Source organism: Chiloscyllium plagiosum, unplaced genomic scaffold, assembly GCF_037043375.1.
Source record: "Chiloscyllium plagiosum isolate Xiang-an unplaced genomic scaffold, Cpla_swu_hap1 HiC_scaffold_5, whole genome shotgun sequence".
NCBI classification, from domain to species: domain Eukaryota; kingdom Metazoa; phylum Chordata; class Chondrichthyes; order Orectolobiformes; family Hemiscylliidae; genus Chiloscyllium; species Chiloscyllium plagiosum.
In genome coordinates, this window is record NW_028270143.1 from 77,973,047 (window position 1) to 78,261,404 (window position 288,358).

Genomic DNA, 288,358 nt, shown 5'->3' on the forward strand with positions numbered 1-288,358 from the left:
CCATTACAAAAGAGAAAGTGCTAGAAAAGCTAAAAGGTCTTAAAATTGATAAATCTCCTGGCCCTGATGGGTTACATCCTAGAGTTCTGAGGGAGGTGGCTGAGGAAATAGCGGAGGCGTTGGTTGAGATCTTTCAAAAGTCACTGGAGTCAGGGAAAGTCCCAGATGATTGGAAGATTGCTGTTGTAACCCCCTTGTTCAAAAAAGGATCAAGGCAAAAGATGGAAAATTATAGGCCAATTAGCCTAACCTCGGTTGTTGGTAAAATTCTAGAATCCATCATTAAGGATGAGGTTTCTAAATTCTTGGAAGAGCAGGGTCGGATTAGAACAAGTCAACGTGGATTTAGTAAGGGGAGGTCCTGCCTGACAAACCTGTTGGAGTTCACTGAAGAGGTGACAAGTAGGTTAGACCGGGGAAACCCAGTGGATGTGGTCTACCTATACTTTCAAAAGGCCTTTGATAAGGTGCCACATGGAAGGCTGCTGAGCAAGGTGAGGGCCCATGGTGTTCGAGGTGAGCTACTGGTATGGATAGAGGATTGGCTGTCTGACAGGAGGCAGAGAGTTGGGATAAAAGGTTCTTTTTCGGAATGGTGACAAGCGGTGTCCCATAGGGTTCAGTGTTGGGGCCGCAGCTGTTCACATTATATATTAATGATCTGGATGAAGGGACTGGGGGCATTCTAGTGAAGTTTGCCGATGATACAAAGTTAGGTGGACAGGCAGGTAGTACTGAGGAAGTGGGGAGGCTGCAGAAGGATCTAGACAGTTTGGAGGAGTGGTCCAGGAAATGGTTGATGGAATTCAATGTGAGCAAATGCGAGGTCTTGCACTTTGGGAAAAAGAATAGAAGCATGGATTACTTTCTAAACGGTGAGAAAATTTGTAAAGCCAAAGTACAGAGGGATCTGGGAGTGCTAGTTGAGGATTCTCTAAAGGTAAACATGCAGGTTGAGTCCGTGATTAAGAAAGCGAATGCAATGTTGTCAATTATCTCAAGGGGGTTGAAATATAAAAGCACTGTTGTGCTACTGAGACTTTATAAAGCTCTGGTTAGGCCCCATTTGGAGTACTGTGTCCAGTTTTGGTCCCCACACCTCAGGAAGGATATACTGGCACTGGAGCGTGTCCAGCGGAGATTCACACGGATGATCCCTGTAATGGTAGGTCTAACATACGAGGAACGGCTGAGAATCCTGGGATTGTATTCAGTGGAGTTTAGAAGATTAAGGGGAGATCTAATAGAAACTTACAAGATAATACATGGTCTGGAAAGGGTGGACGCTAGGAAATTGTTTTCGTTAGGTGAGGAGACTAGGACCCATGGACACAGCCTTAGAATTAGAGGGGGTAAATTCAGAACAGAAATGCGGAGACATTTCTTCAGCCAGAGAGTGGTGGGCCTGTGGAATTCATTGCCACAGAGTGCAGTGGAGGCTGGGGCGCTAAATGTCTTCAAGGCAGAAATTGATAAATTCTTGATGTCACAAGGAATTAAGGGCTACGGGGAGAATGCTGGTAAGTGGAGTTGAAATGCCCATCAGCCATGATTGAATGGGAGAGTGGACTCAATGGGCCGAATGGCCTTACTTCCGCTCCTATGTCTTATGGTCTTATGAAAGTCCCGGAGCTAAAAACAGAAATTGCTGGTGAAACTCAGCAGGTCCGGCAAAATCTGTGGGAAGAAAGCAGAGTTAAGGTTTCAAGGCCAGTGACTCTTCATTAGAATGAAGGGTCACCAGAGTTGAAACGTTAACTCTGCTTTCATCCAACAATGCTGCCAGACCTGCTGAGTTTCTCCAGTAATTTCTGTCTTTGTTTCAGATCTCCAGCATTCACAGTTCTTTTGGCTTTATTTTAATACAATCCTGTAGCTTCATCAAAGCTATGACAGACTTGGAGTTGAGTTCACTTACATCTATTTTCCGAATCCAGATGCCTGCCTGATGAGCCTTTACAGTCTACCACACTTATCCAATGACCATTAATTCACATTCCACAATGGTCCCAAATTCTCACCCCTACACCAGACCTTGACCTCTTTGCATCACAAGATCTCTGACTTGTCCAATGATCATGCTTGTTTTCTTGCAGCTTTGTAGCAAGTTCAAGTCACACGTTATTCATCTTTTAAATAAAATTAATGTTTTCCTTACCTCAGCATATTCTGTATATATTCTTTCGCAACACATCGAAACCAGGGATGTTCACAATACAAATTACTATTCTCATTGACTACAGTGTTCCACATCAAAAATTAATTATTCATGGTGCATGGATAGAAGTTCTAATTACTAAAAAGGATTTTGCCACAAAGTTGTGGCTAGGACTGAATGCATGCAGCTGTTGTATAAAGAATTCTAATTCTTTATTTTATACAAATCTCATTGTTTGTAGTATGTTGTTGCCATTAAACTGGAATCTACAATAAACTGAAGTCTAACAGTAGTTGCTAGATTTAGGCAGTGTTATTTCAAGGGTTTTAGTGAAAGAGGAGCTTAATTGAAAACCAGCTGAACCTTGATCCTCACTAAGTGAGTCAGATAGGTCTTTTGCATTATGAGTATGCCCCTCAGCCAAGCTCACAGTATTGTTTGGCCTTTTATTAGCACAGATATAAAACCAAGCAGCTTGTCACAGTTGGCAGCTGTCATCAGTAAAGGGGATGGACATGTGGCTGAATGGTTTGGTACACCGACAATCTCATACCTGCAACATATGCCAGCAGCTTAGGAGGCAAACATGTTGCACGTGCCTCAAGCAAAGAGCCACGTCTCAAAGTCTAAGTCTCTGTCAACTAAGCCAAGCGACACGATACCGGCAAGGTTCAGAAAGTCAAGGACAGACTCCGATATCAATCCAGAAAGTTAGCTCTGCTTGGGCCATTCACAGTCAGGACTCTTTCCTCACTGGGGGTGAAGAACTGAATGTCTCCACTATACAACCCTGTCTTGCTCTTTCTAACTTGCTCTTCGATTGACAGAAAGGGAGGGATTGAATGAGACAAAAGTGGGTTGCATGGCTGTTCGTGCTGGGTAAAAGTGGTGAAGAGTCCCAAGTAGACAACACAGAGGGCACAGAGTTAAGTGGGAGATTGGGGAAATGAGATCAAGTGAGGGAAGATACTGCATGCAATATTGAGAGATGTAGAGAAGGGGTTTTGGTTGGAGGTGGGTATAGTACAGAGATAGAGTAAATGACCGGTGGTGAAGAGAAAATGATGGTACATACCCTGGTGGAGCACAGGAGGTCACTGACCTTCTTCCTACATGGCTCACTTTCTCTGTACTGGCCAGGAGGCAAGCCCGAACTGGAGTGGTAGGGTTTGGTGTTGTGGCCTCCAGTGTCAGTTCTGGGTGAAGAGCATTGCCCTCCTTTGTACCACCCCATCCACCAAGACTCCAGGTCCCTGTCTGCAATTTCCCCTTACCTGCCACATCCACACAAGTGTCGCAATCCAGCAGGTTAGCTTAAGACTGAGAGTGCTTGACTTTTGAATGGCCTTTGAAAGTCAACGTCAGTGCCAGGGATTTCAGGATATCCTGACAACATCAAGGGCAGCTGCCAATGGCGAGATGGGAGAATCAGGTCAGCATGGAAACTATAGGAGTGTGGTGGTAATCTGTACTATACCCATCTCCAACCAAAACCCCTTCTCTATGTCTCTCATTATTGCATGCAATATCTTCCTTCACTTGGTCTCACAAGAAAACCCATTAGGTCTTGCAGAGTGAAAGCTTCCATGAAACTTGGCGAAAGTGACATCTGATGACACCTGAAGGGACTCCTAATGAAGGGCCTTTGCCCGAACATCGATTTTCCTGCTCCTCGGATGCTGCCTGACCTGCTGTGCTTTTCCAGTACTACTGTAATCTTGACTGAAAGTGACACTTCAGGTAGGAGTCAGTGAATTAATATCAATTATTTCCAGGAAACTAGTGGCATAAACATTGTCAGCTACAATAGAAATTATTCCTTTCCTTATAGATTTCAATGAAGTGTTATCTTTTGACCCTAAAAGTTCTAAAAGCACTTACTTCTAAATACTGCATGGCAATTTTGAAATGATCACTTTTTTTTCTTCTTGATTGCAGTGTCCTTATTAAGTGCTTAGTCCTACAAGGGCTTTGATCTCCTCCGTGCTGGGCTTCTCTACTGCAATGGGTTCCCTCTCCCAGTGCTGCCTCAGTCTCTATATTTAACAAAAGAAATAGGAGCAGATGTAGGATATTTGGCTCCTCAAGCCTGCCCTGTCATTCTGTAAGAACATGGCTGAGCTGCTCCAGGTTTCAACTCCTCTTGCAGGCTAATTCTTCATAGCCCCCAACTCCTCCATATTTCAAAAACGTACTTCCCGCTCTTCAAATACTTTCAGTGATCTAGCCTCCACAAACTCTGTTGACTCTATTTTCTAGACATTCAGTACCCTATGCGAGAAAACCTTTCTTTGCATCGTTGTTTTAAATGAATTTCCACTTATTCTGTTACTATGTTCTCAGTTCAAAATTTCCCCACTCCTGGGAATATCTTTCCAACATCTATCCTGTCATTCCCCTCAGAATCTCCTATGTTTCTAATCTCTAATAAATAAAGGCCTAATCTGTTTAACTGTTCTTGATAAGTCAACCTCTTCATCCCAGGACTCAGCCTAATGAACCTCTTTTTAACAGCTTCCTAAACCAGTTCATCCTTTCTTAAATATAGAGACTGAGCCAGCACTGGGAGAGGGAGCCCATTGCAGTAGAGAAGCCCAGCACGGAGGAGATCAAGCCCTTGTGGGACTAAGCACTTAACAAGGACTATATTGCTGAATTTGTAACTTTATTTCTTATTTTCCTACTTCATAACTAAGATTTTGTACCCAGATACCTCTGTAACTAAGATGGCCCCAAGAATGGTGATTGTGTACACTTTTCACTGTCCTCCTGTATCCCTGTACTTGAGTAACACGTGACAATATAACCTAATTCTAATTCTAATTCTAGAACTGTGCTCAGTACTCCAGATGTGACCTCACCAACACTCTGTCCAGTTGTTACAAGACTTTCGTATTTTAAAAATCCAACCGTCCAGCAATAAGGCCCAACATTCTATTTGTCTTCTTAATTACTTGTTGCACCTGCATGTCAACTTTTTGTTTCTTGCTCAAAAACACCCAGATCCCTCTGTGCTGCACTGTTTTGGAGTCTCACCATTTAAATAATAGTCTTCCTTTTGGACTCTTCCTATTAAAGTGCATGACCTCACATTTTCCTACATTGATCTCCATTTGCAAGATTTTGCTCATTCACTCAACCTTTCTGTATCCTTATGTCCTCACCACAGCAAGTCCTATCTCCTATTTCTGTAGCATTCGCAATTTGGAAACAATACACTCTGCATCCTCCTCCAAGTCATTAACAGAAATAGTAAATAATTGCGGCCCTAGGACTGATCCTTGTGATGCTGCACTAGTTATGTCTTTCCAAACATAAAAGTATCTGTTTTCTATGTTAGCCAGTTTTTAATCCGTGCTAATACATTACCCACAATACCACAAGCTTCTACCTTGTGCAATAAACTTTTGTCTTGAACTCGCGGGCATCCAGCTAGAGCCTGATTTAAGAGGGCAGCTCTTGATTCCTGAAGAAGGGCTAATGCCCGAAACATCGATTCTCCTGTTCCCTAGATGCTGCCTGACCTGCTGCGCTTCTCCAGCAACACATTTCCATCTCTGATCTCCAGCATCTGCAGACCTCATTTTCTCTTAAGAGGGCAGCTGCCCCATGTGACCACTAGAATTCAAGTGGGTGAAAGGTTTCTGACGAGTGATTGGGCCATAATCCAATTGATTGTAATTGAAGAGTATAAACAGCCAGAGTTCATACAGGGTCAGGAACCTACTGTAAAGGAAATCAAGCACAGGTGAATACAGGGTGGGGGAATCTGGAGAAAGCAGAGACAAAGAAGCTAAATAATGGGTCAGAGGACCCATGAGGTAGTGAAAAGCCAGACACTGGGTTTGGGGACCAACAAGGATATAGAAGAAGCCAGAGCAGGGTCTGGAACCCATGAGGTAAGAGAGATTTATAGAGTTAGTCCAACTAATCCATGCCAAGAACTATGTACCTGCACCCCTAGGTCCCTCTGTTCTACAACACTCCCCATGGCCCCGCCATTAATTGTATAATCCAAAACATTGGCCAAAACATTGTTTGTTTTGTCAAAATGTAACACCGCACATTTATCCAGATTGAACTCCATCTGCCATTTTTCAGCCCACAGACCCATTCAATTGAGATCTCTCAATTGGATTGTGGACCCAGGGTCACAAAGAAGCAAAAAAGCAGCTAATATAGGGTCAGTGATCTAAAAGACAAAAACAGCGAGAGCAGTAAATTGAAAGCAAGCAATTGGAAAAATGGGACAGTGCCCAGAGTGGGACAAAGTTCTAAGAAAGTACATCAATAATAAGTGGGTGGGTTGACCATTGCAGTGAGTAAATATCAGATCCGTCACCGTGGGACAAAACTGCAGGGAGGCAGCACGGAAAAATGAAGGGTATCATGCCTTAAAACTCTGCAAGGCTACAGCTGCATAGAACAACTGAGAGGTAGAGAATGGGAGAAGGTGAAGCCAAAGCAGCAGCTGGAGAAAATGAAGCAAGGACTGAAGAAAGTAAGAGTCAAAGCAGCAGATCAGGATCAGAGGAACCAGGTGAACATGGTACACTGGGGGCAGTTTCAGACTCAGTGTGCTAGAGTGTACGAAGAGGCACAGTGCACAGTGAGTGATCAGAACGCTGCTCAAAAAGCTGTGGGGGAGCTAGTTTTGAGAAGATTTGTAGCTCAGGTTGAGGTTCTGGATGTAGGTTTGCTCACTGAGCTGGAAAGTTCATTTCTAGACGTTTCATCATCATACTAGGTAACATCTTCAGGGTGAAGCACTGCTGATAATTCCTGCTTTCTATTTATATGTTTGGATTTGTTTAGGTTGGTGATGTCATTTCCGGTGATGTCATTTCCTGTTCTTTTCCTCAGGGAGTGGTAGATGGTGCAAGGCTACAGCTTCTATATATTAAAAAAAGAATGGGTACCCAATGAACACAGTTCGCTGATTTCTTAGCAACAAACCCAAACAAGCAGACAAAACAAGTCCAGAAACCCTAGCCACTCTCCCCTACATCAAAGACATCTTGGAAATGACTGCCAGTCTACTCAGACCCTTTGGCATTATGGTAGCCCACAAACCCACCAACACACTAAAACAGCAGCCAATGAACTTGAAAGGCCCTATACATACAAGCAAAACTAATGTCATTTACAAAATACCATGCAAGAACTGTAACAAACCATTACATTGGACAAACAGGCAGAAAACTAGCCACCAGGATACATCAACTAGCCAAAAAGTGACATGACCCTCTCTCACTAGTAAACTTACATACAGATGAGGAAGGACACCACTTCAACTGGAACAACACAACCATCCGAGGACAAGCCAAACAGAGACACGCACGAGAATTCCTAGAAGCATGGCATTCCAACCGGAACTCCATCAACAAACATATCAAGTTAGACCCCATCTACCACCCCCTGAGAAAAAGAACAGGAAATGACATCACCACAGGAAATGATGTCATCACAGGAAATGACATCACCAACTCAAACAAACCCAAACAGGAATTATCAGTAGTGCTTCGCCCGGAGGTCCACTAAAAATGTTACCTAGTATGGTGAAGAAACGTCTGGAAATGAACCTTCCAGCTCAGCGAGTAAACCTACATCCAGAGCTGTGGGGGAGCTGACTGAGAAATGTAAAAACCCGCAGGTTATGCTCAGAATGCAGCATCAAGCAAGCAAAGAAAACAGATCCCATACTGTGGACCACTCAAAATGCCAGAGTAAGATTGAAAAATTAAAAGTCTCGACTTTCCATACAAAAAGGATATGTGCATTTGGAACAAGAAAATCAAATGGGCAAAAGCAATTATGGGATTCACTGGGAGAAAATGGATGACTCCATATGGCAACCCAAGATGACTCAGGAGAAGATCCACCCTGAGACCAATCTTCATGGAAGAGAGCCACCTTTACATTGGAGAGGGAAGAGATTGCAACCGCTCAGCTCAATGCATGGAAGTTGCAAGTAATATTCTTTCTCAGACAAATAGATCTGGATAAAGAGTAAATATTGTGAGAATTTGAGAAATGCTCACATGGTGCATTTAAGGAGGAATATTTTGTTAATAAAATTGAGTTGAACTGCAAGCTGAGTTCTGTGGCCCCTTGTCCACCTCACCAACAACAGTGGTTGGATAAAGAGTTTTTCAGACATAAACTGGGCGATGTGTTCAAACCACAGACAACAAGTGTTGAAAAGAGCAGGTCAGAGGCCAGACATACTATGGTGAGTAACTCACCTCCTCCTGACTCCCCAAAACCTGTCTATCATCTACCTGGGCACAAGTCAGGAGTGTGATGGAATGCGCCCCAATTATCTGGTTGGGTACAGCCCCAACAACACTCAAGAAGGTTGACACCATCCAGGATGAAGCAGCCCACTTGACTGGCATCACATCCACAAGCATGCACTTCCTCCACCAGAACTCCTCCGGGTGCTCCGGTTTCCTCCCACAGTCCAAAGATGTGCAGGTCAGGTGAATTGGCCATGCTAAATTGCCAGTAGTGCTAGGTAAGGGGTAGATGTAGGGGTATGGGTGGGTTGCGCTTCGGCGGGTCGGTGTGGACTTGTTGGGCCGAAGGGCCTGTTTCCACACTGTAAGTAATCTAATCTAATCTAAACTGTCTACAAGATAGCATGGCTAAAAATACCAAAGATCCTTATACAACACCTTCCAAGTCCAAGACCATTTTCATCTAGAAGGACAAGGGCAGTAAATATATGGGTTATAGTCCAACAAGTTTGATTGGAAGCACTAGCTTTCGGAGCGCTGCTCCTTCATCAGGTGGCTGTCGAGTACACAATTGTAAGACACAGAATTTATTGCAAATGTTTACAGTGTGATGTAACTGAAACTATACATTGAAAAATACCTTGATTGTTCGTTAAGTCTCTCATCTGTTAGAATGACCATGTTAGTTTCACTTCTTCCATATCTAAATCATAAAACTTTTTTAAAAGTTACATTCTCAGGTTAACTATAACAATTGGTGTCAGCCCAGATAATGTATTGAAGGTGTTAGCCCCCTGTGTACTGTTGTCTGTGCCATAATGTTTCGACTGATTCTAATCCAAAAAATGAATTAACAGAGTCTTACATGGATTCTTGCAATCTTACAGCAAAGTACAATGTAACTCTGCAAGTACAAATTCACCCCAAAAATGTATAAGTTTGTGTGCGTGTGTGCACCTGGGGTGGGGGGCTGTGAGTGTCTGTGAGAGAGAGAGTGTATATATGTTTATGTGAGTGTAAAGGGATCTAAGTCTGTGAGAGGGTGCATGTGTGTGGGAGTGTGTGTCTCTGTAGGAGTGTGTGTGAGTGTCTGTGTGTGTGTCTGTGTTTGGGAGTGCCTGTGTGTGTCTGTGTTTAGGAGCACCTGTGTATATGTGTAGGAGTGCCTGCGTGTGTGTGTGCACATGTGCGTGTGTGTGTGTAGGAGAGTCTGTCTGTGTGTATAGTGCAATGGTGGTCACCTGTAATGTGACATGAACCCAAGGTCCTGGTTGAGACCCTCCCTATGGGTACGGAACTTAGCTATCAGCCTCTGCTCGGCCATTTTTCGCTGCTGCTTGTCCCGAAGTCCGCCTTGGAGGATGGTCACCCGATCATTGTTTGGAGCAAACTGCCCGGCCTTCAGGACAACTCTATACAACCCTGTCATGGTAGGCACTGCAAGATATGTCAGAATGTGTACATGGATACCACCTTTACGCATGGGAACATCTCCCACCATGTACGTGGCAGGTACTCATGCAACTCAGCCAGAGTTGTCTATCTCATATGCTGCAGGCAAGGATGCCCTGAGGCGTGGTACATTGGTGAATACGAGCAGAGGCTATGGCAACAAATGAATGGGCACCATACAGCAATCATCAGACAGGAATGTTCCCTCTCAGTTGGAAAGCACTTCAGTGGTCAGGGACATTCGACCTCCGGGTACTTGCAGAGTTACATTGTACTTTGCTCAAAAACTGCATGAATCCATGTAAGACTCTGTTAACCCATTTTTTAGATTAGAATAAGTCTAAACATTATGGCACAGATAGTAGCACACAGGGGGCTAACACCTTCAACACATTATCTGGGCTCTCACCAATTGTTAATGTTCATCTGAGAATGTAACTTTGTAAAAAGGTTTTGTAATTTACATATGAAAGAAGTGAAAATAACATGGTCATTCTAACAGATGAGAGACTTAAGAAACAATCAAGGTATTTTTCAATGTATAATTTCAGTTACATCAAACTGTAAACCTTTGCAGTAAATTCTGTGTCTTACAATTGTGTACTCCACAACCACCTGATGAAGGAGCAGCGCTCTGAAAGCTAGTGCTTCCAAATAAACCTGTTGGACCAAAACCTGGAGTTGTGTGATTTTTAATAATAATTACAGTCTTCTTCAACTCCTTCAATATTTCCATAAACTTTCTCTGTTCCTGCACTGGCTTGTCTGGTGTTGGTTCAATGGAACTGTTTTGTCTTTGAATCAGATGGCTGAGATTTGAAAGACACATTCCAGAAACTCAGGCACATAAGCCAATCTGACATTTCCATTTAAGACTGGAGGATTGCTTGTTTGAGATGCATTTTTCATTTGAGGCATTAACCAAAACTCTACTAGTCCTATCAGATTCATGCAAATTATAAAAGCAATGTTTTTTATTGCAATATTTGAAATTTTTCCATGTGTATTTTAGCTATCATGTTTGCCTTTATAATTGCTTCACATTTCAATAGTACATCATTGGCAATGAGAAAATGGTTGGCATTGTTAGAAAAGTAAGTATTTCTTTCTTAGGATGACTTTAATTTGTTTTATATAAGGAAGGATGCAGCCATTGCAGAATTATTATCTTCCATTACCTATTTGGTTAACTCTGGAAACTCTTAATTGTTGATCTTTAGAGCAATTTGTCTTAGAGAAAATAACTTGTAATTAATATAAGTACCGTCATACACAATTCAACACACAACCACACTGACGAAAGATAATTACTGTAGACGTTTGTCAAAAGTTGGGATTAGTCTAGATATATTGACACAAGCTTAATGGGCCAGCTTGGCACTGAATGACTGTACATCAATCAGGCTTTGAAAGAGTTGAAATTAAGCAAACTAATTTTGATAATATGCTAGTGAATATTTGTTGGCCAATCTGCCAGTGATATTATACTAGTCTAACTAGTATCTCTATTATTTTTATATTCTTCTGTGAGAAGAGGATTCTTCCGTCCCTCTCTTCCAATGCTCAAGAATATTGTCTCTATTCTCATGTCTGATCTTCCTTTAAAAACCAATAGACTTATTAAATAATGCTGATTTAACACTAAATTGCTATTCAAACCTGTTAATTACTAAATGTACTATCTAAAAATATAACACAACATGAGCTACAATCTAAACAACAAAAATGGAAAATGCTAGAGAAACTCAGCAGGTGTGGCAGCATCTGTGGAGAGAAACTGAGTTAATGTTTCACATTCAAAGACTTTTCTCAGAACATTATTATGTCACATGTCACTGTATTGATATTTTTCTGTGCTTTATTTTATTTGATATTCTGCATGATAAAGTTTGCCAAATGGAAACGGGCGATTCCACCAATTCAATCTGAAATTGATGTTACAAAAGCAAGAACATAAATGATCATTGGATCACATTGCTTTTTAATCGGATTTTAGATACTTTATGAATTATGAACTGATTTACTAGGTCTTGATGCCTGCCTGTGTAAGGTGATATGGCAAAGGTTTGTAATGCAATTCACTAAACTCTCAATGGATCAAATAGATGGACCATGATCTTATCGGTAACTGTGGCTCTATGCCTGACAATTGGAGATCAACAAGCATGGTGGGAAATTATGCTAATTTTACATACACACAGATCAGCTGGCTGTGAAAATTAAAACCAGACTGCCAAGTAGGCAAAGGGCTAATGGGAGGTGATGGTCTGGTGAAACTATCACTCGGATATTCATCTATAGACCCCTGTGTTGTCCTGGGGACCTGGGTTCACTCCCACAATGGCAGATAGTGGAATTTGAATTCAATAAAAATCTGGAATCAAACGTTTGGCAATGACCATTAATTGATTGTTGGAAAGTCCATCTGGTTCACTAATGTCTTTCAAGAAAGGAAGCTGGCATTCTTACCCTACATGTGACTCCAGACTCCCAACAATGTGGTTGACTCTTAAACTACCCTCTGGGCAATTAGGGATGGGCAATAAAAACTGGCCTAGCCAGCAATGTCCTCATCCTGTGAAAGAATTTTTTAAAAACTAAACATTACTGCAAAAAGAGAGGAAATTAGACTGATAAGAGGAACCATGTCGACTGATGTCACCTATTTACATGAACCCTTAGAGTGATAGAGATGTACAGCATGGAAACAGACCCTTCGGTCCAACCCGTCCATGCCGACCAGATATCCCAACCTAATCTAGTCCCTCCTGCCAGCACCAGGCCCATATCCGTGCAAACCCTTCCTATTCATATACCCATCAAATGCCTCTTAAATGTTGCAATTGTTCCAGCCTCCTTCACTTCCTCTGGCAGCTCCGTCCATACATGTACCACCCTCTGTATGAAAACATTGCCCCTTAGGTCTCTTTTACATCTTTCCTCTCCCACTCTAAATCTAAGCCCTTTAGTTCTGGACTCCCCCACCCCAGGGAAAAGACTTTGCCTATTTACCCTATCCATGCCCCTCATAGTTTTGTAAACCTCTATAAGGTCACCCCTCAGCCTCCGATGCTCCAGGGAAAACAGCCCCAGCCTGTTCAGCCTCTCCCTATAGCTCACATCCTCCAACTCTGGCAACATCCTTGTAAATCTTTTCTGAACCCTTTCAAGTTTCACAACATCTTTCCAATAGGAAGGAGACCAGAATTGCATGCAATAGTCCAACAGTGGCCTAACTACTGACAAATGACATTAGATAAGTGAGCTCAGAACTATGAGGGTATTGTGCAAGCGTGCAGGAGATTAAACAGTCTGGGCAAAAATGTATCAAGGTTTGCATAAAGATTTGTAGCTTGGGTGGCAGTTGTCGTAGTTGTGGTTATGTTTGCCAAGCTGGGAAGGTGATTTACAGACGTTTCATCCCCTGTCTGTGTGTTTGCTAATGGAGTGCCATGCTTCTAGAAATTCTCTGGCTCTCCTATGTTTAGCTTGTCCTATGATTGTTGTGTAGTCCCAGTCGAATTTCTGGTCCTTTTCATCTGTGTGTATGGCTACTAGGGACAGCTGGTTGTGGCGTTTAGTGGCTAGTTGGTGTTCATGGATGCGATTGGCAGTTGGCCGAAGGTACACAAACCAGACATACCACTTAGACCCATTGTGGCATTCTCAGGAACTCCATCGCATAAACTAGCAAAAGAATGCCAACAAAAACTGAAATTTCTTATCAGTGGATCCAAACACTCCATGAAATTATCACAGGTATTCCTAGACTTTCTAAGAACGAATGAGTTAATAAAGAGGAAGTTGTATTATATTCTAATTTGGCTGCGTGTCCTTTGTCTGTCATGAAATTTGAGACCCTAGTGGTAAAACTGCCAACAATATGATGTACTAAGATTATTGACCTGACATATGAGCTGTACAATTATTCTAATGTTGAAATAAATGATAGTAAACCATAAATTTCTGCAGTTCTAAGGAAAGAAAAACTGCTCACTTTTTGACCTTATTAAGTCTAAGGAGAAAGCTAGGTGAAATTAGATTGGATGATAACTCATTAAATCTGTCTTGGCAGCAGTTGTAAACCTGTGCTTGAGTACTCTACGCATTAGATGATCACAATCTGGTTGTGAAAATTGGAGAAGAATGTGAATAGACAGGTTAAATCTGGAGGGTGAACCAGAACAAAAAAAAATACGAGCTGGAGAAGGCCATTCGGCCTTTCAAGCCTGCTGCGCCATTTAGATCTGGGTTCTGAGCTCCATTTTCTTGTCAAGTCCCCATACCCCTTCACTCCTCTGCAATCAAAAAGCCCAATTCAGCACCGAATATATTCAATGACCCAGACTCAACTACTTTCTAGGAAAAGCATTTCCCAGACTCCCTGGGAAAAACAAACTCACCTCAGTGTGCAATGGGAGCTCCCCATATTGGTCTCCCCAGAATAATGGGGTTTAGTGGATCATATATGTTTTCTAATTTCTATTTGCAATACCGTTTTCAATTTAAGTTAACCAGGCAGCTTGAAAATCAGAAACAAACTCCTTGGAGTTTGGGAAGTATAGCAGGATTGATTTCCTCTTCACAATTAAAATACACAGATGTTGCACCAGGGTAGCACTCGCGGCTCCTTCCACTCCTCCCTTGGCAATACATAAACTCATAAACTGGGCAGACTATAAGTGATTTGCTGGGCACAGGGCGGGAGGCGCAGCGAGTGCGAAGATCACACTTCTGAGAGTCGAGACGGATTGAGGATTAATTTGGAAGCTCTTTCCCACCATAAAAGGACAGCTTGTGAATGACGCGGGCGGTGTGGGGAAGACGCCTCCCTCTCAAGTGCTGTCCACATGAGCAGCAGGCGAGAGAGCAAACACAGGAAGGTCTCAGTGAACACAGAACAACACGGCTGAGAGCCCCCCCCCCCCCCTCCTCCTTCTCTCTCACACACACAAATACACACACTTCATTCACTCACTCACTCTCAGTCAAGCTACTGATCAGACCTCCTTTCATTGCTGGATAACCAGGCTGCATCTCTGCAGAGGGAGGGGAAGCCAGTGTGGACCTCAGAAACCACTGATCCTTCACAGGCTGACAGCACAGAGGTGCATCTTACTCCTCCTGGATCAGCTGGCTCCCAGCTCCGCGATGCCTCTTTATCGTTACCGCCAGAGGTTCGGTCCCCGGAGTCGCCTCTTCCACTTACTGTCGCTGTTGGTCCCTGGCTGTGTCGCCTTCAACCTGGAGGTGTCCCGGCCGGCGGTTTACAGCGGACCCCCGGGCAGCTACTTCGGATACTCGGTGGATTTCTACTCGCCTGATCAAAACACGTGAGGAACATCCTATTCTCTCCTGTTTCCTAAACAAATACCGAGAGTTACAGAACTCCTCACCTCGTTGTCGCGAAGTTTGTTTGAACAATTTGTCAGATTGTGCCCATTCTATCATATTGTGGCTCCAATAGTTTGGAGCATGTGCTGGAGGCGGTTCGCAATGTGCGTTTGGAGTTGATGGTAACGATTTCCGATTTTGTCGTAGTCCTGTGTTGTGACTTGTGTTTCTTTTCTCTCTCTCTTTTTGTGGGTGGTGGGGGGTGGTATCTCCAGGGTCAGTGTCCTTGTTGGAGCTCCGAAAGCCAACACCAGCCAACCCGGGATAGTGGAGGGAGGAGCGGTGTATTTCTGCAGCTGGGCAGCAGGAGGTGCCACTTGCAGCCAGATTCCCTTCGACAGAAGCAGTAAGTGTGGAGAAGCATCTTACTTCTTTCCCCAGTGCTTTAACTTATTCCCTCCTCTCCTGCTGAGCGACGGATAACCCTTCAATCTCGGAAGGAACAAATCCCCAGAGAACTGCAATCGCGTGCATGTATTTTATTTCTGCTAACTAACTTTACCTCAGACTACCGCGAAACTATCACTTAAGAGCTACATATAGGACTAAATTACAGTTTTAAAGAATATGTGTTGTTCAGCACGGAAAAATGTGCGTTTAATTCCTACTACGAATACTAAATGTTCGACAGAAAGTTAAAAAAAAACATTTGGTTAAGAGTAACACCATCGCTTTAAAGCTTTGACAATAAGATTATGACAATTTCAAAATGAAACGTGTTTGTTCTCAGTTTCCTTGACTGAGATCCTAACGAAAAAGAAAATTTATGCCAGGAAATTTAACCAGTAGAATTAATTCAAGGTTATTCATCCTAAATGAAAATACTGTAGATAAATTATTCTTGCCATTGCCTAAGAATTAACAAAATGCGCTGAATTAAGTTATATTTTGTGCTAAAATAAATAAAATACATTTTTGGTTTTAAATGTGGATCTCCCTTTTAATAACAAAAACAGAAGTTGCTGGAAAAGCTCAGAAGATCTGGCAGCATCTGTGCAGAGAAATCAGAGTTAGCTTTACCGTCCCGGTGACCCCTCGGACCTGAAATGTTAACTCTGATTTCTCTCTTCACGGATGCTGCCACACCTGCTGAGCTTTTCCAGCTACTTCTGTTTTTGTTTCCGATTTACACCATCTGCAGTTCTTTCGGTTCCCTTTTTAATAGTTGAATAAAAATTAAAATTTAAGTAGAAATAGCTGAAATGAGTGCTTACATAAATCCACATGGTCGAGCCTTGAGAAGAAATAGTTTAGAAATATATTAAACGATCAAAAGCCACTGCTCACTCAGTCTTATTTTATAAATATCTAGGTATCTTGTTAAAAGATCTGTAAATATTTTGGCAAAGATATAACTGTACAGAGCAGCTTGTGCAGGATCCAGGTCTTAGGAACTGGAGAGGGATGAGGTGCAGGGATGGGAGATTGCTAACTATGATTCCTCATAGTTGTGAAACAGCAGAAGCAAGCAAACTCCTTAAATTGAATTTAACATCTGTTGACAACTTTTTTTTATGACATGTTTGAAGTGAAGCTATAGAAGGGCAGTCAAGCACTCCCCTCCTTAACAATTCATAAAGAAGTTCACGGACAGGCAGTGAAATTGGGGAGGGATGAACATGTGGGAAATCAGTTTGCTTCAAAAAGAGAGGGGGTGAAGAATTGTCTGCTTTTTATTAAAGACTGAGAAGCATCATAATTGAGCTGATTTTAAAAACAGATGGTTCCTTTTATGTTGACATCTGCAAAGTATATGTTAAACAAAGTTGGAGAGATGTCTCCGGTTGGGTGTATGTATAATTAAATCACGAACCAGTTTTTGCTCCATTTTTAAAAATAAAACAATTAAATAAATCATATTCTTTTAGCAGGAATTTAATGGCATTGTGTTGTATAACTTATCATCAAACATTTTAAAAATCTAAAATGTGAAACTTTGTAAGTATCATCACAACTGTAAGTAGAGGAAATTATCATCAAATAGTTCTTTATAAATTGAGTACAATAAGGAGCATGGATTATAAAAAATATTACTGAGAAAAACAGATTTGTACCTTTTCCTTTGTGACTCTATTTGGAGTTAGCTAATTCATTGTGAAAACAACTCTAACAAATTACTAAATCATTATGCTTTGCTATTGATAATCTTCAATGGTATACAATTACACTGTGGTAATGCAGATTAAATATAATCACAAAGTATTAATGAGCAACTTGCAATTGATCTCAATGTGACAAAATGTGAAACACTGTAATTTTATTCCCTTTTTTGCTGCCTGTAAATGAAAAGAGGACATTAAAACATGCATAATAAACTTTTTTTTAATATTAGGTAACAGAAGCATTAGAATTAATGGCACCAGGGAACCTATTGAATTTAAATCCAATCAGTGGTTTGGGGCAACGGTCAAATCGCATAAAGAAAAGGTTGTGGTAAGTCCTTAGAAACTATAAGGCTCAAAATCTTGAGTCAGTTCAATATGGATATTTTTTAATCAACCTGTTCAGATCTCTGAAGCAGGTGGGACTTAAACCCAGACATCTGGACACCACCAGAGATGGTACACTGTGCCACAGTTACTCTTGAGTTAGAAAAATACATGGTATTTTGTTTTAAAAAGTGCCTATTTTACTGGTGCCTGACATTGAAATTTGTAAATGATACTTAACAATATAAGTAACAGCTTTTTTAGGTTTACATTGTAAAAATGTAAGATGCAATATGGGCAATAACATGCACCTCACTTGACTTTTGTACACTTTCCAGCTTTTTTTAAAATAAGCTTAATTTATTTATATAATGTAGTAATTGTGCCTGGCTTATATCCATTAGGTAAATGAATTACTAATTTGTGGGAACATTTACGCCCTGAAACAATAAACCATAAGACATAGGAGCAGATGTCGGCCATTTAGCCCATCAAGTCTGCTGTACCATTCAATGAGATTGTGACTGACTTGATAATCCTCAAACCCACTTTTCTGCCTTATGTCCATTTCCTTTATTATTAGAGATCTGACTACCTCAGCTATAAATATACTAAATATACTCAATTTTGACAGCCCACTACAGTAAAGAATTCATAGATGGAGTACCCAATAAGAGAAGAAACATCCTCCTCACTTCCATTTTAAATGGGTGACTTCCTACTCTGTGATTATGCCCTATGATCTGAGACTATCACGAGGGGAAGCAACTTCCCCACATCAATACTGCAAACCCTCCTAAGAATCTGATGTATTGCATTAAGGTAGCATCTTATTCTTCTAAACTACAAAGACTACAAGCCTAATATACTCAATCTTTCCTCTTAAGAAAATTCCTTCTTTCACGGGTAGTTAGTGAACTTTCTCTCAACTGCTTCCAATATCGGAATATCTTTCCTTATAAGAGGGGCCCAAAACTCTTCCAGGTGTGGTCTGACTAGTACAACATCGCTATTTTTATACTTCATTCCTTTTGAAATAAAGGCTAACATCCCATTTGCCTTTCCTATTACTCACTGAATGTGGATGCTAGCTTTTTGTGACACATGCACAAATCAACTTTCTGCAGTCTTTCCACAGTTAAATAATTTTCACCTCTTCTATTCTTCCTGCCAAAATATATAATATCGTGCCTTCCTACATTAGATTTCATCTGCCAAATTTAGCCCATTCATTTAGCCTGTCTATGTGCTTTGTAAACTCTTTTGTCATCCTCACTACTTGCCTTCCAACCTATTTTTGTATCATCCACAAACTTGGCAATAATACATTCACTTCGAGCATCTAGGTATTAGTATATATTGAAAGTAAATGATCTCTGTGAAACACCAAAAGTTACAGGTTGTCATCCTGAAAATTTCTCCTTTATCTCAATTCTCTGATTTCTATGAGTTAGCCAATCCTCAATCCATGCTAATATACCACTTCCAACACCATAGGCTCTTAAACAAAAACATATTTTGCTGGAGAAATTCAGCACATCTGGCAGTATCTAGGTAGACAAAGCAAAATTATTTTTTGAGCTTTGAAGAAGAACATTTCTTCAAATCTTCAGCATCTGCAGTTCTTTGTGTTATTACTGTGGGCTCTTATCTTATTAAGTAGCCGAATGAACAGTAGATTATCATATGTCTTTTGGAAATTCAAATGCATTACATCCTCTCTCCTGCTTGTTACCTCCTCAAAGAGCCATAATAAATTTGTCAGGAATGATTTCTCCTTATGAAGTCATGCTGACTCTGTTAGATTGCATTATAATTTTCTAAATGCTGTGTTATTAAGTCTTTTACAATAGATGCAAACATTTTCCCAATGCCAGATGTTAAGCTAACTGACCCATAATTAGCTGTTCTTTTGTCTCCCTCTCTTTGTTAAAATAAGAGTGTCACATTGGTACTTCTATAATCTTCTGGGACTTTTCCAGAATGAATGAATTCTTGGAAGACGACTATCAGTGCATGCATTACCTCTACGGTTACCTCCTTTAAATTCCAAGTATGCAACCCATCAGATCCAAGTGAGCTACTGGTCTTTAATCCCATTATTTTCCCTAGCCCTTTTTCTCTAGTTCAAGTTATTTCTATGCCCCTTTTAGGTCTTGATTATTTAGTGTTGAAATGTTGTTAGAAGACTGATAGAAGGCAGTTGTTCAACTCTTGCTATTTCCTAGCTCCCATAATTATTTCTCCACCCACATTCTCTAGGGTCCTTACACACACTGTTGCCTCTCTGTTCCTTTTGATATATTTAAAGAAATAATCTGTTGTGTGTTGACTAACTCTAGAATATATTACATCTAAAGTGGGATTATATGTTATCAGTTGTTTTTATATTCAAAAAAAGGTTGCAAACATTAGCTTTTTTATAGAGGTCAAAATTCAAGTTATTTGTACTATTTGTAAATAAATGGTTGAATGAGTGAAAAAAAAAGCTGAATTTCGATGTAATTGAAACTCAATGATTGTGCAATCTTGACAAAAGATGTTTCAAGTGTATTTTAAGTAAAGGAAATTATTGTTTTGTTGATTGATTCATTTTAAATCACTAGGCTTGTGCCCCTCTATATCATTGGCGAGCTCTGAAGTTGACTCAAGAAAAAGACCCAGTTGGCACTTGTTATGTGGCAGTTCAGAATTTCAGTGTTTATGCAGAATATTCTCCATGTCGTTCTGGTAAGTTGATAATTGACGAGAATTTCTGTGTAATTTAGTAATCTACAATATTCGCCTGTTCCTTATCCTTGTTCTTATAATGTACCTCCTTTGTAAGTTAAACTTACAAATTAAAGTTTTCAGGTAGCTCATATCCAAAGTTGGAAACTAGCAACATGTAAAGTAACACCACTTCGTAAAAATATGCAATCATAAATTCTGAGATACATTCCAGTGCTTGACTTGGAAAATATTTTAGAAGAATGTAGTGTAACATGCTATTTTAAAAATATTCATAGTATTTTATGGAATAGAGTTGTACTGTTTTGAAGCAGATCCTTTGGCCCAACTCTCCATGCTAACCAGATATCCCATTTGACAGCAGTTGCCCATATCCCTCTAAATTCTTCCTATTCATATACCTATCCAGATGCGTTTTACATGTTATAATTGTACCAGCCACCATCACTTCCACTGGCAGCTCATTCCATACATGCACCGCCCTCTGTGTGAAAAAGTTGCCCATTAGGTCCCATATAAATGTTTCTCCTCTCACTTTAAGCCTAGGCCCTCTAGTTTTGGACTCCCCTTGAAAGACCTTAGCTATTCACCATGTCCCCATGATTTTATAAACTGCTATAAGGTCACCCCTCAGTCTCTGATGCTCCAGGCTAGTTAGCCTAATCTATAGCTCAAACCATCCAACTCTGGCAACATCCTTCAAGTTTCACAACATCCTTCCTTTAGCAGAGCGACCAGAAATGAATGCAGTATTCCAAAAGTAGCCTTACCAATGTCCTGTACAACGGCAACATGACCTCCCAACACTTGTACTCAAAGCATTAAACAATAAAGGAAAGCACACCAAATGCCTTCTTCAGTATCCTGTTTACCTGCACTTTCAAGGAGCAACAAACCTACACTTCAAGGTCTCTTTGTTCAGCAACACTCCCCAGGACTTACCATTCAGTGTATAAGTCCTGCTGTAATTTGCCTTTCCAAAATGCAGCAGCTCACATTTATCTAAGTTAAACTCCAACTGCCATTCATCAGTCCATTGGTCCATTTGATCAAGATCCCGTTGTACTCTGAAGTAACCTTCTTTGCTGTCTACTACAGCTCCAATTTTGGTGTCATCTGCAAACTTACTAACTATACCTCCTATGTTCACATCATATGGTTACAATTAAAAAGTAGTGAACTATGTTGTTTGAAAAATTTTGGGTAGGACATATAAAGAATAAATATGCCAGGAGAATAAAACAAGAAATAATGTTTCAATGTTGTTAAAACAGCTTTGCTATCAATCTGTCTTATGCTCATAAATGTTTCTAATATTTTAATATAATTGCTAATGAGAATGCAGTTCCATTCATTACGATAGACACTGCAAACATTTTAGAAATATTATTCTAAATGTGAGATTCAATACACTAATTTCATAGGAACTTATGCTGCATAAGATAGTAAATCAAATATGCTGAAACATGTACACCAGCAGTCTATATGGTGGTGGTCAAATCCTCTGCAGTCAGCATCACTTAGGAATGCAGAATATTGAACTCCATGGCAATTTTCCATGTTTTCCACAGATCCATATGTTATATTTTTTCTTCTAATTTAACATTCCTCAACTTCCTATATCTTCAGGTGCTAAGACTCAGGCTAGTTAATTCCATGACTTGTTTGATGGAGTCAAACATGTTAATAAAAGCTATGGTTTAAATTGCTGGTACTCTGCTTTGTCCTCTAAGTCAGAAGTCACACAACACCAGGTTATAACTCAACAAGTTTATTGAAAATCACAAGCTTTTGGAGCGCTGCTCCTTCGACAGATGAAGTGATGTCACATGATAATGAAGCAGTGCTCCAGAGGCTTGTGATTTGATATAAACCTGTTGGGTTATAACCTGGCGTCATGTGGCTTCTGATTTTATCCACCCCAGTCCAGCACTGGCATCTCCATATCATGAGCAATATGCTAACCACGGTGATGAATCATGTTATTCAAAGAACTGAAGCTGATGCAAATAAATCCCTAATCTGATATATGCTTAGAGATGCATTAGTAGTTTTTAGTTTAAGTGAAGAAGTCACTGCGATGAGAATTTACACTAAAATGAATATCAGGTATAATTTCCTACACTGCAGCATTTATTAGGAGTAAAATTTTAATGAATTTAGAATGATAATGTACTAAATGTGATGGAGTGCTCAAAATTTAAGCAGCTTTGAACAACAATTTGATTTTTAACTTTGCCTAATCTCATCAGAAAAGCTGTGATATTTTTCAGTCAGGGTTCTGGTGGATAGATATCTTTGCGGTAGAGGAGTGGATTCTAAAGCCAGTGCACATGAAGGTAGTTTAGCTTGTCAGACCTAAGTCAATTCAGGTCCAGGACTTCTCTATTGCAGTTCCTCAGGCAATGTCCTAGGTCCAACCATCTTCAGTTGCTTCATTAATGACTTTCCCTACATCTTAAAGTCAAAATTGGGGATGTTCGTTGACACAATGTTTACAACCATTCGTGACTCCTCAGATACTGATTCTGGATCAGTGGTGCTGGAAGAGCACAGCAATTCAGGCAGCATCCAACGAGCAGCGAAATCGACGTTTCGGGCAAAAGCCCTTCATCAGGTTTCCAGCATCTGCAGTTATTGTTTTTTCCTCAGATACTGAAGCAGTCCTTGTCCAAATGCAGCAAGATCTGGACAACATCTAATCTTAGGCTGACAAACAGCAAAGAACATTTGCATCACCCAACAGGAGAGAATCTAACCATTTCCTCAATCATTCATATTCAATGCCATCAATATCTTAGGTTTTACCATTAACCAGAAACTGAACTGGATGCTACATAAATACTGTGGCTCAAAGAGTAGGTGAGGGATTAGGAGTCCTGCAGTGTGTAACTTCCCTTCTGACTCCCCATAGCCTGTCCACCACGTACAAAGCACAAGTCAAGAGAGTGATGGAATACTTCCCACTCGCCTGGGCGAGAGCAGCTCCAATAGTACTCTAGAAGCCTTGACACCATCCAGGAAAAAACAACCCACTTGATTGGCACCATATCCACAAACATACATTCCCCCACCACTAAGATGCAATGCAGCAATTAAACAAGGATCTTTAGACAGTGCCTTCCAAATCCACAACCTGTACCATCTTTAAGGACTGGACAGCTGGTAAGTGGGAACACCACCACTGCAGGTTTTTCTCCAAGCACCTCGCCACCCTGACTTAGGAATATATCACCGTTCCTTCACTATTGCTGGCTTAAAATCTTGGACCTCCCCCAATGGCATTGTGAGTTTACTTACATCAAATTGACTGCAGCAGTTCAATTAGGCAACTTACCAGCAGCTTTCTAAAGGACAACTAGGGATAAGCAATAATTGTTGGCCCTGTCAGTGAAGCCCACATAACATGAATGAATAAATAAAATCATAGGGAATGCATTGGATGACCCTGTCTTAGTCTAGATTGTTTTTTATATAGCAGACAGCATAACATTTGTACCAAACACCAGTAAAATAGGATTGCTCGCTGGTGCACCTGTATGTTTTTAAACATTTCTAGAAGCTATTAATGTCATATTATGCAGGCAAAAGATAATAAAATCATTTGTGATTTATGCAAGTAATGTACATTTTATACCAATTTCAGATCAACCAGATCCTGAAGGTCAGGGTTTTTGTCAAGCAGGATTTAGCCTTGATTTTACCCAGGTAAACATGTCATTGCATTTTACTTTGTTTAATGTAGAAAACCTAACAGAAATCTTGAATTATATACCATCTGCGTATGTAGACGAAAAACAATGGCATGCAAAGTCAAGAATAGTTCCTTGCTCTGCAAGGTATATTCAGCTGCCTGCGCTGAGAAGGGGTTGTTGCCATTTAAATACTTGCTGACTTTGTGTTTTCAAACTGGATAAAACTCCAAAGGTCAGATGATAGTGACACGGACAATCTTTGTTGACTTTTGTGGTGATATCATTTTCTGGGTAATGCAGGTCTTTCCAATAGTAATGTAATAACTGTGCTTGGATGTGAAACAAGACATAACACTGAGTGTTAAGAACAAGTGTGAGGTCAAGGAAACAACATCTTGTACATATTTTGAAAAAAAATGTGATTACCAAAACTTCATACAATTTTCCTAATACCACAATACCGCAGCATTTATTGTAATTTTAAAAATAGATATTATTTTGAGTAGCATCTGGTTAGTCACATTACCTCTACATTACCAGTGTATATTGATGAGTGTTTAATAACAGAATGAATTAACAATCTGATCAAGCCCAAATTACTTGAATAAAGTAGCTTTACAACAAAGTTTGCTACAATAACTACTCAAATCCATTGATTGAAAACAATATTAGCCATTGTTTCTGCAGTTTGAAAACAAAACAGAACAATATGAAGTGATGAAGTACTTCAGGACAGTTACCAAAGTGTGCAAGGGCAAGTGATTTTAAATTAATTCAAGTACAGATGTTTAAAGCAATTGTGTATATATAGGTCAAGAAGGTTAACTTGGTTGAAAAGGAATATCTTAAACTGAGGGTAATGTGGGAGGTTTATGAGAGGGTGTGAAATTTGTGCTAGGCACCTGCCTGCAGTAAGTAAAATGAGTAAATTGAAAATGAAATCGCATACTACAGACTTTCAATATCCATGAAACACCCAAACATGAAACTTTGGAAATTACAGCATATCCAGGCAGCTGTTAGAAAAAAGCATTCAGTAGTTCTGAAACCCTGTGTTTTAGATTCAATTGATTCACAACTTTTAGCATTATATAAGTCCGATGTTGCTCATATTTTTCGAGCAATTTCTGCCAGTTTAAACAGAGAAGAGCATGATACTATTATGATGCAGGGTTATAGAGTTGGCCTCATACAGACATCTGGAGCTTTTTTTGTGAAATATTGTGTTACTGTGCATGTCCCTTAGAACATATTTAACTTTCTGTGTTATGATAGCATGTCATATAAACCTTATAGACAGGGTTATGATCAGATTTGAACTTTTTTCATTGCATTTAATGATATTCTCAATATCTAATGATATTCTTTAATTTATGTATGATTGCTCCACAACATATCTGTTTTGTAAATATTGCCAGCTAATGTGTAGAGAGAAAGCTAACTTTGCTTGCACAATTTGATGATTTTTCTAGAATGGGTACCTGGTGCTTGGAGGACCTGGCAGTTTTTACTGGCAAGGTAGGTCAACAATATCTTTCACAGATTTAGTTCAAAATGGGGAAATACAAGCACAGCTGTGAATTAGGCAGTGTAATTGCAGAACAACAAAGTCACTATTAATTTAGCATGGTTGCCAATCATCCAAATTTCAATATACTTTGAGGGTATAATGTGATTTGACATTGTTATATATTGATATGGCTGCTCAGTATTAGCCTCTTTAATTATTTTTATGCATAAATGTCCATTATGAGGAAACTTGATGACATTCTTCTTGCAAAGGCACAGGATAATGAGTAATGTTGAAATGTAAATCAAAGTGTGCTCGAAAATATTCTGCACAGAATAATTGTTTAATTATACCATTCATATAATAGGAATATCTTAATGAATAATGCAGTTCCCATTGTGTAGACTCAAATCAACGGCCAATGTTGATGGTAATTACCAAATGTTAGGTTGGACATGCAGAGAAGTCGAAGTAAGTCACTGATCGTTCATGGGGCACTGCAAAATGCCAAAGCATTGAAGATGATCCGAAGGTGTGCTGTGCACACGCTTTCCTCAAAATCCGAACTCAACTGAGCCAAATCGTGTCATGGTGCCAGCATGTCTAATTCTGATTTTCAGTTGAATGTGATTGGATCAAAAATGTCCCCATCAAGATTATTGTGATATCTGCTTCATAAGACCATAAGATTCACTTTCAGAATTAAGCCATTCAGCCCATCAAATCTGCTCCACCATTCAATCATGGCTGATATGTTTCTCCCCATAACCCATGATCCCATTACCAAACAAGATTTAGCTCTCTCTGTCTTAAGTACACACAATGACATGGACTCCACTGCCTTCTGCAGCCAACAGTTCCATAGATTAACCACCCTCTTGCTGAAGTTCCTCCTCACCTCAGTTCTAAAGGGAATCTCTCTTCTAGTGGAAACATTCACTCTGCCCAAGCCTCTCAGTATTCTTGAAGTTAAAATGAGACAACCCCCTTATCCTTCCAAACTCCATCAAGTAGAATCCCAAAGTCCTCAACTGCTCCTCATATGACAAGCTCTTCATTCTGGGATCATTCTTGTAAACTTCCTCCAGAGTCTCTGCAATGCCAGCACATCCTTCCTTAGATCAGGGTTCCACAATATTTCAAATGTGGTCAGCCTCAGCAGTATATCCCTGCTCTTTTATTCTCGCCCTTTCGAAATTAACGCAAACATTGCATTTGTCTTCCAAACTGCCAGTTGAACCTATATGTTAATCTTAAAATAATTCTGGACTAGGACCCCAAAGTTTTTTTGTGTTTCAGATTTCTGGAGCCTTTCCCTACTTAGAAAATCATCCATGTCTCATTCTTCCTACCAAAGTGCATAACCTCACGTTTTCCCAGCTGCCACTTCATTGTCCATTCTCCTAGCCTGTCCAAGTGCTTCTCCAGTCTCCGTGCTTCCTCAACAAAATCTGTCCCCCCACCTATCTTTGTGTCATCTGCAAATATAGCAACAATGCCCTTAGTTGCATCATGCAGATCGCTAATGTAGAATGTGAATAGTTGTGGTCCCAACTCAGACCTTTGCAAGACTCCACTAGTCAGCAGATGCCATCCTGAAAAAGACCCTTTTATACATACTGTCTGTCTTCTGCCAGTCAGTCAATCCTTGCCAATACCTTGCTCCAACACCATGGTGTTTTATCTTATTTGGCAGCCTCTTATGTGTCGTCTTGTCAAAGGCCTTCTAAAAATTCAAATAGATCGTGCCCATTGGCTCTCCTTTGTCTAATCTTGCTCATTACTTTCTCAAAGAATCCTAATAGATTTCTTAGACAAGACCTCCCCTTGATGAAGCCGTACTGACTCAGTTCTATTTTACTGTGCACTTCCAAGTACAGCATCCACTCGTCCTTCATAACCACTTTAAAATCTTAGCAAGGACCTAAGTCAGGCTAAACAGCCTTAGTTTCCAGGCTTCTACCTCCCTCCCTTCTTATTAGGAGGTGTTATGTTATCCATTTCTGGGAACATCCTTGACTTCAGTGATCCTGAAGATTGTTCCACAATCTTCTAAGCATGCTCCTTCAGATCTTTCCGTCTGGTCCAGGTGATTTATCCATCTTCAGATCTTTCAGCTTCTTCACTATCTTCTCCTTAGTGATGGCTACCACACTGACTTCTGCCTCTGACTATCTTGAAGTTCTGGTATGCTGCTGGTGTTTTCCACCGTGAAAACCGATGCAAAGTACTTACTTAGTTTCTCTGCCATTTCTTCATGGCCCATCACTACTTCTTTAGCTTCATTTTCCAGTGGTGCAATATCCACTCTTGCTTCTCTCTTACATTTTAGATACCTAAAAAAACTCTTACAATCTTATTTTATATTGCTAGCTTTCACTCATATTTCATCTCATCCCCCCTTCCCCTTAATGCTTTTTAAAATTATCCTATGCTTTTTTTTTTAAAAGGTTTTCCAATCCTTTGGCTTTCCACAAATCTTCACCACATTGTATGCTGTTTCTTTTGCTTTTATGCTCTGTCTGACTTCCCTTGTCAGCCATCATTGCCTCATCCTCCATTCAAATTTGGATGAATTTCTGCTGTGCCTTCCAAATTACTCCTAGAAACCCCTGCCATTCTTGCTCTACCATCTTCCCTGTTCTGCTCTTCTTCCAATTAACTCTGGCCAGCTCCTCCCTCATGACTTGGTAGTTACCTTTACTCAATCGTAATATTGTAACATCTGATTTCAGCTTCTCTGTCTCAAACTACACAGCGAATTCTATCATATTATGGTCACTGCCCCCAGAGCTTCTTGCACCTTAAGCTCCCTAATCAAGCCTGCCTTATTATACATCACTAAATCCAGAATTACCTGTTCCCTAGGGGACTCTACCACAGGCTGTTCCAAAAACCCATCTTGTAGACATTCCACAAATTCCTTTTCTCGAGATCTGGTAACAATCCAATTTCCCCAGTCCACCTGCATATTGAAGTCCCCCATGGTTATTGTAATCTTGCCTTTCTTACATGTCTTTTCTATTTCCTGATTTTCTTCCCCACATCCTGACTACTTCTAGGGGGCCTGCACAGAACTCCCATCAGGTTCTTTTTCCCTTTCCAGTCCTTCAACTCTACTCTTGCAGATTCTTTGCCTTCTGACTCTGTATCACTTATTGCTATGGATTTAATTTAATTTCTCACTAACAAGGCAATCCACCCCTCAATTTTCCTTTCAATGGGACACATGTCCTTGACCTGATATTTAGTCCCCAGCCCTGACCCCCTTGCAGCCACGTCTCTGTGATACCCACAACATCATACCTGCCAACTTCAATCTGTGCTACAAGATCACTTACCTTGTTTCGTATTCTGTGTGCATTTAAGTACAACACATTCAGTTCTGCATTGACTGCTTTCCTTCACATAGGTGTCTCCTTAACTGCTATGCTTGAAGTTAGATTCCTGACCTTTTCCATACTGTCTGTCCTGTTAGTTGTTCTAGAAGCTTTAATAACCTCTGCTGGACCTGCCTCCATGTTTAACTTTTTCCAAGCAATTGAACCTATTCTTCCACTATTCAGTTTAAAACCCTATCCATATGGCCAGTGATTCGCCAGGATTCTGATCCCAGTATGATTCAGGTGGAGTCCATTCCATCAGAACAGTTCCCTCCTTCCCCAGTACTACTGCTAATGGCCCATGATTTTGAACTCATTTCTCCCACACCAATCTTAGCACCACACATTTATTTCTTTAAGCGTGCTGATCCTGTGCCAAATTATTTCATGGATCAGGTAGTAATCCAGAGATTATTACCTTCCTGTTCTGCCTTTTAGTCTAGCCCCTAGCTGTTTATATTCCCTCAGCAGGAGCACTTTCTTCCTTCTGTCTGTATTGTTGGTGTCTACATGGACTACGACAACTGAATCTTTCCCCTCCCACTCCCAAGTTCCTCTGCAGTCCTATTGAGAAATCCTGTACCCGGGCAACAGGCAGGCAACACAGCCTTGGAGACTCTCGATTCTGGCTTCTGAGAAAAAAGGCAACTCCCCAACTTAACAACTACATTTCTCTTTTCTTCCCCATTTCACGTATTTGTATTTTGCAAGGAATGTTGACTCAGATTTCAAAGAAATTAACAGCAAAGCTGGAGGATGAGACATACTAATCCAATTCCTCTTGTATACTTCAAATGGAGGACCAGTATATTCATTTATTACTTTTTTTAAACCATTCTTTCCCTCTGGAAAGACAATACCATATCTTATGTCATTGCTAAACTGTTCAAATAACATGATAGCATCTCCCTCCTTTTGTATGCTACTGCATTCGAATCCACTATATCTGTTTATTACCCGAGATAAAGTTTAATCATTATAGAATCTCACTGAAACTTCAGGAATAATATTATATTTGTTTGGTTTTCCAACCAGCATTTTAACAAATTAAGGGCACAGAGTGCACTATCGCTTGTCTTGCAGTATCAGCATAAAAAGAACCTCCAATAAAATAAATCATCCAACAAAATAAATGGGTGTATATTTAATTACAGATACCAAGCTGTCACCCCAAGGGATTCTTTCAGGATTTCAACACTGATTATAAAGACACCATTTTTCTCTCTTTGATATGGCAAATGAGCCTGATGGTTAGATTACTCTTGTATTACCATTTACTATCTATTATAATTTTTGATCATCCACGTAGAAGTAGATCAGTATTTTAATCATTTTGAATTGCTAACTTCAGATCTAAGCTTTAATTTTAGTTCCAGTTTTGTCAATCTGGATGACCATCTACCTAAACACAATCAGAGAAGATAGCAGGCCTGGTGGGGTTTCTGACTAGCCCTGTAATTTTGTGTCATACAGTTATACAGCACAGAAACAGATGCTTTGGTCCAACTGGTCCATGACAACCAGATATCCAAAATAGATTTGGTCCCATTTGTCAGCATTTGGCACAAATGCCTCTAATCCCTTCATATTCATATACCCAGCCAGATGCCTTTTAAATGTTGTAGTTGTACCAGCCTCCACCACTCTGGCAGCTCGTTCCACATACACGCCACCCTCTGCGTGAAAACGTTGCACCTCAGGTCTCTTTTAAATCTTTCCCCTCTCACCTTAAACCAATGCCCTCTAGTTTTGAACTCTCCTAGCCTGGGAAAAAAAACCTTGGCTGTTCGCTGGATCCATGCCCCTCATGATTTTATAAACCTCTGTAAAGTCACCCCTCAGCCTCCGACTCTCCAGGGAAACTAGCCCCAGCCTATACAGACTCTCCCTTTAGCTCAAACCCTCCCAACAACATCCTTGCAATCTTGTCTGAACCCTTTCAAGTTTAACAACATATGTTCTGTAGCAGGGAAACCAGGATTGAATGGAGTATTCTAAAAGTGGCCTCACTAATGACCTAATAGGAGTTGGGATGCAACATGACATCCCAACTCCTATGCTCAGTACACTGACCAATGAAGGCAAGTGTGTCAAATGCCTTCTTCACCACCCTGTCTATCTGCGACTCCACTTTCAATGAACTGTGCACCTGCAACGCTCAGGCTCTTTGTTTAGCAACACTGCCCAGGGCCCTACTGTTAAGCATATAGGTCTTGCCCTGATTTGCCCTACCAAAATGCCACACCTCATATTTATCTAAATTAAATCTGGCACTCCTCGGCCCATCTTGTTCCCACAGACTCCTACCATTACTATCACTGCACTTCCTCGAACTGTACCTGTAGGTACTTTATCCCATCTCTCAGATTCTCTATCTCTACACCTGTTCAGATGGTACAACCTTCCAAAATAGCATTTCTCTGTTGTCCTTCATCCCTCAAATGCAAATCCACACCACCACCCCTTCTACCACCACCACCAGCACACCACCGTGGTTGACATGACCCTGCATTGTCTCTGGTCCATTTCAGGCACTTTGTTTATCATTCTTTTCTCACAAAACCACAATAGGGATCCTGTTATATGTGCCTTCCACACCACTCGGCTGCACCAATCTCACCATTTCTGACACCCCCGGCGTAATGCCACCAACAAGCGCCCCTTCCCTTCTGCTGGTCTTTTCAACATTCCAAAAGACCATTCCACCTGTGACGCCATGGTCTGCTTCTCAATCACCCCCTCCCCTTCACAAACCGTCTTCTATGCACTTGAGATGCAACAACTCCATTTTTACATGCTGCATTGCCACTGTACAGTGCCTATAAACGCACCTTACAGTAGCTTCCTTCAATTTTATAAATTGGATTTGCTGCTAATAATGCAATATCCTGTAGACTGTAGAGAGACCGAACACAATTTTAGTTACAGATTTGTGGGGCACCTCTGTTTAGTTTACAACTGTGCCTCAAGCATCCATTTACCTATCATTTTAATCCTTGTCTGCACTGTCCTACTGGCCTGTCTATTGGAGCAAAGAACAAAGAGAAGTACAGCACAGGAACAGACCATTTGGCCCTGTAAGCCTATGCTAATAATCATGCTCTAAATAAATTAAAAACCAAACTTAGTCACTCTATATCCCTCTATTCCCTCCCTATTCATGTAACCATCCAGATGCCTCTTAAATGTTGCCGATGTGTTTGCTTTCACCATCTCCTGTGTTCCAGGCTCCTACCACTCTCTGCACAAAAAACTTCCCGCACACATCTCCCTTAAACTTTCCCCCTCCCTTGAACCTGTGTCCCCTTGCAATGAAATTTTAACCCTGGGCAAAAGCCTCTGATTATCCACCCTATCTGCATCTCTCATGATTTTGTAGACCTCGATCAAGTATCCTCTCAGACGCTGTCTTTCCAGTGAAAACAATCCCAGCCTTTTTAACCTTGCCTCATAGCCAGGCAACCCTTGAGACCAGGCAACATCTTGGTGAACCTTTCCTGCACTCTCTGCAAAGCTTCCGTGTCATTCTGGTAGTGTGGCGACCAAAACTGCACACAATACTCCAAATGTGGCCTAACAAGGGCATATATAGCTGCAACATGTTTTACACTCTTCAAATGAAACTCAACGTAAGTTTGAGGAGTAGTGCTTCAGCTTTTGATTAATCACTTTAGGGGCATTCACGTTCAACACTGATTTCAATTATTTTGGATCATCCTCTCAGCTCCCTTTTTTTAACTGTACCTATTGATGCTGATCCTGCTATCTTAGTTTATTAACTCCTTCAGATGTATCATTTGTTTCTTTAACTGTCCTATTCCTGTCTCCACTTTTATTCCTTTACTTTTAATCTCTCCTGTCTTCCAGCCTATTGGTAGGTTTCTCATTTATTCTTCCCTCTTCACCATTTTCCTGTCTCTGTTCTTGCTTAAATCTATTACATTACTACTGTTTTTCAGTTTGGACAAAAAGGTTATCAACCTGAAAAACTGGGCAAAATCCTGCTTCAAGATGGACGTAAGGGCTAATTGCGTTGCTAACTGTAATAGCAAAACAGTATAGGCATGAGTCTGAAGTCTTTGCATTTCATTCCAAAAACATTGCCAACTGCATCAAGTCAACCCCAAAGTAATGACCTCAAAGATTGCTTCACTGGCCACTGTTGGAATTTTATTACCGAGTGCTCTCACTGTTGCTCAAGTGAATGTGGAGGCCAACCCCTCATCTGTTCATAGCCTGAGACACTGCTGTGGTTATGACAGACCTTCAGGGAACCTCTGAAAGCGATTATAGGCTCTATTATTACCCTCTGCTGCTCCACCAACATTGGATCTGTTAAAAAGAAAACACATCAATTACGCAACCTCCACTTCTCAGTAACTGCTTCTTCAGATATCTGGCTGATCACCAGTTATAAACTACTGAAATCAACAACATAAATGCAGAAGTGTTTCAAAACACTTGCAGGCCAGGACAAGTAGATCTCACCCTCTTTCTGCCAAATATCCATCCCGAGTTCAGCAGTTAATGTCAAAAGCCTCCCCTCCATCATTGTCTATACTGTTAGAGTCCCAGGGTTGTACAGAATTTGATCATGAGGCACATCAGGAGGCACATTCCTGAGTACTGATTTTGGCAATTCCCTTCCTGTGAATTTAATCACTCATTCTCCAAAAGTTTCATTCTTGTAGCCTCTTCCCTCAGGCAAGGAGTTGACATGGGCACATGTTGTAGATGTTCCAGGGCAGTGCCTGCCTGAAAGGCCTTCTGCTCAGAATTGGATTGGTACGTGGCTGCCAGCTAGATGGGGCATCTTAACCAAATTGTCAGATCTCAGAGGATCATTAACCACTTCCTCAATGGGATCCCTGTCCTGCTCACCACACAAAGCTGCTGATCCTATCAGGTATCTGCCAGTCATGCCGTATGCCTGGCTTCTTCCTGCTACTTTCAGGAAATAACTCATTTCTGCAGGCTCTTACTGCCTCTGCCAGGACCTCATGGGATAATGATCATGGGGCAGCTTGACATATTTGTCATGTTGATGCTCTCTACTTTTATACACTCTGTAGAATTAGAATTAGGTTTATTGTCACACATAGTTAAGTACAGAAGTGCAAGAGTACAGTCAAAGTACCTAAGTACAAATCTTAGATACAAAATAGAAAAATTTTGAAAAGAAAAAAAAGTAGCATTACCTTACAGTTATTCATAGAATAAGTATGTTATTGTAATATATGTAGTGATACAGTTTACCTCGAGACATCTTGATGACTGACACAAGCTCTCAATGAGGTGGGCTCCATTTATTGTTCTTGCTTCCTGACCATGCCTGCTGACCTTTAACCCACAGAAGTGAGCCACTGATGAGTCACACACTGCATGTTCTGCTGGATGTTGCACAGTGACCATGAGCGAGATGTGTTTAAGAATGATGTCCCTTTAAGAAATCCAACATGGAGATGAATCTGGACCTGACTATATTCATGTGACCAGAGGCCACAAAGACTCTACATTGCAGCAGCCTGGACATTGGCCGTGACTTGAGATCACTCTGTGATTACTGTTCTAGTTTAGTTCTGCATTGATGTAACAGAAGGCTTCAAGTAAATGGAGTCAATGTACTTCATTTGTGTAAGATGATTACTACAGGGTCAGGACTCAAAAATGGTCTCAAAATCAGGTTCACAGTTCAGCTGGTAAAATCCAGCCTATGAAGTCTATTTCTCTCTCTATATAGATCCTGGTAATCTACTGGGTTTCACAATTTTCTGTCTGTATTTTGGATACTTTACTTTTATTCCAGAGAAATTGGATGTAGGCGCCATCCTTGTATGTCTAATATATGTCTCAGCAAATCTGGCTTTAGAAGCTTGATCAGGATTTTCATTTGAAAATCTCAAATCTGGTCATATTCTAAAGTGAAAATAATGTCTGCAGCCTATTTGGACAACTTAATTTTGATTACTTTTCTAAAATACACTGTAGTCTAAATAGTAAATAATTTCCACCGCAGTTTATTTTATTTAAGCTGGATAAAATAAGTAATTTCCATTTTAAAAAGCAGGACGGTAAAGGTCAGCGCATTTGATTCAATCTATTTGTTGGAAAAATAGTTTCGTTTTTCTTCCGTTTCATCTGAGAACAGTCCAAAGAACACGCTGAGTAAACTGAAAATAAATTTGATTATCTAACGTCCGTTCATAAATTTCTGCCAAACGAATTGGATGGAGAGGAAGATGGAAATTGCATTGAATTTGCTGTTTTATGGTTCAACAAAATCCAGTAACAACTCAGGGATGCTCAGCTGAGATTTAATTTTTATTGCCTTGTCAGCGTTTTGTTTTTTTCTCCCCTCTCCCAATTTTATTCTCTTTTTACCTAAGTGTTGTTGTACAGTCTCACAGGCAGCTGTCAAGATCACACCAAATGGTCACCCTCCATGTCTCAGTTTAGGCTATGAGGCAATTTGTCCATTTTTTTAGCTGATCTTATCTGCTTTCAGTTTTCCATTTGTGCCTTTTTTCTCCCCCCAAAAAACTGACTGTCAAATGAAGATAAAAGATTGAAGCTGTTTTGAAAATAAGTATTAAACATGCTGACCTTTATCATCCTTTTTTTTAAAAATGGAAACTACTTATATTAACCAGCTTAAGTAAAACAAACTGTGCTGGCGTGGCGTGGAATGTGTATTTTAGAAAAGTAATCCAAGTTAGGCAGACCCAAATATGAAAGAGACCTCAGTTCCATTTTAGAATGCTACAAACTGCTTTTCCCTCAGAAGTATGCCTCCCAACACCATAATTGTGACCAACTAGAACTTATATGTTTTTCTCAATCACTGTTGTCCCCACCCCACTCACAGTCCTGTTCCTCTCACAGCTTCCATCACCTTACCCACAAACATTTATCCCCTTCCCCCTGCCACCCTCCTTTATCACAGTTGCTTACGCTATTAGAAACATAGGAGATAGGAGCAGGAGTAGACCATTCTGTCCCCCCAAGCCTGTTCGGCCATTCAGTATGATCATGGTTGACCACCTGACTCAGTATCCTGTTTCAGCCTTCGTTCCATAACCTTTGATCTCTTTAGCCCTTAGAATTATATCTAATTCCTTCTTGAAAACATTCAGTTTTTTTGCCTCAGCCACTTACTCTGGTAGAGAACTCCTCTTCTGATTTATTAGCAGTCACCACAAGCCAATTTCTGTTCTATTTTTGAGTTTTCTAAACATATACTATGACATGCATTTCACTAGCTGTGATTTTTCTATTCATTGCTTTTTATTTAAAATGTTAACATTTTCATGAAAGACTGGAAGGAAAACTGTATTAAACCTGCTTCTCATTATTGGTAAAGGAAAGCCTTCAGTTGACAATGGGGATGAGTCTCCTCAGGAATTCCCAAATTTTTCCTCTGTAACATTGATGGAAAAATCATAGAAATCATGGGAAAATTCTGTTCCTGCTGGTTTATCTGAATCTTCCATTGTTCATCCAACAGTGTTGCAAGCAAGCTAAAGAATCCTATAGAAATCACTTCCTGTATATTTATACGATAAATGGAAAAACATTCTTTAGAATTCTTTCAACATAGGGATATAGAATTTAGGTGTAAGAATGGACCTTTGAGCCTATCTACTGTGCGGTAAGATCATGGCTGAGCTGGTTATGATCTCAATTCTATTTTCCCAGTCTGCTTACTCTAACCTTTGACTCCCTGATCAATTAAAATAAAAATGGACTTTGAGGAACTTCTGCATTGGTGTCTTAGGGTTGAGAATTTGAAAGGAGGGAGAGTAACATTGCAAAGCAAAGCATTTCTCTTTAAGATTGTTGATTCATTAGACTCTTTAGGATTGAAACGCAGAATAATTTAAAATAAGTGAAAGCACTAGAGATGTGTTCTACTTATTGATTATACTTTATTAAAGTTTATTTGTCTAGACTGTATTGTAATTGAAAACATTTTATTTGTGGTGTAACTTGGTATTATGTTAAAATTGAAATTTCTGTCGTGAATCTGTGGAATTCTTTTTGAAGAGAGCTGTTGAGGTGATGTTCTTACATGTATTCAAGGCTGAGACAAACAGATATTTTTTAGTCAGTAAATGAATCAATGGTTATGGGGAAAAGGCAGTAAAGTGGAGTTGTGGATTATCATATCAGCCATAATCTATTGAATGACAGAGGAGACTTGGTGGACTGAGTGGCCTACTTCTGCTCCCTTCTCTTATGATCGTTTTGTCTCATGTAATAGAAAGCAGTTTCAGAAAGAATGTAATTTCATCAATATGGATAACAGTTGTGATGACACTTTGGCTTTAAGAGGTATATTTTGTCCTTTTTTTGTGAGAGAAGGTTGAGTGGGAGGTGATGAACCGTCTGCTCAAAGCTAATAAAGTAATTGGCTTGTAAGGCCGAGGTTTTTTTTTAATGTGAAACAATAGAAGCAGCCTGAATGGGCGGGGCGAAGCTCCCACAGAACCAGGACTTATTGTTTCATCTTTCTGTAGTTGCTGGGATATTGAAGCTGGATGTGAAGGCTCTTATTCCTCTCTCAGTTACAGCTAAAAGCTGAGGTTCTCTTCCTGCTGCTAGAATTGCATATCAGACAATCTATTTTACTGAATTTGCCTTTGCCAAGAGTGTGTTTATGGCATGTTACTATATTGGAACAGTTTATTAATAGTAATTAGCATATATATTATTTTGTTAAGCATTTTAATAATGTTAAAGTTAAGCTAATTCTTTTATTTCTATTTTGTCTGAATTTTAACTGTAGTGTAAAGTAAAGTGTGTTTGTTTAAAGTTGAGTAGTTTGACCAATCGAATTACATCTGGAATGCAACCCCCTACACTTGCCTTTAAAATAAAAAAAGTTAGGGTCTAGGCTATCTTCTTAATATATTTTGAGGGGATTTAGTCTGGTCCATAGATTAATATATATAAATATTTGAGGTGCACAATGAAATACAGCCATGTTAATGTTTAGAGTAACAATTCTTAGCTTTTAATTAATATTTAAGCAGAGCAAGCATTACACTGACCCCAGTTTTTCCTTACCCAAAGCTCATAAATGTATTAAAGAGCTTTACAGAGATATTAGAAATTGTCTGTCAAACATATAGATCTTATTGATCTTCTTCTATGATGTGCATTATAGCATTTTTGCCATTATTGTAAATTATTTGAATGTGAACGTAGGAGATATAGTTCATAAGTTTGCAAATGACACCAAAATTGGAAGCATAGTGGACAGCGAAGAAGGTTACCTCCAGGTGCAGTGGGATCTTGATCAGATGGACCAATGGGTCGAGGTATGGCAGATGGAGTTTAATTTAGATAAATGTGAGGTGCTGCATTTTGGAAAGGCAAATCAGGGAAGTAACACTTAGAACATAGAACATAGAACATAGAAGAATACAGCGCAGTACAGGCCCTTGGGCCCTCGATGTTGCGCCGATCCAAGCCCACCTAAACTACACTAACCCACTATCCTCCATATACCTATCCAATGCCCTCTTAAATGCCCATAAAGAGGGAGAGTCCACCACTGTTACTGGCAGGGCATTCCATGAACTAACGACTCGCTGAGTGAAGAACCTACCCCTAACATCAGTCCTATATCTACCCCCCCTTAATTTAAAGCTATGCCCCCTTGTAATACCCGACTCAATACGCGGGAAAAGGTTCATACTGTCGACCCTATCTAACCCCCTAATCATCTTGTACACCTCAATCAAGTCACCCCTAAACCTTCTTTTCTCTAGTGAAAACAGCCCCAAGTGCCTCAGTCTTTCCTCATACGATTTTCCTTCCATACCAGGCAACATCCTGGTAAACCTCCTCTGCACCCGTTCCAATGCCTCCACATCCTTCCTATAGTATGGCGACCAAAACTGCACACAATATTCCAGATGCGGCCGTACCAGAGTCTTATACAACTGCATCATGACCTCAGGACTCCGGAACTCAATTCCTCTACCAATAAAAGCCAGTACACCATATGCCTTCCTCACCGCACTATTTACCTGGGTGGCAACTTTCAGAGATCTGTGTACATGGACACCAAGATCCCTCTGCTCATCCACACTACCAAGTATCCGACCATTAGCCCAGTACCCCATCTTTTTGTTATTCTTCCCAAAGTGAATCACCTCGCACTTAGCTACTTAATGGTAAGGTCTGGGGAATGTTGCTGAACAAAGACCTTGGAGTGCAGGTTCATTGTTCCTTGAACGTATAGTTGCAGGTAGATAGGATAGTGAAGAAGGTGTTTGGTATGCTTTCCTTTATTGGTCAGAGTATTGAGTACAGGAGTTGGGAGGTCATGGTGAGGCTGTACAGGATGTTGGTTAGGCCACTTTTGGAATATTGTGTGCAAATCTGGTCTCCGTCCTATAGGAAGGATGTTGTGAAACTTGAAAGGGTTAATAGATTTACAAGTATGTTGCCAGGGTTGGAGGGCTTGAGCTATAGGGTGAGACTGATTGGCTGGGGCTATTTTCCCTGGAGCACCGGAGGCTGTGGGGTGGCCTTACAGCGGTTAATAAAATCATGAGGGGCATGGATAGAGTAAATAGACAAGGTCTTTTCACTAGGGTGGAGGAGTCCAGAACTAGAGGGCTTAGGCTTAGGGTGAGAGAGGAAAGATTTAAAATGGAACTTAGTGGCAATATTTTCACACAGAGGGTGGTACGTGTATGGAACAAGCTGTCAGAGGAAGTGGTGGAGGCTGGTACAATTACAGCATTTAAAAGTCATCTGGATAGGTACATGAATAGGAAGGGTTTAGAGGGATATGGGCAAAGTGCTGGTGAATGAGACTAAATTGGGTTGGGATATCTGGTCGGCATGACAAGGGTCTGTTTCCCAGCTGTACATCTCTATGACTCTATTTGTTTATGACAACATAATAACTTAACAAATTTTAATTTCATGATTGGTTTCTAGCTTCTACAGAAAAATACCAGATTTAGCTCAATCTTGGTATAGATCGTTGAAACAATTTGAGTAACAATTTGACATATTAAAATGCTGAATAAATAGGCTTAGTTAGCAGCTAATAAAACCTATCAACAAAACCTATTTAATGCAAATACTTAATTGATTCAATGATTCAAAGGATGAGGCAATAAACAGTAATATTGAGAATATTCTATCTAAGCATCAATATTCTTTTCAAATCGTAGTTGCACTGCATGATATTTTCAGTTGCACTTTTCTAGAGTTTGTGATCTGTGGGTTTATAGATGGTCTTTGCCTCGGCTTTTGAGAACCCAATCTTATGAGCCGGATGTTCGGAGAAGTGCAATTTTCTTCATGTAGATCATAGAGATATACAGCAGGGAATCCCTTCAGCCCAACCCATTCCTGCTGACCAGGTTTCCGAAACTGAACTAGTCCCGATTACCTGCATTTGTGGGACACATGCCTCTAAACCTTTCCTATCCAAGTATCTATCCAAATGTCTTTTAAATGTTGTAATCGTATCTGCATCTACCTTTTCCTCTGGAAGCTCATTTCATGTGTGCATCACCCTATGTGTGAAAAAGCTTCCTATCAGGTCCCTTTTAAATCTTTGCTCTCTCACCTTATTACTATGCCCTTTTTCTTTTTCTCTGAGGAACTGCTTGGCATTCCTGGCAATATAAGTGAACTTGACTTACTTATTTAGGATTAGAGGTAGTGTGTTATAGCATGTCATGGATCCTTTGGCACTGATATCATCTCATTTCTTGTCAGATTGCCTTGCTGCATGGTCGAGTTTAGTTTGTTGGCAGCACATTAACTCGAACCCATCTTGTGGTCAGTTGCCTCAGTTTCCCTGAAGTACAACAAACTGAAATTGTACTTTTGTTTAAAAGAGTTCCAATTAAAATTTATTTGCAAAATCCAAATCCGAAGCCAGCCAAGATGTAATGAAATCATCCAGTGGTTTTGAACTTTTAAAGTATTTTTGCTTGAGAAATATCTGTTGGTATATTTCATAAAGATAACTTGGTTCTGCTTGGTTAATATAGCTGAAAATAAGCTTATTACAAAAAGTTGTGTTTTAGTCAAAAGATGAAGTCCACCACCTGTGAGTAACTCAATTTTAAGTAACTTTAAATGACTTTTAAACACTGCCTAGAATCATTTTATGGTTATATTGCTGTACAACAGTTGGGTTCTCAGTGAATTAAGAAAGAAAATCAAAAGCTTTTCAAATTTTTCACCTGAAGTCCTGAAAAAAACACTTAGTTTCCACAGCCTCCTGAAGGTCCACAAATGACTGTAATTAGCAGAAACTCACAATAGCAACTCATTTATCCTCAAGAGTGTGGCCAGTCAGTAGATCGTATGCGAAATGTACCAAACATAAAGTACAGTTGAGTGGAAAGCTCAGGCTGGTAAGTTTACCAAATGAGCAGTCAAAGAGACTTATCTCAGTATTTTAGTGTCTATAATATCTTTCCACACCATACACCTGATAGGACAAGGGTGCAGCATATCCGAGGGTCTGGCAATGAGGATTTTAACACAATTGCTAAGTTCCATGAGAAGAGTTCAGGCTCATCACTGTTGATGACCTTTCCCACATTATGATGACCAGGATGGTATTCAGCTTGTTCAGTACCTGATTTGATATTTCATTACTTAGGCAAAGTGGCATCTTGCAAAGTGCTTGCCCAGAGGAGTTTAGATATGCACAAAGCTTAAAGTAACACACTTGATAGATCGATTGTATTAATGCCTTTTATGACCTCCAGCTGTTGCAATCAATTTATAACCGATTAGATACTTTTGTAGTATAGTCATAGTCTTAATGCATGAAATGCAGAAGCCAAATTATACACAAGCGGATCACACATAAAAACAACACTCAAATAATGTATTTTGGTAATGCTGATTAAGATATAAACATTGGCGAGGACAAAAGACAAACTTCCCTTCTCTTTTTTGAAACAGATTTTTTTTGTACGTTACAGTGAGACAGAGCAGATGGAGCTTCAGTCCAGTAAAACTTCAAAGCGTTGTACTTTGCTGCATCCGTTAGTCAAATTGTCTTGCTCCAGAGAGTTAAAATACTAAAAGATAAATAAAAATTCTAAAGTCTTACTAAAGAAAGATGCCAAATGGAGAGGGGTATATCCATGAGTCTGAGTCTTGCTGGTAAAGCATTATTCAACTGCATTTATGTTATTACATTTGCCCATTCTTCTGTAAGAAATTGCAATGAATAGCAAGCAAGCTCCACAACTCATTAATAAAACGAAGATCATCAGCATTTATAGGGACTGAGGAGTTGGTAGAATGTAAACCTAGAATAAATGATCAAATGTGAAATTGTTGAAGAGCTGTTTGGAGCCTCACATTGGCACTGTAATGCTCCGCCTCTAAATTTGACACAGATTGGTGGTGTTGGAGGCTGGAATCATTGTTTTGTTGCCACTCCACTTCTACGTTACTGAACTACAAGTGAGCTCTGCATTTCTGGCCTGGGCTTCTTCAGAAATGTGGAGTCCCTGAAATCCAGTTGTTCTTTTGTAGTGTAAGATAGTCAGAGAAGGTTTGAAGCCTGTGTCCAGGGGTTACATTGCAGGGTTTTCTGTTGGAACTCTTGCTGCTTGTTGTGCACATTAATAATCTAGATGCAAATGTAGGAGGTTTGATTAGAAAGTTCACATAACACAAAAATTAATGGTGTGGTAACAAGCAAGGAGAAAGCCTTAGACTACAGGATGATATAAACTGGCTGGTCAGATGGACAGAACAATGACACTTGGAATTTAATGCTGAAAAGTGTGAGGTGATGCATTTTGGAAGGGCTAACAAGACAAAGGCATATGCAAAGAATGGTAGAGCCCTAGGAGAAATATAGGATCAAAGGGACCTTGGTGTGCATCTCCATAGGTCCTTCAATGCAATTGGACATGTGGATAGGTGGTCAAAAAGATAGTCAAGCATTGACTACAAGAGCAAAAAGGTTATGATAGAATTGTGTAAGGCATTAGTTAGATTACAGTTAGAGTGTTATGTTCTGCACCACACTGTAGGAAAGATGCAATTACATTAGAGAGTGCAAAAGAAGTTCACCAGGACATTGCCTGGGGTTGTTTTCCTTTAAGCAGAGATGGCTAAAGGGATACCTGATTGACATATACAAAATTATGCGGGGCATAGATAGGGCTGATAGGGGGAAATGTTACCCTTCATGGAGTAGTCAATAAACAGAGATTTAAGTTAGGACATTTAGGGGAAGACTTTTTCACTCAGATGGTGATAGCTATCTGGAACACACTGTCTGAAAAGGTATAGAGGTGGGGATTGCATGACATTTAAGAACAAGGCTACAGACCAAGTACTCAAGATTTAGATTGGATTAGAGTCGACAAGTGCTTGATAATCAGTGCAGACATGTTGGGCTGAAGGGCCTCTTTCTGTAATATAGTAGTCTATGACTCTAAGATATGACATACTTATTTTTAAGGCAGTAGTTTCCACATTCTCTTACGAATTTGTGTCCCAAACTGTGTGTTAATTGTGCTATTTCCAGTTCTATTTTAAAGTAGAAAGTATTTCCAAAAATAGTCTTCACAAGTATGAATTATCTCATGCTGAGACTTCATTTACTGTTAACACCCCTTCAAATCCCATTCCTCTAAAAACAGTTACTCCACTTCTTCAACCCGGACAATGTGACATTATTCATCCTCCTCCCTCAGCCCCTCATTCAACCTTCCTCACCCCAACCCCCCCCCCCCCCCCCCCCCCACCACCACCACCACACCCCCACCCCCCCAGCAGTGTTCAAAACATTCTCTCAACCACTTAATGATCCAGAGAAAGTGAGGACTGCAGATGCTGGCGATCAGAGTCAAAAGGTGTGGCACTGGAAAAGCACAGCCGTTCAGGCAGCATCTGAGGAGCAGGGGAGTCAACATTTCAAGCATAAGCTCTTCATCAGGAATGTGAGGGTGGGGAGGGAAAAGGGGGCTGAGAGATAAATGGGATGGGGGAAGGTGATTGGTGCATGAAGATAGAGTGTGATGCTGATAGGTCAGAATGGTGGGTGGAGCGGATAGGTGGAAAGGAAGGTGGACAGGTAGGACAGTTCAAGAGGGTGTTGCTGAATGGGAGGGCTGGATCTGGGATAAGATGGGAGAAGGGACGATGAGGAAACTGGTGAAATTGACATTGAAATCATGAACTCGCTGAAACTCCTGTTTATCACTGTCAACCAAGGCTCCCTGATTGACCGTGGACAACAACCCCATTCAAGATTCTCGTAATGAATGAAATCAATCTGGCCCTCATACTTATCACTGCAACTGCTTCCCCACTCCCCAGGTCCAGTTCCTCTGACTCTGATTTGGGCACAGGCAGCGTGTACGGACTGTAGCCCATCTCTTGCGCCAGGAGCATCTCAGGAGATTTTCCTCCTCTTCTTCCAGCAGTAAGAGTAGTGAGGCTGCATTCATTTCAGACTCTGAGACTTCCTTGACTTGAGACAGAGGGGAGAACCCACAATTTCTGACAGACTGTTCTGAGGGACAGGTATGGTTTGCTCCTGCCCTGTTTGCAAGGTAGTAGCTTTCATTTGATCCACATGCTTGTTCATGTCCACCACATCGACCCAAACTTCGTACGTCACAGTACCTGACCTCGGGTCAACCTTGCCTTGTAGCCATACAGGCCATTTCCGTGGTTTCAAAACTAAACTTTGTTCCCTAAAAGAAACAGTCTCTCAGCATCTCATTCAGGCTTTACCCAAAATCCCATGCCTCTGCCAGCTGTCTTAACTCGGTCAGAAATCATGGTATGGATTCCCTTCGTTCTTGAACAGCCCAATAAAACTGGAAGCATCTCAGGATTAGAGGAGGCTCGGGGGTCATAATATTCTTTAACTAATTCCATCAACTCTTGAAAGGTTTTAGTATCTGGTGCCTCAGGGAATGTTAGACTCCTATTAACCAAAAATGCTATGGGTTCATAAGCAGTCAGAAGGATTGTTTGTTGCTTTTCATCTGTTTCAATGTTCTTTGCCCGGAAGAAAATAGCATATTCTTTCCACATTCTGACCCCAATCCTCAACAACAGTGTTGAATGAGTCAAGCTTCCCAAATAAAGGTATGATGCCAGAAATACTTACTCCAACTCAAGAAATGACTTGCAACCGAGCTTTATTCAGGTGCCTGTTGTTTTCTCTCATTGCCACTGAAATAATTGCACAAAGGCCAATAATCCATCACCAAGTCACCATTTATTTATGTGCATACAGTACATGGATCTCTGAACAATCAGCTCAGAGCCAGTCCCTAGCATGAGAAGATTCTCTGAATCTCCTGATTATATCTGTCAGCCAGAGCTCCCAGATTAACAATCCCAATCACGGATCACATAATCAATGAGATCCATCTGGCCCATGTTCGAATTACTACAGGCAGGGTGAGTTGATCAGCACCATTGGAGGGTGGGTGGGGAATAAGCATTGTTGAGGGCTGGGTGGGGTAATTTTTTAGGAGAGAAGTGAATATTGCTGTGGGAGATGGAAGGCTTTACACATCAACTGTTTAACTTCAAGTTATATCTCTCAGCTGGTTTTGTAACTACTATGCTGAAGTGAATCCATATAAAAACCAGGGTAAGTATAGGGCGAACAGTCTGTATGGTTCTGGACTTCAGATTCCACTGTCACGTAATCATGGATTTTGCAGTTTAATCTTTCTATACACACTGTGTGGATGTGTTTATTCAGAGGCCTCCTTTGGATTCTGACATTAATCAGCAACGCGTGTTGGGTATGAGGCCTTTCCTCATACTGGATGATGTGGGCCATTATTTTGCTTATATTATACAAGAAGTCCCCCTGAAATTTGCCATTTATGTCATACATTAATAAATGAGGAGAAATCGATGATTTCTATAGTTACAGCTTTTGGTGAAAGATCTCATCTTTATTGCTTTAGCACCAGTTTAAAGAAAACATGCTTAAGCAGATGGTTCAAAGAGGATTTTTTTGGTCCAAAGGAATAGATTAATTCTCCAGAATGCCAGGTGTCATGTATAAACAAAGATGTCATAATCCTTTTTACAATGTTGAACCGATAAATTCAATTTAGGTAAACCTGTTAAAGGGTTCTGGTCTAATGTCATGCTACTGAGCAACTGTGACTTTAGCTCACCCTTTTTGTGTCATAGACTGTGTTCCAGTTACCAGTGCTAGCTCTGAATAAACATGTATTGACCAATTATTTGTTAAGTGTTTAGGAAAGATTCATATTCATTAATAATCCAGGTTAATGTATTAAATTGCAAATATGACTGATCACTTCTGGCATCTTTGATTTGCTCAGATTTTGCCAACTGATCAACACAAAATCAATATGACAATCAGGGCAGAAGGTTGAAAATTATGTTGCAGAAGAATTTTAATAGCTTCCCTTGTGGTGAACAGAGTGTTTGTTTTGTGCAGTAATTTCCATTCTATAAATAATATAGAAAGTCCAAGGGATTAATTGACGCCAGAATAATTGGCCTGTTTTTCCCAAAGCAAAGTGCCCCATTAGCAACCTGACTGCTTCCTGCTTGCCTAAGGCCTCTTAACTGTGATTCTGTGGTTTGCTACCAATGGGTCACATTTAGCTTGGATCTGTACTGAATTGCTATTCTCACCTAATGATCCAAGGCATGCTGAGCTCAGTCCTATATCATTGATGTACAACTGGCTTTAAAAAAGGGAGTCTAAAGTTTTGAGTCAATGCAAGTTTTACTCCCAAGAAAGCAAAGGTTTAGACCAGGCAGCAATTGTGAGCCACAGCATATGTGTCACGAGGCTAACTTAATTTTAGGATATAACTGCATCCCTGATAAATTAATCAGCTTAAACCCCCAGGATTGGTCCTTCCTACCTCAATGGTTAGCTAGCCCATTTGCAGAATGTCTGTGGCCCTATTTTGGGCAGGAATTTTGTGTCCAGGTCAGGTTGTCAACATCAGGAGATCCATTTCCATAGTGTCAAAGTGTGAAATTGGTCAATACAATGAAGGAGGGTGGGTGGCCTTCTGAAACTGGAGGGCCAATATCAGCTCAATATTGTAAAAAGAACTGGTGATGTCTTTGTTTATATAGGAGTTTGTTTTGTGGCCACTACAACAGAGTCTGACTGCCAGTTGGAAAATCCCCGTTAGTGTCAGTGCCCAGTGTCCTAATGGATCATTTAATAACCTTCTCTACCTGCGACTGGTATTCTGCCAATGGTGGATTCCATAAGTGGCAAGCCCTCAAATTCCATATTGTCCCTGTGATTGGGTGATAGCTCTCTAGAGGTTGAGTTTTGTTAAAAAGGCCTAGAGAACTCAGATCGCAGACAATTAGGTGCCTGATAGGATGGAATTTCATCGAGGCTCCCAGAAACCTCTGCAGTGGCGCTGTGAACATCAATTTTAGACTGTTGTTTGGAAATGCTCGTAAATCCATTTCGGACCATTCCCAATACCGAGTACGTTGTACTGCACACTCTGAATAGCTACAGATACATAGCTGTTTACTGACTTCTTGCTTTTATTTGAGAAAATGTTCATGACAAAATTATACCATTTATGAGATTAATTAAATTGTGTTATCATATAATTTGAAATACGGCCTGTCAAGCATTTTGCCAGTGTGAGTATTGTCGGTGGCTAGGACAGAGTTCTAGTTTTCATGTTGCACAAATTGACCAAAGCACATATAATCCCTGGATTGGAAGGATTCCTTCGTAAAGCAGAATGAAAAAAGGCAATGGTTGTTATTGTGTGTGAATTGGCTTTGTTTGTTTTACAACAACTGAGTCTTTTAAAAAGATTTAACATTGTTTACATTTGTATCAATGGTGAATCATGAGTTTGAATCCTGTGTGCAGATACAATAAATAAATTGCAGATCAACAGAGTAATTTTCCTTGGGAGTTGTGGCAGCCATTTGGTTTCATCTCACTTGAAGTAATGAATTAAAAACAGTGTTTTCATTGGTTTTTACCTTTAGTCTACAACAGTGACTTTGTTTCATGTGAAGTGACCTGTGCTAAGATGTGAAATCTGGGTATTCATAGTACGTTTATGTTGTAAATGGTAAATTATTATGATAAACATTTGTGGTCTTATGTATATTACTTTCGTGGTTTACTTTACATCTTTTCCATGTGTTTCCGGACACAGGTCAGGTGATCACTGCTGGTATCTTTGAAATTTTAAATGGATATGACTTCAGAGATATGCAACGGACAGTAAATGGAGAACGACAGACTGGAGTGGCTCCTGCTGATTATGATGATAATTACTTAGGTGAGATGTTTTAAGTACCTTCTAAAATCTAACAATAAGCAGAACAAAGCGTAATATAGTACCCCCGGAGGGCTATCATCAAAGATTCTGTGACTCAAACTATAGTAAAAGTTGATTTCAAAAGGGTTCATTAGCATTTGAAACTTTGTCTAGTTAGCCACAGTTGTCACTGTCTCCTATATGTAACTCAAATAATCCACCCTATCTCAGCATCTAACCTGTGTTCATTCATTTCCTCAGTGATCTATGTTCAGTTTATTTGGTGTTGTTCCATATAATCTAATAAGGCAAGAAAATGGAGTTGGTGCAAAGACTGTAACCCTGTTGAATACAAAGCCAGCTTCATGGGCTATATAGTTGACTGCTGTTCATGTTTGTTGTATTGTACTTGCTTGGAATAATCTTTATAACAATATAGAGAGATCTTGCAACCTGCCATAATTCTGGGATTTGATGGAATGTACAATTTTTTTTAATCTACTAATGGAAAGTGGCATCTCCGGCTAGACCAACAATTATTTTTCAACCCTTGTTGCTCCTGAGAAAGTGGAGGTGAGCTGTCTTCTTGAACTACTGCAGTTGATTGTATAGGTACGCATACAGTGGAGTTAGGTAGAGAGTTCAATTTTTCCCTAGTGACATTGAAGGAACAGTGTTGTATTTCCAAATAAAAAAGGTGAGTGGCTTTGATGGAACCTTTATAGATGATGGTGTTCCCATGTACCTGCTGCCTTTGACCTTCTAGATGATAGTGGTTGTGGTTGGCAGGTACGATCTCACCAAGGAGTCTTGGTGAATTTCTGCGGTACATCTAGTAGACAGTACACATTACTGAACTTCAGTCATGGAGGGATTGGTTGTTTCTGGCTGTGATGCCAACCAAGTAGCCTGCTTTGTCCAGGATGTGTCAGCTCCTTGAGTGATGTTGGAATTCCACACATCCAGGCAACTGGACAGTATTCCATCAATCTCCGATGATATGTAGATGGTGGTCAGGATTTGGGGAGTCAGGAGTGAGTTACTCACTGCAGGATTCTGCGTCTCTGAATAGCTGTTATAGTCCCAGCATTTACATGGCTATTCCAGTTCAGTTTTTGGTCAATAGTAACTCTCAAGTCATTGATGTTTGGAGATAGAGTAGTCCTAATGAATGTCAAAGGATAACAGTGAGACTCTTCCTTGTTGGAAATGATCATTACCCGGCATTCAAGTGACACAAATGTTATTTGCTGCTTATCAGTCCAAATCTTGTGCATTTGGGCATGGACTGCTTTAGTATCTCAGGAGTTGTGCAACTATCATCGAACAGCCCCACTTCTGACTTTATGATGAAGGGAAGGTCAGGAACACAGGAACAAAGTGTAGGATATGATTAACCTCACTCAATAAGATCATGGTTGATCTGCAACCTAACTCCATTTATCAACCTTTAATATATTTTTAATATCCTTGGTCAACAATCACTTATCAAACTCAATGTAAAAAAGTAACAAATTCTACCACATTATTATATGTAGAATGTCCTAGAAGCCTTCGAACTACTTTGACAAGGTTTGTTTTTCAGGCTTTCCACATGGTAAATCTCCTACCTTCCGCTGGGCGAATATCAGCAGCAGCAGATGAGTCCTTTAAAGGAACATTCATTACCTATTTAAGATTCCCAATTCACAGATTTAATCAGGGCAGAAGCCAAAAGGGAATAGGTTTCAAACTCACCACTCTCCCACCAGATGAAATGTCCTCTTGACACCAGATTGACTGTGGAAGCAGTCTTTAAATTCAGCCCCAGGTGTGCTCTAAACAAGGCTTTTATAGCTCTAGCACAGATTTTCCACTTCTATTCGAGTCATCACAATATAAAGGTTAGAATTGCATAAGCCTTTCTGTTTATTTTTTTATAAATGTTTATGACATTTTAATGATTAATTTACATGAACTCTCTGGTCCCTTTGGCCCTCCACTGTTTCTTGATTTTCACCATCTGGAACATACTCTGGTCTAACTTTTTAATTCAAAAGTGCATGAGCTCACATTTTCCCACGTTGAAACCTATTTGTTCATTCAATAAATCCCGCACAATTTTATGTTCCCATTAAGATTATTTACAATGCTATCTTTGAGTCAATAGCAAACCTAGATATATGGCTTTTTATCCTATGATGTCCATTTTTTATATTATCTATTCACAGATATGGGTGTCTCAGGCTAGGTCAGAATATATTGTCTATCTCTAATTGTCCAGGGGTCAGTTACAAGTCAGCCATATTATTGTAGGTCTGGAGTCATATATAAGCCAGGCCATGTAAGGATGGCAGATTTTCTTCTCTGAGGACAATAGTGAACCAGATAGTTGTTTTTAATGACAAGCAACAGTGTTACCATTGAACTGGCTCTTTATTGAATGCAAATTTCAATATTTGCAATGCTGGGATTTGAGTCCATGCTCTCAGAATATTGTGGAGCTACTGGTGTTGGACTGGGGTGGCAATATCAGAAGTTAGATGACACCAGGTTATAATCCAACAGGACTGTGCACCTGTTGGACTATAACCTGGTGATGTCTGACTTCTGACCTCAGAATGTTAGTGTGACCTTCTGGATTACTAGTTCAGTGACATTATCATTACGTTACCACCTCCCCTCTAGTTATGCATAAATATGGTGAATAGTCTACTACTCAAGACATTCTACTATTTAGAGTATCTGCTTAATTATTCCTACTTACCTTTTGCTGTCACTCAGCTGAGTTTGTTTTTATTTATTCAAGCTACGCAGGGCTCTTGTGATACAGTGGGTGATGTCCCTATGTCTGAGGCTCTGGTTCAAGTTCCCTCTCCTCTCAACATGTTCAATGACACCTCTGAACAAGTTGATTAGAAAATATCCATACAAACTTCAATTTTAGCTAACGATCTCTGATAATGGGCTAAATCTTTCTGGACATCCATATATACTGCATCCATTGTCAATCCTCTTCCCACAATTTTAGTACTGCCTCAACAAATTTAGTTAATTTACCAAGGTGACCAAGCTTTTACAAACCAATTTTGACTGTCTCTGATCATCTGAGATTTCCAGGGTCTTTGGCTGCCCCTGTTATAGACGCACATAATTTCCTGAGAGCAGATGATTGGCCAGCTGGCATATAGTTCCACTCTCTTACTTTTCTTAAAGAGCAAAATAATTTTTTGCAATTTTTCAATCTGAAGAATTGATTCCTAAATAAAGAGAACTCATAAGATTACAATTAGGATCCGACAATTGTTGTTGTTTCTGTTATTGTACATTTATTAATTTTGGTAAGTACCTGATTTAATATTAGTTTCCTTGGGAGATCCGGCATGTTCTTCTTCTACTGTAAATATTGATGCAGAGTAATTATTCATCATGCCTTCCATTTCCTTAATTTCATTGACAATGTCACCACTAGCAATTTTTAAGAGGATTACATTGCCCCTGTACAAACTCTGCTGAAAAATAACTGTAAAATTAACTGTATTCATTTTGATATCTTTTGCAATGTTGTCTTAAGTCTATTTTTGCAAATTCATTAGCTTTTTAATTGGCCTTCACTATTCTGTGTATTGCTCCCATTTGGCAGGATCAGTGCTATTTTTGTGTGCTATATACTTAACTTTGTTTTTGCACTTTTTTTGTGTTTGGCCAATGTATTTTTTACCCCAAGGGTAACTGGTCTGAATCGCATTAAATTCTTCCTTGCATATCTCACATTGATCTTCTGTCAATGTAACCATCAACCAATTTACCCAATTAATTCGGACAGCTTCTATCTCACTACATTGAAGTTAGCCTTACCCAAATCTAGAATCCGAGTAGCTGTTTTCATGTCTCATCCTCTCAAATGCTGTTTTCAACTTGATCACTTTATGATCTCTATTAGATAAAAGTATTTTAGCTGGCCACTCATTGAAATCTAATTTGGCATGTGTTTTAATGGTTCTGGGAAATATTGTACAGGATTTTAATGGAGTCAGCAGGTTTCCACTCAGCTGTCAGCCCTATTAGGAGAGGGCTGGCTATTCCACCACCTCCACCCCAGAGCTGCCAGGCAATCAGAAAGCATACATTGCAAACAGACTCACTGATACCGCAAAGTGTTTGAAAAGATACCGCATGTCAGATACATAAGAGAAGAAACCATGGTGTTGAGTGTAGATAGATTATTAGCATTGAGTATAGGAGTTGGGAGGTCATGTTGTGGCTGTACAGGGCATTGGTTAGGCCACTTTTGGAAAATTGTGTGCAATTCTGGTCTCCCTTCTATTGGAAGGATGTTGTGAAACTTGAAAGGGTTCAGAAAAGATTTACAAGGATGTTGCCAGGGTTTTAGCTACAGGGAGAGGCTGAATAGACTGGGACTGTTTTCCCTGGAGCATCGAAGGCTGAGAGGTGGCCTAATAGGGACTTATAAAATTATGAGGGGCATAGATAGGTAACTAGACAAAGTCATTTCCCTGAGGTGGGGGAGTCCAGAACTAGAGGGCATAAGTTTAGGATGAAAGGGGAAAAATTTAAAAGGGACCTCAGGGGCAACATTTTCACGCTGATGGTGGTGCATGTATGGAATGAGCTGCCAGAGGAAGTGGTGGAGCCTGGTACAACTACAACATTTAAAAGGCAATTGGATGGGTATATGGGCCAAGTGATGGCAAATGGGACAAGGTTAGGTTAGGATATCTGGTCGGCATGCTTAAGTTGGACTGAGAGGTCTGTTTCTGTGATGTGTATCTCTATGACTGTATGATAGATGATTAATTAACATATAGAAGACAGAGAGTTGGGATAAATGGATATTTTCAGGATAGCAGCCTGTGGCTAGTGGACTGCCCCAGAGATCAATGCAAGGATCACACTCATTTAAAGTATATTTTAATGACTCAATAAGGAAAATGAATGTCCTATTGCCAAGTTTGTGGATTACCTCAAAATAGGTGAAAAGGGCAGTGGTGAGAATGACAGAGTCTGCAGAGGGATTTAGACAAGTTAAGCGCAAGTGCAAAGATTTGGCAGAGGGAATATAACGTGGGCAAATGTGACGTTTTGCACTTTGGTAGGAAGCAGTCTTAATCAGTTAGAATGGAGGTGCAGGTTTTGATTGATTAATATGTAATTCCCAGAATTATTTTGAAGTCACTGCCACAAGAAAACTTCAGGTTTTATCAGAATAAAGGTAACACTCTGGTCATAAAGTGTATTTTAGGTGTAAGGCTATGTTGCAAGTCTGTTTGTATCTGTCAGACTTTTTTTTCCAAAGTAAGAATTTCTAAAATGCCATATTGATTAACTGTTTATAGATAGCATGTTTTTTGGACAAAGTAGAATGCATCTGCAAATACAAATTCGCCCTGTAGATATAGCTATTTGTGTGTGTGTATGTGTGTGTGAGAGAGAGAGAGGTAGAGAGAGTGTGTGAGAGAGAGGTAGAGAGAGTGTGTGAGAGTGTGTGTAACGTAGTGGGGTCGCCTGTAGTGTGACATGAACCCAGAATCCCAGTTGAAGCCATCTTTATGAGTACCGAACTTGGCTATCAGCCTCTGTTTGGCAACTCTGCATTGCTGTGTATCCTGAAGTCCACCTTGGAGGACATTTACCCAAAGACCTGAGGCGGAAAATGGAGTTGGGGATTATTGAATCAGCTATGAACTAACTGAATGCTGGAGATGATTCGGTGGGCTGAATCGCACCCTTCTGCTTCTACATCTTATGGTCATACTGATATACCCAGGAATGGTGATGGTTTTGTCTGGAACTTTGTGTATAAGGTATGAGTCAGTAAGCTAGCATTCCCAATTCTATCACTAACTGCAAGATCTTAGAATGGAGACCTTTTCAGTGTCGACATCCTGTTTTTTGCCGTTGTTATTTTGAATGCCTAGGCTGGGTTATCCTATGTCTTCTCCTCCTACTCTACAGTGTTTTCTTCACTTTTCTGGTAGACATTATATATGAAGTAAAAACAGAAACTGCTGGAAACACCGAGCAGATCTGACAGTACTTGATGAGAGCAAAACCGTTTTGAAGAGGGAGGTCATGTTGCAGCTGTATAGGACATTGGTTAGGCCACTGTTGGAATATTGCGTGCAATTCTGGTCTCGTTCCTATGGGAAAGATGTTGTGAAACTTGAAAGGGTTCAGAAAAGATTTATAAGGATGTTGCCAGGGTTGGAGGATCTGAGCTGTAGGGAGAGGCTGAACAGGCTGGGACTGTTTTCTCTGGAGCAACGGAGGCTGAGGGGTGACCTTATAGAGGTTTACAAAATTATGAGGGGCATGCATAGGGTAAATAGGCAAAGTCTTTTCCCTGGGGTTGGGGAGTCCAGAACTAGAGGGCATAGGTTTAGGGTGAGAGGGGAAAGATATAAAAGAGACCTAAGGGGCAACCTTTTCACACAGAGGGTGGTACGTGTATGGAATGAGCTGCCAGACGAAGTGGTGGAGGCTAGTACAATTGCAATTTTTAAGAGGCATTTGGATGGGTATATGAATAGGAAGGGTTTGAAGGAATATGGACCGGGTGCTGGCAGGTGGGACTAGATTGGGTTGGGATATCTGGTCGGCATGGACGGGTTGGACCAAAGGGTCTGTTGCCATGCTGTACATCTCTATGACTCTAAGTCACTGAATTATATGCCGAGTTTCTACAGCATTTTCTGTTTTGTTTCAGAATTCCATCATCTGCAGCATTTGCTTTTATTTGTGATCTTATAACCTGGTATATCCCGTTCCCAATCTTGATTCTTAAGCAACCCTGCCTCAGTAATAGCTACCATGTCACCCCTCATGTTGAACTGCATCTGCAACTCATTCAATTTGTTCCTGATATTATCTGAGTTTGTATAAAGAATGTTTATTTGGGCTACATGCCCGAACCTGTCCTTTCTTTGTAAGTGTTTCACCGCAAATTTCATATTTCTGTCTCTTGGTTTAATTACTTCAGATCTTTTCCTTCTATCTATCATACCTAAAGCACAATGCATGATTTTTACTTTGCACTCATCCATGTTTTTTGTTTTCAAACTGTTACATAGACTACCTCTTTCACCCAATTTCTCCTTTCTACCCATTTACTGGTATAAACTTCACTTTAGTCTATTTATCCTTTCTAATGTCACCCCAGTCTTTAACCATTTAGCGTGGAATTCCACCAAGCATGCCTTGTGGATAATTTTAATCAGCCTATCCAGATAGATTATGATGTACTTCTGGAGCAGATAGGATGTTTAGCCAGGCCTCTGGGTCAGACGTACGGATGCTATCACTACGAGAGAACCTTATATCGTGTCTCAATGTGAAAAGGAATCAAACTCCTCATCTCCTCCTTTACCCAGATGTTTAACTCTCTAATCTGCCAAGTTATAAATTGCTCATGTAATAATTCAAAGATTAGAACCTTTTGAGATCTTATTATTTAATTTAGCTTCTAGGTCCTGGTATTCGCTGAGACAGGTCATTTGCCTATTCTTCCACTATATTGTTCGTTCTACCATGGATCCCAAGACTAAATTCTCCACCTCCTTCCTAACATCTTTTTAATTCTGTTTGAAATATCCTTCAATCTGGCACCAACTAGGCAGAATACTATGTGGTAATTTTAATCCTTCTTACTAAAGGTGCTTTTACTAAAATCAATATTTTCCTTTGAATATATGCTTTGAGGATCTTGCACTATGCATCCTGTTTCTGTGACCATTTCTGTTTTGAGCTTTTAATTAGATTAGATTCCTTACAGTAAGGAAACAGGCCCTTCAGCCCAATAAGTCCACACTGACCCTCCGAAGAGTAACCCACCGAGACCCATTTTCCCTGTGACTAATGCACCTAACACTATGGGCAATTTAGCATGGCCAATTCACCTGACCCACACATCTTTGAACTGTGGGAGGAAACCAGAGCACCCGGAGGAAACCCACACAGACACGGGGAGAATGTGCAAACTCCACACAGACCGAGGGTGGAATTGAACCCAGGTCCGAGGCGCTGTGAGGCAACAGTGCTAACCACTGAGCCACCGTGCTGCCCTAGAGAAAGTCTTCATAACTGAGGCTAAAGAATCTTTCGCTCTTCAATAATATGCAGCCTGTACTCTAAGTACTCCTTTTTCATTATTTTAGTTTACTCTTTCTTGGGTATATGGGTGTTGCTATTCAGGCCAACATTTGTTTTTTTCTTATTGCCCTTGAGATTTCACGTCCATACACATCTTTTAGCACTGTCATTCAAGGACCAGGTGTCTTTCTTTTGTCCGTTATCCTCTACTTTTATCAAGGTAATTCATAAATATTATGAGTACCTAGAGATCCTAATAGTCATAAATAATCAAGCTAAATAAAATTTATTCATTACTAGTAACTATTTTGTATTGTGAAACGATGGCTCTATACAGTTTATTTTCCTCCTATAATTCCATAATCGTTTAATGTTCCTGTGTCTGATGCTGGATGTTAGATATTTTCTAAAGGGCAAAATGTGAAGTATAAAATATATTTCCTTTAATCATTATCTTTTAAGAAAAGAAACAAATGGAACTGCTAATCTCCAGTTGTAAAGTTTCAGTTTGGAGGAAATTGATTTTAACAGAAAGTTTAAATAGATCCTACATTCTGATTGTACCATAAATAATATGAACAAAATCATTTTATTATTCGCTTTGTGAAACTTCCTGAAATATTCCTAACCAATCTGTTCAAGATGTAAATCAAAACTTCACATTAAAATGATCTGTACTAAATTAACAATACATTAAAGCCACAAGATTTTTCATTTACACAGCAAAGTTGAAATTAAGCTGGCACAGCTGTTGCTTGTTTAATTACATAGAACAGTTCAGCACAGGAACAGGTCTTTCAGCCCACCATGTCTCTTCGGACCATGATACCATTCCAGACTAATTCCACATGCCTACACGTGGGATATTTGGTCAGCATGGACGAGTTGGACCGAAGGGTCTGTTTTTGTGTGTACATCTCTGTGATTCTATTCCCAGCCTCTTCAATGCTCCATCTAAATGCCTTTTTAAAATATTGATCTAGACCATTCCATTCATTGCGAGTTGACATGGATTAATGGTGTTGAGTTAAACGAGTTAGTTATGTTGATGCTTATTACTATCAATCTCAAAATACTTCAAATTTAGACATGGAGAAAAATAAATATGAACTTTATTTGCTGACACCAAAGTGCACCTAAGTTGAGTCAATGCTCCATGCTCAGTGTTTTCATGACAGAATTAACTGGAAATGTGAATGAAGTGCTCTGTTGAGGCCATTGTTACTAGTTTACTAGTCCAGGAACTAACTTATACAGTTTGATTGTTCAGTGGTGGAAACTGTTAGGTTATTGTGGAAGACTGGAACCAGATCTGCTAAACTATAAAATAGCAAGAATTTGGGGCCTTGTGACACAGTGGCAGTTTCGCTAACTTTGAGCTGGGAGACTTGAGGATCAAGTCCCACCTGCTACAGGGATGTATAGTAATATATCTGAACATGTTGATTAGAAAGTGTTAAATAGAATTAAGAATTTTGATATATTACCAAGCCTGCACATGTCAGCCAATAGCATTTATATGTTATTAAATTCTATTTATTCTTCCTTGTTTTCTTTGAGTGGAAGTTTATATTGTAGATGTGCAAGCTCAGATAGCTGCAGTTTTGGCTGTAGATTGCATTAGGCAAAGTGTGTCACAGAGTGTCTGCAGTCACCAATCTGACCTTTTATTAGATTACTAGGAGATGTCCTGAGAGAATGGCATTGTCTCCATGGAGCACAAAGCTTCATTTGCCTGTCAAGAAGATACCATTCATCCTTCCACGGAAAACAAACCATTAATGCCCTGTTGCAACTGCTTCTGTCAGGCAGCGAACCAAGACTGCTCTTTTTCATTCTGAAGTAGAGCAACCTGCATCCAGATCTTCTATAACTTGATCTTCTATGGCCATCAGAAGTCCTCTGATGCTGAGTCTGTGTTTGGCTGCAACTTAACAGGTGACAGTAACTGGAGCATTGAGCTCATAAAACGCCAATTCAATGTTGCAGACTGAATAATGCCGTGCTTGCCTACTCTGTATACTTTAGTGCATGCACACTCATGTAGTCAACAAGATGATAACCAGAAAGATTGTCCATTGTATGGCTCAGATCAGCGAACTCAGCAGAGCCCAAATGCCCTGAGCTCAGGAACTGGGTCTTATTACTTGTATTCTCAATAGCTCCCCATTATTCCCAGCTGAACCATTCGAGGAGCTCAGTGGTACTTGGGTAGACTCATCATGTAAAATCCATAATTCACTTTATCTTGTTCTAAAGTAAAGTAAAGTAAACTAAACCAAAAAGTAATTAATTATCTAAATGTGTTCTAATTCTTATGTGGATCATGAATTCTATGGAAAACTGTGCTGCAATCATTTCCTGTTGGAACTTGCAAAACATCCCCTACTTATTGGCCCTAGTTTACTGCCGCAATACTAGCTGAAGTTTTAAAAGAATTTTTAAGGTAAATCTGAATGGTGTCCTGTCATAGGTTCCTACAAGATGCATTCTGCAAAAAAATGCGAAGTAATTCGAATTTTCAGTTTCCTAACTAAGATATTCGATGACATTTACTAAGTTAAAGAACCATTTGTTTCAAATGAGTGCATTTGTCCATTGAATTATGCATTAAAGCCCTGCTCCTGAAAAACCAACTCCAATGGTAGGGCCATTGTACCCAGATGCCTGATAACTGCCTCCATCAGCAAGTTCTCTTCTTCCAGCTTCCTCTTGGGCAACGTTCAAATGTTGGTCAAAGTTAAAAGATATAAGAATATGTTCAGAGTAGATCTGAAGCATGGAGGCATCGACACCACCGAATAGGAGGAGGAAGCTGCCAACTGTGAGGCATGGCACTTCCTGACTTGGACTTAATATTTACACCTAATACTTTGATGCTTTTAGCTGCTTTTAGAGTAGGCAGTTTGAACATGTGCAATGTATTTAGTTTCTGCAGGAATATATCGATACCAATAAGTCACTTGGACATTTTCTCTTGCCTGTAAATTTAGTAAAGTTGTCCTCTGATCACAATGTTAAGGAGTAAGTTTGGATTACATCTTGATATTTTAAAGTTTACTAATGTGCTAATATATTTTTACAGCTTTGATAATAAGGATAAGCTTTTGAGGTAACATGGGTGATATCTAATCTTGATGAGATTCTTCCATCTACAGTTTCCATTCTGAGAGCCTCATCAGCTGGTAAAGCAAGGTTATGAGTCCTTACACAGTCCCAATTGCAGTACTTGAGACTTGTACTGCAGAAATAATTATGCCCCCGAACCCAAGCTGTTCCTACATCAGGACTAGAAGACCTTGGTTCAAGTCCTGCCTGTTACTGAAGTGTGTCAGAACATGTCTGAACAGGTTGATTGAAAATATCAACACAGTAATAATCTCTCACTAAGCAGTTTAGTTTCTGTCTGGGTTACTCAGCCCTGGACCTCATTACAGCCTTGAACAGAACTGTGCCCTTCCACTTACATGAGGGCCTGTTCTGTGTCATGGATGTTATCAAGGTCATGTTTTCCATTCAGAATTGCTACCTTTAATGCCAGTTCCATCATAATCAATGGAGTACGGGATGAAAACAGGATTGAATGTAACATTTGCTTGATTCGTGATGACATCTTTTCCCCAAACACTAATAGTTCCACCAACTCAATTCACAGAAATAGGTGGAAAACACTATTTACATTTTTGTTGTAGAACTATTGCTGTCAAATTGCCAAATAATTCATTGAGAGGTAATCTGTAAACTCCAGATTGGATAATTAACAACTCTACTTTCACCATTGATTTTGCCTGATCTAATGTATGTCTTGGTAATCCTCTTGGACCTAAGAATTGTCAGTCATTTTGTGTGACATAGATGCATTTGTAGAAAGTTTCCAAGAGTAAATAAGAATTATTACTATACAGCTGTAAGGCAGCTTCCAAAAGGTCAGGAGGAAATCAATTATGTAATATTGTAATTAGAATCTCAAATGCTGGAGAGTGTATCTATTTCAACAGGAAGGATTAATACACTGTTAGCGTCCAAATAGTGTATAATGCCAAAATCATTTACTTTTATGTCCTGAAACATTGTGTCTGCTTCTATGGTGTCAGAAGGTCATTTACATCAGTGTTACCAAGTATAGACAGTGATTACACATATGGACCTCTCTATAATTTCCAGATGCTTAGAAATGCTTAACACAAACAACCAGAAGTCTATGCTATTACTTTGCATTCTACTTTCAGTTTGATTGTGAGGAATAATCTATCATCAAAAATACAAGCTATGATGCAATTGGAAACTTGTTAAATAAAAAAGATGAACTGGAAATACTCAGCTGTGGAAGGAGGTGGTGTTGGATGAACAAGACTTTGTGTGAGCTAAGACTTGGGCAAAGAGATTTCACTGATCTTGAGTTTATAGAAGGTCTGATGCCAATCATGAATGTGTTGGATAAATCAATTGTAAAGATAATAATGTGGGATGATGATCCAGCAGCAGATAATTTGAGGCAAGGATGGACACTGGCAATATGATGATGGTGGAAAAAGCTATTTGGTGGTGGTAGGGATATGTGGTTAGAAGCTCTTTTCAGTGTTAAATATGACCCCAAACTTGCAGACAGCCTCGTTCAGCCTCAGTCTGAGCCACAAACATGGAACATCAGGAACATCAGGGCATGCGCTTCAGATGGGAAGACACACTTAGTGACTTTGGAAGGAAAGGAGATGTAGCAGTAGTTTGCAAGGATTGAGGATAAATCAAGACTTTATTCCTTCAGGAGAGGAGTAATCCCAACAGTACTGAAGAGAGAGAACTGTAAGTAAAATCAGCTGGCTTGGGGTCCAGGAAGATAAATTGGATGGCCAACAAAATAAAAGGAAGTAAGTCAAGGGAACAGGAGGTACATGTGGTGGACAAAATGAGCTGCAAGTGGACACAAGTGGACACAGGTGTGCAAGCGACAGGGAGGGGAGGCTTAAGAAGACAATTTGCAGTTGAGAAAGGAAAGTGGGAGTTACTTTGCAATAGAGGATAATCCTGAAAGAGTGAGCAGTTTCGGCAGATGAGAGCAAACCCAACAGTAGTTTAGGTAAAGTGAGTCATAATCACAAATAACATCCAATTTGACTGTGACAAAGGTAAGCTATCCCTCCTCATCTGTCTCAACCTGTGTGCAGATGTAAGAGCTGAGATTGCAGAAGCTCTAGCTGGGTTCTTTCAACTCTCCTCAAATACAGGAATGGTGGCAGAGGGTTGAAAGGTTGAAAAATGCCAGTCCTGTTTGGAAAGGGGGAGAAGACTAAACCCAGCAACTACAGGTCAGTCAGCAATGAAGAAACTTGTAAAATAACAATCCAGGTCAAAATGAATTGGAATTTGGAAATTCATGAACTAATAAATGAAAGTCAGCGCAGATTCCATTGACTTACTTGATTCTTTGAATTAGTGGAAAGGATTTGACAAGGTATTGCATTTGGCTTTGTGTATATGGGCTTTCAATTGTTATTGTCAAAGTGCCACAAAATGTAAGGAAACTTAAAACTCATGCAAGTAAGGTGGCATTGGAAGCATGGATTCAAGATTGTCAGAAGGACAGAAAGCAGAGAGCTGTGGAGATTGTTTTTCAGATTGGTAGGAAATAAACATCAATGTTCCCTTGAATTAGTATTAGCATCACTTGTTTTTATATAAATTAAGGACCAGGACCTGGGTGTGCAGAATATTGGTTTGAAATTTACAGATGATCCAAAACCTGGAAATGTGAACAGCTAGGAAAATAGTAACAGGCTACAGAGACATTGGCAAATGCTTGGAATGGGCAGACACGTGAAAGATGAGATTTAATACAGGAAAATGTGAAGTGATATATATTGGTAAGAAAAGTGAGGAAAGATAAGTTGAACTAAATGGTATAATTTTAAAGGAGGAGTCATGAAGCAGTTATACACATTGATATGGAGGTATATATGTACAAATATTTAAAGGTGACAAGATAATTTGAAACACAGAAAATAGGAACTGAGGTAGACAATTTGGCCCAAGGCATTTATTCTACTGTTAACATGGCTCATCCTCCTTCTCAATACCATACTCCAACCCATAGCCCTTGACATGGCACAGTGGCTCAGTGGTTAGCACTGCTACCTCACAGCACCAGGGGCCTAGATTTAAATCTAGCTTGGGCCACTATCTGTGTGGAGTTTGCACATTCTCTGTGTGTCTGCATTAGTTTCTTCCAGGTGCTCTGATTTCATCCCACAGTCCAAAGATGTGCAGGTTAGGTGGATTGGCCATGCTAAATTGCCCATTGTGTCCAGGAAGGTGCAGGCTAAGTTGGTTAGCCATGGGAAATTCAGAGTGATAGGGTAGGGAGATTAGGTCTCAGTGGGATGCTCTTTGGAGGGTCAGTTGGGCTGAATGGCCTGATTCCACAGTGGAGAGATTCTGTGACACCTTTAATTTATAAAAATCTATTCCTTACTTCAATATATTCAGTGACTTCACCTCCACAACCTTTATAAATAAATACATTTCACCAGTTCACAATCGCTGAGTGAAGAAATTTCTCCTCACCTCAGTCCAAAATGGCCCGAAATAATGACACAATTTTCTATACCCTCTCTGGTTATGGTTAACATCTTGTGTGCAGTCTGTCTAGTCATGTCAAAATGTTACATGTTTCAGTGAGCTTCCTCTCATTCTTCTACATTCCTGTGAATAGAGACCCATACAACCCAACCTCATTTCATATGACAAACGTGCCATCCCAGGAATCAGTTGGTGAACTTTTGCTGCATTCCCTCAATGGCATGTATATCATTTCCGAGATAAACGGGCCAGAACAGTGGACATTACTCCAAGTATGGTCACACCAAGGCACTGAAAAGAGAAGGCTTTTTTTTAAAAAAGCATCTACGTCCATGGCTCAATTAATAGCGTGTAGAAGCCAGCAAGTTATCTGAACACTTATGAAATACCACCTAAGCCTTTTCTCTGGTATTGTGCTCCGTTCAGGACTGTACATTGAGAGAAAGGTGTAGAGGCCTTGGTCAGAGTGCGGAACAGATTGATTAGAATGCCCCCATTGGTTAGGGTGATTTAATTTGCATTCAGAGCTGGGGTTGTTTTCCTTAGAACAAAGAAGCTTAAGATGCAATTTGCTTAAAATGTTTGAAATCCAAAGTCGTATTGATTTGAGTAAGTGAAGGGAAACAGATTCCAGTGCCAGAAGAGATAGAAACCGAAAGGACAGAGATTGAAGGTGAGTGGTAAAAGAATCAGAGTCAACACAAAGAAACTTTTTTTTACAACATAAATTGTTTCGATCTGGATTCAGAGCCTTGCCTCAATTCCTTGTGTATCTGGCCTCCTCTCATACTGAAAAGGGCAGTCACTTAATCCTTTGTGGATTCTGCAAAGTTATAATCTGTATAAACTCCCTCTCTATAGATGCTGCTTGGTCTGTTCTGTATTTCCTGTATTTACATTTTTATTTCAGATTTTATGCATTCATAGAGTTCCTACGGTGGAATTTATTTATCGGTTAGCATAACAAAATGTTCATTGTTTCTGGTGTTTGTAGGGCATTTTTTAAAAATAGATTTAAAAGCTATACAAGGTACAAGTGCATTTGGCTGGGTTTCTTTAATTTTTATTAAAATTGCACAGACAAAATTGATTTCACAGATCATCTGGATTGCCAGTCATTAAAATCTACAATACAAGGATTATCAGTTTTTACTTAACAGAAGAAGCCATAGCTCAAAGTTTCTAATTAAATCTACTGAAGCAGGGTTTTAATCTGAAGGTTTATCAACTTGTCTAGACATTTATCTTCTCATGCTTATTAAATAGAAAAGGACAATTTTATATAGGGGAAAGTTAACAGATTGGAGCACAAACATTACATTATGTTATTTACTCAAACTACTAAATTTACACATTGCACAAAATAGATCTGTCATGCTGTGTAGATTAAGATTTCTGGAAATAAATATAGTTTACAATACATGGCCTTCCAAAACACACACATTTGGTGTATCATTTTATTAGAGATTTTAAGAATACAGTAGATGCTGAATGATACATTTTTCATAAAAATCTGTTTCTCTCTAGTAAAAGAATGTAAGTGAAAAACATTTAATTACTTCTTGGGTTTGAAGGGAGAAAGGTAAATAAAGAAAAAAGGCAGGCAGGGAAAAGAGTTGCCAATGTTATAAGTTCAAAAAGTAACTCGTGGCTCTGGAGCTGAAGTGAAACAAAAAGTAAATAAAAGGACTTTGTTTTAAAAAATGCTCAATGAAAATAGTAAATGTAAAATCAATTGCTTTTCAGAATATTAAAGCATGCATGCTGAAACAAACATGTCTGCCTTTCGGTGGACTTATGTCATAGCTCTGGCCAAAATTCTTTGGCATTTGGGGAAATTGGCTGGAACCCAGATACTTTAGTGCCTGGAACTCCACTGGTAATTTCTCGGGGGTCTTGTTTGTTTGGAACTGTTGTCCAACCAAAACATGCATGCAGGAACCACTCCCTTGCAGGCAGCAGTCTGTAGGAGCTGATGAATGTCTGGAATGTGCTTAAAATGTTGAGGGTTACCATTGGTAATTGCACATAGGTGTGATCTCCCAAATGCTTTTCATTCACCTATGGGGTGTGGGCATCATTGACTGGCTGGCATTTATTGCCCATCCCTAGTTGCCCTTGAGAAGGTGCATTGATCTGTCTTGTTGAACTACTGCGGTCCACGTGTTATAGGTAGACCCCCAATGTCATTAGAGTGGGACTTCCAGGATATTGACCCAGCAACACTGAAGGAATAAAGATATATTTCCATGTAAGAGTAGTGAGTGGCTTGGATGGGAACTTTTAGTTTGTGGTGTTCCCATGTAGCCGCTGCTGTTATCCTCCTAGATGGTAGTGATTGTCATTTTGGAAAGTGTTATCTAAGGAGCTTTGGTGAATTTCTACAGTGCATCTTATAGATGGTGCACACTGCTGCTACTAAGCGTCAGGGGTGCAGGGAGTGAATGTGTCTGGGTACCACTCGAGCATGTCACTTTGTCCTGAATAGTGTCAGCTTCTTGACTGTTGTTGGAGCTGCCCTTTTCAAAGCAAGTGAGGTGTAATGCAGCATGTTCCTGACTTGTGCGCTGACTTTGAAAAGTCAGAAGGTGAGATTCCTAGCCTCTGACGTGTTTTTGTAGCCACTGTATTTATATGGGTAGTCTAATTCAGTTTCTGGTGAATACTAACCCCCAGGTTGTTAATAGAGGGCATTCCTGCAGATTATCCTGCTAGTTGTGAAACAAACTGGTTAGTGGAACTGCTAGAATTGCATCTCTCAGTAATTTGGGGCATTTATGTTTCCATGTGAAAAATGTGTTTTTGATGCAGTATTTACTACAAGTTGACCATATGTTGGTACTTAATTTTCTCAATAGGATACTCAGTTGCTGTGGGGGAATTCACAGGAGACTCTCAACAAGGTAAGCAGCTTAATTGATCAGCAAAAACATGTGCTCATTTATTATGTATTTATTAGACATTTCCTCCTCTTTAAAACAGAGTATTTTAATCTCTACCTAACCTAGTAAAATTACTTAGTTTTCCTGTCTTTTATCTTGGATTAGAATTTGTTGCTGGAATTCCAAGAGGTGCTGAAGCATTTGGATATGTATGTAATAACCTTATTTTCTTTAGTCTTATTTTCAAATGGATTTTGCTGTTTGTTTTGTCTTCATGTCTTTCTCTCATCCTATCCTAAACAAGCATGTGTTTTTGAAATATTATATTTCATTTCATTTCTTCCATTTCTGAAAGTCACACAATTGCACTACACCACTATTTTTTCCTCAGCAACAGTATCAATGTGGATACAAAATTGGCTGCAGGTTAGGAAACAGAGGGTAATGGTCAATGGATCTCTTTTGGGCTGAAGCAAGATTTGTCGTTGAGTTCCCAAGGGGTCTGCATTGGGACCCTTGCTTTTCCTGATATTCATAGATGATCAGGGATTGGTGTGCTGGGGATAATTTCAAAGTTTGTATTGAATGCTTATTTGAATAGATATGGTGTGCAAGGATGTAGGGATAAAGCAGAAGAGTGATATTAGGTAATGATGCTCATTTGAAGAGCTGATGAAGACATGACTGGTTGGACAGCTTTATTCAGTGCCATGAGAGTTCTGTGATTCTGTGAAAAATAGGATAAAATGGAGATAATTTTCAGTGACGCACTGAAAAATGGATTCCTTCCAAATAAATGTTGAAACAGCACACCTCCATTTTATGGGTAACAACTTTTCAAATATGCAAATTAAATCCGACACATCTTGAGTGTTGTAAGCAATGCACTTCAAATTGTCCTACATCATTTTGCTCTTTTGTGGGATCAGAGGAAGAAATGTTGTTCCTGATTCCAGGCTGGTGGCTCACGTTCAAACTCCCCCAGAATTGTTTCCCTCCCTTCAAGGACAGTTGGTTCCACATGGGAATCATCGGACTTCTCACCCTTCCTCAGGAGGTGAGCTCCAATGGAACATCTATGTGATACCTGAGGCTCAGCTGTCATATTCCAAGGGTGGCATGTGAAAGTGGTAGGAGCCTCCTGAGATTGCTTCAGACAGTTAGCATGCAATCTACCAAATCTGCTCCTGTTTTGGGCAGACATTGAAAATTGAGGCTCATGATGTCATTTGGTCTCAAGCCCCTTTTCTCTTGGTCAAATCCACTGCAGTATTGGATACTAAGAGTAGTATGACTCCAAAGTAGCCACTGGCACAAATAGCAATGAGGTGATCTGCCATATTAGACTGAATACTTTTAAAACTGATGGTTCATATCTTTTTCATCAGCATTTCATTCATCATCTGATTGTGTTGTCAGGAATCAAAGCAGATGTAAACATACTTTTGTTTTCATAGGTTGCCATCATAAATGCAACAGATATGACATTCATCTTGAATTTTACTGGTGAACAGGTAGGATTTTGTTATATTTGATCATTTTAAGAAGCCTAAAAAGCTAAATAAACCATTTTTTTTACAAAATAAGGATATCAAATATTCTGCAAGTTCAGGTAAAGTTAATAGCAGTAAAAACAACAAAATCACTGCTGAAATCTTGACCCAGTAACAGAAGTTAGAATAATACACATTAGGAACTAAAGCTGTTCAAAACATTAGTGAAAAAAGTAGGCTTTCTCACTCACATTGAACTTGACCAGAGGTTAGTCTCCTATGTCCAGGTTTCCTTGCATTGTTGTGGTTTCATCCTTTATTTTGTCTTTGACTTTGGAAACAATATTATTATTTCAAAAACATATGTGTAATATGCTATCATTGTGTCACATCGTACGGAGTTTCCATACTTTGAGGTAGGTTTGCATTTGACTTTGATAGTGCTTGTTTTGCCCACAAGAGACACAAATTCTTCTAAAGCCTCTCCAGAGAATTTATTGCTATCCAACATCAATATCTACATTTCATGATTTTTAAAAAATAAATTCATTTCGAAACATAGCTTCAATATTAAGTGTGCTAGCTCTAGTGATGTTTTCTTGCTATTTGAAACCTTATATCAGTTCCAGTGCTACTTGTGGCATTTTTCAAATCCCTTCATAATCCCTATCATATTCTTGTGCTGAGTAGATATACTACTAAATGATGTGACGTTGCTTTGTATGTGAGTCTAAACACTCTCACAATGATTTTGACTTCTCTATGGTAGTTTGTGCTTTCTTATTGTTACAAATATTTGTTCACTCACAGTCGTAGAAACAGGCCAATTTGCCCATGTCATCTAGTTTTGTACTTTATGCTCCCAGATAACTGAATTCATGTATTGTAGCTAGTTCTATACTACCAGTGAGAATGACTGGTGGAATATATCATTTACTCAATGCCAAGTATGACTTTGTTTTCTCTTGGAGGCTAGAAGTTCCTCACAGTTTTCGAGAATCAATGGTGGATCATCTGAAAAAAAAAACAATCTTTAGGTGAAATCACCTTTAGTGGACATTACTTTGCATTTTATCTTGGTGGATCTGTTCAACCTGTGGGACAAAATTCAGAGGAAATACTGAAGATATAGATTTCAATAGGCTTTAACCTTCACCTTCCTAAACAGTCTACAGCAGACACATGAAATACTACGTTACTTAAAATAGTTAATCATGATTCAACGTGATTCATTTGGGATGGTGACAGCTGAGTGGTATTATTGCTGGACTGTTAATTCCAAAGACCTAGGTTCAAATCCCATCATGGCAGATGGTGGAATTTGAGGTCAATAGAAGTCTTGAATTCAGAGGCTAATAATGACCTCTTAGTGAATCAGATAGGTTTTTTTTTCTAATACCCTTCAGGGAAGGAAATCTGCCATCCATACCTGGTCTCTGGATAGGCAATAAACACTGGCCTAGCCAGCAATGCCCACATCCCTTTACAAATTTTAAAAAAAGACTCCAGTAATTTGTTTCCCATTTTTAAATTTACAGATGGCTTCCTATTTTGGATACACCGTGGCTGTCTCTGATATAAACAATGATGGGTAAGCCTTGCAACTTTATCAATAGCAGCAAATATCAGAGAAGAGCATTGAACCAGGAAGTGGCATTTAATGCACCTTCTAACAATCCTCGATGTGAAAAATATCTGATGATCTTCTGATGAAGATGTTAACTTCTAGTTAAAATTTGTAGATCCACGCTCACAACTTAGTGAATGTAATTTGTTTACTTTTTTATCAAAGTTCCTTATAATTTTGAATTTCTTTATTAGGAAGTCTCTTAAACAAGTGAAAAAACTCCCAAATTATCTAATCAGGCCTCACAACTAAGATTCCATCCTTGGCTTCATCTATTAGTTGTATACAATAAAATCTGTGTGTTAAAAATAAGGTTGATCCGAATTTTGATTTCATTAACCTGCCTTTGCTCTGTATTCTTAGAATTATAGAGTCATAGAGCACGTGCAGCACAGAAACAGACCCTTCGGTCCAACTTGTCCACGCCAACCAGGTATCCCAACCCAATCTAGTCCCACCTGTCTATATACCTCTAAATCCTTCCGATTCATATACCCATCCAGATGCCTTTTAAATCTTGCAATTGTACCAGCCTCCACCACTTCCTCTGGCAGCTCATTCCATAAACGTACCACCCTCTGAGTGAAAAAGTTGCCCCTTAGGTCTCTTTTATATCTTTTCCCTCTCACCCTAAATCTATGACCTCTACTTCTGGACTCCCCCAAGCCAGGGAAAAGACTTTGTCTATTCATCCTATTCATGCCCCTCATGATTTTGTCAACCTCTCTAAAGTCACCCCTCAACCTCCGATGCTCCAAGGAAAACAGCCAGAAGCCAATTGATCTTTTCTTGAACAATATAATTGATCCAGTGACCTCCAACATTTTAAACAAACAGGGTTCCATGTTTACACTGCTTAATGTAAGATGAAATGCTTCTTAGCTTCTCTGCTTAATGCTTTAGTTCTCAATTTAAAATAGTGGACTGAAGTTATCCGTCCCTGATGTGACAAGAATAATAGTGAGCATGGTGACAAAATAGGGTGATGTCAGATTCTTGATGTTGAGAAGAATTTCAGCCTTCAGCAACTTCAGAACCTCATCTTAAAGTGGAGAACAGTGACTATGTTATTTTCATGCATTTGCATTACACTAAGCCCTCAATTTGCCCGACATGCATTCCATGTCCAATTCTTGCTTTCACCACTAAGAAACTCGCTGGAGCAAATTTTGGAGCGATAAGAGAGAGGTCACTGAGTACGTGTCCCAGGCATCACGCAATCGCTTCTTCTGACAACATCTCTGTGTGCTTCACAACCACCATCCTCCTCAGCCTTCATTCACTCAACTCTGCTTCAGCAAACCATCAATCCCACCACATCATGCCTTCTCACCAACTCGGACACTATATCAGCTCTTTAACACTTTACTTTGAGTGGACAGACAGCTACAACTTGCAAACTTCTGACATGTTTCTTTGCAGGCTGGCACAGTTACAAATCTTGTACACCTGAACAGCCTGACATTTTGTACTGACATAGATATTTACATCTTATGACTTTTGTTTCGCTTTCTTATCAGTTGCTCACCTTGGCATGTAACTTTAAGGCTGACAGCCACTGTCTGCTTTGTAGCCTTTTCTGAGCACACACTGACCATGAAACTGAGTTCACCTATGACCTGTGCCTGCCGTTTAGCTTGTTTTTAACACAGAGGGTGAGGCAAGCAGTTTGTGAGAGCACTGAACAGTCAAGCTGTCAGTCAAAAGGGAGTGGATAACTGGCTGTATACATCATGGTGTGTCAGTGTCAAACTGCAGCATGTGCCAGCAGCTTACATGGTAAACCCACTGCAAACAAATAACAAAGGTCAAAGGGGAAGAGTTCTTAGTGGAGTGAAGAGGGACCACTGACAGTCAAGGGCTCATTCTGTTAGACTACAGCAGATGGGCCAGTGGTGATGCATGAGCAGGACAGGTGGTGAGTGCCCTCAGTGGATAAGTGGGAAGTGCAGAGGGCAGGCAGTATGTTATTAGCTTGTGAAGGTAAGGTGGTCTGAGCACTTAAGTGGACATGATACACCCATACTGTGTGTTGTTGTCCATGAGCCTTGATGAGATATGTGTGCAGTGCAAAGTCCGAGAGAATGCTGGCACTGTAAATATGAGGTAGCATCTTTAAAATGATTTAACCAAATCTTCAGTCACCTCCATTACCCCTTTCTCTATCTCTCCATTCCTGTATCAACGTCTGGTTTCTCATACACCTACTGTGAAGTGACATGAAACCTTTTTTTACATTAAGGACACTATATAAATGCAAATTATTGTTTGTCCCTTACCTCAGCCTGGCATGTTTTTGTTAAATATGCATCTCTTAGTTTAATAATATGTAGCAGACTTTTGTACTCCAAACAATTCTACTAATTTCTGCCTTCAATAATGCTTCGGAAGACTGAAGTTATGCAGAGCCATGACAGAAGTAATACCCAGTTCAATCTGTTGTATGCTTATAACAGAGAGGAAGATAGAAAAGTTCAAATGTAAGATTTCCACATGCAAGGTTTGAAATGCCAGTTGAACCATTAAAAAGGAAATGTTGAGCAGTATTTGACATTTGATGCCCCACCTTTCTCAGGAAGGAAGGAGTGTTTGAATGCCACACCCTGACCAATTTTCCTATTTAGTAGCTCTTGTTATTTGAAGAGGCCGATAGCAGGATGGCCTTCCACTCCCTGATCTTAAAATTGGCACAAGGCTATTGAACTCAGAGTACAAACTACATATAGAAACAACTAAAAGAAAATCAAACCAAGACATTTCTACTACCACAGTGTGCTGTTGGGACTTCCAGTCACATATAAACTTCCTTTTATGTATTTTTCAACATTCTTTTGCTTGTTAACTTATTCCAAGGCCTTTAAAGGAACTGTTTGCCTCATTACTTTAATCCTTTGATGCAGTGTTTTAACTTACTTGAAAAGGGGATGACCTGGATATTCTGGTGACCAGCTAGTTATTGAACCAGTGCAGACTGGAATTATACATCAGGACAAGATGGAACCCCATGTGTAGAATAGAATAGAATTTGCTTTAATGTCACATTTACTCAAGTACAGGAGTACAGTGAAAAGTTTACAATGGCACCCCACATGGCACCATCATATGTACAAAATTACCTAGGTACAGATCGAAGATGCAAAATAGAGAAATAAGGCAAAAATGTTATATTACCTTATTTATTCATAGTATGAGTTAGAAAAATAGGAAATAAAGTTAAAAAGATAAACATTACAATTTTTCTATAAAGGGCCTGCAGTAAATTAGCGCAGGGAGCTTCCGCACATCCTGCTTAGCCTCCAGCCCGCTGGCCTCCCCTGCAGCAAGGCTCCCTGTTAATTGCCAGGGAAATTGGAGATTCTGATGGGTAATTCCCCAGCAGATGGAACCCTGTGGAAGAATCCATTTGAGGCAGAGAATTTGGAGAGTTCCATGTGTGACTTGGAGAGCTAATTGTTATCCAGGAAACATTAGACAATTAAAAACCCACTCTAACTCCTGAATAACTGTTACCATAAGACATAGGAGCAGAAATTAGGCTGTTCGGCCCATTGAGTCTCCTCCGCCATTCAATCATGGCTGATAAGTTTCTCAACTGCTGAAAATGTGTTGCTGGAAAAGCGCAGCAGGTCAGGCAGCATCCAAGGAGCAGGAGAATCGACATTTCGGGCATGAGCCCTTCATCTGCAATGAGGAAAGTGTGCCAAGCAGGCTAAGATAAAAGGTAGGGAGGAGGGACTGGGGGGAGGGGCATTGGAAATGCGATAGGTGGAAGGAGGTTAAGATGACGGTGATAAGGTGAGGGTGATAGGCTGGAGTGAGGGTGAGGGCGGAGAGGTCAGGAAGAAGATTGCAGGTTAGGAAGGTGGTGCTGAGTTCGAGGGTTGGGACTGAGACAAGGTGGGGGGAGGGGAAATGAGGAAACTGGACAAATCTGAGTTCATCCCTAAGTTTCTGAACCCCACTTTCCTTCTTTCTCCCCATAATCTTTGATCCCCTTAGCAATCAAGAACATATCTATCTCTGTTTTAAATATACTCAATTACCTGGCCTACAAAGTCTTCTGTGGCAATGAATTCCACAGATTCACCACTCTCTGGCTAAAGAAGTCTCTCCATATCTCTGTTTGAAAAGGTCTTCCATTTACCTTAGGACTGTGCTTTTGGGTCCTCTTCTCTCCTGCCAATGGGAAAATCTTCCCAATATCCACTCTGTCTAGGCCATTCAGTATTCTGTAAGTTTCAATCAGGTACCACATCCTTCTAAACTCCATCGAGTCTAGTCCTAGAGTCCTCAACGTTCCTCATATGTTAAGTCTTTCATCGCTGGGACCTTTCTCGTGAACCTCCTCTGGACCGGGTCCACAGCCAATACATCCTCCCTGAGGTATGGGACCCAAAATTACTCACAATGCTCTAAATGTCTTCTGACCAGAGCCTAATAAAGCCTTAGAAGTACATCTCAACTTGTATGTTCTAGTCCTGTAAGGATGAATGACAACATTGTATTGCCTTCTTAACTACAGGCTCAACCTGCAAAGTTACCTGAAGAGAAACCTGGACCAAGACTCTCAAGTCCCTTTGCAATTCAGATTTCTGAAATTTCTCCCCATTTAGAAATTAGTCTATGCCTCTATTTTTCCTACTAAAGTGTATGGCCTTTCACTTTCCCATGTTGTATTTCATCTGCCACTTTTTTGCCCACTCAGCTAACCTGTCTAAACCTTCCCACCTCCTCAATACTACCTTCCCCTCCAACTATCTTTGTATCACCTGCAAACTTAGCCAGAATGTCTTCAGTTCCTTAATCGATATCATTCATGTATAAAGTTAAAAAGTTGTGGTTCCCAACACCGACCCTTGTGGAACATCACTACTCACCAGCTGCCATCCTGAAAAGGACCCTTTTATCCCCACTCTCTGTCTTCTGCCAAACAGCTAAGCTTCTGTCCAAGTTGGTACATTGCCTCTAACACACAACACACACACATACGCACATGCATACACACAGACACAATCTGTCTGATTACCCCTTCTCAGATTATCCACTCCATATAACTATTGTAAACAATGTGATTTTCTAATTCTGTACATAAAATTAGAATAATTTCTATGACCATAGGTTTTTCTTAATTTAAAGTGTTCTCTATAGAAACAGTAAAAACTGTCATTATGATTTTGGCAATAAAAATATTCCTTTATAATGCATTCCTTACACTTAATTAAAGTACAAGAAGGATAAATAGCTATTTCCATCCCACTGAAATCTATTTAATGTTTTGAATGCATTCTTTTTGTAGCCATAATGTAATTGCCATTCATTCTGATACCAAATGTTGAGAAACTAAAAGAAGGCAAAGATAATGATTTCTAACCCTTGCATTTCCATGTTGTTAAATGATGTGTTTCACAGATTGGATGACGTGTTAGTCGGTGCTCCGCTTTTCATGGACCGTGAGTCTGATGGAAAGTTGAAGGAAGTTGGGCTGGTTTATCTTTACTTGCAGGAGGAAGAGTTCCTTTTCAAGGACCCTCAGAAACTATTGGGAACGGAAGTGTTTGGAAGATTTGGAAGTGCAGTCGCACCTTTGGCAGATGTGAATCAAGATGGATATTATGGTGTGTTGCATCTGTTGTAGATAATCATTGGCATATAATACTGAGAAGTACCTAGCTCTTTCTGAATGACCAATTAATTATATATTGCTTGAACAAAAATAGTTATGTGATATCTCCATTAAAGAGAAGTTAGAGGAAGCAAGTACTTTATGTTAATTGAATCTATAATATATAGTAAATATCAGTTTTCAAGATTATTTTAAGCATTATGGAGATATTCCCCAGTGTCATCTACAACGCACTCTAAAGAAGTATGTTTAAATGTTTCTTAGAGCAGCTCTGTTAAAGACGGTTAATTTTTCTGACTGAGCTGTAGGTGCTCTTGATGCTGGTTATGTTTGCTTTCTAAAATTTAATTTTTAAAATTATATACAATGTGTGCTTCACGAAGGTCAAATGCTTTTAAACCTGAGATGTGAAAGAGTCTTTGAAAATAGACTAATGGTCATGAGAGTGAACAAATATAAAATTTGTGAGAAATACAAAGATGGAACTAGGAAAGAGAACTGTTTGATGAAATACTTGTATTGCACAGCTTACATTAATGCAAATTGTTTTTGGCATTGTTTCAGGAAAAGGTTTACACTGTAGTCCAGATATGCAGTCAACTAAATTAAATTTAGACAGGCAGTGTTAGATGACCTTGAGGAAGTAATCTTACAATCATTTGGCTTCACGCCAACAGCAGTTTAATATGAAGAAAACATTTCTAAAGAACTGACTGTTCTGTTGATTTTTGTTTTGTTATGATTTAACCAGAATCTGGATGCTCTCTGCATGCGTGCAAGCAGATATGTACAGGACATTATTATTCCTAGCTAAAAGGTAACTGGAAGACAGTTATGAATTGTGATTCTCAATCTACAGTGCAGCAAATTCAACTTTAGGAAATTTGTACACGATTTTAAGTTTATCATTGCAATCATAAGGCTTTTTTTTCATGTCAGTTATCGAGACAGTAAAGTCAGAACCAGTTCTGTGCATAGCATATTTAGATAGTACATTACACCTCCCGTCTGTTCCAGGCCTCTGGCGATCCTTGTTGCATGTGCTCAGAACTGGAACTTCATTTCCTGTTATGGCTTTTCACACCGTTTTCTTTATTAGTTGCCTTTCTTTGTTTAATTGTCACACATGGGCCATTAAACAGATGTTGACCTAAACTAGAGCAAAATGTGATCTTGTGTGCTGGACCAGTTTAGTACTTCTACAAAAAAACAAGAATACCAAAGTAAAAATCAGAGCAAAAAGAGTTTATGTTGTCGGTGGCAATCAATTTATTATGTTATATATCCTCCAATGCCATTGACTGGATGGAATCAGCAGGCGGGCAATTATAAAACTGAAATGAGATCAAGATCCTTAAATTGCTAAAGAGCCTTTAAAATCAAATAAATTCCTGATAATTTCCGGTCACTAATTATAATCAAAAGAGGAAAATAAAAAAATCTGCACTTCTGTCCAAAATCAATCTCTATGTATGCAATATCTTTAACATGTAAGGATATTGATTTTTGATTTGATTTGTTGTACCTTAATACAGTGAAAAGTTTTGTTTTGCGAGCAATACAGGTAAATCATAACATGTAAGGACATACAGGTCATAGGGTGTTTAGACAGTGCGAGGCATGCAAGGTTATGGCTGCACAGGAGGTGCACAAAAGCAAGATTAACATTAGATTTGAAATTAGCAAGGTTCATTCAGCACTCTAATAACAGTAGGGAAGAAGCTGTTCTTGAACCTATTGTATCTGTGTTTAAGCTCTGTATCTTCTGCCTGATGGAAGAGGTTGGAAGAGAGTATTACCGGTGTGGGAGGGGTCTTTGATGGTGTTGGCAACCTTTCCACAGCAACGAGAAATGTAGTTGGAGTCCAAGGCTGGGAGGATGTGGACACAACTTTCTATAGTTTCTTATGGTCCTTGGCAGAGCAATTGCCATACCAAGCCATTATGCATCAAGATAGAATGCTTTCTCTGGTGTATCTGTAAATATTGCTGAGGCATCTTACAGAAATATAACCAGAGAATTGTGTGGGGGAGGTATTCGGAGATATGGTTAAAAACACATGGTTTCAAGGAAGATCTTAAGGGGAAGAAGTCAGTTAAGATATTTAGGTTGGGAAGTCCAGAACGTAAGATTGCTGAAGACAGTGTTTTTGTGATAAAGGTTTGTAAGGCTGGAGGAGGTTACAAAGATAAGATCAAGATCACCCAGGAGTTTAAACCAAAGGATGCTTATTTTGATTGATGGATGCATGTTTGGGCCAGAAAGCTTCAGAATGACGAATGAATGGTATATAGCATAAAACAATGCATGCAGAGTTCTTATGATGAATTAAGTTTATAGAAAGTAGGATGAAGGCTGGACAGAAATGTGGAAATTCTTTAATTTTTCGAGTTTAATAATTTTAATAACAAATATTAAGTTCAATTTGGAATTATTGAGTCTGCAGATGATAAGGGCACAATATGAGGTTTTCAGTCATTGGTATGCAGAAGTGGAAGCTTGTTTGGTGAGATTAACACCAAGCATTATGGGAGAGATGGGCACGGATCTAGGAAGTGAGAACATATTCAAGGAAGGTGATAATATGAAATTACAGTGACCTTCATGAACTTATCAATGAATTATAGACTGATACAGCATGGAAGGGCAGCCTATATCCCAAACATTATTTTATGTCTACAAATAGTAATAAGTATAAATTCAGTTCTGGTAATAAAAGATATTTGTGACCTATGATGGGACCTGGTAGAAATATAACATACGTAATATTTTTCACAATATTAGAATGGGGCTAATTTGTACCAAACTGGTGATACACTGAGTTAAGTGAAATCACACATCATTATATTTAAAGAGAGATTCAGGGAAATAAAACCTCCACTGGCCATTTTAAATGTTTAATACTGTTTTATTTATTTCTCCTCATGTAGATATCGCAGTGGGTGTACCTTTTGGGGGTGAAGATAGGAGAGGCAAAGTTCTGATTTACAATGGTCAGAGCAGTGGGTTAAATTCCAAGCCATCGCAGGTCCTGGAAGGTTTGTGGCCCTCAGAGTCCATGCCTCCTGGATTTGGCTTTACCTTAAGAGGAGGCTCAGACATAGACAGGAATGAATATCCAGGTAAGAATTCAATTTGAGGAGTAATTTAGTTTTGCAATGGTGCATTTTTCGGGAACAGGGTTTGGATGAACAATAACATTCTATTAACATGCTATAATATTTTTCCCCTCATTGCTTGCATGTGAGCTGTGTAACAATTGACTTTATAGAAACATTTATTGCTATTAGAGAATCAACTTCCGCTGCACATGCATGCAGATATAACTATCTAATTATTTAGATGACACATTCAGTTAGTTTATTTATGATTCTTATATTGGCTTCTCAAAAATAAGCACGGCAGCATTCTGAATTGCCCTTCAGTTCATAATGATAAAGTCTTGAATATCTTAGAACCTCTTTCCATCATTGCTATAAATCTCACTGACAATCAAAAACAATTAGTGTCCTGTGTGAATATGAGTACTTGGACAAGAGACTCTGCCTTCACCCAATTGAAAATGATACATGAAATCATTATAATTGCATCCAGATTGTTAGCATCATATTGTCATTAATTCACTAATGTTGTGCATCTAACCTAATGGGCATATAACATTAAGAACAAAAGCTTGTAGAAATAGTACCATTTCTGACAGGAATAATTATGCTATTATTGAAATGTGTTAGCAAATGGCTGAATTCAACAGTAATGCTTCATTTCAGTTCAGTTCTGAATAAATGTCACAAACTTTATACAATAATTTAAACATGATTTATTTTATTATCCTTCTTAAATTGTTTATTTCATCAGAGCTATTCTGTAATGCATGAGGTTCCACATATAGCTGTGAACTATTATTATGAACTGCCAATGTCCAAAATTCTCATTGTTCTGTGCCTGTTCCAAAAAAAAGGAAATTCACTTTTCACTCAGTTAACATTGACAAAAAATCTTCAATGGTTTTGGTAGAAGTCTATTTGAAAAAGTTAAACTGGTGCAATGGGTTCTTTAATGACGTAAACACTCTTGATCTGCTTCATTTCCTTTGATTTTCAGAGCATAGACATTGTCTCTGCTGTCATTGAAATTAGCTTTTGTGATGGTTTAAAGCCTGAACTGTTTATTGATCCTATAAGTTTTAATTTTCAAAGCTGTATTATTCACAATCATATTTTACAAGTTGTTTGATTGTCTTTGAAAATAAGTATCAGGAAAAACACTTCAAATTATACAACAACTATAAAACCTATCATTGGTTTGAGCACAGCACTTCTGGACTGTTGTAGCTACTGAACAACTAATTCAAGATCAGAAATGCAATTGGATGTGAAAATTTGAGTCCACGATTTGCTTTACAATGGCAACTATTGTTTTAAGAAACCTATTTAAGATGGGCTTAATTCCTTGGAGCATGCAATGTTCACAAAGGTCCTCGATGCCTTTAGAGAGAAGTGGGCACTGTGGGGGATACACTGCTTTATTTCCCTCTCCAATTGAATTTTGATGTAGCCCTTTTCCCCTCTTCCCTACCTCTCCATCCTACTTTGGATAGTTTGCATTGCCATGAACAGGTTTTTCATGTAAATATCTAATTGGCTGCATTGGTGATTTACTGGTGACGGTTAGTATGAAAAACAAAACAAGGTCATGGTGATGGGTAGTAGGAATGATCTGTTTTGTGTAGGAAGACTTCGGGGTCTGATAAAATAAAAAAACAAAAAGGGAGGAGTGCATTCATGAATAATAAAAGCAGAGTGCTTTGGAGACACATATGATTTGATGGTGGAGAAAAATGTTCAGCATCTGTGGATAGAAAATTTAGAAACGGATTTCTTTTGTACCATTCTGTTGGATACCAGTTGAAATTGAACCTGTGAAGAAATGATACGTAGTTACAGAGCTGAGACCATCTTTCTGCATTGTCACAGATTTATAATAGCTATTGATTATGTAAAGAAAAATACCAGTTCTTGAAAGAGATACAAAAGTAAAGATCCTTCAATCACTGGACCTCAATGTCTTGCATATTTTGTAAAGCCTTCATCAGGCTTAAGCCCAAAACATGTTATTGGTTTTGCTCCTTGGATGCTGCCTGACCTGCTGTGCTTTTCCAGCATCACACTCTTGACTCTGAGCTCCAGCATCTGCAGTCCTCACTTTCTCCTACATTCTGTAAAGTGTAATGGTGACAGTACACTGTCTGCAAACTGCAAACTACATTCTGAATCTATTACAATAGATTCAATCATTTATATAAATTGTACATTGATATTAGCACTAATTGTTAGGTAGGACCAGGGAGAGAGGTGTATACAATGCTATTCATTGGGGCCTGTGTTTTCAGGGACCCAAGCTGTGTTGGTGGCATCTGACTGACAGTGAGAGGGGATATTTGTGGGAAGCAGGAGAAGAGGAAAAAGGAGAAGGTGGGAGCAGAAGGGTTGGAGGGTGTAGAAGGAGCCGCAAGGGGATTAGAGGAAGAATGAAGCTGCATGAGGAGTCAGAGGAGGCAGATCCTAGAGAGATATTGTAGCAGAAGGAGGCTGTAAGTGAGGCTGGGGAAGAACTGGAAGCTGCAAGGGGTAAGAGAGAGAAGACTGCAAAGGCGAAGAAGAGAGAGAGAGAGAGAGAGAAAAAAGAGTAATAGTTCGAAAAAGTACGATAAGAAGAGTGAACAGTTTTAAGTCTATCAAAAGGAATTTTCAGCTGTCTGGGAGGCAGGAAATCTGGAATCACTGAAGTATTTAGTTACTTGCAAATTAAAGTGATATATCTCATTTAACGCTACACACATTTAGGAGCTACAATGTAAGGAAAATGCAAGGGATGGTAATTAAACTTCTATCTGAGATTGAGATCTGAGATGCAGTAAAAATAATCATAACTACCTGGTTGAAATGTGAATATGTATTGGAAACACAATGGCTTTGACATCTTTTTGGGGCCCTAAGCAGGGGAAACACTGAAGGCCCATAACCTCTCTCTCTCGGCCCAGTTGGTAAGATGTGGATCATTTCCATGTTTACCAAATCACTGTTGATTTTTTTCAAAAGCTCTCTTTTGAGTTGAGCAAGGGAGAGGTTGAGGATAACGTTTCCCACTTGATTTACCATGTCAATGAAGTTCTGTACTTCACCATCACACTTTGGTGTCAGTAGTTTATTGATGGCTCTTGTCTGTCTTGGAATGACCATGATTTTTGGACAAGAAGACCTACAAATGTAATTGTTATTCTCAAGAATTGGCATTTCTCGATTGCTTTTAAGACTTTCTATAGTGTTTCTTTAACATGCTCCGAAACCTCAGATCATGTTTTTTCTTCATTTTACCATGCACCAGGATATCATCCATATAGAAAGTTGTTCCAGGAATCTAGACATGGTCCTATGGAAAATCTCTGCTCTACAGGAGATCTCAAAGGTAGACAGTAAGACAATGCCACCTTAACAGTGTAATAAATGCAGTAAGCGATCTTGACTCTTGGCCTAAGGTACCTGCCAGAACTCACAGCTAGCATTCAGCTTAATTAAAAACATTTTGTTGTCAATTTGACCAAGCCATCAATGAGAGTCAAAATATAATGGATTTCCCTCCTTAGTCCTTTGTTCAACTAGTGAGATTCAACAATAATCTTAGTTCTACATTTGTCTTGAGAGCAGTTACTAGTCTTGAGCACCATTCTATGGTATCCTGTCACTGGTGCTATGAACCACAATCAGGCCTGCTGTTGAACTGAGATTTTACTTAATCTCAGTTGTAGATCAAGAATTTCCTCACGAGTGGAGAAGCAGATGAATTTAACATTTTCTTGCAGAGTAATGTGATATTTCTGCTTCAGTTTTCTTAAACGTTTGTAAAGTTGTGCAAATTCTTGCCAAAATTCCTCCTGTCTTTGAAGTACTGTATTCACTTTCCATCAGAGCCCTAGATGAATACATGCATTCTGTTCAACAATGAGATATTTCAATAGTGCAGGACAGTTTCAGTCCCATCTTAATTGAAATGATAGACATAAATTCATGAAGCTAATATCCTCTTAGTATACCAACATCCTATTTTGGAATGCTCTAAATCTGTTTCAAGCATATTCATATTAGTATTTGACCTGTAACAAGCAATAATTTGCTCTATTGTGTATTGTAAATGCTCCTCCAACTAACAGCATAAATTTGAAATGACAAGATTTATTGAAGAAAAAGAAACGTTGGCACCACTTACCCGTGTCAGGCAGTATCTGTAGAAAGGACAAGCTCGGTTAATAGTTTGGGAGAAGACTCCTAAAAGTCTTTATCTGACTCTTTGGTCAGTGGTCAGGGACAGGAGGGTGTGAGTCCAAGCGAGGCAGGCAGACAGGTCCAGCAGGTAGTGCTGAAGGACCCTCGCCTATGCATTTGTCTAACAGGTTTGAGATTCTTGCTACTTGTATGGATGAGATTGGGACTATAGGATGGATGAAGAAAGTGACCATAGCACTGTGGTATAGGCAGCCATTCAAAAGTGGGGGAGGACAGAGAAATGTATTTGTAATCAGGGATAGTATAGTGTGGGGAACAGAGTGTTCTTTGTGGCCAAGATCCCAAAGGCTGTGTTGCCTGCCTGGTGCCCAGGTTCAGGATATCTTGCCTAAGCTGCAGAGAAACTTGGAGTGAGAGGGGAAAGATCCAGTTGTTGTGGTTCATGCAGGTACTAAGGATATAGGTGAATGAGGAAAGAGATTCTGCTGAGGGAGTATGAGCAGTTAGGGTCTAAATTACAAAGCAGAAACCAAAAGGTAATGATATCGGAATTACTACCTGAGGCACAAGCAATTTGACACAGGGTCAACAAGATTAAATAGGTAAGCGCAAGGCTCAAAGATTGATGTGGAAGAAACGGGTTCTAATTCACGGGAGATTGGTACCAGTACTGGGGAAGGAGAGACAGGCTCCCTGATTCATGCTGGGATATAGTCCTGGTGAGTTGCATATCTAGGATAGGGTTTTAACTAAATAGTGGGAAATTGGATTCAGTTGCATGGAAAATGATAAAATCCAAAGTAAAAGAAAACATTTGATTGCAAGTTATTGATAGGGTTGATTGTTACCAGAAATTAAGAGGAAGGGACAGAGTTACTAGGAACCATAAATGTTCAGGGAAATTTGATAGTATGCTGGATATCATAATGCATGAAGCATTCGGAACAAAGTAGACAACCTGCCCCATAAATTGAGGTAGATAAATATGAGAAAAATCTCATAGCCATTACAAAACATGGTTATAAGGAGATCCAAACTGGGAACTTAACACTGAGGATGTTTGACCTTTAGGAGAGACAGGAGGGATGGGAAAAGGTGGTGGGTCGCATTGTGAACAAGAAATGAAATGAAGACAGTTATCAGAGATGATGATGTAGAGTCCATTTGGATGGAGGTTCAAAAACAGCAAGGAAAAGAAAACATTGGTGGGAGCAATGCAAATTCATAGAGTGCATTAGGAGTAGTTTCCTAGAGCAATATATTACGGAGCCAAATAAGGAGCAGGTTATCGTGGATCTGATAATGGGCATTTGAGGCATTTAACAAGGTAGCTCTCAAAAGGTTAAGTCATAAAGGCCTACGGTGTTGGAGGTAGTATGTTGGCCTCGATAGCGAATTGGCTCATGAGCATGAAACAGTGAGTGGGGATAAGGGGTTGTTTTTCAGGTTGGCAACCTGTCACCAGTGGGGTTCGCAGGGATCACTGCTAGGACTGCAACTATTTATAAGATATATTAATAACTTGGAGGAAGGAAATAGATGAATTATAGCCAGACTTGCAGACAACACAAAAATAGTTGGAAAGGCAAGTTGTGAGAATTATTTAGCATGCTACTTTTAGATCTCCCACAAATGAAGGTTGTATTTGTGTCCACTTCCACAGCAATTAAAAGGTCTGCAGTGATAAATTGGACAGCACCACTCCTTCCCTCAAACTGTAGTGACAGATAACATTATAAATTGCATAGTAAGGTTAGAATTGTAGGTGGTAAACAATTTGAAGCAATAGGGAAAGGAGATAAATCAGAATATTGTAATTGCAGTGAACTGAGGCATTTGAGTACAATAGCAGTTTACAAGGCAGAAAGCAGCCATGTGGCCTGTGGTGGCTATGTGATACTTTGCAAAAGCAACATAAAGCCATTTCTAGCATTTCAGTTTTTAAAAGTATTTATGCAAGTTTCTCAAAAGAATGCAATATTTACTACTTCAACCACTCAGCATTCGATGCGTCAATGACTCTGCGTAAAGAATTTTATTCCTAACCCTCTAACGTCTGTAGTCACAATTTTTATCGTAGTGCTGCTGAATGTCCAGCATCTCCCCATTATTATATATGTTGTATTTTACCATTTAAAGGCCAAATCTTCTTTGTTCTGAAGTTTAGAAGGGTGATTGCAGATCCAAGGGTCAGAAAAGTGTAGAAAATTCCAATTTTCAGATTTCTACTTAGAACACACAAATACATTTTTAGGAAAAAGCTTTTTAAATTCAAATTAATAAATCTTTAGAATAAAACTTACACTTTGTGCTAATATAAAGAAAATCTTTAAAAAAAATCATCATTCACAATCCAATAAAATGTTCCTATTTAACTCCTGCCCATATGTACTTATGGGGAAGAGAGGACCAGAATTGCCTGATTCCAGCATTTTCTAGTTTTATATCAGATATTCGGCATCCATAATTTGTTTCTTTTCTACCCACTTATTGGCTTGGTTTGATGAAATTCAGTCCAGCAACAGTTTTTATTACCCCAGCTGTGCCCAGGCAGAAAGTTCCTAATTTGAAAAATTCAGAAGCTGTTTCACTTTCATGTTTCCATATGTTCATATAAACACATCAATTGCAATAAATAGGAAATGGTTACAGTATAACCGTTAACTCGACACAGGAAATGTTACAGAACAATGCCCTAAAAATAAGCATGAAAGAAATTCTGAAACTTACGTTACGTTAATCTAGAAATCCAAGGTGAATCACAATATTTGAAGCCAACAGCTTACTTCAATTAGAGTAACCAAAGTAGCCTCAGTATTTAATTTATTTTCATTGTCATTTTGTCTAATTTCTCTCTTGGAGAAGTTCAGCTAATTTTCAATATGGACTACAATTCTAGGGTACTTAGTCCCGCACTCAGACTTTTCAGGTAACCTGAGGATCAGAAAGCTGTTATATACATTTGAAGATTTAATTTTAGATTCTGATAAATAACGTGGTTTTTGGTTACTTAGGAGATATTATCGGATGTTCACATAGGACTAATTATTTTCATCCAAATTTGCGGCATATGTAGGTCCCATCTCATTCTGTGACAAGCTATTTTAATCACATGAACAATGGGGTAGAGTTTACAGAGTCAGGAATTTTCCCAACTCTGTACTCTCAAATCAGGCATAATGTGTGTATCCTGATCAATAATATCGTCCACCCAATATATTGTGACCATGAAGAGAGTGGCTGAAATTTTAATAAAAAGTAAATACGCATGCTGTCAACGCTTCCATTTCCACAGCAGCTTTCACGACTTCAGGACTTCCCAAAGCACTTCACAGCCAGCGAAGTGTTATCAACTGGTGCATTGTAGGAAATGTGGCAGCAATTTCATGTAGAATGAATCCCTGTGAAGAGTTTAATCAGGTAATCTATTTTTGGGAGTTACTTAGGGTCAGAGAGTCATAGAGATGTACAGCACGGAAACAGACCCTTTCGTCCAACTCATCCACCACTCCCTCTGGCAGCTCATTCCACACACGCACCACCCACTACATGAAAAGGTTGCCCCTTAGGTCTCTTTTATATCTTTCCCCTCTCACCCTAAACCTATGCCCTCTAGTTCTAGACTCCCTGACCCCAGGGAAAAAACCTTGACTGTTTATTCTATCCATGCCCCTCATGATTTTATAAACCTCTATAAGGTCACCCCTCAGCCTCCAACACTCCAGGAAAACAGCCCCAGCCTATTCAGCCTCTCCCTGTAGCTCAAATCCTCCAAGCCTGGCAACATTCTTGTAAATCTTTTCTGAACCCTTTCAAGTTTGACAACCTTCCGATAAGAAGGAGACCACAATTGCACACAATGTTCCAAAAGTGGCCTAACCAATGGCCTTCCAACTCCTATACTCAAAACTCTGACCAATAAAGGAATGCATACCAGACGTCTTCTTCACGATACTATCTACCTGTGATTCTACTTTCAAGAAGCTATGAACCTGCATTCCAAGGTCTCTTTGTTCAGCAACACTTCCTAGGACCTTACCATTAAGTGCATAAGTCCTTCTAAGATTTGCAGCACCTCACATTTATCTAAATTAAACTCCATCTGCCACGTTTCAGCCCATTGGCCCATCTGATCAAGATCCCATTGCAATCCAAGGTAACCTTCTTCACTGTCCACTACACCTCCAATTTTGGTGTCATTTGCAAACTTACTAACTGTACCTCTTATATTTACATCCAAATTATTTATAAAAATGATGAAAAGTAGTGGACCCAGCACTGATCCTTGTGGCACTCCACTGGTCACAGGTCTCCAGTCTGAAAAACAACCCTCCACCACCACCCTCTGTCTTCTATCTTTGAGCCAGTTCTGTATCCAAGTGGCTAGTTCTCACTGTACTCCATAAGATCTAACCTTGCTAACCAGTCTCCCATGGGGAATCTTGTCAAACGCCTTACTGAAGTCCATATAGATCATGTCTACCGCTCTGCCCTCATTAATCCTCTTTGTTACTTCTTCAAACAACTCAATCAAGTTTGTGATACTTGAAGGAAAATCATTGTCTGCCTGGGACAACACTTCAGGTATTCCTTGAAAAAGAGCATGGGTTCTTTTACAAATATCTGGACCAGTCAAGTCTTTAATATTAATTTCTTCCACCTCCGCTGCACAGTGACAACAAAGTGCAGCAACTACCAAGATGCACTGCAACAACTCATTAAGGCAGCACCTTCCAAGCTCATGACCTCTGCCAGCTGGAAGACTGAGAGCAACAGACACATGGGAACAGGTCCAAGTGCACATCTCTCTCCAAATCTCACAACACTCTGAGTTGGAACTTTGATATTGTTTCCTCATTGAGCAAGAACAATGGCTCAGAATCCTAAAACTCCCTCCTTAACGGAATTGTAGGCATGCCTACACCACTTGGACTACAGCAGCTGAAGAAGTCAGCTTGTCCTACCTTTTGCAGGACAATTAGAGATGGGCAATAAATGCTGGCTTTGCCAACAACGCCTACAGTCTATGAATAAATAAAAAGAGAGGTCTTTAGTTTAGCATCTCATGGAAAAGATAATTGTAATGAGGAGCTTCCTCAATACTGGAGTTTCATTATATATTTTGAACTTAAGTCATTGAAGTGATTCTGTGCAAATTAATAACAAATCATCAAATGTATCAGCATTCGTGTAATATCATGACATGCTAAATTTCTTTGAGTGCTTTAGTTACATTTTAATTCATTTTTAGGTGCGTTGACTATTATGTTGGTAAATGCAGCAAGCGTTTTCCTCCAGCAACATTGCACAAGTTGCAATGAGATGAATGCTAAATGAATCTGTTTTTCCAATATTAGTTTAAGCAGAATTGTTGATTAAAACACCGGGAGGGCAGCCAGATCTATTTTTAATAGTGTACAGGGATCTGTGACATCAACCTGAACCACTTGAGCAGGCAGACAGGAGCTCAGTGCAATATCTCAACTGAAGAGTAATCAGTTTGAATGATTTTACAGCTCCCTGACTAATAGATGAGAGCTTTACTGCATCCTGTTTTACATTTCTCAGGACAAGATGCTACTAGTATTTCTCTTTCTGATTTGGCAGTACATGTGGGGAAAGTCAGAGAAAATATATTTCTCAGCTCGACTCAGATTTTCTCTTCTATCTGTCCAAAACCCACTTCATTTGAGCTAATCTACATTTAATGATTTCTCAATTGTGTGATGGTTGTTGAAGTTACCGTGAGCTTGCACGTTTGTTTGTATATAACCCAATTAACATTTTGGAAAGGATGATAAAGTAAAGGTTGTGGAGTTTTGATAGAAGTTAAAAACATGGCACTGCCCAAAGTGAAACAATGGAATTTTATTTTCTGCAAATGTCTGGTAATAATCTTTAGTTAGGGACTAAATTTTAATCCATTAATGTAGGGTCGGGATGGGATGGTTGCGTGTTATTTGGGAGCAATTGTACTGTATTATTTGGGAGCAATTTGAACTGTTTCTGCGGCTGATGTTTGAGTTGTGCCTCAGTCCTGAGCGCTCACTGTTGTTCCCAAGTTCATTCCCCAGGCTTCTTGAATTCCAGTGTTTCAAAGGTTCTGCATCACTGATGCCATAAGTGTGTTTCCCACTGGCCTTGAAAAGGGCCAGTCACAAAGATCTATCCATCTGTGTCTGTGGCAGAAATTTCCCCTTCCCTGAGATCTGACACCAAGTCAAAAGACCGCCACATTACCCAGCAACAGTAATATTGTCATACACGTTAATCAACCAACCACATTGGAGGGAGTTTGGAAAAAATACTTCCACCTAAAAATGTTCTGCCCAGGCACAGTACAAAAAGACACTCCAAACACAGACTGGCTGATAGTCTCTCACTATCCCCACCACCACCATAAACAAATACACTCTAAGAATAAAGCTCTCAACATGGGAGACGCATTAATCAATAAAATACTTCAAAAGAACAAAAAAAACCATAAACCTGCCAGCTGAATTCGGCCAGCCCCCTATCATACTTGAATCAGCCATGAGTACACAGCATCCTCGTTCTTCTCTCCTCTGGCTAATTGCCTGGAATACTTGTGCAAGCAAATTGTGTGAGAACAATAAAAGATAGAGAGCAGAGATTTTATGAGAAGCAGATTGAAAGAATATCTTTAAAATAGGATGTTTTTATTCCAGCACCTTAGCTGAATTTCTTCATCTGAGGTCAATGTAATTTAAAATGCAAAACGAGAAAGTTCCTGTTTTCCCTGCAGCTTCCCAGGCCCCTAACTGGATCTTACCATTGTTAGTTCCTGACTCCACATACTCTTCCTGATCTGGCCAGCCTCGGTGCTGAGCGTGCTGCTTTACTGGATTACTTCAAAATGAATCTAAAAGTTACAATCCCTCCCTTAATTTCTAATCTTGTCAGCCCCAATGGAAACATTGGGATGAATCTTATGTCTTTTGATTTTTGGCTAAGCATCAGTTTCTTCAAATGTCATGTATGGTCTGTCTCTATGAGGCCAAGTGAGTTTTCTTGCTGCATCTTAGCAAACTCACTTCATTAACTACCTTCCCTTCCCCCATTGGCACCTATCTCATCCAATTCTAGACTTATTCTACCACTCATCGTGCCCAGAACTACTTACTAGTTTATTGCAAGTGGACTGGTATTCCTGGTGCTGGTGCTACTTTTAAATGGCCAGAACAAGCACTCCCAACCCAGAGATGCTCTGCACAGTTCCCGATATTAGCCCTGGACATGGGAGAGAAGGGAAAGTTGACATCCCGCTTTGTGGGCAGGGACCTGATGTTTCTGCCAGATGGGGTGGTGCATAGGTGGGACCTCCTCTTCCCCAACACCTAGTAGAGGCCAAAACAAACTGTGCCAACCTGGCCAAAAGTTGCCAGCCAGGTTAGTGCAACCTCAGCCCCCTGCGGAATGCACAGGAACTTCTCCACTCTACCAGCATAAATGGGGAAGTTAATGACAGGATGGGCAGTGGGTTGCCTAATGTATGGCTCCTCCCTCCTAATGTGGACAACATTCTTATTCTGACAGCCTGAAGTGGCTGTCTGACCATTTCCAAGCCCCTGGACTAGTATTGGAGGCTGCTCTTGACCTTACTATGCCAGACTCTCCTGACCAAAGGCTAACTCCCTCAACCTGACTGAGGATTGCTGACAAACTTCCAAACTTGCTGTCTGTGCAATATAGAAACACTGATATTTCTGGATGATGAGCAAGGTGCAAAAAGGCAAGACAAGGCAGAACTGTTGTTAGCATCCAGCTAGGCTCAAAGTGCATACACCAACACAGTAAACAAACAGTCTGGTGATGCAGCCTGGTCTAGTCCATGATCTGGGTGCTGGATCTTGCATACACAATCCTTGCTGCATCATTACAATAATAGTAACTGTTGCACCTGAAGTGTTTGGTAAGTGTATTGGAAATGTGTCATAAGGGTTCTTAGAGCCTGGCACTTATTGGTGCCAAGGCCAATGGGCATGAGGTGGATGTAGTTCTTTCTCATGGAGCATGCTCTGAGATGTAGGTGTCCAATGTCCAATATGCAGATCCTTTGGTGCAGAGTTGAAGTCATGAGGTACCTGCAGTGGTTTTCATGTCAAAACTTCTCAGTATCTAGTGTGTTTGTGGTACAATAGAAAGCTGTATATTAATGAAAGTTAACAAGGTTGTTAACAAACAATAAGCCCCCTCAATAGACAGTTTCTGCTGCCAAGTCTCACCTCAACATCTGAAACTTCATTAAAAGATACAGCGAGCTGCCAGAGGAAGTGGTGGAGGCTAGTACAATTGCAACATTTAAAAGGGATCTGGATGGGTATATGAATAAGAAGGGTTTGGAGGGATATGATCCAGGAGCTGAAAATGTGTTGCTGGAAAAGCGCAGCAGGTCAGGCAGCATCCAAGGAGCAGGAGAATCGACGCTTCGGGCATAAGCCCTTCTTCAGGAATCCCCCGAAACGTCGATTCTCCTGCTCCTTGGATGCTGTCTGACCTGCTGCGCTTTTCCAGCAACACATTTTCAGCTCTGATCTCCAGCATCTGCAGTCCTCACTTTCTCCTCTATGGTCCAGGAGCTGGCAGGTAGGACTAGATTGGGTTGGGCTATCTGTTCGGCATGGATGAGTTGAACCGAAGGGTCTGTTTCCGTGCTGTAAATCTCTATGACTCTACAAGTTGCTCCCAATGGAATTCTCATGTGACTCTGCTACATTTGCGGTCTTCTTGAAGATTGCAGCCGTAAATTTGATATAGGTAGACCCACCGTGCTATACAGAGGACGTTCCAGGATTTTGATCCAATGACACTGAGGAAACAATGACATGTTTCTAATCAGAATGATGAGTGACTGACAGGGGAACCTGCAGGGTGACGTTTCCACCTATCTGCTGCTCTTATCCTCCAAATGGTACTGGTTGTGAATTTGGAAGGTGCTGTTTAAGGAGGCTTGGCGAATTGGTGAATCCAGCTGGTTGTGGGGGGGTTGTAGACTTACACTGGATATCTGAAAAGAGCCAATCACTAGAGAGAGAGATGGATTTCAGAAGGAAATTAATGAGTCTGAAGTTGACCATGTGGAGCCCTGAATGAAATTATCATTATAAAAATTAGGAAACAGCGCCTAAATAGACTGTAATATTTTGGAGAAAGGGATGAAGGAGGCCGAATAAAATATAGAACTGAGAGTATCCATGTAAAAAAAAAGACAGGCATAACTTTAATACATGTGGATTATTGGAGTAGAAGGTTCAAATACAGAGGCATTTCTTTGACACATTCATCTAATTTTTTCCAAGAATACACAAAGCTAGTTTTCAACTTCACCACCTGAACAGTAATCTGGCCAAGCAGATTGACGCCTCTTCATAGAATTTGCCCATTTCAGTGAAATGAAAATGAGATAATACAACACTACACAGTACAGCACAGGAACAGGCCCTTTGGCCCACCAAGCCTGCATTGATTCCTAGTCCTTATCTAGACCTGCTATGTATTGCACATGCCTGGTTTCCTACCCTCTGTTCGCCTCCTGTTCATGTGTCTATCAGGCTACGCCCAAACCTTGCCAATATGCCTACCCCCACCACTTACACTGGTAGTGCTTTCCAGACACTGACCACCTTCTATGTGAAAGATTTTCCCCACACTTCTCCCCTAAAGATCCCCCTTCTGACCTTGAACCTGTGCCCTCTTATGGTTGATTTTTCAACCCTGGGAAAAATTCTCTGACCAAACACCCTATCTATGCCTGTCATAATTTTGTAGACCTCTATCAGGTTACCCCTCAGCCTCCATCTTTCCAGTGAAAACAATCTGAGTTTATCCAACCTTTCCTCCAGAAGAGGCAACATCTGGGTAAACCTTCTCTGTACCCTCTCCAAAGCATCTGTTCTTCTGGTAGTGTGGCAATCAGAACTTCATGCAATATTCCAAATGTAGCCTAACTAAAGTTCTGTACAGCTGTAACATAACTTGCCAACTTTAATATTCGATCCTCCGGCCAATGAAGGCAAGCATGCTATACGCTTTCTTGACCACCTTATCCACCCGTGTTGCCACTTTCAGGGATCTGTGGACCTGTATACCCAGATCCCTCTATGTGTCAGTGCTCCAAAGAGTTCTGCCATTTACTGTATAATTGCACCTAAATTTGATCTTCCAAAATGCATCAGCTCACATTTGTAAGGGGCAGGTGACCAACCCTGTAATTCGTGTAACCTGCATTTCAGAGAGTTCACTTTAAGGACTCCATATGCTGAATATATACAATGTTGTGGTTCTGCCTGGCAATTAACCTGCTGTGGGTCTGCACTCTACACTCACAGAACTCAATTGATTTGCTGTAACTTCTCCTGATTAACTTATAATGTTTTTCTGATTGAAATAAACTATCCCTGATGAGGATTGACCATTAGAGCATTACCACTAATATTGCAGACCACTGGATTACTTTACACACAGTGTTGATCTAAATCCAACTCTGTATGTCCCTGCAGAAAAAAAAGAGTAGAGCTGGAGAAACTGAAATCTTCAAAGCCACAGAAGGCAATTTAATTCTGTGCTAGTTTGATAATTGAATGGTAATAAGAAGAGATACACTTTGATAGGGTTAACCTCTGATACAATAATCAATCAAAACACTGGTTGTCACTGTTTATTTTGTGTCTATGGATTTTGTTTTTACACTGCAGCAAATGAGAAGGGTGACTTCATTAGACAAGCAGTACACATTGTGCTCAAATAGACATCATAACTTTGAATCATCCACCAACAAAATTGTTGGTTCTCTGCAATGTTAAACAATTCTACCACTGCATTAATATTCAATTGGCAAACTGTCATAGCACAGACTTTATGTTGCATATATACTGTGATCCACTCCATGTAAAAGAAAGTTAGTTGAACATAGAAAGTAGGAGCAGGAGTAGGCCATTCAATCCTTTGATCCTGCTCCAGGATCCAGTTGATCATGGTTGATCCTCTATCTGAAAGCCATATTTCCACTTTCTCTTAATACCCCTTGATGCCTTTAGTATCTAAAAATGTATCCATCTCTTTCTTGAACATATTTAGTGACTTAGTCTCCACAGCTTTCTGTGGTAAAGGATCTTATAGGTTCGCCAACCTTGGAGTGAAGAAATGTTTCCTCACTTCAGTTCTAAAATGTCTACCCCATATCGTGAGACTATGACTCCTGATTTTAGACTCTCCAGCCAGGGAAAGCATCCTCTCCATATCTCTTCTGTCCAGCCCTATTAGAATTTAATAAGTTTCAATTGGATCTCCTCTCTTCCTTCTGAACTAGTGAATAGAAGCCCAATGCAACCAAACTCTCATAGGTTAGGCCTGTCATCCCTGATATCAGCCGTGTGAACTTTCGCTGCATTCCCTCAATGGCACCTATTGCCTGTGTTAGGTAGGAAGACCGAAACTATATGCAGTACTTCAGATATGGTCTCACCAAAGTCCTGTATAACTGCAGTTAGAAATCTCTACTTCTGAACTTTAAATCCTCTTGCAGTGAAGGCCAATACAGAGGAACCTCGATTATCCAAAGGACACAGGCGGGGAGTATTTCATTCGGTTAATTGAATGCCGGATAACCGAATGCCAGATAAAATAGATTAGCCAAGCATCAGGACCTTGCAATCGTGCCGGATTATCCAAAATTCGGATAATTGAATGCCAGATAATTGAGGTTCCTCTGTATATCACTTGCCTTCCTAATTGCTTGCAACACCTATCTGCTTGCTTGCATTGACTGTTATATAAGGACACCCAGATCTCTTTGCACAACCACACTTCCCAATATATCGCCATTTAAATAATATGCTTCTGTTTTAATTTCAAAGTATATAACTTCACATTTAGCCATATTGTACTGCATCTGCAATATGGTTACTACTCACTCGATGCATCTAAATCAATTTGAAGCCTCCTTGCATCTGCCTCACAACTCACAATTCCTACCAGTTTTGTGTCATCAGTAAACATGAGAAAGAACAAAAGTAATCAAAAATATGAACAGACACCATGATGGGAGTGAAGGTGAGGCAGTGCTTTTGAAGTAATATCGGTATGAAATAACCACTTGTTTACACAACCGCCCAATATCATCAGCATTACATCAGAGACACTTCTGTTAAGCATCCTTTATGCATTAGCACTTGTAGCTTGGAATGGTAATAAGACAATATCAGCACTAAACCTTTGTGATTCCTTTAGATGAGTCTTGCTTTGCGGAACAATTTTTTTTATTAAGTTATTAGTGCCTGTATTCTCTACTTGTTGGTAAAATGGTAATGTATCGGATGACTTCAGACCTTTAAAATTTATTCAGGTCAAGTCGTGCTATTTTTAAGTCATGGAAGTCAGAATTTAAACATCGGATTCAAGTTTCAAGAAAGTCATTGTGGAATAGAAAAATGAGATTGTGTTCAAGCACAGTAGATTACTTTTACAGACTTCCCCACCAGTAATTGAATACAGTACTCAAATTAGCTGTGTTGTCTTCCTTCTACTTCTCCCTTCCTTCAGGTCTGCTGTAAAAAATCTCACTTAAACAGGAATCATCTTGTTACTTGAAGTGCTTTAGGGGTTTTGCTTAATTGTTTTAGTCTCTTATTAGCAGATTTCCTTGACATTATAACTGAATAACAGATGCAAGAACCAGACATGGCTCTGTGGAATTAAATTAGCCAAATTTAATTCTGTTAAAAGAGATTTTAGAGACTGGCCTTGTAAAGTAGATCGTCATCTGTTACAAAGAAGTATTGTATTTCTGTTTTATTAGGATGTATCACTTTAAAAATAATGGAAAGCAGAATCCCATTATACTTAAAGAAAAATCTACCTTGCCCAAATACTTTACATCCACTTCAATTTCAACTCCACCACAAATCTTATCACTTAATTTTCAACCCAGTGCTATATTCAGTTGTCAAAGACCCACTCAGTTTAGGTATTAATTAACACAAAGAATACTAGAGAAACTCAACAGGTCTGGCAGCAACTGTGGAGATGCTGAGTTTCTCCAGTATTCTCTGTGTTTGTTTCAGATTCCCAGCATCCAAGGGCATTTTGCTTTTATATATTGGCATTAATTAATTCAGAAATGATGTTTGTTTTTGAAAAATATCAAATGCTGTAAATAATGTTGGCTTTTAGTTTTTAAATACAATGATATAATATCGGTGTGTTATTAGCTAATTAGATAAATATACCATAAGGTATGTTCAGGCATTATAGTGAGGTGCTGGACCATAAAGCAAAGAAAGTTTCAAGTCTGATCCTTTATGAATCCATACCATCCAATAGGTCCTGAGATGATATTTTTCTGTTCAGATCTCAGATGCACAGCTCACACCCTGTTCTAAAGAATGCCATCTCCTGTGGTAGTATCTATTGTGTATGGCCTGTTGCACACACTGACTGCTCCTTATATACATCTTCACAGTCCTGAAAGCTTAAAGTCAAATTCTTTGGTAAGGTGGGGACCTGAGCCTTCAGCTTCATGTCCATCAGCAGCTATAGTGCTGCTGGACCACCGGAGTGGGGTGGATTGATAATGTAACAGTATTCTTCTTCAAAAGCAACCTAACTGTCCTGACCACATACTCAAATTCCTCATTTGATTGTGGGTATCTCCACCCACTTGAAACATGATTGTAAAATCCAATACTGGCTGCAGTTTGGCTGAAGAACTCATAAATGAACTATCCCCCAGTTTCCAACACAATGGAGATACATTCTAAGAACAAATAGATCAATCTTCACACATTCTTACAGGCTGGTGGGGTGGGTGGATATCAATTGCTTTTGTTCCTCCAGTAGGTGGATGGCACAAGTGTTACCATCAGCGATGAGATCCTCAATCTCCATGGAAATAGAGGACCACTGCACTGCTGTGTCCCTGGTGCACCTTTTCCTAGGATATCTTCCCAAAGTGAAGCTAGAATGACCAACTATTTATCAAACAGTAACATAATAAGGCCAAAAGAAATAGGAACAAGTGTTGACCATTTGGCCGCTCAAGCTTGCTCCACAATTCATGGATCATGGCTGATCTAACACTCATAGAATCCCTACATGTGAAAAGAGGTCAATCAGCCTATTGAGTCTGCAATGATCCTCTAAAGAGCATCCCATTCAGACCCAGACACCGACCCTTTCTCTGCATTTCATATGGCTAATCTACCTAGCCTGTACATTTTTGGTCTGTGGGAGGAAACCACAGCATCTGGCAGAAACCCACACAGACACAGGGAGAACATGAAAACTCCACACAGACAGTCACCCAAGGCTGTAATTGAACCTTGGTCCCAGGCACTCTGAGGCAGCAGTGCTAAACATTGAGCCACCATGTCACCCTCACCTCCTCACATCCACATTCCCAGTATTTTACCAATAACCCTTGATTCCCTGACTGATTAAAAAATCTATCTATCTCAGCGTTAATTATACACAAGGACTCTGCCTCCACAGCTTTCTATTACAAGAAGTTCCAATGACTCTCAAACCTCTGAGAGAAGAAACTCCTCCTTACCTCAGTCTTAGACTCAGAATAAAAGGATGGCAATTTATGTCCCATGAGGGGAAACATCCTCTCAGCATTTACCCTGTCAAGCCTCTTAAGAATCCTGTGTGTTTAATGAGATCATCTCTTATTCTTAAGTCTAGTGCATACAGTCCCAACCTGTTTGTCCTTTGCTCACAAAACAGTCCATCCATACAAGGGATCAGCCGAGTGAACCTTCTCCAATTTGCATCCAATGAAATACTAACTTTTCTTAAATAATTATAGAATACTTTTGGTGGTTAAACCATGTTTTCATGTTCAACCTGTTGGGCCTTTGTTCAATCTTCATCACAACACAATGTGTTGAGACATCTCTGGTCGCCTAACTGTTCTTGTTAGATCCAGCTAAGCCAATTATGGCTTGTGGGCCAGTGTACCACCATGAATTGAATGAAAAACTCATTTTTTGGAATAAACTCAAAATCATGCCTGGCAAGGCTGTCAGTTGTTTTTCTAGAGAGCATGTCTGCCATCTTCTGCAGTTTTCCCTGCATGTATATAGTTTCCTAAGTCAAAATCTTTGTAGTTTTGGAGTCATCCTTGCTTGTTTCTTCTTATCCACTGGAGACGCTAGAAGTTTCTGATCCATTTTTCTGATCACTTTGTGTCCAAGGATGTACGCTATAAATTGCTTGCAAACCTGTGCAACTGAGACAGCCTCTTCCATGCTTCTATGTATACTCACTTTATAGACTGGTTGGCAACACCTATCCTGTTGCTTCTAGCACAACACTGTTTCTAACCTTATAACTGAAGGATCAGCTGCTATGATTATTGGAAAGAATGGATCAGAGTGGACCAAAGCAGTCATGGATATCAACATGTCCTTTATCCTGTGAAAAGCATTCTCTTGATGTAGGTTCCAACACAATCCTGTGCCTTCCTGAGGAGTTGTCTGAATGTTAATGTGGTAGTTGCCTGTGAGGCAAAAAATTCTCATCTGGTTTACCATCCCTAACAATTTTTGGAGATTCTGAACCAAGTTCCGAATAGGATACTCTTTATTGGCATTAGTCTTATGAGGATCCAGCATTAAACCTTCACTGTTGACAATGTCAAAGATTTCATAATTATCGTTAAGGGCAAGTCTCGTTTGTAAACATTTTGAGACTGCATGCACTCTCCAATTATTCTCTTCAACTGTTTCCCAATTTGTCAACATGATATCCATGTGGTATTTGATTCTATCAAAAAAATCTTAAAAGTATTGGAAGTAGTCTGCTAAAAAATCTTTGGGGATGTTGTGATCCCAAATGGTAATCTGTTGAAACAAAATCATTCAAATGCAATTACAATTGCAGTACAGTATCATCATTCCTAGACATAAAGTGAATTCCTCCTGCCACTGTCTAGTTGAACTGTGAAAAGCCAAAACAAATTCAAAGAGTTTCATTAGATGTAAGTACAGCAACTATACCCGAGCAGCACTCAGTTAGATTTGTGACCAGGGAAATTATGCCAATCTTGACATTTCTACAAATTGTGTCCCATTAAGAAATGTGGAATCTCCCAGATGGATTTAAGGATTTAACATCTTTCTTCAATGTAATCATGTATTCAGCTCCTTTTAACCCTTCAAATAATTCTGAATATTCCTGTCCAGAGGAGCTCCTTAGCTTCTACTGTTTAATTCTTCTACCTTTTGAATAACAGTAACATGAAGATGTATCTTCCTGTTCAAGTGACAATTCTTCATTGTGAAGTATGTATATGTTTTGTAGTATTTGGCATCCCCTCTTTTGGAGAGTTGAACGTCGCATAACTTTAATATTATGCACCTGACCTCCTACACCACATAGTTGCACTATTATTGGTATAGACAGTGTTTTCTTAACCGCGGCTAATTATCTGATCATGTAGTGACAATTATTCTGGTGTCTAATTTCTCATGAAATTTGTGAGATGACCAATGATATAAATATCAACTTGCCAAGATGTAAGATCTGAATCACGTTTCCCCGGGAACAGTTTTTCTGCTGTTGTAGAATATTCTAATTTATTAACTTCCTTCTGACAAAATTTTAATTTTGTTAATTTAAATTTGCATCCTTGATATCTGTCAGTGTTTCATTATGAGGTGAGCATGGTTTTAATCTGGTTCAATTTGGTTTGATTTGGCTTACTTAATATAATTTGATTTAAATTAGCTGCTTTTAAAAGAGCTAGCTCATTTCAACCATTGCCCCTTTAAGAGCTGGCAGTTTGCTTTAATTTAGTTAATTTGTTTCCTTTTGTTTTTAAAAGAGCTAGAAATACATTATGAAAACAGTGAATTTGGACCAATTAGTTGATGTTCCCTTTTCCCCTCCATGTGAGAATGTCTGCATGAGGAAATAGTCCAAATCAAATTTGTCTGCTCCTATTTCCAATTTGTTTCATCTTTAATTTGTCAATCAACATCACACGAACAAATTATCTGATTATTACCGCACAGATGCTTATAGGAGCTTATTGTGTGCAATTTGGCTGCTGTATTTTCCACATTTCAACAGTGACAATACTTCAGAAGCATTCACTGTAAAGCATTTTGAAACAATCTATAATCAGAAAAGGCATTAAATAAATACAAACCTCTTATTTTTGAAATCTGTGTTGGCTACTTCAATCTATTTTCTATTTATCAAGTTAAATGATATTTGGGTGCTAATTAAAATTTCTAAATTATTTTCCTATGAAAATATCAAGATAAACTCACTTATAATTACAAGAATTATCTCTACATTCTTTATAAAAATAGGTGCTGTATTCTTCTTCTCATTATACAAATCAACATTTAATAATACACCAAAGCCTATTTGTAAGGGCCACATGGACAGCCTCTCCATTACTTTTAGGAACCTAATGTATCTCGCACCAGACTTGGGTGTTTTCTCTTCCGTTGGTTTAAGTAATTTAGCAAAACAAAAATCCTTTTAGTGATCATAATGTCACTCATCTATTTCAGAATTACTTCCTCTGTGATATTCGAGGGTGATATAAAGTACTAAGAATAAGCACTATTTTATAATCTTTAGCTACAAAAAGACAATTTTCTCCTCTTAGAGATCACAACTCATATTTAACAAGCCTCTTTTAACAGTCTTATTTATAAAATGCTTTATTCATCCTTTTGATTTTCAACGAAGTCTTCATACTTGCTCATCACTTTCCTTGGGACATTCAATATCTTATGTTGTAATTTCCTGTTCTCCTTAAATATTTTTTCTTTATGTTTCTTTATTATTATTGTATGCATTTTAAGTTGTTTTCTAACCCCTTTATTTCTCCATAGCCTCCTTAAAATTCCTACCTATTTTCCATCTATCGGTGAGGTCCCACTGTTTCCTCGCAGATTCCTATTGTAACCAGCTCTTTTGACTAGCCAGGCAATTAAAACCTCACAAGCCTTATGACTTTGATATTTGGATGGTCTTGCACCTACCTTCCATCAATATTCCCTCTAGGCTGCTTGAGTATTGAACATCCTTCAATGTGCCAGGCAGGGACGAAGAGACCAATAAGCAGGATGTGTGCATGCACTGCTGTGCTGCAATCTTAACAGGACCACATAGTGCAACAAGCAGACTACATACGGTTAGCAGAAATTAGAGGAAACTTAGCATTAAATCTCTCCCAGACAACCTGACCCATGTCACTGCTGTCCAGTTCAATTACTTCAAAGTGCTCACCACATTTAGCTAATTTACCAAATTTACTTTCAGGTAAAATTTTGCACCTTTTCAATTTTGAATATAGTATATTATTGCAAGAATTTCCTTTATAACAGCATTGAGGGGTTACTTACTGCCATGGACTGCAGTAGTTCAAAATTCACCTCCACCTTCACAAGGTCAGTTAGGGTTGGGAAGTAATTACTAGCCTGGCCAGCAATGTGTGCATGTTGTGATCAATAAGAAAAAAAAACTGCTTAAGGTCAGAAAGTACATAAGATCATAATCTCCCATTTTTCTCAGACACTAATGGAATTATCGTCTTTTCACAGACTTGGTGGTTGGTGCCTTTGGAGCTAGTAAAGTTGCTCTTTACAGGTAGGTGACTAAAAGTATTATGTGTTACCTATTTGAAGGATTGACCAAATAACTCAAAATGTAATGGAGTAGGCTCCTCAAGCCCGCTTGACAATCAATAACATCATGGTTTATCTGACCCAAGATTCAATTGCTCTCCGGGCCAGCTCATCATTGCCCTCAATTAAACCATAAGACCATAAGACATAGGAGCAGAAGTAAGGCCATCCGGCCCATCGAGTCCACTCCGCCATTCAATCATGGCTGATGGGCATTTCAACTCCACTTACCCGCATTCTCCCCGTAGCCCTTAATTCCTTGTGACATCAAGAATTTATCAATCTCTGCCTTGAAGACATTGAGCATCCCAGCCTCCACTGCACTCTGCGGCAATGATTTCCACAGGCCCACCACTCTCTGGCTGAAGAAATGTCTAAGGCTGTGTCCACGGGTCCTAGTCTCCTCGCCTAACGGAAACAATTTCCTAGCGTCCACCCTCTCCAAGCCATGTATTATCTTGTAAGTTTCTATGAGACCTCCCCTTAATCTTCTAAACTCCAATGAATACAATCCCAGGATCCTCAGCCGTTCCTCATATGTTAGACCTACCATTCCAGGGATCATCCATGTGAATCTCCGCTGGACACCCTCCAGTGCCAGTATGTCCTTCCTGAGGTGTGGGGACCAAAACTGGACACAGTACTCCAAATAGGGCCTAACCAGAACTTTATAAAGTCTCAGTAGCACAACAGTGCTTTTATATTCCAACCCTCTTGAGATAAATGACATTGCATTCGCTTTCTTAATCACGGACTCAATTCCCTGATATTGTGCTCTGTTCATCAAGGGCTAGATCGTTTAAATTTGTCAGGAAGAGCTGGGATCCCAACACCCACCCTGCTACAAATCGGTCTGCACTCCAAAAGACATCATCCATGAACAGCTACTCTCTCTTTCCTGGCACTCAGCTAATTCTGTATACATATTGTTTTTTATTGACCAAGGTATAACTTTGCTCACACGTCTGCTGTGTGGCATTTTATCAAATACCTACTGGGCATCCAGGTGTACCACATTAACAGTAGTGCCCTCACCAACATTCTGTTACCTTGAAATTGAAAATTTCAGTAGTCATTAAAGATGATTTGGAGATGCCGGTGTTGGACTGGGGTGTACAAAGTTAAAAATCACATAACATCATGTTATAGTCCAACAGGTTTAATTGGAAGCACACTAGCTTTTGGAGCGTCGCTCCTTCATCAGGTGATAGTGGAGGGCTCAATCCTAACACACAGAATTTATAGCAAAAATTTACAGTGTAATGTAACTGAAATTATACATTGAAAAATTGATTGTCTGTTAAGTCTTTCATCTGTTTGAATGCCATGATTGTTTCACTTCTTTCATGTGTAAATCGCAAAACCTTTTTTAAAAAGCTGCATTCTCAGGTTAGCTGTTAACAATGGTGATAGCTAGACAATATATTGAAGGTGTTAGCCCCCTGCGTTCTCTGTCTATGCCATGATGTTTAGATTGATTCTAATCTAAAAAGTGAGGTAACGGAGTTTTACATTAATTCATGCAGTTTTTGAGCTCAGAGGTCTACATGAATGCATGCAGCTTTTGAGCAAAATACAATGTAACCCTGCAAGTACAAATTCACCACACAAAATATATGTATGCATGTGGATCTTTGTGTGTGTGTGTCTGTCTGTCTGGGTTGGGGGTTGTGAGTGTGAGAAAGTATATGTGTGTGTGTAGTGAGTGTAGAGTGTCTTAAGTCTGTGAGGGGGTGCATGTGGGAATGTGTGTGTCTGTAAGGATGTGTGTGGGTGTCTGTGTGCACCTGTGTATATGTGTGTCCGTGTGTATGTGTGTATAAGAGTGCGCGCGCGTGTGTGTGTGTGTGTATAGTGCAATGGTGGTCACCTGTAATGTGACATGAACCCAAGGTCCCAGTTGAGGTCCTCCCTATGGGTACCGAACTTAGCTATCAGCCTCTGCTCAGCCACTTTTCGCTGCTACCTGTCCCAAAGTCCGCCTTGGAGGATGGTCACCCGAAGGTCCGAGGTCAAATGTCCTGGATCACTGAAGTGTTCCCTAACTGGGAGGGAACACTCCTGTCTGTTGATTTTTGTGCGGTGCCCATTCATCCGTTATTGTAGCCTTTACTCCCTAATGTACTATGCCTCCGGGCATCCTTGCCTGCAACGTATAAGATAGACAACGTTGGCTGAGTCACATGAGTACCTGCCATGTACAAGATGGGAGGTGTCCCCACGCGTAAAGATCATTAAAGATAGCAGCTTCCTGATGATCAATCTTGCTGCGCGACAACTTCGTTTAGGCTTCAAATTTGTAACAAGATCATAATTTCTCCTTCCTATGTCTGAGTTTATGCAGAGGTTTATTTATTTGAGTTAGACTGTGTTGAAACCCTGAAGAATATAAATATCCTCTTTGTCTATAGAATTACTGCTGATGCAATTTTTTAATTCACTTGACCAACCTTTCTAAAACCTTTTATCATTCAAATCTAGTGAATTGCCATTTTTAGCACCAAGAACTTTAAGAATAGTGTTAATCAAGTAATTGTCCCCACTATTTTGCCACACCTAACCAACTGAATTAGCTCAACTACCCCCCACTCATACTGGAATAGCTCCACAGAGGCCAATATCCTGTCACCAAGCCAACCTTTACGTACATGTGAAAAGTCTTTGACAGCCTCTACAGAGTCGGTGCTCAGGATGCCAGAATCTCCGACACTCCTCTTTTATCTGTCAGCCAGGGCTCCTTGATTGGACCAGATTAATGGCTCTAATCAGGGAGCTCATATTCTATGAGATCTGTCTGACTGACCTCATTATAGTCACTACACATTCTATCCACTCCATTCTTCTCAAATGCTTCCCATTCCCATTCATCACCAACTCGTTCCATCCCACTCTGCCATCCCCATCTCTCTTAATCTCATCCCATTCCTCCTGGAAACAGTCTATCCAGCCGTTGTTGTCAATTTCCCATCCTCTCCACTGATATTGTTCTACACTAAATGTCACGACCCCATCCTCCCATCTCATTGCCACCTCCAACAACCATTGGCATCTCCATATGTGCCTCATGTTCCAGATTCCTGCACATCTCATGTGTCTCTGTGTGCATCAGACATAGTCCACCATATCGACACACAAAACATGTGCCTTTTGCACTTAGCTAATGAACAGTTGGGACAAATTCTGAGTTATTATTTTGGTAAAAAAAAGTTTGTTTTACATTTTCCAAGACAATTTTGTTGTCTAAACCTGACATTGTTGCACTTTTTCCTATCAGATGTAGAACGATGAACTTTGAAAGAAAAGCAGCAAAAGTATCAATGAATCCATTACTGTCTTGACTGTGTATTGAATGAGATGTCTTTTGCAACCTATCAAGGTTTCCTTTGACAGAGTCTCTAAGATCTTTATTCTTCACATACAGGGCTAGGCCTGTTGTTACTGTGGATGCACAACTACTCCTGAACCCTTCAATCATAAACCCAGCAAATAAAAGCTGCCAGCTTTTGGGATCCGAGACCTTGGTGTCATGGTAAGGAAGTGATGATGACAGAAAAAATGATTTTGCACTCTGACATTGTATAATTTGTTTTACCATTTGATATTTGACCTGGGGATGTTGCCATTTTGTGTAATGTTGAGATTTTATAGCTATGTCAACTTGTTTCATGTCAGAAGTGAAATGTTTAATGTCAAGGCGCAAAGCGCTTGATTGTGACCCATTCCAGAGTCTGAGATTCATGGGTAACCAGTGCCATAAAAAATATAAAGTTCTACTGCATTAAGCCTGATTTTTGAAAACAAATTAGAAAAACAAACACTGCAGATCAGATCAAAATGTTTGCAAGTAAAGCATAAGAAGGATTATTTGCAGAAATTAAAGTAATTGTTTCATTTATTACCCAATTCCATTTTATAATAGCAGCTGATGCGTGCTTTGTAGGGTGCTGAGGAACACATGAAAATGATTAGTAAAAAATGTGCAATGGTGAATGCTTTTCTGATCTTCTAAGATAAATTACAGCATCTCTGGGGCCACCAAGGCCTTGCGCTGAGAATCTGTTGATGTGTATTTTGAGAGTTATGGAATGGGCAAAAGAAATTATGTTGATTAAATGCCAGAATGGAAGAGGCAGCTAGTGGGCTTTCTTTGACATGGAGGTAACGAAACGTTCATTTTGAAAGGTATGGAGAACATGCCCTCATAGAGGTTTGTTAATTTATAAAATGAAGTATAATTGGCGTTAGGGAGAACTTTCCAAGGGTTTCATTTGAAACCAATTTTCAGAACCAAGTGCTGTATTATGTACACAGTCATTTTCAAAACAGTGATTGCATGTTTCATGGAAAAATAATATATTGATCATGCAGTCCATCATATATTTTCGCGTATATTGTGTTCCTGTGTACCATAGTGTACACACAGTTTGTAAGTCATTTAAATGAATTACTGAAGCTGCGTGAGCAACATGGATGTATTCTGTACCGTTCTGAACAGCACCAAAAGAAACCATCCCCTTAAGGTGGCATTTGGCACCCATAATTCCCCTTGGTTATAGTATTTATTGCAAATTGATTTCTCACCAATTTCAGAGTAAATCTGACACCTCAAATCCACTGCTACCAGAGTAAAATGTTGTTTGCTTCTGGTGATCTTGTATCTTTCTGGATAGCTTTCTGGGTGAATGAATATTGAGTCAGCATTTATAATTGCCTCGAGGGAAACTAGGCTAAATGCTGTGAACAGACCCGAGAGTGCCTTTTAAACTTTTGTAAATGGAATGTAACAAATAGTTTCCTCTGAAGGGAAGTGATTGATGAAGGTCACAAGTCAATGTAGACTCCGTGTGGGTTCCAGCTGAGGCAAATTTCAGTCATACGTTATGCACAAAAAAATGGTCACAGTACATCTCGAATAAAGGCGACACCACAGGAAGTAATTCTTATCTGATTTTGCCCCACTGAGGATGTGAGATTTGGACTGGCAGGATATTTGTCAGTTGGAATAATCTGGGTGGCTTCGTCTTTGGAGAATAATTTATCTATAATGTAGAATTTCATAACATTTTTCACATTATGAAAAATCAATCTCATGAAAAAGCTTTGGCAAAGACTAGCTGATCGATTGATTGTGTTCCATCCTGGTATGATGTAAACTTCTCCATATTGTCACCCCTCCCCCACTCTGCTACCTCCTGGGAAAAGGGAAAAGAGAGGGAAGAAAACCTTTCAGCAAATTTAGGAGAAAAAAACTCTGGGAATTTTTCTGTGAACATTGAAAGTAATTAACCACATCCCAGGAGAGTGCTGTGACCAAGTGACACAACAACAGCTACAAAAGCTACCTTCTATACACAGATACTTTTTCATTCTTATGAACTCTTTCATATCCTATTTGTACATTTGCAGAAAATCCTACTCCTTTCAACTGGGTGTAATCCAACCAGTTTATTTGAAAACACTTGCTTTCGGAGCAATGCTCCTTCATCAGGTGGTAGAGAAATATGAAGGAGCAGCGCTCCGAAAGCTAAAGTTTTCACATAAAGCCATTGGGGATTATAACCTGGTGTTATGACCTTGTCCAACAACTGCACATCCACATCATTGCAACTGCTGGCAGAGGTTAATGATTGTGTGTGGTAAGAAGCATCTCACAGTCTCGAACCTAGGTCTGTGTTCTTACATGTAAGTCCTCTGATGCTCCGAAAAATGCATAGCCTTTCCACTTGGAGAAAATCAAATCCATGTTTTATTTTATTTTCAATTATTAACATGAAGTCAATGTTTTTCAAGAGTAAAGCACCCAGTTCTTTTATCCTGTTTCAGTTACTGGGATTTCAAACTAGTGATGAAAAGAGAAAGTGCTGGAGAAACTCATCCAAGGAGAAAGAAACAAAGTTCACATTTTGAGTCCATTCAGACACTTCCTCAGAACATTGTCACTGTATTAAAAAATAGCTGGACTTGGAATGTTAACTCTGTTTCTCTCTGAACAGAAGTTGCCAGACCTCTCCAATACTTTTTATTTCAGAGCTCCAGTAGGTGCAGTATTTTATTTTTATTTTTGTGTCAGCCTGGTGACCTACTTTGAATCTTTTACAGGCCCAACATGCAAGGTACTGGAACTGTGCAATGTATTCATGATATGGACATATTTATTCCCGCAATTCATCCTAACACAAAATAAACTAATGACTTGTAGGAAAGCAGTGAATGTACTGTAGCCAAATTTGCAGATGACACAAAAATAGGTGGAAAGGCAAGTTACGAGAGGGGATACAAATAATTTACAGAGAGATATTGAGAGGTTAAGTAAGTCAACAAAAAGTTTGCAAATGGAAAAATGTGAAGTTATTCAATTTGGAAGGGAGAACAAAATACAATTTAAATGGAGAAGAACTGCAGAAAGCTGCAACACAAAGGGACTTGGGGGTTACTTATATACAAAACATAGAAAGCTGGCACACAGGTGCAGCTGCTAATCAGGAAGGCTAATGGAATGTTGGCTGTTATTTCAAGTTGGGGGGTGGGGTGGTTGGAGAAAAAGAGTCGGAAAGTCTGACTGAAACTGCATAAGGTGCTTGTGAGACCACATCTGGAGTACTGTTAGAAGTTTTAGTCCCCTTATTTAAGGAAAGATATCATGTTATTGTGGACAGTTCAGAGAAGATTCATTAACATGATCCCTGGAATGGAGGAATTGTCTTATGTGCAAAGGCTAAACAGGCTGGGAGTCCGCTCTCTCGCTCTCTCGCTCTCTCGCTCTCTCTCTTTCTCTCCATCTGCTTCAAAAGAGTACCTCCTTGTTCCTCTAATAGTTTAGAAGAATTAAAAATGATCTCATTGAAACGTATATGATTCTTAAAGGTTTTGGCAGGGTAAATGTTGAGAGGATGTTTCCCCTGCTGGGAGAGTCTTCAACCAATCTCAGAATTAAGATGCACCAATTTAAGACTGAGCTGAGGAAGAACCTCTTCTCTCAGAGGATTGCGAATCTTTGGAACTCCTTGTCACAGAGAGCTGTGGGAGCAATATCCTTGTGTATATTTAAGGCTGAGACAGTTAGATTCCTGATCATTTGGGAACAAGTGTTTCAGGGAAATGCAGGAAAGTGGATGTGAGGAATGTCAGATCAACCATGATCTTATTGAATGACAGAGCAGGCTCAAGGGGCTGAATGACCTACTCTCGTTCCTATTTCTTATGGTCTTGTGGTTGATGGTTACCCTATTCATTTCATAAGAATCTAACAACACTAACCTTCAAAGAAGCATGCATAATAAAATCTGTAAATCTTTCCCTCATTCAACTCCATATAATGGATCTCTGCTTGAAGCTGCCCTATCCAAGTTTAAGAGGTTTCATTTGTCTGTGTTAAATGACATTTGTTGGATACAGTTCCATTGCCGCATCTCATCTAAATCTGCATGCAGTCTAAAAGACTATTTGCATAATTCCTATTCAGTCTTTCCTTTCTTTACAAAGGTTGTACCATGACCATAGAACAAATATTGTTGTGTAGTATTGCTATCTGAAACCATGTACTTGGCAAACAATAATGCAGTTGCAATACTTGGACCAGTTTGAAATTTGAATCTCATGGCCAAGCATATTCCACAGCAATAAGGCTTATCCTTATTGTTTTTGCATTGTTGTGGAATTATGAAATGCATGTATTTGCTAATAAAAATTATATTAAACATGATAGAATATTAATGTAATGATTAGTTATGTTTTTGATGCATCATGGCACAAAGGTGTGAGTTCACATTGAAACTTCTTCTTGCTGTGAATGGCTAGTCTTGGTCTGGCTGCCAAAAAGGCTGGTAAATGGAGGTAAGGTGCCGTTTTGTGTTAACAGCAAGGCAAACCAGACAAGCTGTTCCATAGAGCTTTCTTTGGACCTTCTGTCCTTTTAATCTCTCAATTTAGTGAAACCTTAATATTCCTTGTCTGTCAACATTTAATTGTGAATGATGTATGTCATGGAGGAACCTAAACAAATTACAATAACATAACAGTAGGATGGAAATATGTGGGCTGCCTCTGCCTTTTCATTTATTTTTAATAGCAGAACCTTCAAACACAGTGAGATGCTCTTTAGTCCACTGTGTCTGTGCTGATTGTTTCCTGGAGCAATTAAGACTAATCCCACTGTTATAGTCTTTCTCTCTCTCTCTCTCTGCCACCTGTCTCTTCAACTGCTTCAAGAGAGTATCTCCTTGTTCCTTTAATAGTTTCTGTGGCATAGCAAATGGACCATTGTTAATTATTACAAGCGACATGGAGTATAAAAGTGGGGAAGTTTGCTACAGTTCTAGACTGGCTAGATTTTACATGGTCACTCTGAAGGTGTTCTCGTTGGGGTGGGCATGTTTTGTTGAGGTGACCAGCCCACCACCTTCCCACCAAACTCTCCCAACCCCTCCAATCTGATTCCATAACACAGAGAACCCCATTCACTACATTTAAACATGATTTGGAGGAGCCGGTGTTGGACTGGGATGAACAAAATTAAAAATCACACAACGCCAGGTTATAGTCCAACAGGTTTATTTGGAAGCATTAGCTTTCCGAGCGCTGCTCCTTCATCAGGTGGTTGTGAAGCAAGGCCTAAGAATTTATAGCAAAATATTACAGTGATACAATGATACATTGAACAAACCTAGATTGTTAAGACTTTCATCTTTTAGAATGGATTTGCTGGTTTCTGTTCTTTAATTTGTAAATCCCAGAAATTCTTTTAATCACATTCTCAAGATAATTTAAGGTTTTATAACCAAAACATGACATCTCAGCTCAGACATTGCCTTTAAAGGTGTGAGTCAGACCAATCTTGAATCTATTTCCAAAGTGGAATTTACAAATATTACATGGATTCATTGACTGTATTGACTGCTTTCAGGTTCTGCATTTTTTGAGCAAAATAGAATGTATCTACTAATATAATTCTGCAAATACACATTCACTCCATAAACTTATATGTGTGCATGTGCAGGAGAGAAAGACAGAGTGAGTGTGTGCATGTGAGAGTGAGTGCACGTGAGAGAGTGTGTGCTTGCGTGTGTGCGAGTGTGATGGGGCATAAGCCTGTGAGAGGGTGCATGTGTGGGTGTGAATGTGGGAGGTGTATGTGTGAGGGTATGAGAGGGAACTTGTGTGTAAGAGAGGGTCTGTGTGATTGTGTGAGTATATAAGAGTGTGTGTCTGTGTGTGAGAGAGTATAGTGCAGTGGGGTCACCTGTGGTGTGACATGAACCCAAGGTCCCAGTTGAGGCCATCCCGTGGGTACTGAACTTGGCTATCAACCTCTGCACAGCCACTCTGCATTGTTGCCTGTCCTGAAGTCCACCTTGGAGGATGGTCACCCGAAGGTCTGAGGCCGAATGTCCCAGACCGCTGAATTATTCCCTAACTGGGAGGGAACACCCTTGCCTGGTAATTGTTGTGCGGTGTCCATTCATCTGTTGTCGTAGCATCTGCTTGGTCTCACCAATGTACCATGCCTCGGAACATCCTTGGCTGCAGCGTATGAGATAGACAATGTTGGCCAAGTCACATGAGTACTTGCCGTGTACGTGGTGGGTGGTGCCCCCAAGTATAATGGTGGTCTCCATGTCAACACTCTGACACATCTTGCAGTGGTTGCCATGATAGGGTTGTACGGTGTTGTGGTTGATATTATCCTGAAGGCTGGGCAGTTTGCTATGGACAATGATCTGTTTAAGGTTTGGTGGTTCTTTAAAGGTGAGAAGTGGAGGTGTAGGGAAGGTCTTAACATATGTAAACAAACAGTGAAGAGCCAAGTGGGCAGACTTTTTTCAAAACAAAATTAAAAATCACACAACACCAGGTTATAGCCCAACAGGTTTATTTGGAAGTACTAGCTAGTGGGACAGGATCATAAGACACAGAATTAATAGTAAAAAATCAAAGTATTTTACAACTGATGCAATTTATTGAACACATCTAAAATGCTGTTAAGTCTTTAATCATTTAGAGTGGGTTGCGAGTTTCAATTCATTAATATGTAAATCCCAAAACTTCTTTCAAGTCACATTCCTGAGATAACTTAAGAAGTTCTGGGATTTACACATTAATGAACTGAAACCTGCAATCCATTCTAAAAAATGAAAGACTTAACAGCAGTCTACATTTGTTCAATGTATCACATCAATTGCATGACACTATGATCTTGTGTTATAAATTCTGTGTTTTATGATCTTACCCCACGAGCTACCTAACAAAGGAGCAGTGCTCTGAAAGCTAGTACTTCCAAATAAACCTGCAGGACTATAACCTGGTGTTGTGTGATTTTTAACTTTGTCCACCCCATTCCAACACAGGCACCTCCTTTTCAAAACAAAATTAATTTTTAAAATTGTGGGAAGGAAGAGGTGGTACTAGAGGATGCCCTTTGCACATCAGGGCACCTCATTCTCCCTGAAGATAGTAACACCCTTGTCCTCCCTGCATGACTTTTAATATCCACCCTCATTCACCTTACCCCTCCCATCCAACTAGGTACTCGGATCCACTGAGCGACAGAAGTCCTATTATTGATCAATGTTGCCTCAATACTCCCCACAGCACATGATGACTGTGAGTCTGGCTTATTCATTGTGCATCAATTTCCCTTTTGGGGGTGGTGAGTTGTCCACAGTCCAAAAAGCACATTGGGAGTACTGTGTTTGATTTTTGGCTCTTGATTTCAGAAAGGATATAGTTAGTGATACCCTTGAGGATGTCCATTCACCTGATTTCTGGGAAGATGGGGTTGTTTCAGGAAGAAAGGTTGAGTAGTTTGGGCCTGTGTTCATTGGTGTTAAGAATAGAGGTGATTTTATTGAAGCATTTAAGATTCTGAGGTGACTTGATACAGTGGTTGCTAAAATACATTTGGGAGATACTAGAACTACTGGACATTGTTTAAAAGTAAAGGGTATCAGGATTTCATATTTAAGACAGAAATGAAGAGAAATGTTTTCTCTCAGAGGGCCATTGGTCTCTGAAGATATAGCTATTTTTAACTATGACCCCACATGTTAGCCATTTCTGCCCTGGGAAATAGTCTCTGGCTATCGACTCTATCTATGCCTCTCATTATCTTGTATACTTCAATTAGGACCCCTCTCCTCCTCCTTTTCTCCAATGAAAAAAGTCCGAGCTCAGTCAACCTCTCTTCATAAGATAAGGCCTCCAGTCCAGGCAGCATCCTGGTAAACCTCCTCTGAACCCTCTCCAAAGCATCCACATCTTTCCTATAATAGGGCGACCAGAACTAGACGCAGTATTCCAAATGCGGTCTAACCAAAGTTTTATACAGCTGCAACAAGATCTCACGACTCTTAAACTCAATCCCCCTGTTAATGAAAGCCAAAACACCATATGCTTTCTTAACAACCCTGTCCACTTGGGTGGCCATTTTAAGGGATCCATGTACCTGCATCCCTCTGTTCCTCCACACTGCCAAGAATCCTATTTTTAATCCTGTACTCAGCTTTCAAATTCAACCTTCCAAAATGCATCACCTTGCATTTATCCAGGTTGAACTCCATTTGCCACCTCTCAGCCCATCTCTGCATCCTGTCAATGTCCCGCTGCAGCCTACAACAGCCCTTTATACTGTCAACGACACCTCCAACCTTTGTGTCGTCTGCAAACTTGCTAACCCATCCTTCAATCCCCTCATCCAAGTCATTAATAAAAATTACAAACAGTAGAGGCCCAAGGACGGAGCCCTGTGGAACACCACTCACCACTGACTTCCAGGCAGAATATTTTCCTTCTACTACCACTCGCTGTCTTCTGTTGGCCAGCCAATTCTGTATCCAGACAGCTAAGTTCCCCTGTATCCCATTCCTCCTGACCTTCTGAATGAGCCTACCATGGGGAACCTTATCAAATGCCTTGCTGAAGTCCATATACATCACATCCACAGCTCGACCCTCATCAACTTTTCTAGTCACATCCTCAAAGAACTCGATAAGATTTGTGAGGCATGACCTGCCCCTCACAAAGCCATGTTGACTGTATTTAATCAAGCCATGCTCTTCCAGATGGTCACAAATCCTATCCCTCAGAATCCTTTCTAACACCTTGCAGACGACAGACGTGAGACTTACTGGTCTGTAATTGCTGGGGATTTCCCTATTTCCTTTTTTGAAGAGAGGAATTACATTTGCCTCTCTCCAGTCCTCAGGTACGACTCCAGTGGAGAGCGAGGATGCAAAGATCTTCGCAAGTGGCAAAGCAACCTCATTTCTCGTTTCCCAAAGAAGCCGAGAACAAATCTCGAGCACCAAGTCTAGAATGGCCTCTCCCCTTGTCAGCCTGTCAATGGATTGAGTTAGGAAACCCTCCTGAACACACCTTACAAAAACAGCTCCATTCAAATCTTCTGCTCGAAGGAGGTTCCAATCAATATTGGGAAAGTTAAAGTCACCCATTACAACAACCCTACTACGTCCACACTTTTCAAAAATCTGCCGACCTATGCTTTCTTCAATCTCCCTGCTGCTATTGGGGGGCCTGTAGTAAACCCCTTAAGAGGTGACTGCTCCCTTGCTGTTTCTAATTTCCACCCATACTGACTCGGTGGGCAGATATTCCTCGACATTGAAGTTTCTGTAGCTGTGATACCCTCTCTAATTAGTAGTGATACACCCCCTCCTCTTTTTCCCCCCTCCCTATTCTTTTTAAATGCTCTAAACCCTGGAACATCCAGCAACCATTCCTGCCTCTAAGAAACCCATGTCTCTGTTATGGCCACAACATCATAGCACCAGGTACTGATCCATGCTCTAAGTTCATCACTTTTATTCCTGATACTCCTTGCATTAAAGCAAACACACTTTAACTGATCCCTTGGTTCCTTCCCAGGAAAATCCTTCCCACTAGCTGGTCTACCTCTTGCTATTGCCTCATCTGCATCAACTCTCACCTCCAGTATACAGCTCAGGTTCCCACCCCCCTGCCATACTAGTTTAAACTCTCTCGAACTACTTGAGCAAACCTTCCACCCAGGACATTGGTCCTCTTCCAGTTCAGATGCAACCCGTCCTTCTTGTACAGGTCCCACCTTCCCCAGAAGGCATCCCAATTATCTACATATCTGAAGCCCTCCCTCCTACACCAGCTGCGCAGCCACGTGTTAAGCTGCGCCCGCTCCCTGTTCCTTGCCTCGCTATCTCGTGGCACCAGTAGTAAACTAGAGAACACTACTCTGTTCGTCCTGCTTTGCAGCTTCCATCCTAACTCCCTGAAATCACTTTTTATATCCTCAATCCTTTTCCTGGCTATATCATTAGTGCCAATATGTAATACGATTTCTGGCTGTTTGCCCTCTCCTTTTAGAACCTTATACACCCGATTGGAGACATCCCGGACCCTGGCACCAGGGAGACAACATACCTTCTGGGAATCCCGATCCTGACCACAAAATCTCCTGTCGATTCCCCTAACTATCGAGTCCCCTACCACGAGTACTTTTCTATTCTGCCCCCTTCCTTTCTTTGCCACTGTGTCAGGCTCAGTGCCAGAGAACTGACTACTATGGCTTTCCTCTGGTAGGTCATCCCCCCTAGCAGTATCCAAAACGGTATAGTTATTGCTAAGGGAAATGTCCACAAGGGATCTCTGCACTGCCTGTCTGTCTGTCCCCTTTCCTCCCCCTAATTGTAATCCATCTATCCTTGTCCTGAACCTTAGGAGTGACCAACTCCCGGTAACTCCTCTCAATTACCCCCTCAGCCTCCCAAATTATCCGTAGTTCATGCAGCTCCAGCTCCAATTCCCTAACACGGTTTTCAAGGAGCTGGAGTTGGGTGCACTTCCCACAGATGTAGCCAGCGGAGATGTGTGCCATGTCTCCCACCTGCCACATTCTGCAGGAGGAGCAAGCAACTGCCCTAGCATCCAAACCCGACTTATCTGAACACCCACTCGGTACTAAAGTAGAAAGCTTAGTTCAAGTTGCTATAAAATTAATAACAAACTTATATTCCATAGAGGAAGTTTAGAATGAACCTTACCTTATTAACTAGGTTAGAGGAGGAGGGCGGGTGGGAGACACTACAGTTGTAGAGTCTCGGGTTTAGCCGCCTTGCTGATATATATGGTCACTGCTTTCCTTCCCGGCTGCCCCTCTGGTCCTCATCACTTCCTCTGCTGCTCCCACTCCTTCTGTGAAAGAGAAAACACCGGTGCCCACTACCGGTAAGTAATTTTTAAAAACTGCCTTACCTTAGCTGTAGTCTTCCGGTTCGTCTTACCTCCGCTGCTGCTCTCACTCACACTGTGCTCTTTATTTCTATACATTTTATGTTATTGTAGCAATACGATGAAGGAAATTCATCACAATATGCTTGAGGGCAATTAGAGATGGGAATAAAAACTGGCTGAAGCTGAGATAAATAAATGAAACTTTCTCACCCCCCCCCTCCTAAATTTTGGAACTCTTGTGCATAAATAAGGGAATAAAAGAAACAAGTAAAGTGAAAAAAAATTGAACAATTAAAATCTCAAGAATTGAAACCACGCATCTTTAAAAGTTAATTTTCAGTACCAGATTTACAATTCACTTATGCTGGAATGGACAAGCACTAACTTTTCAGTTGTAAATGTCACAAATTCACAGCCTTCCATGTGTTTGAATACTTATTATTCTGCAGAAGCATGTTTCAGAAGCTTTCCTTTATTTTCACGTTTAACTGTACATACTCAGAGATTGTTTTCTAATTTACCCCTTAACAATGTTGAGTACCAATAACCCCATCATTATTTCTTTTGTAAAATCCAGGTAACAATCCTGGAGCTTACCCAGTCAATTGTTAGAACATAGAACATAGAACAATACCGTGCAGACCAGGCCCTTCAGCCCTCAGTGTTGTGCCAACCTGTGAACTAATCTAAGCCCATCACCCTACATGACCCCATCATCATCCATGTGCTTATTCAAGGACTGTTTAAATGCCCCTAATGTGGCTGCGTTATCTATATTGGCAGGCAGGGGATTCCACGCCCTTACCACTCTCCGAGTGAAGAGCCTGCCTCTAATATCTGTCTTAAATCTATCACCCCTCAATTTGAAGCTATGCCCCCTCATACAAGCAGATGTCATCATTCTAGGAAAAAGACTCTCCCTGTCGACCCTACCTCACCTGATCATTTATATATCTCTATTAAATTGCCTCTTGTCGTTCTTCTATCCAATGAGAACAGACCCAAATGCCTCATCCTTTCCTCATAAGACCTTCGCTTCAGACCAGGCAACATCCTGGTAAATCTCTTCTGTACCTTTTCCAATGCTTCCACATCCTTCCTGTAATGGGGATGACCAGAACTGTACACAACATTCCAAGTGTGGCCGCACTAGCGTTTTGGATAGTTGCAGCATGACAGCACGGCTCTGGAACTCAATCCCTCTGCTAATAAAACCGAATACACAATGCCTTCTTAACAGCACTATCAACCTGAATGGCAACTTTCAGGGATCTATGTACATGAACACTAAGATCCATCTGCACATACACACTACCAAGAATCTTTCCATTGACCCAGTATTCTGCCTTCCTGTTATTCTTCCCAAAGTGAATCACCTCACATTTATCTGCATTGAACTGTTTTTGCCACCTTTCAGCCCAGTTCTGCAATTTATCCAAGTTTCCCCTGCAAACTGCAACATTCTTCCACACTGTCCATCACTCCACCAACTTTTGTATCATCTGCAAACTTACTAACCCACCCACATATGTTTGTGTCCAAGTCGTTTATAAAAATGACAAACAGCAATGGTCCCACAACAGATCCTTATGGCACACCACTAGTAACTGGACTCCAGGCTGAATATTTTCCATCAACCACCACTCATTGCCTTCTTACAGAAAGCCAGTTTCCAATCCAAACTGCTAAATCACTTTCAATCCCATGCTTCTGCATTTTCTCTAACAGCCTACCATGTGGAACCTTATCAAAGGCTTTGCTGAAGTCCATGTACACCACGTCAACTCCTCTACCGACATCCTCATAATTGGTCACCTTCTCAAAAAAACTTAATGAGGTTTGTGAGATACGACCTGCCCTTGATGAATCCATGTTGACTATTTCCAATCACATTGTTGCTTGTTGATGGTTATAAGTCCTATTTCTTATAATCCTTTCCAAAACCTTTCCTACAACAGACATAAGGCTCACTAGTCCATAATTACCTGGGTCATCTCTACTACCCTTCTTGAACAAGGGCACAACATTTGCAATCCTCCAGTCCTCTGGTGCTAAACCTGTAGACAATGACGACTCGAAGATCAAGGCCAAAGGCTCAGCCATCTCCTTTGTAGCTTCCCAGAGAATTCTCAGAAAAATCCCATCCGGCCCAGGGGATTTATCTACTTTCATGCCTTCTAGAATTGATAACACCTCCTCCTTACTAACCTCAATCCTCTCAAGTCTAATAACCCGTGTCTCAGTCTTCTCCTCTACAATATTCTCCTTTCCTTGAGTGAAAACAGATGAGAAGTATTCGTTTAGCACCTCTCCGATCTCCACGGAGTCCACACATAACTTCCCACTTCTGTTTGACAGGCCCTATTCCTACCCTAGTCATTCTTTTATTCCTCACATATCTAAAAAAAGCTTTAGGGTCTTCCTTTACTCTTCCTGCTAAAGACTGCTCATGTCCTCTCCTTGCCCTTCTTAACTCTCTCTTTAAATCCTTCCTAGCTACTCTGTAACTCTCCATTGCCTCATCTGAACCATCTTGCCTCAACGTCACATAAGCCTCCTTCTTCCATTTAACAAGAGATACAATTTCTTTAGTAAACCACGGTTCCCTTCCCTTATCACTTCCTTCTGGCCTGACAGGGACATCCCTATCAAAGACACACAATATCTGTTCCTTAAACCAGCTCCACGTTTCGATTGTCCCCATCCCCTGCATATTGCTGCCCCATTCTATGCCTCCTAAGTCGTGCCTAATCACATTATAATGTTTGTATGTATGTATTCTGGATAACCGGATAGAATGAACAATAGTCTAATTGTACATTTTGGAGCTTTTTAAAGTTTATTAATGGGATGTGAGTGTCATTGGTTGCCTTCCTAATTGCCATGGAACTAAACGGCTTGTTTCAGAGGGCAGTTAAGAGTAAACCATATTGATTCTGGTTTTGGAATAATATGTGGGCTAGGCAAGGTAAGCATGGCAAATTCCTTTCACTAAAGGATGTTAGTGAGCCAGAGGGTTTTTTTTTTCAGTAATAGCTTTTGATTTCAGATTTTCTTCAATTCAAATACTATTAGTTACCACAGTGGGCTTTGAACCTATGTCTCCAGAACCTTTGCCTGGGCTTCTAGATTACATTAACACTATACTACCACCTCCCCACTATTCCTATCGGAATTGTTGAACCTGTTTAGAAAGAGGTACACTAACCTTTATTTTCCTCCTTTATTCACAGTTTCACTGTGCAAGTCTCTGCAACTGTGTCAGGCCGTGGTATTCCAGATACAGTAGGTAAGCATTATATAAATATATAGCTCACAAACATGAACAGAAATCTGTTTACAATTGAGATATAAATTTCAGTCAGTCTAAGCCAAGGGAAGTTGACTGTTCAGGGCACATCTGTCTGTACAACTGCTTTATCATTTGCATAAAATCCTTATGTGTATTGTTGTAAAACAATACCAAAAATGCTTTTATACAATTGTCTTAAGCATCGTCTTACAAAAAGAGGATAAAACCTATATCCTTATGGTTTTTAATGCTGGTTGTCTTAACCTTGATCGACATTTTTCAGAATTATAGTTGAGAACAGTTGTGTGGCCTTTTGAACTCCAAACTTCCTAAACACATGAGCATTAAGAGCAAAATATTCTCTGTGTGGCTTATGATGCTATCTTTAAAAACATCCACATCTCCTTTTTCTTAAGTTCTGGATGCGAGCCTTCAACTAGACAGACTGAAGCAGAAAGGAGGAATTGAGAGAACGCTATTCCTTAATTCTCATCGACCACAGCACACATTCCATTTTGTCGTTGGAAAATCAGAACGTTCCAAATATCAGGAATTCATTGTTTACCTTACAGTAAGTGTGTACTTAATAAATATCCAAACAAAGATTTTTTTTGTGTGAAGTATGATTAGGTACATAAACTACTTGAAAATCTTTCAATTTGTCATTGCACATTCAGATTCAAAAGGTACTGACTGTTTTCTCGGAGTATTGGGGTAGTGGGTGGTATAATCCCATGATTATTATCTGATAACTTATCCCAGCGAGCAGTATAAATCGTGCCATTGAGTATCAATATGTTTGTAAAATTGTGAAAGGCGTTTCAGGCAAGGTTGTTCCTGTCCAATCCTCACACACATTATGGTGAAGGCACATGAAATATTTGTATTATTTGTAAACTTGGGTTCTGAAGCGGACAGAACCATATGCAGCTTTAAGTTGTTTCATACTTCTATATTTTGTAATTTAGAGATGTAATTTAGAGTCATCTACTCCACAACCACCTGATGAAGGAACAGTGCTCCAAAAGCTAGTGTTTCCAATTAAACCTGTTGGACTATAACCTGGCGTTGTGTGATTCTTAAATCTATATTTTGTATGTTAAGAAGGATGTTTTAGTTACATTTTGAATTCTATGTGGTGCCATATTGTCTGAAATTTATTTACATGTATTTACATGAGGCTTTTAAGAAAGGCTTGAGTTGAAGAAGGCATTGCTTTCAAATACAAGAGTTAGAAGAGATATCAAAAAAGGCTGCTGTCAAGCACTACGATATCCTATGAGAGAGACAGAGATATAAATGGTTTCCCTTTAGAGATGGAGTGAATCATCCAGACGTTCAGTGAGGATGCAAGTTTCTTTCAGGGGAAAAAAGGCTGACAGAAGCAGTAAAGCAGTTAAGCAATCTCCAGAACAATTATGGCAGAAAAAAAGACATCCAGAGTGGTTTAAGTGGTAGTAAGGGAAGTGTTCCAGCAACTGAAGCCTTTATAATTATAAAAAAATTGCGCTGGGTTAGCAGTTTGTTTAAGGTTCTCGGGAAGAGACAATGACTGAAGAAGTTTAATCAATGAACCTAAGGTTTGCCAGAAATAAATCAAGAACAAAGAAGCAGGTGTGAACTGGAAACAGTGTAATCTTTCACAAAACTTGTCTACAGAAGTTTGCTGTTGAGGGTAAAACAGTTGAATCTTTATTTATTATCAGACTGTATTTCAACTAGATTTTGGAAAGTGTAATAATAGATTGTTTTCCCCTTCTGTGTGTAATGTACTTTGTTCTTTTCTTACAAGTACATAGGCAGTCTCTGGTGAATATGTTCAGTGACTGATCACCATGGTCACCAAAAATAAAATTTGTGGCCTGTCATTATAGAAGCTGATGCATCCAGTATTGCCATCAGCTGGGATCATAACAATATATACTTCCAGAAATAGTTGCTTGGTTGTGGATAATGCAGTAACCCTAAGTAATTAGCCTCCTTTCAGTAAAAACCCAATGGTGTTAAGACCATGTATGGTGCCTGCATAGCAGATTGAAACCAGTGATTGGTGTCTATAGCTCAACTGCTTATTGGATAAACTCACTATGGAAGGTTTTGCTGGTGGCAAGTGGGGAAAAAGAATTTAAGGACATCAGATTTGATTGCATTATGTTTTGCAATTATGTTGCTATTATACAATTGTCAAAAAAAAATCTAGGTCAATCTGACTTTAGTTATCAGAATACAAAGAGAAATGTTTTATTCTTTTTAACAAAGCTTTCCTCTAACAGTTTTGTCATTATGAAGCATCAGATCATGAATAAATGCTGTGAGTTGAGAACTATTAAGGGTTAAATAAATTGTTAGTGATTGTGCTTGGGGTAAAATATTAAATAGTTTAATTGCAAATGAAGTAAAACTATGTGAAATAATTAGGCTATGTAGAACACAATTTGCCAGAAAAATCACTGCTCATAGTAGTTATAATGTACTGGAAATCAGGATTTGATTATACAACAATGGTGCACGGCCAGGAAATACTTGCTCAATTATTGGTAAGGCTGAAAGGACATGACAAATAAATGCAGATTATTGATTAAAGCAATATGGAGTATGAATTTTGCACAGACAATATGGATGTGTTTTATGAGTGTGTAGAATTTATTGAATATATGTGAGCACCAAATAAGTTATCATTTTCAAAGATGACTTTTTGAGAAAAGGAAGGTGGCTGGCAGGACTGAGATATTGAACAACTATAAACCTGAATAACTTTCAAGCCTCTATTAAAAATGAAGGTACAGTTTGCATTTTCTGCAGTTAGCTGTCCATTTAGTGTCACAAATTAAGTGTACAGCTATGGAAATCAGGAAGAATTTTGTCCCTGTGGAACTCTACCCATTTTTCTACATTTTCAGGTGGTAGAACCACCTCTGCTGAGCAACTGGTTTTAAATATGTTTTTGGGAATCTCCACTGCACCTTATTTCCCATTGTTCAAGCACAAAAGACATCTGAAAAATATACAGTAAGCGCCCAGGCTTGAACAAGAATCAAAATTAGGCGATAAATAATCCAAATGTTTGGTGTTACTGTCAATGTTTTGATTTTTCTTTGTTTCTATCTGGCACCTAGGTCCCCAAAATTGTTTCCTTTTTGTGAAAAAAATTCCTTTGCCAACACCAGATGGGGTTATTCTCTTTGGCACCAATGTATTTTCCTGTGCTAGCTATGATGTGCTTGGAAAAAACTTAATCTTCTGGGTGATTTTAAAATTTGCCGTCGTCCTAAAGGACCATAAAAAACTCTCTCATCATTAAACAACTAACTAACGGTGGTTTCACCTGAGGGTCATCACACCTCAGGTGAGGGGAGAGTTTGAGAAGGAGAGTCCTTCATTGCATCTGGCTGACATCCTGAAACTTAGGGTGCAGTTTTCCCTCTTTGTAAGTGGAAAGAGAGGATGGGGAGAAGAGGAAGTAATTGAGTAAGCTGGCTCTGAAGAGGTACTCACCCCCTTTTCACAATTCAACAATTGAGTACTTGATGAGAAGGTCTATTTCCTACATGCCACCTTGCCAGCAATTAGGGCACCTAAGTCATCAATTAACAGACACTTAAACGCTTTACCATACAACTCCTCCAGTTATCTTCCTTCACAGCAGACAAGAACAGTAGTTGTTTTCCTAACTGGGTAACAGGGTAACCAGCCTGGATTAGAGTGGTGCTGGAAAAGCACAGCAGGTCAGGCAGCATCCTCCTCGGATGCTGCCTGACCTGCTGTGCTTTTCCAGCACCACTCTAATCTAGACTCTGGTTTCCAGCATCTGCAGTCCTTGTTTTTACCGAGGGTAACCAGCATGCTGGATTAGGGGCTTGTCTCCATTTACCCAAACTGAATGTCAGTCGGATGCATGGGTGGGATGTAGTGGGTAGGGGAGTTGTTTCTGAAAGACTTCTACTTTCCCTGACCCTTTCTCCATGTGACCCCCCTACCCTATGAGAAGCAAATGATAAGGCTTGCCTTCTTACTGTTGGATCTTCTGAAGAGTAGGCTTCCACTGATCTTTATAATCCAGAAGCTGTCAACCTGATTAGCTGGAAGGCTCTAATGAGCTAGAACACTATTATCATGACCTGAAATAGGCCAATAGGCTCACCAGCCAGCCCCTGATCAAACTGATTGGCCTGCAGTTGGCAACCTTTCTTGGCATCACGAGTTAGTTGCCACCTAACATGCCCACCCTCATACTTAACCTGGGAGCATGAAAATCTCAGTGTTATTTCCATCCCCTTACTGATGTTCCATGTTATTGTGGTACTACTGTGGGCTAGCATAGAGGTGACCTCTCATACCACTTGTTTCATGCAGTAGTGCCCACACTGTAGCTTTTATGTACCAAACCTGTGCTTGCCTCTCGGCTCTCCCGTTTCACTCCTTTTTTTGTGACGTTTAAATACCCCCATCGCTTCAGGCTTCACAACAGCTGTAATTGAATTAAAGTGGCTCAAATATGTCACAAAACTTTACAAAGGCTTTGTTTTTCTACCCCAGTTGTGATCCTCCCCTATATATTCTGCATTCTTTAAGGTTTCACTTTTATTTTTACATATTTTGGTTAATGTGTCCTAAATCTCCCATTAATCTGTGGGAATAAATGCCATCAGAAAATCAATGTGTAAACAGCATACAATAATTCTATTTTAGTCTATAAAAAACCTACTAATTACCATTTGGTCCAAACTATGCCAATAGCAGAAATCTTTGGCCATTTTGTGTAAACAAGCATAGTGAATATTTGAAAACGTCCTGTAATGTAATACGCATTAAAAGTCCTTTAGTTGTTTTTCTTAATTCTTAACATTTTTCACTCAACCCTAATTGCCCTTCAAAAGATGGTGTTTAACCACTTTCTTGAACCATTGAACTCCGTTTGGTGTGATAGTGTTGTTAGAGGGGGAATTCCAGGATTTTTGACCCAGCAATAATGCAGGAACAATGATGGATTTCCATGTTCTTATGAGTGACATGCAACCATGAGTATAACTTGGTTGTACTGCTGTTTCCAAGCACATGCAGGTGGTTAATGTCAGATGCTTGGGAGGTGCTGTTGAAGAAACTTTGGCAAGTTGTAGGAGTGCTCATTGTAACAACTGTGCACCAGTGAAAGAGTGAATGTTTAAGGTGGTAAATTAAACGACAATCAAAATGGATCTCTGTCTTGAATGGCCATGAATTTTTGTGTTGTTGGTGTTTAAGACAAGGAAAGAAAACCTCACACTCCTGACTTGTGTCTTGTAGTCAGTGGAAAAGCTCTGGGAAGTCAAGGGGTGAGTCACTCACTGCAGAGTGCTTGACCTCAGATCTGTTCTTGTAGCCACAGAATTTATGCAGTGAGTCCAGTTATGTTTCTGGTCAACCTAGCACTTTTGATGATAGGGTATTCCGTGATGGTAATGTTGTTGAGGCTAAGGACTGGTGGTTAGATTCTCTCTGTAGTTGGAGATGGTCATTTGTGTCTCTTGAATATTACTGTTAGAATGTAACAGAAACAAAGAGTACAGGAGAAACACAGCAGGTCTGGCTGTATCCACAGATAGAAACAATGTGACCCTTTATCAGCACTGACAAAGGACCACTGGATTCAAAATGTTAATGCTTCTTTCTCTCTAAAGATGCCACCAGACCATCTGTGTTTCTCCTGCACTCTTTTTGTTTCAGATGCCCAGCATCTGCAGTCCTTTGTGTTTATTGTGTTAGAATGCATGTTTAATGTTTACATTACATTTAAATTTTTATAAACAAAAGTATTGAAATTGTTCTAGGAGAATGTGAGGACTGCAGATGCTGGAGATCACAGCTGAAAATGTGTTGCTGGAAAAGCGCAGCAGGTCAGGCAGCATCCAAGGAGCAGGAGAATCGACATTTCGGGCATGAGCCCTTCTTCAGGAATGAGGAAAGTGTGCCAAGCAGGCTAAGATAAAAGGTAGAGGGGAGGGACTTGGGGAGGGGCATTGGAAATGCGATAGGTGGAAGGAGGTTAAGGTGAGGGTGATAGGCCGGAGTGGGGGTGGGGACGGAGAGGTCAGGAAGAAGATTGCAGATTAGGAAGGTGGTGCTGAGTTCGAGGGTTGGGTTGAGACAAGGTAGGGAGAGGGGAAATGAGGAAACTGGAGAAATCTGAGTTCATCCCTTGTGGTTGGAGGGTTCCTAGGCGTAAAATGAGGCGCTCTTCTTCCAGCCGTCGTGTTGCTATGGTCTGGCGATGGGGGAGTCCAAGGACCTGCATGTCCTTGTTGGAGTGGGAGGGGGAGTTGAAGTGTTGAGCCATAGGGTGGTTGGGTTGGTTGGTCCGGGTATCCCAGAGCTGTTCTCTGAAACGTTCCGCAAGTAGGTGGCCTGTCTCCCCAATATAGAGGAGGCCACATCAGGTGCAGTGGATGCAGTAAATGATGTGTGTGGAGGTGCAGGTGAATTTGTGGTGGATGGCCCCAAGGGATCCTTCCATATCCACCACAAATTCACCTGCACCTCCACACACATCATTTACTGCATCCGCTGCACCCGATGTGGCCTCCTCTATATTGGGGAGACAGGCTGCCTACTTGCGGAATGTTTCAGAGAACAGCTCTGGGACACCCGAACCAACCAACCCAACCACCCCGTGGCTCAACAATTCAACTCCTCCTCCCACTCCACCAAGGACATGCAGGTCCTTGGACTTCTCCATCGCCAGACCTTAGCAACACGACGGCTGGAGGAAGAGCGCCTCATCTTCCGCCTAGGAACCCTCCAACCACAAGGGATGAACTCAGATTTCTCCAGTTTCCTCATTTCCCCTCCCCCCACCTTGTCTCAGTCCCAACCCTCGAACTCAGCACCACCTTCCTAACCTGCAATCTTTTTCCTGACCTCTCCACCCCCACCCCCACTCCGGCCTATCACCCTCACCTTAACCTCCTTCCACCTATCGCATTTCCAACGCCCCTCCCCCAAGTCCCTCCTCCCTACCTTTTATCTTAGCCTGCTTGGCACACTTCCATCATTCCTGAAGAAGGGCTCATGCCCGAAACGTTGATTCTCCTGCTCCTTGGATGCTGCCTGACCTCCTGCGCTTTTCCAGCAACACATTTTCAGTATTGAAATTGTTCCCCATTTTTGTAAGAATTTACGTTGATTTTGGTGTTCTTATTCTTTATTTTAGGATGAAAAGGAATTTAGAGATAAATTAACACCAATTATTGTTAGTTTAAATTATAGCCTTAGTGAATCACATCCTTCAGAGGATCTTAAACCAATAATCAACTACTACAGTGAAACATTTCTTCAAAAACAGGTAAGAACTAATATTGATTACTTTGTTAAATAAATATAGCTCACAATGTAACACTTGGTCTTAATCTTTTTTTTATTTCTTATTGTCATTAATCTAAATCTTAAAGAAGTATTATAAACTGTTTTAAGGTCTTAAGGAGAAACAGAAGTGATAATTAAATGTGGAACATCACAATATAAGTCATTAGGAACAAGGCTAAGGTTTGAAATATTGTTTAAACTTAATGACATAATTACATGGAATGAAAAATATGCTGCTACATCCCCCTTATTAACCTGAATCCTGCTGGCAACCCCATTCTCACTTTAAAAAAATGTATAATTGTAGTATTTAATAGTTGCAATTAGTGATATGATGGCATTGTATTACTAATCATGGACATCTGGAAGAACTATGTTCATTATTTTACCATGACAAATATGTGCCTTTACTGATTATTTATTCATTAGTTGATTAGCTAAACATCATTAGTTATAATTCACAGTAGTTAATTAAATCCAATCTAGATGACAGTTTGGGTAATGTTAATACCTATATATACATTGTATCTTTGCCAATAAGCATGTATTTTGTACCGTCTGTAGATAATTATCAAGAGGCAGAGGCCCCTCTAATTCCACTTCCTGGAAACTGCAATTTGTGGCTCCGCAGAGATTTGTGAATACCACCTATATACCAATTTATGATGCTTTGCTGCCAAGTAAATGCTAAATTCAATGTTCTGCTAAAATTCTGCACTTAGAAAATGTTTCCACAAGCTTTTTATTTTAAATCTACTCTGTAGCAAATCCTTAGATAGTTTTGGCTATGGAACAGTGATCAATTTTAATGTAGTTCAATTAACCAAGGGAATCGCAAATCCTAGTTGTAAACCCAATTTATACATATTTAGTTTGTGTACGATGTAAAGCTTTCATATCCAATGTCATTTTCACCTTGTGTTCAGTCTCTGATTTAAATGCCATGTGGTGTCTTGCACGTTTTGTGTATTCAGAGAATTAACAGAACAGCAAAGGACAGGCAACGATTAGACAGCACTCTTATTTTACAGTCCCTGTTGCATTACAAACAGTGTCTTCCTTTTGAAGTGGCATCTACATAATCTTATAGATCCCAATCCACTACTCAGGGAGTTCTCCACTTACAAGCACAAAAAAATCTTAGCCAAAAAAAGAGCTTAGAGAGTTTTAAAAGTTTGTTTTACACCCTTAGTTTTCCCTATAAAACTAGTCCAATGATAGCTTCATTTACTTCAGTGGAAGCTAAGTTGTATTTTACTGCATGTGTTTGCAATAAGTCAGGTAAACCTATGCAAAACAGATGCAACATTAGTGACACTGCATGCCCTCTATTGTACACTTCTGATATCACCTTTCAAGAAGCGATGTTATTGTGGTGACCTGTGCAGAAAGGTCTGTTGGTGACAAACCTCCATGCCCTTAGGGAGACAGCAAACTCATTTAGTAGTGAGATACAAGAGAATCGACTCAATTCCCCATTCTACCCAATCCCTATGTCTTGGAGGAGATTGTGACACGAGATTCAATTTGTTCCAGAGTATTTTCAGAGACAGTGGCGAGGTCCCATAGTCTTGGTTAGCCATTTCAAGAAGATTTATAGAGACTTAATCAGTGGCACTCCCGTGTTCCTTATTTAACCGTCTACTTAATTTTAGCTTCATGCAGATTGAGGTCAAAGGGGCTAGAAAATTCTTGACGTGTCTAATAAAAAGACATCTGTTTGAAATTAGTTAAAAATCACACAACACCAGGTTATAATCCAACAGATTTATTTGGAAGTACTAGCTTTCGGAGCGTTGCTCCTTCATCAGGTAACCTGATGAAGTTAACCTGATGAAGGAGCAGCGCTCTGAAAGGTAGTACTTCCAAATAAACCTGTTGGACTATAACCTGGTGTTGTGTGATTTTTAACTTTGTCCATCCCAGTCCAACACCGGCTCCTCCACATCCTGTTTGAAATTAGAATGCAAACCAGATTTTGGATAGATTTCTATCAATATGTTTCTTTTAACCATGTAATCATTTGGTAGGCAAATGAAAACACATTGTCTTGCCTCATTTAAGCCAATTATTACAGTGGGGATTCAAACTAATCCAGTTGAAACACATGCACAACTGGTGATAGCAGTAGCAAATGCATTGATGCAGGGTCTTTGCTGAGATCTTCTCAGATCTTTGCGATTAGCCAACAGTGGGGGGGTTTGAGATTTCTATGGCTTGTTTGGATGAGAGTCAGGGCTGCAGAGTGGCCATGGCACTGTGACAAAGGAAGCTATTCCTGGGGTGGGAGAAAGAAGGAAAGTAATGGTAATAAGGGACAATACTATAAGGGTGATTGACATCATTTCTCTGCAGCAAAGAGCATGAGTTCAGACTGCGGTATCTGCCTGATTCCAGAGGCCGGGATACCAGCGCTTAGCCAGAGAAACACTCGCAGTGGGAAGAAAAGAATCTGGTCACCATGGTTCATATTGGAATCAATGGAATTGTATAACTAGGAAAGAGATTCTGCTGAGAAAATATGAGAAGTCAGCTCAATTAAAAACAGAATGTCAATGTTAATAAACACTGGATTACTGCCTGAGCCACGTGCAAATTAGTATAGGATGTAAGAGCTTAATGAAGGAGAACATGGCTCAAAGGCTGGTGTGGGAGAAGTGGGTTCTGATTTGTGGGGCATTAGCACTGAGGAATGTGGGATCTGCATCGCTGGAATGGTCTATATCTGAAATGTGCTGGATCTGGTGAGCTGCATAACTAGGGAGCTAAAGAGGGCTTTGAACTAAACAGAGGGAGGTAGGGGGAGATGTTTGAGGAATCAAACTAGGATAATTGTAATAATGCAAGGGATAGAGATGAGACAGGAGAGCACAATATTAATATAGAAAATGAGATTTAGAGAATGGCAAGAATTAAAAGAGAAGAAAATCCAGCAAAATACCAACAGTAATTTCTAGATGCCACAAAGATACCAAAAAGTGAAAGGATGTGTATCTGAATGTGCACTGAATACAATAAAAAGCTGATAAATTGATAGAGCATGTGGAAGTGAATTAACATGATCTGGTAGCCATTATGGAGATGTGGCTACATGATAACAAGGACTAGGTCCTGAATATTGATGGGTATATAATGTTCAAGCAGAAAAGTCATCGAGGTAAAGGGGAAGGGGTTGCAATCCTAATCAAAAATTGATTCAATAGTTGGAGACCATAAGATGCAGGAACAGAAATAAGCCATTCAGCCTATCAAGTCTGCTCCGCCAGTTAATGAGTTTCATGGATGATCTGATAATCCTCAAATCTACTTTCCTGCCTTACCTCATAACCCTTGATCTCCTTACTGATTAAAAATTTGTCTGAGATGACCTAGAATCAGGAAATCCAGTTATAGATTTGATTAGGGGAAAGAATAATTTTCTACAGGCTCAAACAATAACTGCAATATATGACAAATCATAAAACAAATAATGGGTCCTTGTGATTTAAATAGTACTTGTGGATGATTTTAATGAACACATTAACAAGAAAATTCAAATTCATAATATTAGCCCGGATGAGAACTTCACAGAATGCTTTCTGGATAGTTTCTTAGGGCAGCACACTCTGGAAACAAAGACAGAGCAAGTTATACTAGTCTTGGGTTATGTAATCTGATAGGATTAACCAATTACCTCAGAGCAATGACCTCTGGATAGTAGTGATAACAATATAGTTGAATTTTACATCCAGTTGGAAAGGGAGAAGAGTGGGTCTAAGACTAGTATGTTAACTATTAAAAGGACAACCACGTAGCATAGTTGGAAAGCTGAGTTTGCTGAAGTGAGTTGAGATATTAACTTAGCAAATCAGTGGAGAAGAAGTGGCAGACATTTCTCGAAATATTTCAGAATACTCCCAGAAAAGATTACAGATGTGCCTAATCAAAATCCAACAACTCATGTGATGTTTCTATAAGGGTATCCTGTACGTGATCCTACCACATCTGCCATTGTTGGCACTTTTGATTCTCCAACATTCCCACCTTTAAAGTTGTTGATTCAATGCTGATAAATATCTGCTTGATGGCATTTTTGGGATTCTGTTAGGGATGCATTTAAGACCAATGTTGCATTTGAGTGTGACATGGGGGTCTTTCTACTTGATACTTTTATTCGTGGCCTTTGCTGATGCTTTCTATCTGACATTACCTCCTTCATCAGCACATCTGTTTCTGTTTTCTGCATTGTTAGTGACAATGTCAGCATAATTTCTGACAGGTTTCTGGCAATGATATCTGCATGTGTTCTGAGTAGTAGTCAGCACTGTGTTCCTGCTGACGAAACTACATCACTGCCTGCGATTGTGACAGATCTGTCAGAAATAATGAGGCACTTCATGGAACATGATGGCTCCTGTTCCACCGGGACTTAGAAGAATGACTGAAAGGAAGACAATTATTGTGGTGTCTTGCATAAGTGCTACAGAAGGGCAAAAAGTCAAGGCGAACTAAGGAACAAGGATGAATACTCTACCATTTCTTTTTGCTTAGCTTCTCCTGGCAATTTGTACATCTAACGACATTGCAAAAATGAAAAAGGTTTTTTCCTTAATGTAGTCCTTTGGCACTTGGTCTTATCCCTTCCCTTATTATTTTTGGTAATGTTGCAGAATTGGACAAGAAACTAGTTTTGTCTATTCAAATTGATTAGCTTCCGTTATTGAACCCATGGTGTTTCTGTTGTGAGGAGTTTCATCAACAGGGATGCTAAAACCTAGTAGCAGTGGGTGAGAAACATGACCCCTGTCAGCCTTTCGTGGCCTCCCTCTTCCATCTTCATTAATTTACAATTAAGTAGTTGCAATGGGAATTATCAAGAATCTGGTTTCTTTTGGTATAGGTCAAAGTACAGTTAAATATATTTTTGAAAATAGAATTGAGAAAGGAATTGTACAAGTGCCAGGACACATTTTTCTTTTCATCAGAAGGAATTCCCTTAAATTGTGGGAGGGTCCAGACGACTGGCAGCAGGTGTGTTGGTTAGCGATATCACATTCAGATGTGGACGTCCTAATGTTTGTTCTTGTGGAAGCGCTGACTTCACAGAATTTACAAATATGGCTTTCATTTACTTAGAATGATCTAATATTTACTGCACTTAGTATGGCAAACAAGGTACAATTTGTCCACTTTTATTTTAATTCGAGTCCATTTGTTTCAATACCAAAGTTGCCACCTTAGAAGCTTCATGGGAGTGAGGGAAGACATGGAGGGCAGGAATTTTTCAACTTCATTGGCTGGCCTGTAATCTGGCATTGTGGATCTCTGCCAGTTCTTGAACATTTTAGTTCCATTGATTACAATGGATGAAAATGAATAGGCAATCTATTCCATTATTTATGCTATCCAAGTAACAACATTGAAAATAATATCTAAAAACCCTCTTAAATGTCAAATGTAGGATATTAAATGGACCCTGGAAGAGGCTGCTCCCGATAACATGCTCCCCATTGTCCCCCTCAACCTAACCCCATCATCTGTAGACCCTCTTTCTCCAAGACTAGTTCCCTTTTTTGTAAAAATCTCCTTCTTTCTACGGTGTAAGAAATGTGATCCTTCTAACTCTGTGTATGTTGTCTTTGTAACAATGATGTCTCAGGTAAGGAAGCTATTGTTAACTCACAATTGTTGGTCATATTTTGCCTCTATTTGTTACTCTCTTGTTGCTAATGAGCTTCTTTGTGTGGGAAGTTTTACTCTAATGTCTTGATGAATGGCCGTCAAATATCTTGGACATCTTCAAAGAAATTATATCCTAGTTTGCTCTCAAAAAGTTATCGAATTGTTAATCACTCTTTAGATGCCAACATTCCTCTCTGTTTCTGTATACATCTTTAAATTTCTGATAATTTTGCATTAATGATATTAACATGAACTTTTCTTGTTCCCTCTTAGTCCTTCCAACCTCTGGCTATACCTCATCACCACCACTTCATACTCTAATCAAGTATTTCCCTGAGGAATTAAAACAGACTGTTGAACTTTTTTATTCCATCATTCATTTCAGACACGCTGATCTACATCCCAGCACCTTTTACCTCTCTTTGATTTTCATCCTGTCTTATCCCTATATCCTCTGTTGATAAAATTCCCTTTCTACTTCAAGCCTTTTCTTTCCTCCTTGCAGATTTTAGAATCTAAATCTATGTTTGGAAATATAAAGTCACAATTTCTCTTTCATTTTTCTTTTTAATCTTTTCACCTCTGACTGTGGATCTTCACCTTGTTTAACAATGAATGAAACTCGTGTATATAATTCAGAATTTTAAGTCCTAGATAAACAACATGACACAATCCAATTGTAATTTTCTTTAGCCTCAGTAATCATACATTGAAGCCAAATATCTTAGAGTCCTGCATCTTCAGTGTTGTAGGCTGGTGGTAAATCACTTTAATGGTTCTGAAATGGCATCAAAGTATTCATCAGGAAATGGCATTAGTTAACCAGATGGGATTTTACAACAGTTGACACAGGTTACCATTTGGCCAGCTTTTAATACCAGCTTTATTAACTGAATTCACATTGCACCATACACCATGTTGGGATTCAAACCTTGTCCTAGCACATTAGTTTTGGTCTCTGTATTACTAGTCCAGTGACATTATCACTACTCCACCACCTCTCTATAAACTTGTTCTTTTTTCAATTTTCCCATTCCCCTTTATTTCCATAGAAATCCACTGAACAAAATATCCTCATGCGTGGAAGTAGGAGCTGTTATAGCTAATTCATTACTCCAATGAACTACTGTTTTTTGAGCTGAATTTGAGAGATGGTTATATGGAATGGTCCCATTGAAACTTTGAATAAACCTAGATTGTCCCAGACGTAAATCTTGTTTCAGGGTAGCAACTGTCCCAGAGGAACCAGCTTTTGGCAATTTGGCTGTTGGAGTAGCCTGAATTGGGTTGTGAGTCTTGTTTGACTCATCTCACACAGCCGTTCCCATTCTGGGTAGAAGCTGCATCCACATCGTCCAAATTTGTCTTGGAATTGCTTCTCCTGCTTTCTGCTACTGACCAGACTAGATGCCTGGTGACTTCCTCACCTGAATCAGGTGATACCCTGCAAGGGTAGTGATTGGTTCTTGTCTCAGACCTTCCCCGAGGACATGAGGAGTGATAACACACTCAGCACATGACCTCTAAAGTGAGCTTCATCCCCACCCCCATTCACCCATTGTACTCTTTGCTACCTTCCCCTACCCTCCTCCCTGACCTATCACCTCCATTCCCACCCCCACTCACCTATTGTACTCTATGCTACTTTCTCCCCACCCTCACCCCCCTCTCATTTATCTCTCCACTCTGCAGGCACCCTGCCTCTATTCCTGATGAAGGGCTTTTGCCTGAAACGTCGATTTTCCTGCTTCTCGGACGCTGCCTGACCTACTGTGCTTTTCCAGCACCACTCTAATCTAGACTGTTGGGGTAGCTATTTGGAGTGGGAATGAATGAGATGTCGTGAGGGTAGATGCCAGCCCCATGTCTGAAGCTGCAGGTATTGGGGGGCATTGCCACTGTCCAGAGAGACAGTGGCATCTGTAGCCAGTCCTTAAACACTAAGCGGTTATAAATTCTAACTGGCATTGAGATGCTGACAGAATTTATAGGCTCTTTTAGCCCTTCTGCAAATTTTGAAAAACTTCACACAATATGCTGCAGATGTAGGTAGTAGACTCCTTACACTTCCCCATTATCTCAAACACATGTCTGGAAATTGGTTCCACATGTGATTGATACTCCTTATTCAAATCCCTTTTGAAGTCTGGACCGTTAAAGAACTGAGCCTTCAGCTCCCCAGCTGAGGGCATTGACTACAAAGGAAAACCTTCAAAACAAAAGGTCATACCCCTGACTTAGTGAGTGCTCCGGCTACTCAGGTGTAGGCCTAGAAGAACATTGTTGCAGCTTCAGTAAAACTGAATCTCCATCTGAGCATTGTACGATGGTCATTCCACATTAATGTTTGGGCTCTTGAATTAAAATGCTGAAAATTCAGATCATTCTAGCCATCTGCTAGTATACAAGATTGATGCTGTTGAGTAGGTGAGTAGACGATTATAACATGTATGCAGAGTGACTTCGGAATGCCTGATAATGTTGATGACATCATTGACGTAAGATATTGTGGCACATTTGCTAGCTCTTTCCCTCAGCAATCTCTGGGTTCAAGCACCACTCCAGGACTTGAGCACAAAGGTAAAGCTGTTACACCAAAGGACGACTAAATGAGTGTTGCAGAGTGGAGGTGCCATCTTTCAGATGGGATGTTGAACTGAGCTGTGCTCTCTCAGGTAGTTGTAGAAGATCCCCAGCACTGTTCAAGAAGAGCAGGGGAGTTATTCCTGGTGTTCTGAACACTAGCCCTTAATCAACACCACTGAAACAGATTATCTCGTCCTTATCACATTCCTTGACATAAAACTTTGCTGCAACATTTTCCACATGACAATAGCCACACTTCAAATGTATATGTACAGTGACCCAAACCTGGCACCTTCAGGACCAAAATCATGCTGGATTACAGATTTTTCCAGATTCTGGTTTGCCAATGAACTTGTTACACAAGCTACGTGGCGATGGGGGGAAATGGCTGATTACTGATTGGTCTTCCTGAAATCTGCCTGGCATGTTGCAATTGAAATGCTCCCACCAGTGGAATAGGCAGCTTTGTTTGTAAACTGTGAATGGGCAACGTTCACCCTTCTTGTTCTTTTTTGCCTAAACCCATCAGATGAGGTCTTTTTTTTCTCACTGATTAGAAATCAGTCAGTTAAAATTGTTTTGGCCATGCTCCCAATAGCTCTGGAACATAGCAATCCTAACCACAACTAGGGCCATCAGGTTCTCCTGCAAGAAGAGACAAAGACAAAAAAAAGTTAAATCACTCATCAGTTTGAACTCTAGATTTTTATCTCAAAGGTTGACATTAGCCACACTCTGAACCAACACTTTCCCAACCCTTTGGACAGCGAGAGCAGGAGGAAGCAGATTTTAAAACGCTGTGATAAACTCAGATCCTGTATGTGCACAATAAAAACCCAAAGAACTGCAGATGCTGTAAATCAGAAACAAAAGCAGAAGTTGCTGGACAAGTTCAGAAGGTCTGGCAGCAGTTCTGAGGAAGGGTCATGGGACCCGAAACGTTAACTCTGATTTCTCTTCACAGATGCTGCCAGGCCAGGTGAGCTTTTCCAGCAACTCCTGTTTTTGTTCCCATATGTGCGCACAACCTTCACTGATTACATCCTTTGGGATGCAGGCAAGAATTGCCTCTTCATTCCCAAACTTACTCTGATCCGGGAGAAAAATGTCCAGTTTTCACACTCCTCGGGTTGATAAACAGCTGGTTTTGAAAGAGTACCCCTATCATTCATTGGCTGAATTTGTATGAGTTGAGATGTCTGGTGGTTGTGAAATGCTCTATATAAATGCAGATTTTTCTATAATCTCTGAGCTGTTGCAATAAGTGTAGATGTTATGATCTTACTTCAGCATGCGGAACTACACATGTCTAGAAGGAACAGTGAAATACTTAGTTGGTGTATTAAGTAGATTGTTTTTGCTGCATTTGTGTTGTACTGACATAAACTTGCACGTGAGAGCTGAGGACAAACAAATTAGTTATTGGAGTCCTTTAACAGATAAAGCTGCTGTCCTGCCTGTCACATTGCCATTCCCTGCCCTACCTCCAGCCAGGTTAAATTACAGCAGTTCCACTTACTGTCCACAACTGAGTTTAAAATAGGTGAATTCCACTTTAATTTATCAACATTACAAACATGTAAAATTGACACAGAACACAAGCTTGGTTCCTTCAATATATATGAAAGAAAATAAATTATGCCCCAAATTGAATTATTTTAAAACAATATCCCAAAGGACTAGCTACACCATTATTGCATACATTTTTCATTTACAATATTTCATATGGCATGCTATTTTTCATAGTTTCTTTTTGAATAATGAATTCTTCCAAGTCTTCCATTTATAAAGCATCTTTCACTTCACTTTTTTTATGTGGCCTCTAAATACAGATCATCCAAGATTTTTCTTATTTGTTCATGGGATGTGGGTACCTCTCACTGGGCCAGCATCTATTGACCATCCATAATTGCCCTCGAGAAGAATATGGTGAGCTCATTGAATGGTTACAGTCCATGTGGTGTAGGTATACCCACGGTGCTGTTAGGGAGGGGGTTCCAGCAAATAGGATCCAAGTTACATCCACACCTCCACAGCTCAACTGAGGTGGCTACACTGTAAAAAGATTGTTTTCAGCATTTGATACCAAGTTGGCACCATGAAGTGATAAGCCATGATTCCTTGTTTGGTCAGAGCCTTGGCTTTGAGGAGTCTTCAGTCTGAGATGGCTGACAGAACAAGTGTTAGCCTCATCACTTAGGACATATTGCACAAGCACAATCCACTAGTCAAACTGGCTAAATAAGCTACTGCTTTAAAGGATGGACCTGGATTTACTCAATGGTCAGGCAGATTACAGAAGATGAACCACCAAAAGAGCACTGCAGCTACGGGCAGCAGAGCACCACAAAGGGTTTGGCCAAGGGGCAAACCTCTCAGCCAAGGCATTTCTAAGCAAAGGATCAGAATCTTAACTTATTGGAGCTGTAGTGTCAAAGAATGTGTGCCCCTATGGCAGGTGACTACAGACACCAATTGGAAAAGGACCTTGGGCAGGCACCAACTGGGTCCAAAACCATTTCCTATGTCGCAAAGATTCGATCCCATATGTGGATAGAAAAACAAATTGCTTGTTGTGAGCAAGGTCTTTAATTTAGAAATATTTGTGTGAATTTTTCTGGAAATTTATATTTAAATGGGATGAAAGTAGTTGCAGCAGCTAATTAGGAAGGTGAATGTAATGTTGGCTCTTATTTCAAGGGGTTAGAACATAAGTGTAGAGAAGTCTTACTGCAATTGTACAAGTTAATTGTGTGACCACATCTGGAGTACTGTGAGCAGTTTTGATCCTCTTATTTAAGGAAAGATATTATTTCATTGCAGGCAGTTCAATAAAGGTTCACTCAGGTGATCTCTGGTATGGAGGGATGGTTTTATGAGCAAACGTTGAACAGGTTGGGACCCTACTCACTGGAGTGTGGAAGAATGAGGAGACATCTCATTGAATAATATAGGATTCTTAAGGGGTTGACAGAGTAAATGTTGAGAGGATGTTTCCCCTCATGGGAGAGTCTAGGACCAGAGGGCATAGTCTCAGAATAAAGGGGCACCAATTTAAGACTTACTTGCAGAAGAATCGCTTCTTAGAGGATTCCGAATCTTTGGAACTCCTTGTGACAGAGAGTTGTGGGGTGCAGAGCCCTTGTGTATATTTAAGGCTGAGGTGGACATATTCTTGATCAGTAGGAGAATCAAGGGTTATGATGAAAATGCAGGAAAGTGAACACGAGGAATGTGGAATCAGCCATGATCTGATTGAATGGTGGAACAGGCTCAAGGGGCTGAACAGCCTATTCCTGTTCCTATATCTCAGTTCATACGGTCTAATGAAACAATGAAACTGATACTATAAAAAGCAAGTTCCATGGAAATTCAGAGTTTAGTACTTTATTTAATACATTCTGCAGAACAACGGCACATAAATAAAAATTTATTAATTACAAAAATAATTTAACATGCTCAGAAACAGAAGAATTTACACACACAAATTGTTTGATTCATGGACTGAAGAGGTTTCTAGTCCTGTCCATAACTAGTTTTGTTGAACAGTCCCTATTAAATAGGATGCAAAATAAACCCTCAGGTTCCATTGCAATGAGCAATTCTCCAGAACCTGGAATATCAGATAGCATTTTCTGGTTTACAGGCACAGGTTATACATACCTACTCACATGGTAACCTTCCCAAAAATGATGGATTTTCCACTTTGTGGAAGTTGATGTACTTTGCCAAAATATACTGACGCCTGTCCTTGTGGCCAAATTTGAGAGCAGTGTTTCCAATGTTTCCTTTGGTGGGTTTTGTGACTCTAACAGATTAAGTAACCTTGGTCTTGTGGCCTCCCTGAACTGCTGTCCTGAAATTTGCATTCTGGAACATAACTAGAACATGTGACAAAATGTGCCTTTTCAGATTCAGTTCTTTCAGTATTCTCACCGTGTTGTGAGTGAAATTTATGAGGTCTAGCATTTATGGAATCTGCACAGCAGGGGGCTTTTCCTTCTGGAACATTTTGGTTTCGCTGCGTTTTGCTGCAAGCCAAGCTCATCAACATTTATTTCCAACCTTCTCCCCACTGCTCATTCAGCGAGTGAGATATTACTTACTTGTGAAAACCAAGCTCTGGGGAGAAAAAGATTGATTTATGCTGAGCTTGAGGAACTGTCTGCTATTAGTAAGGTCAGTTCCCTCTGGTAGTTCTAACAAGGGCTGGGTTGTTTTAGAAAGGAAAAATCTTATGTTGCCTTGTCCTGCTAATTGCAGTGTATTATTGTAGCAGATGAAGAAAAGGCATTGTAGAAACATACTGAGATTAGATGAAGTAATGAAATTACAGGGGTGAATATTAATATGTTGTATTATAGATAGTCAAATGCATTGTTTAGATGTATTTGTTCTAATATTTGGCATTTAGCCAACTAACACATGTTTAAGCAATTTCCTTGCATTATGGAAGGATCAGAGTGCTTATATTCTTACATCAATTTGAGCCTGACTCTTTCTGCTGCTTTGGAAACAATTTAAGTTTTTGTTTATGGATCCTATTTACAATATTAGAATTATTCTTCCAGCCTTTATAACTGATACAAAACTTTAAACCAAATGCTAGAGTTTATTATTCATTTCTCAATAGGCACACATTCTGCTAGACTGTGGAAAGGACAATGTTTGCATCCCAGCACTTAAACTTTCAGCTATCCCGTAAGTTGAATATTTTGTATGTATTACATATCACTGAAGCTTATCAGAATATAAAACATGGGCGTTCATCATGACAGATTTGTGATCATTTTTATTGTCAGTAAGAGACCGAAGAAATGATACCTTTAACATCTGTGGAGTGTGTTTATGATTGATAGCACACTGTCAGTTTGACTAGAGAGGAGAAAGATTAAAATACATTGACACTTCACCTTTTTCTGCTTCACAGTGATAGACAGCAGTTAATATTTGGCGATGAGAATCCTCTCACTTTAATCATAAATGGGAGGAATGAAGGAGAAGGAGCATATGAAGCAGAACTCAATGTCATTATACCATCTGAAGCAGATTACATTGGCGTTATACGCAACAATGAGGTAATAGAACTGAAGACACAATGTCTGATTTGTCTGATAGTTGTGGTTTGCAAATTGTCAAACAGTTATTCTAAATGGATTTCTTGAGACAAAAAGCTCGCAAGAGTCTTAAAGTTGGTGATCAATAGATTCTCCCTTATTGTTACTGTTGGATTTGTAACATTAAATTAATTGGATATGTGTGGCTTGAGAGAAGAAATTTGAAGTAGCATGCAAAATTGAGCAGGAGTACAGATGCTTAACAGAATTGTGCCGTTTTATGTTCAGGAATTGAATTTCAAGAGCAATTATTTCACAATTATAAAGTGACATGTTTACTTAAAACCATCTCTGTGTATTACCATATCATGTTTATAGTTTGCACAGGATCAATAATCATCCTCCTTTCAAAATAAAGTTCAACATGTAAGTACAGAAGCAAGGATAGATAGTGCAATGGTTGACAATGATCAACTTTGCTCTTTCCACTGGCGCCCTGTTTTACACGAGCTGTTGTTGAGTTGTGGAAAGAGTTAGACATTTGTGCTGGATTTTACCAGCCCTCCAGAGACAGCTAGGCAGGGCAGGGGGTAAGAGGAGGAGGTCGGGTGAGTGGGTTTATTGGCCTGGAAGATGAGGATGGAGTACCCTCAGCCTTCTTCCCTGCCATGAATTTTACAATCAGTGCTCTACCAATGCTCTACCATTTGGAGACACCAGATGACCGCACGGCTGTAGACTTGTGTTGGGCTCAGACCACGACTTCTTCCCACATTTAGTAGCAATGGCTCTTCCTCTGGCAACACACCTCAGCCCTCACCAAAACCAAACTCGCAATTCCTATCACCCTTCCATTGTCAGGGATTGCCTGACAGGCTTCAGAGACCTCTGACACCATGCACCATGCTGTTAGGATAGCGTTCATCACTGCGTCCTGTTCTTCCAGGTGTAGTCCTACGAGAGGCCACTACTCTCAATGAGTCCAAGCTCCTATCCTTTGACAGGATGTCAGCCACAACCTCATGATGGGGCATGAAATCCCACAATCTCCAAACTGACCGAGATGGGGTTATGCCCAGTTTTCCAGCCCATCGTTGAGGTTGCTAACACTGGGCAATTCACCCCCGTTTGTCTGCAAGGCTGGTGGATGCCCTGAAAAAGATGCAAGTTGGGATTAGAAATCAGCATACCAATTGAGCACCAGATACTCAGAGCTCATAGAAAACAAATAATCATCTCAGGTTGCATTTTCACTCCTAGTGCAGACAAAATTTTTTGGACTTATTTGGAAGAGCTGCTGCATTTGTATCCACTATTCCAGTCTTTCTTTGCTGTTTTGTGAGGATGAATTTACACAGCCATTCTAAGAGCACATATATCCGCTCTCTAAATCTGTTTCACCATTGTTCCCTGTCTGTGGCCTGGATTTAATGCATCCTTTCATGACTGGAAGTATGTTGGCTGGGTCAAATCAACCGGGGGGAGCCAGAAAGTTACGCCCCTTGTCCTTGCCAGTCAAGCCCCACCACCATCTCTTATGAACCCCACCCAGAAATCCCCATTCTGCCATCAGTCTGGGGTTTGGTCTGCAGTCTCACAGCATTTCTAGGCTTCTGATGAGTGCAGCAAGACCACCAGCCTTATTTACATTGGCACTGAAGAGTATCTGCCAGTCTCTGATTTGGGGCGGCACGGTGGCTCAGTGGTTAACACTGCTGCCTCACAGCACCAGAGACCCAGGTTCAATTCCCTCCCTCGGGCAACTGTCTGTGTGGAGTTTGCACATTCTTCCCGTGTCTGCGTGAGTTTCCTCTGGGTGCTCCGGTTTCCTCCCACAGTCCAAAGATGTGCAGGCCAGGTGAATTGGTCATGCTAAATTGCCCGTAGTGTTAGGTGCATTAGTCAGGGGTGAATGTAGGGGAATGGGTCTGGGTGGGTTGCTCTTCGGAGGGTCAGTGTGAACTTGTTGGGCTGAAGGGCCTGTTTCCACACTGTAGGGATTCTAATCTATTCAAAAAAAACCAATAGCTGTTGGCAGGCTGGACTTCTGCCATCTGAAGGGAACTTGATTTTGATAGGGGGCTCACTGCCATTTCTGACTTTTGAAAGAGACTTCTGTTCTTCCCAGAACATTCAGCGTGACATGAGAATGATAATTATTTATACAGGCATCTATCTCTATGTACAGCTTCTGGTGGAGGAGGGGGAACATCTTTGTTTCTGGGTGGTAAAGATAAATAAAAATGACCCTCAAACATTTTAATTGCAGGCTTTTTATCTCAGGTGAATATTTGTGCAAAACTTCTTATAGTTTGTGTATTCTTGTGCTTTCTTCCCAGGCACTGAGCAAGCTAAGCTGTGCCTATAAAGTGGACAATTCAACTCAAATGGTTGTCTGTGATCTGGGAAATCCTATGACAGCTGGAACCAATGTAAGTAACATACCTTTTCTGAATTGTGTAATTTTTTTAAGCACAATGGAATAACAATGTTAATACATTGAAAAAAAGCTGAAAGTCAATTCCCTTTTGGAGGGTTGTTTTTGAAAATAATAGTTTGTGTTTTGTCATTTTTTTAAAAGTTGTGTTATTTCCTGAAATACCAGAGAGAAGACTTTTGGATGTTTTAAGCATTTATAGAATGCGTAGCTTCATGTTTCATGTATTTAGTATGGATTGCATCAGTATATCACTAATGAATGATATCACAAACTAACACACTGCTTCTCTGTTCCTAAACCAAGGATCAGTTTGGCAAACATGTTTTTTCATACAATTGTGTCCTTTATTACTGCAGTCAATATGATGCTGTGTCATATGCTTAAAGCTCCATTGATAGTATGCCATATGTTAATGTTGCATGCTCACCGCCAGCTTTAACTGAGGCGTTCCAAGGAGTCAGGTTGATACTTTTGATATGATAATGAGACTGTAAATCGTATTGGCAGAATGTTACTACACCTTTAACACCCCCAAACTCCCACCCCTCAACAGTCTCCACTCCGACAAAATTATCCCTGGTGCTGCCATATGCTTGTAAGAAATAGGAGCAGGAGTACACCATTTGAACACTCGAGCCTGCCCTACTGGCAAGTAAGATCATAGAATCTTAGGACCCCTACTGTGTGGAAGCAGACCATTCAGCCCACTGAGTCCACATGACCCTCCCCAATCCCTGCAACACTGCATGGCTAATCCACCTAGCCTGGAGTCTGGGAAGAACCCCAGGCCACCTTGAGGAAACCCATGCAGACACACATAATTGGTCTGATGGCCTATTGCCCCTTCACCCCTGCCTGCATCATAGTTGACACTCTTGTAAATTAAAAACTTGTCTAGCACAGCTTTAAATGTGGAGTTTGATGAATCAGACTTTACTGTTCTGAGGCATTCCAAGGAGTCAGATTGATACTTTCGATATTATAATGAGACTGTAAATCTTATTGTTAGACTGTTAAAAAAATTCCAAAGCTTAACAATTGTTATAACTCCGCTAAGAGAACAAAATTCCTCCTTCTCTGCATCCTAAGTGGCTGATCCTTACTTTTAAACTTGTCCTCAAGTTCTACAATCATCCACAACAGGACACATTCTCTCAGGATTTATCTTGTCAAATTCTCTTAGACTCTTACAAGTTTCAATAAGGTCACATCTCAATCTTCTAAACTCAAATGAATACAGGCACAATCTGCTCATCCTTTCCTCATCAGATAGATATCTCATCCTAAGTGTAGTGATTGTAACAAGGTCAGCCAGGTGGACCTGATAGAATATGAGTTCCCTGATTGCGGTTGTTTATCTAGTCCAATTAGGGGTCCTGGTTGACAGATAAGTGTCAGAGGTTCTGTTCACTTTGAGAGCTGGCTCTGAGGAAGCTGGATCAGTTTCAAGGACCGTGTAAATAAATAATGACTTGGTGATGGGATACAGGCCTCTATAGAGTTATTTAACTTAGATTATGTCCTTTGGTTGTAGAATCGTCCACATGGGAAAGCAATTTCTCTGAATCTGTCCAGTTAAGCTCATATTGCAGTTAGGGTTCCTCATATTCTTCTACTGTCCAATAAGTCATGGTCCAATCTACGTTAGCTCACTTTATAAGAAAGTCTTTCCATACCAACCATTTAACCTAGTGAATATTCTCTGGATTGCCTCCAATGCCTGTTTCTCTTTCCTTACAGAAGGTGATCAAAACTGTTCACAGTATCCAGCTGTGGTCGGACTCGTGCCTTGTATAGTTTTAGCAAATGTTTTTTACATAAAATGCCTTTGACAAGCTTTTATACTCATTTCTCTTTGAAATAAAGGCCAAAATTCCATTTGCCTTCCCTATTTCTTGAATGATAGTTTCTGTGATTCACGCACTGAGTCTCTGTGCAGCTTTCTATGGAGTGTTCTGAGGATGGTTCATTGGACTCGAAACGTTAACTCTGATTTCTTCCACAGATACTGCCAGACCTGCTGAGGTTTTCCAGCAATTTCTGTTTTTGATTCTCACTTATATAGTATTGGCAGTTCTTTTTGTGTTTTTTTGTAGTTACTGACTGTCCAATGACAGACTAGTTTCTTGTCAGTAAAACAGGTAGATTCCAGAAAAAGAATATATCAATGACACTATGAATGTACTGAGGAATTGAATACAATGGACTCATAAGATCCAGGCTATTCACAAATTTTGATTCACTCCTAGCAGGCCAGGTAAAAATCCAGACTAATGCCATAAGTTTAATACATTTAAAATACTATTTAACCTTCAATCTGTGTAACTAGATTATTGGAGCATATTCTACGGACGATTCTGCAACCAACCTTAATAGATAAAAATTAAATGTATGTGTTAGGTATCTTTTATATAAGGTAATGTTGCTGAAGTGATTAATGTTTGTGTTACATTGGTTTCACCCATTCAGCTGATACCACAAACTGTCTGTGGGTCGACACAGTGAGTGCTACTCTAAATTCCACTGGGAGATGGATCTGTACCAGCTCCTAAGGTCCTAGTAATCCCTTCCAACTAGATGTAGCTGTATTTATTACTATCATGCAATATATCTTCTTAGTGTCTAAGAATCGTCCATCTGCTGTGGATACTCTATGGTAGATACTCTGATACCAAATAGTGCAGGCCCACAACAAAGCAAGAAAAAGGAGGATTAATAATAACCATCCTATACCCAGTAACATATATTGATAGGGTTGGCAAGGAACACAAGGTGCCAGCAGTGGAAAAAAATCACGGCTCAGTTTTCCTGTCTTCATGGTGATGATGTTGAGGGCACACTGTCATTTATTTTGCCATGGAGAAGCCATGGAGACATAAGGCTGAAACTGTTTTGAAAGCCTTCACAGTGGTTTTCCCATCCATGCTAATGGCCCTACTGGCTTTGAGCCATTCAGTTATAGATTTCTCTGGAGGCAACTAAGGAGTGCCCATATGCTTACCTTTCTGGCTCAGCTACACGCTATCTCTCCTGATGAGACTGCCAGCCTGATAGTTACTGTGGACCCTTTGGCCGGCCCTAAAACATCAGGAATCCACTTCAAGTCTTTAATGAAGAAAGATGGCTGCACACAAGTGCACCAATCACCAGAGTTGATTGTGCATCACCAACATTGACCTGACACCAAGGTCCCAATACCCACTGGAAATTCTAACTGCAGTGGGCTTGTTATTGCCAGTTCCCACAACTGGTGGCAACTTCAATGTAGAAAGTGAAAAATTAAGTATTATTGTTGTCACTGAATGTTTCCGTATGTGAGCTGCGCTGATGGTGAAACTGTTGGGCGTAATGTTTTTTTTGTTATTTTTAGTGAATTTGCCTTTTAAAAGAATTGATGCTCCTTTTGAACTATTGGTGGTCCAGTGCTGTATCACTGAGCATTTGTAGAACTAGGTCAAAGGGTGAATCACTGATTGAGCTGGGTGATTTCAGTTTGGAGAAATTAATCACTGACCTTTGAATTTTACATTAGTTCCTGAGTCAAATATATGATGTTCGCACATATCAGTAACAGTATACATTGTGGGCTGCGGACGTTTTGAAAATCTGAGAATGTTGCACCAAAAGGTCTGCACCAGATAAAATTTACTTCTACATCATAGCACACATCCTGTGGAGATTTTGCTATGGCTGATTGAATAGACAGACTAAGAGTAGGATTGCACAAACACAAGTGCTGGAATCCAAATGAATGGAAGCAGAAGGGGAGCCAATTTTTGTACATGATCACAAAGTACTTTAACTCAAGTGATCATCTATGGATTATCACTTAATTAAGTTTCCCTGGTTATGCCGATCACTGGGGCCATTATTGGATATATAATGATCTGCAGCTGTCTGATCTTTGTTTCCTTTAAAAACAATTGACTTAGCTGGGAATTTAGACCACAAGATATTGGAACAGAATGAGGCCATTCAGCCTATTGAGTCTGTTCTGCCATTCAACCATGGCTAATTGTTTCTCAAATACATTCTTCTGCCTTCTCCCCATAACCCTTGAACCCCTTACCAATCAAGGAGCTATCTATCTCTGTCTTAAATGCACTCAATGACTTGGCTTCCACATTTCTCTACGTCAATGGGTTCCACAGATTAACTAGCCTCTAGGTGACACAGTGGCTTAGTGGTTAGCACTGTTGCCTCACAGCACCCCCTGGGTTCAAATCCAGCCTCGGGTGACTATCTGTGTAGAGTTTGCACATTCGCCCCGTGTCTGTGTGGGTTCCCTCCGGGTGCCCTGGTTTCCTCCCACTGTCCAAAGATGTGCAGGTTAAGTAAATTGGCCATGTTAAATTGCCCAGAGTGATCAGGGATGTGTAGGTTAGATGCATTAATGGGAGTGTATGTAAAGTAATAGGGTAGGGGAATGAACCTGGATGGGTTACTCTTTGGAGGGTCGGTGTGGACTTGTTGGGCCAAATGGCCTGTTTCCACACTGTAGGGATTCTAAAAGGTCGTCACTCTGAGGCAGTGCCCTCAGGTCCTAGTCTCTCCTACTAGTGGAAACAGCTTCTCCATATCCACGCTATCCAAGCCACCTAGTATTCTGTAAACTTCAGTCAGAACCCCTGTCATCTTTCTAAGTGCTAAGCACAGGCACACTCCTCATATGTCAAGCCCTTCATCCCCACGATCATTCTTGTAAACCTCTGCTGGACCGTTTCCAAGGCCAGCACATCCTTCCTTTTATTCCAAAAGCAGTCTGACCAGAGCCTTACACAGCCTCAGCAGTACACCTCTGCTCTTGTATTCTAGCCCTCTTGAAATTAATGATAACATTGTATTTGAGTTTCTAACATCAACTAAACATGCATGTTAACCTTAAGAGAGTCCTGAACTAGGACTCCCAAGTACCTTTGTACTTCAGAGTTCTGAAACCTTTTGCTATTTAGAAAATAGTCTATGCCTCTATCCTTCCTACAAAAAATGCATAACTTCATGTTTTCCTACGTTTTATTCCATGTGCCACTTCTTTGCCCACTCTCTTAGACTGACAAGTCTTTCTGCAGAATCCCTGCTTCATCTACACTACCCGTCCCTCTACCTATCTTTGTGTCATCTGCAAAAGTAGCGACAATGCCTTCAGTTCCTTTGTCCAGATAATTAATGTATGACATGAATAGTTGTGGTCCCAACCCAGATCCCTGTGGAACCCCACTAGTCATAGGCTGCCATTCTGAAAAAGACACTTATTCCCCACGCTGCCAGTCAGCCAGTCCTCTATCCATGCCTGTGCTTTGCTCCGAAAACCAGAGAAGAATAAGGAAACCACACCTTATTTAGAGTCTAAAAGGGTACAGAAAAATAAATCCTTAAAAGTAGTAACAATAAGATCTTAAAGGAAATAAACTAAGCTGTTCTAGAGAAATCAAACTAAAAAGCAAAAAATTGTCAACTTGTGCTGTGTGCAGTCTTGTGTCTAAATAATAAAAGAAATATATAGGGTGACGGAGAAGGTGCTAACACAGATACAAAAGATGGTACAGAACTAAGAGGATGGATTATAAGTAAAGGCAGAACATCTGGCGTATGTTTCTCTACAATGCAGAAGGTTAAATAATAACATTTGGAGTTTCTAAAGCCATGAAGGATAATCAGGTAATTGTAACATAAATGCTTTCACTTAGTCAAGAGGCCAAAGGTAGTCACTAATGAATCTGATAGAGAATTCAGAAAAACAATCATTAACCAAAGAGTGATAAGAAAATGAAATACTATATCACAAGGAAGTTGAATAGGTAAATGTCACATAGATGTATGTCAGGGAAACCTGGGTACGCACAGCAGGGCAGAAAGAATAGAAGGTTGGTGATAAAGTTTGATGAAGAGAGTGGAAGGAAGTTCATATGAAACACCCGCTGGCATAAAGCAATAGTACCACATGGCCTGTTTCTGTGCTGTAGTCTCTGCCAAATTCTAAGTAGAGACAGAAGGTATGATTTTATCAGCTCATCCTATAGATATGGAGCTTCATCCATCAAGCATGGCATTAGGAATTTGGACATGAAATTCATCAGGCTCATAAGATGCTTCATCCTGGACGTTACTATAGACCTGAACCTGAACTTGACTAGTCACATAAGTAGTGTGGGTGCAAAAGCAGGTCAGAAGTTAGGAATACTGCAACAAGTAACTCACCTCCTGAATCCCCAGAGCCTGTCCACAGTTGCCTGGATGAGCATTATTCCAACAACACTTAAGAAAATTGACATCATCCAGGACAAAGCAGCCTGCCAGACTGGCACCACACTCACAAGCCTCCATTCAATCCACTACCAATGCTCAGGAGCAGCATTTGACAGCACCTTCTAATTCTACTTTCATCGAGAAGGACAAGGACAGCAAATACAAAGGAACACCACCATGTTCCCTCCAAGTCACTTACCTTCCAGATATGGAAGTATATCGCTGAGTGTCACTGAGACAAAATCCTCAAATTCACCCCAGTAAGTAGCATTTTGGGTCTACCTACAGCACATGGATTGTAACGGTTCAAGAGGCAGCTCACCACCATTTTCGTAAGGGCAACTAGGGACAGGGCACTAAATGTTGGCCCAGCCAGCAACGCCCACAACATCTGAGTGAATGAAAGAAATCCTGGCCAGCCTTTGAGGCTGCCTCTGTACTTAGATTCCTCAGCTTCACACTTAGTTGGCAAAGTTTTGTACCAGGTGTTAAACTTTGTAAAATGTACTCTCTTGTGGCTGGTCGTACAGACTAAACCTGTCCCTGAATTTACAGGTAATGAATAGGATCCCATAATGCATTTTTGTATAAAATCTGTCAAGGTATTTTAATCTGCTGTTGAGTAATGATTCATAAAATTTTAGAGGAAGCAGGAAAAACAGCTAAAAATAATGTAAAAAGGGATGATAAGGTACCTCATCAGCATGAATTAATAAGTTCAGTGCTCACTGAAGTAAGATTCATGGTAAGATTTAGTTTCTTTGGTGCTCTGGCCAATAACTGTTTTCCCCAGTAAGAATTCCATACTGTAACTCCGGCATCTGTTGATAGTTAATGCTTTGATCCATTTCTTTGCCAGCTGTCTGTGGGGCTCCGATTTTCTGTTCAGCGCTTGGAAACAGCAGATGCCAGCATCAGCTTTGACCTGCAGATCAAAAGGTGAGTTACAAATTTACTCACGTAGCTGCAGATTTTGAAAAGAAATCAGTAAAGCGCAAAATGGTCCCCTGTAGATAATTGTGGATGAAATCAGTCAACCTGTTGAAACTGTTTGAAGGAATCTTCTTGTGAAACGATGTAATATGCCTCGCATATCACTGAAGTTGCCAAGTCGCTGAAGACCTTGATTGCATAACCAAATGTAGTGTGTGCATAGAAGTGCAACTTGGTGCTAAATGGAGTGGCTTGCTGACAAAGTGACATTAGGAATTTGGTGACTTTGGTAACTAATGTGTAAATAATACAAATAATATGCTTATCAAGTTGCAAATTGGCACGACTTTCTTATGTTACAAATTTTTTTAAAAAGTGGCTAAGACCTTATCCAGTCAGGATATGATCAATGAAGGTGGTCCCTCCATCTACCTGCCAGTCTTCCTCAGCTAAATTCTTACTCAGTTGTCACTAGAGATTATAATGATATAATGTACTTGAGGCTTACTGTAACTAGTTGGTATGAGACTGGTATGTATTGCTGATGTGCAACAATTTGTCTTTGTCACTGATCCATGGGAGAACAAACTGGAAGTTTTAGTAATCACTGCTGAGCCCTCACCACCTTTAATATTTTCCATTATTTTCCATGAACGTGAACTGTTTAATTTAAAATCCTATCTGCAGTCCAACTTCTGTGATTCACCAGCACTCTGATTCCAGCATGATTCAGGCACAGCCTGTCCCAATGCAACAGCTCTCTCCTTCCCCACTTCTGGTCCCAATGTCCCATGAGTTCAAACCTGTTTCACCCAACCAACCTTGAAGCCACTTGTTTACATCCTTAATCTTGTTAACCCTGTGCCAATTTTCCAGTTGGTTCAGGTAGTAATCCAGAGATTATTACCTTTTTGTTTCAGCTTTTTATTTAGGCCCTAGCTGCCCATATTCCCTTAGCAGAACTTCTAATTATATCATTCCTACCTACATGGATCATGACAACTGGAACTTTCTCCTCCGACTCTAAGTTCCTGTGCAGCCCAGATGAGAAATCCTGAACCAGGCATCAGGGAGGCAACACACCATTTGGGACCAAAAGAGAAAATGCTGGAAAATCTCAGCAGGTCTGACAGCATCTGTAAGGACAGAAAAGAGCTGACGTTTCGAGTTTAACTGACCCTTTGTCAAAGCTGGTTTCAGATTCCAGCATCCGCAGTAATTTGCTTTTACACCATTTGGGACATTTGATCCTGGTCACAGAACAGTGTCTATTCGCTGACTATACCATCTCTGATTACTACTACATTTTTCTTTTCTCCACACCTTGAGTGACTCCATGGTGTATATACCATGGAACTATGGCCAGTTTTCTCATCCTTCCTATAGTCCTCACTCTCATCCACACAAGGTGCAAGAATCTCAAACTTGATAGACAAGTTCAAGAGTTGAGGCTCCTTCACTCCTCAATTTCTCAACCTGCCTTGCTCATTGTCACACCCTCCTGTCCCTGAGTACTGACCAATTTCAAGGTAATTAATCTCAGGGGTGTGACTGCCCGCTGAAACACAACATCCAGGAGAAAGGACAATGTTGTCGAGGAGAATACTGAAATACAGGTTATTAGACTAGACAGGATTGAGGTTCATAAGGAGGAGGTGTTAGCAATTCTAGAGAGTGTGAAAATAGATAAGTCCCCTGGACCAGATGGGATTTATCCTAGGATTCTGTGGGAAGCCTGGGAGGAGATAGCACAGCCTTTGGCTTTGACCTTTATGTCATCATTGTCTACAGGAATAGTGTCAGAAGAATGGAGGATAACAAATGTTGTTCCCTTGTTCAAGAAGGGGAGTAAAGACAACCCTGGTAATTATAGACCAGTGAGCCTTACTTTGGTTGTGGGTAAAGTTTTTAGATTAGATTAGATCCAATTGGGAATGATTATAAGAGATAGGATTTACAATCATCTAGAAAGGAATAATTTGATTGGGATAGTCAACATGGATTGTTGTAGGGTAGGCTGTGCCTCACAAGCCTTATTGAGTTATTTGAGATGGTCGCCAAACAGATGGATGAGGGTAAAGTGGTTGATATGCTGTATACAGATTTCATAAGGCATTTGATAAGGTTCCCCATGGTAGGCTATAGCAGAAAATACAGAGGTAAGGGATTGAGGGTGATTTAGTGGTTTGGTTCAGAAATTAGCTAGCTGAAAGAAGACAGCGGGTAGTGGTTAATGCGAAATGTTTTTCCTTGAGTTAAGTTACTAGTGGTGGACCGCAGGGATCTGTTTTTTTTGTCTGCTGTTTGTCATTTTTATAAATGACCTGGATGAGGGCATAGAAGGATGGGTTAGTAAATTTGCAGATGATAATAAGGTCGGTGGAATTGTGGACGGTGCCAAAGGATTTTGCAGGTTACAGAGAGACATAGATAAGCTGCAGAGCTGGGCTGAGTGGTGGCAAATGGAGTTTAATGTGGAAAATTGTGAGGTGATTCACTTTGGAAGGAGTACCAGGAACAGAGAGTACTGGGCTAATGGTATGATTCTTGGTAGTGTAGATAAGCAGAGAGATCTCAGTGTCCATGTACATAGATCCCTGAAAGTTGCCACCCAGGTTGATAGGGGTTGTTAAGGCCTAAGGTGTATTAGCTTTTATTGGTAAAGGGATTGAGTTTCGAAGCCATGAGGACATGCTGCAGCTGTAAAAAACTCTGGTGCTGCTGCACTTGGGGTATTGCGTACAGTTCTGGCCGTTGCATACAGTTCTGGCCACTGTATTATAGGAAGCTTGTGGAAAAAGTAAGGGTATGGAATGCCTTACCTGCAATAGTACAGGAAGCATTGGAAAGGGTTCCCAGGAGATTTACCAGGATGTTGCCTGGTATGGAGGGAAGCCCTTATGAGGAAAGGCTGACGGACTTGAGACTGTTTTTGTTGGAGAGAAGAATTTGAGAGGTGACTTAATAAAGACATACAAGATGATCAGAAAATTAGAGGGTGGACAGTGAGAGCCTTTTTCCTCAGATGATAATGGCTAGCACAAGGGGACATAACTTTAAATTGAGGGGTGATAGATATCAGACAGATGTCAGAGGTAGGTTCTTTACTCGGAGAATAGTAAGGGCGTGGAACACCCTGCCTGTAACAGCCAACTTTAAGGGCATTTGAATGGTCATTGGATAAACATATGGATGATAATGGAATAGTGTTGGTTAGATGGGCTTCAGGTTGGTTTCACAGGTCGCCGCGACATCGACGGCCGAAGGGCCTGTACTGCATTGTAACATTATATATTCTCTGTTCTATGTCCCCATCCTTGGGGTGCCGCAGTGTTCAAAGCTCAGGCTGTAGCTAATCAACCCTGAGCCAGGGTTCCACAAGCAACCAACACTTGCTACAGATGTGGTCACTATGAACAAGAATGGGGTCCATCAGCTCCCACCTCATGCAGTTACAACACATCGCCTGGCCCACATCATTTGTAGCCTATAAATATTTCCCCTACTGGCCTTCAATCTGAAAGCAACACATCATAATCAGTTAAAAATCACACAACAGCAGGTTATAGTCCAACAGATTTATATGAAAGGACAAGCTTTCAGAGCACTACTCCTTCATCAGGTAGCTAGTTGACTGGCTACCTGACAAAGGAGCAGCGCTCCGAAAGCGAGTACTTCCAAATAAACCTGTTGGACTATAACCTGCTGTTATGTGATTTTTAACTTTGTCCACCCCAATCCAATACCAGAACCTCCACATTACAATAATCAAATTATTAGTTATCACCAATTAATGAACTTAGGGTTTACCTGTGATGCCATTCTTTTGTTCTGGGCCCCCTGACCCTGTGCTTCAAAAACCTTTCAAACTATGAGCCAAAAAAGCAAGCAAAAAACACCCCAACTTGCTGCACAAAATTTCCACACTGCCTCCAAATTTCTGAACGATATACACATTTCACCGCCCTACCTGACAATCTTCCTTCCCACCTATTCACTTCACCCACCACTCTGACCTATCATCATCACACCCCATCTTCGTCCACCTATCGCATTCCCAGCCACCTTCCCTCCAGCACCAACCCCCTTCCCATTTATCTCTCAGCCCCCTTGGGCCAACCACCCCTCTGCCACATTCCTGATGAAGGGCTTATCCTCGAAACATCCACTCTCCTGTTCCTCAGGTGCTGCCTGACTGGCTGTGCTTTTCCAGCACCACACTTTTTGACTCCAATCTCCAGTATCTGCAGTCCTCATTTTCTCCTCACCTCAATAACTACTAATCCCATACCTATGGTTCCTTCTCATCTGAATCTATCCACTTTTTACCATATACTGTTCCTAGGACACTGTGTTACTGGTGGGATATCCCAGAATTGATCAGCATCAAAAGACTGTTGTGCACCTGGAAAAGCACTGAGAGTCCGGAGCTGCCAATCACAGTTTTTGACTCTTGCCCTGGACATGACAGACAGGGGGAATTTGGTGGCCCACTCTGCAGGCATGGACTTAAACTCCTGCTAGTCAAGTTGGCACACAAGCATGTTGTCCTTCTCCAAGAACAGCATGGGAGGCCACAATATCAGACCATGCCAACTTAGTCAGAGATTGCCAGCTGAGTCAGTATATTGTCAGCATCTGAAGAAATGCCAACAATGTAGGAAGATGATCAATGATCTTTTCCATTCCTCTGGCATAAGTGCCAATATCTTCTCTCAGTTACTTCACACTCACTTTGTCGCTTATCAGCAAGGCTCATGCCCTCCCACTCTCACTGTTGCCATAACATTTTCTTTCACTCACTGTCACCCACCGAAACCCTCAACACCAGTCACCCTGCCTGCCCTCTACACTGCCTACCCACTCAGTCAGGACATCTCCCCATCTGCACCAAAACTAACAGCCAAGCCACCCACATCCATCTCCCTGAATAGCTACCTCTCACACCAGGAGGAAAGTAGCCCCTAGTAGGACAAAAAGAGTCAAGACCGGTGCTGGGCTGTCCAACATTCACTTCTCACTCCTAATGTAGATCATATTCTGACTTTGACCTACCTGAGTAGCGTTCTGACTGGACTGATATCAGAAGCTGTCCTTAACTGACTGTGCAACCACCTACTGAGCAAAAGCTATCTCCCTTGACCTGACCAAGGATCACTGACTTCCATTCGAGAATTCTCAATCTCCAATCACTTTCACACATTTAGTAAGTAGGAATCTGAATATTAAGTCATGGTTGTGCCATTAACAAAGTGTTTTGCAAGTAATAATCTACCTTAATTGGCAATTTATTGTTGTCTTGTGAGAAACTCACCTTGACATTCTGCAAATGCAGAAAAGATGCAACAAATTAAACCTAACATCAAGATAGGCCTTCCTAGACTTCTTTCTACTACAAATTTCACTATGGACCCTATTGTTTTTGCCCCTATAAGGTTCTTCCTCTTAATTTTCATTCTCCTCACTGATTGTATACTAAGGCTAACTTTCTTTGAAACCTGCATATCTGATTTTGAATATTTTAATTGAACTGCCTTTATTTTTAATTGTGGTGCTGATAACTTGTGGCTCATTTTAAAAAAAACTTTTGAAACCAGAGATTAAATGATTATGCTGCACAAATGATAAATAGGATTTGTTCATTTTGTAGCTTCAGCTTTTCATATTCTGTTGGAAGTAAGGTTGAAAAATGAACTGATTCAAAATGTCAAGATTGGAGGAAATTTGTGACTTCAACCTGTTTCAACCTTCATATTTATAGTTGCTGAAATATAATGACTTAGCAACGTAAATATTCTGAACAATAAAAATAACTCGGTCATCTGCCATGAAATATGGTCTGAAGTTCCTTTTAAGGATATAGGGGAGTTAAGTTGAACTCGAGTCATTGTTTTTCTTCCTCCACCTCAATAAATATTAATGACTTGTAATGTTACTTTGGTGCTTAAAGCATTCTTTTATAAATATTTATTCGATGATAAACACTTAATCAACTGACAATTAACTCTCTGAGGTTTTACTTTTTGTGTGTTTTATTAGCAACAAAACTTTCATACAAGCTAAAATTCCTGCAACATATGTTTTTTAATGTTTGCCCAAATTCTGATTTCTGCTGTTCAAAGATAGATTTTCCCTTGTTGAATGAGTTTTATTTTCTGCCTTATATTTCAGTTCAAATAAGGATAATTCAAGCAGCAACTTGGTCCAAGTGCAGATCAATGTCAGTGCAGTTGCTCAGGTCTATGTTCGGGGGTAAGTATATGTTTTCTCTCCTCACCTATTTGGAAACTGAATAAAGGACATTTGTTCTCGCAGCGCATGCATACTTAAGCAATGCAAAGCAAGTTTGGCAGAATGATGTAACTGCAGGCTGTCCAATGTCACCATTTTATACTGTTGCCAAAAGTTAACATAGTGTGAAAATATTTAATAATGGAGAATGTGATGAAAATAGTAGCATTTCCATTTCTATAAGTATGCTACTATTTCCATTACTAGATAGTTCAACATTTTGAGGAAATATTAACTTTGGCATCTGTTGAATTAACTAGCCTTATTTTGTTTGAATTATTTAAGGAAGTAACAGAAGCTCTGCACAGGGACAACACAGTGGATAGGGTAGAGATGAACTTCCAGAAGACCATTGATAAGGTGCTTGGGTGGGAAGGCCAATTCTTGTGGTAGCAAGAAGGCAGAAGCTATCTCCTCAATGTCACCTGCCTGATTATATTGCCCTCCCTGCACTATCTCGGAAGGAGGAGATTCCACCCATGGTTAAACTTCACATAAGATGATCATTAACTGGGGAAGAACAACATAAATCCTACTTTGGAAGTTCGGACCAAAATGCAAAAAGGCAAAAATAGGGTTCTAGAGCACTCTTTCATGGAACAAAAAAAAGCTGCTCATTTAACTATTTAATAGCAATAATTAAGAAATAACTTATTGATTATGATTTAAGATACCCTGAGAATATGAATCATACTATATTATTGCATTGTCTCTCTTAAATGGCACTTAAGGTCCTCTTTTGGCCTATGGGCAAGGCCATTCTAAAAACTTCTCATTCCAAGGTCAGTCAGAGGGCAATAGGATGGTGACCTTCACCTCATATTTCTTCACCTGAGCATATGCTGCCTGACCTCCAAACAACCTCCAGGGAGTCAGTAAATTCTACGCAGTACTCTAATTGTGACTTGAGAAGCTTAATACAGAAACAAAACCAAAAATTGCTGGAGAAACTAAGCAGGCCTACCAATATCTTTGGAGAGAAAGCTGAAGAAGGATCACCAGACTCAAAGTATTAACTTTGTTTCTCTCTCCACAGATCTGCTATTTTTGTTTCAGATTTCCAGCATCTGCAGTTCTTCACTTTATTCTGAGGTTAATACAGCTTCAGCATGACTTCCCTACTATTGTACTCAATACTTACATTTGTAAAGTGTTAGTTCTCCAGAAAAAAAGACTTCAATAGGATGAATTTTTCTTGAATAACAAATGTAGGAAGTTTAACACAGCACTGAAATCCATTAAATCTGACTAGACACAAATATATGTTTTTATATTTTACAGTAGTATTGATCAATTGATTTTAATTTCAGAATTAACATTCTCATTATTGCCACATTTAAGCAGCTGTAAATATCAGCAATGTTATTAATGGTTGCAAAAACTCACAGATGTGGAAACCAGATGAAGAAAATATGCTCAAATATAATAAAGCAGTGATTATGTAGCTGAACTCCGTTTGTTTATGTAATACAACACTATAACTTTTGGCTTAACCTTCCTTTTATCACAACAAAGTAATAACATTCAACTGTTTCCTTTGTAGACTGATCTTTGCTTGACCACTGTTTCTTTTGGGAAGTGTTCTTGTGCCAGTATTTAGAGGGGAAGCAAATTTGAGGGTGGGAATGAGGAAGATCCTGGAAATCTCAGGACTACAGATGTTCTGCTCAATCAAACTGCAGGATCTCATTATCATTTCTTGCTTGGTTGGTTGGTTAGCTACTAGGTGGGAAAGTCAATGGCAGTGGGCTGACCCATTACAGCAAGATTCCAGCATCGAAGTGGTTGACGTGGGTGGGTGGGTACTAGTCTTTGGGACAGAGAGCTTCAGTGGGATGGGCCACTAGCTGTGAAGGAAAGAGAAATTATTGTGCATAAGGCCTGGAATCATGGATTTGTTGGGTTGGAGGTGTTGGCTGACTGTGATTTAGTTGAGGGGCTGGGGGTAATACTTTTGCCTCTTCTGGCTCCTTATATAGCAAGGCAACAAAAGGTATGTTTGTGCTTGAACTAGCTGTTCCTGTCTTTGTATTATGTCTGAGTTTTCCAAGCCCTGTGAAAGCAGTTGACCAGTGTTAACTTTAAATCAGGGCCCTAAAGGCACTGTTAGTGTCTGATTTAAAAAAATAAAACATAGGAAATAGGAGTAAAACAGATGCCCAACGAAGTTGCTGGACTATTCAGTACCTTCATGGCTGATCGTCTACCTCAATTACATTTTCCCACCAGCTTCCCATTTTCCTTGATTCCCTCAGTACCAAAAATCTGCCTCTCAGCCTTAAATAATCACCCAATAGGAAGACTGAGGAAACTGGGTTTGCATTCTCTAGCATTGTAAAGAATACGAGATTGAAGCTTACAAAATGTGAACAGGGCATGTCAGCTTGAATATAGATAGTTTGTTTCTTCAAGCTGGTGAATATAGAACCAGGGAATATAATCTTGGAATAGGGGATAAGCCATTCAAGACTGAGATGAAGAGGAATTTCTTCATGCAGAGGATGGTCGATCTTTGGAATTCTCTACTACATAGGTCTGTGGAAACTCAATCATTGAGCATGTTCAGTAGGTTTAGTAGTTTTCAGTAGATATCAGTAGGTGTCTGGATACTAATGGCATCAAGAGATACGGGAACTAATGTGGAAAATTGACGTTGGGAAATGATAAGCTGTGATTGAAAATGGTGAGATAAGCTCAAAGAGCTGAATGGTCTATTCCTGGTTCCGTTTGCTTATGATCCGAAACTGTCCGAGGTGGAGAGCTCCGAGGAATCCCAACTGTTAGAGTGAAGAAATGTCTCCTCAGCTCAGGCCTAAATGATCAACTCCTTATCCTGAGGTGGTGTCCCTGAATACATGTCACAATGAGCTGACTGCCTTTTGAGGCAGTCTGTGGACACCCTGCCAAATTCATCACTGTAGCAATGAAAGGGTGACCGTACCCCATGTGCTGTTTGCTGTAAAAGCATAAATGTTGTGCCGCAGAAGATATTAAATTTTCGAAAATAAAAGTCCAAGGATTGCACCTGTGCATTAGTTTGGAGTATATTTTATGTTAACTTTAATTATGCAATCCTTTCCCACTTGTTCCAGGACAGGAGAGATAATATTGCAACATAGTCTCAAGTGCTTGTTAACAGTGGAGGGTATTTAGTTGCAATCATTTTTCTTTGTTTAACTCAAGTTGTAACTCTCTGTTCAAGTTCATTTCCAGTGAGTTATGATGTCAGTGGTCCAGGATGTTGGGTAGCTTACTTCAACAATGAAAAGAAAAGGGCTGTTTCAGTTTTAGTTTGATGATTGATTATGCCAGGGTGGGTTGGCCTTTAATTGACAGCTTCCTTTTCCTTTATCTAATTGCAGTAAATCTAAATCGTTATAAATAGTTCCATGGTTATCCCATCCCACTCTGTTCTAAACAAAATCACATCCCAATAATTGGCTTCCATCCAGTTTGAGCAATATCAGCTGTGTGCACCGTTTATTTATTTGATTTTGTTTCAAATCTAGAATTGAAATATATCTCACACAGAGCTCATAATAAAGTGAAAAGCTATTTTTAAAAGACTTAGGTTATGAAATGGCCCGGAGTGCTTGCAGGAAATATAAGTCCAGTTCTTGTTACTGGTGTTATTGGTAATGTTGTTCATGCCTCCTCTCTTTATTCATTTTGTGCCATGTGGGCGTCGTTGGCTGGCCAGAATTTATTGCCTGTCCTCAGTTGCCCTTGAGAAAGTGGTACTGAGCTGCCTTCTTGACCCGTTGCAGTCCACGTGCTGGGGCTGACCCACAATTCAGTAAGAAAGGAAATTCCAGGATTTTGACCCAGCAACAGTGAAGGAACGGCGATATATTTTCACTTCAAGATGGTGAGTGGCTTGGAGGGGATCTTGAAGGGAGTGGTGTTTCCATAAATCTGTTGCCCTTGGCCTTCTAGATAGAAGTGGTTGTGGGTTTAGAAGGTCATGTCTGAGGATCATTGTTGAATTTCTGCAGTACATCTTGTAGACAGTGTACGCAGCTGCTACTGAGTGTCGGCGGTGAAGGGAGTGAATGCTTGTGGATATAATGCAAATTAGGGTTGGCTACTTTGTCCTGGGTGGTGTCAAGCTTCTTCAGCGTTGTTGGGGCTGCATTGATCCAGGCAAGTGGGGAGTATTCCATCACACTCTTGATTTGTGCCTTGTCGATGGTGGATAGACTTTGGGGAGTTAGGAGGTGAGTTACTAAATCAGTGCAGGATATATACACTTAATGGTAAGGTCCTGGGGAGAGTTGCTGAGCAAAGAGATCTTGGAGTGCAGGTTCATAGTTCCTTAAAAGTGGAGTCACAGATATATAGGAAAGTGAAGAAGGTGTTTAGGGGTAATCCAAGATGAGGACAGGAAAACATTGTGGCTGTAAGAGTCGCTCCTTTTTTGCGATATTTTCAGTGTTGGAGCCTATCTCCTCAAATTTTCAGAGGAATAATTACTGTTTTACAAGCTGTTGCATTGTTTTGGAACTTGGAGGGAAAAAAAGGTCAAAACAATTGCACTTTAAACAGGAGGAAGGGAGACACAGGCAGTGATTCATATGCAGAAAGAAACCGACACTGCTGTCTGACCCAGCAGTGAACTTTCACAACCACTCCCTCTGCTGTTTGATTTCAAGTATCTCTGGACATCGGAGTTCATTTAAAGAAAAATTAACCAACAGCAAAATTCATAGCTGATCTTTGAAGAAACCTATGTGGGGAGATCACAGCGGGGGAGTAGCTAAATGGCTAGATTATTTTTGTAAATCTACAGTAGTGAGCAGAGTGGGTTCCTTTTGATTATATGTTTTCTATTGGGATCTGTCTCTTGATTAAACTTTAAAAATATAAAAACATAGGTACTAAGCTAGCTTGGAGCAGTGTTTTTAGAGCAGTACGTCTGTGCTATTTTCTGTCTGTTAGATTGTTAAACTGCAAAGTTGGCCTTTAGTAGTGATGCGCTCTTCCTGTTCGATGTGGGAGATTAGGGAGAGTTTCCATATTACTGATGATAATGTCTGCAGGAATTGTGTTTGGTTGTGAAACCTATCAGATCGCATGGATCAATTGGAGAGGCAATTAGAGACAATGAGGAATTTACAGGAGCTAGGGAGTGTGATGGATGGCAGTTTCAGGAAGGGAAGACCAAAGATACAGCCAGGTAGATGGATCACCTCGAGGAAAGATAGGAGAGGGAGGCAGGTAGTGCAGAAGTCTCCTGTGGCTATCCCCATCTCAAACAAGTATGCTGTTTTGGAAAATGTAGAGGGTGATGGACTCAGGGGAATGTAGCACTGACAACCAGGTTTCTGGTACCAAGACTGGCTCTAATGTAATGAGGGGTATGCCAGGTTCCAAGCAATTGATTGTAATGGGGGACTATCTATTGAGAGACACAGACGGAAGTTTCTGCTGCCGCCAGTGAGATACCAGAATGGTGTGCTGCCTCCCTGGAGCCAGGATCAAGGATATCTCTGAGAGGGTGTAGAATATTCTCAAAGGGGAGAGGGACCAGCTGGAGGTCATTGTAGAACTAATGACATAGGAAGTGAAAAGGATTCTGAGGAGTGAATATAGGAAGTTCGGCAGGAATTTAAAAAGGTGTTCTTCCAGGGTAATAATGTCTGGATTATTCCTGGTGGCTCGAGTTAGTGAGTATAGGAATAGGAGGATAGATCAGATGAATGTGTGGCTGAGGAGCTGGTGGAAGGGAAAAGGATTGACATTTTGAATCATTGGCATGTCTTCTGGGTTAGAAGTGATTTGTATAAAACTCTGGTGCGGCCGCATCTGGAATATTGTGTGCAGTTTTGGTCGCCATACTATAGGAAGGATGTGGAGGCACTGGAACGGGTGCAGAGGAGGTTTACCAGGATGTTGCCTGGTATGGAAGGAAGATCGTATGAGGATAGACTGAGACACTTGGGGCTGTTTTCATTAGAGAAAAGAAGGTTTAGGGGTGACTTGATTGAGGTGTACAAGATGATTAGGGGGTTAGATAGGGTTGACAGTGTGAACCTTTTCCCGCGTATGGAGTCGGGTATTACAAGGGGGCATAGCTTTAAATTAAGGGGGGGTAGATATAGGACTGAAGTTAGGGGTAGGTTCTTCACTCAGCGAGTCGTAAGTTCATGGAATGCCCTGCCAGCAGCAGTGGTGGACTCTCCCTCTTTATGGGCATTTAAGCGGGCATTGGATAGGTATATGGAGGATAGTGGGTTAGTATAGGTTAGGTGGGCTTGGATCGGCGCAACATCGAGGGCCAAAGGGCCTGTACTGCGCTGTATTCTTCTATGTTCTATGATTTGTATAAGAAGGACGGATTGCACCTGAATTGGAAGGGGAGATTTGCTGAAGCTGCTCTAGAAGATTTAAACAAGGGGGTGGGGAGGTATCCAGGGAGATAGCGAGGAAAAGATTTGAGAAGCAGCCTTTCACCTGAACCTAGCTGAAGCTCTTCAGTGTGACTAAAGAAGCTCTTTGCACTGTGTACTCACCTGAGGAACCCTAGCCAGTCACTGGCAAGTTATGTTGGGAAACTGGAGCTCTGGCTAGGAAATCCAAAAATTAGTATTGTGTACATTTCTATGACTCTATGTGGTGATTTGGGATTGAAGGCTAATGGATTAATTTTAAAGGATGTGTTTTCATGTTTTCATCCATGTTGTTTAGCAGGGGATTTATGAATGGTGGACGTGACCAAATCCCAGGATTCACACAAGTATTTCCATGTTGTGGGATTTTTATGGCCTCAGATTAAGGGAGTGGGTAGTGAGCCTACATGTGGAGCAATCATGCCCTTGCTTATTGCATTGTGGTCATTTTAGAGTGCCCACCACTATCGCCCAACTATTTCCATAGAGTTGAGCCTGTTTTGTCAGGAGACAAGGTTTACTGCATATCAAAAGATTGTGAACGTTGGGTTTCCTAGTCTGAAATCAGGACTCCTTTGACAAGTAAGTTCAAAAGCCGCTGATAACTTCACCATTCATTATGTAATTATGTTATTTTATTCATGCCCTGGAAATGAGCATCATTGACTAGGCCAAAATTTATTGCCTATCCTTAAATTCCCTACAGGAAATGGTAGTGAGCTGCCTTCTTTAACCATTGTCCATATTGGTATACCAACAGTGCTATGGGGAAGGGAATTCAACAACTTTGACTATGCAACAATGAAGGAACAGTGATATTGTTCCAATTAAGGTGATGCATGGCTTGGAGATGAATTTGCAAATTGTGGTGCACCCATGAACCTGCTGCCCTTGTCCTTGTAAGTGGTGGATGGTTTGGAAGATGGTGTGGAAAGGTGAAATATTGCCATGCATTTTTCAGAATGGTGCACACTGTTACCAATGTGTGTCAATGCTTGAGGGAGGGAATGTTTAAGATGATAGATGCAGGGCCAAACAAGCAGCCTGCTTAGTCCTGGATGGTGTCCAACGTCCTGACTGTTGTTGGAATGCCATTTATCCAGGCAGATAGACCGTATTCAATCACACTGCTGACGTGAGACTTGCAGATGGTGGACAGGCTTTGAGGAGTCGGGAGGTGAGTTACTCACTGCAGAATTCCCAAACTCTAACTTGAATTTGGTTGGTCCAGATCAGTTTCCAGCCAATGGAACCCCCCAAGATATTGATAGCAGGGGATTCAGTAGTAGTAAAGTAGTAGGGACCGCAGCTTTGTACAATATACATTAATGATATAGATGATGGTATTAAAAGTAATATTAGCAAATTTGCTGATGATACAAAGCTGGGTGGCAGGGTGAAATGTGAGGAGGACATTAGGAGATTACAGGGTGACCTGGACAGGCTAGGTGAGTGGACAGATGCATGGCAGATGCAGTTTAATGTGGATAAATGTGTGGTTATCCACTTTGGTGGCAAGAACAGGAAGGCAGATTACTACCTAAATGGAGTCAAGTTAGATAAAGGGGCAGTTCAACGAGATCTAGGTGTTCTTGTACATCAGTCAATAAAAGCAAGCATGCAGGTACAGCAGGCAGTGAAGAAAGCTAATAGCATGCTGGCCTTCATAACAAGAGGAATTGAGTATAGAAGCAAAGAGGTTCTTCTGCAGCTGTACAGGGCCCTGGTGAGACCGCTCCTGGAATATTGTGTGCAGTTTTGGTCTCCAAATTTGAGGAAAGACATTCTGGCTATTGAGGGAATGCAGCATAGGTTCACGAGGTCAATTCCTGGAATGGTGGGACTATCTTGCGTTGAAAGATTGGAGCGACTGGGATTGTATACCCTTGAGGTTAGAAGGCTGAGAGGGGATCTGATTGAGATGTATAAGATTATTAAAGGATTGGACACTCTGGCGGCAGGAAGCATGTTTACGCTGATGGGTGAGTCCCGAACCAGAGGACACAGTTTAAAAATAAGGGGTAGGCCATTTAGAACAGAGTTGAGGAGATACTTCTTCACCCAGAGTGGTGGGTGTGTGGAATGCTCTGCTCCAGAGGGCAGTGGAGGTCAAGTCTCTGGATACTTTCAAGAAAGAGTGGGATAAAGCTCTCAAGGATAGTGGAATCAAGGGTTATGGGGACAAGGCAGGAACAGGATTGAGGATGATCAGCCATGATCATAATGAATGGTGGTGCTGGCTCGAAGGGCAGAATGGCCTACTCCTGCACCTATTGTCGATTGCCTATTTTCAAAAAGCAATTGTCAAATTCTGTCTTGTTGGAGATGATCATTGCCTGGCACATGTCTGGCATCAATGTTACTTATGATCCCAAATGTTATCTGAACGTAGTTTAGTTCTTGCTATGTGTGGTTGTTTCAACATCTGAGGAGTCACAAATCTTGCCAAAAGATATGAGTTAGGGTTCCCTATTACTCACCTACTGAACTGTACTTGTGAACAATGGTAGGCCTCTCATGGCATCTGTACCCTGGCATTCCCAGTTTGGGTCTGATTCAGAAAGTGGCATTCCTAATTCCAGCCCATCTTTGTTATCCCACCATAAAAATAGCATGGGGGTGATCACTGCCAGCAAGAGTCATATTGTGGGATCAGGAACTGACCTGATTTACCATTCCTGCCTTGAGAACGAAAATCCAGGATTAATTGCAAAATCTCCCACATCCTGAACAGCAGAGCGAAATATCTCGAATGTTCATGTTTTGTGATTGAAGGCTCTGAGGAATGGAATGCAATTATGTCAAGGGCTCAATAATGTGAAGATGTATAATCCTGACTCTGAAGTATCAGATCCAAAGATGAATTTCCTGGAGTGGGTACTTGCATGTATATGAAGCTGGCCTTTTATTTAGCAATGCTTCACTGCCACATTTTCCTCCTGGGAATTCCAGTGCAGTTGGTTTCATGATATTTCTGTTGGCTGAGAATGAGAAATGTTGCCCTTTAGGTTGGGAAGGTTAGACATAAAAAAGGTTGTTAAAACTGCTATAATTGTTGAAATACTGGCTCTTGTGTTGCAAGTGATGCTGAACTCTGTTTTCCAAGTGAATACTGTTTGCATCATTAATGTTATATAGATTGTCATCCTTTGCTGGACAACAAACTCTGCAAAATTGCAAATGAGAAAAGGTTATGAATTGATCTTGTTGGTTTGAAACAATATTGGAGAGAATGGAAATCTCCAAAATTGCATGGATGGATTGAGCTCATCAGTTGTCTGACTGTTTTACAAAAGGAATTGCACGTGCAAATAAATTGTTAGGGATCCTGAAGGAGGGATGTACCTTTACGCTTTGTATAGAATGTGGCTGTCTGAGTTTATCTACCACTGAGTTTAGTGGTAGATACACATTGCTTGTCTTTGTTTAAAGAGGGGCTAGGGAATCTGTTAATATATTAATATACAGATAGTTCTTCTATAATGCGATGGTTGCATTCTTGTGCAACCCTGCATTATAGAAAACTCATGCTTTAGAAACAAATCTGAAAGTGTTGGCAATGTAATCGAGTTCCAGCCAACACACATTTTAAAAGTTTACACTTTAGAAACAGTGTCCCCAATTTGTCAATCGCATTACAATGAATTCACTTTAACGAAAGATGTATTATAGCAGAACGACCTGTATCTAATTGGATGCATATACTGGGTATTAATTGTGGACTCACCTGTGTCCATATAAAAAGGAACAGACCGAAAACATGACTAGTGGGTTAGGATGTCCATATTTTCAATGTATTCTTCCATAAATAAATAATCATTGAAATTCTGTACTGAGTGATTCCAGTTCTGTTGTTCACTCACTGACTTTCTAAGGTAAAGCATAGTTTCTCCCCACACCTCAAGCCTTAGACAGCAGGCCTCAAATTTATGGCTTTTCTCTGCCATGCCCATGGGCTTGATATTCAGCTTGAGACTGAAATTCTGAGGAACAATTGGTGGCAAAAACAGTACTCAAAATGCTATCTGACAAGAGTGCTGCACAGTTGAAATAGAACATCCTTTAGCTTATTTGGCTTTTATCCTTTAGCTTCCATGGAAGTGAGCATATGGCAATATGTTTTTGTTTTATGTTCCTGATGTGCACTGGTGCCTGCAGTGACTCTGTATGTTAACTGACATTTCATTCAGTATTTCCCACACACTCATCTCACTTCTCCTATCAGGATTTTTTCTGATAGGAATTTGTGGATTTTATAATGTTACTGCAAATGTTTTAAAAACAGAGATTTGTGGATTGTCAAAAACATATTGCTCCAGAGTTGGTAATGTGACAACGTTATGAGCTTCATAAAGTCATTCTCTGTGAATTTGATGTATGTGAGAAAAGAACATTGCTACACCAAAACTGGTGGCCACCTTTAAGTTTGAGGAAAGATTGAAGTTACAGATGAGGAAATAACAAAGAAAAAGAACTTCACACCATGCCATGACAGCCGGCCTGAATGGCTAGGAATGCATTGCCATCACTTCAACAGGAAAGACATACCTCAGGGATTCCACCCACACACACAACCGGAGTGTTTATTAGCTGGGAGTTTTAAAATGATCAAAAGTGCATAATTCATGGTGCGTCATTGAAACCAGAAAGAGAAACAAAGCTTTCATAACAGTCTGGAAACTTTGTTTAAACTGACCATGGGTAATTTGATGAAAACTGAACTAAATATAGTTTTGGTTACTGTTTAAGAACAAGAGAAAGCATTATTTCTCCGAGTAAAGTGTTTGATTTGCTTTCTGAAGATAGCAAGATATATAGAAGGCAAATATGTTGTCTCCATCTGGTTTTAATATTCTCCTAACGGTTTTCATTTATAATTTGCTTTTCGTTTAATGAAAAAAATGCTTTTTCTTCATGTAATCTTACATGTGATGGTCTCTACTTTCTTCTAAAGGACCTCAGTTGCAGTCCATCTGACTTTGCCATTGTATTTGTCCCCTTATGTTTGAAGTATCCATCTCATATGTCTTATTCTCTTTTGTGTTTCACATGCTTTCATTTTTTTTCCTCATGTTGCTTTAAAGAACACAACAGATTAGGACTTCTGTAGCTTGACCACAACAATTGAGCCACTGTGTTCTTGTAATAGGGTGTCTCATCCTGAGCAAATCTTTCTACCCATCACTGACTGGAAGATTAAAGAAAGACCTAAGAAAGAGGAGCACATTGGACCAGTGGTTCAGCATGTTTATGAAGTGAGTTCTACTTTTTTTAAATAACATGTTTCTTATATTCTTTGATAGATAGATGAAAGAGAAATGATGAGGTCCTGGAGTGGAATATTTGGTCACAGCAGACTAGTATTCTGGTCTTAAATCAATGGAACCATATGAACATTTGTGTTGCACATGCTAAATAATTAATTCCAGATTCAATATTGATTTTTTTTAATTAATGATTATTAGGAAGCAATCATTGTGCAACTGAAAAAGAATGCCACCGTTAGATTTCCCCTTTGATAATAAATAGAGTCAGAGATGTACAGTGCAGAAACAGACCCTTCGGTCCAACTTGTCTATGCTGAACAGATATCCTAACCTCAGCTAATCCCATTTGCCACCACTTGGCCCATATCCCTCTTAGCCCTTCCTATTCATATTACTGTCTAGGTGCCTTTTAAATGTTGTAATTGTAGCAGCGTCCACCATTTCCTCTGGCAGCTCATTCCATACATGCACCACCCTCTGCGTGAAAGTGTTGCCCCTTAGGTCCCTTTTAAATCTTTCCCCTCTCACCCTAAACCTATGCCCTCTAGTTCTGGACTCCCCCACCCTAGGGAAAAGACCTTGCCTATTTATCCTATCCATGCCCCTCATAATTTTATAAACCTCTATAAGGTCACCCCTCAGCCTCCGACGCTCCAGGGAAAACAACCCCAGCCTATTCAGCCTCTCCCTATAGCTCAAATCCTCCAACCCTGGCAAAATGTAAATCATTTTGAACCCTTTTAAGTTTCACAACATCCCTCCAATAGGAAGGAGACCAGATTTGCACACAATATTCTAAAAGTGGCCTAACCAATTCCTGTACAGCCACAACATGACCTCCCAACTCCTATACTCAATACTTTGACCAATAAAGGAAAGCATACCAAACTTCTTCACTATACTATCTACCTGTGACTCCACTTTCAAAGAGCTATGAACCTGCACTCCAAGGTCACTTTGTTTGCAAAGATTCCTCATGAACTTGAATTTATTTTTAGTTTGGTCTATCTATCCATAGTTGAAAAATTATTGCTGTTGAATTCACTGTGATACAAGTTAGAAGGCCAAACCTTCTGACAATGTAAAATAAAACATTCATAACAATCTTGAATTTTTGTTTAAATGACTAATTATAATGGGTATTTGGATGAAGGATGACCTAAATATAGTTTTGGTAAATGTTATAAGAATAAGGGAACATATTGGACCAACTTTCTGAGGACTGACAATCACTCTCAAAATGCCGCTCCATACTTTCTTTAAAATGTAAAGGAAGAGCTCCACGTTTCTGACAGATGATCCTGATCAGGGCTGCTTCAGGAATGCTGAGCCATATTTTAAATAAAACAGGTTCCTTGTGATGTAGGATAGATGGGGGTGAGGCTGAGACCCCGTGGCAATAGGGGCAAGGGGGGAGCATCCACTAGGGAGCAGGTTTCGGAAGTACAGGGAATGGTGTCAGGTCTAGTGGCAGAAGCATAGGCGGGGCCGGGAGGCTAGATCTGGCAGAAGGTGAGGGGAGTCAGATCCCATTGGGCAGAGTGTGTCAACTCCCACCTTTGAGTATTAAATCCAGAGGTGAGGAAGGGGGTGTCTGGTCCAAGGGTTAGAGAGGTTGTGTCAGGTCCAGTAGTGAAATGTATCAGATCCCAACAGTAAGGTTGGGGTTATAACAGGTCTAGGACATGTGTAATTGAGGGTATATGTGGCATGTTGTAAGTCAGATAGTTACTGAAGAGTTAGACTAGATTTTTAATAGTTTGACATTTCCTGAGTAACTATTCACTGAACTACAGCTGAACCCTCCGAAATCTCCAATTGAAATGGATACTTTTGGAGGGTCTCATGCCCAAGGAAATTGCCCATAGGCATCTTCACTTTCCAGAGCAATTCCCTTGAAGTTTCTACAATCGGATTCTGCAGGTCCCCATGCACAACTTCCATCTGCACTGCTGAAACAAGAAATGATTGGAAAATCTGAGCCCTTATTCCTTCTAAAATATTGTTTGATTTGCTTTCCGAAGATGGTAAGATGGATGGGAGGAAACTGTGTTTTCGACATCTGGTTAGTCTAGCTTTCATTACTTGAAAATAGCAAAAGTCTTTCTAAGGGCATTGTATATCAGAAAATCTCACATCTGTTAGCTTGTTTTGGGACTTTTTAGAGCCTGTTTCTGCATTAAGAATATCAAGGAGACAAAACAAAAGCACAATTTAAACATTAAGAAAAACATGACTACCATTGTGTCTTTGTGCCTTTTTAAAAATGATTGTGAAGTAAGGTGTTAATTTTAAATGATGGATCCTTGCCACAGCTAATTGTGGTGAAGATCCAAATAGTAGATTTGTTGCTAGTATTTTCTTTCCAGGGATGGATCTATTGGGCTGATTGTTCTGGTGTGAGAGAGAAAAACCACTTGGTAGTCTCATGAAAAGAGGATCTTGTCTTTAAAAAGATGTAGTTTGCTGCATAATAGCTACAATTCGGGTCCGGTTGTGAATGTGGCATGGATAATAAAGTAGAGCACTAGAGGAGGAGGCTTCACAAATATTCCCACTCTCAGTGATAGAGGAGCCCAGAACAGCAGTGCAAAAGACAAGGTTGTAGCATTTTCAAGCACTTTCAGCCAGAAATGCCAAGTGTACGATACAGCTCAGATTTCTCCTGAGGTTCCCAGCATCATAGTTGCCAGATTTCAAACAATTTGAGCCACTCTACATGTTAGCAAGAAATGGCTTAAATTACTGGATGCCATAAAGGCTGTGGGCTCTGACAATATTCTGGCAAAATCACAAGACATCTCTGCAGGAGTTCCTCAGGGTAGTGTCCTCGGCCCAAGGCAACTGCTTCATCATTGATGTTCCCTCCATCATATCATGAGAAATGGGAACATTCACTGATGATTGCACAATGCTTAGTATCATTTGCGATTGCTCAGATCCTGAAGCAGTCCGTGTACAAGTGTAGCAAAGTTTAGCTTGGGCTGAAAAGTGGCAAGTAATATTCATGCCACAGAAATGCCAGACTATGACCATCTCTAATAAGATAGAATCTAGCTCTCAACCCTTTGAATTCTCCACTATCAATACCCTGGGGGTTACCTTTGACCAGAAACTAAACTGGAACAGTCATATAAATACTGTGGCTACAAGAGCAGGTCAACAGCATGGAATTCTACAGTGACTAACTCAACTTCCACTTGCTCAATGCTTGTTCACCATTTGCAAAGTACAAGTCAGGAGTGTGATGGAATACTCTTCACTTGTCAGGTTGAGTATCTCCAAAACACTCAAGAAGCTTGTAGTAAAGTTGAACATTTGATTGATATCACAACCACAAGCATCCACTCCTTCCACCAACAACATATATTTGCAGCAGTGTGTACTATCCACAAGATGAGCTGCAACAGCTCACAAAGCCTTCTTAGATAGTAGCTTCCAAACCCTCGGCTTGAACAATCTAGGAGGACAAGGGAAAGTAGATAAATGGGAATATCACTGCCTGCATGTTCTTCCCCAAGCCACTGAGCATCCTGCCTTCAAACTAATTGCCATTCCCTCACTGTGACTGCATCAAAATCCTGAAATTCCCTTTCTAACAGCATTGTCTGTGTACTGATAGCATATGGACTGTAGCCACTCAAAAAGGCAGCTTACCACCATCTTACCAAAATCAACTGTGGATGAACAACAAATGCTGACCTACAGCCTGTGAACGAATAAAGGAAAAATGTTTTACGCAATTAAGTAATTAGATATTGCTGACCACCAGTACTATACCAGGGAGAATGGTTAAGGAGAAACTCCTAAATTTGTTAATTGGAAAGATAGCCATTCCAAGCTGTTTGTTGCACCTCCTGACGATTGAATATGCAGTGGCATAGGCAGAGATATAAGTGCGATTCACCTACTCAGTAAAAGCTGAAGTGTGGTGGAGAAAGTAATTAAAGAAATAAACACATTTTGAAAATTTAACATGAACGGGCTTGGTGTCTTGTTCAAGTGTCAGTGAAAAGTGTAAGTGGTGTTCAGTTACTGACAATCAATTAAGTCATCTAATGAATTAATATTATTTTTGAGCTTTCAGCAACCATTTAAATTTCCTATTGTGTGTATTAACTTAGGAATTGTTTATGATATTACACTTTTGTAGTATTTCACTGTTCTATCATGTTGACTGTTTGTAATGTATGCTATTGACATCCTAGTAACAGCTCATAAGAGGAAGGTTTGTAATGTTATCTACTTTGTTCAGCTCCACAACAGCGGACCAAGTGCAATCAGGGCTGGGGTCATGGAAGTGGATTGGCCTAGTCACTATCGAGATGAATATCTACTGTACATTTTGCAGATAAAAACAAATGGGCCTTTACACTGCTACACGAATACTACAATTAATCCACTACAGTTAGAGGTAGGTATCACTGTACCCTTCTGTAAAGTAATTCATTCAGATCTGTTGAAAAAAAAAGAGTTGAAATCAAGTACTTCTATCTTCTCAAGTGAATAGGTCAATTGAATAAGAAAAGAAATATTGAAAACATGGCAACTGTAACAAATTCAGTAGATTGAAAAGGTTTTTTATAAATCAATAAACATATGCTTGTGACAGGAGTTTAAGTAGAATTGATTTTCCATCTGCAACAGTAGGAGAACACAGTGTGCAAGCTATATGAACTGAGAAATCTTAGATTGTGTGGCCAATTGTGTAGACAATTTAGCAGATTTATACTTAAGCACCTTCAACAGGTTATAAATCACATTAAATTGATTAGACACTGTTCAGAATACATTTTGCATACTTATCATATAACATGCTGGAATGTAGTAATAATATAATGGCTCAGTGGTGAAAATATATTTCAGACGTAGGCCATGATAAAAGACTAAAAGCATCTGATGCCTTTCTGCCCCACTTCATTTATGATGTTGTCATTGCTGTGAATAATTTATCTTTGAATTTTTATAGTCACAACATACAAGTTTGCTAATTGCCTGTCTAAGTATATAGCCTGACTGATTAATAAAGACAATGACTGTGTGCATTCCAATTAATACATAGGCTGTTGGTGTTCCTGTGGGTTAAAACATTTTATTTTTTACCTTAAAACATACAGAGGAACCTCAATTATCCAGCATTTGAATTTTAGATTATCCAAACAAGATCGCAAGGTCCTGATACCTGGCTAACCGTGTTATGCGGCATTTGATTAACTGAACGAAATACTCCCCGCCCATATCCTTCGGATAATCGAGGTTCCTCTGTATACCATGCTGGAAATTAGGAATGATGTTCACTTGCTTAATTGCAGAGATAATGATACATAACTGTTTTTCTTAACATGAATGAGGTGGAATTTTCTGTTCCAAACTCAGGGCCACAGCCATCCAACACATACATAAAATCTGATGTGATGACATTTGGTCATTAACCTGATGTTAATATTGAGTTCAACACCTTCAGATTGTGAACTCATTCCCATTCCTTCCCTTTCTTTCTTTTTTCTTTACTGGTTGTATTGTCTGTCACCATGCTGCCCCCCCCACCCCCAAGTCCGCCACCACTCACTCCAGTGGGACTGTCTGTTATTTCCAGTCTGGCAGTTAGACACACCATTGTTCTGCCATTCTCACATCCCAATCACTTAATCCACACTATCAGCATCCTTTTTTCTCCCAGCACTCCAACTCCCACCTCCAACCTCCCCCCTCCAAAACATTAATGCTGCCCTCTTCACACTTCACATCAGCTCTGATGAAGAGTCATCTAAATTTGAAACATTACCCTGCTCTCTCCATGGATGCTGTCTGACCCACTGTGATTTTCAGCATGTTTTTTTTTCAGTAAAGGATCTTTGAATAATTCACCGTGGTCACTTACATTTCAAAACATGCGGTCATCCTAACGCTGCTTCAATAAGAGGAGGGAATTCAAAGTTAGTTTTCCGCCTTCTACTTTTAGCACAGATTCAGTTGCAGCTGCCACAGTCCTGTGCCGGGGCTCTTTAAATGGGTGATTGTGACCAAACTCTGCCACCTATTTTCCCATACATCCCAACTTTAATGTCCGATTGGGTGTATTGGCCACATTGCTCGCTGCTGTTCATTAGCCTCTTGCTGGGTGAGCATTAACTCACTGCAAGATGCTTTATCCAGTGTTTTCACTCAGAGGGTCACATTACAAGGCATTTAACAAGCAATAATGAGCATCAATTGGGAACTCACCTCTTCCCAGCAAAATAACCTATGCCGCTTGAGAAAAGGGTACAAGATACTCAATGTCAAGATGGGCTCACCAAACATCATGCCCGATTCTGCCACTCATCTGGTAAGATTCTTCCAGGAATTAACATTTCTAATCTGATATAACTCTTATTATAGAGTCATAGAGTCCTACAGCACGGAGACAGGACCTTTGGCCTGGTCTATGCCGACCAAAATGTCCGTCTACGCTAACCCTATTTTCCTGCACTTGGCCTATATCCTCCTAATCCCTTCGTATCTATGTATTTGTCCAAATGACTTTTAAATGTTGTTAATGTAGCCATCTGGCAGCTCATTCCATATACATACCACTCCCTGTGTAAAAAAGTTGCCCCTCAGGTTCCCTTTTATTCTTTCCCCTCTAACCATAAACCCTCTGGTCCTCGATTCTCCAACATGAGGAAAAAGATTGACTGTATTTACCTTATCCATGACTTTCATCTTCTCCACCTTTCTAAGGTCCCCCCCTTCAGTCTCCTATGCTCTAAATGAAAAAGTTCTACCTTGTCCAACCTCTCCTTATAACTCAGACCATTGAGTCCAGGCAACATCCTTGTAAACTTTTCTGCACTCTTTCTAGTTTAATAACAATGATGAGGAGGTGTCAGTGTTGGACTGGGGTGGACAAAGTTAAAAATCACACAATACCAGGTTACAGTTTGATACCGATGACGATGGCCTCAACTGTCCCCTGGGGTTCATGTCACACTACGCTATATACTCTGACACACACACTCACACACAATCACACATACACAAAACTTTACATACTCACACACTCACACAGACCCTCTCTCATACACATGCTCTCTCCCAGACACATACACATACACCCCCAACACTCTCACCCACCCACCCTCTCACAGGCTTATACTCCATCACACTCACACAACCACTCTACCAAGCATGCACACATGAACACATTCACACACACACACATACCCACACGCTCGCGCCCTCTCTCTCACTCAATCACGCAAACACACCCACACACATTCTCTCTATCTCCCTCACATGCATGCACACACACACACACACACATGTAAGTCCATGGGGTGAATTTGCATTTGCAGAATTGTATTTGCAGATACATTCTATTTTATTTAAAACGCACACAATCTGCAGGGGTCAATCCATCTCACATTTTATAAATTCGTACTTTGGAAATAGAACCAGTCTGACTCAAGATTGGAATACAGACAGACTTTAACCTCATACTTTTAGTGCATTGTCTAAGCTGAGGCGCCACCTTTTTTATAAAACCTTAAGTTATCTCAGGAATGTGACTTGAAAGAAGTTCTGGGATTTACACATTAATGAATCAAAACCTGCAACCCATTCTAAAAGATGAAAGACTTAACAACAATCTAGGTTTGTTCAATATCAGCTGCATGACACTATAATAGATTCTGCGTCTTATGATCTGGCCCCAGTAGCTACCTGACAAAGGAGCAGCACTCCGAAATATAGTACTTCCACATTGACCTGTTGGACTATAACCTGGTGTTGTGTAATTTTTAACTCTGTTTAATAACATCCTTCCTATAGCAAGGTGACCAAAACTGAATACAATACTCCAAGTGCGGCCTCACCAACATCATGTATATTTGCAACATAACTTCTATACTCAATGCCCTGACTGATGAAGGCCAGTGTACCAAAAGCCTTCTTCACTGCCCTGTCTGCATGTGACTCCACTTTCAGAGAACCATGCACCTGAACTCAAATGTCTGCCTGTTCCACTCCTACCATTCACTGTGAAACTCCTACCTTGATTTGACTTTCCAAAATGCAAGACCTCACTCTTATCTATATTAAACTCCATTTGCCATTTCTCGGCCCGCTTTCCCAGCTGTTCAAGGTCCTGTTGCAATTTATGATAACCCTCCTTTTCTCCATGATACCGCCTATTTTAGTTTCATCTGCAAACTTACTAATCATGTCTTGTACATTCTCATCCAAATCATTGGTACAGATAACAAACAGCACCAACTCCTGAGGCACTCCACTAGTCACAGACCTCCAGTCCGACATGCATCCTTCCACTCTTACCCGCTCCTTCCTATCATCAAGTCAATTGTGTATCCAATTTACCAGCTCCCCTGGATTCCATGGGATCTAAACTTCCAGAGGCATCCTACCATGTGGAACCCTATCAAAGACCTTACTGAAATTCATATAGACTACATCTACCACCCTGCCCTCATCAACCTTTGTGGTCACTTCATCAAAGAACTCTAACAAATTTGTGGAATATTTTATTTATGGAATATGGCTCTTCTTGTTTGCATCGTTTTTTAATATAAAGACTACACATGCAGATAAGAAAGTCAAGAAAACTGTAACGATAAATTCATACTAAGTTAAGGTGCCAGTCATACTGGAAGAATGTACTATAAATGAAATTAATCACTGAACAGTTCAAACAACTGAATTACAAAATGCTAGATCCTTTATATGGCATCGAAATGTTTCAATTTTTTTGTTAAAGTGTAGGGATGAGCATATTAAGTGGCAACTAACATATAGTCCCCAAAAGCAGAGAAAACTCTTGCCAAACAGCTCATTAAGAACGGATGGTTAAATGCGGATGAATCTCTCTGCAAATCACAAGCCCTGACACTGTCTATCTGGCTTTCAAGAATCTGCTAGCCAATCAAAACCCAATGGCTTCTAGGTCCAGAAGTCCACTAGTCTAGGCTAATTCCTCTAAGGATCCAACAACAGAAAATAGATCCATCTTGTGGGGAAGGGGTCATGGGGAGAGAAGTGGAGGGCAAGGCAGGGATCAGTTGTTGTGTCTTAATTATTTACTGGCTATTCTTTTCTGCACAGAAGTGATATCACACACAACTGAAGTCTGCTTTTCTTTTCATAAGGTTTTTTAAATCATATTTCCTAATCAACTTGTTCAGAGATGTTATTACATACCTCTGGAGCAGGTAGGACTTGAACCTGGGCCTCTTAGTCCAGGGGTAGAGACACTACCACTCTGCCATAAGAAGGTCTAAAAAATATGGAACATTTCGCGGATTTATGTGTCATCCTTGCACAGGTGCCATGCTAATCGTCCCTATATTGTTCCAATTTTAGTATATGTGCTGCTGAGTAATGCGTTGGAGGAGGGAAATTAGTGCAATGTATGTAAATTTGCTGACAATAAAAGGATGTGTGGGAGGTAATGGTGTGATGAGGACATAAGGAATCTGCTAAGAAGTGAAGATGGGTGGGCAAAAACTTGGCAAGTGGAGTTTAACATTGGGGTCATAAGCTTCTGAAAAAGTAAAAGTCAGACTATTATTTAAGTGTAGAGAGCCCACGTCAGTGCAGTCAATGAATTTCTTCTGGTGCTGCATCCTGAAATTGATCTTCCTTTTCAGTGTATGTCTGGAGCGCTTCCTAACTTCCTATGGATACTAGGCATCTCTCCTATTTTCCAACTCCTTCATCAAGACCTCTGCTGCAGCATCTTGAAACTATGGAGCTCATTCTCTCCTATGCTGTGCTATTATTTAATGTCTCCCAGGACAGACTTTCTGCATGACTGCCTGCATCTGCTGCACCCACAATGCAGATCTCCCCTAAGAGAACTCAGCCTATCTCTGAGTACGTATACAGAGGCACCTTGATTTTCCAAATGACATGGCGGGGAGTATTCTGTTCGGATAATCGAATGCTGAATAACACAAAGATCGGGGCCTTGCTATCTTATCTGGATAATCCAAAAATTGGATAATCGAATGCCTGAAGATCGAGGTTCCTCTGTGTATACTTGTATTCAATCTGTTCGGATGTGTTATGACACATCTATGACTCAGGTTGGACTTGAACCCAGACCTCTGGCCCAGAAGGAGGAATACTACCACTGTGCCACAAAAGCCTTTCTGTCTAACATTAAGTGGTGCTAGGATTTTAATATTTTGGAAAAAAATCAAAAACTTAAGTTTGCAGATGACACCAAAATTGGAGTTGTAGTGGACAACGAAGAAAATTACTTCAGAGTACAATGGGATCTTGTTCAGATGGGCCAATGGGCCATGGAGTGGCAGATGGAGTTTAAATTAGATAAACATGAGGTGCTGCATTTTGGAAAAGCATATCAGGGCAGGACTTATAAACTTACTTGCAAAGTACTGGAGGGTGTTGAATAAAGAGACCTTGGATTGCAGGTTCATATTTCCTTGAAAGTGGAGTCACCGGTAAATAGGATAGTGAAGGCAGTATTTGGTATGCTTTATTTGTCAGAGCATTGAGTTCAGACATTGGGAGGTTGTAATGTAGCTGTACAGAACATTGGTTCGGCTACTTTTGGAAGATTGTGTGCAATTTTGGTCTCCTTCCTATTGGAAGGATGTTGTGAAACTTGAAAGGATTTAGAAAAGATTCACAAGCATGTTACCAGGGTTGGAGGGTTTGGTGTACAGGGAGAGGCTGAATAGACTGGGGCTGTTTTCCCTGGTGCATCAGAGGCTGTTGGTGACCTCATAGAGGTTTATAAAATCATGAGGAGCAGGGATAGGGTAAAGAGACAAGGTCTTTTCCCTGAGGTAGGGGAGCCCAGAACTAAAGGACATAGATTTAGGGTGAGAGGGGAAAAATTTGAAAGGGACATAAGGGGCAACTTTTTCAAGCAGAGGGTGGTGCGTGTATGGAAGGGGCTGCCAGAGGACATGGTGGAGGCTGGTACAATTACAACATTTAAAAGGCATCTGGATGTATATGAATTCGAAGGGTTGAGGGATACGGGCCAAGTGCTGTCAAATGGGACTAGATTAGGTTGGGATATCTGGTCGGCATGAACAAATTGGACCAAAGGGTCTGTTTCCATACTGCACATCACTATGACTCTAAACATGAATGCTGAAAATTATAAACAAAATCAGAAATTGCTAGAAAATCTCAGCAGGTCTGGTAGCATCTGTGGAGATAAAGCAAAGTTAACTTTTCAGGTTTTGTACACTTCTTCAGAACTGATTGTAACCAGGAAGTGGAGATGCCTGTGTTGGACTGGAATGGACCAAGTCAGAAGTCACATGACAGCAGGTTATAGTCCAACAGATTTATCGGAAATCACAAGCTTTCAGAGCACTGCTCCTTCGTCAAGTGGGAAAACATTGGTATATATGCTAGAGAAGGGATGAGGAGAGGTGAGGGGGCAAGGAGTAACCAATGGGTGGAGATGAAGTGCGGAGAGAGGGAAACACAGTTGAGCAGACAAGAGAATAGGTAAATGTCAGCCTGAGGGAATGAACAGCTGCCAATAGTGACCATTAGTGACTAACAATGTGGTAGCAGCCCATGTGATGAAAAGGCATAGTGTGTGGGGGTTGAAGTAAGGCCTTGGGAGAAGCTGCTCAGGCCCTAAAATATTCCATTTGATATTGAGTCCAGAAGGGTCCACCCTTTAATGGACTTTAACAACTGTCCTTATCCCAACCCTCACACACTAGACCTTGTCATCACAGGGATTGCTACCACACACAATCCATTATCAGCCACTAACAGCCCCCATTAGCAGTGATTAATTCTATAAGGCTGACTTTAACCCAATCCTTGTCTTCCCAACTGTCTTTATCCCCACCCTTAATCCATTCTGTAGCATATGTCTCTAGGTGGTCTGGTACCAAGCTTTTCCCGGCTACAATCAGATCTGAAGAAGGGTCACTAGATTCAAAACATTAACTCTGCTTTCTCTCTCCACAGATGCTGCCAAACCTGCTGAGTTTTTCCAACAATTTCTGATTTTGTTTTTAATATTTTGCATCCCCTACTGATGTATGCTGCCAACAAATGCCACTGGTCACATTCACTGCACACAGCAATCATTCTAATGAGTATACCACACAAAGTTGGGAAACTCCCTGCAGTACATTGATCTTCATTATTCACTCCAAGCCTTTCCCATCTTTTTCATGCTGTCTGCTTTAGCCCCTGTGCACTCTGTTTTCTCTCTCTACAAATGCTACATCACCTGAGTATTTCCAGTATTTCTTTCAATTTTACAGTCCATATTTATCCTTTTTTATGTAGTTTTGCACGTAATTGTTTTGTTTTTGACTTTTCGGTCCAGGACCTCAATTAGAAGGAAGTGTAAACAATGTAACCTCTCTAGAACTTCAGTCATCACTGAAAAATCTGAAACATTTGCAATCAATTAAAATTATTTCAGCAACATCATCAGTAAATACAAGCTGCTTTGGGGCACTTTGTCAGTACATACTAGAGCGCATTTAGCTGAAATTGCTTAACTGATTGAATGCTGAAAGACCATACTTTCAAAGATTAACTGCAAATTTCTGGCACAGAATGTTATAAAAGAGATTAGGGAATTGTCATGGGTATTTAAATAGGACCTCTTACTGAATGATGAGAGTGATCTTGAACCAAGCAACCCTACTACCTCAAAGGGACTGATCAACCAAATAAATGAGCAACAGATATATCTTTATACAGCTAATATTTTTCTTTTAGAGACCCATGGGAGAACCAATCCTATCAGCTTTGGCATTTCTGATCCTGTAATGGGAAGAGCTGTATAAAATTGGAGCTCGTGGAAACTTACACTAAAACTGGGAAAATTCTTATACAGTGAAGAATAAATTTTTTTGAATTAGAATTCCTACAGTGTGGAAACAGGCCTTTTTACCCAACAAGTCCACATTGACCCTCCGAAGAATAACCCACCCCCCACCCCATATTCATTGCTGACTAATGTGCCTAACCTACACACCCCTGAACGCTATGGGCAATTTCACATGGCCAATCCACCTAACCTGCACATCTTTGGACAGTGGGAGGAAACCCACTCAAACACGGGGAGAATGTGCAAACTCCACACTGACAGTGCCCGAGGCTGGAATCGAACCTGGGTCCCTGGTGCTGTGAGGCAGCAGTGCTAACCACTGAGCCACAATGTCGCCCATGTATGGTATTTTCCTTTCGCAAACTAGCAGGAGGTCCTTCGGACAGTAAGCCTGAAACTATGCTGCGTGATTAGGATCAGAGTATACACTCACTGATAAGCCATCAGATTGGCCACAAAATTTATGAAAGCAGCATTGAGAAAATGCCAGCTATATCCTGGTGCAAAACATTCTCCCTGTTCGCCTGGATCTTTAGTCAAATGTGCAACTCATCAGTTGCAGTTGAGGTTAATTGAAATCACAGGATTCAGGGTGTAGCAAGTAAGCCTTACCAATTTAAACAGATATGGAAATGTAAGCAATATTGCTTAACAAATCTCAAGAACTCAAAGCAACAGAAAGAATTTCTCATTTTGACCATTTTCTAAAACTCAAATAAAGCTATTCCATGTGTTAACAGGGATCAACTGGTTGTTTATGGTCTTGATGGCCTCAGCAGTTGAAGTGTAATACAGATGGTGAATATCCTTCGAGTGAGAGGAAAAGCAAGCCAGAAGGAAAACCAATAAAGCCACACACTTTTCCAACTCATTTTGTAAACCTCACAATGAAGCTCCAGTACATGCATTTCCAAGTATTACAGTTTTTCTATAAATTACATATTTCCTCTAGGATAGGAACATGAGCACCTTTACCCTGAATCTATTCGGTAAAGTATATGTGGACTTGCATCTGTGTTGCTTAACGAGACAGCTCTTAGCAATAAGGGCAAGATTGATACATATCCGTGTGTGGAGTCTTTTTTTCCAAAGTGTTGAATAGACATAGAAACTTTGCTAGGATCACAGAGAATCCTACAACCTGAGGAGAGGAACAGTTCTGCAATGCAGTGTTCCCAGTCAAAAACTGAGGTTGGCAAGTAGAGCTTGAAATAGAGGTGTTTTTCACTTTTTGATTCCTTTGCACACAATGTTTTTGGTCATAGATTCATAGAGTCATAGAGATGTATAGCACGCAAACACACACTTCAGTCCAACTTGTCCATCCCAACCCAATCTAGTCCCACCTGCCAGCACCCGGCCCATATCTCTCCAAACCCTTGCTATTCATATACCCATCCAGATGTCTTTTAAATGTTGCAATTGTACCAGCCTCCACCACTTCTTCTAGCAGCTCATTCCATACACGTACCACCCTCTGCGTGAAAACGTTGCCCCTTATGTCTCTTTTATATCTTTCCCCTCTCACCCTAAACCTATGCCCTCTAGTTCTGGACTCCCCCACCCTGGGGAAAAAACCTTGTCTATTTATCCTATCCATGCCTCTCATGATTTTATAAATCTCTATAAGGTCACCCCTCAGCCTCCGACGCTCCAGGCAAACAGCCCTAGCGTATTCAATCTTTCCCTGTAGCTCAAATCCTCCAACCCTGGCAACATCCTTGTAAATCTTTCTGAACCCTTTCAAGTTTCACAACACCTTTCCGATAAGAAGGAGACCAGAATTGCACGCAATATTCCAACAGTGGCCTAACCAATGTCCTGTTCAGCCACAACATAATATTACAGTGTGACTGTAAAGAACATTTCATAGACGTATTGTAGCTGTAGCCTCCTTTAGCCATTACACTGGTGAGTAAGTCACAATGATAAGATTATATCAAGATTGGGGCTGCTCGAACTCTTTACAAACACTTTCTAAGCACACTTGAATTGGTGGATATGATCTAGCAGATTACCGTAGTGTACAATAGACAACAGGAGTTTCAACAAGCAATAACAATAAATTTTAATGTGTAGCCATAAGGGATCTCAGTAATGACTTCAACGATCCACTTTGTATGAGAAAAAATGAAAGAACTGTGGATGCTGGACATCTGAAACAAAAACAAAAGTTGCTGGAAATCTCAGCAGGTCTGGCAGCATCTGTGGAGAAAATCAGAGTTAACATTTCAGGTCCAGTGACCCTTCTTCAGAATAGTCACTGAGCAAGGGTCACTGTACCTGAAACATTAACTCTGATTTCTTTGCACAGATGCTGCCAGACCTGTTGAGATTTTCCAGCAATTTCTGTTTTTTTATTTCCACTTTGTTTGAGATTTGTTTTTACTGGGCACATTGGAGAGAATGGAGCTGAAAACCAAAAATTGCTGAAATTGATACATTTTCAAATAGGTTGAAACTGTTGAGACCAAGTTAAACTTTTCTTACTATTATCAATGATATGGCTTGACTTAGAATCAAACGAAGGACTCGTTGTTGACCCGAGCATCATAGATAAATTAGAAGTGACCCTAACAGAAAGATATATCAATGGACCAGATTTTGCTACAGCACATCATTTTATGTATCTACTATTGGACATGCCCCTGCAAACTTCTGGTTAAGCTTTGCTGACAAAAAGATTGCTGGAAGATGAAACTAATGAAGGTGCAGCAAGGGAAGTAGGGCAACCAGAAACCGAGGACAAAGTGAGCAATAGGTTTTCACCTGAATTAATGAGATCTAAGGATTGAAAAGTAATGAGTGGGCCTGAGAAGGAGTGTAGACTAATGCATGTTGCTGGCAGGTGGGACTAGATTAGTTGGGATATCTGGTCGGTATGGACAGGTTGGACCGAAGGGTCTGTTTCCATGTTGTACATCTCTATAACTCTATCACTCTATGATTGACTGACAGGTTTAGACGGTACATTTGAATCGGCTCAGTCTTGGAGGGCCGAAGGGCCAGTTCCTGGGCTGTAAATTTTCTTTGTTCTTTGTTCTTTTCTCTTTGTTCTAAAACAGGAACAGAAAGAGAAATAAAGGATGGTTTAAAATGAAGTGCCAGAAAGGAAAAGTTAAAAGAAGGCTATGTTAAATTTGACATTTTAAAATTTTCTTTGCCAGACCCATCAATTAGCAGTTACTAACATTTGCCATGTTAATAGAAGGGTACTTGTGTTCGTAATGATGAGGCTTAACTTGCTGTAGTAAGTTTAATGAGCAAGTCATATGGATATGGAGATAAAGTTCCTCAGGAATATAAGTAATTGGAGAGGCTGAAGAGATGTAACTTTCACAAAGTAAGCGGGAACAGAGCACACCCTGGTTAGCAACATTCAGATATTTGCATTAATCTACACATCCAACCCTCTATGTACCATTTACTCATAAATAATGGCAAACCACTGTAACTTTGCCCATAAATTCTGCATTATTATGAATACATTGGAAATATTTTTTTCAAGAGAAATGTAGAAGGTTATTGATTTGGTAATACACTAACTTTTTAAAGAGAGTGATGGATAGCATCAAGCTGGGCTATAAGTTGCTGTACATTCATGCTGTTGGACTCATTCAATTTGTGAGACAGTTTCAATAGACTGATTCAATTTAAAGGAACAATATGCCTTAAAAGCTAAAGAAAGTGCACAATGAAGTAGGTCAAATTTCACAATTTCATGGTTTCAATGGCCATCAATCAGACTAGTCTCATGGTGTGTAATTTTTCTGGTTGTAGACTGTTAACCGGTCAGCTCTTGGAGAACATATCAGCTTGCGGAACCCCACCACGACTACACATCTCATCACAAGACGAGAAGTGCGGTTACCACAGCCTCTAAAATATGATTATGCAAGAATACTGGTAAGGAAAGATTATGCTGATAGGGAAAATTATTTTATTTATTAATAATTTGAGAAAATGTATTCCTTTTATAACTGCTGTGCCCTCCAAAAGACGTGGGATAGATCAGTACCAGGGTTACAATTGCCTCCCTGTCTAACAGAGGTGCTTTTACTTTATTTGTGTATAACTGTGTTCAAATGATTACAGACACAGATGTTTTTACTCTGACAACGTTGTGACATATCTTCGGAGTGAAACAATCTTTGTCTCAGGTTCCACCTTTGTCCCTCCTAATTTTCCTGTTTCTCGAATATTAGATACTCAGAGTGGCCCCTGACACCTCCCACTCCCCACACTCTTCTCCCCCAAGACCACTCCAGAATCTGCCAGGACTTTAATTGGATTGGCATAATAGATCCACAGAGGATAATTGTAGCAACTTGCAACAGTCTTGTCATTATTCGCGACAGTTCCACAATGTAATGGGAAAGCAAATCTTAGGACTTATATACTTAATGGTAAGGTCCTAAGGAGTGTTGCTAAACAAAAAGACCTTGGAGTGCAGGTTCAATAGCTCCTTGAAAGTCAAGTCGCAGGTAGTTAGGATAGTGAAGAAGGCTTTTAGTATGCTTTCCTTTATTGATTATCAGAGTTGGGAGGTCATGTTGCAGCTCTACAGAATGTTAGTTAGGCCACATTTGGAATATCACTTGTAATTCTAGTTTTCTTCCCGTTGGAAGAATGTTATGAAACTTGAAAGGGTTCAGAAAAGATTTACAAGGATGTTGCCAGGGTTGGAGGATATTGAGCTATAGGGAGAGGCTGAATAGGCTGGGGCTATTTTCCCTGGAGCGTCAGGGGCTGAGGGGTGACCTTATAGAGGTTTAGAAAATCATGAGGGGTGTGGATAGAATAAATAGACAAAGTCTTTTCCCTCAGATGGGGAAGTCCAGAACTAGAGGGCATAGGTTTAGGGTGAGAGGGGAAAGATATAAAAGGGACTCGAGGGACAATGTTTTCACGCAGAGGGTGATGTGTGCATGGAATGAGCTAGCAGAGGACATGGTGGAGGCTGGTACAATTGCAACATGTAAAAGGCATCGGGATGGGTAAATGAAAAGGAAGGGTTGAGAAGGATATGGGCCATATGCTGGCAAATGGGACTAGATTAGGTTGGGATATCTGGTCGGCATGGACGAGTTGGACTGAAAGGTCTGTTTCCGTGCTGTATGTCTCTATGACTCTATCACTCTAATATATAATGAAACAATTTTCAGAGGTGTGAAAATGAGTCAGACATCGTTACTGGTAACCAATCAATCCAATATATCCTGGTGCTAGGAAAAGAAGCCCTGTCCCCTCAGTTCTATTGATACTATTTTGTTAAACATAACAAGAAATGACTCCTATAGTATTTGACTTAGGACAAATAATCTTTAGAACCCAGCACAGCGATAGTATGTAAAGGAAAATAAATCAACTGTAGTGGACTGCTAACATCTGAAAAAATACTGTTAAATACGTCTGACTTTTAACCAAATACTTGATTCACTTGGATGATCTGTTAACTTCCTGGAACTTATGAAGCTTATGTTTGACTCCTATTTACGCTCCATTTTTTCTTTTAAATGAATATTGCCTTTTCTATAATTAAATGTCTGACTTTTATGCAATCCCTTCAGCAAGTCTCAGAGGTTTTTCACACCAACCAAGAATATATCTAGGTTTCTGTTTGCCCAATACACAGAGCACATTCTTTCTCAGTAGGGAAACACCACCCTTCAACAAGTGTAGAAAGCTTTAACAGGCAACAGCTGAGTCAAGACACAGAAAGAGATGCACAGTTTGCCAATGTGAACTGAAAGTAGAGAGTCAACATTGCAGTTGAACACAAGACCCAAAATGCCTGATATTGGGCCTCAGACTTTATTTACATGAAACCAGCAAGTTACAGATACCTCCTGCTTCCCTTGCAGTTCACTGGAAAAGAGGATTTCACTTCCAGGAGTCAGAGAAGCAGTCTTGCATTCCCTATTTCACATTCAAATTTTACTTTAAAAGATTATCTCTTTGGTCCTGCTCTTCAACAATGCCTTCCTGGTTTTGCTGCATGAAGATCGTGTTTTCAGTGCCAGCCAGGTTGGTTACATTTAGAGCAGCTCAGTTTAGCAAAGGAGGCCTTAAATAGGTAAAGAGCCTACTGTAAGTACCAAAGGTGAGCACTGGATTTGTTTTTTCATGTCATCGTCAAGTAATGTTACATCAGGTAATGATGCAGTAATGTTACATAATGAGCATATCATCCTGACAGCCACACCAAATTTGTAGACATGTAAATGTTTTATGCCATAGCTTCATTTAGTTTCCAGGCCAAGGATTGATAGGTGTGTGCAAAAATGCTTCCAAAATTCAACTAGGTAAAATTTAGAGTCTTCCAACATGGTGCTCTGATTGGCTTCAGTCAGCCAGCCTTTCTGCTTTAATGGGGGAGTCACCCTATCTCCTTTAGGCTGTTATTATGTGGAGCTGATTGTAAAGAATCCTAACATGCAGTGACAAACCCATCTGTCCAGATTCCCTTGGTGAGCCAGTATGGCCAGTTAATTATCAATAATGCTTGAGAGTACTGCAGACGCCAGCGTTGAATTAGCAAGTCAGACAGATCATCATGATGGAGCCAGCCTAACTCTAAAATATTGGAGAATTTCTTGGTTTCACCATCAGCTAATACTCATCTTTAATTCTCTTGGATTTTTAAATCTATGTGCACAAAGTCGAAGGTATGCATGTTGAAATTCACATACCTTCTCCCAAACATATTATTGTTAGCGAACATCATAGATGAGCCAGGGCTAAGTTAAAACAAGTGGCCACAAAAATTAAAAGCAAAATACTGCAGATGCTGGAATCTGAAACCAAAAGAGAAAATGGCTGCCAGACCTGCTGAGATTTTCCAGCATTTTCTCCTTTGGCCAGAAAAATTAATTGTAAGCTGTACAAAACAAACCCAAAATTAATTCTATATGTTTTTTTTTAATCTGCACTAGGATAGCAGACAGCTCCTCCACACATGAAATGTTCAGAGCTGACCCAGCTGTTGATCCAGACTGGAGTTTGCAGTTAACTATATATAATTCTGTTCTGTTCTCACTAGTATGGAGCTTGACATTAGGAGATTGAAAGTAGAAGAAAAGAGAGAAACATGTTCAAAAATGCTGTAAACTACATGTGCCACATAATTTTCTGAAGGCAGCTTGAATGTAAATACTGGGACAATGCTGCCAAAAAGTGCAGTCGTATTTAAACATTGATAAAATAGTCTGTCTTTAGAAATTGAGGCCTTCAAATGAGGCTGTGTGCTTGATCTGAAAACAAAACAGGCACTCTGGAATATTTGGACTGCCATTTGACATGCTTTTCTGGTTGAAGGTACATTTTGCTAATTGTAATGATTTGGAGAATTGCTTGAGAACATTGAGCTTTTCACGATATTGTGGTCATGACAGCACTGCAAAGCCGCCTTTCCTAATGTGACCTTGCCTTATTTTTGTCTGACCTTGCCGCTCTATAATTTGCTGTAAAACATGGTAAGCAAGACAAAATGTAATCAGGCTGATGGATGTTCACTGAATAATTTAGTTATTTCTGGAAATTAACTTCCTTGATCACCTTTTAAGTGCAAAATGTCCTCTGTTCATTGCAGAATGTGCCGTAAGATATACATACCTTCCTTAAAGTGATCTTTAACATTTTGACTCTAAATGTATGTGCATGACACAATGGCCTTTCATAACGCAACAAGCTAAGTAATTGGAGTGCAGTAATTATTCAGTAGACTTTAAAAGGTTAACAGCTCTGAGAACTAATGTTGGTTTTTAGAGGCCCTGTTTGAATTCAGTATGCAGGTATTTAATTCTTAATACCTTTCAAAATTTCCCTTTAAAATTTAGCTTAGTTCCATTTATTCTTGCAGTAGCATTTAACTGGCAGATTATAATTTTTTAGTATATTTATTTAATAGAATTTTATTGTTATCCCCTTTGAGTGGCAGGTTAGGAAGCCCTGGGAAGTGCTGCTCCATAAGCTTTCTTGGAGAACAATTATTTTCATTAAGCGTGTTTTCAATTAGCACACCACTTTTCAGAAATACCTCAGAAGTATGGAGTGTGGAGGAACACAGGGATCTGGGTGTCCAAGTACATAGATCCCTCAAAGTTGCCACCCAAATGGATAGGTTTGTTGAGAAAGCATATGGTGTTTTGGCTTTCATTAACGGGGATCAAGTTTAAGAGCCACGAGGTTTTGCTACAGCTCTACAAGTCGCTGGTGAGACCACACTTGGAATATTGTGTCCAGTTCTGGTCACCCTACTGTAGGAAAGATAGATAGGCTTTGGAGAGGGTGCAAAGAAGGTTAACCAGGATGCTGCCTGGACGTGAGGGCTTGCCTTATAAAGAAAGGTTGAATACGCTCGGACTTTTCTCTCTGGAGAGAAGGAGGAAGAGAGGTGACCTGATCGAGGTATACAAGACAATGAGAGGAATGGATAGAGTCAATAGCCAGAGACTTTTCCCCAGGGCAGGATTGACTGGATACAAAGGGTCATAGTTTAAAATATTAGGAGAAAGGTACAGAGGGGATGTCAGAGGTAGATTCTTTACGCAGAGAGTTGTGAATGCATGGAATGTGTTGCCAGCGGTGGTGGTGGAAGCAGAGTCATTAGGGACATTGAAGTGACTGGTGGACATGCATATGGATAGAGTGAGTTGAGGGATGCATAGGGTAAGTTACTTTATTTTACATTAGGATTAATCCTCGACATAACATGGAGGGCCAAAGGGCCTGTTCTGTGCTCTACTTTTCCATGTTCTATGTTCTAAGTACTGAAAGTAGAGATAGCTGTAAATTGGAAAAAAAAGCCTTAGATGTTAGAAAAATAACTTATGTTGCCAATATTTATACTTTTGTGAAAGACAGTCATAGGGTGTGGTGGGGTGAATACACATGGAATATTTGAGGCAGTAAGCTGAAACCTGTTATACCCATTTCAACAGAGAACTATCATGATGCTTGTCATAGTCTATTGTAACTTATTGATTTGCAAATGGTAATATTACCTTACCATCTTTAAACTTTTCCAGTACACAGCATATGAATAACTTTTGAAGTACCATTCCATAAGCAAATCTGTTACAACAAAAATTGTTGGAGAAACCCAGCAGATCTGGCAACATCTGTGAAGAGAAAACAGAGTCAACATTTTGAGTCCAGTAACCCTTCTTCAGAACTAATGGTAGCTCGGAAAACGTGGTATTTATGCTGTGGACGAGGGTTGGGGGGAGACAGGTGAGTGTAGAGGTGGAGATAGAGTCCCAAGAGAGAGGGATTTATAGTTAGGCAGGCAAAGGGATGGTCAATAGGAAGCCAGGGATAAACAAAAGCTGGTAATGAGGCTCATAGGTAGGTGAAAATGGGTTGGCTGTGCTGAAAGCAGCCTATACCATAATGAGGCCTGGGGTTTGTGGAAGTGTAAAGGACATGGGAGAAGGTGTTCAGGTACTAAAACTATTGAACTCGATATTGAGTTCTGAAGGCTGCAGAGTCCAGAAGCGGATGAAGAGATGTCATCTCAGCTTGTGCTGAGCAGGCCTGGGATAAAATATTGAGCTGAAAATGTGTTGCTGGAACAGCGCAGCAGGTCAGGCAGCATCCAGGGAACAGGAGAATCGACGTTTCGGGCATAAGCCCTTCCTCATTGCCAGGGAACACAATGGTGTGGTGAGTGGCAAGCAACTCAAAGCTTGGGATCATTTTTACAGACAGAATGAAGTTGATCCACAAAGCAGTCACCCAAACCTGGAATGTGTGTCTGGAGCCTTGGATAAGGAGGAAGGAGGTAGGTATTAAATCTTCTGCAATTGCTTGGGAAGGTGCCATTGAGGTGGAGGGATCCATTGGGTTTGGGGAAGGAGTGGACCAGGCTGTCCCAGAGGGAGCAGTCCCTGCAGAATTCTAATGGGGGGGGGACAGAAGTTCTGTTGAAGGATCACTGGACTCGAAAAAATGACTCTGCTTTCTTTCCTCAGATGCTGCCAGACCTGCTATTTCTGCTTTGGTTGGAGGGGAGTATGTGTCTGGTGGTGGCATCCGGCTGGTAGTGGTGGATTTGCCGACTTATGATCCAATTCCGAGCAAATCTGCCAACCACTTTGACTTTGTAGTTTTAGACCTGCTAATCTGTTATTGAGCTCACCTCATTAATGTCCGGCTTCAATCAGAGCAGGACTTATACATTTAATGGTAAGATCCTGGTGAGTGTTGCTGAACAAAGAGACCTTGGAGTGCGGGTTCATATTTCCTTGAAAGTGGAGTCGCAGGTAGATAGGATAGTGAAGAAGGCTTTTGGTATGCTTTCCTTTAGTTGTCAGGGCATTGAGTAAAGGAGTTGGGAGGTCATGTTGCGGCTGTACAGGACATTAGTTCGGCCACTTTTGGAATTTTGTGTGCAATTCTGGTGTTCTTCCTATAGGAAGGATGTTGTGAAACTTGAAAGGGTTCAAAAATATATATAAGGATGTTGCCAGAGTTGGAGAGCTACAGGGAGAGGCTGAATAGGTTTGGGCTGTTTTTGGGGAGTGTTGAAGGCCTTATAGAGATTGATAAAATCATGAGTGGTGTGGATAGTATAAATAGGCAAGGTTTTTTCCTTGAGTTGGGACAAGTCCAGAACTAGTGGGCATAGGGTGAGAGGGGAGAAATTTAAAAGGGACCTAAGGGCAACTTTTTCACGCAGAGGATGGTGTGTGTATGGAATGAGCTGCCAGAGGAAGTGGTGGAGGCTGGCACTATTACAACATTTAAAAGGCATCTGGATGGGTAAATGAATAGGAAGGGTTTGCAGGGATATGGGCCAAATGCTGGCAAATGGGACTAGATTAGTTTAGGATATCTGGTCGGCATGGGCGAGTTGGACCAAAGAGTCTGTTTCCGTGTTGTACACCTCTGACTCTATGACTCAATGTTACTATGTGCACTCATATAGGAATTTGCTATCAAGTGGCAGAATGATGTGCTGTAAAATTCTTTGGGAGTGGGGCTCCCCACAAGAATGTTTATAAGCTTTCTTTTTGATAATGTAGATAAAAAGCACACTTTACAAGCGTTACATGCAAGACCCTATTTTGAGTTTCTTTTTAACCTTATGATTGCCTGAGGCGAAATGGAATCAAAGAATCGTGCAAAGTCAGTTCAGTTGTGTCTCCGTACAGTTTCTTATCATTGACCACTTTGTTTTTACAGAATTGTAGCAACATTGATTGTACAAAAATAGTTTGCCATGTTGGTCAACTGGGAAGGGGGCAGAGCGCAGTGCTGAATGTTTGGTCTCGAATCTGGGTTGAAACCTTCTTAAAGGTAATGTATAAAGTAATTTATTATGAGCTGGAAAGGCAATTGTCTAAAACTAAAAACTTGTTTTTTTTCAATGAACTTCTCATATATCAATCACAAACTTATCTGGGTTAATTTGTTTAGCCTGTACACAATCTTAAACTTTGGCTTATGTTAGAACTAGCGATGTATTTTAAAAGTATGTTTATGAAACTTATATGATGAACATTTTAATTTCATATTACATAATACATTGTTTGGGGAAAGTATTAACTGAATAATATAGATTGTAACAAATGCTTGTTTTATCACTGTGTTTAGAAATTTGAATGTGCATTAATTTAATATGCATCCACAGTTCACTTCATTCTGCACAAAATATTTCTCAGATTTTTGCCACATCTGTTAATCTGTCAACAATCAGGAGAAACTTTTTATTCTTACTACACTCCATGTTTGTTTATGAAAGATAGTTCCCTCGGTGCTACTGAATTTTCTGACTTATTCATCTAACCTCTTAAACTATGTTAGGAAGCAATCACAAAAGCAAATATTGCCTAATAACACAAAAAAGTTGTTTGTGCAAATGCTAATTCATGAGAGTGCCTTGTTTCTTTTATTCATTCCTGAGATATGGACGGCATTGGCTGGGCCAACATTTATTTTCCATCTCAAATTGCCCTTGAGAAAGTGGTGATGAGCTGCCTTCTTGAACTGCTGCAATCCATAGTGAGCAGGTACACCCACAATGCTGTTGGGTTGAGTGTTCCAAAACGTTCACTGATGCTGAGTCAAGTACAGTGGTGACCCCGGAGTCCAAACGCCCTATTGTTCGAACAAATTGGAATCCGAACAATTATTTCGAGAAATCTTTGCCCTAAAATCCGAACACATTTTCAGAATACGAACACCATGTATCGTTCTGATCGCACATTGTTCAGTTTGTCCCGGGAAGTAGTTGTGAAAGCATCCCTTGTGTGTCCATCACTAGTTTACCTCGTGTTTTCATCTTGATTTGTGCTGGTTTTTAAAATGATCACCCTTGTGCATTCACCATGGCACCCAAGAAGAGCAGTGAAGCAAATAAGAGTAAGAGGAAATCTGTGAGAATGACAATTGAGTTGAAGAAAGAACTTATCGCTAAGCATGAGAGCGGTACGCGTGGGACCAGAAACGGATTAATTCACTTTCCATTATTTCTTATGGGGAAAATAGTTTTGGAATCTGTCCAATTTTCTCAGCTTTTCATTGTCAGAAAATCCTCTTAATCCTGCAGTCAACCTGGTGACTCTCATTGTACTGCCGCTGATGCAAGCAAATTCCTGCTTCACTGTAGAGATCAAAGCTACATCAATGTGTGGTCTCACCTGTACCATTGAAGCCAGAATTATTTTTCTGTTCTCTGATTCCCTTGTAATAAATGACAATACACCTTCCTAATTGTTTGCTGGACTTTGTGTTCCTTCTCCAAGTCCTTTCGAACATCAACATTTAAGTGTTTCATGCTTTTTTTTATAAAATTCAGCTTTTATTGCTACCAAAGTGAGTAACTTTGCATTACCTCCCAATATTACTCTTGGACTCTGTCTCAGTCATAAACATCGATTATAAATAGTTGAAGCCCCAGCACTAACCCTTGTTACAGCCTGCCAACTTGAAAAGGCTTCACTTATCTCTACTCTCTGCTTCTAATCCTTCATCAATTTTCTATCCATACTAATATAATCCACCTCTTCAATAAGCCCTGATATTGTGTATTAACCTTTTGATGTGGGACTATATCAAATGCCATTGGAAACACAAGTAAATTTCATGTACCGATTTTCCTTTATCTCAAAAAAAATCATCGTAAAAAAGTCTGTAATAAAGTTGTCAAGGACAGTTAAGTATTTTACATTCCAATTGCTTTGGGGTGTGTGGACAAAAGATTTCCACATGCTTCTCTGAACTAACGGAGTAGTTTGACCATGAAATGGTGAAAAAACTTCTCATTTAAAAAAAAAACTGATCTTGTGTCCTGAGGCTGTTCTGAGACAGCTTCAAAATTTGATTGCACAGCACCATGAAAAAATTTCTTACTTATGTTTTGTTCTGCAGTTCTGTTATTTTCTAGATCTCTCTTTGCAACTGTGGTCATCCTTTGAACATATGAACATTATCACTCTCTGAAGTATTTGTATAGACATTTAAGTTCTTTATTTCATTTTTCTTTGCTTATTAATTCTTTTAGAGTTATGGCTGCTTGGTCTGACCTTGCTCAATTTAAAGTTGGATAAACAAAATAGCTTTAAACGCATTAAAAAGAAATGAAGGAGAAAGTCAGCAGGCTGGCAGCGTCTGTGGGAATATTGAAAGGCATTCCAATGATCATTTACTGGCGTATTATTGCACAACCTTCTGCAATTATTGTACATAGCTGTTCACTCGTTTCTTTAATATTGACCCATTTAAAGTTATATCTCAAGTGCTGATTCCCAGATCATGTTGAATTTATTCATTCAATACTTGCTGTACATCAGCGGTTGCATATCCTCCATTTCTGTATGTTGTTTGGATCAATTGAAAACACCAGTTCAAAATGAACAATACATCTTGTGGCTTCTCTGACGCAGTGAATCAACAAACAGTCATGCATCACATTAGCAACAAATTAGGGAGGAGTAACATAAAGAGAGGTCAAGAATTTTCAAGAGGAGAAAAGGCAATTATTTCCAACTGGCATGTACCAGAAATGTGGAAGTGGAGCCAAAAATCCAGATAGTATCAGATTCCCGTAAGAATATTCTATAAATTGGTAAGTTCAACGTTAAGAAATATGGACAATGCAGTCTATAGCCAAATCTAGCTTTCAGCTCCAAAACAAAACCAGCACACTTTTACATCTTGCAAACTATTCACCCAACATATGTATGACTTCAAAGGACAGTTTTCTCTTTCCCACTGGGGTCAGATTACAGTGCAGATTGTCAACTGTGCTTGAATTCATAAGGGTTGTGGGTACAGAGGCAGGTTGATTGGAGGACTTGTTTTAGTAATATAATTTCAATTAGATCCTAAAGACCCCCTAAAACTTATCCATCCAGTCTGTTCCCACATTTTCATCCCATATTGCCTCATGCCTCCGCAGATATCTATTGGGACCCCATGTTATGTCTATGCTCCCTCCATAGCAACTCTCCTATGTAATACTTGTAATATTATTAGCTTGTGTCAACAAAACAGAAACCAGGTCAAAGAAAACAAACTGTTATTACAAATTGGGACCTGCCATTACTCTCCAGTAAATGGAATGCCTACTGTCCTGATACCACTTAGCACTTGAAACTCAGCCAAGCGTTGATAATGACGATAGTTATCCCAACAATCAACTTCTTTGAAAAGAAAAGAACATCGGGTGTTTGTTTCAAATTCAAACCTTACTGCCTGTCTACTAATGTAGGGGAGCATGTGGTTAGATTCATGCCTAGACTTTTTTAAGTGTCAAAACCAGCCTGTAAGGCAGTAAGTTAGCTTTCTTTTCTCCAAGTGTCATAATCAACATTGTCTTTATCAGCCAGAACTACTTAAATCAGAGGAGAAAGGATGAGGTTATTTTGCAATATTTTTTGTTGCTTTATGGTTTTCCTCCATTCAAAAAAAATCATAATGCTTGTGTTTTCTCATACTTGCAAAATGTTGACAACAGTCATTCTTGAGACTGAAACTCAAGCTGTGAGGGAATGAAGTGGAAATCAAGTTCAGTAAATAATTACTAGCAGTGAGTGATTTGACTTCCAAAGATACACAAGTGCAAAAGTAAAGCAAAGTGGTAAATGTCATACTTAAACAGGAACAGGGATAAGCTATTCGGCCCCTCAAACATGGTCTTCCATTCACTGGGATCATGCTGATCCAGCATTCCTCATGTCTACTTTTCTATGTTTTCCCCATCACCCTCGACTTCCCTACTGATCAAGAATCTATCTATCTTAACTTTAAATATAGACAAGGACTCTACCTCACAGCTCTCTGTGTAAGGAATTCCAAAAACTCTCAACCCTTTGAGAAAAGAAATTCTTCCTCATATAATGCCACTTTATTCTGAGACTATGCCCTCTGATCCTCCACTCCCCCATGAGGGGAAACATCTTCTCAGCACTTACCCTGTCAAGCCCCTTAAGAATCCTATTTTTCGATGATATACCTTGCAATTTGCTAAAGTCTGGTGAGTAGAGGCCCACCCTGTTTAGCCTTTTGGAAATTCAAATGCAACACATCTACTGGTTCCCCTCTATTCACTACCTTGTTGTGACCACCTTGAAGAACTCTAATACATGAGTTAGACATGATTTATCTTGAAGCTGTACAGAAGAAATACTCTCTTACTGAAATCCAACATATAGAAAGTAATTTCTGAGCAGCTCATTCCATAATACCAGTAGTTGAGTGGAGGCTGTAATCTGGTCATGTGATGAACAAAGGGGACAAATCTATCCTGGGCTATGGCAGAGGGTCAGTAGTGAAAACAGAGACCAGTATGAAACTATATGTCTGAGTATGTGGGACAAATAATGCATCATTTCAGATTGTCAAGTACTTCAAGAGGAAAGTAGATCACATCAGTTACAATGTTTCAATATACCTAAAGTTATGTTGAGACAAGAAGTCAGCCTGTTACATTTGTGTTAGTAAACAAAATAAAGATAACATTTCCAATTTAAAGACTGCCACCTCTAAGCAATCAAAACTAGAGACCACTGCTCCTGGTTAGAACCGTAGAATCCTGACAGTGTAGAAGCAGACCATTCAGCCCACTGAGTCTACACTGACCCCTGAAGAGCATTCCACCCAGACCCGCATTCCACCCAGACCCACCCTATCCCTGTAACCTTGAATTTCCTGTGGCTAATCCACCTAGCCTGCACATCTTTGGACTGTTGGAGGAATCCAGAACACCAGGAGGAAACCCACACCGACATGGGGCAAACTCCACACTGACAGCTGCCTAACAGTAGAATTGAACCCTGGCACTGAGGCAGCAGTGCTAACCACTAAGGCACCATGCCACCTGTTAACATCATGCACATCCCGTTTCTTGATCTTTGGCCCAGCAACAAAATAATGCGGAACATCCAGGTTCTGAGGAACTATGAACTAGTGTTGGTCAACAAGTCAGCAAAGTCAGGGTTGATAGGGGACAGGATTCGGTTCGGATTAGGATAGAGTTCTGAATGTACTGCTGTTTATGGAGAGGTTAGACAGGAGATTATTGTAATTATTGAGTCAGAGGTGAAAGTCAAGACAATGGTAGGGTTGGGTTCAGAAACTCTGCTCAGAGTCAAGTAGGATGGTGAAACTGTGACCAGCTTTTTCAGTCTAAACCAATAGCTGAGGAGGAGAATGGGAACTATTGAGAGTATGGAGTTTTCAATGGGAGCCAAAGTCAAAAACTGCACACTTTCATTGTTCCAGGAAAACAAATTTAAAATTTATCCATCGTAGTCTATTGGACAAGTAGCCTAATAATACAGACACATGGAAGAATCAATGTTTGTTGTGAAGAGATAGAGCTAAATGTCATGCTGTTGAAGAAGAAGCTAACCCCTTGGTAGTGAATGGCATTGCCAAGGCTAACATGCAGGAGAGGAGGAGGGTGGGGGCAAGGGATAGAATCATGTGAGCTTCAAAAGCAACAATGTGTGGGCTGCAAGAGAAGCTATTACTGGCTCAAATCAAGTGCATCAGAATGGAACTGGGAACAAACCAACCTACTTAGCTAGACATTGGAGGAAAGATTTTGGAGGGGTTGTTCCATAATCCACAACAAAAACTACAAGAGATTACAATGGAAGAGGAATGATAATGCACTACATGAGAGGTCACAAGGATGTAATTTGTATCTTGGTCAAGGCCATTTTGATGCTGTGACAGTGGTAAGACCTCATGAGGGAGATTGGATAATCTATCAGGAGGGATTCAAAAAGAGTTTTCAAGAACCATCAGGATTGAATGAAGAGGTGACAGCCAATTCAATGATTTGGAGATGAAATTAAACTTATAAAGAGTTGCAGTTTGCAGGACAAGAGGATTCTAGGGTGGGCATGTTAATACTGTATGATACATTTTGCACAACAATAAACAACTCCACTTTTAAAAATAACTTTTCAATTTTGTATTTAAATGGTATCTGCCCATGCATTCCCCCTTCTTGATGGGTTATGATAGAAGGTGTTAAAAGTTACTATAATTTCTAGCCCGGGGTCAATAACATCAACAATTAAGATTTGAAATTGTCACCAAAGTCACTGCTGAACTGTGTATACAGAAACAAAGGCAGATCAGACTGGCAACAGTTTAACAAACTTTGTCTGTTATTGACAGAATTTGAGCAGCTGTCTCCAGGCAAACAACCTTAGTTGCCATGCAAGGACTGACCTGATGTCAAATAATTTGTGCTATCGTTTTTCCATCATTTCCTACACAATTGCTAGTGGCCTTATCCTCCTCTCAAACTGAGGGAAATGTTTTGATATTGTATCTGGCACTGATTCATCTGATCAGCAGAAAGAATGCAGTATGCAATAGTTAACACATTTTGGTATGTATCCAAGCAGGGTTTTATTGCTATCTTGTATCTTGAAAGGAATAAAAATTACTGTGTTTGGCTCTTTACATTGGAATGGTCTCAAACAGGAAGCTGATACCTCAGTCTTGCATTCCAACTGCTTTTCATCAAAAAACAAAGCAGACTTCATTCTGGCTCAGACAATGACATTGTATCTAGTGCCGTAGCCCATCCAACAACTATGTATTTGCATTGGCTCACAGACTTGGTTTAGCGAAAGATACATGGTCACACTTGCCAGAAGGCAAAAATTGAAAGACTGTACAAGTACATGCTTTTCTATACTTTTCCTTCTTCAATCTGAGTCCAAGAAAAGTCTGTAGTGATCTTGTCAGAGGTAAAAGTCTGAAATTAATGACAACTTCCCAATGTTTGTATAGAAATCAAGGAAGATATTTAGATTTGCTTCTGATATTGATGCGAGTAGCAGTCACGTTTCTGTCTTAGATGTGCATTACATTTTACAGTGATATGAGCAATGGTATAAAGTCAGATTTCAATAATCGCATCAAAGTTCAGCAGCTCAATCAACCAGACCGAGATCTGGCTCATGCACTTTACAAAATAATTATCTTATTCAGATTGTTAATTTGATTACCTAGATACATGGTTTTTTTTGTTATATCAAAATTCTTGTTTCATTGCAGTGCTGGAAAAAGGCTAATGGCATTACCAGATTCGGCAAAGTCTCTATAATGTTGTAAATATTTGAATTCCTTATTATGAATATGCATGACACATTAAGATTGTTCTGATCCCAGCTGAAAATAATACTGGATGAGCCAGATTCCAGATTAAAACCTAGTTTGACAGATTATTTGTTTAATTTGCAGTTGGTTAATGTATTGGTTGTTTACTGAAATTTATTCACATGAGGTTGTAGCTATTCTTTAGTAACAGAACACAAGTTTATTACACAAAAGAAAAAGACTCACAAAGTTATTTAAATAAATATGCTGTGATCAGAAAGACCTTAACACAAACAGCTGAACAAAGTTTTAACCTTCTTCATAACACTATCCTTTTACAGATTCTCAATTACAGTTACATTTCCCTCTGATTTCAATTCTAAAACTTTCTCAATTGACTCACAGATTCTTTTCCTTGAACTGCAGAGATAATTTCTTGCTTTCTTTCCAATTTCACTGTTGTGAATCCTTCACCATTCTGATGGGCTAAACCTTTTCAGTTCCAAAGAACTGAAGATTTCTATCCAAACTCTCCTGGCTTGGAGACTCAATAAACTAAGACACTTCATGTATAGTGGTCCTGAACTAAAACTTGATTCTCCTGCAAAATTAAAAAATCCTTCTAAACTCAACTCTTTAAACTGAACCCTCAAACCTTCGGTTCTGAAATCAGAACTAAGTTAATGACCTTGATTTATTTAATCTGACATAAATGGCATAAAGGTGAAAAAAAAGGACATGGAGATGTGAGAGAAGGTTTGTGATGGTAATCTGCTTCTCTTCCTATTGCATCCTTCATCATTGAACCATTAGTCTTTTGTTTCTATTGAGCAGTAGCGAAATAGAATTTGGTACTAATGGTTTTGGCAGATTCTAACAGATATCCAATCTCTCGGGATTGCAATCAAAAGATGTTCCCTAGCCAGGCTGCCTGATGACTGTACATGTGACAGAAAAGCAGCTGGGCCATACTTACCTTGTAACTTGTGAGGCAATGTTTCCAATCTATCTCAGACTTTGGTTGTCACGAAACAAAGTTCACCTAAGTCACAAGAGCTCCTGTGTAATACCACTTCCTCAGGCAGCATGCAAACTCCTAAGGGCAGATTTCTATCTGCCATTAATGGAGAGCACCAAGTTTGGACGATTTGGAGAGATGGGTGGTTAAAAACATAGCTGCAGATGTGGAATGCAGCCTGTATGCAATTACCTCTGCATTTAAGAGGAATCATTCTAAGCGAGATATTTAAATATAATATACAGCAACTGAATAGTTTTAATCAACTTATTTAGATATGTTGTAACACTCCTCTGAAACAAGTCAGAATTGAACCCGGTCTTTAGCTCAAAGATAGGGACTGGACCACTGCTCCACAAGAACACTTCCATTTATCTTTTTTTCTGGTTTTAACTGCTGGTGCACCATTTTCCAAGTTGCCACAATGTCACCAGATGACAGCACAGTAGAAAGTCATTAATCAATGAAGCTGATATTCCTAGAAAACATTTAAATAGAGAAACAGAATGATGAAAGCCATGCCTTTGGGAAAAAAAGCTGTACTTTCAATACCTGGTAGGACTTTACTTCCCTTATTGTAAACCTGTCTGTTCCCAGTGGTTGATGCTGAATGGAAGCGGCTACTGCAACTATTATATCATCCTCGGAAGAGGAACAGGAGGGCCAGTCACATGTACTTAAGCAAGAGCAGAAAAGGACAGAGTCGTAGCTCAAAGGAGAATGATACTGTCCAAAGAGGGTCACCAAAGTTTTAGCCACCTCAACATGTCAAAACAACAATGCCTCAAGAAGCTCCTTGCTGACCGTCATTGACCCATGGAGCAGGACCTCCTTTTAAGAGGGCCTGGAGGTGTGCTGTACCACTGGTCATCAATTTCCTCCCTAATTTTGTTTTTCATTGAGTGCACAGGTAGTTTGCACTGTGCCTGTAGATGTTTTGAGTGGCAGTTCAAGCACAATAATCGAAGAGTTTTACTTGTGGGTGGCTGGTGTGGAAATGCTGAGAGAAAGCATTGGTCCACCATTGCCTTGAATGACTTCACCTTCAACTTTTGTTAGGCATCAGCTGGTGAGCCGTGTAGGATCTCACAGTCTACAGCCAACAAGTCAGTCTTGCCATTCGCTGCCAGGCATGCCAAGGCTGCTCAGTGTATGCACTTTAACATTGATCTGGCCAGTTAGACTCACTCAAGGTCTTGCCTTTGCTGCAATAACTGGATGTCCTCAGATTCTGCACGTATGGCATTCGAGGGGCCATCGGTTAATGCTGCTGTTTTTGCCATCCAGAAGGGATTCTACTCGCATAGTGTGTAGGTCCTATGTTCCTCAGGCAGGTATGTGCAAGATTTCTTCAGGCCACCATGTCTCTTCCATCCTGGTCAATGTCTACCAAAAGCATATGGATTTCTGAGCCGATTGAGTGGGTATCAAGGTTGATTCCACCCACCCCCACCCAACAAGAAAATCCCACGAGGAGTCTTTCCAATGCTGCCATTAGTCAGTACAATAGGAGCTACATCACACAGGAGTAATCATTGAACACACCACTGAATTCATAGAATCCCTGGACTTGCTGAAAATGAGATTCAGGCCACCTTGACAAATGCGGGCTACCCTTCACTTTGCACCAGCAAGGGTCTCCAAAATGGCGTTGTTCGGCTGTGACTTGCACAACGTGGTGCTCCACAGAGGAATTGAACTACAGGAGAAGAGGTGTGCAAATCATCCACCATCATCCAACCAACAGCGGATAGTGCAAGTGGAGGAAGAGGAGGATAATGTGCTCCACATATCTGACTCCATACCAACCTCACAGAGATGCAAGCCCCATAACCATCAAGCCTAATGCCTTGTGAAACTGTAAGCCTGAATATTCCGGACTCCCTCTCTCACCCAGCACAAAGTATTCCTTTTATCGTAAATTATGCCATCTGAAACACATATTCTTATTGGGCCTTTTGTCTACTGGGAATTCAGGGAGATACATTATAGAGGGTTAAAGATATATATTTTTAAAAAGAGCTTCCTTCAGTTACTATATCATAAATTGAACAATGCACAGTATTCAAAGGAGTTGAGGGGGTCCTACTGTTGGCTGGAGAGCCCCAAACTGAAGACCTGTCGGGTTAAGTGCCACTGACAGCCTTTCCCAGGAGTCAATGGCCCTGCAGGCAGAAGTAGCACCCATTGAGAACTGCTGGCCAATCTGATGCCGGCAGCTCTTCATAACTTGGCAGTGCCACTAGGGGAGGGAGGGGGAGCTCTTGGATCTCTGCCAGAGCGATTGACTTAGTCTCATCCCCACCCCTGACTACCAAGCTCCCAGCCCCCACACCAACACTTTCCATTTTCCTTTCTTCACAAAATGATCCCATCCTTTTGAAAACCATGACAATGTCAAATGTAAGGGGACATAGGTTTATGGTGAGAGGGGAGGAGTTGAAAGGACATGTATAAGTAAAGTTTTTACACAAAGGGTGGTAGAAGCAGATACAATAGCAATGTTTAAGAGGCATTTAGACCGACATGTAAACAGGCAGGGAGTAGAGGGATACAGATTAGCTGCAGATAGATGGGAATAATTTAGACTGGGATGTCATAGTAGGCACAGATATTGTGGGTTGAAGGGCCTGTTACTGTGCTGTAGTATTCTGTGATTGAATCTGCCAGCACTACACTCTCAGCTACTGCATTTCCAATTCAAGCAACTTGCTGATGAGACAAATTTGCAGAGCAACACGAAAATATCAGGAGAATCAGACGAATTAATTAAATCTTCTGACCTTCCAGAGGATGTACAATGGGCCAAGCAGTCACTTTGTCCCCCTGGTATTTTGTGATTCTATCCTGCAGTACTAACATACTCAGGTACCAGGCTCACCCAGCTGTAGGCCTAGGTGATAACTAACACAGCCTTGGCGATGGCAGATGTGATGCAGTAAGCCAATATCCAACATGCTGGGACTGTTAGCTCCACCATGTTAATCGGACAGGAGGTCTCAAATCTGCTCTTTCTTTGCTTTTGAATAAAATTCTTGTGTCACTGACATTGTCATGCAAGGAGATATTGTTTCAGACATTGATTGTTGCTAGAAGGCCAACTTAAACCAGATGCAAGAGCCGATCACTGCTATAACAGGGAAACCTGATACATGCCGAATTCTAAGCCTCAAGCCTGAATTACAGGAGGCCAGTGACTTATGGCCACTTCCTGAGCATTGCCATGTAACTCATTGACAAAGAGGACCACTGCTTATAGCATATGTGGACTATATTTATCTGAATTATCTCAAGATGAAATCCACTTTCACAAATGGAGCGTCAAACAGGTGTAGGGTGCCTTATCTACATATTCAAAGAAATGTTAGGTAAGGTCTTTTCTACCTTCACAATTCTGGCTGTTGACGGATTTTTAGTATGTAGCAGATTTCTGTACCCTGCCATCATTCTAAATACATTACTTGCCCTTGAGAAATTCAAGAAAGATCCTCAGACAGCACCTTCCAAAGTCATGTCCACTTTCATCTAGAACGACAAGGGCAGCAGATACATGGGAACATGACCCAGCAAGTTCCCCTCCAAGCCACTCACCATCTCAAGTTGAAGATACCTTCACTGTCGCTGGGTTAAAATCCAGGAGTTCCCTTCCCTAAGGGCATTGTGGGTCAACCCACAGCAGATGGACTACAATGGTTCAAGAAGGCAGATCACCACCACCTTCTCAAAGGTAATTAGGGATGGGCAATAAATGCTAGCCAATTAGTAAATCCATATCCTGAGGAATAAAAAAAAACTGATGCAGCATTATCAACTTCCAGGCTCTCATCTAGTAAAAGTATGGAACATACATTCACCAATAGAACTTCAGGGATTTTTGCACACAGAGGCTTGGCTTTTACCAGCTCTCTATAAATGATCTGGCAGAACAAGAGAATGCATTGACTATTGAGGGGAAGTTGAGGGATGAAGTGCCATCATTGTCCTGCTGTCATGTCGCTTATCAGCAACAGGAATAGTGAAGTAAGACCCTCCCACCACAGAGTCAATTGAGGGCCTTTTAAGAACATTTTACCACGGGCAGGCCTTCTGCTTTATGGGGAGACAAGGAGATGAAAACTGGCAGCCCTGTGAGTTTTAGAAGACCCCCTCCCATTCCTGCACTCTATTACCTATAAACAACCTCCAATGGCAGCTCTGGCCTCATGAACAACTCCTTACCAAACCTCCAAGTCCACTCATGTCATTGTGAGGGCAGTGTCCATCGCAGTGATGGCCAGCCCTCCTAGTAGCTCTTGAAGTGTGTTATTTAAGAAGAGACCACTTTCTGAAAAGATACCTTTGGCATGATGAGCCACTCACTGCCACTTCTGTCTGATCTTGGGAGCTCCAATTTACAGTAAGTCATTCATTTATTGTCAGCTCCTCCAGGCTGACATTTAGTAATGGTGAAGAACTGCAACCGCGCCTGGTGTTTTTAAAATTGGCACAACATGCATCAAACAGCAGTGCTGTTTCCTCTTCCCCACACATAAGTTGGCCTTCACTGACCTATGTATAGCTCACTCCTTTCATCCTATTGTTTAGTAGAAGAGACCTTAGCTGCCTTGGTGCTACTCTCTGTAACTTCCACCCTGAACTCCTAACCTATTCACTTTTGCATTTGAAAGACCTACTCAAAACACACAAAACATTTGGTTTCCTCTTGAATTTTAAAGCCAAACGTATTGCCTGTTTCTCAGCTCATTTTCCTTCTTTAGTTTTTTTCCCTTCAAGTCCACTGTCTTACCCCCTACCAGAATCCTGCACCTCCCCCTAGACTTTGGAAAGGGCCTTGGAGTTTTGCTTACATTAAGCCCTGTCTCGATGCAGGTCGCTTATGTAGGAAATAACATCCAGCAGTGACGCTGCACTAAAGCACATCAACTGTAATCATAGCCTGGCAGGTTGCCCACCATTCACAGCATTTACAAGCTTCATCTGCTCCCCATCCCCTAAAGCATTGAAACAACTAGCGAAAAGGAAATAAGTTGTCTAATTTATCAATGTGCCAATACAAAAGTGAAGTGAGCTGTTTCCTTCACTGCTTAAATTTGGTGCCTATAAATTAAACTTGTCTCTTTTGTAACATTACTTAACCCTGATTTATAACTTTGCTGAAGTGCTTCACAAGGATGACTGTGTGTTGCCGTAATGTCATGGTCATAATCCTCTGGACCCAGGGAATTCAGGTGGTCCTACAACAATTGGAGCCATATGTGATGACATAGTAGCTGCTCATCAGCACCTGCTCAGTCCTTTGGAAACTTCGTAAATTTGGAGAGTTTGTAATTACTTTGGGACAAAGCTATACAAAGTGGCACAGGCAGTGCAGCTGGAGTCTGCATCAATGCTAGTGAATCCAACCTTCCCTGTTCCTCTCAATCTCAAAATCACACCTTCTCAAATGAATGCAGCTCCTCAATAAGTGGCTCACAGCAGACTGACAAGTCTGCCAGCTTGACTGGCACTCCAGGCACCATCTTCAGCATTCACTCCTTACACCACTGAGGCACAGTTACAGCACATGTACTAGACACAAGATTCATTGTAGTCCCTTCAACAGCACCTTCCAAAACCTCTGCCCTCTAGAAGGACAAGAACAGCAATGTTTGGGAACACTTGCCACTATTAAGTTCTCCTTAAAACCACACATCATGATGACCTGGAACTATATCATCGTTCCTTCACCATCATTGGGTCAGAATCATGGAACTCATTTCCTTATGATGCCAAGGGTGCACCTACACCACAGTGGTTAAAAAATACAGCGGAGTACCACGTTCTCAGAGGTAATTAGTTATGGACTATAAACGTTGCCCGAGCCAGAAACACTAACATCCAATGAATTTTTTTTTTTTTTATTCCTGATCTTTCCAGTCTAGCGGTGATAGAATTTTTGGATGTCCAAGGTTTCTGTTAGAAATGTCATCAGAGGACATTATGGGTCCTTGGCCATTTTGCATTTTCCTCCAGGTGGTTATTGAGGTGCAATTCACTGCAATGGGCTCTTTATTTATATTAAACACAGTATGACTTTGACACTGCAAGTGCTCTTTGCACATTCACAGACATCTACTGGTTCACATTCATAGGAAAACCTAAGGCTAAACCTTATGCATCATGTTCTACTGCATCAAGCTTGTAGGATATCAATCCATTTCCCATGAACTACAGACATCACATCATATTGCAGCCTGCTGTAATTCAACCTTTCACACTCCTGCTCAATTCTTCTCAACTTTAATTTATGCTTCATTAGATGCAGCATTGATGCTGCTAATTGATTGGCTAGTGCAGGAGAAGGAGGGGTGCTAGATGCAGTATGTTGTGCCATTGTCTCCTACTCATCACCATATCCTTGCTCTTGTGCCTCTCCTCCACCAGTGAAGACATTTCGGGAGTGAGGAAACCTACGTGTTCAGTCCTTGCTAAGGAAGTAAGCATGTTATTTGAGGGTACTCACTGTCACTGGCTGAGTGCTAGATCAGCACATTTATGGAAAGTGTCATTGCTGTCTGTGAAGGTGGAGAGTTAAGGCGGAATCTAGACAGACATTTTGATGTATGGTTATAAATGTAGCATTTAAAATTTAAATGGAGGAGGCTTTGGAGGTGCTAGGTGAAAGTTGCATGGCACTCATCTTGCTGAATCTTAAGAAATCATGGAAGCAACTCCTGTTCTGGATCTAGGTCCACTACACCACACTCTGACCATTCACCACCTCCACAATCTGTTGAAGAAACTGTTTGGCCTTTTTTTACCATAGTACCAATGCTTCCCACATTACCACATGTCTGTTAATAGTGTGGCTGCCCTTCCCATACTAGCATCCATTTTCCTCCTCTTTTTGTGCCCATGGGTAAGCTAGCCACACGAACAGTGCTACCACTGTAAGTGCTGCCAGTATTCCTTTAAATACTCAGTAATCATACAAGCTGACCTTTGTCCCACCCCCTACATCTAATGCAGTCCGTTCCAGGCGTGCCCTCTTAACTGCCAGGCTCCCTCAGAATTTACCCAGAAGTTCACCAAGCTGTAGGGTGGTTACAGACGCAGATCGACCTGACATTCTACAACTCCTGGATTTTCTGGAGTCAAGTAGCTTGAGCTGTGGAGTTTCCCACCTTGCTGCACAAATTTAGAGAGAGAAAATCCCCCCAGCGCTGATCGGAGGTAACCACACAAGCTGCAAATTGCCAAGCTGGAATATTTAAAATCTAGATTAATGTGGTGCTGAAAAAACACAGCAAGTCAAGCAGCATCCGAGGAGCAGGAAAATTGACATTTTGGGCAAAAGCCCTTCATCAGGAAGGACATTTCTGATGAAGAGCTTTTGACGGAACGTCAGTTTTCCTGCTCCTCGGATACTGCCTGACCTGCTGTGCTTTTCCAGCACCACACTAATCTAGACTCTGATCTTTAGCATCTGCAGTCCTCACTTTTGCCTGGAATATTTAAAAGTACCACCTTAGTTCCTTCTGGGACTTTATCTCAATTGCTTTGCTAAATATTAAGCTGTCTAGCCCACACCTCTCACTCCCACTCACCTCACCACCCACTTCCTACACCTGTATATGTCAACCCACGTTCATCTGTTCAGCTCCAATGCCCACCCATAGCCTCCCTGCCAAGATATGAACCACACTTCCCAATGAAATCTAATACCCTGATGCCAATTTATAGCAACTCTTCATACTTATCATGTCCATGGCCTTTCATTGCTCCTATGTCAACTTAGTGAAATCATGCCTACACCCCTCATCTACAGACTTTACCCTTATATCCTCCATATCAATTCACCCAATATGCACCATAGGCCGACTCAGGAATCACACTTGAGATGAAATAAAACATACTTCTAAGTGTTTAATACAGACTTAATCATTGATTGATGAAAGTCAATACAATTGATTTAATCCTTCTCAATACTTAAACTGTTTTGTATTAATAACCTCATATCAAATTCAATTAGTCCTTTAATAGTCTCTTTGTGCTATCATTTAAACTATGAATCACCTCCCCACCCCCACTGTGATAATCAACTGCTGTAGAAAGCAGCCAAACTTGAAAATGTTATAATTATAGAACTTATATGTCAACAAACAGCTATTGAAATTTCTTGGACAGGTTTTTATTTTAAGCAGTTTTGTTTTCAACTTTGGAACAAATGGCCTTTTGAATGACATGATACCTTGACACCTCTACATACTATATCCTCACTTCTGGAGCATTTGTAAATTCTCTAAAGTTATGTAACTCTTATTCTGTTGGACAAGGCTCCTGCTGCAGCAAAAATGGTATCTGTTTGAATTCAGCATTAATTTCAAATGGCCCAGTTAAATTCAATGTCCCACCTGTGAGCATCGTGTCCTGCCTGTATCCCAACAGTACCTCACCCTGACCCAGTGAAAATAGGATGGCAAAAATGGGGATCAAACCTCCAGACCTGGATCCCATCCACCTTTCTGGAAGATTGTCAAAGTCTCCATGACTGCGTGAATATCCATGCAGAAATCTATGCACCATATCTGTACACCCCACCCCTTGCATGAGCACCAGACTGAAGCTATTTAGGTGGTAAACCTTGAAATGTAATATTTGGCAGAATGAAGTGGCAGGTGCTCAGTGGTTAGTACTGTTACCTCACAGCATCAAGGACCTGAGTTCAATTCCAACATCTGGCGACTGTTTGTGTGGAGTTTGCACATTCTCCCTGTGTCTGCATAGGTTTACTCTGGGTGCTCTGCTTTCATCCCACAATCCAAAGATATGCAGATTAGGTGAATTGGCGATGCTAAATTGCCCATAGTGTCCAGGGATGTGTAGGTTAGGTAGATTAGCCATGGGAAATGTAGAGTTACAGGGATAAGTAGGGAGGTGTGTCTGGGTGGGACTCCTTTTGGAGCGTTGGTGTGGACTTGTTGGGCCAAATGGCCTGTTTCCACTCTGTAGGGATTCTATGAAATCCACTTCTTGTCCTACATATACAAATATACTTGGACTAAGCATAATGTTTGCAAAAGAATGGCCTATTATATTAACTCACTGCACCATTGAATTCACATGATGTTAGTTTATAATCTCTGGCACAAACACCAAACTATATGAACTCACTTAGATAAAAGAAGTTTCCTCTATTGAAATTGTGGTGCTAGCATGTTAATCAATGTACGCCAACTTATTTTCATTGACCTTTATTATTGAAGTCTAGTGTTATTTTTTGAGCTTCTACAGTGCTGCTTTTACAGGAAGTAGAATGTGCCAAACTTTCTGGCATAAATTATTTCAAGAGCGAAGCCTGTTATCATGTGTGTAAATCCAAAAACGTTTTTTTAGAGATTTCTGGAGGGAATTGTGACATTCCTAAAATTGACTTGGAAGAACTAAATCTTTTTAATCCAAGATAAGAGTTAATTAAGTTTACATTTCTCAGATAGATTACCTCTGTGTGTTGTATTTAGCTGTGGTATGTCAAAATTCTTATATTTTTACAAGTTACAATTAGGGTGAAAATGAACAGCATTCATTATAGTAATGTGATTTCAATTTGACTTTCAAACAAATAGAAATTCCATCAGGTACTGTTAGTGTAACATCTGTTCTGATTAACACTTTGGGGATGAAATATTCTAACCAAGCAATTTGGAATGTTTTTACAATTCAGCTGCAGCATCCCAAATTCAAATTATTTCCTTCCTTCATTAAGACTATTTTCAATCTCACTATCTCTCCAACTTAAGTTAACATTATTTACTTCAAATAATTATACATCAAGTAATGTGACCTGTGTCAACAGTTTCCAGTGCAGCTTCTGTTGCTCAGCCAACAATCATTGGGGAAGATTCAGCAGAAACCCGTTTACACAACTGAGTATGGGGTTCCATGTCTGCCAAGATAATGGCAACAGAGCAGAAAGCACAAGGAAATGCTGGCTTATTGTTTCCCCCGTGCTGAAAAATAGGTTGGAACAAAGTTAGGTGAGATGAGAATTTGAAACCATTATGATTCTTGTTTAAGGGAAAGTCTTAGTGGATATTAGTCTGGCAACCTTTTATATTGGAGAGGGAAAACACTTTTCAAAACAGTTAAAATTTACTGCGTAATCTGTGACAGAATCACCAATTATGTCCAAAGTGGAAACTCCACCCTACTGTCTTTGGTTAATTAATATTTTTATTACTTTGACGTAGAATTATGTAGAAACTATTGCATTGAAAATGAGGACACACTCAATATCTCTGTGCCATGTGTTTATTCTCATACAGACTTCCTCCTACATCATTAGCCTCTTGCACCCTGCCCCTTCTCCTTCATGTGTGCAACAGGCCTCCCTTTATGTGCCTCAGCTCCCAGCAACATTTCAATTCCATAACATGAGTCCACATATAAAGTCAGTCCATTTAGCATTGTTTCGCTTTTAAATTGGTTAGTCATTAGAATCACAAATCTCAGTGAGCATTGCAAGGTTCATAATGTTGTTTCCAACAGTAAATTACCTGAGCTGATTGACACTATTCTAGCAGGGCCATAACCTCTCTCAGACATGAGGCTGCTGCAAGCCTTTTGATTGCAGCCTGTCCCCATGCCACACCATTGCCCAAGGTCTTCACCAGGGAGAGTCGGCCGAAGCCACTGCTGGCCAACTGGAACTTGGCAAGCTGCCACCTGACACCAAGGAATTTGGTAGTCCTCATCAATGAATCATAAAAAAGCTCGCATCTGAGTGCATTGAATAATTGAGAAGGAAATGGAATACAACAGTAGGGAGGTTTTTGCTGAAACAATACAACTCTGCAATACAGTGAACAGTTTTTGTCCCTTGTGTAAGGAAAGACATACTGACATTGGAAGCAATCCAAAGAACGTCCAGTAGGCTTATGCTAGATATGAAGGGACTATCTTATAAGGAGAGGTTAGGTAGCCTGGGCCTGTGCTCCTTGGAATTTATGAAAATGAGAAGTAACTTGAAACCTCCAAGACGCTTAGCAGACTTGACAAGGAGGTGCAGAATGTTTGTTTCCCCTTGCAGGAGACTCACGGACCAGATGGCATATTCTCAGAGTAAGGGAGCAAACATTTAACACCGGTATGAGGAGGAATTTCTTCTCTCAGATGGTTGTGCATTTGTGGAATGCTTTACACACAGAGGGCTTTTAAGTATGTTCAAGGCTGAGATAAGGAGGAGGGACTTGGGGGAGGGGCGTTGGAATTGCGATAGGTGGAGGGAGGTCAAGGTGAGGGTGATAGGCCGGAGTGGGGTGGGGGCGGAGAGGTCAGGAAGAAGATTGCAGGTTAGGAAGGCGGTGATGAGTTCGAGGGATTTGACTGAGACAAGGTGGGGGGAGGAGAAATGAGGAAACTGGAGAAATATGAGTTCATCCCTTGTGGGTTTCCTCTGGTTTACTCACACAATCCAAAGATGTGTAGGTTAGGTGCATTAGTCAGGGGCAAATGTATAGTAATAGGGTAGGGGAATGGGTTTGGGTGGGATACTCTTCAGTGGGTTGGTGTGGATTTGATGGGCCAAAGGGCCTGTTTCCACGCTGAGGGATTATATGAATTCTATTATTCTATGATTATCAAATCAGCCATAATCTCATTGAATGACAGATCAGACTCGATAGGCTGAATGGCCTAAGTTGAGTGAGTGGGCAAGCATATGGCAGATGCAGTACAGTTGGTTACACTTCAGTGTGAAAAACAGAAAGGAGGAGTGTTATATAAATGGTTATCGTTTAGAAGTGTGGATGAACAAAGGGGTCTAGGTATCCTTGTACATCAATAAATAAAAGTAAACAGGCAGGTATAGCAAGCAATTAGGAAGACAAATGCTATATTGACCTTCATTGCAAAAGGAAAGTCAGAAATGGGGATGTTCACCAATGATTATACAATGCTTAGCACTATTCATGGCTTCTCAGACACTGAAGCAGTCCATGTTCAAATGCAACAAGATCTGGACAATATCCAGTCTTGGGTTGGCAACTGGCAAGTGACATGCACACCACACAAATGCCAGGAAATTACTATCTCCAATAAGAGACTATCTAACCTACACCTTTTACATTCAATGGTGTTACCCTCACTGAATCCTTCATTATCAACATCCTAGAGCTACTACAGAATCCTATTAGGAATTGCCACATAAATGCAGTGGCTACAAGAGTAGGTCAGAAGCTAGGAATACTGCAGCGAGTAACTCACCTCCTGACTCCCCAAAACACATGGACTGCATCTGTCCAAGAAGGAAGCTCACCACCACCCCCTCAAGGGCAACTAGGGACAGGCAATAAATGATTGCTCAGCCAGCTTCACCTACACCCAAAGAGTGCATAGAAATAATAAGCCATATAGGACTTTGATGAGATCATACCTGAAATACTGCATTCAGGTTTTGGTGTCCCTGTCTGAGAAACAATGTGCTTGCTATAGAGGGAGAGTAGCACAGCTTCACGACATACCACTGATCTATGACTGGTCTATGAGTAGAGATTGGTTTGACTGGATTGGAGTTTAGAAGGATGAGAGGTGATTTGATTGAAATGAATAAATTTTAACGGGGCTGGACAAAGTAGATACAGGGAGCTTGGGGAATCTTGAACAAAGAGACACTGTCTGAGGAACATTTCAGACTGAGATGATGGAAAATCTCTTCACTGAAAGGGTGGTGAACCAGTGGAACCTCTACCACAAAAGGAAATGGAGGCCAAGTCACTGAATATGTTTAAGGCATAGGTAGTTAAACTTCTGAATTTTAAAATAACAAAGGGTATGGTAATATGACATCTACAAATTTTGTTAATTTATTTCTCTGTACTTCATTACTGTACAAGTTTCTTACATGGAAAGATCTGACTTATTCAACCATTATTCAGTATAATCATGATGGAGGAAGTGAGTATTGCCTTTGTTGACATTTCAAAGAGGTCTTCAGTACAGAAGAAGAGAAACTCAGCAGTTTTTTTTATGTTTAATCAGTCAAAGGATATGACATATTTAGCTAGAAACCATAATAAACTATTAACTTCAATTAAAAACTCAAGTTCTAGAAGAAGCAACATACACCACTACATTACCATGCTAAAAGCAAACTGATTTCAGAACATTTATTGTACTGACAGACCAGACAAGTAAATAAATATCTGGGTAAGCTGATGTTCCAATCCGATGTAATGACAGTGTAATATTTTGAATACAGTTGTTTTAAAAAACTGATTTTTGCCAATGTTATCCAGTAGTACCTCCATGGTAGCGCAATCAAATTCAGTTATTTTGTTCTGAAGATAAATCATACTGGACCCAAAACATTAATTGTCTTTCTGTCTACACAGATGCTGCCGGACCTGCTGAGTTTCTCCAGTACATTCTGTTTTTATTTCAGTTCTTTTATTTACTGCTCCTTTTTGAAAAAAAGAGAGCCCAAGTACTTGGAATGATTGTTCTGACTCACTTGGTTAATATATGGTTCCTTTTTCTGCTGCTTTTCTTGACAGAGAAGAAACAACCATTACTCTCTACAGTCTCTGGTGTCATTTGTAGTAAAGGAAATGGCATACAAAATCCAGCCAGAGGAATTACCCAGCACAAATACTGTGGTAAGTGCCTTGAGGGAAAACTCATTTTATAAACATGAGACTTACATAGATAACATTAACCGGATGTATACAGTCTCAGGATCCAGAAAGAAATTACCTAGACACAACTTCCTTTTGCTTAAGATGACTGCTTCTTATCCATATGTACATTTGTTAACATAGCTTTAGCAGAAATTCTAATTCTCGTAAGATTGATCAGATTTATTGCTACAAAGTACAACTAAAACTTTGCACATTTAGTATTTTTAAGTAATAATTATTATTTTAGTGTCAAATTTGTTAGAACTGAAATATGTTATCTATAACATCTTACATTTCTTTGGACATTTTTAAATTAATGTGCTGACATTAGAATGTCACATGTGAATGATAGCGCAAAAATCCTGACTATTTGCTTTTCAACATGTTTTTACTGCACTAGCTCACTCTGAGATTTGTTTCTTTGAAATAATTTAAATTTTGATACAGTTAAAGATTTTTTTTTAAACTAACATTTCACATATTTCATTCCATTTGTTTCATTTCACAAACCCTGTTCTCTGGATACCAAATATATTACTTCACAAAGCTTGTTCTCAAGCTCCTAGTTATACAAAACACTTCCACTTGCATCTTGTGCGCAAATGAACTAAGTGGCACCAGAGTAACTCTCAGCAATAGATTCCTGTTGTATGTACTAATTAACCAGGATGCCTATAACAACATTTAATAATAGCCTAATGTTAAGTCATGTCATTTCCTCCATCACATTTGATAAGCAGACATACTGGACAATCTGAATTGTAAATCTCCTTGATGTGCAGCTGGTGGTCTATTTATATAACTGTTTTGTTATAATAATAATAATAATAATAATAATATATTTAATATAATTAGAGTCATAGTCATAGAGTCATAGAGATGTACAGCACGGAAACAGACCCTTCGGTCCAACTCGTCCATGCCAACCAGATAACCCATCCCAATCTAGTCCCACCTGCCAGCACCTGGCCCACACCCCTCCAAACCCTTCCTATTCATATACCCATCCAGATGCTGTTTAAATGTTAGAATTGTACCAGCCTCCACCACTTCCTCTGGCAACTCATTCCATACATGTACCACCCTCTGAGTGAAAATGTTGCTCCTTAGGTTATTTTTATACCTTTCCCCTCTCACCCTAAGGGAAAGTGAGGACTGCAGATGCTGGAGATCAGAGCTGAAAATGTGTTGCTGGAAATGTGCAGCAGGTCAGGCAGCATCCAAGGAGCAGGAGAATCGACGTTTCGGGCATGAGCCTGACCTGCTGCACCTCTCACCCTAAACCTATGGCCTCTAGTTCTGTACTCCCCCAACCCAGGGAAAAGACTTTGGCTATTTATCCTAGCCATGCCCTCATGATTTTATAAACCTCTGTAAGGTCACCCCTCAGCCTCTGATGTTCCAGGGAAAAACAGCCCTAGCCTATTCAACCTCTCCCTATAGCTCAAATCCTCCAACCCTGGCAACATCCTTGTAAATCTTTTAGATTAGATTCCCTATAGTATGGAACCATTGGGCCCAACAAGTCCACATCAACCCTCTGAAGAGTAACCCACCAAGTCCCATTCCCCATATTTACCCCTGACTAATGCACCTAACACTATGGGCAATTTGCCATGGCCAATTCACCCAAGGCGTGAATTGATCCCTGGTGCTGTGAGACAGCAGTGCTAACCACTGAGCCACCATGCAGCCTTTTCAAGTTTCACAATATCTTTCTGATAGGAAGGAGATCAGAATTGCAAGCAATATTCCAACAGTGGCCTAACCAATGTCCTGTACAGCCGCAACATGACCTCCCAACCCTGTACTCAATACTCTGACCAATAAAGAAAAGCATCCCAAACACCTTCTTCACTATCCTATCTACCTGCGACTCCACTTTCAAGGAGCTATGAACCTGCACTCCAAGGTCTCTTTGTTCAGCAACACTCCAATCACCATTACCATTAAATGTATAAGTCCTACTAAGATTTGCTTTCCCAAAATGCAGCACCTCACATTTATCTAAATTAAACTCCATCTGCCACTTCTCAGCCCATTGGCCCATCTGATCAAGATCCTGTTGTAATCTGAGGTAACCTTCTTCACTGTCCACTACACCTCCAATTTTGGTGTCATCAGCAAACTTACTAACTATACCTCTTATGCTCACATCCAAATCATTTATATAAATGATCAAAATAGTGGACCCAGCACCGATCCTTGTATCACTCCACTGGTCACAGGTCTCCAGTCTGCAAAACAACCCTCCACCACCACCCTCTGTCAGTTTAAGCCAGTTCTGTATCCAAATGGCTAGTTGTCCGTGTATTCCGTGAGATCTAACCTTGCTCACCAGTCTCCCATGGGGAACCATGTCGAATGCCTTACTAAAGTTCATATAGACCACATCTACCTCTCTGCCCTCATCAATCCTCTTTGTTACTTCTTCAAAAAACTCAAACAAGTTTGTGAGACATGATTTCCCATGCATAAAGCCATGTTGACTATCCCTAATCAGTCCTTGCCTTTCCAAATACATGTACATCCTGTCCCTCAGGATTGCCTCCAACAACTTGGCCACCACCGACGTCAGGCTCACTGATCTATAGTTCCATGGCTTGTCCTTACCATCCTTCTTAAACAGTGGCACCACGTTAGCCAAACTCCAATCTTCCGGCACCTCACCTGTGACTATCGATGATACAAATATCTCAGTAAGAGGCCCAGCAATCACTTCCCTAGCTTCCCACAGAATTCTTGGTACACCTGATCAGATCCTGGGGATTTATCCACCTTTATGCATTCCAAGACATCCAGCACTTTCTCCTCTGTAATATGGACATTTTTCAAGATGTTACCATCTATTTCCCTACATTCTATATCTTCCATGTCTTTTTCCACAGTAAATACTGATGCAAAATACGCATTTAGTGTCTGCTCCATCTCCTGCGGCTCCACACAAAGGCCGTCTTGCTTATCTTTGAGGGGCTTTATTTTCTCCTTAGTTACTCTTTTGTTCTTAATATATTTGTAAAAACCCTTTGGATTCTCTTTAATTGTATTTGCCAAAGCTATTTCATGTCCCCTTTTTGCCTTCCTGATTTCTCTCTTAAGTATGCTCCTACTGCTTTTATACTCTTCTAAGGATTCCCTCGATCTATCCTGTCTATACCTGACATATGCTTCCTTCTTTTTCTTAACCAAGCGCTCAATTTCTTTAGTCATCCAGCATTCCTGATATCTGCCAGCCTTTCCTTTCACCCTAACAGGAATATAGTTTCTCTGGACTCTCGTTATCTCATTTCTGAAGGCTTCCTAAAGTATATTAGTGCAGACCATTTATTTACAATTGGTCTCCTTATTGGATGTATTATAAAATTGCCCTTGTATTGCTGATTTAACCATTCTAAAAATAGTATTACCAGTCATGGGACGATCACAGGCCAGTCAGTTACAATGGATCACTTTGAGAAAAATGTACAAATACAGCTACATTAAGACCCATACCCCTGTCAACTCATATTCCCTTCAAATCATGCAAACTTCATTCCAAGCCCATTCATGTTCAATCCTGGCTGAATCACACTTTCAGATCCCAAGTTCTCCTCGTTTTCTCTTGTATCTCCCACTCTCTGATCAGGTTTATTCCTTTCTTCATATTTCTCCCTGCCCTATGGTGCAGCAAACCATCTGGTTAACAGTGGTGATCTCCTACATTCTCTATGAGTCACCATGGGAAATAAACTACTTGTATTTAACAATGAAGATTAATGCATGCAATTAGCCTCAAGTGCCATAAAATTAAATCAACTGAAAGTCTCTCAATATTTTCATAATTTATGACACTGTGCATATTTCTAGGATAGTAAGGAATCAATTAAGAGTCAGCGAATTTCATAAGCAATGTTAATCAGACTTCAGACCAGTCTAGTCAGTAGCTTTAATCATGCCTAGTACAATACCTCTTGAAAAAAGACAAATAGTTTGCTATATGAACTGATACTATGATAAATTGTCACTGATTTACTGAGACTGGCTGATCCACTTCATATTTCATTTTCTTCAAGTCTAATGTAGAATATTTCAGTTTGACATATTTAATCCTTTCCCAATGTTCTCAGATGTTGAACACAATGTCAATGTCAAAAAATGTAACTTGATATTGATTTGTGAATAACAACTTGGGCACAAATATGTTACACAAGCATATAGCTGCAGTAATGACAAGATGACATTCTATAGCAAACGGTTTACAGTAGTTTATGCTGAAACCTAATTTTCCATGTTTGTCTTACCCTAGATAAGGACTTCGGTGATTTGGGCCACACCTGATGCTTCACTTGCAATCCCCCTGTGGGTCATAATTCTAGCTGTACTGGTTGGTTTGCTAGTTCTGGCTATTTTGATCTTAGTCATGTGGAAGGTACGTTTTCAATTTCTCATTCCTCTACAATTGCACATCATGAGCAATCAGACTGTGCACTAATTAGAGAGAATTGTTAACCCATCAAATATCTGACTGAATTAATTATATTTTATAAACTATCATCTGCAATATATTAAGGGCAACATTTAATAATTTAAATAATTGCCAGTGTAAGATTGGTGTGTCTACATGAATACCTTGTTTATGAGTTTACCAGAGTTAGTGATGCAGTGGAAGAAACCCACAGGAAACGTACCTCCAAAGTGTTAACTCGGGTCACTTATTCTGTGTTTTCATAGAAGTGGAAAAGATCTAATCCCTAAAACACTGAGCCAATCTAGATCTTAAAAAAACATTACAGAAAGCTTCATCTTCCAGGCAGAAAAGGAATTGAGATGGGGCAGGAGAGAAATACAAAATGTGCTGAAAGCAATTTATGCTGTGAACTGAAAGAAAAAGAACAAAACAAACAAAAGAAAAAAAAAGGTGGCAAGGGTTTATGTTGGAATTGTTGAACTCAGTGTTGGGTCTAGAGGGCTGCGAAGGACCAGTTCAAAGTTTTGGTGATGTTCCTGAAGCTTATGTTGTGCCACACTTGAACAGTGCGGTAGGTCAAGGACAGAAATCTCAGGAGGAGAATAAGGTAAAGGTCTAAAACGATGGGCTATCTAAAGGTCGGGGTCATGCTTGCAGACAGATCCAAGGTGTTCCACAAAGCAGTCACCCAGTTTGCATACAGCGTAGGAGGATAACATTGTGAGTAGTGTCTGCAGTAGATTAGATTGAACAAAGTGCAGGTAAGTTAGTGTTTCAAATGGAAGAGTAATTTGGGTCCTTGATGAGGATGATGATGATGAGGACTGGGAGGTAAAAGGGCAAGTCTTACATTTCCTGCGTTCACTTGGAAAGGTGTTGTGGGAAGGGGTGGCATTTTGGGGGTGACTATGGAGTGATCCAAGATACTCTGGAGGGAATGGTCCTTCAGAATGCCAATAGGGTGTTAATGGTGACTTCACATAAGGAAGGGACAGAAATGGTGCAAATGGATCAATTGAATACAAAGAATGATGGAGAAGAAGGTAAACTCTATTGTGCTTCTGGGATTAGAGCAGAAATGCAGCAGACATGGTGAAGAGTCTGTGATCCTTAATTGGGAGGGAATCTTCAGCTGGAACTTACTTTTCAGTCTCCCTCACAAATGGAAACAATGTTCTAGTCCATCAAATGCTTTTATATTCTTAAGGACCTCGGTCAGATCACCTCTAAGCCATCTCTTTTTTAAAGAAAATGGCCCAATTTATTTAATCTTTCTTGGTGTATAGAACCTCTGGGTATCAACCTTTTTGTGTATTCTTCAATGTCTCTATACCCCATTATAATGTGGAGGTGAGAGTTCTGCACAACACATGTCAGTCTAACCTTGTCTACAAGTTTAATGTAACTTCTACTTTATTGTCTGTTACTATTACTACTGCTATGACACTGTCCTTTTAGAAATGAACACTTTGCTTGCTTTCTTTATAACTTTACCATACTAATTGAATACTCTTGTTGACTTTGTTTTCTGTATCCCCAGATCTCTGACTCCCCTACCCATTCAGCCTCTTAACTTCCCAGATGTGTGTGGCTTCCTTATTCTTCCGACCTCACACTAATTAATTCACCAACTCCATATCGGTTCAGCAAGCTTATTAATGTCTGTCATTTTGCCGCATCCAGCAGCACAAATTATTAAAAATGAAGGGTAGAATCTTCCAGGGAATCTGAATGTCAGGGGCTAGGGTATCTTTATGGCAGAGCCAGACAAGAATTCTGGTGAGGCTGATCTCGACATCAGAAGCTCTGAGCCCATCCTTGTTGTTTTTGACAAGCAGCACAGTGAGTTTCTTCTTAGGCAACAGCCAGCTGTGGCAGTGAGATGTTCACCAGCTTGCATTCCTACACTCTCTAAGTCTAACACTCCCATCAAGGTCAGAGAGTGTGGTGCTGGAAAACCACAGCCAGTCAGGCAGCATCCAAGAAACAAGAGAATCGACGTTTCGAGTATAAGCTGTTCATCAAGAAGGTGTCAGTATCTGAACTGGGTGGCCTTGGTGTTCTTGTCTTCAGAGGTTGAGGAGTGGAGCTGCGCAGTGGTCAACTCACTGCGCAGATGATGGGATAGTCCAGAGAGAAGGTTTCGCAGCCAGTGGTTAGATGTGTTTTAGAAGGAATGGCACTGACAGTGGGGTTACTGTGAGAGTTGTAATAGAATGCACAGTGCTGGGACATGGATGTCTTGAAACCGCCACCAAAGCCAGTCCAGTCAACTCCTGTGAGGGACAGGAACTTCTTTATGGTGGGTGAATTACCTAAGAGTGAAGACTCTCTCTGCCTTGTTATAGGCTGTGTTCTCCTGAAATAAGAGAAAAAGATGAATTGAGTAGCTGTTAGTCCTAGTGTAGTTGGCCAAAAATTGATGAGGTGACTGAGGAGGCTGCATGCAGTCCAGGCAGATTATTTGTGTAGGAGGTTCGGGAGGACATAAGGGTGAGTGACTGAAAATATGGTAAGCAATAGTGAGAGCGATAGAGCGAGAGTCTTGTTGGCAGTTGGGTGCAGCGCCACAAAGAGAGTGAATGTAAGTGTCAGACAGAAGATTGTGCCACTTACCTTGGTACGACAGAGAAACTGTTCGACCTTCCCATGATCTGCTGACTGTCAATCTACACCGTGGAGGTGGCACTGACCCGGATGGCAATCTCAGACCCACACTAACAGTGACTGTAAAGTGGCCTTCTCTGCCAATCCTCAAAGAATTGAATCCTCTCCTTTGCTCTACCCTCTTGGCCAGGAATTCTGGGACCCCGCTGGAGAATTAAGACACCCTCTCTGACACCTTCTGAAAATATCCTTGACCAAACCCTAATCCTAACCCTAACCCTAACCCAGTCCAACCTGTCCATGCCGACCAGATATCCCAGCTCAATCTAGTCCCACCTGCCAGCACCCGACCCATATCCCTCCAAACCCTTCCTATTCATATACCAATACAGATGTCTTTTAAATGTTGCAATTGTACCAGCCTCCACCACATCCTCTGGCAGCTCATTCCATACACGTACCATCCTCTGCATGAAAAGGTTGCCCCTTAGGTCTCTTTTATATCTTTTCCCGCTTGCCCTAAATCTATGCCCTTTAGTTCTGAACACCCCCATCTCAGGGAAGAGACTTTGTCTATTTATCCTATCCATGCCCCTCATGATTTTATAAACCTCTATAACGTCACTCCTCAGCCTCCAATGCTCCAGGGAAAACAGCCTCAGCCTATTCAACCTCTCTATGTCTCAAATCCTCCAACCCTGGCAATATCCTTGTTAATCCTTTCTGAACCCTTTCAAGTTTCACAACATCCTTCCAGTAGAACGGAGACCAGAATTGCACACAATATTCCAAAAGTGGCCTAACCAATATCCTGTACAGCCGCAACATAACCTCCCAAATCCTGTACTCAATACTCTGACCAATAAAAGCAAGCATACCAAATGCCTTCTTCACTATCCTATCCAGCTGCTACTCCACTTTCAAGGAGCTATGAGCCTGCACTCCAAGGTCTCTTTGTTCAGCAACACTCCAATAACAATTCATATTGTATCCAAATTTTCTAACCTTTAACAATGATTTTAAAAATTCAGCTCATGGGGTTGAGCTCATATATTGCTTACCTCTTCCTTAAACTCTCCCTTCCCTGAAATTTCTACCACCAAGAAATGATAACAGTAGTAAGTGAGAACATTTTCAACTTGACATTCACCTCAACTGTCTCGAATTGTGCATACACCTCTATCCAGTAACGACAGTTCAAAAATCACAGCTACTCATAACCAGTCTGCCACCTAATGGTTAGAGGCATCAGAGCCATTTCCCATAAGTTAAACTTTAAAACATTATGTCAACTGTGACCGAATGAATTTAGACATGGAGTCTTGTGAAATATTGTCAATTTCACTTTCAGCTTCTTGACAATTTTAGTAGCAAACCAGAATGGTTTGGAAAGAATTAAACAGTGGTAATTAAACAAAGTAATGTGTAAAATGAAACATCGTCATAAAGACTCTTCCTGGAATGTTTAATACACAGCTGTTGTGCATTATTGCATTGTAAGTTTGTCTTTGTTATGTACATTTAAACAATGATTAATTTCCTTGATGTTCAGAAAATATATCTGGCTGTGTCTAGACACTGAACCATAAACTAAAGTTTACAATTCTTGTACGTTGAGCCTAATCATTTTGTTGTGGTAAGAATTTATCATTTAATCTGGCATTGTTTCCATAGTTTGGTTTCTTTGATCGAGCCCGCCCACCTCAGGATGACATGACGGATCGAGAACAACTTCACCCAGAAAAGACTACGGATGCCTGAAGATTGACAATAGCTGCCTGAGTCCACTAACTAGCTACTCGAAAGATGTGTACACACCCCTGAAAAATTACTTCCTTCGACTTGCTTTTGCAGAAGATGAAGAAGAAAGAAATGAACTTTGAGCAAACCAAATTAACAGAGAAAGTGCCATTATTGACTATGCAATCACCTTCAAGCTACTTTACAATGAACCTTCTGCCAGGTTAACATTATAGAATGCCTTAATACTGTATTGTAGTACTGACTGGGATTGTTATTTTTCAGTTACACTGTTAATCTTGAAGTATACTTTTTAAGTGCAAGTGCTGTGCACTTTGTAAATTGGATAAAATTGTGTCTGATTTCAAACAATTAGATATAGTCTTTATCAGGGTAGCTAGAAACCTTGCAAACAGCATTAGTCTTATGAGTGCACAGTTTTAAATTGGCCCCACCATTTATCATGAATTAGGTATTGCCTTCCTTTTTGGGCAATTCATTTGAAATACAGACGGTTGTAAGGAGTTAGGCAGCTTGTAAAGCAATCATGAGTTGGTTGTTTTTTGTTGAGCTGTTAATTAAGATGGTATTAAAGGATAAGGGATTTTAGTGAAAGCCGAAGTAGTATCTGTGAGCAAATTATTTTCTTTTAAATCAACGAGAAGTAAATCTGAACAAACAATTTGAGCAAAAAGGAGGTAATTGTAACGTGAATCATTAAATGTTGTCCTTCATTAGGTGGCTTTACCAAGGAATCTGCACTCAATCTCCAGACATTTTCATGGGATGCAATTTGAAGCATGATGTCATCCTACACTGGGAGTGGGAATAACAGATTTTTAAACGTGCAATATTTTCTATATGTATTTATATGTTTCTGAAGCATGTTTACACTGGGATTTAGCCATATGTGGAATTTACATAAAGGTTTTTCTATCCGTTTTGTCTATGTTTTATGGTGGTAATAATCTTAGAACCAAACAGATTTTTAAGGAGGAATTTCATAACCTCTGTTCAGTAATCATCAATTACTTTTCATTTGTATCATAGTTTTTCACTTTACACAAGTTGCAGATATTTACAAAATTATTCCGCTTCTGTATAAAAACTAAATTTATATGTTATGTACCACTCTGGAATATTTCCTATTTAAAAATATCCACTCTCACATTGGATTCAATTGTACGATGGACATATATTACAAATGTATAATTGTGTTAGGTATGGCCAAAAGCAAGAGGCTTTCATTAGACTTGACAATGCAGGATCACTTGTTACTGATGAGGTTGTAAATTTTTGTGAAGTTTGGAGCTAGGTATCCAATTCTCCTGATGTTCCAATTTAAAACTTACTTATATGTATATCTGATAAACCCATGTCATATACTTTTTTGTTATCCAAATCCAATAAAACTGAACAATTAACACTGGACTGTCTGTTCACTTTAACTTCAGTATGGATATATTGTTGATGAAAAGCAGCGTGAGCTTCACTGTACACCTGGTCTACTAAGTACTTACAAATACTGTGGATTCTGCTCTGAAATGTTGAGCCTTTTCACCTTGGTGTTTCCAAGAATATTGTTCGATACCTCTGACTGGATGCTCCTGTAGTCTTCACGGTGTCTAGAATTTCCAAATTCCTCTAGTCCTTTTTTTTCGTTCTGGTATTCCTCTCTGCTCTATGGTCACTATTACTGTTTTATTTGTCAGGGGCATGCACAGAACAGGCTAGGTGGGGAACGTTATGCATCAATGTGGATCAATGACCTAGGCAACAAATTTTACACAGATCCTGGGATATTCCAAGTGCTGCCAAATCACACTGGTGACCATGATAATCATATTGTCATAAGGTTATAGTCATACAGCACAGAAATAACTTCCAAATTATTCATTCCAACTTGTCCATGCCAACCAGGTTTCCCAAACTATAGTAGTCCCATTTGCCTGCATTTGTCCTCCAAACCTTTCGTATACATATAACTGTCCAAATGTCTTTTGAATGTTGTAACTATCCCTGTACCTACCACTTTCTCTGATAATTTATTCCATATATGCACCATCCTCTGTGTGAAAAAGTCACTCCACAGGTTCCTTTTAGATCTTTCCCTTCTCACCTTAAACCTATGTCCTCTAGTTTTGAACTCTGCTACCCTAGTGAAGAGACCTTGGCTATTCACCTTATCTATGCCCTTCATAATTTTATAAACCTCTATAAGGTCACCCTTCAACCTCTTACACTCCATGGAAAAAAATCTCAACCTATCCAGACTCTCTTGATAACTCAAACACTCCAGTCGTGGTACCATCCTTGTAAATCTCTTCTGCATCCTCTCCAATCTAGAAATATCCTTCCTATAGCAGGGCAACTAGAACTATACATAGTATTCCAAAAGTGGCCTCACAAATGACCTGTTCAGGTGCAACATGACGTCCTAACTCCGATACTCAATCCTCTGACCGACGAAGGCAGGCATGCTAAACATTTCCTTTACCACCCTGGCTATATGTGACCCCACTTTCAAGGAACTATGTACCTGAACTGCTCGGTCTCTGTTCAACAACGCACCTCAGGACCCTACCATTAACTGTGTAAGGATTGTCCTGCCCTGGTTTGACTTACCAAAATGCAACACCTCGCAGTTATCTATCACTCCTCAGCCCTTTGGCCAAGCTGATCAAGATCCCATTGTACTCTGAGATAACCTTCTTCGCTGTCCACTGTACCACCAAGTTTGGTGTCTTCCACAACTGTACTCATTTAAAGCCAGCACAGTGGTTCAGTGGTTAGCACTACTGCCTCACAGCACCTGAGACCTGGGTTCGATTCCAGCCTCGGGCGACTGTCTGTGTGGAGTTTGCCCATTCTCCCGGCGTCTGTGGGAGTTTCCTCCAGGTGCTCCGATTTTCCTCCCACAATCCAAAGATCTGCAGATTAGGTGAATCGGCCAACTTAAATTACCGATAGCGTTCAGGGATGTGTAGGTTAGGTGCATTAATAAGGGGGAATTGTACAGTAATAGGGTAGGATAATGGGTCTGGGTGAGTCACTGTGGACTTGTTGGGCCAAAGAGCCTGTTTCCACATTGTAGGAATTCTAATTCTAATAACAAAGCTTCCTATGTTCTCATCCAATTTGTTTATATAAATGACAAACAACACTGGACCCAGCACTGAACCTTGTGGAACACAGCTGCTCACAGGCCTTCAGGCTGAAAATCAACCTTCTACCACTACCCTCTGTCTCCCATCATGAAGCCAATTTTGAATCTAATTAAAAGTAATCCAATTACTGCGGATGCAGGAATCTGTCAAAGGGTCAGTTAGACTCGAAACATCCGCTCTTTTCTTTCCTTACAGATGCTGCCAGACCTGCTGAGATTTCTCTTTTGGTTTGAATCCAATTGGCTAGTTCTCTCTGGATCCCATGTGATCTAACCTTACTAACCATTCTATCATGTGGAACCTTGTCAAAAGCCTTGCTAAACTCCATGTAGATAACATCTACTGCTGTGCCCTCATCTATCTTCTTGGTCGTGTACTCAAAGAACTCAATAAAATTTGTGAGACACAATTTCCCATGCTGACCATCCCTAATCAGTCCTTGCCTCTCCAAATGCATATAAATCCTGTCTCTCAGAATTCCGTCCAACAATCTACCCACCACTGATGTCAGGCTCACTAGACCATAGTTCCCTGGTGTTTCCTTAAATAAAGGTACAACATTCGCCACCCTCCAGTCTTCTGGAACCTCTTATGGTTGTCGATGATACAAATATCTCCACAATTTCTTCCCTAGCTTCTCACAATATCCTGGGATATGCTTGATCAGATTCTGATGATTTATCTATCTTTATACATTTTAGAAACACCTGAGTTGAAAATTGCAGGACTGGTCATGAGTTGTTTTACCACAATAGCCCCTTGTGTGAGTAATGACTAACCTGACCTGATGAGGAACTCTAATGAAATGGGTAATAATTAGTTTTGACCTTCAAACTAAAGTCAAAACCATGAAACTCTTCAGGTTCTCTGCAATTAGAAAAACGTATTAATTATATTTTAATTTGTAGAGAATAATCAGATTAAATAAAGTTACTTGGTAGACCAATTGTTAATAGCATCCATGTATCCAGATGAAAAAGACTTTGAATCCATTCTACATTTAGGTTCACTCACATACCTCATGAATGAGAGGCACTCTACCTAAATCTCTGTTACGTGTTAACTACATGTATCCAGAAAGGTATATCTAGAGAACATTGCAGTACTTAAGGATTCCAGAAGGAATGTCCGAAAGAAAATTTGAAATATTTTAAGAAGTAAAAACTAAATCGATTTCAATTTGTTTTTACAGTAAGGTCATGGAATATAAAATAGAGGTCAGCATCCCATTGGCCTTCTCTATCACCTGCTGAACTTGTATGCTAGCTTTTTGTAAATTATGCATGAGTAATAATAAATGTACTGTAGCTTTCTCTATCATATTAAACTCCTCTATTCTTTCTGCTAAACTGCATAACCTTACGTTTTCCCACATCATATCCCATCTGCTGAACTTTTTGCCCACTTGCCTAACAGTTTAATATTACTTTGCAGACTCTATGTCATCCTTACCATTTGCTTTTCTACCTATTGTTTATGGTATCCGCAAACTTGTCTATAGTATATTCACTTTCCTCATTCAAGTTCTTAATATATATTGTAAATAAAATTGTGGCCCCAGTAGTGGAAAGTGCTGTATTGATTGCTTTGGGATTTTAAATCTGCATTTTTTTGGAAGAAGAGATTAACTGAAACACAAGAGCAAATGGAAGTCAGTGTCAATATAATGAAGTAATGTAAGCGAGAAAAGTTAAGGTAAAGCAAGTAAAGTTAGCATAAGGGAAGTAAATTAATAATATTTTTATATAAGCTTTTTTAAAAAAAGGCAGGGAGTAACTAAGAGGCTTGAGGGACGTTATGCCGTAGAGCCTCTATCAGTGATGTGCTCCTACTGTTACAATGTGGCAAATTAGTGAAGCTTCAGTCATCCCTGGTGACTGTGTGCAAAAGGTGTGTCCTGCTATAGTGACTGGCGAACTAAATTTTGGAGCTGGGACTGGGAGTGAATTCACTGTGGAACACCTGCAATGCAGAGCATCTCATGGGTTGTACATTCAGTGGTCACACAAACAGGTGATGATTAAACAGACAGAAAGAGTATGGGTGGCCACCAGGCAGAGTAAAGGAAGACAGATAGTACAGAAATCCCCTGACGCCATCACCCTTTCCAATAGATATGCCATTTTGAATACTGTTGGGGGAAATGATTGTGCAGGAGAAAGCAGTGGCATCAAACTTCATGGTCTCTTAGGGAGGTTTCCTGAACAGCGGAGAGGAAAAACAGTAGGACTATAATGGTAAACCTTCAATTGTATATGGTACAAACTGACATTTTTGTGCCTCCAGAATGGTATGTTGTCTCCCCAGTGCAAAGGTCAGGGATGTCAGTGAACAGCTACAAGGCATTCTGAAGGGGGAGTGCAAACAGACAGGGATCGTGGCACACAGCACTACCACAGATATAGGTAGAAAAAAGGATGAGTTCTTGCAAGTAGAAATTAGGGATCTAGAGAGTAGTTTAAAAACAGGACTCAAAAGGCAGTAATCTGGATGACTTCTGGTACCATGTGCTAGAGAGTGTAGAAATAGGAGGTTAATCTGGATGAACGTGTGGCTGGAGAGATGGTACAGGAGGGAGGGATTTCTGCAATTTTGGACCATTTTGGGACCTGTGTAAGGCACCTGAACTGGAATGGGATCAGCATCTTTCTAGGGAGATTTGGTCATGCTGTTGGGGAGGTTTTACACTAAACTGGCAGAGGGTAGGATCCAGACAGAATGTTCAGCAGGGGGAGATGAATGGCCACAATCAGAAGAGACAGCAAGTGAGTCAAAGGCTAGAAATTATACGTACATTTAACACAAAGGGAGTTTGACAAGATTGGGTGGTATTTATTTTAATACAGGAAGTCTGACAAACAAGGCAAATGAGTTGAAAGCACTAAATTAAATGATGTCATTGCTGTCTCTGAGACATGGTTGAGAGAGGGGCAGGATTGGCAGCTCGATATTCCATGACATGGGGTCTGCAGGCAAGACAGGGAAGGAGGTAAAGGAGGAGGGCGTGTTACAATATTGATCAGGGAATCAATTACAACAGTAAGGAGGGATGGCATCTTTAAATAAAAGCCATATAGGTACAAGTTAACAACCAAAAAAGAGCAATCATATTGCTGAGAGTGTACTATAGGCCCCTTAACAGTCTGAGAAGAATAGTCTAGCGATATGTTGGCAGATTTCAGAAAGTGTATGAGTAAAAGGATAGGAACAGATAGGGGATTTCAACTTCCCCAACATTAATTGAGGTAGTCATAGTGTGAAAGGCTTAGTGGGAGCAAAATTCTTAAAATGCAAACCGTTTTTTAAACTAGTACATAGAAGGCAGGAGATGGTCTTGGACTTAGTTTTAGGTCATGAAATCAAGCAAGTGGCTGAAGTATTAGTGGGGAAGCATTTTGCAGATGGCGATCATCACCCCATTAGATTCAGATTGTGATGGAACCGGATAAGGTGGGTCTGAATTCAAATTTCTAAAATGGGGAAAGGCCACCTTTCATAAGATCAGATATGATTTGGGAGCAGATACCTTTAGGCAAATCTTTATATCAGAGCAGTAGGACACATCCAAGAAAGAAACAGGGAGAGTAGAGAGCTAGCATGTTCCAAAAAATATAAAGGGTGGCACCAACAAATTCAGCGAACCATGGATGTTAAGGATAAAGAGAAAAAGGAAGGCATTTGACAGATATCAAGGACTCAAAACAGCAGAAGATCTAGAAGTGTACAAAGTGTGCGAGGGGGAACTTAAAAAGAAAATTAGAGGAGCAAAAAAGGGGCATGAAAGAATAATGGCTGAAAAAAGAATGATAAACCTAAAGTCATTTATTTAAGTACATTAAAAGAATAACTAGGGAAGCAGTAGGACTCATTAATCAACTCAGTGGTAATTTGTGTGTGGAGCCTGAGGATGTCAGTATGGCTCTAAATGACTATCTTATGTGAGTGTTCACATGTGAGAGGACGATGATGGAAAACAGGGAGAAGGATTGTGATATACCTGAAGAAATTAGCGAAGACAGAGAGGAGGTCTTGAGTGATCTGGTAGGCTCAAAAGTAGTCAAATTTCTAGGGCTGGATGACAAGTAACTCAGGCTGTTAAGTGAGGCAAGGGAGGAAATAGTAGGAGTGCTGGCAATAATTTTTATTTCCTATCTGACCACAGGAGAGCTTCCAGAGCACTGGAGGACAGCCAAAGTGGTATCATTATTCAAGAAGGAGCAAGGGATAAACCAGGAAACCTGTAGTTTCCAGGCCAGTCAATCAGTGGTAGGGAAACAATTGGAAACAATTATACTGCGTAATACAAGGATTCTGGGTAATCCATGCTAGAGGATGGGAAAAATTGTGGCTGTAAGAGCTGCTCCTTTTTTGAGGTATTTTCAGTGTTGGAGCTGATTTCCTCGAATTCTAGGAACTGTAATTATAGTATTATAAGCTGATGCATTGTGCTGGAACTTTGGGTAAAGAAGATCAAAACAACGGTACTTTAAATAGGACAAAGAGAGACAAAGGTAGTGACCACATAGGAAGTGATTCAAACAGAGCAGTAAATCTGCACAGCTGTCTGGCCTGGCAATAACCTGTGTAGCTAACTGCAATATGTAGGGGCACAGACAGTCATTACTGTGGCCGACAGCAAGACATCAGAATGGTGTGTTGCCTCCCTGGAGCCAGGATCAAGTATATCTCAGAGAGAGTGCCAAATATTCTCAAAGGGGAGCCAAACCAGCTGGAGGTCATTGTACACATCAGAACTAACAACATAGGAAGGAAAAAGGACAAAATTCTGAGGAGACAATACAGGAAGTTAGGAAGGAATTTAAAAAGTAGGTCCTCCAGGGTAGTCATATCTGGATTACTCTTGGTGCCACAAACTAGTGAGGGTAAGACTAGGACGCTAAAGCAGATGAAAGCATGGTTGAGGAGTTGGTGCTAAAGAAGGTGCAAAATTGACCTACTCTTGGGAAATAAGGCAGGACAGGTGACTGAGGTGTCAATGGGGGAGACCTTTGGGGCCAGTGACCATAATTCTATGCGTTTTAAAATAATGATGGAAAAGGATAAACAGGATCTAAAAGGTAAAGTTCCAAATTGGAGGAAGGCTAATTTTGATGGTATTAGGCAAGAACTTAGTGGGTGGCACGGTGGCACAGTGGTTAGCACTGCTGCCTCGCAGCGGCAGAGACCGGGGTTCAATTCCCGTCTCAGGCGACTTTCTGTGTGGAGTTTGCACATTTTCCCCGTGTCTGCGGGGGTTTCCTCCGTGTGCTCCGGTTTCCTCCCACAATCCAAAAATGTGCAGGTTAGATGAATTGGTCACGCTAAATTGCCTGTAGTGTTAGGTGAAGGGATAAATGTAGGAGAATGGGTCTGGGTGAGTTACGCTTCGGCAGGTCGGTGTGGACTTGTTGGGCCGAATGGCCTGTTTCGACACTGTAAGTAATCTAATCTAATCAACTTTCAAAAGCTGGTTGGGGATGGATGTTCGCAGATAAAGGGACAGCTGGAAGATCAGAAGACTTCAAAAATGAGATAACAAGAGTCCAGAGATAGTATGTTCCTGTTAGGGTGAAGAGCACGGCTGGTTGGTGTAGGGAATGCTGGATGACCAGAGAAATTGAGGTTTTGGTAAAGAATAAGAAGAACGCATATATCAAGCAGAGATTGAGTGAATCCCTAGAAAAGTATAAAGACAATAGGAGTATACTTAAGTGGAAAATCAGGAGGGTAAAAAGGGGACATGAGATAGATTCGGTAGACAGGGTGAATGAGAATCCAAAGGGATTCTACAAATACATTAAGCACAATAAGGTAACTAGGGAGAGAATAGGGCCCCTTAAAGATCAGCAAGGCGGCCTGTGTGGAACTGCAGGAGATGGGGGAGATACTAAACTAGCATTTTGCATCAGCGTTCACAGTGGAAAAGAATATGGAAAATAGAGAATGTGGGGAAATAAACAGCAACATCTTGAAAATGTCCACATTACAGAGGAGGAAATGCTGGATGCATAAAGGTGGATAAAACCCCAGGACCTGATCAGGTGTACCCTAAAACTCTATAAGAAGGTAGGGAAATGATTGCTGGGTCCTTTGCTGAGATATTTATATCATCGATAGCCACAGGTGAGGTGCTGGAAGTCCGGAGGTTGGCTATCGTGTTGCCACTAATTAAAAAGGTAGTAAGGAAAAGCAAGGGAACTTTAGACCAGTGAGCTTGACATCAGTGGTGGGCAAGTTGATGGAGGGAACCCTGAGGGTTAGGATTTACATGCATTTGGAAATCGTGTCTCAGTAACTTGAGTTTTTTGAAGAGGATGATGAGGGCAGAGCAGTGGATGTGATCTATGTGGACTTCAGTAAGGCCTTCAACACGGTTCCTCATGGGAGACTAGTTAGCAAGGTTAGGTCACGCAGAATAAAGGAAGAACTAGTCATTTGGATACAAAACTTGTTCAAAGGTAGAAGACAGAGGGTGATGGTGGAGGGTTGCTTTTCAGGCTGGAGGCCTGTGACCAGTGGTGTGTCACAAGGAGTGATGCTGTGTCCACTGCTTTTTTGTCATTTTATGACTTGGATGTGAACATAGGAGGGATAGTTAGTAAATTTGCAGACGACACCAAAATTGGAGGTGTGTTGGCCAGCGAAAAAGGTTGCTACAGAGTACAACGGGATCTTGATCAGATGAGCCAATGGGCTGAGGAGTGGCAGATGGAGATTAATTTAGATAAATGTGAGATGCTGCATCTTAGTAAGGCAAATCAGGGCAGAACTTATATATTTAATGGTCAGGTCCTGGGGAGTGTTGCTGAACAAAGAGACCTTGGAGTGCAGGTTCATAGTTCCTTGAAAGTGGAGTTGCACGTATATAGGATAGTGAAGAAGGCGATTAGTGTGCTTTCCTTTATTGGTCAGAGTATTGATTATAGGTGTTGAGAGGTCATGTTGCAGCTGTACAGGACATTAGTTAGACCAATTTTGGAATATTGTGTGCAATTCTGGTTTCCCTCCTATCGGAAGAATATTGTGAAACTTGAAAGGGTTCAGAAATGATTTAGAAGGATGTTGCCAGGGTTGGAGGGTTTGAGCTATAGGAAGAGATTGAATAGACTAGGGTTATTTTCCGTGGAGCTTCGGAGGCTGAGGGGTGATTTTATAGAGGTTTATAAAATCATGAGAGGCATGGATATGGTAAATAGACAAGGTCTTTTCCATGGAGTGGAGAGTCCAAAATGAGACAGCATAGGTTTAAGGTGAGGGGAAAGATTTAAAAGAGATCTGTAGGGCAACTTTTCCATGCAGAGGGTGGTGCATGTATGGAATGAACTGCCAGAGAAAGTGGTGGAAGCTAGTAAAATTACAGTATTAAAAAGGCATCTGGATGGGTATATGAATAGGAAAGGTGTAGAGACAAATGGGCCAAATGCTGGCAAATGGGACTAGATTAATTTAGGATATCTGATCGGCTTGGATGAGTCGGACCAAATGATCAGTTTCCATGCTATACATCTCTATGATTCTATGACTCTGTGCACTTGGAGAGATAGGGATTAATCAAGTACAGAGCATGGTTTTGTTAAGAGGAAGCCAAGTCTGACCAACTTAATTAACTTCTTTGGAGAGGTAACCAAATATGTAGATGAGGGCAATGTTTTTGATGTAGTCTACACTTCTGATAAGATCCTGCATAAGAGACTGATAGAGCCCATATGATCCAGGAAATTTGGTTAACTGAATCTAAAATTGGCTGCGTTTCAGGAATTTGAGGATAATGTTCAAGGAGCACTTTTATGATAGGAAGCCTGTGTCCAGTGGGATTCCACAGGGATCAGTATTGGAAGCCTTAATGTTGATGATATATATATATATATCAAACATATATAAATAAGCAGATTGGTCAGTAGGTTTGCAGATGATATGAAAATTGGTGGGATGGTAAATAGTGAGGAGGATAGGCTTCAGTGTACAGGAAGATATAGATGAGCTGATCAGTCCAAATAAGTGAGAATGATGCCCTTCGGCAGAACAAACAAAGCAAGGGAATACATGATGAACGGTAGGACTCTGGGAAGCACCAAGGATCAGAGGAACTTTGGTATGCTTATCAATACATGTAGATAAAGTGGTTAAAAAGGTTTATGGATACATGCATTTATTAGCTGAAGCACAGCATTTAAGAGCAGAAAAGTTATGCTGGGAACTATATAAAAAGTTGGCTAGGCCACATCTTGAGTATTGTGTGCTGTTCTGGAATCCACATTACAGGAGGGATGTGATTGCACTGGGGAGTGTGTAGATGGAATTTACCAGAATTTTGCCTGGGCTGGAGAGTTTTAGTTTTAAAGAGAGACTGGATTGATTGTTTTTCTGGAGCAGAGAGACTGAGTGTGTTATAATTGAGGTGTATAAAATCATGAGGGGCATAGACGATGTAGACAGGAGGCAGCTTTTCTCCTTGGTGGAAGGATCAATGACCAGTGGCATAGATTTAAGTTAAGGAGTAGGAGGTTTAGAGAAGATGGCAATTTTTTTTTCACTCAGAGGGCGGTGGGAATCTGGAGCTCACTGCCTGTAAGATGGTAGAGGCAGAAACCCTCATAACATATAAAATGTGCACTTGTGATGTGAAGACATACAAGGCTAGGGGCCAAGTGCTGGCAAATGGGATTGAAGTAGTTGGGGTGGTTGTTTTTGACTGGCCCAGACTCAATGGGCCTTTTCCTGTTCTGTAGACCTCTATGACATTATGATACCAATTCCTGTGGAACTCCACTAGTTACAAGTTGACATCCTGAAAATGCCCCTCTTCAGACTTGATTGATGGGTCTGATGAAAAGAAATGGGAATTTTACTCCTACATTCCAAACAAGAACTAAACTGGTGAGACAGCCAATTGGCATTTAACTTTTAGCAACATATTTCTCAGTGAGAGTTTTAAGATACTTTATAAACTGTGACTTTTTCATATATATTTCCTAATGTCCATACTACAGAGTATTTTTGCTACTGGCACAAGGATAACAAAAATCAGTAAAGTGGTTTTCAGTGACTTAATTTAAACAATGTTCCATTTCCTTGATGCCATGGAAACGTTCAATGACTGTGAATGGCAGTGTCTCCATCTTCCTATCACTAATGCCACCTTGTGTGTGGCAGGAAGGAGGGCAAGCTGCCATCCCACCCCAGATGCCAGTTGAGCCTTTCATGTGGTCTTTAAGGGCTTCTGCCTTCTTCTGCTGGCATGTAGCTGTGGGAGATCACCAGGTAAAATCCTGGGAGAAATAACTTTGCAGATTATACAAGTCCTGTCTGCTCCACTGGAATCAATACAAGTCTTCCTAGTTAAAAATAGTATTCTGTGACTGAATTCCTTCTCAGGTCATTATAGATAAATAATAATACATAAGTAACTGGAGACATTAAATCTGAAACTGGAACTGCAATTTATTATTTATTCCTTGAAATGTAGTGTCCTCTTGAAATAAGTCCTTTTATTTCCTGTAGGCTGGTTAATATAATTTAATGTTGCACAGTATAATTTCAGGGCCATTATGAGTTCTGGGAAGAGGAAAGTTACAGGAAGTGCTTTACTCAGACAGCTCTTGCACCTCCCCTGGTGGCTGTCCAGGTCAGAACATTTTATGGGATTTGGGAACAGGACAGCCACTAGTTTCTTGGCTAAAGTTGGAATGTTGTTTTGGAAGATAGGTAAAGATAAGGCATTGGTCTCATTAAAAAGAAGGGAAATATTGCTCTTACATTTAACAAGAACTAAAGTAGCACAGACAGCAGCCTGAAAATAAAATGCCTCCTCATTCTTTGTTCACAAGGAATAAAATGTATTCATTTGAAAAGGAAAAACATCCCCTGTTAACGTGGTGGTAAATGTGAAACAAAGAAACAAAATTGTGGAAGAGATCTAAAAGGAATTTAAGACAAACAGGAAGAAAGAGGTTATTTTTTCATTATAACATTAATTTAAACTGGTGGAAGTGGTATATTGTGATCTCTGCTGGTTAAAAGGAACATGAGAGCACTACTTGGGGCGTGGGAAAGAGGAAGATAACTTGATGGAATGATAGAATGCATTCTTAAAGTTCTGAAAGAAATAGACATTAGAGAATGTCCCCCATGGGAGTTAGACCTTAGATCATTATCCAGGGTGTGGGAAAAGAAATCTCAATTCTCATTATCAGGAAGCAATCTGCCTCATGAAGTACTTCAGATCATTCTTTGCTATGACTTCATTTAATGAAATTCACCAGGTTGATTTGCTTTCTCTGATTTGATATGATTGAGTGGCTGTTTCTGTATATCTATTACATGTAAAATAACTTTTTGCTAACTTGTCAAGTATCTGCATATTTTGACTGCACGATGCCTTTTTATCACTTGATTAGTCTAATTTCAGCTCATCAAAACTCAATTGCTCATGTTCCTATCTCCCCAGTCAGTTCCACTGACCCCCATCCTTCCTGACATTGAATGATTCTCAGCAACATCTCAATTTAAAATTTGCATCATTATGTTTAAAATTCTTTACCGACAGATGTCTCTTTAAACCCCTTAAGCTTCAACTTCCCTTTCCAATTATTACACTCTTCTTTAAACAGTCTTCAAAAACATGAGTTATCCCGAGTATAGCTCATTTTTTTGACTCAGATGTGCAATTGGCTCCTCTACCACAACACCATCAGGATTTTTATGACATCACAGATGCAACATAAGCAGAAGTTACAGTTGGTATTCTAGGGTTAGTCACTTGGTAGTGCAGAACATGAGTATTGCTGAAAAACAAGACATCGTTTGAAGTTTTCCATCTTGCACCATATCAGGACAATGCCAAATTTCAAAAGGATCAATAATTTGTATTGCATGAGAAAAGTGCTGATTAGTTGGTATGTCAATTCTGATTGGTTGAGATGCTTCAATGGGGATGTACCTGGGAACTATTGTCCATCACATGTTTGAATAATTAACAAAAGATGTAATGGTTCCATTTGTTTTTCTTTCCCGACAGAGGACAGGTACCTGGGTGTGAATTTATTCTACTTCTTTCGAGCATCAGCGAGGGCCATTGTGAGCTCAACTGATTATCTTAATTTGGCTGTTAGTGTAATTCCCAGGACAATTGAGATTGTTCAGCAAGTACTGCCCAATCACAAAATCATATTTTACATTATACGTAATGTTCAGAGTTTTGCAAGCATAATCTGGCCGATCACAAATATTGTTCTGCCTGTTGCTAACTGTTGAAGGAACATGCCTTTTGATATGACACTATGATTGCATGAAATGGATACTTTCAGAGTCTATTACCACTACAGATATTCTGAAGCGAAATAACGCATCATTTCATAATGCCAAACAGAGAGTTCCAGCAACTTGTTGCAAAACTAACAAGATTAGTACATATAAGACACTTGTCATTAACTACCTGCTGATAGCAAAGTATAATATCTATTATAAGTAATAAAGATAAAGTTGCTGTCATCCTACAAGATGATAGACTGGTATAGAGGAAGCGACAACTGGCAATGGTTTAACCTAATGGTAACCACACCACAGGTAAGAGGAAAGGTGAAGAAGGAGAATCTTTCATGATTTAAAAAAAATGCATCTCTTAACATTCAGTGGTCATTACCATCACTGACTACCATTATGGCAGCAATGTGACCATCTACTATAGCAACTCACCCAGGTTCCTTCAACAGCACCTAACAAACTAACAATCACTACACATATGGGAACACCACAACCTTTAAGATCCCCCTCTCGCCACTCACCATACTGACATGGAAATATGTCACATTCCTACGGTACTATTTGGTCAAAATTATGGAATTCCTTCCTATCCTCACTATCGGTATGCCTACACCAAAAGGCAGCTCATCACCAACATCTCAATGGTAATTGTGGACAGGTGATACATGTTAACCAACTCAATGACAACCATATCATATGAATGAACATAAAAAGAGAATCTCGTGGATAGATTGACTCCAATTGAGCATTATCTGAATTTTCAAGAAAGTCTGCTGTATTCAAGGACTTTAATTACTATACAAGCTTGTAAAACTCTGACCCATTCAGACTGGTCTCAAAGTTTACTTGTGTGAATGGGTGGAGAAGGTCTTGACATATAACTCAGAATGAAAGTAAACTTTGAAGTAACTGTTACTGATGATCATTTGTGAAGTCATCAATCAAGATGATTGTTGTTTCTCTAGGTGCTACATTCGAGTGAGAGATATAAGTTCATGACCCCAGAATGAGGTGCTTTAAGAAAACCAGTCATCTCGGATACCGCTTAAAGACCCAATTCACAAGTCAAAATGTAAAACATTGTGCCAGTCTCAGCAGCTAGAAAATGTAATGGTTTATTCTATATAGAGCCAGAGTGATTTAACATAATCAGCGGCACGGTGGCACAGTGGTCAGCACTGCTGCCTCACAGCGCCAGAGACCTGGGTTCAATTCCCACCTCAGGCGACTGACTGTGTGGAGTTTGCACACTCTCCCCGTGTCTGTGTGGGTTTCCTCCCACATTCCAAAAATGTGCAGGTTAGGTGAATTGGCCATGCTAAATTGCCCGTAGTGTTAGATGTAGGGGAATGGGTCTGGGTAGGTTGCGGGTCAGTGTGGACTTGTTGGGTCAAAGGGCCTGTTTCCACACTGTAAGTAATCTAATAGTAGATCTAGTGTGAATATCTCCGAGGACTTTAAGATACTTTATTTTGAGTACCCATCCAGCCTTGACAATCAAATAGAAGTTGGGGAAGGGGGAGGATGCAAATAGAGCTGGGACAAATATTTTATGCGACTGAGACTGGTGAAACGTAAGGAAAAAGGGGCCAAGCAGAGAGTGATCATGGGTGGAAAGAGAAAGAAAATCATATCAAGATCAGGAAGTGAGAGACCAGATATAATGAAACAGATCAAATAGATAAGAAACACTGATGGGTGGTGGGATGGTGGAACATGTTCAGGTATCAAGAGATGAACACAACTTACAAAAGCTTAAGGGAACAGAGTGGCATGGTTGCTCAGTGGTTAGCACTGCTGCATAACAGTGCCAGGGACTCAAGTTTAATTTAGCCTCAGTCGACTGCCCATGTGGAGTTTGCGCATTCTCCCCATGTCTGCGTGGGTTTCCTCCCACAGTCCAAAGATGTGCAGGTTAACTGAATTGGCTATGCTAAATTGCCCAGTATTCAGGGATGTATAGGTTAGGTGTATTAGTCAGGGTAAATATAGAGTAATAGGGTAGGGGAATGGGTCTGTGTGTGTTACTCCTTGGAGGGTCTGTGGACTTTTGGGCCAAAGGGCCTATTTCTATAACATGGAGTTTCTATGATTCTAAAAGGAATAGCTGATTCTAAGAGGGATATCAGATTTGGGCAACATGGTGACTCACAGCACCAGGGACCTGGGTTCAATCGCATCCTCTGGCAACTGTCTGTGTAGAGATTTGCACACTCTGCCTGGGTTTCCTCTGGGTGCTCTGGTTACCTCCAAAGATATGTAGGTTAGGTAATTTGGCCATGCTAAATTGCTCCTAATCTCTAAGATTGTGTAGGTTAGGTGGATTAGCCATGGGAAATGCAGGGTTACATGAACAGGGTAGGCCTGGGTGGGATGCTGTTTGGAAGGTTGGGGGTGATTCTATGATCAAATCAATCTTAACTAATAGAGGAAGGAGATAGACACAAGAATTGATGGACTGAAAGCAATCAAGAACAGATGGAGATCACATGAGAAATAGAAAGTCAAAAGACATTTACAAGAAAGCACAACCTAATTTGTGATATTTTCTCATCCTTAAAGCACATACAGGTCTCGTGCCCTCACAATGTTTAATGGGGACCTTAACACCAACCCTAACACTGTTCAAATACCACAATCACATTCAGTAACTCACAGTCCCACATTTCCTTTCCAGACCCAGCTACCTTCTACCTATGCTGCAGGACTTTCTCAGGATGCTCTCTTAGGCCCAACTATCTTCAGCTGCTTCATCAATGACCTTCACTTCATCATAAGGTCAGACATGGGGATATTCGCTGATGATTGCACAATGTTCAGCACTATTCACAACTCCTCAAATATTGAAGCAGTCCGCAGTCATATGCATCAAACTGGACAATATCCAGGCTTGAGCTGACAGGTTGACTACCACATTCTCGAGGGCAATCAAGGATTGCCAGTGAAGCCCATATCCTTGATGGAATTAAAAGAAACAATATCTCTACTTCCCATGTTCTCCATTCTTTCTGCTATTCCTACATGAATGCAAATGTCTTCCAAATCCTTACCATTCAATATTCCCGAACACACTCTCCTGCCCTAATAGCTATACATCCCCTTTCCCCCTCTCTTCTGCCGTATGTGTCAAATTGCGCCCACCCTTTTTAATTATTTCTAATATCTCCACCAACAATCACTAACAATTCACTCCATTCGTCTAACGTTCTCTAAACACTTCTTCCACCATAAATAACCATCACTTTATTCCAAAGTACCTTTGCTCCTCTCAACACTACTATATGCAGTATGATCAAATCTAGCATGTCTCCTCAAGTAAAATTGAACTCCATTCTTCCACTAACCAATTCTTGTCAATCCAATAGTAGGAACTCCAATGCCAACATAGAAAAATATCTCAAAACGACAAAACCCTTTAAGTCGATCCTTGACCTTTTTTCATGATTAGTGCACCCCTTCTCTCTGTCTAGATCTACTAACATCTGTCTTCCACCTTGCTACATTTTTAAATTTATTCATTTGTTGGATGTGGGTGTCGCTGGTTGGCCAGCATTTGTTGTCCATCCCTAATTGCCCTTAAGAAGGTGGGGGTGAGCTGCCTTCTTGTACTGCTGCAGTCCATGTGCCTCAGGTTGACCCAAAATGCCAGGAAGGAGGGAATTACAGGAATTTGACATCTTTAGTTATGAACTTTGGACTGGATTTTCCAATTGTTCAGTGCATTATCTTCAGGGAGCTTCATGGTGGATGTCCCAATATGTCTCAGTGACTTTCCTTGTGCTGTTTTCCTCTCCTCACCTCATTAAATGTGCTGCTGGCCTCTTTCACATCTGTCTCATGTAATCATGTGGCAAAAGAGGCAAAGTTCCTATGAATGCTAGGACCTTCCAATGCCATATTAAAACCCAAATGCACACCATATGAGATGCTAGAAGCCAGGAACTTCAGGCGCACCAAACAAAAAATCAAGAACTTCAGATGCTCAAAATCTGAAGTCAAAACATAATGCTCCAGGTCCAGTGACCCTTTTCATTAGAACAGTTCTGGAGGAGGGTCTATGGACCCACATCATTGACTTTGCTTTCTGTCTATAGGTGCTATCCGAGCTGCTGAGTTTCTCCAGCAACTTCTGTTTTTGTTACTATGTGCATTATCCTCTTAGGAAATCAATAATCTATTTGAAAGGGAAGCTGGCTTCCTGCTTTCCAGACAGGGAGTTAAGGTCCCAGTGGATCGGTGGTTAAGCAGAAGGTCAACCTCAACCCTGCAGATTAACAGAAGAGGCCAAGGCACCAAACACAACTTTTGTGGACACAGTTTGTGGCTCGGATCAGTGCTGTTTCCAGGGTCAGATGGAACACATAACATGCGGAAAACAGTCAAGGATCATTTGCACTCCACAAATATAAGTGCCACCACCTTCTTTCTGCTACCTCACACTCTTGACTCAGCCAACGTACACAAGTCTCACCAACACTCATGGACTTCCTACCTCAGTGTTGCATGAAATATCTCTACTCATGTTTCATCCTCCACACAGGTTAAATAAGTGGGCAAAATGTTGGGAAGTGGAATTGGCAAATGGGAAATTGCAAATTCATTCATTTTGGAAGGGAGGACAATATCATTTAAATGGAGAAGAACTGCAGAAAGCTGCAACACAAAGGGACTTGGGGGTTATTTGTATACAAAACATAGAAAGCTGGTACACAGGTACAAGGTGCTGGGGAGACCACATCTGGAGTATTGTGAGCAGTTTTGGTCCCGTTACTTAAGGAAAGATATGATGTCACTGGAAGCAGATAAGACTCACTAGGATAATTCCTTGTATTGCCTTATGAGCAAAGGATGAGTGTTGGTACTCTACTCGCTGGAGTTTAGAAGAATGAGAGGTGATCTCATTGAAACATATAAGATTCTTAATGGACTTGACAGGGCAAATGCTGAGAGGATGCTTCCCCTCATGGCAGAGTCTAGGACCAGGGGACACAGTCTCAGAATAAAGGGGCAAGTGAGGACTGCAGATGCTGGACATCAGAGCTGAAAAATGCATTGCTGGAAAAGCGCAACAGGTCAGGCAGCATCCAAGGAGCAGGAGAATTGATGTTTCAGGCATAAGCCCTTCTTCAGGAAACTTCAGGATTCCTGAAGAAGGGCTTATGTCCGAAATGTCGATTCTCCTGCTCCTTGGATGCTGCCTGACCTGCTGCGCTTTTCCAGAAACACATTTTTCAGCTCAGAATAAAGGGGCACCAATTTATGATGAGGAGGATTTTCTTCTCTCAGAGGGTTGTGTTTGGAACTGTTTGTCCCAGAGAGCTGTGGGGACAGAGTCCTTGTGTGTATTTATGGCTGAAAGAGATTCTTAATCAGTAGGGGAATTACAGGCTTCCCATGGAGGAAAGGAATATGAGGAGTGTCAGATCCGCCATGATCCTATTGAATTGGGGAGCACACTCATGGGGCTGAATGGCCTATTCCTGTTCCTATTTATTATGGTCTTATGGGCTACTAACACTTCCTGTCCTCTCACTAAAATCTATGCAATCCACAAAGGTTGGCCATTGCTAAGTAAGCACAGAGTGAATGAGCCCTAAGAAATGAAGCTAACAGCCATAAGGTACATTCTCTGTCGATGTATGAGACTGCTATTATTCCTCTCTACAAAGTGGCCAATCAGGTCAAACCTATCCCAGCACTCTCCCACGAGGTCTTCTATTTGCAGCATCACTTCAGTTTTCACTGTTCACGCTTATCTTGGCCGTAGGCCACAGGACCACACAGTAAGGGAGAAAGTCTGACCTCAGCAGGCTTCAGTGGGGATGCTATTATCTCTGATCCCACTAAGTCACTGCTGAAAAGGACATTGACCCTGTACACAGGCAAAGTGGGAACAGCTTTCATAATCTCTGGTTCTGTCAAAAGTCTCTCTCCAGATGAATCCACTTTAAGGGGATGAGCATGTATCTCGCTTCAGTCCTGTTTACTACCACCTTGACACTGCTTACTACAAAGATCTTACCTTTTCCCATCAGTAGGAAGGCTGGATCCTGTATCTCAGTGTCACTGCAGATTTTCTTACCTCATCCTGGGGAAATGTGGCCACCTTTTCTTTGAATACAAAACCCAGGAACTCTCAGTCATTTGTTTGTCCTCAACTGCAGTACAGTGAAGGCAGATTCAACCATGGCTTCAAAAAGGTATTGGATAGATGCCTAAAGATAGAACATTTGCAAAGCTAAAGGAAAATATGTGGAGGGAGGGTTTGGGAAGGCAGTGGGACTAAATGAGTAGATCTCACAGAGAAATGGCATAGCAAGCTGAATGGCCTCTTTCTGTGAATTATTTTTGCATTGTATGAAATACGACCTTTTAGTTTTTGAACCATAAAATGTATATAAATTTGTTGCTGGTTTGACCAGAGAGAATGTAAGGATTAACATAAGACAAAGGAAAAGCCTTCTATTTGCAACATCACTATTATTTTATAGGTGAATTTTATAGGTGTATTTTATAGGTGAATAGTAAGTCAGAAATATTAGACTTTCTAAAGATTATTTTTGAATTAAAGGGCTTATAGTAATCCAAAAGCTTTGTGAGACTGTTCATGAACCTCATTTATTGTTTATAATGATGAATGACTGGGGCAGTCTGCTACACATTGCAGAAACAAAATAGGCTTCCTTGTAGTTAAGGTCCTGTGTGCTTTGTCATGCTTATAAACTGAAGCAGACCTCTAAAGCTTTGAGTAGCTGCAATGCTTTGAGCCGAAATAGTAAATAGAGTCAATCAAACAGTTTATAGGTTTGCAACATTTTCTCCTGTAAAGTTTATTAATCTGTTGTCCATACGTTAAAATGCTTGCCTTTAAAAATCATAGATCTCTGGTGCAAGTGCAAGCTTTTTATGTAATAACTATATATAGTTGCAATCATACCCCAAGTCTAATAAAATACTTAAATGCTATTGACAGCATCTAAATATGAGAAGTTAATGCTAGGTTCTGTAATGAGTGCAGTTACAAAAAAATTACCAGCTTGGTGAAAGAACTTCTTTTCATCCTGCTGATTTGTTTTCTGTTCTACTCACAATTTGCCTGAAATACAAAATGCTTTTGAAAGTTGACATGTACAATTTTCACTGACTACCACTTCGCAAGCAAAATGCAGGAATTTTTAAAAAATGAAGAAATCATACACCAAAGCACACACTGAGTACATGCTCATTTATGTCCAGTACCCTTTTTTTGCCTCTGAATGTAACCGCAGGTGGGCAAACTGAATATGTTAACAATTGACCATTTCAGTTCCAAATGATGAAAGAAAACCTTCGCACTTCTGAGCCATGACAATAATGCTATAGGTCTTTCATCCAATGTGTAACCTCATAGTAATAAAGCTCCCCAGATTGGTGAAATTGAAGTCGACACAGCCCAGTTAATCATTCCCTCTGAGTGTCACTCGTTAAATGGTCATGCTCAGCTGGAGTTAGCAGGCTTTCAGATTTAGCAGGTAAAAGTTGATAATTAGACAAGAATTGAATTTGAACAGAGCTTTATCAACAATAATGTATTAGTTTTGTTGAATTTTTGCAGTGCAATAAACAGAATAACTTCACAGTGTGATGGTGCAGGTTCTGTTTGTGTCTACAGATAAAGTCATGGTGTTTAAAGAAGATGAAAACCTTTAGCGTATTTACATGCAATTTGAGAGGAAACTAATCTGTTCATAATCTTGGTGTCATACTTAACCCAAGAAGAGTTTTCAACATTACGTTCATGTCATCAGTAAGACCAACCATTATCCAACTTATTCATGTTTTATTGCCTTTAGACTTGACTATCAGAATGTACTCCTGGCTGCTTTTCTGCATTTAAACCTCTATAATGTGGGCAGCATGGTGGCTCAGTGGGTGGCATGGTGGTTCAGTGGTTAGCACTGTTGCCTCACAGCACCAAGGACCCAGGTTCGATTCCTGCCTCAGGTGACTATCTGTGTGGAGTTTACACATTCTCCCTGTGTCTGCGTACGTTTCCTCCGGGTGCTCCGGTTTCCTTCCAAAATCCAAAGATTTACAAGTCAGGTGAATTGGCAATGCTAAATTGCCCATAGCGTTAGATGCATTAGTCAGGGGTAAAATGTAGGGAATGGGTCTGGGTGGGTTACTCTTCGGAGGGTCAGTGTGGACTTGTTGGGCTGAATGTCCTGTTGCCATAGGGTAATCTTAGGGTAATCTAAAACATTGCTACCAATGTCTTAACTCACACCAAGTTCATTTAGCAAGCACCTGAGTGCTTGCTAGCTAAATTGTTGTTGTCTAGTAATATCTCATCCTTGTTTCCACGTTCCATTTGACCTCTCCCTTCCTATCTCGGTAATACTGTCCAGCTGCGCTATCAAGTTAACTGTACTCATCCAATTCTAGTGCCTGGAATATTTCCCTCATTTTCATCACTCAATAGTTGGCAGCTGAGCTTTCAAATCCTAGGCCTTAAACTTTGGAATTCCTTTGCTATGACTCTCCACTTTTCTACCTTGCTTTTTTCCTTTAAAACACTGTTTAAAATCTACCTCTTTGACCAACATTAAATGCAAAGTTTTTTATTCATTCACTAGATGTGACCAGCATTTATTACCCATTGTTAATTGTCCAGAAGTCAGTTTAATGTCAACAACACTGCTGTGGGTCTGAAGTTACATGTAGGTCAGACCAGGTAAGGAGGATAGTTTCCTTCTCTAAAGGATGTTAGTGAACCAAATGGGTTTGTCCTGACAATCAATTTCATAGTCATCATTAGACTCCTAATTCCGGATTTTTATTGAATTCAAATTCTACCATCTGCCTTGTCAAGATTCAAAACCAGGTCCCCAGAACATTACTAGGGTCTCTGGGTTAATATTCTAATGACTATACCACTAGGCCATCACCTTTCCTTTTATCAAATGAACATATTTCCAGATGCTGTAGACTCTGAAACAGTTCCTACAGTGTTGTGGGTAGCTAATGGAACTCCAATTTTTTTTTAAATGAGATAGAGAAAAAACACTCTGACATCAGTAGTATGGAAAATGTTAGAGACCATTCTAAAATATTTAATCGCAGAGCATTCAGAAAACCATGGCAGGATCAGGCAGAGTCAGCATGGATTAATGACAAGGAAATCATTCTTAACAAATCTGCAGAAATGTTTTGAGCATGTAACTAGTAGAGTTAGTAAGGGGGGGGGGGAGATCCAGGATATGGTCTACTTGGTCTTACAAAAGACTTTCAATACAGTCCCAAATAAATATTACCATGTAAAATTAAATATTACGTGATTGGGTTACTGACATGGATGGAGATTTGGTTAGCAGACAGGGAACAAAGAGTAGGAAAAAATGGGCCTTTGTCTGAGTGGTGGCTAGTAGCTCTGGGTATCGCAGGGATCAGTGCTTGGACCCCAGCTATTCACGATATGCCTTGATGATTGTGATGAGAGAACTAAATGTAATATTTAGTAGCAAATATTTGGTAGTAAAACCAGGAAAGCAGATAATTGTCTGAATGGCAGCAGATTGGGGAAGGGAGAGGTGCAACAAGACCTGAGTGTTCTTGAGCAAATGTCACTGGAAGTACGCATGCAGGTGCAGCAAGCAGTGAAGAAGGCAAATGGTATACTGACCTTCATAATGAGAGGATTTGAGCGCAAGGATATCTTGCTGTAATTACACATGTCCTTGATGAGACTACACCTGGTTTATTGTGTGTAGCTTTGGTCTCCTTATCCCAGGACGGATGTTCTGGCTACAGCGTGAGTGAAACAAAGCTTTACCAAATTGATTCCTGGGAGGCATAATTAATATGTGAAGACAAACTAAATTTGTTAGGACTTTATTCAATAGAGTTCAGAAGAATATGAAGAATATAGAAACCTATACAACTCTAACAAGATTACACCGTATTAATGCGATAACTGTGGCGACAAGAAGCAAGGGTCACAGTGTAAGGATACAGAATAGGCTCTTTAGGATTGAGACAAGGAGAAATTTCTTTACCAAGAGAATGGTGAGCCTGTGGAATTCTCTACCATAGAAAGCAGTTGAGTTCAAAACCTTGGAGGTTTTCAACAAAGAGTTATATGTTGCTCTTAGAGGTAAGGAGATCAAAGGGTATAGTAAGAATTTGGGAACAGAGTACGATGATCAGCCATAATCATATCGAACAGTGGAGCAAACTCAAAAGACTGAAAGGCCTATTTCAGCACCTATAATCAGGTTTTTAGGTCATTTTCCCAAAGTCCTTGAACTATGAATTTATGTGTGTGCATCTATAGCACTCTATTAATTTGTAAATGATTGGATTTAAAAATAACCAACAAAAATGCTTTGAACCTTTCAAAGCTTTATTCATGCATTAGGGGCATCACTGGCTGGACCAGCATTTATTGCCCATCCCTAGTTACCATTGAGAAGATGGTGTTGAGTTGGCTTCTTGAAGTCCATTTGGTGTAGGTAGACATACAATGTCATTAGGGAGGGATTTCCAGAATTTTGACCTAGCAACAGTGAAGGAACGGTGATATATTTCCAAATCAGGATGGTGAGTGGATTGGTGAAAAATTGTAGGTGGTTGTGTTCCCATGTATTTAGCTGCTATTGTCCTTCTAGATGGTAGTGGTCATGAGTTTGACAACTGGTGTTTAAGGAAACTTAGTGAACGCTTGCAGTGCATCTTGTAGATCCTACATACTGCCATGAATGTGCATTGCTGGTTAAGGGACCACTGAATGCTTGTGGATGTGATACGACTCAAGGAGGCTGCTTTGTCCTGGATGGTGTCAAGCTTCTCGAGTGATGTTGGAACTGCACTCATCCAGGCCAGTGGGGAGTAGTCCATCACAGTCCTGAGTTGTGCCTTGTAGACAGTGGACAGGCTGTGATGATTCAGTACTTGCAGCTGTATTTCTGCCCTTCTAGCCACTGTGTTTATATGGGCTAGATCAGTTCAGTTTCTAGTGAATGGTAATTCCCAAGTGGAGGATGCAATGATAGTAATGTCATTGAATGTCATGGGGCAATGGCCAGATTGTCTTTTATTGGACATAGTCATTGCCTGGCACAATGTTAGCTGCCACTGTTCAGCCTGATCCTGGATATTGTCCAGGTCTTGCTGAAAATAAACACAGACTGCTTTAGTATCTGAGGAGTCACGAATGATGCTGAGCATTGTGCAATCAGCGAGCATCCCCACTTCTGATTTAGTTAGAAAGCTGATGTGACAAACAAAACACATGGATAAAGCCTGAAAATAGACGTCTTCATTGTTGCTAAAACTGATATCTTATCATCATGGACAACTATTCTGAATACTGGAAGGTGGACCAGCTGACTTCAATGGTAACCAACGAGCAAACTTCAGCTGTTAATCATTTCAGTGCCGAGTCACCAGGATCCTCAATCCTTGAGAGAAGAATTCAGCTGGTTCACAAATTATTGGGGAATTTGAAGCATTATATCATCTCCATGGTTTTCACAGTCAAACAGAAAGACGGAGGCAACGATTGAAAATTGCCAAACGAATCAAAAAAATCACCACAACTACTCTTCCAAAAGCAAACAAACTACAGAAGCCAAAAGTAGTATCAGACCTAAGCAGCAAAATTAAAGTAAAATTTATAAAATATTTCATTTTGACAACACTGCTAAACCATTGCCAAAGCTGAACATTGGAGAATCAGTCAGAGTGACTGAGATCTACACTGTGCTGTTGTCACCTCAATCATATGCAGTAAATGTGAATGAACAGATAAACTGTGGCAACTACACATATATACTGCATGTGCATAACCAGAGAAACTTATCTTCAACTACTGATGTGATGTGAACTCATGAACGTCATAATCCACTGATCAAAGCTGGAGATTCACAGTAACTCAACAATCAAACTATAACAGCAACAGATACCATGGCAACAAAAAATAACACAGGAAAAACATTTGTTTGAAAGAACATGACCCAGATGAACAGACAATAACTACATGCGTACTTGCCATCAAGATATCAACACGAGTTAAGGACTATGTGCAATGCATATGCAAAGAGTGATGAAAATAACAAACTACTAATGAGAACAGTTGTTTATGTATCAGTAACCTTGAAAACCCAAAATAATAATGCATGCAAATGGTTTTGGTATAAAGAAGGGAGCTTCCAGAATGGTAAAAGAATTTTTGCCAATGTGCATTTTGGCTTGCCATAGTCATACAGCCTCTATTATGAGGCATACAAGCACTTACAAACACTTCAATAAGGGCACTGCACAGACCAGAGTGCTATGTTGTGAACAGAGTATGTTAGCCTAGATTTCTAGATTACTAGCTCTCAGCCAGAAAAGTGGAAAAGGTAGGAATCTAAGCCATGCAATGTTAAAGGATAGCAGCTGTGTTCTCCCAATGCACAAGGAGCATGAAAGTAAGGTTCTTAAATCCCATCTTCCTGTGTTCCTTCATCCTAGCAGCAGGTTTCTGCCTTACAATGAGGTCACAACCATTTTCCCGCTCAGGCCCAAGATTCAAACAACAAATCCTGCCCTATACATGTATTATCAAATTGCACGATCAGATTTGGATCATTAGGGACATAACTAATAAGAACCTTTCAGCACAGAAAGATAAAACTAGCTGATTTTACTTGGGATAGATATCATTATTAATCACAAATGCAAATCAAGTAGAATCCGATTATTCTAGTTTTTTTAAAATGTACTAATCAAGCACTTAATCAAGAATCAAAAGCGTTAAAAGTAACCTGTTTTTCATGCTAGCAGATTGATCAGAATTTCTGTTCCAGGTCACAATTATTGATTTTTCATGCAAACTGAGCTAAAAAGAAAGGCATTTCTTGGTGTGTGTTTCAGCAGTTTGATTAAAAGTTGCTAATTCCAAAATGAACTGTCAAAGGATTACATGACATTGGTAGCAAGGGAGAAAGATAACAAACATTAAATCAACAGTAAGGTCCAAATGCCATCATAATGAAGTTAGAAGGTCACTCAGGCAAGTGAACATTTTTTGCTGTTACAGGTAAATTGAATTACAATCAATAAATGGAAAAGCCTTCCATTTTAATGATGATATAGTAAGGGAAAGCAGACAGCAAGGAGCCAAATATAGGAGAGATGTTCGTGAGGAGAATACTTTTGACTGATTAACTCAAACAGTGTTAAGCTTTGAGCAATGTGCAGGGGGAATCTCTGAGAGGCATGTTATTTTGGAGATGGAGGGAAACCACTCCACACATTAAATATATCAGCATTGCTGCAACTTGCTCTTCACAAGTAAATGTTAACAGTATGGAGCAAAGTCTAAAGTTTTTTTAACATAATAGCCCAGAAGTTGTTTGCAATGTAACGGCAATTTGAATGTGCAATAGTTTCACTGTGTAAGTAGTCCAACAATTTGTGATTAGAAAGAGAGAGAGAGACATAGGTTGAGTTACGAATTGGCCAAAAATGGCTGGATGATTTGTCCTACTTGCTCATTAGCCTCAGGCCAAACAGGAGCATGCCATCAATCTCCCTGTGCATTTGAGAAATTTTTGCATTTGCACAGTAAATTACTAAATAAAATAACTACTGAAAATTAGAGCTGGTATTTATGATGGAAGGACTCTGTTATTGATGAGGTTTATGTTCCTACAGTTTCAATCTCACTATGGAGTCTCATTCTTACAGGTTCATGTCAGCCACAATAAATGACAAAGTATCTCACGAACAGTGATGAAATGTTCAAAGATAAAACAGAAAGAAATTGAGAATTTTTGATAGACTCGACGCTCATTACAGCCAGTCAATACAGAGCAGCAGTCAACAAGTGCAATTTTGCTTTACTCTTTCACGGTGTGTCGGCCTGGTTGGCTAGGCCAGAATTTATTGCCCATCTTGAATTGTCTTTGAACAGAGTGGCTTCCCGCTTCAGAGCACAGTTTAGGTCAAACATATTTGTGTTGGTCTGGAATTACATGTAGGTCAAATCAGGTAAGGATGGCTTATTTCCTTCCCAGATTTTTTTTTTTAACAGCAATCAATAGCTGGTTTCATAGTCGCCATTACACTAGCTTTTCCAGATTTTTATTAAATTCATATTTCACCATCTGCCACGGTGGGTTTTGAACCCATGTCCCCACAACATTAACCTGGGATCTGGGATTACTAGTCCAATGATAATACCATGCAACTAACTTGCCTATATTGCATGAATACCTACACACCAAGAAATTAGTCTATAAGTCAGAGGGAATGATGATTGAACTGTTTTCTTCTTAAGCAATCCATCAGGATCGAGATTGATCTGCTTCCACTCTACTTCCACTGGGTTCCAAATGGTTGATATGTCCCAACTCAGGATCTACGGGCTTTGCTGTATATGTGTAGCAGTTAATGTTTTAGGGGTAGAGTAGATGACCTGTTTGCTCTCTCTGACACCTTCACTTCACCTCTGCACATTTCTCGTAAAGTGTCTCAGTGTGTTCAGTTTTTCCCCCAAATAAACCTGTTCTAATTTGGTCACTCAGAAGCTAAGCACCATGAGTCATCAAGAATGTTTGATCTCTTCAAGAATTACTTGAGAGTGTTATGGAAGTGCTCCTGGATGTCTCTGGCTGTGCCTGATCTCTGAGTAGACTTGTTGATTTAAGAACCTGATGTCACATGAAGGTCATCTCCCTCCCAGCAGAGCTGCTTTTAACTGATTAGAAGCTCACTGCTAGACTTACTAGCTTGGGAGACATGATTTGGAGATGCCGGTGTTGGACTGGGGTGTACAAAGTTAAAAATCACACAACACCAGGTTACAGTCCAATAGGTTTAATTGGAAGCACACTAGCTTTCGGAGCGACGCTCCTTCATCAGGCGATAGTGGAGAGCTCAATCCTAACACACAGAATTTATAGCAAAAATTTACAGTGTGATGTAACTGAAATTATACATTGAAAAGTTGATTGTCTAACAAGCCTTTCATCTGTTAGAATACAGTGATAGTTTCACTTCTTTCATGTGTAACTCTGAACTCAAAAACTGCGTGAATTTATGTAAAACTTTGTTATCTCACTTTTTAGATTAGAATCAATCTAAACAGAGAACACAGGGGGCTAACACCTTCAACATATTATCTAGCTATCACCATTGTTAACAGCTAACCCGAGAATGCAACTTTTTTAAAAAAAGGTTTTGTGATTTACACATGAAAGAAGTGAAACTATCACTGTATAAGTCCTGCTAAGATTTGCTTTCCCAAAATGCAGCACCTCACATTTATCTGAATTAAACTCCATCTGCCAATTCTCAGCCCATTGGCCCATCTGGTCAAGAACCTGTTGTAATCTGAGGTAACCCTCTTCGCTGTCATTTTAATCTGAAATTCAGTTTGACAAATATCAGAAAACTTGATGGAATTTTGCTTCCATTGTTTCTGTGTGGGTTCTTGTCAGTATTCCACAGAGATGAGCAGAACAGTGAAGGAATTTGTTATCCAATATTTAATATGCAAAAACAATGGGAATAAACCTAGTTCTAACCTAGAGGATCATGGATATAAGAAAAGGAATAGTTACTTTGTTGCCAATGTGGAATCTGCAGTGTTTGACAAAGAGAGAGATGATCAAAACTGTGTATTATGAAGCATTGGAGTCTTCTTGCAGTTGGCCAACTACTGCAGGAAATTTGTGAAGCATTCTTATTAATTTTCCAAGAAACCAAAATCATTCAAGTGGGGTCACTGAGAGTAGAAAGCACTTTAATAGCTGAAAAGGAAATTAATATCTGAGTTTGCACTACAACTTGCCAGATTCAGTTGTTGTATAGTCTGTAAATATGGGTAGTAGTAATCAGGGTAATGTCACCACAGTAAGGAAGTCCAGGAAGCTATTAGCAATAGAACTTAATTCGTAAGTACATGTTTTTGGCCATAGTTCATCTGCTAAAAGTAGGGAACCGTCATTTATAAGGGAAAAGATTCTGCTAGAAATGGAGACTATTGCTTTGCATTAGAATAAATGAGCTTCTCCAGCATACTCTGTGTTTATTTCTTTGCCTAAAAGCACGTCATGTAGTTGAAAGTTCTCCAGAACTATAATTTTGAATTTAAACAATAGTTTTGGCCAGACAAATGTACAGAGCAGAGCCATTACTGAGGTAACAAGAAAATAATTCCAATTTGAAACTGAATAGTAATTGGGTTCAAAAAGTTCAAAATTGCTATTAGGTCAGCAGTTTCCAAAAGCATCTAAGTGACTGTAAAATGGAATTAATAGAAAGCTTTGACAAAGGCTCTTTTTTTTTCAACTCATAATTTGAACTTTATGAAAAAGAGTGCATATTTCTGAATTATCCCAGAATGAAATCAATATTAGACCATAACCATAAGGCCATAAGATATAGGAGCAAGATTAAGCCATTCAGCCCATGCAGTCTGTTCCTCCAGTCGATCATGGCTGATATGTTTCTCAACTCCATTCTCCTGTCTTCTCCCCGTAACCTTTGATCCCCTTACCAATCAATTATCTCTGCCTTACATCACTCAATGACTTGGCCTCCACAGCGATCTGTGGCAATGAGTTCCAGAGATTCACCACCCTCTGGCTGAAGGAATTCCTCCTCATCTCAGTTCCAAAGGGTCCTTCTGGAGGAAATCTCTTCTCTACATCCATTCTATCTAGAACTCTCAGTATTCTATAAGTTTCATTTAGAATCCCACCCCTCATCCTTCTAACGTCCATCGAGTACAGACCCAGGGTCCTCAAAGAGTCCTTATATCATCCTAGGATCATTCTTGTCAACTTCCTCTGGACCCCTCCAACACCAGCAAATCCTTCCTTAGATACAGGGTCCAAAATTGCTCACAATATTCCAAATCCTGAACTAGCCCCAAGACTTTTAGTGCTTCAGATCTCCAAAGCCTTTCCCCATTTCAAAAAGAGTCCATGCATCTATTCTTCCTCCCACTTTCCCACAAACTTCTTTGCTGACTCTCCTAGACTGTCCACGTCCTTCTGCAGCTTCCCTACTTTCTCAACATGATCTGTCCCTTCACCTATCTTGGTATCATCTGCAAACGTAGCAATAACACCACAGTTCCTTTGTCCAGATCGTTCATATGTAACGGGAATAATTGCGGGCCCAGCAGAGAGCCTTGTGGAATTCCACTGATCACCAGCTGTCGTTTTAGAAAAGACCTCATTATCCCCACTCTCTGCCTTCCACCAGTCAACTAATCCTCTAACCAAGTCTCTACCTAGGCCCTAACACCATGGGCTCTTATCTTATTTAGCAGTTTCGTATGCAGCACCTTGTCAAAGCCTTCTGAAAATCCAAATAGATCACATCTACCGGCTCTCCTTTGTCAAACTTATTCATTATCTCCTCAGAGAATTCTAACAGATTTGTCAGGCATGACCTCCCTTTGATGAAGTCATGCTGATTCTGCCTTATTTTACCATGTACTTTCAAGTACTCTGCAATCTCATCTTTAATAATGAACTCTAAAATCTTAACAATGACTGAGATCAGGCTAACCGGCCTATGATTTTCTATCTTTTGTTTCTCTCCCTTCTGACCAGGAGTGTTACATTCACCATTTTTCAGTCCTTTGGGACCCACCTTATCTCCTGTAAGATCACCACTAATGTCTCTACAATCTCATCAGCTATCTCCTTCAGAACTCTGGGGTGTAGTCCATCTGGTCTGGGTGGTTTATGCACAATCAGACTTTCCAGCTTCCCCAGCATCTTCTCCTTAGTGATAGTCACTATATTCACCTCTGCCCTTGACTGTCTTCGAGTTCTGGGATGCTGCTGGTGTCTTCCACCATGAAGTCTGACGCAAAGTATTTGTTTCATTCTTCCGCCATCTCTTGTTCACCATTACTGCTTCCCCAGCCTCATTTTCCAGTGGTCCAATGTCCACTCCTATTTCTCTCTTACCTTTCAGGTATCTAAAAACACTCTGGCAATCTGCTTTTATATTGCTTGCTCGCTTATCCTCATATGTCATCCTGTCCTCACTTTATTGCTCTTTTTGTTATCCTCTGCTGGTTTTAAAAGGCTTCCCAATCCTCTGGATTTCAACTAATCTTCAACATATTATGTGCTTTTCTTTTGCTTTATGCTGCCTCTGACTTCCCTTGTCAGCCATAGTTGCCCCACCATTCCCTTGGTATGTTCCTTCTTCCTTGGGATGAATTTTTTGCTGTGCCTCCTGAACTACTCTCCGAAACTCCTGCCATTGCTGCTCCACCATCTTCCCTGCTATGTTCCCTTTCCAATCAACTCTGGCCAGCTCCTTCCTCATGTCTTGTACTCAGTTGTAACACCGTTATATCTGATTCAAACTTCTCCATCTCAAACTGTGGGGTGAATTCTATAATATTATGGCCACTGCCCCCTAGAGGTTCCTTCATCTTAAGCTCACTTGTCAAGTCTGCCTCGTCACACATTACGTGAGTTCAATTTGTAACAGAGTCATTACAAATGTGCAGAACCACAGAATTTCAGAGCCGATTGCCAATGTACAGAGGAACCTCGACTATCCAAATGACACGGGCAGGGAGTATTTTGTCGGACACTTGAATGTTTGGATAATTGACTGCCGGATAACACAATTTAGTCAAGCAGCGGGACCTTGCGATCTTGCTGGATAATCCAAAAGTCAGATAATTGAATGCTGGATAATCAAGGCTCCTCTGCACTAACTTTCAACATACACCAGCATGAATTTCATATGCCAACCTCGAAAACATATCAGAAACTAACCAACATTCAAAAGCGTTGACACAACTCACAACTCAAAAGCAGCCCTAAGTATAACACACTGTTGCATTGAAACTGATCTGGAGCAATGGGGTTACAATACCTTTAGTTACAGTCATAATCAATGGAGCGGGAAGTCAAGGGCAGAATGACTGAAACTATTTTGTTCTCTCCAGAGGAATACTTCTACTAAACACGGCCTCACAATATTATTTCAAACATGATAATTTTGTTCCTTGCCGGAGGTGACTTTCTAAAATTGGGTGAAGTGTGCACACACCACTCAGTTGTTTTTCAAAATGACAACCATTCCGAATATGATTGGTCTACTTTCTTAAACGTCATGTCCCTTTCCCAATGACTATCGTTAGAACGCTGGCATGAAGGTTTGGTAAATGCCGCCCAGTTGGTCTTGTGACTCAAATCAAACAATACGAACATTTTTCCATTGTCTGTCCAATTTATTTTATAGAAACATGGGATTGCAATGTCTCAGTGAAGAGTTTCCATTTTAAGTTTAACTTAGTTGTCTTTCTTAAATACTATTCTCACTGATGTTACAGAAGATATATTACATTCCTCACTACACTGTTCAAATTTTTGAAAATGGTTTTAAAAGATCTCCAGGCAATCTGTAACTCATCAAATTGAATTATATTCTGCTATTGTCACTTCTATGTTAATCATCCTCAGTTGCCTAGGTAACACACGTTACAGTGAGCTGATGCAGTAATTACATATTTACTTTTTTAGTGTAGTATTGGAACTTCTGCAGTTAAACCAGAATGTCAGCACAAATACAACAAAGGGACAATTTATAAAGGTTCCCGGGTTAGTGAAAAGAACAAACAAACCAGTGCAGCTAAGATATGACATACTTTTCAATAGCTAAAGCATAATAGATTAAAATGAGCCGCATTTTAATCTCCTCAGGGGGAATCATGGAGTAGCAAGAGTAAGTGCTAACTTGAGTGTATTAATGAATAAATATAAGGGAAAGCTTAGGATTGAATAAATACTTTTATGATTCCCTACAGTATAAATCATTAATGCTCTATTATGGTATTCCATGTATGGAAACAGTAAAAAAGTGGAACCACTTAAAGCCACAGCCATGAGATCAGAACCATTCTCGCAATATCAAATTGAGAAGATAAATTATTATGAAACAAGTGGATGGAAATAACATATGAATGTCATAATGAAACAAAATCCATGGGGACTGTTTCAACTCCTGGGCGAGAAGCCAGAAGGAAGTGCAATAAGAGGCCTGACCAGTTAACGACCAGGCTTCATTAACATCCCATTGGAAAGCTGCCCAGAGGCTGTAAGGCAGGCTTTTGGGGAAGAGCTTTTGGAAAGTCTTTTGGGTGAGCATAGAACATAGAACACAGAAAAGTACAGCACAGAACAGGCCCTTTGGCCCACAATGTTGTGCCGAGATTTAATCCTTATAGTAACTTTACCTACGCACCCCTCAATTCACTGCTCTCCATGTGCATGTCCAGCAGTCGCTTAAATGTCCCCCAATGACTCTGCTTCCACCACCACTGCTGGCAATGCATTCCATGCATTCACAACTCTCTGAGTAAAGAAGCAACCTCTGACGTCTCCTTTATACCTTCCTCCTAATATCTTCAAACTATGACTTCTTGTACCAGTCAATCCTGCCCTGGGGAAAAGTTTCTGGCTATTGACTCTATCTATTCCTCTCATAATTTTGTACACCTCGATCAGGTCTCCTCTCTTCCACCTTCTCTCCAGAGAGAAAAGTCCAAGCTTATTCAACCTTTCTTCATAAGGCAAGCCCTCGAGTCCAGGCAGCATCCTGGTAAACCTTCTTTGCACCCTCTCCAAAGCCTCTGTATCTTTCCTATAGGAGGGCGACCAGAACTGGACACAATATTCCAAGTGTGGTCTCACCAGGGACTTGTAGAGCTGCAGCAAAACCTTGTGGCTCTTAAACTCGATCCCCCTGTTAACGAAAGCCAAAACACCATTTGCTTTGGGAACAACCCAATCCACTTGGGTGGCAACTTTGAGGGATCTATGTACTTGGACACCCAGATCCCTCTTTTCCTCCACACTGCCAAGAATCCGGTCTTTAATCCTATATTCAGCATTCGAAAATGTATCACTTCACATTTATCCAGGTTGAACTCCATCTGTCATTTCTCAGCCCAACTCTGCATCCTGTCTGTGTCGCACTTCAGTTGCAGTGGCCCTCTATACTATCGACGACACCTCCAGCCTTAGTGTCATCTGCAAATTTACTAACCCACCCCTCAGCCTCCTCATCTAAGTCATTTATAAAAACTACAAAGAGCAGAGGCCCAAGAACAGAGCCCTGCGGGACCCCACTCACCACTGTTCTTCAGGCAGAAATACTTTCCATCCACAACCACTTTCTGCCTTCTGTCAGCCAGCCAATTCTGAATCCAGATAGCCAAATCTCTCTGTATCCCATACTTCCTAACTTTATGAATGAGCCTACCATGGGGAACCCTATCAAACCACATCCACTGCTCAATCGTTGTTGACCTGTCTTGACACCTCCTCAAAGAACTCAATAAGATTTGTGAGGCAAGACCTGCCCCTCACAAAACCATGCTGACTGCCTTTAATCACACTATGCTTTTTCAAGTAGTCATAAATCTTATCCCTCAGAATTGTTTTCAAAACTTTGCTGACCACAGACGTAAGACTGACTGGTTTGTAATTGCCAGGGATTTCCCTATTACCCTTCTTGAAAAGAGGAACAACATTCACCTCCTTCCAATCCTCCGGTACGACTCCCGTGGAGAGTGAGGAGGCAAATATCCTCACCAGCGGCTTAGCAACCTCCTTTCTCACTTCCCGGAGCAGCCTGGGATAAATCTGGTCTGGCCCTGGGGACTTATCAATCTTAATGTTTGTCAAAATTTCTAGCACATCAACTTCATCAAACTTGATTTGTTCAAGACTGTATCCCAGCTCCTCAAAGTTTTCATTTACAACAAGTTCCCTTTCCTTGGTGAAAACCAAAGCAAAATACTCATTTAGGGCTTCTCCTGTCTGCTCAGACTCCATGCACAAGTTCCCTACTCTATCTCTGACCGACTCTACCTTCTCCCTGATCATTCTCTTATTCCTCACATATGAGTAAAATGCCTTTGGATTCTCCCTAATCTTTATTGCCAAGCTTTTATCATGCCCCCTCCTGGCTCTCCTCAGTTCAATTCTGAGCTCCTGAGCAGTGAGAGCATTTTCTGACCTGAAGATGTATTCTCACAAACACAAGCTACAAGCTTACTAACTTCACACTGGTAAATCTACCTGACTGGGTTTGCCAGGTTTTCCTATGTAGTGTTACCATTTGGAAGTTTATAAGGTTGTTTAGTACTGACCCATTACTTTATGGTAAAGTGGAGGAATTAAGGGAGTCATGTGGTCTGTTCTGAATTCTGGACTGGAGCAAGTTTGGTTGTTACAGGTCCCCAGATTGTTTCACTGGGATCAAGGTGTTTATTTTTCTAGACAATGGCAAGCGCATTAATGATGCCTGTGAATACCCAGTTAATTTCCAAGTCTCACAAAGGCAAGTTAAAAATTTCAGGTTTATCAATGCTTTAAGCTGTCTGTTTAATTCCAGTTGTAGTTTGGGCTTTTAGAGGATAAACAATTAACATTTCCAGGATTAGTGGTGTTGGAAGAGCACAACAGTTCAGGCAGCATCCAAGGAGCTTCGAAATCGATTTTTTGGGCAAAAGCCCTTCATCAGGAATAAAGGCAGTGAGCCTGGAGTGTGGGGAGATAAGCTAGAGGAGGGTGGGGGTGGGGAGAAAGTAGCATAGAGTTTCAGGACATGGTTGAAGAGCTTCAGGGCAGAGGAAATGACATGGGAGTTGCAGTGGGAGAGGGATTCCCTGAGATTCTTGTAGAGAGGAGGAAAACGTCTTCAAGGCAGGCATCCTTGCAAGAGGATTCGCAGTAGGGTTAAAATCAACTAGGTAAAAACAATGACTGCAGATGCTGGAAACCAGATTCTGGATTAGTGGTGCTAGAAGAGCACAGCAGTTCAGGCAGCATCCAAGGAGCTTTGAAATCGACGTTTCGGGCAAAAGCGCTTCATCAGGAATAAAGGCAGTGAGCCTGGAGCATCTGCAGTCATTGTTTTTACCTAATTAACATTTCCACCTGTCTATGAAACTCGAGTGGTCCAAGTTACCATGGAGTTAGACTTTCAGGGATGAAGAACCATTGCAATTTCTAGTTAGAGTGTTTTCTGGGGTATCCTCAAAGATACCTCAGAGATAAGGCAGTGTGGAAGATTCAGAGAGAGAGAGAGAGAAAACAGAGAGCAAAGGACGCAGTTAGACCTGCACCTCAAGCAGAAGTGCAGTCTTTATCATTCACCATGAAGGAGGAGGTAAGAGCATGTCTTCAGATTGAAGAATTTGTAAGAATTTAAATGAGACCAAAAATTTCACCTCATTTTAACTTGAGGGAGAAACCTCCAGTGTAACCATATCTCGAAATCAGAAGCAACTCGTTGCATCTTGTAACCAAGTTCCGGTGGCAAGGTTAGATTCTCGTTAGGCAGCAACAAGTTGCCTATGAAAGGGGTTATTGTTTGTTAACTCTATTAACTGAATACCTCAGGTTGATTAATGTGCAGCTTCCCATCCTGCCACCCACCATGAGCAAGCTAGAAGTTAGCAAGTTTTGACATGGAAATCCGAGCAGGATCTGCTGACTTCAGCTCACTGCCGCAGAGCCTCGGTGTTGCTCAAAACACCACAGGATCTCAGGGCACAATCCACCAGCACTATCTCAATCAGCCCCCATCCATGGACATTGACATTGAATAATTGCCAGCCCCTAAGGGTCCTTATTGCATCTCTCCAGCCCCTTGCATGATGCTTTGAAAATACAGACCGACATTACACGGTGCAGCAGTAACCAACATTGAGAGGCTACTGCACTTTGTGCACAGGGACAGACACACAGCTCACAGACTGGGACTAATTTGCATCTGGGAACTGTTCACTTCCTCTCTCAGCACTCAGTCACTTTAAGACAGTTTAAAGCATGCATTCCTTCCCTTGCCTCGCCTTTGAAAGGCTGCTTTGTGGAGAGGGACAGGCACCACTTAGAGCTAAGAGCCCATTTGCTTCAACCACAGATAATTGCCAGCAGGAATAATGTACCCAGCCACTCATGGGAGGTTGGTAGAGAGGGCAGCTGTGAAGGTGACAGCTGTTTTGAAATTCTATGTGACAGGCTGTTCCAGGGAGTGATTGGTTGCCTTTGTCTCTCAGTCACGTAGCCACAAATGGATCAGGCCAATGCCATCTGTGCAAGATCACACCCATTCATTTGGTTGCATGTGATTAGGTCAGTGCTGCAATCTGGGCGGTAGGATTTGGAAACATAGCTGGCTTCCTCCCAGGTGAAGGGTGCCATTGACTGTGCACAGTGGGCACTGGGTTAGAGTAGTGGTGACATAGAGGATGCTATGATAGGATGTAGTGAAGGAAGTAAATTGGGTGGCCTGGTGATTAAACTGCATCTAGGGTGAGAGAAAGGATTTGTATGTGTAAAGGAGTATCAGGCATGCGAACTGCCTGCCCTGAGCAGCCTGGCTTAATTGCTGCTCTGCCATTATATTTCTTGTGAGAGACAACACTGGATTGCCAACACACTTGTTCCAGTACACCAGCAGCCTTATAAGGATGGTGTGAGTGCTGGGAATATCAGTCTTTTGGCGGAAAACAACTGAACGGTGAGTTGTTCTGGGAATGTAGGAAGGACTGATGGGGCTAGAATCAGAGACGAAGACTACCATAAAGGTGATTAAGGTGGTTAATAAGGTGGGTTTGATAAGATAAAATGAGAGGACCTGCTGGGTTTCATGGCAAGACATCCTCCGGGGAGCTTAGCTGAAACAAAAAATAAGATTCAGCCTTTTCTCTTTCTCCACAGATGTTGCCACATATGCTGGATGTCTCCAACATGCCCTGCTTAGATTTCAGATTTCCAACAACCACAATATTTTGCTTTTCTTTTAGTGTTTAGTCTTTTTTTCAGTTTGTTACAGTAAATGTCTTCAAATGTGTTGTGGGATCCTTCCAGTTAGTGGAATTTCAACCATCTTTTTTAAAGTTGTCAGTCTCCACAGGTATTTTAACAGTAGTTTGCGACATGTTGGACACTGGGTTCGATGGGCTGTTAAAATCACATTAATCTGAATGAGTATGTGTACACAACAAGCAGAAGTTGCATGAAAAAGGCAGCAGGTCTGGTCTCATCTGTGGAGAGAAAACAGAGTTTTTATGAAGTGTTGACTCTGCTTTCTCTCCAAAGATGCTGCCAGACCTGTTGAGTTTTTTCCAACAATTTCCGCTTTTGTTTCCAATTTCCAGCATCCACATTTCTTTGGGGATTTGTTTGGTATTTCCACACACTACTTCACCCAAGACAATGGGCACCTCGATCACCATGAAAAACATTAACATGAACACGGTCACAGAGTGGGAAATTAGCTATAACTGCAACACTTCTTTTTTAACTGTTCCCAGCAGGCAGCAAGAATTAAGAATCTTCCTCTTAATTCAAATTGTAATTATTAATAAGTGTCACTTAGTATATCCTCCTTCTAATTTTGTTCACAGCCTTTACTAGCAATTGTTAGGTAATAATTCACCATCATATTTTACTTCAACAACAATGACTAAACAAACATGGTTCAGCAATTTGGTGGATTCCTGATTGATTGATTTGTTTCAGGTCTTGCTTTGCTTCATGCAAAGGCAATCTGTTAAGGAATTAAAAGCTTGATGCATACAATTTATTTGTTATTGGCACTTTATCTATTTCCTGTAATCTCTTACATGGATGGGCAGATTATTGATACTTAATCACATCAGCTTTAAGCAGAAAGCTTGCATTGCAATGTGGAGTATACTTCAAACCTCCTCAGAATGAATACCAGGGAGCTTTTAATGTAGACTTCATCAATTACGGAGATCAATCTCCTACTTATTTGATGTTGCGACACATACATGTTCAGTACTCGCAGGTGCACTCACTTGGGTTTTGCAGGATATGAAAGGATCCACTTTTTCCAGCAATGTGCTTATTACATTTACATTACGTTGCCTGGAAGTGCTCTTTTCCTGCCCAGGCAACAGCTCATTTAGTTACAGGTGTCCATACAGGCTCCTTTACCAGCTGCTAGGATTGGATTCTCTCAAGATTGTTTGGGGGTGGGGGGGATTGGATTCACTGTTCAAACATTTAACTTAACCACGGCTACATTTGAAAATTCCCCATCTCAATGCTGTTATCTTGCATAGCGTCAAATACAAGCAGTGCACCTTAGAATTAATGCAGCTGAGGGCTATTCAACACATTTTACCTGTAGGGAACAACCAGTTAGTTTGTAGTGCAGAGTGATGCCAACAGCACAGGTTCAGTTCCTACAGCGGCTGAGGTTATCTCCTTCTCATCCTCTTCCTGTGCCTGAGGCAGAATAACACTCATGTTAAACCACCCCAATTTCTCTCTCTCTCTCTCTCTCTCTCTCTGTCTAATGGGACAGCAGTCGATGGTCTGGTAAGACTATGGCAGCTTTACTTACTTACCTGTCCTGTTCTTTGGAAGGGAGAAAGAGAGGACTGCAGATGCTGGAGATCAGAGTCAAAATGTGTCGCACTGGAAAAGCACAGCAGGTCAGGCAGCATCCGAGGAGCAGCAGAGGCAACGTTTTGGACATAAGCCCTTCATCAGGAATATGGAGAAGGGGAGAAAGTGAGGGCCCAAGGAGGCTGAGAGATAAATAGGAGGGGAGTGGTGGGGCTTGGGGAAGGTAGCTCGGAAGGCGATAGGTTTTTTAGTGCATGTGTCCTGGAGATGTTTTCTGAAACATTCCCAACTTGCGGAACATTTCAGAGAACATCTCTGGGACACACACCAAACAACTCCACCATGCTCAGGCCAACAACTTTAAGTCCTCCTCCCATTCAGCCAAGATTATGGAAGTCCTTGGCCTCCTCCACTGCCAAGTCCTAGCCATCTGACACCTGGAGGAAGGTCACCTCATCTTCCACCTTGAGACCCTCCAACCACACGACATCAATGTTGATTTCACCAGTTTCCTCATTTCCAGTCCCCCCACGTTATTCTGGATCCAGCCATCCAACTCGGCATCACCCTCTTGAACTGCCCTACCTGTCCATCTTCCTTCCCACCTATCCACTCCATGCTCCAATCTGATCTATCACCTTCATCCACCTATTGCATTCCCAGCTACCTTCCCCCAGCCCTGCCTCCCCTCCTATTTATCACTCAGCCCACCCAACAACCCACATTCACACACCCCACCCCCACCCCCACATTCCTGACGGCCCAAAGCATTGACTCTGCTTCTCCTTGGATGCTGCCTGATCTGCTGGGTTTTTCTAGCGCCACACTATGCCTTGGAAGGACTGTCCAATTATAGTCATCCACTTTCCTCCTGACTGGAAGTCTCCAGAAAGAGTTGTCCTACTTTGTTGTGGAGTCAGGATGGGCTCGGTCTCTGAAATTGTGCTGTAAAATCAGTCCCAGAGTAAAGGAAGAAATAATTTGCAGAGATGCTGAGGTTGCAGGATAAGCAATCAAATAGTCCAGATTTCCAGAGTGAGTCGTTAGAGCCATTTCACAGTGTACATCACGGCACTGTGAAGTGCTGATGCTTTGGGGAGCAATAAGTCAAGTTATCGTTGTAAAGTTGGAATGATGTTATTTCAGCATCAACATGTATTAATGATCACGCTTGGGGTGAAGCAGTTCAACCTAAGTACAAATCTAAGATTTACAATATTCTTATGAATATACTTATTATAATATTCTAATGGTAATATTCCAACTTTTTTTACAATATTCCCAGAGCTATTGATGTGAATTCAATATGAAGTCCTAAGTTTATTAGTACAATTTACCCTGTTCCCTTTTATTATCTTTAGAAATGTAGGGTTTTGTGTGCTTTTTTAAAAAATTCCAATACCTCCCAACAGACGGCTATGAATATAAAGTATATGAGGGCTTTTGGGGAGGTCCTCATGTGGCATGGTGGTAGCATCCCTACTCCTGCTTCAACTCACACCTGCTCCTGAGGTGTGTAAGAGGACTAGTGAACAGGCTGTTCAGAAAAATAGATTCAGTAAAAACCGTAGGGTGAAATCAAGGGGTTACATGACCTGTTCTGAGCTCTGCCTGCTAGCAAGCCTTGTTTTGCTGGGGAGAATGAGCAAAGGGTTTATAATTGGAGACAATGGTAGCAGCTTGTGTGATAACAGCAGGTGTGCTGTCAAATTCGGTAAGTTTTATAGACAGTTTCTCACTGGGAGCTCTAACAAGATTTCCCGCACTATTCTCTGAACCTCTCTTCATTTAGCCAAGCACCATGCCTGTTATGATGGCCCACTTGTCTTATCTTCCATTTTGCCTGACATGCCACTGTCAGAAGCACTCACCACTGCTGGTAGCGCCTGGCTTGCCATATTTAAAACACAGTTTTGTACCAGGTCAAGCACTGTCAGTCTGAAGCTACACCACGTGACTCTTTAATCTGATGCTGGTGGACAGAGGTAAGTAGGCACCCGACTTACTGACAGCATCCAGTAGGTGCTGGTGGATGAGGTGGTCCAGTGAAGGACTATCCACTTTCGTCAGGATTGACAAGGCAGACTGCCTCACTAGACCCTGCCAGCTTGCTTAGAGGTTGCCACCCAGGTCAGTGCCTCTTCTATAGTCTGGAGAAATGCCCAGCAATGCCACAAGAAGGTCAAAGACCTTCTGCACTTCACCAGGGTCAATGCCACCATCTTCCCTCTGCTCGCTAACACTGACTGTAACTCTGCTACTACACCCACCTGCCCCCAAGGCTCATGCTCGACAACTATTTCCCTCAGCCACCCAAGCATCCCAAATGCATACCCTCCATGCAAACTACTCAATCACTATGTGGACCTCACCAACTTTCCCCCCACCTGTACCAACACTAAAAGCTGAGTCACCCACTTTCATCTCATTCAAACTCTCATTTTATCTCATTCGAGGAGAAAACACCTTAATAGACAGAAAGATTAAAGGTGTGTGATGGAATGTCCAACATGCATCACCTCACCCATTACAAAGGGTGAATTGTTGCCCTAGCTGATGAGGACCACAGCTGTTTATGTGATGATGTTGAAACTTCCATTACCTCAAAAACCATTGGTGTGTTATTTCTTATTACATGACTCATTCCTTGTCTTGTCTCTGGAGGCACTAGTGAAATCTGGACAGCCTCGACCTTCAAGAGAGTGGCCCACTAGATAACTCCTCCATTTCTGAGGAAGAAGACATAGATAACTCAGAGGAGGTACTGGCAAGGCTGCCTCCTGCACCCTCCGCCAGCTCAGATACTAATGCTCTGGTGCATAGTTTATGTAGATTAGACCTGTTGCAACTCACTACTGAGATCTTAATTACACCATCAAAGCCTGTTTGGAGAGTCAAATGCTTTGCTGTCAATGTTGAGAATCTAATTTCTTCCATTCTCACCTCATTTTTTCAATTTACTCACGAATGCCCACATTGTTCAGAGGCTGTGGCGATTCCGTACTCTGAGTCTCAAAGTCATAAAAAGAGAAGTATGTCAGGCTGCAAATTTCTGTAACTGTTCATTAATTCCAGGATAAAAGAGAGTTCAGGTTTCAAGGATAGCTAAACAACATTTCTCCTGTACAAGGCCCATTAGACTCATATTTCCACAGATTTGGATTTTGAAAGGGGAATGAATTTGGGACACTTATATAGAAGAATCCCTGCAGTGTGGAAACAGATCCTTTGGCCCAAGAAATCCATTCAGACCCAACACCCCACCCTACATTTACCCCTTATTAATGCACACACCGCAGAACACAAGGGCAATCCAGCATGCCCAATTCACCCAAACTGCACATCTTTGGATTGTGGGAGGAAACCAGAGCACCCGGAGGAAACCCACGCTATGAGACAGCAGTTCTAACCACTGAGCCACCATGCCACCCTCAGCCAAGCTTTCGTAATATGTTTCAACAGAATGATTATATAAACAATGTTCCTGAGTGCAATTCATTAGTGGAGTTTGGGACTCAGCCAAGCATCTATTGCAAAACTGTACCAACAAGTATTCAATGCTAATTGTACCAAAACCTTTGCATTTATTGAAAGATCACAACCATTTGCCAAAAGATGGAACACAAGTCTAAAGCTGTCAAGCATTGACCAACTGAGAGAGTCAAATATGATATCTCTTTTGATCAATGAAGAATGAACACCATATCAATTGGAAAATGTCCTCTAATTAATCAGAAAGTTTCGAATTCAGCATCCTGGTCATTTCGTGGTCATTCACCTTTTAAGAACAAAGTCATAAAACATCATTTGCTGCATTAATTTATTTATCAGACAGCATTTGATTGTGACATGTGAAGCTGGCAATACCTATTGAAACAACCTGTCAAAAAGCTCCTGATACCAGTCAAGATTCATGACAGTTCTGAGCTGGAGTGAACTATATCGAACTCAGGAGCTGGTCTGACTCCACCATAAATTGCAGGGTGATAAAATGCCCTCTCTGTCAATGAGCTGGCAAGGGCAGGAGTTCTGCACATGGGCTCACCATCTTCCCCTTTTCTCACACAGCTAGAAAATACTGGTGAATGAGGACAAGAGTTCTTAGTGTGGGACCCACATGCCTCCTCCCTGATGCATGCTTGTCCCACACTGAGATGGAAAAATCAGACTAAATACTCAACAATATTCTGGAAAGATCCTTTGAAGAAAATTAACATTTTTAATCAGTTTGACAGATCATGTGAAATATTTTTCGGAACAAACACTAAATGCAGCCATTATTTTCAAAAAACAATACCTCATTCTTGACATTTTCTACCATAAGTTCAGATATTGTCAAACGTGAGGAAATAAAGGCAGGTTAATTGTATTTTCATTGCATCCACTTCCCGAGCTAATAGATTCCAGTTCCTATCTTACAACACACCCCAAGAGTATTTCTCCAGCTGTGAGTTGCTTTGGAAATCCATAGGTCATGAAGGCATCATATAAATACAAATTGCCCTTTTGTTCTTTTTAAATTCTGCTGATCCTGAAACCTTCAAATTTCAGTGAAAACACTGATGTCTCTTGTGAAGTAAAGATACATTTGGAAATATTAACAGCCCCAAAGTTCCATCAATAAAATGCTGACAAGTTAAACACGTGCTCACCCTAAGAACAAACCAATGACTCGTTGAAAAATCTTGGTTAGGTGGATTGGCCATACTAAATTTCCCATGGTGCCCAGGGATGTGCAGATTAGATGGATTAGCCAAGGGAAATGCAGGATGATAGGAGAGATGTGTCTGGGTGGGATGCTCTTAGAAGGTCAGTGTGGGCTTGATGGGCCAAATGGCCTTCTTCCACACCATAGGAATTCTTCAATGTTTCTGTTCTCATTGGAATAAGGCCACCTCTGTGAAAAATGTAATTGATCTTCCTCCGAGATCAATTGCCTTTTCCTAAAAAGTGTGGAGACTTTGATAGACTTCAATGGGAACAAGTTGGTACAAATTCCCTTGAGGGTTCTGCAGGGATTAAAGTGCAAACTTCCCAGGGTAGCCCACAAAGTCAGAGAAATATAGAAGTGTTATAGTGTGCAATAAGGCAATTTAGCCCATTTTATCTTCATCAGCTCTTCAAATGACCACATTACACAGTGACCACTTCCGCTTTTTACCCCTTTTACTTGCACATTATTGTTTCAAATATACCACAATGTGGCTGATCTTTATTACCTCCTGGGTGGTTAAGGGTGGGCAATAAATAGCCAAAAACAGCCACATCCCCATGAAAATTTATTTTTTTTAAATGTTGAGTCTGGATAATATTTCCTGGACGAGTGTAGGGGGAGTAGGAGTACACATTAGAGGGAAATCAGGAGGGCAAAAAGGGGACATGAGTTAGCTGTGGCAGATAAGGTTAAGGAGAATCCAAAGAGATTCTACGAGTAGCTTAAGGGCAAAAGAGTTACTAGGGAGAGAAAAAGGCTCCTCAAAAATCAACAAGACTGTCCTTATGTGGAACCAGAAGAGATGGATGAGATACTCAACAAATACTTCACCTCTGTCTTTATTGTAGAGAAATACATGGAATCTAAGGAAATAGGGGAAATGAATAGTGACATCATGAAAAAAGTCCATGTTACAGAAGAGGAGGTGCTGGAAGACTTAAAATGCATAAGGGTAGATAAACCTGCAGGACCTGATCAGGTGTATCCCAGAAAATTGTGAGAAGCTAGGGAAAGATCGCTGGGTCCACAGGTGAAGTGCCTGAAGACTGGAGGGTGGCTAATGTTGTGCCATTGCTTAAGAAAGGCTGCAAGGAAATTCCAGTAAACTATTGACTAGGGAGCCTGACGTCATTGGTGGATAAGCTGCTAGAGGGGATTCCGAGAGGTAGGATTTACACACGTTGGAAAGGGGAGGACTAATTAGAGATAGTCAGCATGGCTTTCTGTGAGGGAAATTGTATCTCACAAATTTTTTTTGAAAGGGTTACCAAAAAAATAGATGAAGTGGTAGACATTGTCTACTCGAACATTAGCAAGCCTTTCAAAAACTTTAGCAGGCTCATGGGATCTAGGGAGAGAGAGTCAATTGGATACAAAATTGGCTTGATGTTAAAAGACAGAGGGTGGTGGTAAAAGGTTGTTATTTGGACTGGAGGCTTATGGCCAGTAGTGCGACACAAGGATCGGTTCTGAGTTCATTGTTATTTGTCAATTATGTAAATAATTTGGATGAGAATATAGGCAGCACAGTTAATAAGTTTAAGGATGACACCAAAATTGATGGTATAGTGGAAAGTGAAGAAGGTTATCTAAGAGTCATAGAGTCATAGAGATGTACAGCATGGAAACAGACCTTTCGGTCCAACCCGTCCATGCCGATCAGATATCCCAACCCAATCTAGTCCCACCTGTCTGCACCCACCCATATCCCACCAAACTCTTCCTATTCATATACCCATCAAAATGTCTCTTAAATGTTGCAATTGTACCAGCCTCCACTACATCCTCTGGCAGCTCATTCCATACACGTACCACCCTCTGCGTGAAAAAGTTGCCTCTTGGGTCTCTTTCATATCTTTCCCCTCTCACCCTAAACCTATGCCTTCTAGTTCTGGTCTTCCCCACCCCAGAAAAAAGACTTTGCCTATTTACCCTATCCATGCCCCTCATAATTTTGTAAACCTCTATAAGATCACCCCTCAGCCTCCGACGCTCCAGGGAAAACAGCCCCAGCCTGTTCCGCCTCTCCCTGTAGCTCAAATCCTCCAATCCTGGCAACATCCTTGTAAATCTTTTCTAAACCCTTTCAAGTTTCACAACATCTTTCCGATAGGAAGGAGACCAGAATTGCAAGCAATATTCCAACAGTGGCCTAACCAATGCTTTGTTAGCCATGACCTCCCAACATGACCTCCCAACTCCTGTACTCAATACTCTGACCAATAAAGGAAAGCATACCAAACGCCTTCTTCACTATCCTATCTACCTGCGACTCCACTTTCAAGGAGCTATGAACCTGCACTCCAAAGTCTCTTTGTTCAGCAACACTCCCTAGGACCTTACCATTAAGTGTATAAGTCCTGCTAAGATTTGCTTTGCCAAAATGCAGCACCTCACATTTATCTGAATTGAACTCCATCTAACACCTTTCAGTCCATTGGCCCATCTGGTCCAGATCCTGTTGCAATCTGAGGTAACCCTCTTTGCTGTCCCCTACACCTCCAATTTTGGTGTCATCTGCAAACTTACTAACTGTACCTCTTATGCTCACATCCAAATCATTTATGTAAATGACAAAAAGTAGAGGGCCCAGCACCGATCCTTGTGGCACTCCACTGGTCACAGGCCTCCAGTCCTAAAAACAATCCTCCACCACCACCCTCTGTCTTTACCTTTGAGCCAGTTCTGTATCCAAATGGCTAGTTCTCCCTGTATTCCATGAGATCTAACCGTGCTAATCAGTCTCCCATGGGGAACCTTGTCGAACGCCTTACTGAAGTCCATATAGATCACATCTACTGCTCTGCCCTCATCAATCTTCTTTGTTACTTCTTCAAAAAACTCAATCAAGTTTGTGAGGCATGATTTCCCACGCACAAAGCCATGTTGACTATCCCGAATCAGTCCTTGCCTTTCCAAATACATGCACATCCTGTCCCTCAGGATTCCTTCCAACAACTTGCCCACCACTGAGGTCAGGCTCACCAGTCTATAGTTCCCTGGCTTGTCTTTACCGCCCTTCCTAAACAGTGGCACCACGTTTGCCAACCTCCAGTCTTCCGGCATCTCACCTGTGACTATCGATGATACAAATATCTCAGCAAGAGGCCCAGCAATCACTTCTCTAGTTTCCACAGAGTTCTTGGGTACACCTGATCAGGTCCTGGGGAATTATCCTCCTTTAGCCGTTTCAAGACATCCAGCACTTGCAGAGATCTTGATCAGATGGGCCAAAGAGCTCAGAAATGTCAGATGGAGTTTAATTTAGATAACTGTGAGGTGCTTTATTTTGGTACAGAAAACCAGGGCAGATATTATACAGTTAACAGTAGGGCCATGAGAGTGGTATTGAACAGCGGAACCTAGGAATGCAGTTCATTGTTCCTTGAAAACAGCTTCGCAGGTAGACTGGGTGTTGAAGAAGGTGTTTGGCATGGGTCAGAGCACTGACAACAGGAGTAGGGGCATCATGTTGCAGCTATACAGGACATTGGTGAGGCCACTTTTATAATACTGGATACAATTCAGATCACCTTTCTATAGGAATAATATTGTTAAACTAGAAAAGGCACAGAAAAGTTACAAGATTGTTGCTGGGGCATGAGGGTTTGAGTTAAGGAGAAGTTGAACAAGCTGGGACTTTTTTCCCTGGAGTGTCGGAGGCTGAGGGGTGACCTTATTGAGGTTTATAAAATCATGAGTGGCATAGATAAGGTAAATAGCCAAGATCCTTTTCCAAGGGTAGGGGAGTCCAAAGCTAGAGGGCATAGGTTTAAGGTAAGCGGGGAAAGATTTAAAAGGGGCATGAGCGGCAACTTTTTCCACACAGTAGGTGGTGTGAGTATGGAATGAGTTGTGTGATGATGCTGCGCTTTTTCTTTTGTAAATATATTTATTAGCAATTTATTTTAACTTTACAAACATATAAAATTATTGAAAAAAACAATCAATCACAAATATCAGTATAATAAAAAGAAAAAATACACAAATTACAATACAGCTACTATCTACTAACCACTAACCTACTCTATAATACAAAGCAAACCCTAACACTGTGCAAAACAACACCAAAAAAAAGAAAGAAAAGCAAAACAAAAACAAAAAAACCCCACAAAATACAGAACAGCTCGGCAGAAGGTTCCCAAACAAAGGAATGGGAGCATTGTTATACATACCCGTATTAACTCGGGAGACCCCCTCCAAGGCCCAAGGCTTGACAAATCTAATCATCCTGGTTAAACAAATGCCCGAGTTAAGATAACTGATAAGTCTATATCCAAATAACTCAAGTAGGGCTGCCATGTCTTATAAAAATGGTCTGTTGTGTGGTGCACCATGTTTGTGAAAAAGTCCAAGGCAATGTGTTCCATAATTAATTTCTGCCATCCCAGCAAGCCTGGTGGGTTCTCAGACACCCAATTCATCAGAATATTCTTCCGCGCACAGTGTGCAAGAATATTAAATAGTTTCTTGCCATGCCCGTCTAAAGATGGTAAATTCGGTAGACCTAAGAGGAGAGATATCCGGTCTACTTTGACTTCAGTCCTCAATACCCTCCGTATCTCTCCTGCCACAGCGCTCCAATAAACACGGAGCCTGTGGCATGTCCAGAAGCAATGGGTAAGAGTACCTACACTTATTTTACATTTGGGGCATACTGAAGATGCCCCTTTTTTAAACTTCGCCAGACGGTCTGGTGCCAAATGAGCCCTGTGCAGAACTTTTAACTGTGTCGCGCATGATCTGTTACAGATTGAGATCTTTCGAGTATTCTCCATATGTTCTCCCATGTTTCAGAAGAGGATGCTGCTCCTTTTACAAGTTTATGTTTTTTTTCAGGAGGTCATAAAAACACAGGTTCTGAAAAGTCTGAGCTTAGATGGGTTTTAGGGCCAGTTTGATTATAACTAACAGATACTGCCTCAGGCAAAAGGCTTTTAAGTTTTAAAATAATTTGTGAAATGAAAGGGGAGTGGCCAGTTCTCCCAGCTCAGCTTTTCTCTGGTTTGGTTTGGTCTGGTTATTCACTGAAAGCAGTCAGGCAGTTGTAAAAGCTGCTGGACCCATAGTAGCAGGTCCAGGCTCATCCTCATCTCTCTTGGACATCTCTCCTGTAAGACCCGGTGTTTGATTCTACCTTTTGTGACAAGGGGTTTTTATGGGGATTGTTGCAAGTATTGGGAACAGCATCATTCAGTTGATAGGTTAAGTTATTCAGTATTCTGTTCTCTTTTGTTTGTGTTTCATTCAGTAATCTCATAATAAATTCTGTTTATTTTCAAGCTAACTGGTTTGACCAACTGCATCCCTCCTAGAATATCCGTGTTACACCTGCTTAAAACATCTAGCAAAGTTAGGGTCTGGGCTACTTTCTGGAAATGTTTTGAGGGGATCTGACCTGGTCCATAACAGTTGCAAGAGGAAGTGGTTGAGGTGACTACAATTACAATATGTAAAAGACACTTGGACAGGTACAAGAATTAGAAAGGTTTTGGGGATAAGAACCACATGCAGGGAAATGGGATTAGCTAAGTTTGAGATAACTGCTCAACATGTTTGAGTTGGCCTGAAGGGTCTGTTTCAATGCTGGATGAGTCTATGACTCAATTGAAATATTGAAACCAGTTGTGGATACTACATTTTGTGAAGAGTGCAAAGGCATTAGACAAGGGGCATGATAGACTTATTACAATAGTTCCAGGTGTTGAGGAACTTCAGTTATACAGTAGAGAAGTTGAAAAATTCTATTTGGGGAAGAGAAGGCTTAGAAAAGAATGTATATAGGACTTCAAAATTCTGAGGAGTCTGGAAAGAGTAGATGGGGAAAGTCTCTTCCTGCTAGTTGAAGGATTGAGAACCAGAGGATAATGATGATAATTGGCAGAAGAAGAAACAGTGACATGAGGGTAATCATGCACCAATTGGTTACGATCTGCAGCCTGGGAGTGCGATAGAGGTTAACTGAGTCTTTGAAAAGGAAATTGGATCATTATCTGAAAAAGGAAACATTTTCAAATCTATGGGGAAAGCCCAGGGAGTGAAGTGCTAAACAAAGTGCTTCTTCAGAAACAGCACAAATAAGTTGAGCCAAATGTCCTCCTTCTGTGCTGTATGATTCTGTATGTAACATTGTATGATTCTTCAAAGATTTAAAAATAAAAGTTCACATTTTTAAAATTCTGTCAGACAGTTCATAACGTTATAAAATGAGACTCCATAGATATAATTGTTCAGTTGCTCGGTAAGCAAGGTTGACTTGACAATTAACAATTATCACATTTTTTTTAAAAGGTACTTAAACTTCTAATTCATTGATTTAAATTCCTGCGGTCTGTTTAATGGTTGATGCACTGTTGGAGTCTCTTCCTGAAAATTACGGGGAAGCTATTCACAAGATGTTGTTTTTACAAGCTATTGGCAGATTGGCACAAATTGACCGGCAATTTGTGGTAATTGACATTTCACAAAGTACCTCTCATTTGCCACAAGTTGCTGGAAAATTTCATCTTTAATAATACTATACTTCATTCACATACCAATTTTTCTTCATGAAATTCTGTTCCTGTATTTATATAATGCCCTGCTACAGTAAGACGTTTCCTTACAATACAAATTGCATTACCATGCCGGGCTAAAAACAAAAAAGAAATCAACTTGAAATGTTTGCCAAGTGATGAATCACAAAGAGAAATTTGAAGTTAAGAAATGCATTCTTGAGTTTAACTGATCACTTGGGATATCTGGTTGTTGCATAGCCAGTTTTGCACTTTTTAGAGTTGAGTATTTTTCTGTGTAAAATATTACTGGAAGAAGAAAGAGAGTCAAAGTAAGTCAGCTGCTTGCTTTATTAAACCAAATTACTTTCTTCCATTTAAACAAGCGCATGACAAGTGAAAAGTTACTGTTCTTCAGAAATAGCAACAGATAGTCATTCATGGTTGCAACTTGTGATTAAGATTTACATGCATGACTGAGATTAATTGAAAAATCATTTATTTATGTAGACATTTTGGAAAGAGGTGGAATGAATAAGTGAGGGCTTGCAACATTTTGTCCCTTTCCTCCTTCTCACTTGAAGGTATTGACTTATTGCTGGGATACAGTTCATACAGACATTAAGTGCAATGTCTGGGTTGCTAACATTGTCTCCTAATCACACGGATTATGATCAGTGAAGCTTTATCAATCAAATTGCCTGGTATAGCATCTCAGAGCACTAACATTAAACAGATCACTAATTGCACTTTGGTAGTAATGCTAAATATTTTAAAGCTTTCGTCCACTTCATAAAACCAAATTGGTAATTGTTTTTATACAGTACAAATAAAGCTGAAATGCAGAAATCCTTCAGCAGGCATCGGTGGAGAGAAACAAAATTAAGGTTTGAGGTGGATGAAGGTTTATCAAACTGAAATCACCTCAAACTTTAATTCTGTTTCTTTCTACAGAAGCTGCCTCATCTCCTGAGCGTTTCCAACATTTTTGATTCTTCTTTCAGATTTCCAGCATCTTACTTCTTTTCTTTAGATTTACCGAGTTTTTACTTTTGAGCATTTTGTTAGTAAAATTATCAATAAGAATCTAAAATATTTTAATCAATAGTTTGTATCTGATACAAACACAGGAAAACTAGTAACATGGGCTAACATTTTGACATCTACTGTGAATATCATGTGTTTCCAGCAGAAGAAATTGTTTCGTTATATTTGAAATGTGGTATGATCATACAAAGCAGCTCGAGGGAAGAGGGTCTGGTTGTGTTAGAGGGGTGTCAGATCAGGTAAGAGAACATCAGTCAGTTCGGGAGAAGTCGGATTGGGGGTGGGCAGATTCTGGATCAGACAAATATTGGGTCAGGAAGGTAGTCGTGTCAAGGATCCATGGTGTTGGTGGCAGGAGATAAGTGGCAAGTTAGTGGAGTTGGGGTTTAGAATAGAATATCCTTTATTGTTACGTGTAGCATTTTTACAATGGCTGCCTCTAATGGCGCTACCTTAGGCACAAATCTTGGATACAAAAGACGAATAAAGGAAAAGTAGTAGCATTACTTACAGAGTCTGAAAAATAGGTTAGAAGTAAGATAGTTAAAGGACTAGCATTACAGTCCGGAAAAGAATAATGGATCGAAATTACATTGTAGCATCCCGACGAGCACATAGTCTGACCACCTGCGGTAGGCCCCAGTTCAATAACTGTCCTTCTCCACTCCAAGCCTCCAGTCTACTCCACACCAGCACTCACCTGTACCAAGGAAATTGTGCTCTTCCAGGACTCGCTTCCCCTCGCAACGCACTGGGACCCGCTTCTTTGAACATTGTTCCAGGACTGAGAGAGAGAGAGAGACAACCAGGAGTTTCGGGATCATTTGTAGTAACAACTCCTTGTTGTGTCTCAGAAACTGGTACACTTAAGAGACATTAATATTGCCCAGAGCCAGCTGCCATTATGGATTAACTGACAAAGCTCAGGACATTAGACCATTGCCCAAAGTTCTTCTGTTTGGTCCGATCGGTAATTGGCATGTGTTTTCAACTGAACATCTTAGTTTTTGAGAGCACTGCTTGGAATCATCTTTTATGGAAATCAGACACCAACAATAACACTTACTTGAAATCCTGATAATTCCCCCACTGTCATTCGTTTACTTAAATGGGTGGGTGTGGGTGTGAAGAAATTAACCCATTTACTGAAGAAACTGAGATGTTGATTACATCAATAAGATGTTTATTAATAATTTAACACACCTAACACTGATTTGAATCATTGCCAAGAAACTAGCAAGCACACTGCATAGTAAGCACACTGCATAGTAAGCACACTGTATAGTAAGTACACTGTATAGTAAGCACACTGCATAGTAAGCACACTGCATAGTAAGCACACTGTATAGTAAGTACACTGCATAGTAAGCACACTGCATAGTAAGCACACTGCATAGTAAGCACACTGCATAGTAAGCACACTGTATAGTAAGCACACTGCATAGTAAGCACACTGTATAGTAAGTACACTGTATAGTAAGCACACTGCATAGTAAGCACACTGCATAGTAAGCACACTGCATAGTAAGCACACTGTATAGTAAGCACACTGCATAGTAAGCACACTGTATAGTAAGCACACTGCATAGTAAGCACACTGCATAGTAAGCACACTGTATAGTAAGCACACTGTATAGTAAGCACACTGCATAGTAAGCACACTGTATAGTAAGCACACTGCATAGTAAGCACACTGCATAGTAAGCACACTGTATAGCAAGCACAAGAACTCAAGTGGACGTTTTCAAAGTCTTACTGCTGGCAGTTAGCCAAACACTTGTACGAATTGCAGATGCTAAACATTTTGACCCTCAAAATATTCAACAAAGAAAGCTAAGGCACAAGGGATAAGATCCACAACAAAGTGGACTTGTTTTTGTAGGTTAGAAAGAGCCCTGTACAACAGACAATGGTTGCCTGTTAGGCTAATCCACTGAAATAAGTACAAGTTCTGGTAAAGCTAGCATACAAATAGAAAGTGAGAGCCACACAGGAGAAAATTTGAGAATTCCCCATAAAAGCTGAGATAAAGACACGTCAATCTACTATAAATTACACTTGTGGTGTAAGTATAATCTTAATGTAATATTTGTTTGTGTATTGTGGTTGTATTTTAAGTAGAATTGTTACCATATAGTCACTTTGATTGAGGTTTTAATTATTTTACAGTTATGTTTTGATTATTTTATAGTTATATGTATTTACTTAAACAGTATTCATTTGTCTTTAGACCAATTAAGTGTCAATTATCCTTTGCCTTCCATATTATAACCATTAATATTTTATCCAGAATTGATTTGTACAATAAAACATTATTAAAAGTTTGTAGGCATTTATTGCTTCAAAAACCAACCCAAACAACAAATACATACCTAAACAAATTATCAAATTCATGCATCAGGATTCCAAATACACATAAAAACCAAAAGAACTGTGGATGCTGTAAATCAGAAACAGAAGTTGCTGGAAAAGCTTAGCAGGTCTGGCAGCATCTGTGAAGAGAAATCAAAGCTCATGTTTGGGTCCGGTGACTGGTTCTAAGGAAGGATTACCAGACCCAAAACTTTAACTCTGATTTCTCTTCACAAATGCTGCCAAACCTGCTGAGCTTTTCCAGCAACTCCTGTTTTTGTTCCACATACTCATATTGATTAACTTAAGTGAGTTGCTTCTGTTTCATATACTTGTTTTGATACATTTTAACTTGAGATAAAGTTGGTAGACAAAAATCTTCAGAGCATTTCATTTTAGGACCAAGTCTATAACTAATAACACTGACTCAATACCTGCAATGATTTAAAGTCTCTCCTGATCGAGATTTTGGCCTAACGTAGGGCTGCTGTCTCATTAGAGAGAAAGATGACGGGTGGTGGTTTAACTTGAGGGTTACCACACCTCAAGCAAGGGGAGAGGTTGAGAAAGAGAGTCCTTCAGGGTAAGGTAATCTTAGCTAGAGCAGAGATTGAATCCATACAGTTGGCTTCACTCTGCATCACAAACCAGCTGTCCAGGCAACTGAGCTAACTGACCCCCAGCCTAAAATTAGTTCAACTGGAAAGATTTGCCTGAAGATCATAGGAAGATTAACAGGTGTCTTTGAAATGGGTGTCTGAAAGAGGAGGGACGATCCTTCATTATTCCCTTAAATTTCATGTTTTCCCCACCCTTCGTATCTTCCCCCTGGTTTCCCCTTCTTCTTGATCTTGGTTTTCCTTCTACAGCTGAAAATATGTTGCTGGAAGAGCGCAGCAGGTCAGGTAGCATCCAGGGAACAGGAGAATCGACGTTTTGGGCATAAGCCCTTCTTCAGGGTTTTCCTTCTACACCCAGTTACCAGCCTCCTCCTTGACTTGGGACTTGTACAAAAACTACTAGCACAAAACCAGAAGCAAAAATACTCCACTCGGTCAAATGTACCCCTTATGATTGGGAATGATGTGGTCAATAGTCATTTGATCCATATATCATGATCAAAACTCCATCAATGCTTCCAACCAAAGTTAATGACTTCAGTTGAGGAGGTATATCATTTGCTGGGGCAGTGGCAGAACTCTACTCTCTATGGCGAGTGGCATAGGATGTTTAAGGGAAATTTGTTCATTTAAATTAGTATTCCAATCTTGGAGATTCGGTTGCCACTAGAACATGACATAAATGTGGGTGCAGAATTAATCAGGTCTTTGTGCTTATCAAAATTGTACTTTTAATATCGGATCTCAATTTAACATGTCATTGAAAGAACAACTGCTTGAATAGTGCAGTAAAATGTGTCATCCTGGTTTATGGGCTGAAATCCTGTGGTAGGGCTTTGACTCAACTTTCTGACTGGCCACCCCGATGGTCAACTGCAGTGTCAATGCCTATATAAGGTCCTAAGGATCTAACTTTGTCAGATCAGAGGAAAGGGAACTTCTGTATTGGATCTGCACTTCATCTCACTCAGAAATGATCAATATCAAAATTAAGTGTCTGCAATAGAAAAAAATTGAATTGTGTAACAATATGGTTCCTGGATTTCTTAAAATCAAATGAATTGAAATGGTTCCTGGAATAAAAATCCCAAGGCAAAATCTTACAGGGCTTTGAATAATATACACTGTAGTGAGATGTGCGGCAGAATCAGGCGACAAGTATATCAAGCTCCATCTTAGCATTGAGATCAGTTCATTCCATATTTTATATTTTTCACAGCAGTGTGGTGAGACATTTGCTAGGGGTACCAAGATAGCAATTAAGAGGTATTATTGTTTGGTAAGCACCTTATCAATGCCACAGCTCACCTTTTTGATATTCAGACTCCCATCTTACTAAACTCTCCAAAAAAGTTGGACATTGACATGGAAACCAGGGTAGTGTACTATGAATTCAGCTCCAAATGATCTCCATGTTGAAAACCAGGCACCAATATCTCAGGGCACTCTCCATGGTCACCAGTGACATGCACCCCGCATCCACAGACAAAGGCATCTAATATGTGCCAGTCGCTAGGAGCCTTCATTGCGCATCTCTCATCCGCTTACTGTATTTTGATGCTGCACTTAGGGTTGCATCTGCAAGTATTATTGTCATACAACTGCAAAAACCTGCACGCTCAGGGACATGGACCCAGCAAACGGACTGGACCAGGCTGCACCCCTGAGTTCTTCTCTTACTGTCATAGCGGTCACTCACTCTGACCCACCCAGATGCTTCTCGCATCCCAGCCTCACATTGCCTTGCCTCTTTGCACTTTGTCCCCTCAGTCAGGGGTAATCATATTACTTTGGCCTAGCCATGCCATTTAACACAGACACAAAGCCAGGAAGCTTGTCATGGTTGTCAGCAGGCCTCAGACAAGTCAAAGGGGATAAGCTTAGCTCAGGGCACAGTAAGTCAAGGGCAGCCTCTGACACCAATCTAGGGCCTATTCAGAACAGTTACAGTCAGGATGCTGTCCACATTTGGAGGTATGGAGCTGAATGTAGGGCAGCCCACAACCTACCCGAAGTGTTTCTGCACTTGTATGGGCTGCTTACCTCCTAGAATGAAATAGAGCCAGGTACTCAGGAAGATGGAAATGAATGGCAGGGCTCTTACTATTGGTGCATGTGGGCAGGTCTCCAGAGTGAGCAATTAGATGGTTGCAGGGGTTAGTGGTATCTGGGGTTAGTGTGGGTGACAGGGTGGTAGGGAAAATGTTGCATACATTAATGAGAATTATGGAGAATAAGCATTATTGAGAGATGAGCACAGTAGTAGAAATAAAGAGACAGTGAGCTCATGGAATAAAAGGATCATTCAATATAAAAGAGGATCTTTGGCCTGTCAAGTCTGTACTGTCAACTATAGTAAATCTACACTAGTCCCAGATTCCAGCAGTAGGCCCATAGCCTTGAATATTATGACATTTCAAGTGCTCAATTAAGTACATTTTTTAAAGTTGTGAGGTTACCTGCCTTACATATGTACTCACTTGGTTTTCGAGAGAAGATGGTGGAATTTACATTGATGGGAGGAAAATGTCAATGACCTTTTCTCTGGGTACTCCTCCAGAGGGCTGAAACTGCACAAACCAGGATGGCAACTGAAGACAAGTCTGGCATCGTCTGGTATTGTGGCTTCTACTGCTAATCCTGGGATTGGGGAGAGTCAAAAGTGCGTTGCTGGGAAAGCACAGCAAGTCAGGCAGCATCCAAGGAGCATGAGAATCAACGTTTCGGGCATACGCTTTTCATGAGGAATTGGGACTGATCCTGGGATTGGGGCAGGCTGTGGGAGAGGCAGTCCCACTGATGTTCCACCCCATCAAGCATGATTGCCAGGACCCTGCACTCAAAGCAGGACCCCAATTAACCCCTGTCTGCTATATCCAGGGCAAATATCAGGAATTCTATAGGGCAGCTCTAAAACTTGTCTAGGTGCATAACAGGCTTTAAAAGATAGCAAGGGCAAATGGAATGCCAGTCATTCAGCAGATATCCACTGAGTAGTGAGTAGGTACAAGTATGGTGATGGTAGGATGAGGCAGAAATTGGACCTGAGGGACACTATCAGGGTGGGAAAGATAAATAATTAGATAAACTTGGTTAGGTAAAGCAAAAAAACTGCCTTTGAGAAACCTTCCAAAAAAAAAACTTAACACAACTCAAACTTAAAGGACTAAAGAAAGTAAGTTTAATGCCATAAAGTTATTTCTTAGACAATCTTTAACTAACCTTTCCTTTCTGGTTGTTTTGTTGTCAGTTTACAGCAGCCTCTGTCAGATCACATAGACATTCTGTAATCTAGAATTCATTATCTGCCAGTTTATAAATCAGGGGCCTAAATACATAAAAATGCCCTAAGCCTGTTGGACTCCTAATGTTTAATGACATTCTTGTAATGATCCTCATCCTCTCTGTTGATTTACCAGCTAATAGATATCACTAGATTCAAAAGCTTTAATGATCTTTGATTGAATATACATGCTTTTAGATAGCTGGATCTCTTGGAGGACAGCCATATGTTCAATAATAAATAGAAACTCAAATTGTGGTTTACAATTTAAACCAATTAAAATTCAAAGGTTGCTTTCAACTTTATTTTTCTAATAATTTGTAAAAATTACTGCTTATCCTGAAAATATTACAACAGATTTCGTCTTGATGCATTATTATGGAATCAGAGAACATGTATCTGTGATGGCTTTTTCTCTACTGCCCTGACTTTTTTTTCTTTTCATGTGTATATCCAAAATCAATTGTAAATGCCTTCTAAATCTGTTTCCACCACTGAATCACAGAGGATTCTGAGTCTTAAAAACTGACTGTCACCTGGTTCTCAATTGGCCTTATCTGTCACCTCATTGTTTTGCCAATTACCCTAAATCTGTGTCCTTTGCTTCCCACCATCTCGACAGTGGAAATAACTTCTCTTTATTTACTTCACTAAACCCTTCACAATTTTGAACTCCCCTTTTTAATGTCCCCTTAACCTTGTCTGTTCTGAGGATGAACCTGACTTCTCTTGTCTTTCTCATTAACAGAAATCACTTTCCCTCATCGCAACTTCACTCTAGCCAATCTCCTCTGTACCCATTTCAAGGCCTTGACAGTACTGTTGTCAAAAGCATTTAACAATTCTGTTGTTTCACAATGTCTATTCATATCATGATCTATTGTAATTACCTGATTTTCTTCGCTATTTTCAACATTAATACATGCACCACGATGGACTTACAATTATATTAGCTCAAAACATTATAGTTGCAATTGTTTCACCTCGTTGAGCCTTTAATAGCTTGCATCACTGCAACTACTGATATTTGAACACAATTCCTTTTGAATTCCATACTCTGTTGGCTGAATTCAAAGTGCATCTATCTGGATCATAACTTGAACACAAGTGTTGGATTCAGAGATGTTATTATCACTTCCAGAACAGTTGGGACTTGAACCTGACCCTTCTGGTCCAGAGATAGAGATACTACTACTATGTCAAATAAGCCCCAAAATGTGTTTACTAAAATGATCCCAATTAGTCTAAGACATCCTCTCATCAGTGGACTTCACCAAGATTGTTTCAAAAGAGTTTTCTTTCAATCTCACTAACCAAGTATGAGTCCAATACAGCTCTCCTTGTTTTAACAAGTTTGTAATCTGCTTTATTGTTTCCCTCTTAAAATCTCATGGTTGATGGTTAAAGCAGTTGTTTATAAATGATTTAATAGGTCCTCTAGATTTCTACAGATCCAGTTGGTTCCACCTATTCTAATTTAGCCAGAGTAACAACTGCAGTTCATATCACATCTATTGCCAGGAAAATGAGCTCAGTTTGCTCGGTTCAACAACTACATGAAATATCTCAGCCTAGTGTTTCTATTGGTTTGTGTTGATTTCATTAATATAATCTGTCTTCAATTCACCCAAATAAAAAAAAATCACAGAATTGTAAATACAAGTAACGTCAATTCAGGATTCCATATTGTTTAAGCAAAGTGCAGATGCTGGGAACTGAAACAAAGCAGAAAATGCTGGAAATATTCAGCAGGTCTTTCAATATCTGTGCAGAGTGATAGAGTTAATGTTTCAATCATGACCTCTCATCAGAACAGGGAAAAATCTAATAGCTTTTAACAAGGTAATAAGGGGAAGTGTTTTCAAAAAAGGGAAGGTCTGTGATGGGGGAGCGATGGAAGACATTAAATCTTGAAAGATTTGGTTGAGCAGATCTAAAGACAGTAGTAATGGGACAAATAAAGAAGTGGGTCCAGAGGAGGTGTGAATGGCAGAATAATGAACAGCTGGCATCCAACTGCAAAAAATATAAAATACAAAATGGACAGATACTAAGAAAAGATGGTGAAGACAAGGATTACAGTCAGAAAATGTTGAACTCAATGGTGCACACATCAGGCTGTAAGATTTCTAATTAAAAGATGAGATGCTTTTCAAGCTGGCATTTCCTGGAACACTGTTATAGCTCAAACACAGAAAGATTGCGTGGTGTAAAGCTAAACTAGCCAGCCACCAGAGATTCAGGTCATGTTTTTAAACTAAATGACTCTGTTCCATGAAGCAGTCATCCAGTCTACATTTGGTTTCAGCAATGTAGAGGAGACCCTGTCATGAGCAATGAATATACTATACAGTGAGTTCTTCTATGATGCGTTCTTGAGCAACCTCATGTCACAGAAAAATCACACTTTAGAACCAGCGCTTAAAGTGTTGGCGATATAATTGCATTACAGCCAATGCACATTTTAAAAGTTTGCATTTTAGAAACAACATCCCCAATTTGTCAATCACATTACAGTAAATTCACGTTAAAGAAATGCATGTTATAGCAGGATGATCTGTACTAAATTGAAAAAATAATGTGTGTTGGTTCTTTAACTGAAAAGAGTTTGAAGCCTTCAGTCTTAGGAAGGTGCCATGAGAAGGGGACAGGGTTTTGGGTGTGGGTGGAAGTGACTGTGGATTCCTTTCAGAATTTTGAAAGGAGAGGAAGGTGTGGCATCAAATGGAAGACGGTGAATTGTTCAAGGAATTAGTGTGGTGGAATGTAAAGTCTTCCATGTGCAATCATTTAGGAGATTCTTCAAATTGAATTCTTTCTTTTTATAGGCACATCTAAAGCATGCTTATTAGTGCCTTTGTTTTCAAATGTTGAAATAAATAATTTACTGACTACAATACAAAAACAAAACAACCAGAAATTTAGGATTGCGTCTGTGGACTGGACGAAAGTGTACCACAAAGCACACAGCCAGAATACTTCTCATCTCTCCAATATAAAAGTCATCATAGAATGAGAAGTGAATACAATATATACTGAAGTTCCTTGAAATAATTTATAATCAATTTCACTTGAAAATTTGTTCAATGCTTGAATAGCATTTTTTATCAACAACAAAATAAGCATGGGGGTGTGTGATGTCACTGACTGTAAAATCTCAATAGTTTGCAACTCAAGTGGCACACCAGACGACAATGAAATGCAAGTAACATGAAAGATTAAATTCCATCTCCAATGGCATGCTCCATGAATGAAAAGCGAACCTAAAATGTTTTCTCCCCCTTTGGCCTACTGCTTAACTTGGCTCAAATGTAAAAATGTCAAAGTCAAAGTCCCAGTCGATCAAACGTGCATTGTTCTGCAGAATCTCAGTGGATAAAATTATACGAGAGATCTGAATGTTCCAGCAACCACTTGACCCTCCGTGCTTTGTAACTGCTTGTAGAAAGGTGCAGAGTAATCAAAACCACATGACAGCCTCAAACAATCCATGGAACATAAGTGTTCCAGAGAAAAAGTAAATCACTTTAAAGAACATGTGTTTTTGCATACCTGATGTAAGATTGTAGAGCTTGTGGGTTTTTTTCTTCCTGAAAACAATAGTTGGAAGGAAGCTGGAAAATGTCACAAGATGGTTTAGTAATCAACAGGGGGTATTACAGAAACAGACGTCTCCTGAGTAACTGTTGTTACAGTACATTAAATGTAATGCAGATTAGTATAATATGGTCTATGTGCTTTTTCAATTCATTAGCAAGGCCAGCAGTTAATTCCCATTTTTAAGAGACTTTGAGAACATGTAGTCAGTCACCTTCTTTAAAACAACTGAGTGGCTAACTAAACCATATGAGATGTCCATGAAAAGTGCATCATATTTTCTGTGGGTCTGGAGCCACATTAATGAACCAAATGGGTTTTTACATCAGTTTAGTATTCCATGGTCGCTGTTTCTTTTTTTCTTCCAGATGGATTGGTTGACTGCATTTAAATTTCCGAAGTACTTTTTGTTCTGATTTGACCTAGTATGTCAAAATTGTTAGACCAAGGCTCTGGACATAGTCCCATAACCCCGCACTGCCCATTTCTACCTCCTGCCCAAAATCCACAAACCTGACTGCCCCGGCCGACCCATTGTCTCAGCCTGTTCCTGCCCCACCGAACTCATCTCTGCATACCTCGACACGGTCCTGCCCCCTTAGTCCAAGAACTCCCCACCTATGTTCGAGGCACCACCCACACCCTCCACCTCCTCCATGATTTTCGCTTCCCCAGTCCCCAAAGCCTTATCTTAACCATGGACATCCAGTCCCTGTACACCTCCATCCCCCATCACGAAGGACTCAAAGCCCTCTGCTTCTTCCTTTTCCGCAGTACCAACCGGTACCCTTCCACTGACACCCTCCTTCGACTGACTGAACTGGTCCTCACTCTGAACAACTTCTCTTTCCAATCCTCACACTTCCTCCAAACCTAAGGAGTAGCCATGGGCACCCGCATGGGCACCAGCTATGCCTGCCTCTTCATAGGATATGTGGAACAGTCCATCTTCCGCAGCTACAGTGGCACCACCCCCCACCTTTTCCTCCACTACATCGATGACTGTATCGGTGCTGCCTCGTGCTCCCACAAGGAGGTTGAACAGTTCATCCACTTTACCAACACCTTCCACCCCAACCTCAAATTTACCTGGACCGTCTCAGGCTCCTCCCTCCCCTTCCTAGACCTCTCCATTTCTATCTCAGGCGACCGAATTAACACGGACATTTACTATAAACCGACTGACTCCCACAGCTACCTAGACTACACCTCCTCCCACCCTGCCCCCTGTAAAAACGCCATCCCATATTCCCAATCTCTTCGTCTCTGCCACATCTGCTCCCAGGAGACCAGTTCCAATACTGAACAACCCAGATGGCCTCCTTCTTCAAAGACCGCAATTTCTCCCCAGACGTGATCGATGATGCTCTCCACCGCATCTCCTCCACTTCCCGCTCCTCCGCCCTTGAGCCCTGCCCCTCCAATCGCCACCAGGACAGAACCCCACTGGTCCTCACCTACCACCCCACCAACCTCCATATACATCGTATCATCCTTCGACATTTCCGCCACCTCCAAACGGACCCCACCACCAGGGATATATTTCCCTTCCCTCCCCTATCAGCGTTCTGAAAAGACCACTCCCTCTGTGACTCCCTCATCAGGTCCACACCCCCCACCAACCCAACCTCCACTCCCGGCACCTTCCCCTGCAACCGCAAGAAATGCAAAACTTGCGCCCACACCTCCCCTCTTAGTTCCCTCCAAGGCCCCAAGGGATCCTTCCATATCCGCCACAAGTTCACCTGCACCTCCACACACATCATTTACTGCATCTGCTGCACCCAATGTGGCCTCCCCTCCTTTGGGGAGACAGGCCGCCTACTTGCGGAACGTTTCAGAGAACACCTCTGGGACACCCGGACCACCCCGTGGCTCAACACTTCAACTCCCCCTCCCACTCCATCAAGGACATGCAGGTCCTTGGACTCCTCCATCGCCAGACCATAGCAACACAACGGCTGGAGGAAGAGCGCCTCATCTTCCGCCTAGGAACCCTCCAACCACAAGGGATGAACTCAGATTTCTCCAGTTTCCTCATTTCCCCTGCCCCCACCTTGTCTCAGTCACAACCCTCGAACTCAGCACCACCTTCCTAACCTGCAATCTTCTTCCTGACCTCTCTGCCCCCACCCTCACCTTAACCTCCTTCCACCTATCGCCTTTCCAATGCCCCTCCCCCAAGCCCCTCCTCCCTACCTTTTATCTTAGCCTGCTTGGCACACTTTCCTCATTCCTGAAGAAGGGCTCATGCCCAAAACGTCGATTCTCCTGTTCCTTGGATGTTGCCTGACCTGCTGCGCTTTTCCAGCAACACATTTTCAGCTCTGGATTATGAGTCCAGGGAAATAACCTCTATGCTTTCCTACTCAGCTGTTTGCAATGTTCAGGTGTTTCAACACAGACAGCTTTCTTTCTGATCTTTTTGATGTGTAAATGTTTGCTTATAAAACTCACACAACCTCCAGCATCTGTGATTAATACATGATGGCTTTTGCTGGCATAGAATTTATAAAATCCATACAACAAAACAACTTTATGTGCCTTTTAAAGGGATACTTTTTGTTTTAAAGTATTGCAAGGTATTTTACCATGTTTGTGAAAAAAAATCATAATGTCTTAGCTTGGAAATGTGATTGAATATTATTTTGAATATGTTGTTAAATTTGAAAGGGTTCGGAAAAGGAAGTTGCCAGGATTGGACAGTTTCAGCTGAATAGGCTGAGGTTGTTTTTCTTGGAGGGTCAGAAGCTGAAGAGTGACCTTATAGAGGTTTAACAATGAGGGGCATGAATAGAGTGAATAGTCAAGGTCTTTTCCCCAGGGAAGGGGAGTCCAAAACTAGAGGCCACAGGTTTAAGGTGAGAGGGGAAATATTTAAAACGGACCTAAGGGGCAACATTTTCATACGGAGGGTGGTGCATGTATGGAATGAACTGCCAAAGGGATTGGTGGAGGTGGTACAACTATTACATTTAAAAAGCAGATGGATGGATATGTGAATAGGAAGGGTTTAGAGGGATACGGGTCAAATACTGGGAAATGGGACTAGATTCGGATATCTGGTTGGCATGGATGAATTGGACTGAAGGGTCTGTTTCCATGCTGAGCATCTTTATGACTCTATGACACTGTTCATTCAATCAAAAGAGATAAGCTTAAATCATATGTTTTCAAACTGAGATCTCTCAGTCAATGGAGGAATTTTGCCATGACTTTACTTCTCTCATTCTCTTTATTTGCAACTCTTTCTCCCCAACTGAAACATTGATGCCTTCCATGCCTAATCTTCATGTTCTGTTCTTTCTTAATTACCTTGCTTCCTCCAACTTTGTCTCATGCTTTCAGCTCCATGTTATAATTTAGTTCTTTTGGTCACCCTGTTGTATAAGGTAATGGTTCTGAAAGCTTTAATGTTGAACACTGGATTAGGCTCCACCAAATCTGATGATCTAGCACAGATCATAAGATGGCGGCGGTGGAGTACAGCTTCTTTTCTCATTTGTTTTCTTTTTTATTTTACTCACCTCTTGTTGAAGAGCCCAGTCATAGCGATGGCATCGACCACAGCGAGTGATCACAATGCAGGCTCAAAAGGGCCCAGCATGGACTTGTGATGGAGGCAAGTTTGGGTTTCCAGTAGTGTTTGCATCCAGTGCAGGTTCATGGAGGCAACATTGAAAGTGAGTTTGGGCCCAGTACGAGGCCCAGCAGCATCAATAGCTGCTGCATGGCAAGGTGGGCCCAAAGTGGACTCACAACGGCAATGGAACTGAGTTTGGACTGGTGTACTACCCAGTGGCATCGGTGGCACCTGCATTAGTGAGGTCCAGCAAGGACTTGTTGTGGAGAGGGTGTTGGTGGAGGTGAGATGGCACCAAAGAGTAGCAACTTTTGTTTCAATGGCGGCAGCATGGCAAAGGGACTCGGACCTTGCCAACAGGTCTATGGCCCATGGGGAGCACTTGACAAGAAAGACTGTAAAGTTGAATGCTTCTTTTTTCTTTTCTTTTCTGCCTTTATGTTCTATGTCTTTGTTTATTTTTCTCTGCTTTAAGATGGCGCCAGAGAGTGGTGACACTATACAACACCTTTCACTGTATTTTGTAACAAAATACACATAACAATGAATAAATCAATCAAAATCAGTATTTTATGGAGGAAGACGAGTCTAATGCGAGATCCCAACAAGTCAGATGTATCACTTAATAGTCATAACAATAATGTCAGATTATCCTTTTTGACCTATTATCTATTACTGTAAGCTGTGGAGTCAGTCACAATTTGACATGCAGT

The 288,358-nt window shown here is 40.5% G+C and overlaps 1 protein-coding gene, 1 non-coding gene and 1 pseudogene across 2 annotated transcripts; 1 reads left to right on the top strand and 2 right to left on the bottom strand.

Annotated features, from left to right (window-relative positions):
* Window positions 1–14,780: 14,780 nt before the first annotated feature.
* itga8 (integrin, alpha 8) lies at window positions 14,781–222,550 on the top strand. The gene is made up of 30 exons (XM_043690322.2): window positions 14,781–15,182; window positions 15,459–15,589; window positions 17,576–17,676; window positions 20,279–20,402; window positions 24,049–24,110; window positions 25,570–25,615; window positions 48,175–48,300; window positions 65,802–65,846; window positions 65,991–66,034; window positions 67,283–67,339; window positions 68,857–68,909; window positions 74,355–74,560; window positions 77,500–77,691; window positions 100,434–100,479; window positions 103,939–104,046; window positions 117,971–118,026; window positions 118,446–118,600; window positions 125,216–125,347; window positions 138,248–138,315; window positions 138,545–138,692; window positions 141,011–141,103; window positions 148,217–148,296; window positions 154,462–154,542; window positions 166,120–166,225; window positions 170,493–170,651; window positions 182,865–182,990; window positions 190,272–190,385; window positions 212,205–212,306; window positions 216,613–216,735; window positions 221,056–222,550. The coding sequence occupies exons 1-30, from the start codon at window positions 15,001–15,003 to the stop codon at window positions 221,140–221,142; spliced, it is 3,153 nt and encodes a 1,050-aa protein (XP_043546257.1). The 5' UTR covers window positions 14,781–15,000; the 3' UTR covers window positions 221,143–222,550.
* On the bottom strand, window positions 132,290–132,572 carry LOC148149962 (Nuclear RNase P; annotated as a pseudogene).
* Window positions 175,512–175,616, bottom strand: LOC122550391 (U6 spliceosomal RNA). The gene has a single exon (XR_006311839.1). It is a non-coding gene; the product is annotated as a U6 spliceosomal RNA (small nuclear RNA).
* Window positions 222,551–288,358: the final 65,808 nt, after the last annotated feature.

Coding starts and splice junctions, on each gene's coding strand:
- itga8 (XM_043690322.2), top strand. CDS start 15,001: ATGCCTCTTTATCGTTACCGCCAGAGGTTCGGTCCCCGGAGTCGCCTC. Junction 15,183..15,458: donor TACTCGCCTGATCAAAACAC/GTGAGGAACATC, acceptor TGGTATCTCCAG/GGTCAGTGTCCTTGTTGGAG. Junction 138,693..141,010: donor GCGTTATACGCAACAATGAG/GTAATAGAACTG, acceptor CTTTCTTCCCAG/GCACTGAGCAAGCTAAGCTG.